General features: G+C 48.1%; 2 protein-coding genes across 6 annotated transcripts; one reads left to right on the top strand and one right to left on the bottom strand.

Moving 5' to 3' along the window:
• Positions 1-37,877: 37,877 nt before the first annotated feature.
• NASP (nuclear autoantigenic sperm protein) lies at positions 37,878-50,376 on the top strand. 2 transcript variants are annotated; one of them, XM_063939395.1, is made up of 15 exons: positions 37,878-38,028; positions 39,821-39,868; positions 39,945-40,055; positions 40,927-41,007; positions 41,146-41,255; positions 42,075-43,313; positions 43,647-43,690; positions 47,744-47,820; positions 48,233-48,306; positions 48,506-48,694; positions 48,890-49,053; positions 49,246-49,296; positions 49,370-49,450; positions 50,016-50,138; positions 50,231-50,376. In XM_063939395.1, exons 1-15 carry the CDS (start codon positions 37,988-37,990, stop codon positions 50,279-50,281), a joined length of 2,484 nt encoding a protein of 827 aa, XP_063795465.1. In that variant the 5' UTR covers positions 37,878-37,987; the 3' UTR covers positions 50,282-50,376. The 2 variants fall into 2 exon arrangements, with proteins under 2 accessions (XP_063795465.1, XP_063795464.1); XM_063939394.1 differs by having other exon boundaries at positions 37,879-38,028; positions 42,075-43,340.
• Positions 50,377-107,913: 57,537 nt separating this feature from the next.
• Positions 107,914-275,128, bottom strand: LOC134957448 (uncharacterized). 4 transcript variants are annotated; one of them, XM_063939384.1, is made up of 35 exons: positions 275,026-275,128; positions 264,484-264,622; positions 260,269-260,407; positions 253,222-253,460; positions 251,897-252,031; positions 242,634-242,696; positions 242,141-242,270; positions 236,296-236,449; positions 235,789-235,908; positions 233,573-233,709; positions 232,785-232,907; positions 205,616-205,839; positions 190,855-190,940; positions 190,283-190,498; positions 161,233-161,455; positions 161,041-161,151; positions 158,819-158,967; positions 154,468-154,600; positions 131,070-131,162; positions 128,883-129,078; positions 127,096-127,199; positions 124,975-125,115; positions 123,470-123,627; positions 121,432-121,552; positions 119,166-119,282; positions 118,175-118,272; positions 117,648-117,830; positions 117,272-117,452; positions 114,822-115,004; positions 114,494-114,742; positions 112,929-112,997; positions 112,533-112,616; positions 110,584-110,721; positions 110,446-110,501; positions 107,920-110,278 (listed from the first exon to the last, which is right to left on the bottom strand). In XM_063939384.1, the coding sequence occupies exons 4-35, from the start codon at positions 253,426-253,428 to the stop codon at positions 109,966-109,968; spliced, it is 4,695 nt and encodes a 1,564-aa protein (XP_063795454.1). In that variant the 5' UTR covers positions 253,429-253,460; positions 260,269-260,407; positions 264,484-264,622; positions 275,026-275,128; the 3' UTR covers positions 107,920-109,965. The 4 variants fall into 4 exon arrangements, with proteins under 4 accessions (XP_063795457.1, XP_063795454.1, XP_063795455.1 ...); XM_063939386.1 differs by lacking the exon at positions 110,446-110,501 and having other exon boundaries at positions 110,065-110,278; positions 275,026-275,127; XM_063939385.1 differs by lacking the exons at positions 260,269-260,407; positions 264,484-264,622.
• Between the last annotated feature and the right edge of the window lie 13,230 nt (positions 275,129-288,358).

Raw genomic sequence — 288,358 nt, 5'->3', positions numbered from 1 at the left:
TACTTTACACACTTCATTCATTCATCTGATGGGGGAACAAAACACTGGCTGCTTTTTCTCCCCAAAAATAAAACCCCTTTTATGTGGTACTTGGGTTCATGTCAGAAATGCGTAACACATTTTTTATTGCCGAGATCATGTAACGGAAGTTCCTAGTGGATTGTGTATATGTCTCAATCTCGTCGACACTGGAGTCAGACTCCGTGTCGACATCTGTGTCTGCCATCTGAGGTAACGGGCGCTTTCTTGAGCCCCTGATGGCCTTTGAGACGCCTGGCAGGCGCGGGCTGAGAAGCCGGCTGTCCCACAGCTGTTTTACATCATCCAGCCTTGTAAGGAGTTGACATTGTCGTTTAATACCTTCCACCTATCCATCCACTCTGGTGTCGGCCCCACAGGGGACGACATCCCATTTATCGGCCTCTGCTCCACCTCCACGTAACCTTCCTCATCCCACATGTCGACACAGCCGTACCGACACACAGCACACACACAGGGAATGCTCTGACTGAGGACAGGACCCCACAAAGTCCTTTGGGGAGACAGAGAGAGAGTATGCCAGCACACACCAGAGCACTATATAATGCAGGGATTAACACTATAACTGAGTGATTTTTCCCCCAATAGCTGCTTGTATAAACAATATTGCACCTAAATTTAGTGCCCCCCCTCTCTTTTTAACCCTTTGAGCCTGAAAACTACAGGGGAGAGCCTGGGGAGCTGTCTTCCAGTTGCACTGTGAAGAGAAAATGGCGCCATTGTGCTGAGGGAGATAGCTCCGCCCCTTTCTCGCGGACTTTTCTCACGTTTTTTTTATGGATTCTGGCAGGGGTATTTATCACATATATAGCCTCTGGGGCTATATATTGTGATATATTTGCCAGCCAAGGTGTATTTATTGCTTCTCAGGGCGCCCCCCCCCAGCGCCCTGCACCCTCAGTGACCGGAGTGTGAAGTGTGTATGAGGAGCAATGGCGCACAGCTGCAGTGCTGTGCGCTACCTTGGTGAAGACTGATGTCTTCTGCCGCCGATTTTCAGGATTTCTTCTTGCTTTTGGCTCTGTAAGGGGGCCGGCGGCGCGGCTCCGGGACCGAACACCAATGGCCGGTTCCATGCGGTCGATCCCTCTGGAGCTAATGGTGTCCAGTAGCCTAAGAAGCCCAAGCTACCACCAGTTAGGTAGGTTCGCTTCTTCTCCCCTTAGTCCCTCGCTGCAGTGAGTCTGTTGCCAGCAGATCTCACTGTAAAATAAAAAACCTAACATATACTTTCTTTCTAGGAGCTCAGGAGAGCCCCTAGTGTGCATCCAGCTCGGCCGGGCACAGGATTCTAACTGAAGTCTGGAGGAGGGTCATAGTGGGAGGAGCCAGTGCACACCAGGTAGTCCTAATTCTTTCTTAGCTGTGCCCAGTCTCCTGCGGAGCCGCTATTCCCCATGGTCCTTACGGAGTCCCCAGCATCCACTAGGACGTTAGAGAAATATATATATATATATTGACTGCGCCCAAATTATGTGCCCCCCCCCCCACTCCTTCAAAGCCCTCTGTCACCGTGTTCAGCAGGGGAGAGTCCGGGGAGCCAACTTCTCAGCAGCGTGCTGTGGAGAAAATGGCGCTGGTCAGTGCTGTGGGATCAAGCTCCGCCCCCTCAGCGGCAGGCTTCGCTCCCGCTCAAAGTACAAAAAAACCTGGCGGGGGATTGTATATTATAATGCCATAGCTGAATATACCTTTTATGCCAGCCAAGAGGATTATTGCTGCCCAGGGCGCCCCCCCTGCGCCCTGCACCCATATGTGCCTGTGTGTGTGTGCGGGAGCAATGGCTACCTCAGTGAAGATCTGAAGTCTTCTGCCGCCTGTGAAGTCTTCTTTCTTCGTATACTCACCCGGCTTCAATCTTCCGGCTCTGCAAGGAGGACGGCGGCGCGGCTCTGGGACGAACGGCAAGGGTGAGACCTGCGTTCCGATCCCTCTGGAGCTAATGGTGTCCAGTAGCCTAAGAAGCAGAGCCTATCACTGAAGTAGGTCTGCTTCTCTCTCCTCAGTCCAACGGTGCAGGGAGTCTGTTGCCAGCAGTGCTCCCTGAAAATAAAAAACCTAACAAAATTCTTTATTACAGAGAAACTCAGGAGAGCTCCCCTGAAAGCACCCAGTCTCCTCTGGGCACAGGATCTAACTGAGGTCTGGAGGAGGGGCATAGAGGGAGGAGCCAGTGCACACCCATTCTAAAGTTTCTTTATAGTGCCCATGTCTCCTGTGGAGCCCGTCTATTCCCCATGGTCCTTATGGAGTCCCCAGCATCCTCTAGGACGTAAGAGAAACCATGTTGCACTGCAGGTGGGGCAGATGTAACATGTGCAGGGAGAGTTAGATTTGGGTGGGGTGTGTTCAAATTGAAATCTAAATTGCAGTGTAGAAATACAACTGTCTAAAACATTTGTGGGCTACATGCAAAAACAGCCAGTATTTACCCTGCACAGAACAATATAACACACCCAAATCTAAAGCTGGATACACACTATAAGATTATCTTTCCAATCTTTCTGATTGGAGCGAAAATCTGGTAATGTGCGGGAGCAAATAATAATCAACCATTTGCTCCCAAAAGCCGGAAAACAGGCAAAAATGGTCGCTACGACAAATTGGTTAAATCAAATGAATTTAAACGATTTGTCTGAATGTGCATTTTTGCCTGTTTTCCAGTGTTTTTGAGCAAATGGTCATTTGTCATTTACTCCCATACAGTACCAGTTTTTCACTACAAACAGAAAGATTGGACAGATAATCTTATAGAGTGTATCCATGTTAAATCTCTCTGCACGTTACATCTGCCCCACCTGCAGTGCAACATGGTTTTACCCATTGGTGTGCTTTATTGCTTTGCAGGCCCAGAGATTTAACAGTTCATTATAAAACTGTATAGTCTCTTCAACATTCAGTTTCACATCTCTATATGAAAAATAAGTACTAAAACTCATTCAGGGCTGGTTCTAGATCAAAGTACAGTGTCCAGGGCAAAAAGAGCCTTCTGCACAGCACAACCACCCCAAAATGTGGAACTATACAGAAAAAACCCTGCTTTCAGTGTTACAGTTATTAGGTGGGATGCAATGAAGTCCGAGTTTGGCAGGCGTGCTGGATGACGGATCTTTTTTAAAGGGGCAATTATGGCCCTCATTCCGAGTTGTTCGCTCGGTAAAAATCTTCGCATCGCAGCGATTTTCCGCTTAATGCGCATGCGCAATGTCCGCACTGCGACTGCGCCAAGTAAATTTGCTATGCACTTAGTAATTTTACTCACGGCTTTTTCATCGTTCTGGCGATCGTAATGTGATTGACAGGAAATGGGTGTTACTGGGCGGAAACAGGCCGTTTTATGGGCGTGTGGGGAAAAACGCTACCGTTTCCGGAAAAAACGCAGGAGTGGCCGGAGAAACGGAGGAGTGTCTGGGCGAACGCTGGGAGTGTTTGTGACGTCAAACCAGGAACGACAAGCACTGAACTGATCGCAGATGCCGAGTAAGTCTGAAGCTACTCAGAAACTGCTACGAGGTGTGTAATCGCAATATTGCGAATACTTCGTTCGCAAGTTTAAGATGCTAAGATTCACTCCCAGTAGGCGGCGGCTTAGCGTGAGCAACTCTGCTAAAATCGCCTTGCGAGCGAACAACTCGGAATGACCTCCTATATACAAGACATAGTTTAGCCTGCTTTGTAAAAACATGCTAATGCCGCAGAAGGCGCCTTATGTAAATAAGCACCTCCTCCTGGCTTCTCTGATCCACTGCTGTATCCAAAGATACAGGGTTCACCATCGGTTTAAGCCTAAACTTACTCAGAATCACCACCCAAACTCTACAGCCCAGGTCAGTAAATCTGCATCAGAAGATGACACAGGGGCTAATAACCGGAATTTTTGCGGTGGGCCTGCGGGTCACAGAAAATGCGATCGCCTCTGTCTGTCAATCAGGCAGAGGCGGGGGGGGGGGGGGCAACGCTCCGTTTCCAGTGAGGAAACAGAGAATTGGGGGGGCGGGGTGACCCGAACGGTGGGTGGTGCGGCGCGAACGGGGGCGTGGTTGTGGCGGCTGCGTGACGTCACATGCAGCCGCCGTGACAGGTAAGATGGCGCCGGGAGGAGTCATCTTTAATTTCTGCTGACGAGCAGAAATTGCAAAGTGATTACAATTTCTGCTTGTTGAAGGGGGGAGGCGCCGGTCAGTATGCTGGGTGACTTTGCCCAGTGCTGGGCGGCCCCCAGCATGCGACCAAAGGGATAGCAAATTCTGCTGATTAGCAGAATTTGCTATCCTTACTGAATTAGCCCCACAGGGCCTAATTCAGAGTTGATCGCAGCAGCAAGTTTGTTAGCAGTTGGGCAAAACCATGTGCACTGCAGGTGGGGCAGATGTAACATGTGCAGAGAGAGTTAGATTTGGGTGGGGTGTGCTCAAACTGAAATCTAAATTGCAGTGTAAAAAAAAAGCTGCCAGCATTTACCCTGCACAGAAACAATATAACCCACCCAAATCTAACTCTCTCTGTCTCTGCACGTGTTATATCTGCTCCCCTGGAGTGCACGTGATTTTGCCTAACTGCTAACAAATTTGCTGCTGCGATCAACTCTGAATTACCCCCACTGTCTTCGGAAAGCCGTGAAAATAGAGCCAACGTGCCTCCGTTCTCAAGAACGCTCTCCATCGCCACCCCACCCCAAAACGGCCACAACCTGTCAATCAGGCTGTGGCTTAGGAAGCACTGCATGCATCGATGCAAGACCCAAACTGCACATGCTCACTACAGGTCCTGCGCATGCGCAGCTAAACAATCTTTGGAGATGTAAATAAACCATCGAACGCATAGCTGGAAGTAAGACAACAGAGCTATTGCAGCTGTGTATGGGATTGCAGTTGCAGACTCAAACACGCCCCCAAAACGGTCACAACACGACTGCGTTTTTTACTGCTACTCCCTGTCACCTGACCCAAACGGTCTCTGACTTTCAATCACTTTGCGAATGAAATCATCTCTGCAACCCACTGTCATAAAACCACGGCAGCACATGTGCAGTGAAACTCAGAACTGCATGTGCAGTGGCAAAGAAAATCACTCCGCTGCATGAAACATTGACATTGCGTACATCTCTGAATCAAGCGGAGGGTTTTATGAGCACTGCTAATTGCTGTGATATCGGTGCTTGCAGGATGAAACCTCAATCTGCTTGGGAATACGAGATAACCATAGGGCAGGTCCTCAAGGCACCCCAACGGACCAGGTTAGGGTGCTCAGCACAGACAGTAAAATCAAACTGAAGGTGGTACTAATTAAGGGGTCTATTTACTAAGCCTTGGATGGAGATAAAGTGGATGAAGTACTAGCCAATTACGGTAGCTCCTAACTGTCATGTGACAGACTCCGTTCACTTTATCGCCATCCAAGACTTAGTAAATAGACACCTAAGTCACCTGTGGCCAAGTATTGATAAACTTACAACCTGGACTTTTGGGGTGCCTTGAGGACCACGTTTGAGGGGTATGGGTCGTTGGGTCGACTCAACTGAGGTCGACATGCATTAGGTCGACATGGACAATAGGTCAACATGCTCATTAGGTTGACATGTACAGTACTAGGTCGACAGGTCAAAAGGTCTACATGTTTTGTTTTTTTTACTTTTTTGGTTGTCATTTTTTTCGTTAAGTGATGAAGAACCCCAATTAGTGCACCGTGTCCCCTCGCATGACTCGCCATGCTTCGGGCAAGGTGTCTCGCTTCACTCGGCACAGGTTACCGTTCCAATTGTAGTCCATGTGGATCGTTAAGTATGAAAACATCCAAAAAATTCAAAGAAAAAAAAAGTGAAAAAATCACGTCGTCCTTTTGAACTGTCAACCTAGTACATGTCGACCTGTTGACCATGTCGAACTAATGTGTCGACATTCAGTGGTCGACCTAATGACTGCCGTCTTAAGCTATGTCGACCAAACTACTGTATCCCCGTTTGAGAACCTTGCCATAGGGCAAGGTTTCCCAACTCCAGTCCCCAGGGAATCATAACCCTGTATGTTTCCCAAGCTTCGTCACAGAACCACAAGGATGCTCCAGCAAAGAGATACACAAAACTTGCACTGTTATGGTTCCCTGACATAGGGATGGTCATCGGAAGCCGATGGTTTGTACTGTTTCCAGTCCACTCGATTCTTTGATCACCGATGGTCACCCAAAGGTACATCATGTCCATTCAGCTGCAGACAAGACACCAGAAATGTGTGTGTACAAATTCTTCAGTTACAACCATCGACTAGTTAACTGGCACGGGTGGTCTTCTGTATGCCGGCGGTCGGGCTCCCGGCGCTCAGTATACCGGCGCCGGGAGCCTGACAGCCGGCATACCGACACTTATTTTCTAGTGATGAGCGGGTTCGGTTCCTCGGAATCCGAACCCCCCCGAACTTCAGCCTTTTTACACGGGTCCGAGGCAGACTCGGATCTTCCCGCCTTGCTCGGTTAACCCGAGCGCGCCCGAACGTCATCATCCTGCTGTCGGATTCTCGCGAGACTCGGATTCTATATAAGGAGCCGCGCGTCGCCGCCATTTTCACACGTGCATTGAGATTGATAGGGAGAGGACGTGGCTGGCGTCCTCTCCGTTTAGAATAGAAATAGATAGAGAGTGAGAGTGAGACACTTGATTTACTGGAGCTTAGGAGTACTCAGAGAGTGCAGAGTTTACTAGTGACTGACCAGTGACCACCAGTGCAGTTTTATTATTATTTAATATAATCCGTTCTCTGCCTGAAAAATAAGAATTTACTTACCGATAATTCTATTTCTCATAGTCCGTAGTGGATGCTGGGGACTCCGAAAGGACCATGGGGAACAGCGGCTCCGCAGGAGACTGGGCACAAAAGTAAAAAGCTTTAGGACTACCTGGTGTGCACTGGCTCCTCCCCCCATGACCCTCCTCCAAGCCTCAGCCAGGATACTGTGCCCGGACGAGCGTACACAATAAGGAAGGATTTTGAATCCCGGGTAAGACTCAAACCAGCCACACCAATCACACCGTACAACTTGTGATCTGAACCCAGTTAACAGCATGATAACAGAAGGAGCCTCCGAAAAGATGGCTCACAATAACAATAACCCGTTTTTTGTAACAATAACTATGTACAAGTAATGCAGACAATCCGCACTTGGGATGGGCGCCCAGCATCCACTACGGACTATGAGAAATAGAATTATCGGTAAGTAAATTCTTATTTTCTCTAACGTCCTAGTGGATGCTGGGGACTCCGAAAGGACCATGGGGATTATACCAAAGCTCCCAAACGGGCGGGAGAGTGCGGATGACTCTGCAGCACCGAATGAGAGAACTCCAGGTCCTCCTCAGCCAGGGTATCAAATTTGGAGAATTTAGCAAACGTGTTTGCCCCTGACCAAGTAGCTGCTCGGCAAAGTTGTAAAGCCGAGACCCCTCGGGCAGCCGCCCAAGATGAGCCCACTTTCCGTGTGGAATGGGCTTTTACAGATTTTGGCTGTGGCAGGCCTGCCACAGAATGTGCAAGCTGAATTGTACTACAAATCCAACGAGCAATCGTCTGCTTAGAAGCAGGAGCACCCAGCTTGTTGGGTGCATACAGGATAAACAGCGAATCAGATTTTCTGACTCCAGCCGTCCTGGAAACATATATTTTCAGGGCCCTGACTACGTCCAGCAACTTGGAATCCTCCAAGTCCCTAGTAGCCGCAGGCACCACAATAGGCTGGTTTAAGTGAAAAGCTGAAACCACCTTAGGGAGAAATTGAGGACGAGTCCTCAATTCTGCCCTGTCCGTATGAAAAATTAGGTAAGGGCTTTTATAGGATAAAGCCGCCAATTCTGAGACACGCCTGGCTGAAGCCAGGGCTAACAGCATTACCACTTTCCATGTGAGATATTTTAAGTCCACAGTGGTGAGTGGTTCAAACCAATGTGATTTTAGGAATCCCAAAACTACATTGAGATCCCAAGGTGCCACTGGAGGCACAAAAGGAGGCTGTATATGCAGTACTCCCTTGACAAACGTCTGAACTTCAGGAACAGAAGCCAGTTCTTTTTGGAAGAATATTGACAGGGCCGAAATTTGAACCTTAATGGACCCTAATTTGAGGCCCATAGACAGTCCTGTTTGCAGGAAATGCAGGAAACGACCCAGTTGAAATTCCTCTGTAGGGGCCTTCCTGGCCTCGCACCACGCAACATATTTACGCCAAATACGGTGATAATGTTGTACGGTTACATCCTTCCTGGCTTTGATCAGGGTAGGGATGACTTCATCCGGAATGCCTTTTTCCTTCAGGATCCGGCGTTCAACCGCCATGCCGTCAAACGCAGCCGCGGTAAGTCTTGGAACAGACATGGTCCCTGCTGGAGCAGGTCCTTTCTTAGAGGTAGAGGCCACGGGTCTTCCGTGAGCATCTCTTGAATTTCCGGGTACCAAGTCCTTCTTGGCCAATCCGGAGCCACGAGTATAGTCTTTACTCCTCTCCTTCTTATGATTCTCAGTACTTTTGGTATGAGAGGAAGAGGAGGGAACACATACACTGACTGGTACACCCACGGTGTTACCAGAGCGTCCACAGCTATTGCCTGAGGGTCCCTTGACCTGGCGCAATATCTGTCCAGTTTTTTGTTGAGGCGGGACGCCATCATGTCCACCTTTGGTTTTTCCCAACGGTTCACAATCATGTGGAAGACTTCTGGGTGAAGTCCCCACTCCCCCGGGTGAAGATCGTGTCTGCTGAGGAAGTCTGCTTCCCAGTTGTCCACTCCCGGAATGAACACTGCTGACAGTGCTATCACAAGATTCTCCGCCCAGCGAAGAATCCTTGCCACTTCCATCATTGCCCTCCTGCTTCTTGTGCCGCCCTGTCTGTTTACGTGGGCGACTGCCGTGATGTTGTCCGACTGGATCAACACCGGCTGACCCTGAAGCAGAGGTCTTGCCTGACTTAGGGCATTGTAAATGGCCCTTAGTTCCAGGATATTTATGTGAAGTGACGTTTCCATGCTTGACCACAAGCCCTGGAAATTTTTTCCCTGTGTGACTGCTCCCCAGCCTCTCAGGCTGGCATCCGTGGTCACCAGGACCCAATCCTGAATGCCGAATCTGCGGCCCTCTAGGAGATGAGCACTCTGTAACCACCACAGGAGAGACACCCTTGTCCTTGGAGACAGGGTTATCCGCTGATGCATTTGAAGATGCGATCCGGACCATTTGTCCAGCAGATCCCACTGAAAAGTTCTTGCGTGGAATCTGCCGAATGGAATCGCTTCGTAAGAAGCCACCATCTTTCCCAGGACCCTTGTGCATTGATGTACTGACACTTGGCCTGGTCTTAGGAGGTTCCTGACTAGGTCGGATAACTCCTTGGCCTTCTCCTCCGGGAGAAACACCTTTTTCTGTACTGTGTCCAGAATCATCCCTAGGAACAGCAGACGTGTCGTCGGAATCAGCTGCGATTTTGGAATATTTAGAATCCATCCGTGCTGTCGTAGTACTACTTGAGATAGTGCTACTCCGACCTCTAACTGTTCTCTGGACCTTGCCCTTATCAGGAGATCGTCCAAGTAAGGGATAATTAAGACGCCTTTTATTCGAAGAAGAATCATCATTTCGGCCATTACCTTGGTAAAGACCCGGGGTGCCGTGGACAATCCAAACGGCAGCATCTGAAACTGATAGTGACAGTTCTGTACCACAAACCTGAGGTACCCTTGGTGAGAAGGGCAAATTGGGACATGGAGGTAAGCATCCTTGATGTCCAGAGACACCATATAGTCCCCTTCTTCCAGGTTCGCTATCACTGCTCTGAGTGACTCCATCTTGAACTTGAACCTTTTTATGTAAGTGTTCAAGGATTTCAGATTTAAAATGGGTCTCACCGAGCCGTCCGGCTTCGGTACCACAAACAGCGTGGAATAATACCCCTTTCCCTGTTGTAGGAGGGGTACCTTGATTATCACCTGCTGGGAATACAGCTTGTGAATGGCTTCCAATACCGCCTCCCTGTCGGGGGGAGACGTTGGTAAAGCAGACTTCAGGAACCGGCGAGGGAGAGACGTCTCGAATTCCAATTTGTACCCCTGAGATACTACCTGTAGGATCCAGGGGTCCACTTGCGAGTGAGCCCACTGCGCGCTGAAATTCTTGAGACGGGCCCCCACCGTGCCTGAGTCCGCTTGTAAGGCCCCAGCGTCATGCTGAGGACTTGGCAGAAGCGGGGGAGGGCTTCTGTTCGTGGGAAGAGGCTGTCTGCTGCAGTCTTTTTCCCCTTTCTCTGCCCCGGGGCAGATATGAGTGGCCTTTTGCCCGCTTGCCCTTATGGGGACGAAAGGACTGAGCCTGAAAAGACGGTATCTTTTTCTGCTGCGAGGTGACTTGGGGTAAAAAGGTGGATTTTCCAGCCGTTGCCGTGGCCACCAGGTCCGATAGACCGACCCCAAATAACTCCTCCCCTTTATACGGCAATACTTCCATATGCCGTTTGGAATCCGCATCCCCTGACCACTGTCGCGTCCATAATCCTCTTCTGGCAGAAATGGACATCGCACTTACTCTTGATGCCAGAGTGCAAATATCCCTCTGTGCATCTCGCATATATAGAAATGCATCCTTTAAATGCTCTATAGTCAATAATATATTGTCCCTGTCCAGGGTATCAATATTTTCAGTCAGGGAATCCGACCAAGCCACCCCAGCACTGCACATCCAGGCTGAGGCGATTGCTGGTCGCAGTATAATACCAGTATGTTTGTATATACTTTTAAGGATATTTTCCAGCTTCCTATCAGCTGGTTCCTTGAGGGCGGCCGTATCAGGGGACGGTAACGCCACTTGTTTTGATAAGCGTGTGAGCGCCTTATCTACGCTAGGGGGTGTTTCCCAACGCGCCCTAACCTCTGGCGGGAAAGGGTATAATGCCAATAACTTTTTAGAAATTAGCAGTTTTTTATCGGGGGAAACCCACGCTTCATCACACACCTCATTTAATTCATCTGATTCGGGAAAAACTACGGGTAGTTTTTTCACACCCCACATAATACCCTTTTTTGTGGTACTTGTAGTATCAGAAATGTTCAAAACCTCCTTCATTGCCGTGATCATGTAACGTGTGGCCCTACTGGAAAATACGTTTGTTTCCTCACCGTCGACACTGGAGTCAGTGTCCGTGTCTGTGTCTGTATCGACCTGAGGTAACGGGCGCTTTAGAGCCCCTGACGGTGCTTGAGACGCCTGTACAGGTATTAACTGATTTGCCGGCTGTCTCATGTCGTCAACAGTCTTTTGTAAAGTGCTGACACTATCACGTAATTCTTTCCATAAGACCATCCAGTCAGGTGTCGACTCCCTAGGGGGTGACATCACTAACACAGGCAATTGTTCCGCCTCCACACCATTTTCCTCCTCATACATGTCGACACAACGTACCGACACACAGCACACACACAGGGAATGCTCTGATAGAGGACAGGACCCCACTAGCCCTTTGGGGAGACAGAGGGAGAGTTTGCCAGCACACACCAGAGCGCTATATATATATATATATATATATATATATATATATATAGGGATAACCTTATATAAGTGTTTTTCCCTAATATAGCTGCTGTATATATTTATATGCCAATTTAGTGCCCCCCCCCCCTCTCTTGTTTTACCCTGTTTCTGTAGTGCAGGACTGCAGGGGAGAGTCAGGGAGCCTTCCTCCAACGGAGCTGTGAGGAAAAAATGGCGCCAGTGTGCTGAGGAGATAGGCTCCGCCCCTTTTTCGGCGGCCTTTCTCCCGCTTTTTTATGTAAAATTAGGCAGGGGTTAAATACATCCATATAGCCCAGTAGCTATATGTGATGTATTTTTTGCCAAAAAATAAGAATTTACTTACCGATAATTCTATTTCTCGGAGTCCGTAGTGGATGCTGGGGTTCCTGAAAGGACCATGGGGAATAGCGGCTCCGCAGGAGACAGGGCACAAAAGTAAAGCTTTCCGATCAGGTGGTGTGCACTGGCTCCTCCCCCTATGACCCTCCTCCAAGCCAGTTAGGTACTGTGCCCGGACGAGCGTACACAATAAGGGAGGAATTTTGAATCCCGGGTAAGACTCATACCAGCCACACCAATCACACCGTACAACTTGTGATCAAACCCAGTTAACAGTATGATAACAGAGGAGCCTCTGAAAGATGGCTTCCTAAACAATAACCCGAATTAGTTAACAATAACTATGTACAATTATTGCAGATAATCCGCACTTGGGATGGGCGCCCAGCATCCACTACGGACTCCGAGAAATAGAATTATCGGTAAGTAAATTCTTATTTTCTCTATCGTCCTAGTGGATGCTGGGGTTCCTGAAAGGACCATGGGGATTATACCAAAGCTCCCAAACGGGCGGGAGAGTGCGGATGACTCTGCAGCACCGAATGAGAGAACTCCAGGTCCTCCTTAGCCAGAGTATCAAATTTGTAAAATTTTACAAACGTGTTCTCCCCTGACCACGTAGCTGCTCGGCAAAGTTGTAATGCCGAGACCCCTCGGGCAGCCGCCCAAGATGAGCCCACCTTCCTTGTGGAGTGGGCCTTTACAGATTTAGGCTGTGGCAGGCCTGCCACAGAATGTGCAAGTTGGATTGTGCTACAGATCCAACGAGCAATCGTCTGCTTAGACGCAGGAGCACCCATCTTGTTGAGTGCATACAATATAAACAACGAGTCAGATTTTCTGACTCCAGCTGTCCTTGCAATATATATTTTTAATGCTCTGACAACGTCCAGTAACTTGGAGTCCTCCAAGTCACTTGTAGCCGCAGGCACTACAATAGGCTGGTTCAGATGAAATGCTGACACCACCTTAGGGAGAAAATGCGGACGAGTCCGCAGTTCTGCCCTGTCCGAATGGAAAATCAGATATGGGCTTTTGTAAGATAAAGCTGCCAGTTCTGACACTCTCCTGGCCGAAGCCAGGGCTAGTAACATGGTCACTTTCCATGTGAGATATTTTAAATCCACCTTTTTTAGTGGTTCAAACCAATGAGATTTTAGAAATTCCAAAACCACATTGAGATCCCACGGTGCCACTGGAGGCACCACAGGAGGCTGTATATGCAGCACTCCCTTAACAAAAGTCTGGACTTCAGGAACTGAAGCCAATTCTTTTTGAAAGAAAATCGACAGGGCCGAAATTTGAACCTTAATAGATCCCAATTTGAGACCCATAGACAATCCTGATTGCAGGAAATGTAGGAATCGACCCAGTTGAAATTCCTCCGTCGGAGCACTCCGATCCTCGCATCACGCAACATATCTTCGCCAAATGCGGTGATAGTGTTGCACGGTTACTTCCTTCCTTGCTTTAATCAAAGTAGGAATGACTTCTTCCGGCATGCCTTTTTCCTTTAGGATCCGGCGTTCAACCGCCATGCCGTCAAACGCAGCCGCGGTAAGTCTTGAAACAGACAGGGACCCTGCTGCAGCAAGTCCCTCCTTAGAGGTAGAGGCCACGGATCTTCCGTGATCATCTCTTGAAGTTCCGGGTACCAAGTCCTTCTTGGCCAATCCGGAACCACTAGTATCGTTCTTACGCCTCTTTGCCGTATAATTCTCAATACTTTTGGTATGAGAGGCAGAGGAGGAAACACATACACCGACTGGTACACCCAAGGCGTTACCAGCGCGTCCACAGCTATTGCCTGCGGATCTCTTGACCTGGCGCAATACCTGTCCAGTTTTTTGTTGAGGCGAGACGCCATCATGTCCACCATTGGTCTTTCCCAACGGGTTACCAGCATGTGGAAGACTTCCGGATGAAGTCCCCACTCTCCCGGGTGAAGGTCGTGTCTGCTGAGGAAGTCTGCTTCCCAGTTGTCCACTCCCGGGATGAACACTGCTGACAGTGCTATCACATGATTCTCTGCCCAGCGAAGAATCCTTGCAGCTTCTGCCATTGCACTCCTGCTTCTTGTGCCGCCCTGTCTGTTTACATGGGCGACTGCCGTGATGTTGTCCGACTGGATCAACACCGGTTTTCCTTGAAGCAGAGGTTCTGCCTGGCTTAGAGCATTGTAGATTGCTCTTAGTTCCAGAATGTTTATGTGAAGAGACGTTTCCAGGCTCGTCCACACTCCCTGGAAGTTTCTTCCTTGTGTGACTGCTCCCCAGCCTCTCAGGCTGGCGTCCGTGGTCACCAGGATCCAATCCTGTATGCCGAATCTGCGGCCCTCCAATAGATGAGCACTCTGCAACCACCACAGAAGAGATACCCCTGTCCTTGGAGACAGGGTTATCCGCTGGTGCATCTGAAGATGCGACCCTGACCATTTGTCCAACAGATCCCTCTGGAAAATTCGTGCATGGAATCTGCCGAATGGAATTGCTTCGTAAGAAGCCACCATTTTTCCCAGGACTCTTGTGCATTGATGTACAGACACCTTTCCTGGTTTTAGGAGGTTCCTGACAAGCTCGGATAACTCCTTGGCTTTTTCCTCCGGGAGAAAAACCTTTTTCTGAACCGTGTCCAGAATCATCCCTAGGAACAGCAGACGAGTTGTCGGCATTAACTGGGATTTTGGAATATTCAGAATCCAGCCGTGCTGTTTTAGCACTTCTTGAGATAGTGCTAATCCCCTCTCTAGCTGTTCTCTGGACCTTGCCCTTATTAGGAGATCGTCCAAGTATGGGATAATTAATACGCCTTTACTTCGAAGAAGAATCATCATCTTGGCCATTACCTTTGTAAAGACCCGAGGTGCCGTGGACAATCCGAACGGCAGCGTCTGAAACTGATAGTGACAGTTTTGTACAACGAACCTGAGGTACCCCTGGTGTGAGGGGTAAATTGGAACATGGAGGTACGCATCCTTGATGTCCAAGGACACCATAAAATCCCCTTCTTCCAGGTTCGCTATCACTGCTCTGAGTGACTCCATTTTGAACTTGAACTTCTTTATGTACAGGTTCAAGGACTTCAGATTTAGAATAGGTCTTACCGAGCCGTCCGGCTTCGGTACCACAAATAGAGTGGAATAATACCCCTTTCCCTGTTGTAGAAGAGGTACCTTGACTATCACCTGCTGAGAGTACAGCTTGTGAATGGCTTCCAAAACCGTCTCCCTTTCGGAGGGGGACGTTGGTAAAGCAGACTTCAGGAAACGGCGAGGCGGATCTGTCTCTAGTTCCAACCTGTACCCCTGAGATATTATCTGCAGGATCCAGGGATCTACCTGCGAGTGAGCCCACTGCGCGCTGAAATTCTTGAGACGACCACCCACCGCCCCCGAGTCCGCTTGAGAAGCCCCAGCGTCATGCTGAGGCTTTTGTAGAAGCGGGGGAGGGCTTCTGTTCCTGGGAAGGAGCTGCCTGTTGGTGTCTCTTCCCCTTTCCTCTGCCTCGTGGCAGATATGAATATCCCTTTGCTCTCTTGTTTTTAAAGGAACGAAAGGGCTGCGGTTGAAAAGTCGGTGTCTTTTTCTGTTGGGGAGTAGCTTGAGGTAAAAAGGTGGATTTCCCGGCTGTAGCCGTGGCCACCAAATCTGATAGACCGACTCCAAATAACTCCTCCCCTTTATACGGCAAAACTTCCATATGCCGTTTTGAGTCCGCATCGCCTGACCACTGTCGCGTCCATAAACTTCTTCTGGCCGAAATGGACATAGCACTTACCCGTGATGCCAGTGTGCAGATATCCCTCTGTGCATCACGCATATAAAGAAATGCATCTTTTATTTGCTCTAAAGACAGTAAAACATTGTCCCTATCCAGGGTATCAATATTTTCAATCAGGGACTCTGACCAAGCTACTCCAGCACTGCACATCCAGGCTGTCGCTATAGCTGGTCGTAGTATAACACCTGTATGTGTGTATATACTTTTTGGGATATTTTCCATCCTCCTATCTGCTGGATCTTTAAGTGCGGCCGTCTCAGGAGAGGGTAACGCCACTTGTTTAGATAAGCGTGTGAGCGCCTTATCCACCCTAGGAGGTGTTTCCCAGCGCGCCCTAACCTCTGACGGGAAAGGGTATAAAGCTAATAACTTCTTTGAAATTAGCATCTTTTTATCGGGGGCAACCCACGCTTCATCACATACATCATTTAGTTCTTCTGATTCAGGAAAAACTATAGGTAGTTTTTTCACACCCCACATAATACCCTGTTTAGTGGTACCTGTAGTATCAGCTAAATGTAACGCCTCCTTCATTGCCAAAATCATATAACGTGTGGCCCTACTGGAAAATACGGTTGATTCGTCACCGTCGCCACTGGAATCAGTGCCTGTGTCTGGGTCTGTGTCGACCGACTGAGGCAAAGGGCGTTTTACAGCCCCTGACGGTGTTTGAGGCGCCTGGACAGGCACTAACTGATTGTCCGGCCGTCTCATGTCGTCAAACGACTGCTTTAGCGTGTTGACATTATCCCGTAATTCCATAAATAAAGGCATCCATTCTGGTGTCGACCCCCTAGGAGGTGACATCCCCATATTTGGCAATTGCTCCGCCTCCACACCAATATCGTCCTCATACATGTCGACACACACGTACCGACACACAGCAGACACACAGGGAATGCTCTTAACGAAGACAGGACCCCACTAGCCCTTTGGGGAGACAGAGGGAGAGTTTGCCAGCACACACCAAAAGCGCTATATATGACAGGGATAGCCTTATAATAAGTGCTCCCTGTATAGCTGCTTTTATAATATAATTTTTGCCACTATTTTGCCCCCCCTCTCTTGTTTTACCCTGTTTCTGTAGTGCAGTGCAGGGGAGAGACCTGGGAGCCGTCCTGACCAGCGGAGCTGTGTAAGGAAAATGGCGCTGTGTGCTGAGGAGATAGGCCCCGCCCCTTTTCCGGCGGGCTCGTCTCCCGCTCTTTAGTGTATTCTGGCAGGGGTTAAATATCTCCATATAGCCCCCGGAGGCTATATGTGAGGTATTTTTTAGCCAAATAGGTTTTCATTTGCCTCCCAGGGCGCTCCCCTCCCAGCGCCCTGCACCCTCAGTGACTGCCGTGTGAAGTGTGCTGAGAGGAAAATGGCGCACAGCTGCAGTGCTGTGCGCTACCTTTAGAAGACTGAGGAGTCTTCTGCCGCCGATTCTGGACCTCTTCATGTTTCAGCATCTGCAAGGGGGCCGGCGGCGAGGCTCCGGTGACCATCCAGGCTGTACCTGTGATCGTCCCTCTGGAGCTGATGTCCAGTAGCCAAGAAGCCAATCCATCCTGCACGCAGGTGAGTTCACTTCTTCTCCCCTAAGTCCCTCGTTGCAGTGATCCTGTTGCCAGCAGGACTCACTGTAAAATAAAAAACCTAAGCTAAACTTTCTCTAAGCAGCTCTTTAGGAGAGCCACCTAGATTGCACCCTTCTCGGCCGGGCACAAAAATCTAACTGGCTTGGAGGAGGGTCATAGGGGGAGGAGCCAGTGCACACCACCTGATCGGAAAGCTTTACTTTTGTGCCCTGTCTCCTGCAGAGCCGCTATTCCCCATGGTCCTTTCAGGAACCCCAGCATCCACTAGGACGATAGAGAAAAGGTGTTTTTATTGCGTCTCAGGGCGCCCCCCCCCAGCGCCCTGCACCCTCAGTGACCGGAGTGTGAAGTGTGCTGAGAGCAATGGCGCACAGCTGCGGTGCTGTGCGCTACCTTAGTGAAGACAGGACGTCTTCTGCCGCCGATTTTCCGGACCTCTTCAGTCTTCTGGCTCTGTAAGGGGGACGGCGGCGCGGCTCCGGGACCCATCCATGGCTGGGCCTGTGATCGTCCCTCTGGAGCTAATGTCCAGTAGCCTAAGAAGCCCAATCCACTCTGCACGCAGGTGAGTTCGCTTCTTCTCCCCTTAGTCCCTCGATGCAGTGAGCCTGTTGCCAGCAGGTCTCACTGAAAATAAAAAAACCTATTTAAACTTTTACTCTAAGCAGCTCAGGAGAGCCACCTAGATTGCACCCTTCTCGTTCGGGCACAAAATCTTGGCTGAGGCTTGGAGGAGGGTCATGGGGGGAGGAGCCAGTGCACACCAGGTAGTCCTAAAGCTTTTTACTTTTGTGCCCAGTCTCCTGCGGAGCCGCTGTTCCCCATGGTCCTTTCGGAGTCCCCAGCATCCACTAGGACGTTAGAGAAAAAAACGATACACAGTGACACAGTATACCATATCTGTGCTCAGCCTCAGTGTGCTGCATCATCTATGTATATCTGACTGTGCTGAGTGCTCACTGCTCACACAGCTTAATTGTGGGGGAGACTGGGGAGCAGTTATAGCAGGAGTACATTAACAGTGCACACTTTTGCTGCCAGAGTGCCACTGCCAGTGTGACTGACCAGTGACCACTGACCACCAGTATATTGTGATTGTCTGCCTGAAAAAGTTAAACACTCGTCGTGTGGTGTTTTTATTCTATAAACGCATTCTGCTGACAGTGTCCAGCAGGTCCGTCATTATATAATATATACCTGTCCTGCAGTAGTGATATATATATTTTTTTTATATCATTATCATCCAGTCTATATTAGCAGCAGATGCAGTACGGTAGTCCACGGCTGTAGCTACCTCTGTGTCGGCAGTCGCTCGTCCATCCATAATTGTATACCACCTACCTGTGGTGTTTTTTTTTTCTATCTTCTTGATACTAGTAGCTTACTTTAGGAGTCTGCAGTGCTGACAGTGTCCAGCAGGTCCGTCATTATATAATATATACCTGTCCGGCTGCAGTAGTGATATATATATATTTTTTATATCATTATCATCCAGTCTATATTAGCAGCAGACGCAGTACGGTAGTCCACGGCTGTAGCTACCTCTGTGTCGGCAGTCGCTCGTCCATCCATAATTGTATACCACCTACCTGTTGTGTTTTTTTTTTTTCTATCTTCTTGATACTAGTAGCTTACTTTAGGAGTCTGCAGTGCTGACAGTGTCCAGCAGGTCCGTCATTATATAATATATACCTGTCCGGCTGCAGTAGTGATATATATATATTTTTTATATCATTATCATCCAGTCTATATTAGCAGCAGACGCAGTACGGTAGTCCACGGCTGTAGCTACCTCTGTGTCGGCAGTCGCTCGTCCATCCATAATTGTATACCACCTACCTGTGGTGTTTTTTTTTTTTTCTATCTTCTTGATACTAGTAGCTTACTTTAGGAGTCTGCAGTGCTGACAGTGTCCAGCAGGTCCGTCATTATATAATATATACCTGTCCGGCTGCAGTAGTGATATATATATATTTTTTATATCATTATCATCCAGTCTATATTAGCAGCAGACGCAGTACGGTAGTCCACGGCTGTAGCTACCTCTGTGTCGGCAGTCGCTCGTCCATCCATAATTGTATACCACCTACCTGTTGTGTTTTTGTTTTTTTTCTATCTTCTTGATACTAGTAGCTTACTTTAGGAGTCTGCAGTGCTGACAGTGTCCAGCAGGTCCGTCATTATATAATATATACCTGTCCGGCTGCAGTAGTGATATATATATATTTTTTATATCATTATCATCCAGTCTATATTAGCAGCAGACGCAGTACGGTAGTCCACGGCTGTAGCTACCTCTGTGTCGGCAGTCGCTCGTCCATCCATAATTGTATACCACCTACCTGTTGTGTTTTTGTTTTTTTTCTATCTTCTTGATACTAGTAGCTTACTTTAGGAGTCTGCAGTGCTGACAGTGTCCAGCAGGTCCGTCATTATATAATATATACCTGTCCGGCTGCAGTAGTGATATATATATATTTTTTATATCATTATCATCCAGTCTATATTAGCAGCAGACGCAGTACGGTAGTCCACGGCTGTAGCTACCTCTGTGTCGGCAGTCGCTCGTCCATCCATAAGTATACTAGTATCCATCCATCTCCATTGTTTACCTGAGGTGCCTTTTAGTTGTGCCTATTAAAATATGGAGAACAAAAATGTTGAGGTTCCAAAAATAGGGAAAGATCAAGATCGACTTCAACCTCGTGCTGAAGCTGCTGCCACTAGTCATGGCCGAGACGATGAAATGCCATCAACGTCGTCTGCCAAGGCCGATGCCCAATGTCATAGTACAGAGCATGTAAAATCCAAAACACCAAATATCAGTAAAAAAAGGACTCAAAAATCTAAAATAAAATTGTCGGAGGAGAAGCGTAAACTTGCCAATATGCCATTTACCACACGGAGTGGCAAGGAACGGCTGAGGCCCTGGCCTATGTTCATGGCTAGTGGTTCAGCTTCACATGAGGATGGAAGCACTCAGCCTCTCGCTAGAAAAATGAAAAGACTCAAGCTGGCAAAAGCACAGCAAAGAACTGTGCGTTCTTCGAAATCACAAATCCACAAGGAGAGTCCAATTGTGTCGTTTGCGATGCCTGACCTTCCCAACACTGGACGTGAAGAGCATGCGCCTTCCACCATTTGCACGCCCCCTGCAAGTGCTGGAAGGAGCGCCCGCAGTCCAGTTCCTGATAGTCAGATTGAAGATGTCAGTGTTGAAGTACACCAGGATGAGGAGGATATGGGTGTTGCTGGCGCTGGGGAGGAAATTGACCAGGAGGATTCTGATGGTGAGGTGGTTTGTTTAAGTCAGGCACCCGGGGAGACACCTGTTGTCCGTGGGAGGAATAGGGCCATTGACATGCATGGTGAAAATACCAAAAAAATCAGCTCTTCGGTGTGGAAGTATTTCAACAGAAATGCGGACAACATTTGTCAAGCCGTGTGTTGCCTTTGTCAAGCTGTAATAAGTAGGGGTAAGGACGTTAACCACCTCGGAACATCCTCCCTTATACGTCACCTGCAGCGCATTCATCATAAGTCAGTGACAAGTTCAAAAACTTTGGGCGACAGCGGAAGCAGTCCACTGACCAGTAAATCCCTTCCTCTTGTAACCAAGCTCACGCAAACCACCCCACCAACTCCCTCAGTGTCAATTTCCTCCTTCCCCAGGAATGCCAATAGTCCTGCAGGCCATGTCACTGGCAATTCTGACGAGTCCTCTCCTGCCTGGGATTCCTCCGATGCATCCTTGCGTGTAACGCCTACTGCTGCTGGCGCTGCTGTTGTTGCTGCTGGGAGTCGATGGTCATCCCAGAGGGGAAGTCGTAAGACCACTTTTACTACTTCCACCAAGCAATTGACTGTCCAACAGTCCTTTGCGAGGAAGATGAAATATCACAGCAGTCATCCTGCTGCAAAGCGGATAACTGAGGCCTTGGCATCCTGGGCGGTGAGAAACGTGGTTCCGGTATCCATCATTACTGCAGAGCCAACTAGAGACTTGTTGGAGGTACTGTGTCCCCGGTACCAAATACCATCTAGGTTCCATTTCTCTAGGCAGGCGATACCGAAAATGTACACAGACCTCAGAAAAAGACTCACCAGTGTCCTAAAAAATGCAGTTGTACCCAATGTCCACTTAACCACGGACATGTGGACAAGTGGAGCAGGGCAGGCTCAGGACTATATGACTGTGACAGCCCACTGGGTAGATGTATGGACTCCCGCCGCAAGAACAGCAGTAGCAGCATCTCGCAAACGCCAACTCTTTCCTAGGCAGGCTACGCTTTGTATCACCGCTTTCCAGAATACGCACACAGCTGAAAACCTCTTACGGCAACTGAGGAAGATCATTGCGGAATGGCTTACCCCAATTGGACTCTCCTGTGGATTTGTGGCATCGGACAACGCCAGCAATATTGTGTGTGCATTAAATCTGGGCAAATTCCAGCACGTCCCATGTTTTGCACATACCTTGAATTTGGTGGTGCAGAATTATTTAAAAAACGAGAGGGGCGTGCAAGAGATGCTGTCAGTGGCCAGAAGAATTGCGGGACACTTTCGGCGTACAGGCACCACGTACAGAAGACTGGAGCACCACCAGAAACGCCTGAACCTGCCCTGCCATCATCTGAAGCAAGAAGTGGTAACGAGGTGGAATTCAACCCTCTATATGCTTCAGAGGTTGGAGGAGCAGCAAAAGGCCATTCAAGCCTATACAACTGAGCACGATATAGGAGGTGGAATGCACCTGTCTCAAGCGCAGTGGAGAATGATTTCAACGTTGTGCAAGGTTCTGCAACCTTATGAACTTGCCACACGTGAAGTCAGTTCAGACACTGCCAGCCTGAGTCAGGTCATTCCCCTCATCAGGCTTTTGCAGAAGAAGCTGGAGACATTGAAGGAGGAGCTAACACAGAGCGATTCCGCTAGGCATGTGGGACTTGTGGATGGAGCCCTTAATTCGCTTAACAAGGATTCACGGGTGGTCAATCTGTTGAAATCAGAGCACTACATTTTGGCCACCGTGCTCGATCCTAGATTTAAAACCTACCTTGGATCTCTCTTTCCGGCAGACACAAGTCTGCTGGGGTTCAAAGAACTGCTGGTGACAAAATTGTCAAGTCAAGCGGAACGCGACCTGTCAACATCTCCTCCTTCACATTCTCCCGCAACTGGGGGTGCGAGGAAAAGGCTCAGAATTCCGAGCCCACCCGCTGGCGGTGATGCAGGGCAGTCTGGAGCGACTGCTGATGCTGACATCTGGTCCGGACTGAAGGACCTGACAACGATTACTGACATGTCGTCTACTGTCACTGCATATGATTCTCTCCCCATTGAAAGAATGGTGGAGGATTATATGAGTGACCGCATCCAAGTAGGCACGTCAGACAGTCCGTACTTATACTGGCAGGAAAAAGAGGCAATTTGGAGGCCCTTGCACAAACTGGCTTTATTCTACCTAAGTTGCCCTCCCACAAGTGTGTACTCCGAAAGAGTGTTTAGTGCCGCCGCTCACCTTGTCAGCAATCGGCGTACGAGGTTACATCCAGAAAATGTGGAGAAGATGATGTTCATTAAAATGAATTATAATCAATTCCTCCGTGGAGACATTCACCAGCAGCAATTGCCTCCACAAAGTACACAGGGAGCTGAGATGGTGGATTCCAGTGGGGACGAATTGATAATCTGTGAGGAGGGGGATGTACACGGTGATATATCGGAGGATGATGATGAGGTGGACATCTTGCCTCTGTAGAGCCAGTTTGTGCAAGGAGAGATTAATTGCTTCTTTTTTGGTGGGGGTCCAAACCAACCCGTCATTTCAGTCACAGTCGTGTGGCAGACCCTGTCACTGAAATGATGGGTTGGTTAAAGTGTGCATGTCCTGTTTATACAACATAAGGGTGGGTGGGAGGGCCCAAGGACAATTCCATCTTGCACCTCTTTTTTCTTTCATTTTTCTTTGCGTCATGTGCTGTTTGGGGAGTAGTTTTTGGAAGGGCCATCCTGCGTGACACTGCAGTGACACTCCTAGATGGGCCAGGTGTTTGTGTCGGCCACTAGGGTCGCTTATCTTAGTCACACAGCTACCTCATTGCGCATCTTTTTTTTTCTTCTTTGCGTCATGTGCTGTTTGGGGAGTAGTTTTTTGAAGGGCCATCCTGCGTGACACTGCAGTGACACTCCTAGATGGGCCAGGTGTTTGTGTCGGCCACTAGGGTCGCTTAGCTTAGTCACACAGCTACCTCATTGCGCCTCTTTTTTTCTTTGCGTCATGTGCTGTTTGGGGGTTTTTTTTTGGAAGGGCCATCCTGCGTGACACTGCAGTGCCACTCCTAGATGGGCCAGGTGTTTGTGTTGGCCACTAGGGTCGCTTATCTTAGTCACACAGCTACCTCATTGCGCATCTTTTTTTTCTTCTTTGCGTCATGTGCTGTTTGGGGAGTAGTTTTTTGAAGGGCCATCCTGCGTGACACTGCAGTGCCACTCCTAGATGGGCCAGGTGTTTGTGTCGGCCACTAGAGTCGCTTAGCTTAGTCACACAGCTACCTCATTGCGCCTCTTTTTTTCTTTGCGTCATGTGCTGTTTGGGGGGTGTTTTTTGGAAGGGCCATCCTGCGTGACACTGCAGTGCCACTCCTAGATGGGCCAGGTGTATGCGTCGGCCACTTGGGTCGCTTATCTTAGTCACACAGCTACCTCATTGCGCCTCTTTTTTTCTTTGCGTCATGTGCTGTTTGGGGGGTGTTTTTTGGAAGGGCCATCCTGCGTGACACTGCAGTGCCACTCCTAGATGGGCCAGGTGTTTGTGTCGGCCACTAGGGTCGCTTATCTTAGTCACACAGCTACCTCATTGCGCATCTTTTTTTTCTTCTTTGCGTCATGTGCTGTTTGGGGAGTAGTTTTTTGAAGGGCCATCCTGCGTGACACTGCAGTGCCACTCCTAGATGGGCCAGGTGTTTGTGTCGGCCACTAGGTCGCTTAGCTTAGTCACACAGCTACCTCATTGCGCCTCTTTTTTTCTTTGCGTCATGTGCTGTTTGGGGGGTGTTTTTTGGAAGGGCCATCCTGCGTGACACTGCAGTGCCACTCCTGGATGGGCCAGGTGTTTGTGTCGGCCACTTGGGTCGCTTAGCTTAGCCACACAGCTACCTCATTGCACCTCTTTTTTTCTTTGCGTCATGTGCTGTTTGGGGAGTAGTTTTTTGAAGGGCCATCCTGCGTGACACTGCAGTGCCACTCCTAGATGGGCCAGGTGTTTGTGTCGGCCACTTGGGTCGCTGAGCTTAGTCATCCAGCGACCTCGGTGCAAATTTTAGGACTAAAAATAATATTGTGAGGTGTGAGGTGTTCAGAATAGACTGAAAATGAGTGGAAATTATGGTTATTGAGGTTAATAATACTTTGGGATCAAAATGACCCCCAAATTCTATGATTTAAGCTGTTTTTTAGGGTTTTTAAAAAAAAACACCCGAATCCAAAACACACCCGAATCCGACAAAAAAAATAAGAATTTACTCACCGGTAATTCTATTTCTCGTAGTCCGTAGTGGATGCTGGGAACTCCGTAAGGACCATGGGGAATAGCGGGCTCCGAAGGAGGCTGGGCACTCTAGAAAGATTTATGACTACCTGGTGTGCACTGGCTCCTCCCACTATGACCCTCCTCCAAGCCTCAGTTAGGACACTGTGCCCGGACGAGCAGACATAATAAGGAAGGATTTAGAATCCCGGGTAAGACTCTTACCAGCCACACCAATCACACCGTACAACTCGTGATACTATATCCAGTTTGACAGTATGAAAACAACTGAGCCTCTCAACAGATGGCTCAACAATAACCCTTTAGTTAACAATAACTATTTACAAGTATTGCAGACAATCCGCACTTGGGATGGGCGCCCAGCATCCACTACGGACTACGAGAAATAGAATTACCGGTGAGTAAATTCTTATTTTCTCTAACGTCCTAGTGGATGCTGGGAACTCCGTAAGGACCATGGGGATTATACCAAAGCTCCCAAACGGGCGGGAGAGTGCGGATGACTCTGTAGCACCGAATGAGAGAACTCCAGGTCCTCCTCAGCCAGGGTATCAAATTTGTAGAATTTTGCAAACGTGTTTGCCCCTGACCAAGTAGCTGCTCGGCAAAGTTGTAAAGCCGAGACCCCTCGGGCAGCCGCCCAAGATGAGCCCACCTTCCTTGTGGAATGGGCATTTACAGATTTTGGCTGTGGTATGCCTGCCACAGAATGTGCAAGCTGAATTGTACTACAAATCCAGCGAGCAATAGACTGCTTAGAAGCAGGAGCACCCAGCTTGTTGGGTGCATACAGGATAAACAGTGAGTCAGAGTTTCTGACTCCAGCCGTCCTGGAAACATATATTTTCAGGGCCCTGACAACGTCTAGCAACTTGGAGTCCTCCAATTCACTAGTAGCCGCCGGCACCACAATAGGCTGGTTCAGGTGAAACGCTGACACCACCTTAGGAAGAAATTGGGGACGAGTCCTCAATTCTGCCCTATCCATATGGAAAATCAGATAAGGGCTTTTACATGATAAAGCCGCCAATTCTGACAGCCAAGGCCAATAACATGACCACTTTCCACGTGAGATATTTTAGATCCACGGTTTTTAGTGGCTCAAACCAATGTGATTTTAAGAAAACTCAACACCACGTTGAGATCCCAAGGTGCCACAGGGGGCACAAACGGGGGCTGAATATGCAGCACTCCTTTCACAATGCCTGAACTTCAGGTACTGAAGCTAATTCTTTTTGAAAGAAAATCGACAGAGCCGAGATCTGTACTTTAATGGAGCCTAGACTTAGGCCCATATTCACTCCTGCTTGCAGGAAATGTAGAAATCAACCTAGTGGAAATTCCTCTGTTGGGGCCTTTTTGGCCTCGCACCATGCAACATATTTCCGCCACATGCGGTGATAATGCTTTGCCGTAACATCTTTCCTGGCTTTAATAAGCGCAGGAATGACTTCTTCCGGAATACCCTTTTCCTTTAGGATCCGGCGCTCAATCGCCATGCCATCAAACGCAGCCGCGGTAAGTCTTGGAACAGACAGGGCCCCTGCTGAAGCAGGTCCTGTCTGAGCGGCAGAGGCCATGGGTCCTCTGATATCATTTCCTGAAGTTCCGGGTACCAAGCCCTTCTTGGCCAATCCGGAACCACGAGTATCGTTCTTACTCCTCGCCATCTTATTATTCTCAGTACCTTTGGTATGAGAGGCAGAGTAGGGAACACATAAACCGACTGGTACACCCACGGTGTCACTAGAGCGTCCACAGCTATCGCCTGAGGGTCCCTTGACCTGGCGCAATATCTCTTTAGCTTTTTGTTGAGGCGGGACGCCATCATGTCCACCTGTGGCCTTTCCCAACGGTTTACCAACAGCAGGAAGACTTCTGGATGAAGTCCCCACTCTCCCGGGTGTAGGTCGTGTCTGCTGAGGAAGTCTGCTTCCCAGTTGTCCACTCCCGGAATGAACACTGCTGACAGTGCTAGTACGTGATTTTCCGCCCATCGGAGAATCCTTGTGGCTTCTGCCATTGCCATCCTGCTTCTTGTGCCGCCCTGTCGGGTCACATGGGCGACTGCCGTGATGTTGTCTGACTGTATCAGTACCGGCTGGTTTTGAAGCAGGGGTCTTGCCTGACTTAGGGCATTGTAAATGGCCCTCAGCTCCAGAATTTATATGTAGGGAAGTCTCCTGACTTGACCATAGGCCCTGGAAGTTTCTTCCCTGTGTGACTGCTCCCCAGCCTTGAAGGCTGGCATCCGTGGTCACCAGGACCCAGTCCTGTATGCCGAAACTGCGGCCCTCTAGAAGATGAGCACCCTGCATCCACCACAGTAGAGACACCCTGGTCCTTGGAGACAGGGTTATCATTTGATGCATTTGAAGATGCGATCCCGACCACTTATCTAAGAGGTCTCACTGGAAGGTCCTCGCATGGAACCTGCCGAATGGAATTGCTTCGTATGAAGCCACCATTTTTTTTTTTTTTAGGACTCGTGTGCAACGATGCACCGATACCCTTTTGGTTTTAGGAGGTCTCTGACTAGAGATGACAGCTCCTTGGCTTTCTCCTGCGGGAGAAACACTTTTTTCTGTTCTGTTTCCAAAATCATCCCCAGGAACAGTAAGCGAGTGGAAGGAACCAGCTGTGACTTTGGAATGTTCAGAATCCAGCCATGCTGTTGTAGCACCTCCTGAGATAGTGCTACTCCGACCAGTAACTGCTCCCTGGACCTTGCCTTTATAAGGAGATCGTCCAAGTATGGGATAAATAAAAACTCCCTTTTTTTTTTTTTTTTGAAGGAGTATCATCATTTCTGCCATTACCTTGGTAAACACCCTCGGTGCCGTGGACAGTCCAAACGGTAGTGTCTGGAATTGGTAATGGCAATCCTGTACCACAATCTGAGGTACTCCTGGTGAGGAAGGTAAATAGGGACATGCAGGTAAGCATCCTTGATGTCCAGGGATACCATGTAATCCCCCTCGTCCAGGCTTGCAATAACCGCCCTGAGCGATTCCATCTTGAACTTTGTTATGTAAGTGTTCAAGGATTTCCATTTTAAAATGGGTCTCACCGAACCGGCTGGTTTCGGTACCACAAACAGTGTGGAATAGTAACCCCGTCCTTGTTGAAGTAGGGGCACCTTGACTATCACCTGCTGGGAATACAGCTTGTGAATTGCCTCTAGCACAGCCTCCCTGCCTGAGGGAGTTGTCGGCAAGGCAGATTTGAGTAAACGGCGGGGAGAGACGCCTCGACTTCCAGCTTGTACCCCTGAGATACTACTTGAAGGATCCAGGGATCCACCTGTGAGCGAGCCCACTGATCGCTGAAATTTTTGAAACGGCCCCCCACCGTACCTGGCTACGCCTGTGGAGCCCCCGCGTCATGCGGTGGACTCAGAGGAAGCAGGGGAAGAATTTTGATTCTGGGGACTGGCTGCTGGTGCAGCTTTTTCCCTCTTCCCTCGTTTGACCCGCCTGCTTTTTTGAAGCCGAAAGGACTGTACCTGATAATACAGTGCGTTTCTTAGGCTGTGAGGAAACCTGAGGTAAAATAAGAATTTACTTACCGATAATTCTATTTCTCGGAGTCCGTAGTGGATGCTGGGGTTCCTGAAAGGACCATGGGGAATAGCGGCTCCGCAGGAGACAGGGCACAAAAAGTAAAGCTTTAGGATCAGGTGGTGTGCACTGGCTCCTCCCCCTATGACCCTCCTCCAAGCCTCAGTTAGGTACTGTGCCCGGACGAGCGTACACAATAAGGAAGGATTTATGAATCCCGGGTAAGACTCATACCAGCCACACCAATCACACTGTACAACCTGTGATCTGAACCCAGTTAACAGCATGATAACAGCGGAGCCTCTGAAAAGATGGCTCACAACAATAATAACCCGATTTTTGTAACTATGTACAAGTAATGCAGATAATCCGCACTTGGGATGGGCGCCCAGCATCCACTACGGACTCCGAGAAATAGAATTATCGGTAAGTAAATTCTTATTTTCTCTATCGTCCTAGTGGATGCTGGGGTTCCTGAAAGGACCATGGGGATTATACCAAAGCTCCCAAACGGGCGGGAGAGTGCGGATGACTCTGCAGCACCGAATGAGAGAACTCCAGGTCCTCCTTAGCCAGGGTATCAAATTTGTAGGATTTTACAAACGTGTTTGCCCCTGACTAAATAGCCGCTCGGCAAAGTTGTAAAGCCGAGACCCCTCGGGCAGCCGCCCAAGATGAGCCCACCTTCCTTGTGGAATGGGCATTTACATATTTTTGGCTGTGGCAGGCCTGCCACAGAATGTGCAAGCTGAATTGTATTACACATCCAACTAGCAAAAGTCTGCTTAAAAGCAAGAGCACCCAGTTTGTTGGGTGCATACAGGATAACAGCAAGTCAGTTTTCCTGACTCCAGCCGTCCTGGAACCTATATTTTCAGGGCCCTGACGACATCTAGCAACTTGGAGTCCTCCAAGTCCCTAGTAGGCGCAAGACACCACAATAAGCTGGTTCAGGTGAAACACTGACACCACCTTAGGGAGAGAACTGGGGACGAGTCCGCAGCTCTGCCCTGTCCGAATGGACAAACATATATGGGCTTTTTTGAGAAAAAAACCACCAATTTGACACTCGCCTGGTCCAGGCCAGGTCCAAGAGCATGTTCACTTTTCATGTGAGATGCTTCAAATCCACAGATTTGACTGGTTTTAAACCAATGTGTTTTGAGGAATCCCAGAACTACGTTGAGATCCCACAGTGCCACTGGAGGCACAAAAGGGGGTTGTATATGCAATACTCCCTTGACAAACTTCTGGACTTCAGGAACTGAAGCCAATTCTTTCTGGAAGAAAAATCGACAGGGCCGAAATTTGAACCTTAATGGACCCCAATTTGAGGCCCATAGACACTCCTGTTTGCAAGAAATGCAGGAATCGACCGAGTTGAAATTTCTTCGTGGGGCCTTCCTGGCCTCACACCATGCAACATATTTTCGCCACATGTGGTGATAATGTTGTGCGGTCACCTCCTTTCTGGCTTTGACCAGGGTAGGAATGACCTCTTCCTGAATGCCTTTTCCCTTAGGATCCGGCGTTCCACCGCCATGCCGTCAAACGCAGCTGCGGTAAGTCTTGGAACAGACATGGTACTTGCTGAAACAAGTCCCTTCTTAGCGGCAGAGGCCATAAGTCCTCTGTGAGCATCTCTTGAAGTTCCGGGTACCAAGTCCTTCTTGGCCAATCCGGAGCCATGAGTATAGTTCTTACTCCTCTACGTCTTATAATTCTCAGTACCTTAGGTATGAAAAGCAGAGGATGGAACACATACACCGACTGGTACATCCACGGTGTTACCAGAACGTCCACAGCTATTGCCTGAGGGTCTCTTAACCTGGCGCAATACCTGTCCCGTTTTTTGTTCAGACGGGACGCCATCATGTCCACCTTTGGTAATTCCCAACGGTTTACAATTATGTGGAAAACTTCCCCATGAAGTTCCCACTCTGCCGGGTGGAGGTCGTGCCTACTGAGGAAGTCTGCTTCCCAGTTTCCATTCCCGGAATGAAACACTGCTGACAGTGCTATCACATGATTTTCCGCCCAGCGAAAAGTCCTTGCAGTTTTTGCCACTGCCCTCCTGCTTCTTGTGCCGCCCTGTCTATTTACGTGGGCGACTGCCGTGATGTTTTATCCCACTGGATCAATACCGGCTGACCTTGAAGCAGAGGTCTTGCTAAGCTTAGAGCATTATAAATTTACCCTTAGCTATATTTATGTGGAGAAAAATCTCCAGACTTGATCACACTCCCTGGAAATTTTTTCCTTGTGTGACTGCTCCCCAGCCTCTCGGGCTGGCCTCCGTGGTCACCAACATCCAAAACTGAATGCCGAATCTGCGGCCCTCTAGAAGATGAGCACTCTGTAACCACCACAGGAGAGACACCCTTGTCCTTGGATATAGGGTTATCCGCTGATGCATCTGAAGATGCGATCCGGACCATTTGTCCAGCAGATCCCACTGAAAAGTTCTTGCATGAAATCTGCCGACTGGAATTGCTTCGAAGGAAGTCACCATTTTTTTTACCATGGCCCTTGTGCAATGATGCACTGATTTTAGGAGGTTCCTGACTAGCTCGGATAACTCCCTGGCTTTCTCTTCCGGGAGAAACACCTTTTTCTGGACTGTGTCCAGAATCATCCCTAAGCACAGGAGACTTGTTGTCGGGATCAGCTGCGATTTTGGAATATTTAGAATCCACCCCTGCTGTTGTAACAGTATCCGAGATAGTGCTACTCCGACCTCCAACTGTTCCCTGGACTTTGCCCTTATCAGGAGATCGTCCAAGTAAGGGATAATTAAGACGCCTTTTCTTCGAAGAAGAACCATCATTTCGGCCATTACCTTGGTAAAGACCCGGGGTGCCGTAGACAATCCAAACGGCAGCGTCTGAAACTGATAGTGACAGTTCTGTACCACGAACCTGAGGTACCCTTAGTGATAAGGGCAAATTTGGGACATGGAGGTAAGCATCCCTGATGTCTCGGGACACCAGATAGTCCCCTTCTTCCCGGTTCGTTATCACTGCTCTGAGTGACTCCATCTTGATTTGAACCTTTGTAAGTGTTCAAATTTTTTTAGATTTAGAATAGGTCTCACCTAGCCTTCTGGCTTCAGTACCACAATATAGTGTGGAATAATACCCCCTTTTCTTGTTGTAGGAGGGGTAATTTAATTATCACCTGCTGGGAATACAGCTCGTGAATTTTTTCCCATACTGCCTCCTTGTCGGAGGGAGACCTTGGTAAAGCAGACTTCAGGAGCCTGCGCAGGGGAAACGTCTCGACATTCCAAACTGTACCCCTGGGATACTACTTGTAGGATCCAGGGGTCCTGTACGGTCTCAGCGTCATGCTGAGAGCTTGTCAGAAGCGTTGGAACGCTTCTGTTCCTGGGAATGGGCTGCCTGCTGCAGTCTTCTTCCCTTTCCTCTATCCCTGGGCAGATATGACTCTTATAGGGACGAAAGGACTGAAGCTGAAAAGACGGTGTCTTTTTCTGCAGAGATGTGACTTAGGGTAAAAACGGTGGATTTTCCAGCAGTTGCCGTGGCCACCAGGTCCGATGGACCGACCCCAAATAACTCCTCTTCCTTTATACGGCAATACACCTTTGTGCCGTTTGGAATCTGCATCACCTGACCACTGTCGTGTCCATAAACATCTTCTGGCAGATATGGACATCGCACTTACTCTTGATGCCAGAGTGCAAATATCCCTCTGTGCATCTCGCATATATAGAAATACATCCTTTAAATGCTCTATAGTCAATAAAATACTGTCCCTGTCAAGGGTATCAATATTTTTAGTCAGGGAATCCGACCAAGCCACCCCAGCTCTGCACATCCAGGCTGAGGCGATCGCTGGTCGCAGTATAACACCAGTATGTGTGTATATACTGTTTATGATATTTTTCCAGCCTCCTGTCAGCTGGCTCCTTGAGGACGGCCCTATCTATAGACGGTACCGCCACTTGTTCTGATAAGCGTGTGAGCGCCTTATCCACCCTAAGGGGTGTTTCCCAACGCGCCCTAACTTCTGGCGGGAAAGGGTATACCGCCCATATTTTCTATCGGGGGGAACCCACGCATCATCACACACTTCATTTAATTTATCTGATTCAGGAAAAACTACGGTAGTTTTTTCACATCCCACATAATACCCTCTTTTGTGGTACTTGTAGTATCAGAAATATGTAACACCTCCTTCATTGCCCTTAACGTGTGGCCCTAATAAGGAATACGTTTGTTTATTCACCGTCGACACTGGATTCAGTGTCCCTGTCTGTGTCGACCGACTAAAGTAAACGGGCGTTTTAAAACCCCTGACGGTGTTTTTGAGACGTCTGGACCGGTACTAATTGTTTGTCGGCCGTCTCATGTCGTCAACCGACCTTGGCGCGTGTTGACATTATCACGTAATTCCTAAATAAGCCATCCATTCCGGTGTCGACTCCCTAGAGAGTGACATCACCATTACAGGCAATTGCTCCGCCTCCTCACCAACATCGTCCTCATACATGTCGACACACACGTACCGACACACAGCACACACACAGGGAATGCTCTGATAGAGGACAGGACCTACTAGCCCTTTGGAGAGACAGAGGGAGAGTTTGCCAGCACACACCAAAAACGCTATAATTATATAGGGACAACCTTATATAAGTGTTTTCCCTTATAGCATCTTTTTTATATATTTCTAACGCCAAATTAGTGCCCCCCCTCTCTGTTTTAACCCTGTTTCTGTAGTGCAGTGCAGGGGAGAGCCTGGGAGCCTTCCCTCCAGCCTTTCTGTGAGGGAAAATGGCGCTGTGTGCTGAGGAGATAGGCCCCGCCCCTTTTTCGGCGGCCTCGTCTCCCGCTCTTAACGGATTCTGGCAGGGGTTAAATATCTCCATATAGCCCCCGGAGGCTATATGTGAGGTATTTTTAGCCAAAAAAGGTTTTCATTTGCCTCCCAGGGCGCCCCCCTCCCAGCGCCCTGCACCCTCAGTGACTGCCGTGTGAAGTGTGCTGAGAGGAAAATGGCGCACAGCTGCAGTGCTGTGCGCTACCTTAAGAAGACTGAGGAGTCTTCTGCCGCCGATTCTGGACCTCTTCTCGTTTCAGCATCTGCAAGGGGGCCGGCGGCGAGGCTCCGGTGACCATCCAGGCTGTACCTGTGATCGTCCCTCTGGAGCTAATGTCCAGTAGCCAAGAAGCCAATCCATCCTGCACGCAGGTGAGTTCACTTCTTCTCCCCTAAGTCCCTCGTTGCAGTGATCCTGTTGCCAGCAGGACTCACTGTAAAATAAAAAACCTAAGCTAAACTTTTCTAAGCAGCTCTTTAGGAGAGCCACCTAGATTGCACCCTTCTCGGCCGGGCACAAAAATCTAACTGAGGCTTGGAGGAGGGTCATAGGGGGAGGAGCCAGTGCACACCACCTGATCCTAAAGCTTTACTTTTTGTGCCCTGTCTCCTGCAGAGCCGCTATTCCCCATGGTCCTTTCAGGAACCCCAGCATCCACTAGGACGATAGAGAAAATATTTTCATCCCAGCTGTTGCTGTGGATACGAGGTCCCAGAGACCATCCCCAACCAATTCCTCACCCTTATAAGGCTCTATGTGCCTTTTAAAGACAGCATCACCTGTCCAGTGTCGGGTCTCCAATACCCTCCTGACAGAATGGACATTGCAATAATTCAGGATGCCAGCCGGCAAAATATTCCTCTGTGCATCCCTCATATATAAGACGACGTCTTATGTTCGCAAAATAGTATCCCTGTTTGAAAGGGGTACAGACCACGCTGCAGCAGACTGCAGGTCTCAGTCTAGTACCTGAGTGTGTAATTACAGACTTCAGGATAGCCTCCTGCTATTTATCAGCAGGTACCTTCAAAGTGGCCGTATCCTAAGACGGCAGTGCCACCTTGACAAACGTGTGAGCGCCTTATCCACCCTAGGGGATATCTCCCAGCGTAACTTATCCTCTGGCGGGAAAGGGTACGTCATCAGTAACTTGTTAGAAATTACCAGTTTCTTATCGGGGAAACCCACGCTTTTTCACACTTCATTCACTCATTTGATGGGGGAACAAAACACTGCCTGCTTTTTCTCCCCACACATAAAACCCTTTGTTTTTAGTGGTACTTGGGTTAATGTCAGAAATGTGTAACACATTTTATATTGCCGGGATCATGTAACGGATGTTCCTAGTGGATTGTGTATATGTCTCAACCTCGTCGACACTGGAGTCAGACTCCGTGTCGACATCTGTGTCTGCCATCTGAGGGAGTGTTGATGGCCTTTGAGACGTCTGGGCAGGCGTGGGCTGAGAAGCCGGCTGTCCCATAGCTGTTACGTCATCCAGCCTTTTATGTAAGGAGTTGACACTGTCGGTTAATACCGTCCACCTATCCATCCACTCTGGTGTCGGCCCACAGGGGCGACATCTCATTTATCGGCATCTGCTCCGCCTCCACATAAGTCTCCTCATCAAACCTGTCGACACAGCCGTACCGACACACCGCACACACACAAGGAATGCTCCAATGAGGACAGGACCCACAAAAGCCCTTTGGGGGGACAGAGTGAGAGTATGCCAGCACACACCAGAGCGCTATATAATGCAGGGACTAACTGAGTTATGTCCCCTATAGCTGCTTTTATATAATTTATACTGCGCCTAAATTTAGTGCCCCCCCTCTCTGTTTTAACCCTGTTCTGTAGTGTAGACTGCAGGGGTGAGCCAGGGAGCTTCCCTCCAACGGAGCTGTGAGGGAAAAATGGCGCCAGTGTGCTGAGGAGATAGGCTCCGCCCCTTTTTCGCTGCCTTTTCTCCCGCATTTTTATGGAATCTGGCAGGGGTTAATATACATCCATATAGCCCTGGGGGTTATATGTGATGTATTTTTGCCAGCCAAGGTGTTTATATTTCTGCTCAGGGCGCCCCCCCCCCCAGCGCCCTGCACCCTCAGTGACCGGAGTGTGTGGTGTGCATGAGGAGCAATGGCGCACAGCTGCAGTGCTGTGCGCTACCTTGGTGAAGACGGATGTCTTCTGCCGCCGTTTTTCCGGACCTCTTCTTGCTTCTGGCTCTGTAAGGGGGACGGCGGCGCGGCTCCGGGACCGAACACCAAGGACTGGGCCTGCGGTCGATCCCTCTGGAGCTAATGGTGTCCAGTAGCCTAAGAAGCCCAATCCGGCTGCAAGCAGGCGAGTTCGCTTCTTCTCCCCTTAGTCCCTCGCTGCAGTGAGCCTGTTGCCAGCAGATCTCACTGAAAATAAAAAACCTAAATCTAAACTTTCTTTCTAAGGGCTCAGGAGAGCCCCTAGTGTGCATCCAACCTCGGCCGGGCACAAGAGCTAACTGAGGCTTGGAGGAGGGTCATAGTGGGAGGAGCCAGTGCACACCAGGTAGTCATAAATCTTTCTAGAGTGCCCAGCCTCCTTCGGAGCCCGCTATTCCCCATGGTCCTTACGGAGTTCCCAGCATCCACTAGGACGTTAGAGAAAATTCGGTGAGGTTTTGCCAAAACGCGTTCGAACCCAAAACACGGCCGCGGAACCGAACCCAAAACCAAAACCCGAAAAATTTCCGGTGCTCATCACTATTATTTTCCCTCGTGGGGGTCCACGACCTCCATAGAGGGAGAATAAAATAGTGTGTCGCGCGTAGCGCGCCACCGTGCCCGTAGCGTGGCGAGCGAGCCCGCAAGGGGCTCATTTGCGCTCGCCACGCTGTCGGTAAGCCGGCGGTCGGGCTCCCGGCGCCGGGATGCTGGTCGCCGGGAGCCGACCGCCGGCCAGCCGTAGTGAACCCAACTGGCACAGATGCACGCCAACATAATGCAAGCTGCGATGACACCTTCGCTGCCACTGTTTTCCACGACCAATTTTGCCATTGATACCAGATTTTGCCATCAATCAAAGAAAAGGCAATAATGTTTTTTATTCATCCACTCCCACTACTTCTATGATTGGATACCGTTTATCCTGTCCCCCTCCCGATTGGCCTGCTGCCCACAATTGGGGATGCAGCTAAAATACCATCTGTCGGGCTCCCGGCGATCAGGAGACCGACGCTGGAATCCAGATGGCCGGTGAAATGCTGCCGGAGAGAATCCCGAACACCACAGGTTATTCCCACTCGGTAGGTCCACGTCACCCACCGAGTGGGAATATAACCTGTGGCAAGCAAGATGAGCCACCGGGCCCAAAGCGTGGCGAGCGCAGCTGGCCCACGAGGGGACTCGCTGCCAGGATTCCGACAGACGGGATGACTCTGTCAGCATACTGACAGCCGGCCTCCCGTCTGCCGCTAAAACATATGCATGTCACATGCAGACAGAGACCCTATGCACATTATGCAATATGCGTTGTGTGACATAGCCTTCCCTCCAGCCTTTCTGTGAGGGAAAATGGCGCTGTGTGCTGAGGAGATAGGCCCCGCCCCTTTTTCGGTGGGCTCGTCTCCCGCTCTTCAACGGATTCTGGCAGGGGTTAAATATCTCCATATAGCCCCCGGAGGCTATATGTGAGGTATTTTTTGCCAAAAAATAGGTTTACATTGCCTCCCAGGGCGCCCCCCTCCCAGCGCCCTGCACCCTCAGTGACTGCCGTGTGAAGTGTGCTGAGAGCAATGGCGCACAGCTGCAGTGCTGTGCGCTACCTTAAGAAGACTGAGGAGTCTTCTGCCGCCGATTCTGGACCTTCTTCTCTTTTCAGCATCTGCAAGGGGGCCGGCGGCGAGGCTCCGGTGACCATCCAGGCTGTACCTGTGATCGTCCCTCTGGAGCTAATGTCCAGTAGCCAAAGAAGCCAATCCATCCTGCACGCAGGTGAGTTCACTTCTTCTCCCCTAAGTCCCTCGTTGCAGTGATCCTGTTGCCAGCAGGACTCACTGTAAAATAAAAAACCTAAGCTAAACTTTTCTAAGCAGCTCTTTAGGAGAGCCACCTAGATTGCACCCTTCTCGGCCGGGCACAAAAATCTAACTGAGGCTTGGAGGAGGGTCATAGGGGGAGGAGCCAGTGCACACCACCTGATCCTAAAGCTTTACTTTTTGTGCCCTGTCTCCTGCGGAGCCGCTATCCCCCATGGTCCTTTCAGGAACCCCAGCATCCACTAGGACGATAGAGAAATTGTCTTAACAATGGAAAACCACAGATGGCACCATGAATGGTGAGAGCGACCCCTTCAATGGCCATCCCTGGTGAGGACTGGATTGGTACACAGTGCCCATGGGGGTGTGGCCTGGTTTTTAAAGACTACTGTCCCTTTAAATTGTTCTCCTGCTGTTTCACGTTTCGTGGCTGCCGCACTCAGCACTCTGCCAGCCAGTAATTCTTGTTACCAGGAGAGAGGACTACACAGGCGTCACATGACCACCTCCCGGCACCACGTGACTCTGACTGGGGACAATAGCGGAGTCGAAGCGCGGGAAAGAGACGGGAGGTTGGAGGTCATCGGAAGCAGAGGGGCGTGTCGGGGGCTGAGTGGGCGTGCCCGGCGAGTAGGCGGGTATAAGAGCGGCTCCCGGCGCGGGGGATATGAGCTGCTGCTGCTGCCTGTTCTCTCTCTTTTCACTCAGGGCTCCTTGTTGTCAGCGGACGGATCACCATGGCCGAGGAGACTGTGCCGGTGCCAGCCGAGGCGGAGAGGTAGGAGGACAGCATGGGTGTGTGTCTGTGCGGGCTGGTGACCCGGCTGCTGCTGTCAGGCAGGTCCCGTCACCCGGGCCGCCGGCGCCTTGCAGTTTTTGTCCCAGTAACAGCACCGGTGCGCCGCCTCCTATTGGCTGCTACGGACGAGCCGCCGCCAGCACCGCCGCTGATTGGCTGCTGCGGCCCGGGCGCGTGGCGCTTTGTGCTCGGCTGCTGCTGCTGACTGTTGGCGCCAAATCACCTCAGCCCGGTACTGGGGGAACGCGTCGCTGTGTGCCCCCTCTTCCTGTGTATGGCGGTCTCTGTCATACCCCTAGGAGAGGTGCAGCCACCTCTCCACTGTCTATACCCCACCGCCCCTGTCTCTGAGAGCCCCAGGGTAACTGGTGTGCGGCCTAGTATTACCCCCCCCCCCTCCTCACGGTGTCGCCCATACTGAGGTAAATGCGGCTCCCACTGTATTCCCTGCGGGGTCAGCACGTGTCTCTGTGCCCAGGCTGCAGTCATGAGATGCCATAGTCCCATTGTATCATGCTGTTTCTGACACATGGCTGCCTCCAGGGCACCACAGTGACCACACCATTAAAGGCATGCCTCCCCTGCTGCACCAACCCCCCCCCCCCCCCCCTCATGCTGCATCTTACAGGGGTGTACTAACTTCACTCCAGGTGTACAGAGGCAGGATGCATATAGTGGGGGCAGTCGCCTATTGTTTCTGGTAGCTCTGCCATGTTGCAGGCTGCTTCACAAGTGACAACTGAGGTGGATTGGCTGGTACTGCATCTCCAAGCTTTGGGCAGTGAGAGGTGGCATACTCCCACTCTACTCCATTCTGTTGGCCATCACTTGTGGTACCCTGCCCAGTGACCCTCACCCACCACTTTCTACCACCCAGGTTTACTGCATGTATTAACATTGTGTTGCTTCCTGTAGTGATATACTTAAGTCCCTCTTTGGGCCCTCCATATGCTGCTGCCACCTTATTGCCCATAGTCTACAGTTTTATATTTCAACTCATATTTTGTGGCTAAGACATGAGAGGGCACAAATTGATGTGACTTAAGTGATGGGGGTCAATTCACTTAGCTGTGGGTATGGTTGGATACACATTGGGTGATATGTTGTCCAATCCTGTGGTTTGATGCAACAGACTGTACTCCATCTGGTGTGACCATGATTGCACACTGCTGCCTGACAACATTGGGGGTGCTGTTCTGCACTTCGGATGTGTTGACATGGTGTCTGACAGCATGAGACTAACAATATTGTATACAGGCAACTTGTATTGTTAGACAGGCCAGCTGCAGTCCCAGTCATTCTACTGTGTATCCAGCCAATTAAGTTGCTGGTATTTAAATGTCATCACACTGTTAACTTTCCCATTTGCAGCTTGTTGTATTGACCCCATTGTATGTGTTCACAGAATTTAAATACTGAGCATCTGGTCCTTCATATGTCATGGGTTATCTATAGATTTCCCAATGTAGTGACTGCTCCCTGGACTCTGCAACTTTCCTTGCACAGTCCTGCAGTCTAATTATTGGTACATGAGAAGTATTGGATGACTGCAACATTTATCTGGCTGTCTCCTGCCGTAGTCATAAACCTACCTTACAGGTTAGCCATCATCCTACAAAAAATGGACACTAGTCTGCTGTTGTGAAATTAGTGTACTACAGTCTGCTGTTAAGTTAGTGTACAGCATCTTGACTAGAAATACTGTACAGATATGTAATCATTACTAGTATGATACAAATTCAATAGCTGCCATAATGTCTAAATCTTCTAGGATGGAAGATGTCCCGGAGCCCTCAACATCTGTTGAACAAGTTGATGGGTAAGATATAACCAACATTTCATGTTGTGCATGGCAACCACAATGTCTACATGCTTTAACTATGTCCTTTTTGTAGAGTGGATGTGGACAGTGAAGCCAAGAGGCTTATGGGCTGTGGCAGTAAACACCTGGTCATGAAGGACATCCAGTCTGCTGTGGCTGCATTCCAGGAAGCTAGCAGCATTCTGTAAGTACAGAAGTTGTGAAGTGGCTGTAGCTTAACACAAGCCAGTCAGATAGTGTACATGGGCAATACAACTAGCCTATAATGGCTACCTAAATGGCAAGGGACGTCACTTGCGTGCTGCACTTTCAGTTGGACAGTGTTTCTTCTTAAATGCTCACCTGACCCAACCACTTGTGTGGATGCAATCTAATTCAGCTAAAACACAAGTAATGTAAAGAAAGTGAACTATTAGACTGACCTGTGAGCAGCAGGAAGCTCACTTGGTACAAGATGCTTCTTGAAGAATAAAGGCTTTTTGCAATTGTGTAATGCTCCCTTTAGCCAACTTCGATGCATCCCCTTACCTGCTAACTGGTTAAACTTGCCAGCCAGTATGTATTCTAGCCTGCTGATAGCCATTCGTGCAGAAAATCTATTTACTGCCTAGCAAACATGCCAGCTTTCCCCAGTCCAGCAGTTCCTTAAAACCTCTTGAGCTGCTGTAGATAAAGTTGTGTAGTATGGGTCGGGTCGACATACACATTAGGTCGACAGGGTCTTACTTTTTGGTGTAGTTTTCTTCGTACAGTGATGGGGATCCCCAAGTAGTTCACCGCGTCCCCTCGCATGGCTCGCTTCGCTTGATTACCATTCCCGTTAGTAGTCCACGTGGATTGTAAAGTATGAGGTAAAAAAATGTATTAAAAAAAATCGTGAAACTTGTCAACCTTTAGTGGTTGACACAATGCATGTCGACCTAACTACTGCAACCCTGTAGTTTTATCCCTGGTGCTGTTTAGTACTTATCATGCAATAAGGTAACACAAGACGGTCATAAGCAGATCTGCCATGCAATTATGCTTGATGGCTCTAATGAGTTCCTATCTTGCAGAGGTAAGAAGTATGGAGAGACTGCAGATGAGTGTGCAGATGCCTTTTTCTACTATGGGATTGCTCTCCTGGAGTTGGCACGGTAAGCCCTAACAGTCTGTCATACTCAAGATATGAGGTGACTGCACTTGGTTTATATTGACACCACATTTTAACTTTTAAAGTGGTGGCTGCAGTGTTTACTTCTGTAAACTGTATCTCATTACTGGTTTCTCCATAGCATGGAGAATGGTGTTCTGGGTAATGCCTTGGATGGGGTCCCAGAGGATGAAGAGGAAGGTAGTGAAAAAGAGGAAGACCCTAAAATCCCCAGTGCTTCTGGCCTACCTGGTATGTAATATATTCCATGGAATTGAAGCTTAACTGTTTTCTTAACTTTGTTACCCATGGTTGGGGTGGCTACTATAAAACTGTTCTGTTGCCTAGTTTCTACCATTGCATGTTATTACTAGTTGCACCTCAATTAGTATTGAGCTTGGACATGAGACTAAAGAATGACCTCTCGGTTGTAAACCATATCCTAATATAATCTATAAAATGCACATGACTACATTTTATTTATTTAACAGTTTCTTATATAGCGCAGCATATTCTGTTGCGCTTTACAATTAGAACAGTAATAGAACAAAACTGGGTAAAAACAGACAGACAGAGGTAGGAAGGCCTGCTTACAATTTATAGACTACATTCTATTTAACCACACAGACATTTAATTGGCTGACCAGACAACTAAGCGATCAACCAAACTAAACTCTGTGCTATATGTATGGACTTCTCAAAGTTAATGTAACTGTACTGTAAACTAGACAACTGTATAGCTCATGGTTCCCTTGGCAGTACACATGCATCATATGAAATACTGTACAACCACCAATTCAGTGTCCCAGTGTTGCTAATGGCAGCAGAGACCAACCAGCAAAGACAACTCCTGTATTCAAATACTGTAAAATGTCCCAAATAGCAAAGCAGTACTACAGTGTACTGGATGCAGTGTGATCATAATTGAATGTTAATGGCCTTAATATGGCTAACTCCTCTAAAATGTAGAACTGATCTTAAATCAGCTGAAGTCTATACTAGATGCATCAGATTAATGATTATAATGTAGTTGTCACTAAAATAGAAGAATTTCTTTCCATAAACATCTAGAGAAAGAAAGGGAGCTGTTAAGAGAGCAGGTATATGATGCAATGGCAGAAAAAGAAAAGGCTGGGCAAGAACCAGAGAAGGCTGGCAAAACTGAAGAGCCTGCAGCTGAAGTAAAAGATGAGAAAGGGGCATCAGAAAAAGATAAGTGTGCTGTAGCATTAGAGGTAACAGCCGAAAAATGCACTGAGGAGAAAGCTAATTGCCCTGAATTGAAAGAGGAGATGGGTACAGAAGGAAAAGCGGACACGGACCCTGAATTAAAAGAGGAGAAAAGTATGGATGGAAAAGAGGAGAAAAGTACAGAGGGAAAAGCTGATGCAGACCCTGAATTAAAAGAGGAGAAAAGTACGGAGGGAAAAGCTGATGCAGACCCTGAATTAATAGAGGAGAAAAGTACAGAGGGAAAAGCTGATGCAGACCCTGAATTAAAAGAGGAGAAAAGTATAGAGGGAAAAGCTGACGCAGACCCTGAATTAAAAGAGGAGAAAAGTATAGAGGGAAAAGCTGACGCAGACCCTGAATTAAAAGAGGAGAAAAGTACAGAGGGAAAAGCTGACGCAGACCCTGAATTAAAAGAGGAGAAAAGTATAGAGGGAAAAGCTGACGCAGACCCTGAATTAAAAGAGGAGAAAAGTACAGAGGGAAAAGCTGACGCAGACCCTGAATTAAAAGAGGAGAAAAGTACGGAGGGAAAAGCTGACGCAGACCCTGAATTAAAAGAGGAGAAAAGTACGGAGGGAAAAGCTGACGCAGACCCTGAATTAAAAGAGGAGAAAAGTACGGAGGGAAAAGCTGACGCAGACCCTGAATTAAAAGAGGAGAAAAGTACGGAGGGAAAAGCTGACAAAGACCCTGAATTAAAAGAGAAAAGTACAGATGGTAAAGAGGAAGGTGCTGAGGAAAAAAGGGATGTTGAGATGGAGTGTGATAAACCCTATGAGGCTCCAGAAAGCACTAGCACAGAGAAAGTTGAGGAAACTCCTGAGAAGGTTGTAAAGGATGACAAAACTGAGACCACCAGTGAGGCTGTGGGTGAGGTGAAGGAAGCCGTTGCAGCTGTAGAGGAATCTAAAGATGCCAAAGAACAGACAGAAGAGATGGAAGCAGACTCTACCCAGGAGACTGAAGAAAAAACAGCTGACAAACCGAAGGACACAAAGGATGGGTCTGAGCCTGCAGCCGGGAGTGAAGAAGCTGCTCCCAAAGAGGAATCTGCTGATGAAGAGCAAGAGGCTGAAGGTGATGAAGCAATGGAGGGTGAAGAAGGTAACAAGTCCAATGTTATGTATTTGGGTGTCATGAGGTGCTGATGGCTTTCTTCCTACTTCACATGAATACATCATGTTTGCCTGCAAAGCCCTAAGCTACAGTCAAACTGATCTGGCAGCAATGGTCTGGAGTGTTCCTGCACCTGAGTCCACCAGTCTGTCTGCTGCAGCTTCACCCAATCTGGTGTTGGTGGCACGACGGTTCTCTAAGAATAGAAGGGAATTGGCCTGACCACATACAAGAAACATTTGTTTGAGCAGCCTTTTCATATAGATCCTAAAGATGAGCTATTTTGTCTTGCAGAGGATGAAGCAGATTCTGAAGAAAATGAAGGAACGGACGAGAAGGTGAGCTTGTGAATCTGCCATAGTGTTTGCTCAAGCAGTAGGTCCTGTGACACGGCAGGCATTTTTTTTCATAGACTGACCAGGAATTATCTGTGCACATAGGTTATTACTTAATCTTTAACATTCCTCTACTTTCGCTTGGACTTGAGTGGCTGGGCTTTCAGTGTCGCTAAAGGTGGATACACTATGCAATGGGCAATATTGCCTAGGGTGTCTCCTCCCAGGCCACCTGATGGCAGGCATACACTATGCAATATTGCAGTCATGCTGCAGCCTGTTGTGGGGGTGTATGAGATACTCTGGCACTTCTCTGAACTTCAGCAAGCCAAATATGACGTGGTTGTCCTAGTAACCCTGGTAGATATAGAAAGAGTTTTGTATGGCGCTGTTCAGTGTTGGTCACTGAGTGGTGTGTCATATGACATGCAGTTGTAAGGAAAAAAGGCCATATACGCAAATCAAAATGAATTGTGAGGTAATGGCTGGTAAGGGAGAGAATCTCTTCACATTTATGCAATTTGAAAGTAAATTCAATACATTGATTAAAAAAAAAGCACACTTGGTGCCCACAGGATACTTTAGGCATATTTAGGAAATAAAAAGCGTAGTGAAACGTGGGGAAAGAATTTACAGGTAGCACTCTTAAATGTTCATAAACTGGATCGTACCCCAAGTGGATAGGAGTCACAGGTGTTGCAGAATGCAAAGTACCTGGCCTACCCTGCATAGGCTTATACCAGATGGGATGTTGTCCAGTGGTGTGTAGTCAAATGGTGCAGGTAAGCAGGGCCTATGCATTTTCAAAACAAAGTGTCTACTTTAAAGTAGAGATGAGTGGGTTTGGTTTTACCCAGATTTAGTTGGGTATTTCAGGTTTTGCTTAATGGCTATCCAAAATGCGTGACGGCTGTGATCCAATAAGATGCTGTTTTGAGCCCCAAGTAAAACTGAACCCACTCATTTAATTTAAAGCCATGGTGTGGCCTGGCTGTACATGCAGCTGTGGTGGGAAGATATTCAAGAAGGGACTGTAAATACTATTGAGACGTTATGGGTAGAATGCATGTGGGGGTAAAGGAATAGTTATTATTGGGGTTATGCTACAGGCCACCTGGTATTAATGTGTCTGATGAGAAATTGTTACTGAATCAAATAGAAAGAGCAGCAGGAGACGGTAGTGATGGGAGACTTTAACATTCCCAAGATAAACTGGAAAATCAATTCATGTTACTGCTAGGGCCAATATGTTATTAAACACTAAATGATTACTTAGTTCAATTAATAGAGGAACCAACTAGGTACAATGCAATCTTAGACCTGGTATTAACCAACAATGGGGAATTGGTATCAAATATTGAAGTAGGAGAGCCCATGGGTAACAGCAACCACAATATGGTCACATTCAATATCCGTTTTCAGAAGCAGTCCTATACTGGCTCAACTAGGACTCTAAACTTTAGCAAAGCCAACTTTGACATGATGAAGGAAGCGTTAAGGGACATTGAATGGGAAATTCTGTTTCAAGGAAAAAATACTACAAAGAAATGGGATGTATTAAAAATCTCTGCTAATTCATAATGCTTGTAAATTCCCATTGGCAGCAAAACAATCCCAAACCAATGTGGTTTAACAAATATATAAAGGAATTAATGGACAAAAAGCGAGCATTTAAAAAAAAATAAAAAAAAAATACAAATCTGAGGGGATGTAGTTATTCAAGCACTAAGGACTGTAACAAAATATGCAAAAAAGGAATAAGCGGTTAAACTAGAAACTAGTAGGAAAGCAATGCAAATCCCAAAAATTTAAGTACAGCAAGAGTAGAGTATAGGCCCTTTTAAAGGACAAGAGGAGTCTTAATTAAAAATGATGACATGGCAAACCAAAGTTTTTTTTTTTTGTTTTTTTTTACGGTATTTTGCAGAGGACCAAATGCCGGGTCTAACACAATCTCAACAAAGTGTCCCACTGCTAAATGCTTTGTGAGTAGGTAGTCTATGACCGATTAAAAAAAATAATAATTAAAGATGAATAAGTCACCTGGTCCAGAAGGAATTCACCTGAGTTCTTATGGAGTTGCACGCTAAACTAGCAAGACCTCTATTTGTTCATGGATTCAGTTAAATAGGGTATGGTTCCCAAAGACTGGCGTATAGCAGAGGTAGTGGCAATATTCAAAAGGAGTAAAGCTGTACCAGGTAATTATAGACCTGTTAGTCTTGCATCTATAGTGGGGAAAGTATAGGAAGGTATTCTAAAGAACGGTATTCAAAAGTTCCTTGAAGCAAAAGGTCACTAAGGAACCAACATGGATTTGTGAAGGGCCGATCATGTCAAATCAACTTACTTGGCTTTTATGAAACCGCAAGTGCAAACCTTGGTAAAGAGGTGGATGTTAAATTTTTTTTAAGACTTTGCCAAAGCTTTTGACACTACCACACATGCATCTTATCTAGAAGCTACAAGAAATAGGGCTAGGGAGCACAATATGCACTTGGGTCAGTAATTGGTTAGATAATAGGGAGCAGCACATTGTGGTCAATGGGTCATTTTCAAATTGGACTAAAGTACTAAGTGGTGTGCCACAAGGGTCTGTACTTGGACCACTTTTGTTCAACATTTTCATCAACGACCTAACAGTAGGTCTAGAGCATGGTATCCATTTTCGTAGACAATACCAATTTGTGTAAGGTTATAAATACGGAGGGGGATGCTGAGTCTCTTCAGAACTACTTAAACTGGAAGCATGGGCTGCAAAATGGAGAATGAGATTCAACAGACAAGTGTAAGGTAATGCACTGTGGGGGCAAGACCAGAAATTACACCTACATACTAAATGGGGTAATACTAGGGGATTCTGTTCTGGAAAAAGACTTGGGAGTTCATAGATAACAAATTAAGCAGCAGTACCCAAAGTAGGAGTGCAGCAAAGAAGGCTAAGATATTAGCATGTATAAAACAGGGAATTGATGCAAGGGATGTGAATATTATACTCCCATTATATAAATCACTAGTGAGGCTACATCTTGAATACTGTGCGCAATTTTGGGCACCATATTACAAAGGATATCCTGGAGCTAGAAAAGGTTCAGAGGCGGGCAACCAAACTAATCCAAGCGCATGGAGACGTTGGAATAAAAGGAAAGGCTTGCAAGGCATGTTTACATTGGGGAAAAGAGGAGACATGATCAACATCTACAAATGTATAAGGGGTCAATACAGAGCTCGGAAGGAACCTGTTTTCTAGAAGTTCAGCACAGAGGACATGTGGTCACTTAGGAGAGGAGTTTCCACACTGAGGCGAAAATGTTTTTTCACAGTAAAGGACAATACGTGTTTGGAATTCCCTGCCTGAGAGTAGTAACAGCAGACTCGGTCAACACCTTTTAATAATAATTTTATTTATATAGCGCTCTTTCTCCAATAGGACCCAAGGCGCTTAACAGATGCATAGCATAATATAGTACAGAAAATAATGAAGTACATTTTCCTAAAATACAGAAGCATTTTAAGAATGGGTTAGAGTAATTCCTATTGGATAAAGATATTCAGGGTTATGGTGCATAGGCATGCATTAGTTAATATAACTAGTTCTATAAAGACTGCATAGGAGACCACAAATAGGTTGAACTCAATGGACAAATGTCGTTGTTTTTTTTTTCCAACCTTAGTTACTTTGACTATGGGTCCAAATTTAGCTGCATGTACAGCCAACAGTGATGGTCATTAATGACTGGTGGGGCTGCACATCTGCTGTACACACAGGGCGATATAGTAAATTATATTGCTCAGGAGGGGAAAATAAGATATATCGTCTACTATCAGTAAGTGCATGCACATTAAGTGTCCAGCTAATGTACAGCCTCTTGATCAATAGAACACTGATCACTTATTGCAGAGATACTCAAGATGCCCTAATGGTCCAGGTTTTAAAGAGCTCTGTTGCCTTGAGGGTGCCTTGATGACTCATTCAGCAACCTGTCAATGAATGAACTTCATATTATCCTGAATATGTGGAATGCATTAGATCTTAACAATGCTAATCCCTTTCAGGAGAATGAAGAGGATGATGTTGGTAATCTGCAGCTGGCCTGGGAGATGTTGGAGCTCTCAAAGATAATATTTAAAAGGTATGTTTAGAATAAATGGGTTTTATGCGGCCAAGTGCAGTGGCTGAGGGGTCACAAGCTGGCTGCTAGTCTGGCAGCCTTCTGAAGCTGACCCTAATATAGATTCTTGCATTTATATGGTTTAGCAAACCTAAAGTTAAACAAGTCATAGGTGTTTATAGTTAACATTCTAGCTTTGATCACTGGGTGGCCCAAGCTCTAAAGGCTTGGCATTGGCTTTTAGTAGCCTACAAATGAGTGGATGTCCATGTAGTATGATAGATCTGGCAACATACTTGTAAGCATCTGTAGTCTTGCTGGCAGAAACGTATAACACAACCCTTTACATGTTTCATTTAATGCAAACCTGGTTTAGTAGAGACTTGATCTTGAAAAGAGCAGTCTAGTCACCAATGTAATAACCTATTTGCAGGCAACAGGACAAGGCATCACAGCTGAAGGCTGCTCAAGCACACCTAAAACTGGGAGAGGTCAGCGTTGAGTCAGGTGAGTGATCACATGGGTGTAGACTTGCTGATTCATCTAAAGGGGAGTATGTGTTGCCTATAGCAGAGCTTCAGTAAATCTACCTTTCCTGTCCCATATCTCTGTATAATGGGGTTGATGGAGGAATTGAACTACACATCTGTAGCCCTGTTCATGAAGTAGTCTATGGCATGTTAACATGTTATGCTGTATTCTACAGAGAACTACAGCCAGGCAGTGGAGGACTTTCTTGCATGTCTGACTATCCAGAAGGAGCACATGGAGGAACATGAGAGACTGCTTGCAGAGACTCACTATCAGCTCGCCCTGGCCTATCAGTATAATGGCAAACACGAGGAAGCAATGTCTCACTTTACACAGTCCATTGAAGTAATAGAGAAGAAAATGGGTAAGAGGATGCTGGATCAGCCTTAGTAATGCAAACTAGCAACTAGTTGGGATATGCTGCTCTGTACCTTTCTTAGAGGGTATTGCTCAACTGTTTAATTGCATAGAGGACTTATGTCTTCAAGTTTAAACCTGCTTGTAAAGAAGCATCTAGCCAAACCTTCATTTCATAACATGTCCCATCTTCATCCCACAGTTGTGCTCACAGAGAAGTTGAAGAAGGCTACAGGATCTGATGAACTTCAAAAGGAAATGGATGAATTAAAGGGGCTCCTTCCAGATATCAAGGAGAAGATTGAAGACTCAAAGGAAGCACAGAAAACTGCAGATGTGACTGACAAAGCACTTAAAGAGACCCTGGTTCGTGAAATGTTAACTTATGACCTCATTAGTTGTAATGTTCAGTCCCAGCTAGGTTAATGTATGAACAAGACTAATAAAGGAATGCTCTCCTGTTGGAACCATTAACGCGCTAGTACTTCTGTTTATGGCCCAGTTTAGTAGCAGTGTCTGCTTTTCCTCTTAATGCTTTACTTTTGTCCCTCTTGACAGGCTGGAGGATCTTCAGCTTTTCCAAAAGAGAATGGAGGCACTTCAACATCTGTAAGTAGCCATTTTTGGTATGTTATTGTGATCTTACAAAATGGCCCTATATAAACCTACATCTCCTCAACAGGCTCCGGTTGAGCAGAGTCCAGACTGTACTGTACCTGTCACAAATTGTGTATCGGACATCTCTCATCTTGTGAGGAAAAAGGTAATGCCATGGTCTGGCTGAGTCTGTTCTGTCACTAATCTGGTCTCCGGTATTTAGGTTAACGAGGTTTTTAACTGCTTTTTTTTTTTTTTTGTGTACTTTTTCATACTTGATTACACAGACTACAATTGAGAATAGTAACCTGTGCTGAGCACAGCAGTAGCAGAGTGAGGAACCCTGCCTGAAGCATAGTGAGGGACATGGTGTACTAATTGGGAATCCCAGTCACTTTGAAAAAAATTCATGTCAACCTATTTCAGGTGTCACTCTAGTGACTGACCAGTAGTATACCTAATGACTGTCAACCCTATGAACCACACCCCACTAATCTAGTGTTCAAGTATAAATGCAAACTCCCTCTAGTGGTAACACTGAATATCCCCATAGCAATCTTGCTTATTGACTTGAGAGAGCCTGGATTTCCAGTTCTGAAATGGCTAAACTCTTACCTTGTTTAGAATTGCTCTGGCCAGTTTTACTATATTCGAAGGCCAATTTTACAACAACCTGGGCAGTCCTAATCTGAACAGCTGTAAAATGTATTTTTTATTTTTATTTTAATAAGCGAAAACCAGAGGAGAGTCCAGTGAAAGAGGCCAAGAAACCAAAGTCTGAGCCTATAGAAAATGGAGCTGCAAGTGGGGATGCAGTAGTACCCACAAATGAAGAGGCAGAGAAAGCTGAACAGGTTGGTTACAATGATTACTTGGCCTCATTTTAATAAGGTGTTTCAATATTGAGTTGTATATTGTAACATGGCTTAATTTTTCCCACTTGCAGGCAGAGAAGCAGACGGCAATGGATACTACAGCAGTGGAGAGTACTGCATGATATACCTCAAAGGGACTTTTGTATATAAATGTATTTTTTTCCATTTTTGGTTCAAAGCATCTTTTTGTAAAAGAAATAAAGAATTAAAAAAAGCAGCTACTTGGTCATGTACTGGACTGTAGCTTGAGGGAAATGATTGTGCACAAGCAGGCTAACTACCCCTAAAGCCCATGATCCTGTGTTCAGCTGCTGTGAACTTGCCAAGCATCTGAGCCACTGCTCTAACATGCAAGAGATGTGATGGCTTTTCAGAACCCCCCTCCCCCCTTACTGTGCTCATGTAGCTTGTCTTCAGTCTTACCAGTTTGCTATAGGTGTCCCAACCTCATTTACAAATTCATAACTTTCAAATAGACTATAGATTTACATCTCGAACTTCTGAGAAGTAATGGCATCTTGCTATAATGCAGCCCTGATTAGTGATTGTGCAATCTGCATAAGACTTTAAAGACCTCAGTGCCCTTTAACTTATGATGCCACAAGGATTCCACAGCACCTAACAAAGTATGCAATGAGCAGGACAAGAAACCACTGACTTACACAACATGGCAATGCATGATCAGTACCTGGTATACAAACATTGCTGTGTAAGCAGTCATAACCCTGAAATAAGCAGGGTGTCCGATACAAGGGTTGGGTTACCTTGTGTGGCAGGGTTTCCCAACCTGTCCTTAAACTGTCCAGGTTTACTTAAGCACATGTAACTAACCACAGCAACGTTGATTTTAGTCGGTGTAATTTGTGGCTATATAGGTTTGAGCACAGTTCGTGTGCCTTAAGGACCCATGCTGGGACACACTGGTGTATGGAGTAGAAATCGCCTATGTGGAAAAATACAGTTTTTTTTTTTGTTTTGTTTTTTACCCTTCTCAGTCTGTCCTAAAAGGGAGGGATACACAAGCATGGAACAGGGTTAGTCTGAGATACAGCTGGGTTTGAAGTGGGTCTTGAGAGCCTGTTCAAAGTTTTCTGGAGAGAGCATTCCAGAGATGGGTAGCAGCATGGGGGCAGAAGTTGGAGGTCACATGCATTTGTGGCATGAAGATGGCAGGCAGGAGTGTGAAGGGAGAAGTTCAGATGTAAATGTGTGATGCTTACATTGGATTTGGAAGGGGAGCAGACATAGTACACTTTGACCTGGAGTAGGATATTGGTGTAGCATAGCCTGTGGCTTGTAGGCCTGTGTAATGTGGTAGACTAATACCCCCCCTTTCACACTGCCTCTGGGTGCATTAAAAGACCAGCCAATTGAGTGGTTAAAGAGCAGTAAAGGAGGCTTTTTCTTAACTGCTAAATCAAAAGCCCAGTATAAACTGACCACTTGTAAAACATCACATTCTTCAGGACACATTGGGTTCAGGATCCCAACTCTTGGCATACAGGGGGGCGAGTGCAACGAAGCCACTTGCTGCAGGTTCTATTCCCCCACTATGGGTGCTGTGGACACCCACATGTGGGAATAGCCCTTGGCAGCTCTCTAGCAACCAGTTCTTTTGATTTAAGTGTTCAAGCATGGATATTTATATAGTAGCGGCACATGGAGGGGGGGGGGGGGGGGGGGGGGGGGGGGGGACAGGTGATGGGGTCCCTAGTCCAGCATTCCCCACATATAGGGGGTATGACACTAGATTGTCAGTTATCCCCGCCTTTTAAGTCTGTGTTGGATGTTTCATGTGTAGACCTATTAATGTATTACATATAAAAAAAGCACATGGTGGGACATTTTAAATGTTTCCTGTTTCTACAGGAATTGCTCTGTCCTACAACACTCGGCCACTGGGGGGTGCAGGGGTGTTAGTAGAAATTCTGTGAAGCACATATTTAACGGATTTGTGTGTACCACGTGCACTGCACTTCTGGCTTACACACTAGTTAAATTTTTTTCACTTGATCGTAGGGACTTGTGGTTCACTGTATACCGGTCTGTAATTATGAGTAAAGCTAATGCAAAATAAAAAAAACAGCTAGTCTGTGTGAGCATTACCTGATGTAACGTCCCAATGCAGTGTCTTGCAAATACGGGTCCAAATACGAACCTCTGCCCCAATCCTCCTTGGGTGATGATGGCAGGTGTGATGCCTGAGTTAAAATCAGAGCTTGCTGCTGTGTGTAATGATTGTCAGGTGGCTAGGTCTGATTCTAGGGTAATAGTGTGAGCTGCCAGAGTGGGTTCAGGATACACCTAGGGTAGACTTTACATTTAGGAATTGAGCTAGACCTGGACTTTCATAAACTCTGCAGTTATCGTTTGGCTCATAATTTGCAGTTGTCAGCTGTGTTGCATTCTGGTGATTCAATGCCAGACCCTATATCTCAGGAGGAACAAGAGGAAGGTGAATTGGACCAGGAGTCAGATAGTGAGGTTACTGATAGCCTGGCCATTGATGATCTCATCAGGGCGGTATGCCAGGTTTTATATTTTACTGAGACTAAGTAACCTTTCAAATGATTTTTTTTATTTGCTAAAACTGCAACTTTGTGTTTTTCCTTATTCAGAATCTCTTAATAAGCAGTTAATGGAAGCTTGTAAAAATCCAGAAATGCTTTTCGATGCCTAGGTGGTTTCTGTCTAACTACCCATTCCCAGAGTCTGACGGCTAAATGGGGAAAATCCACTAACTGGATTCCTGTTTCAAAACTTGCAAAAAAGTTAACCATACCAGTCCCTGCTGCAATTATGCTTAAAGACCTGTCAGAGCGTAAGCTAGAAGCTATGCTAAAGTCAATGTATACAGCAGTAGGGGTGTTACTTAGACCTGCTTTAGTTGGCGTTTGGGTTAACACGGCTGTAGTTGCATGGGTGACGCAGCTCAAATTGGCCCTACAACAGGATCTTCCCTTAGACCAGATTATACTTCTTGCTGATCACATCTGTGAATCTGCTGAGTATTTGGAAATAGATTCTATGGACGTCATCCAGGTTTGCTTTCGGCTTTGCTAGTTGCGGCTCGACGGGCGCTTTGGCTGCGTTCTAGGCAGGCAGTCAAAAGGAGGTATAGAAGCGTTGCCTTACGCTGGTGAGATGTTTGGTCCTGAATTGAACAAATGGATTTCTCAGGCTACTGGGGGAAAAATCTGTTTTCCTGCCATTGCCTGCAACAGTTCCTAAATGAAAATTCGCTGGCCTAGCGTTCAAATCATTTAGACCTCAGTCCTTTTGAGGCTGTGCTAGAGGTACAACCATACAGAGTAGAGGACGTGGTTTTCAACCAAACCCTAACTGTCTGGACACGAAGGCTGCTGACATGCCAGTGGTATAATGGGCTTCCAGCCCATCTTGGATTTTTAGTTGTGGAAGCACACCTTCAAATGTTTTACTTGGTGTGGTTTCAGACATCCACAGATGGGTGTATCCACAATTTAGTGGTCAAAGGTTACAAAATAGTTTGTCTACCACCAATGTGGTTTTTCAAGACTGGCCTGCCCGTGTCAGAAGACAAAAAGGCAGACTGCGATTCGGTCTCTAAGATTCAGCAGTTTTGATTCAGGTTCCAGTTCACCAACAGGGTCAACAGATTGGAATAATCTTTTTGTAGTACCAAAGCCAGATGGCTCGGTCAGACCGATATTGAACCTGAAGGGGCTCAATCAGTACGTGATGTACTACAGATTCAAGATGGCATCACTGTGGTTAGTGATTGCAGGTTTAGAACCACTGGAATTTATGATTTCGCTGGATTTCAAGGTTGCGTACTTATACATTCCAATTTGGCCACCACATCAGGCATACTTAAGGTTTGCAGTACAACAAAACCATTATAAATTTCAGGCACTACCATTTGGCCTCTCATCAGCACCACGGGTATTCACAAAGGTGATGTCTGTGATGATGGCTTACCTCGGATCCCTGGGAGTCAGAATAGTTCTGTACTTAGACGACCTTCTCATCAAGGCTCCGTCTCAACCAATACTCCAGCATGCCTTACTAACGTACAATGTACTAGTTCAGCACGGTTGGATTGTTAACTTCAAGAAATCAAGCCTGGTTCCATGTCAAAGAATTTAATTCCTAGGAATGATTCTGGATACGATGGATCAACTAATTTACCTGCCAGAACAGAGAGCACACAGTATTCGTCATCTGGTACAGTTAGTGCTCAAACCACGGACAGTCTTGGTGCATTTGACTGTTAGGAAAGATGGTGGCGTCTTTCAAAGCTCTCCAGTTCGGAAGATTTCACTCACGGCCTTTTCAGCTAGATCTTCTAGCACAGTTGTCCGGCTCATCTCCAAATTCCTCAGATGGTGCGGTTGTCTCAAAGGGCCAGAGTATCATTACTCTGGCTCCAAGTACAGCATCTCGCTGCGGTAAAACGGTTCGGAGTCTGGAATTGGATCATTCTGATGATGGACGCAAGTCTCAGGTTGGGGATCAGTGGTCCTACATCTTCAATTTCAGGGACTCTGGTCTGACAGAGAAAGATTAGTCAATAAATGTACTGGAACTCGGGACAACCTACAGTCTCAGACTGTACAGGTTCAGCCAGACAACGCAACAGCAGTCTCATACATCAACAAAGGAGGAACTCGAAGTCGCATGGCCATGCGAGAAGTTGCCCAAATCCTGAATTGGGCCAAGTATCACCAAGTGATATTGTCGGCAGTGTTCATTCCAGGAGTGGACAACTGGGAAGCAGATTTTCTCATATGTCCTAGAGGATGCTGGGGTCCACTTCAGTACCATGGGGTATAGACTGTTCCGCAGGAGCTGTGGGCACTTTAAGACTTTTTCAGAGTGTGAACTGGCTCCTCCCTCTGCCCCTCCTCGACCTCCGTTTAGAAAACGTGCCCAAGCAGACTGAATGCACTCCTAGGGGAGCTCTACTGCGTTTCTCTGAAAGACTTATGTTTTAGGTTTTGTATTTTCAGGGAGGACTGCTGGTAAGTCTCCCTGCTTCGTGGGACTTGGGGGGGGGGCAGATGTAGGAACGAACTTCTTGAATAGTTTCATGGCTCTGCTTCTGGCTGACAGGACACCATTAGCTCCTGAAGGGTACTGAACGCTAGCTGTGGCTATGTGCTCACTCCCACAGCCCGCTGTCACCCCCCTTACAGAGCCAGAAGAGTGTAAGAAGGATCTTCAGTCATCGTGATGGCTAAAAGGTACTGCGCAGCGGGCGGGAACACCGTGCCATGCTACCCACACACAGGCACTGCGGGGGGGGGGGGGGTGCCCTGGGCAGCATGAAACATACTAATCTGGTGAAAATAAGGGGCATAAGATGCTGAGGCACAGTCCTACCCCCGCCAGTATAAATATCAGTATAAAAATCTGAGGGGAACCGTGCCATTACAGGGGTGGGGCTTCCTCCTCAGCCAGCACACTATGTGCCATTTTCTCTCCCTTCAGGCTGCAGAGAAGAATGCTGGTCCTCCACTGCTGAACCAAGTATCGGGGTGCAAAACGGGGGGCACAGTGAAATTTGGTGCGCTATATTGTGTGAAAATATCATTATAAAAGCGCTGCAGGTCTGTGGGCATTTTATGTTCACAGACATTTTATTACTGGCGCTGGGTTGTGAACTGGCAAATCCTGTCTGTGTCCTTCTGACAGATTTTACTGTGGGTCTGTCCCCTCTAAATCCCGGAGTCTGTGGTGTGGTTGTGTACGTGTGACATGTCTGAGGCAGTGTGCACTTCCTCTATGGGAGCCATGTTAGGGACGCAGGTGTAATATGACACCAAAAGCCTGACTGGGTGAAAGGTTACGTGATAGTGTGAATCATATCAGTAAGAGGTTGGACTGAATCTCATGCAGAAAACTGAAAATAATCTGAAGATGTGATTTTTTTAATAGTTCTGCATGAAAGCATCCACAGAGACCCCTCTGGGTCACATATAATTTGCACAAGTAGTACAAACTGATACAGACACGGACTTTGATTCCTGTGTAGACACTAGTGATTCCAGGGGAATAGGTCCTAAGTTAGTGAAAAGCATTAAAAACATGTTTTAGCTATAAAGGAGGTGTTAGAAGTTACGAAGCCCCCTCTCTTACCACAGGAGAGGGTTTACATTAGTAAAGAAGTAATGTAATTTCTTTTTCATCCACTAGGGGTCACTGGAGTACTCTTGGGATATGGACGGTGTTAGCAAGGACTGGGCACTGAATATTAAAATTTCAGTAACTCTCCTCCCCTCCATACTCCCAGAATACCCCAGTGTTTTTTCGGTGCGCAAGATGACTGAGAAGGGTGAACAGACCAGCAGTCACATAGTGTGGGTGCGTCAGTCTCTGAAGTTTACAGGGACTGAAGAGGCTGACAATTTATAAGGTGGTCTTTACTATACCACAGATCTCCAGCGTGTGTCTTATTTTTTTTTTCCGGAATCTCTAAATAAGATGTTAATAGGATCCTGATACACAGGTTTCTAAACCTCGCCGATTTTCAGTCTAGTTACCCGTTTCCAAAGTCAGTGACATCTCCATGGGAGCTATGCTAGAGTCGCTGAATACAGCAGCAGGGGTGTTGCTTCGACCGTGTTTGGTTGGCATTTGGGTAACTACGACGTTGCTTGTCTGGATAACGGGACTCTGGTCCGCCCTACAAAACGTCCACCTTATGTGTCTTGCTGATCAAATCTGCGAAGCTGCTGATTATCTATGTACAGCTTCTACGGGCGTCTGCCTAGTCCTCGCCTTTCAGCGTCACTCGTTGTGGCACGACAAGCGCTCTGGCTGCGTCCTTAGAAGGCGGAGGCAAAGGTCGAGAGAAGAATAGAAGCATTACCGTATGCGAAGGTTGTTTGGTCCGGATTCACAAGTGTGGACCTCCAGAGGGGGACATACATTTTTTACTTTTAAATTGCCATTCACTCTGCTGGATTCAGCAGTTTTGATTCCGGTCCTTGTACACCAAGGTCAGGGTTATTATTCCAGTCTGTTTGTGGCCAAAGCCGGATGGCTCGGTCAGGCCAATATTGCATACTTACTACAGATTCAAGATGGAATCTCTGCGGACAGTACTTGCAGGTTTAGAGCCACAGGAATTCATGATTGCGCTGGATCTCGAGGATGCGTACTTACACATTCCGATTTGGCCACCTCATCAGAGGTTCTTTCATTTTGCGATACGGCAGATCCATTATCCGTTTCAGGCTCTACCGTTTGCCCTCTCGTCGGCGCTTAGGGTATTCACCAAAGTGATGTCTGTTATGATGGCTCATCTCATATCCCTGGAAGTGATAATAGTTCTGTACTTAGACGATTTGCTCATCAAAGCTCCGTCTCGCCAAATGCGCCTTCAACATGCATTGCTAACGTACAATGTCCTGGTTCAGCACGGTTGGATTGTCATCTTCAAGAACTCACATCGGATTCCGTCTCAACAACTTCAATTCCTAGGGATGATTCTCGATACAGTAGATCGAAGAATTTGCCTACCGGAACAGAAAGTACAGACTATTCGTCATCTGGTATGATTAGTGCTCAAGCCTCGGTACGTTTGTGCATTCGCCTGTTAGGCACAATGGTGGCGGCTTTCAAAGCGCTTCTGTTCGGAAGATTTCACTCGCGTCCTTTTCAACTGCATGTGCTCGGCCTCGCATCTGCAGATTCACTAGAGGGTGAGGTTGTCTCCACGGGCCAGAGTTTCTGTACTCTGGTGGCTCGAAGTACACAATCTAAGCGCAGGAAATCGGTTCAGCGTCTGGAATTGGATAGTTCTACCCACAGACGCGAGTTTTAGAAGTTGGGGAGCTGTAGTTCAAAATTGTCAGCTCCAGGGTCTCTGGGTGGATCACGAAAGATTGCTGTCTATAAATGTCCTAGAACTCCGGACAATTTACAATGTGCTACGAAAAGTAGTGCACATGCTTCGGTCTCAGACTGTCCAAGTGCAGTCAGACAACGCAACGGCGGTCGCGTACATCAACAAACGAGGAGGAACGAGAAGCCAGCCGCATGGCATGCGGGAAGTAGCTCGAATCCTCAATTGGGCCGGCCATCATCAAGTGATATTGGCGGTAGTGTTCATTCCGAGAGTGGACAACTGGGAGGCGGATTATCTCAGCCATCAGGATTTTCATCCAGGAGAATGGGCATTAAATCATGTTGGTCCAGAGGTGGGGTTACCCTCAAGTGGACCTGATGGCATCTCGCCACAATCACCATAAGCCCCAGTATGTGTCCAGAACGTGAGATCCAAAGGCAGTGGCAGTGGATGCTCTCACGATTGCGTGGCCGTACAGCCTCGTGTATCTGTTTCCGCTGCTCCCTCTGTTGCTAAAACGGATCAAACGAGAGTCCGCCACAGTCCTACTGGTGGCGCCTCATTGGTCTCGGAGAGCCTGGTTCTCTGATCTTCACGGGCTACTCGCAGACGATCCTTGGCCGCTTCCATTACGTCCGGACCTGTTACAACAGGGTCCATTCCTTTACCCCGATTTAGCGCGGATGCGTTTGAAGGGGTGGCTGTTGAGACCACCCTCTTAAGAAGAGAGGGCATTCCACTATCGGTTATACCAACTATGTTACGTGCTAGAAATCCAGTTACGACAGCTCATTATTACAGGATTTGGCGTGCCTATATAGGTTGGTGTGAAGCTCGGAAGTTTCCGACATCATCTTTCAGGCCCGTCTTTTGTTATTTCTACAGACGGCCTTAGATGGAGGACTGCGTTTATCTACACTAAAGGTGCAGGTATCTGCTTTGTCAATTTGCTTTCAAAGACGATTGCCTCTATTGCCGCCTGTACACACCTTTCTGCAAGGTGTCCTCAGAGTACAGCCTCCATTCATTCCACCTACAGCGCCATGGGACTTGAATCTGGTTTTAGATTTTGTACAGTCTTCATACTTTGAACCATTACATTAAGTGGATATTAAGTTTCTCACTTGGAAAACGATTTTTCTCCTAGCCTTAGCTTCGGCAAGGCGTGTTTCAGATTTGGGTGCATTGGCATGCAAGCCACCGTTTTTAGTGTTTCATGATGCCAGAGCGGAGTTTCGGACGAATCCCACTTTCTGGCCAAAGGTAGTATCATATCTTCACATCAATCAACCAATAGTAGTTACTGTGTTAACAGGACAGTCTGGAACTTTGGATGTGGTACGCGCATTACGCGTTTATGTATCCAGAACGTCTACAGTTTGTAAGACGGATACGTTGTTTGTTCTCTATTGGCCAGCTTCTAAGCAGACCTTATCCAGATGGATTATACTGACCATACGTCGGGCTTCCCTTCATGCTAGGTTACAGCCGCCTACATCAGTAACAGCTCATTACACACGTTCTGTGGAAACTTCATGGCCAGCTGGTCGTGGGGCTTCTACGACGCAGCATTGCCGTACGGCTACACAGTCATCAGTGCACACGTTTGTGCGCTTTTACAAGTTTGATACGTTTGCGGCATCAGCATCTAGCTTTGGCCGCCTAATGTTACAGGTGCCAAACAGCTCTCCCGCCCACGAGGGAAGCTTTGGTACGTCCCAAGAGTACTCCAGTGACCCCTAGTGGATGAAAAAGAAAATAGGATTTTGGTACTTACCAGGTAAATCCTTTTCTTTGGATCCATAGGGGGCACTGGACGCCCACCCAGAGCAGTTTTACCTGGTTGTGGTAACTTCAGTGGATCTTATGGTAACACATTCTCACCTATTTATCGGTTATGGTGTCAACTGGTTAGTTGTCAGTTACGTTATGTGTCAACTTTATTGTTGTCCGTTATGTTATAGGTAATTCTCCATTGTTCATCCTCTCTATCCTGTTCGCCTCAGGAAAAAAACACAGGTATTCTGGGAGTATGGAGGGGAGCAGAGTTACTGAAATTTGAATATTCAGTGCCCAGTCCTTGCTAACACCGTCCATATCCCAAGAGGGGTGGTAGTCATGTGACCACCGGTCGGCTGACCGACAGTCACATGACCTCCTCCGTGAGCCCAACGGCTCACTATCCCGATGGTCGGCATGTCGACCAAAAGGGACTATTTCCACTCGTGGGTGTCCACGACACCCATAGAGTGGGAATAGAACCTGTGGCGACCGCAGGTCGCCACCGAGCCCGCAAGGGGCTTGCTGCACTCGCCCCTCCCCGCCGGGATCCCGGCGTCGGTAAGGTGACCGGCGGTCAGGAGACCGCCGGTCACCCGTACTACACCCCCCAAGAGTACTCCAGTGCCCCCTATGGATTCAAAGAAAAGTATTTGCCTGGTAAGTAACAAAATACTATTTTTCCCTCCACCTCATGAGTTGAACAGTCTCTTGGAGGGAGTCTGATTTAACCTGAAGAAAAATTTCAGATTCCCAAAAGGAATTCTGGCAGCTTACCTTTTTTCCAAAAGGTGGGAGTCACCCCACATTTTAGACAGGGCCCTGTCATAAAAGGAAAAAGGTGTTTCTCCCTGCGCCTGGAAAGGCTTCACTTGAGAAGCCGGCAGACCGCAAGTTCGTGAGATGATCTATTGATGTGGCAAATGTGACACTACTCGGCCCTACCATTGTCTGTGCGTGGGTGAGTAGTGCTATTGAAAAGTGGTCAGAAAACTTGTCATTAGACATTGACACAATAGGGGGAGACTAGATACTCCTAACGTTAGGTCATATCATAGACGCTGCTGTGTACGTGCTAGAAACCATGAAATATATTGGTCTCTTGGGATCAAGAAACGCTACCATGGCAATCTCAGCACGGAGGGCGTTATGGATTAGCCAATGGAATGCTGACGCAGACTCCAAAAGGAATATGGAGGCTATCCTGTATAAAGGTGAGGCCTTATTTGGAGATGGGCTGGATGCTTTAGTTCTGTGGCTAACACAGGTAAAGTCGGCATTCTTGCCTAATGCTCCTGCGCCGGCGTAAAAGACACATCACTCTCAGATGCAGTCTTTTTGACCCAATAATTAAAAAAAAAAAAAGGGAAAAGGAAATAAAGTCCACAGTGTCTAACAGGAGCAGAAATCAACCTCTGCTTATGCCAAAATGTTCAGCATGACGCTGGGGCTCCCTTGCGGGAGTCTGCTCAGGTGGGGGCACGTCTGAAACGCTTCAGTCAGTTCTGGGTTCAATCTGGCTTAGACATGTAGGCTGTACAAATAGAGTCCCACGGGTATAAACTGGAGTTTCATGACATTTCCCCCGGACGTATTTTCGAATCGAGCTTACCAGCTTCTGTCCCAGATAGGGAAGTGGTAGCAGCAGCAGCGATACAGTGATTGTGTCAGGATCAAGTCATTGTCCTGGTTCCCTTGTCTCAACAAGGAGATAGGGGTTTGTTTTTTTTATTCAAGCCTATTTGTAGTTACGAATCCGGACGGCTCGGTCAGACCATTTCTAAACCTGAAAAAGCTGAATCTCTACCTGCAGAGGTTCAAGTTCAAGATGGAATCTCTGAGGGCAGTGATTTCCAGTCTGGAGGAGGGGGAATTCATGGTGTCAGTGGACATAAAAGATGCCTACTTACATGTTCCCATTTATCCTCTGCATCAAGCTTATCTGAGATTCGCAGTACAGGATTGTCATTACCAGTTTCAGACGTTGCCGTTCAGACTCTCCATGGCACCGAGGGTATTCACCAAGGTAATGGCGGAGATGATGGTCTCCTTCGACTGCAAGGAGTCAATATAATTCCTTATCTGGATGATCTCCTGATAAAAGCGAGGTCCAGGGAAAAGTTGATGCAGAACATTGCACTCTCCAACGTCATGGTTGGATCATAAATTTTCCAAAGTCACAATTGGAACCGACGACAAGATCGTCTTTTCTCGGGATGATACTGGACACAGAAGTACAGAGGGTATTTCTTCCAGTAGAAAAGGCTCTGAAAATCCAGAAAATGGTCAAACAAATTTTGAAACCAACAAGAGTGTCGATTCATCAATGCATTCGGTTGTTGGGAAAGGTGGTAGCGGCCTACGAGGCCATACAGTTTGGCCGATTCCATGCCAGAGTATTCCAGTGGGACCTATTGGACAAGTGGTCTGGATCCCATCTACACATGCATCAGAGGATAATCCTGTCATCAAAAGCCAGAATTTAGCTCCTGTGGTGGATACACAGTTCTCACCTCCTAGAGGGACGCAGGTTCGGGATTCAAGACTGGATCCTGGTGACCACGGATACATGTCTCCGAGGATGGGGAGCAGTCACACTGGGGGAGAGCTTCCAAGGAAGATGGTCAAGTCAAGAAACTTGTCTTCACATAAATGTTCTGGAGTTGAGAGCCATTTACAATGGCCTTCTACAAGCGGTACATCTTCAAGATCAACCCGTACAGATCCAGTCGGACAATGTAACTGCAGTTGCGTACGTAAACCGTCAGGGCGGAACGAAAAGCAGAGCGGCAATGGCAGAGGTGACAAATATCCTCCGCTGGGCAGAAAGACATGCAAGAGCTCTATCTGCAATTTTCATTCCGGGAGTGGGCAACTGGGAAGCAGACTTCCTCAGCAGAAACAATCTCCATCCAGGAGAATGGGGGCTCCACCAAGAAGTCTTCGTAGAGGTGACAGGTCTTTGGGGGAGTTCCTCAAGTAGACATGATGGCATCTCGTCTCAACAAGAAGCTTCAGAGATATTGTTCCAGGTCGAGAGACCCTCAAGCAATAGCAGTGGATGCACTAGTGACCCAGTGGGTGTTCCGGTCGGTATATGTCTTCCCTCCACTTGCACTGATACCAAAAGTTCTCAATCATAAGGAGAACAGGAGATTGAGTGATCCTCATGGTCCCAGACTGGCCAAGGAGGGCTTGGTATCCAGATCTTCAAGAGTTAATCCTAGAAGATCCTAGGCCTCTTCCTTTTCGAGAGTACCTGCTATAGCAGGGGCCGTGCGTTTATCACGACTTACCGTGGCTACGTTTGATGGCATGGCTGTTGAGCGCCGGATCCTAGCCCGAAAGGGTATTCCCAAAGAAGTAATTCCCACTCTTATTCAGGCCAGGAAAGGCGTAACGTCTAAACATTACCACCGTATTTGGAGAAAATGTGTCTTGGTGTGAAACCAAGAAGGCTCCAACGGAAGAGTTTTAGTTAGGACATTTTCTCCAGGTGGGCGTATATGCAGACCTATGATTGGGTTCAATCAAGGTACAGTTTTCGGCTTTGTCCGTTTTCTTTCAGAAACAATTGCCCTCCCTTCCAGAAGTTGACTTTCGTGAAAGGGGTGCTACACATCCAACCTCCATTTGTGCCTCCTGTGGCACCATGGGATCTTAATGTGGTGTTACGATTCCTTCAATCGGATTGGTTTGAACCTCTCCAGGAGATAGAGTTGAAATTTCTCACTTGGAAAGTGGTCATGCTGTTGGCCTTGGCATCCGCAATAAGGGTGTCTGAGTTAGGGGCCTTGTCTCACAAGAGCCCTTACTTGGTTTTCCATGGAGACAGGGCTGTGTTACGAACTCGTCAACAATTTCTTCCGAAGGTGGTTTTCTTCTTTCCAAATAAACCAACCTATTGTGGTGCCAGTGGCTACTGACACCATCGCTGCAAAGCCACTCGATGTGGTCAGGGCTTTGAGAATCTATGTCGCAAGAACGACTTGGATAAGGAAAACAGAGGCTCTGTTTGTCCTGTATGCTCCCAACAAGATTGGGTGTCCTGCTTCTAAGCAGACTATTGCGTGCTGGATCAGAGGTATGATTCAGCACGCTCATTCTATGGCAGGATTGCCGGTACCGAATTCGGTGACTGCCCATACTACTAGAAAGGTGGGCTTGTCCTGGGCGGCTGCCCGGGGGGGGTGTCTCGGCATTACAACTTTGCCGAGCAGCTACTTGGTCAGGGGCAAACACGTTTTATAAGTTTGACACCTTGGCCGATGAGGACCTACAGTTTGGTCAATCGGTGCTGCAGGGCCATCCGCACTTTCCCGCCCGTACTGGAGCTTTGGTATAACCCCATGGTACTGAAGTGGACCCCAGCATCCTCTAGGACGTATGAGAAAACAGGATTTTAATACCTACCGGTAAATCCTTTTCTCCTAGTCCGTAGAGGATGCTGGGCACCCAACCCAGTGCGTACTTTGCCTGCAGTTGTTACTTTGTTAAAAATGTTTTCAGCAAGGTTACTGTAATGTTCATGACGTTGGCATGTATTTGGTTAAATACCATGTGTGCGGCATGGTTGAAATGTGAGCTGGTATGAATCTCGCCATTAACTAAAAAAAGTAAATCCTTTCCTCGAAAAATGTCCGTCTCCCTGGGCACAGTTCCTATACTGAGGTCTGGAGGAGGGGCATAGAGGGAGGAGCCAGTTCACACTCTGAAAAAGTCTTAAAGTGCCCATGGCTCCTGCGGAACCGTCTATACCCCATGGTACTGAAGTGGACCCCAGCATCCTCTACGGACTAGGAGAAAAGGATTTACCGGTAGGCCGTGATCGCAAAAATGCGCTATGGCGCGTATTTTATCCGAGAATTGATGGTGGGGACTCGAAAATAAAAAACCCAGGGTTCTTCAGGACGGTATCCGTTCACATGGTCGACCACTATTGGTCGACATTGACATGGACACATGGTCGACACATGAAAGGTCGACACATGAAAAGGTCGACATGCGTTTAACTTTTTTTTCTTTTTGGGAACTTTTCCATACTTTACGATCCACGTGGACTACGATTGGAACGGTAATCTGTGCCGAGCGAAGCGAAGACACCATGCCCGAAGCATGGCGAGCGAAGCGATGCACTAATTGGGGTTCCCAGTCACTTTTAGCAAAAAACGACACAAAAAAAGTAAAAAAGAAACCTCATGTCTACCTTTTCATGTGTCGACCATGTGTCAATGTCGACCATTCATACCGGAACCCTTCAGGACGTGCTCTCTGTCCTGCGCTGTCAGTCAGTTTCCGTCTCCACGGCAGCAGAGGGAGGATCTTGGAAGGGGAGGTGACCATGCACAGTGTGTTCTCCCGCCCCGCCTCCCCTCACCGTCTGTTCCGCGCGCATATGATAGGGATCATCCTGCTGTCACAGCAGAAAGTGACAGCAGCGGTTTGTGGTGCCTGCTGCGATCGGAAGTCTCAGCTCCGATCTCGCAGCAGAGACCGGGGCAGAACCAGCCTTAATGAAGTGCCCGCGGCTGGAGCCATTATGCAAGACAGTGAGTCAGCTTGACTCATAGTGCACTGGCAGGTGTCTGCATCGCTGAGTCAGGAGGTGAGGCTGTCCGGCCGGAGGAATGTACCTTTCCCCTCAGGGCCGGTTCGAGGGACCTCTGCGCCCTGGGCAGGAAATGGGGGCGTGCCTTAATACAGGGGGCGTGGTCAGTTACGCCCCCTGTATAGTAGTAACGCCGCTTAAATCCTGAGCGGTGCGCGATGACGTTATCGCGCATCGCTCAGCAAAGGTCCTCTCCACGAAGGGAAACTAGACGCGTAGCGTCTAGTTCCCTTCACAGGGGACGCAGCGGGCAGCGGAGGGCACAGCAGTGGCGGATCTTGCCATGGTGTGGCGCCCTCCGGAAGGTTTCGCCCCGGGCAAAAGTCCTGCTTGCCCGTGGCAAGATCCGCTACTGTTTCCCCTTCCCCATCCCCCAGCATGATTGGATGCTTTGTGCCTCCTGGATGGCTGGATCCACCCCTGGGACTAGCCACCCTATCGAGTATACAGAGCTATTCACTTCTGGCCGAGGAGGGAGAGAGAGGGGAGGAGGATCTGAGCACTATGCTGCCTGGAAACCTCCGCGGTGGCTGCAGCCTGTGTATCGTGGCACGGAGGATGTAGCAGGGAGTGGGGAGCACTAGGCCTGGCCCAGTCAGTCTGCTCTGCCGTGTCTGCCCCTAATACATGCAGTGCATGCTGCGATTTGCGGGTAATTAGGGGGTGGAGCTTAATGCAATGAACTGCCCGCCCCCATCAGAGACCTGTGCCTGAGCTGCTTGAGTTGGTAGTGTATTTCATGCTGCCCCCCTCCCCCTCTCTCTCACAGACACTCACTGGGGTATATTTACTAAGGTCCCGATTTTGACCGAGATGCCGTTTTTTCTTCAAAGTGTCATCTCGGTAATTTACTAAACTCAAATCACGGCAGTGATAAGGGCATTCGTAATTTTTTGGAAGTCCAAGAAAAAAATTACGAATGAATACACCATCGGTCAAAATGCGGCTGTTTAAGTATGAATCTCGGTAATTTACTAAGAAGTGCAAAGCAAAAAAAAAAAAAACCACTGCCGTGAAAAATTACAACTCGTAAAAAAGTGCTAAAAAAAAACAGACCTGCTTTTTTTTCCCGTGATTGGATAGGCATGCACGGATCCATGAGATCCGTGCATGTATATCAGTGGGAAGGGGTGGGAAAGTGGTTATTTTCGGGGGAAAAAAATGCGTGGGGTCCCCCCTCCTAAGCATAACCAGCCTCGGGCTCTTTGAGCCGACCCTGGTTGCAGAAATATGGGTGAAAAAATGACAGGGGTTCCCCCATATTTAAGCAACCAGCATCGGGCTCTGCGCCTGGTCCTGGTTCCAAAAATACGGGGGACAAAAAGAGTAGGGGTCCCCCGTATTTCTAAAACCAGCACCGGGCTCCACTAGCTGGACAGATAATGCCACAGCCGGGGGTCACTTATTTCTCTAACGTCCTAAGTGGATGCTGGGGACTCCGTAAGGACCATGGGGGAATAGCGGCTCCGCAGGAGACTGGGCACATCTAAAGAAAGCTTTAGGACTATGTGGTGTGCACTGGCTCCTCCCCCTATGACCCTCCTCCAAGCCTCAGTTAGATCTCTGTGCCCGAACGAGAAGGGTGCACACTAGGGGCTCTCCTGAGCTTCTTAGTGAAAGTTTTAGTTTAGGTTTTTTATTTTCAGTGAGACTTGCTGGCAACAGGCTCACTGCATCGAGGGACTAAGGGGAGAAGAAGCGAACTCACCTGCGTGCAGAGTGGATTGGGCTTCTTAGGCTACTGGACATTAGCTCCAGAGGGACGATCACAGGCCCAGCCTGGATGGGTCCCAGAGCCGCGCCGCTGGCCCCCTTACAGAGCCAGAAGGCAGAAGAGGTCCGGAAAATCGGCGGCAGAAGACGTCCTGTCTTCAACAAGGTAGCGCACAGCACTGCAGCTGTGCGCCATTGCTCTCAGCACACTTCACACTCCGGTCACTGAGGGTGCAGGGCGCTGGGGGGGAGCGCCCTGAGACGCAATAATAAACACCTTGGATGGCAAAAGAATGCATCACATATAGCTCCTGGGCTATATGGATGCATTTAACCCCTGCCAAAATACATAGAAAAACGGGAGATAAGGCCGCCGATAAGGGGGCGGAGCCTATCTCCTCAGCACACTGGCGCCATTTTCCCTCACAGCTCCGTTGGAGGGAAGCTCCCTGTCTCTCCCCTGCAGTCACTACACTACAGAAAGGGTTATAAAAGAGAGGGGGGGCACTAATTACGCGCAGTATTAAAGATACAGCAGCTATAAGGGGAAAAACACTTATATAAGGTTATCCCTATATATATATAGCGCTCTGGTGTGTGCTGGCAAACTCTCCCTCTGTCTCCCCAAAGGGCTAGTGGGGTCCTGTCCTCTATCAGAGCATTCCCTGTGTGTGTGCTGTATGTTGGTACATTTGTGTCGACATGTATGAGGAGAAAAATGATTGTGGAGACGGAGCAGATTGCCTGTAATAGTGATGTCACCCCCTAGGGCATGGGTCTTCAACCTGCGGCCCTCCAGCTGCTGTGGAACTACACATCCCAGCATGCCCTGCCTCAGTTTTAGCATACCTTAATAGCAAAACTGTGGCATGGCATGCTGGGATGTGTAGTTTCACAGCAGCTGGAGGGCCACAGGTTGAAGACCCATGCCCTAGGGGGTCGACACCTGAGTGGATGAACTGTTGGAAGGAATTACATGACAGTGTCAGCTCTGTATAAAAGACAGTGGTTGACATGAGACAGCCGGCTACTCAGCTTGTGCCTGTCCAGACGTCTCATAGGCCGTCAGCGGCTCTAAAGCGCCTGTTACCTCAGATGGCAGTTATAGACGCCGACACGGATACTGACTCCAGTGTCGACGGTGAAGAGACAAATGTGACTTCCAGTAGGGCCACACGTTACATGATTGAGGCAATGAAAAATGTTATTACACATTTCTGATAATACGAGTACCACCAAAAAGGGGTATTATGTTCGGTGAGGAAAAACTACCTGTAGTTTTCCTGAATCTGAGAAATTAAATGAGGTGTGTGATGATGCGTGGTTTTCCCCCGATAACAACTGATAATTTCTAAAATGTTATTGGCATTATATCCTTTCCCGCCAGAGGTTAGGTTGCGTTGGGAAACACCCCCTAGGGGGGATAAAGCGCTCACACGCTTGTAAGGGCTCTACCCTCTCCTGAGATGGCCGCCCTTAAGGATCCTGCTGATAGAAAGCAGGAGGGTATCCTAAAATGTATTTACACACATACTGGTGTTATACTGCGACCAGCAATCGCCTCAGCCTGGATGTGCAGTGCTGGGTTGGCGTGGTCGGATTCCCTGACTGAAAATATTGATACCCTAGATAGGGACAGTATATTATTGCCTACAGAGCATTTAAAAGATGCATTTCTATATATGCGTGATGCACAGCGGAATATTTGCCGACTGGCATCAAGTCTAAGTGCGTTGTCCATTTCTACCAGTAGAGGGTTATTTGACACGTCAGTGGTCAGGTGATGCGTATTCCAAACGGCATTTGGAAGTATTGCCTTATTAAAGGGAGGAGTTATTTGGGGTCGGTCTTTCAGACCTGGTGGCCACGGCAACAGCTGGGAAATCCACGTTTGTACCCCAGGTCGCCTCTCAACATGAGAAGACGCCGTATTATCAGGCGCAGCTTTTTCGTGGACAAGCGGGCAAAAGATTCCTCATTTCTGCCCCGTGACAGAGGGAGAGGAAAAAGGCTGCAGAAATCAGCCAGTTCCCAGGAACAGAAACCCTCTCCCGCCTCTGCCAAGCCCTCAGTATGACGCTGGGGCTTTACAAGCAGAATCAGGCACGGTGGGGGGCCCGTCTCAATGAATTTCAGTGCGCAGTGGGCTCACTCGCAAGTAGACCCCTGGATCCTTCAGGTGATATCTCAGGGGTACAAATTAGAATTCGAGACGTCTCCCCCTCGCCGTTTCCTAAAGTCGGCTTTACCAATGTCTCCTTCTGACAGGGAGACTGTTTTGGAAGCCATTCACAAGCTGTATTCCCAGCAGGTGATAACAAGGTACCCCTCCTGCAACAGGGAACGGGGTATTATTGCACACTGTTGTGGTACCGAAGCCGGACGGCTCGGTGAGACCGATTCTAAATCTAAAATCTTTGAACACTTACATACAGAGGTTCAAATTCAAGATTGAGTCACTCAGAGCAGTGATTGCGAACCTGGAAGAAGGGGACTACATGATGTCTCGGGACATCAAGGATGCTTACCTTCATGTCAAAATTTACCCTTCTCATCAAGGGTACCTCAGGTTTATGGTACAGAACTGTCACTATCAGTTCAGACGCTGCCGTATGGATGGTCCACGGCACCCCGGGTCTTTACCAAGGTAATGGCCGAAATGATGATATTCCTTCGAAGGAAGGGAATTTTAGTTATCCTTTACTTGGACGATTCCCTGATAAGGGTAAGATCCAGGGAACAGTTGGAGGTCGGTGTAGCACTATTTCAGGTAGTGTTGCGGCAGCACGATTGGATTCTCAATATTCCAAAATCGCAGCTGGTTCCGACGACTTGTCTTCTGTTCCTAGGGATGATCCTGGACACAGTCCAGAAAAAGGCTTTTCTCCCGGAGGAGAAAGCCAGGGAGTTATCCGAGCTAGTCAGGAACCTCCTAAAACCGAGCCAAGTCTCAGTGCATCAATGCACAAGGGTTCTGGGTAAAATGGTGGCTTCCTACGAAGCAATCCCATTCGGCAGATTCCACGCAAGAACTTTCCAGTGAGACCTGCTGGACAAATGGTCCTGGTCGCATCTTCAGATGCATCAGCGGATAACCCTGTCACCAAGGACAAGGGTGTCCCTCCTGTGGTGGTTGCAGAGTGCTCATCTTCTAGAGGGCCGCAGATTCTGCATTCAGGACTGGGTCCTGGTGACCACGGATGCCAGCCTGCGAGGCTGGGGAGCAGTCACACAGGGAAGGAATATCCAGGGCTTATGGTCAAATCTGGAGACATCACTTCACATAAATATCCTGAAGCTAAGGGCCATTTACAATGCTCTAAGCTTAGCAAGACCTCTGCTTCAAGGTCAGCCGGTGTTGATCCAGTCGGACAACATCACGGCAGTCACCCACGTAAACAGACAGGGTGGCACAAGAAGCAGGAGGGCAATGGCAGAAGCTGCAAGGATTCTTCGCGGGGCGGAAAATCATGTGATAGCACTGTCAGCAGTATTCATTCCGGGAGTGGACAACTGGGAAGCAGACTTCCTCAGCACGACCTCCACCCGGGAGAGTGGGGACTTCACCCAGAAGTCTTCCACATGATTATAAACCGTTGGGAAAAACTCGACAGGTATTGCGCCAGGTCAAGGGACCCTCAGGCAATAGCTGTAGACGTTCTGGTAACACCGTGGGTGTACCAGTCAGTGTATGTGTTCCTTCCTCTGCCTCTCATACCCAAGGTACTGAGATTGATAAGATGGAGAGGAGTAAGCACTATATTCGTGGCTCCGGATTGGCCAAGAAGGACTTGGTAACCGGAACTTCAAGAGATGCTCACGGAGGATCCGTGGCCTCTACCTCTAAGAAGGGACCTGCTCCAGCAAGGACCCTGTCTGTTCCAAGACTTACCGCGGCTGCGTTTGACGGCATGGCGGTTGAACGCCGGATCCTGAAAAGGCATTCCGGATGAAGTCATCCCTATCCTGATCAAAGCCAGGAAGGATGTAACCGCAAAACATTATCACCGCATTTGGCGAAAATATGTTGCGTGGTGCGAGGCCAGTAAGGCCCGACGGAGGAAATTCAACTGGGTCGTTTCCTACATTTCCTGCAAACAGGAGTGTCTATGGGCCTGAAATTGGGGTCCATTAAGGTTCAAATTTCGGCCCTGTCAATTTTCTTCCAGAAAGAACTAGCTTCAGTTCCTGAAGTTCAGACGTTTGTAAAAGGGGTACTGCATATACAGCCTCCTTTTGTGCCTTCAGTGGCACTTTGGGATCTCAATGTAGTTTTTGGGTTCCAAAAGTCACATGGGTTTGAACCACTTAAATCTGTGGAGTTAAAATATCTCACATGGAATGTGGTCATGCTGTTGGCCCTGGCCTGGGCCAGGCGCGTGTCAGAATTGGCGGCTTTATCCTGTAAAAGCCCTTATCTGATTTTCCATTCGGACAGGGCGGAATTGAGGACTCGTCCTCAGTTTCTCCCTAAGGTGGTTTCAGCGTTTCACCTGAACCAACCTATTGTGGTGCCTGCAGCTACTAGGGACTTGGAGGACTCCAAGTTGCTAGACGCTGTCAGGGCCCTGAAAATATATGTTTCCAGGACGGCTGGAGTCTGGAAAACTGACTCGCTGTTTATCCTGTATGCACCCAACAAGCTGGGTGCTCCTGCTTCTAAGCAGACTATTGCTCGTTGGATTTGTAGTACAATTCAGCTTGCACTTTCGGTGGCAGGCCCGCCACAGCCAAAAATCTGTAAATGCCCACTCCACAAGGAAGGTGGGCTCATCTTGGGCGGCTGCCCGAGGGGTCTCGGCTCTACAACTTTGCCGAGCAGCTACGTGGTCAGGAGCAAATACGTTTGTAAAATTCTACAAAATTGATACCCTGGCTGAGGAGGACCTGGAGTTCTCTCATTTGGTGCTGCAGAGTCATCCGCACTCTCCCGCCCGTTTGGGAGCTTTGGTATAATCCCCATGGTTCTTACGGAGTCGCCAGCATCCACTTAGGACGTTAGAGAAAATAAGAATTTACTTACCGATAATTCTATTTCTCGTAGTCCGTAGTGGATGCTGGGCGCCCATCCCAAGTGCGGATTGTCTGCAATACTGGTACATAGTTATTGTTACCAAAAAATCGGGTTATTGCTGTAGTGAGCCATCTTTTCTAGAGGCTCCTCTGTTATCATGCTGTTAACTGGGTTCAGATCACAAGTTGTACGGTGTGATTGGTGTGGCTGGTATGAGTCTTACCCGGGATTCAAAATCCTTCCTTATTGTGTACGCTCGTCCGGGCACAGTATCCTAACTGAGGCTTGGAGGAGGGTCATAGGGGGAGGAGCCAGTGCACACCACATAGTCCTAAAGCTTTCTTTAGATGTGCCCAGTCTCCTGCGGAGCCGCTATTCCCCCATGGTCCTTACGGAGTCCCCAACATCCACTACGGACTACGAGAAATAGAATTATCGGTAAGTAAATTCTTCTTATAGTACCCTGCGGCCGTGGCATCAAAAATCCAACTAGTCACCCCTGGCCGGGGTACCCTGGGGGAGTGGGGACCCCTTCAATCAAGGGGTCCCCCCCCCCCCAGCCACCCAAGGGCCAGGGGTGAAGCCCGAGGCTGTCCCCCCCATCCAATTGGCTGCGGATGGGGGGCTGATAGCCTTTTGTGAAAATGAAAAGATATTGTTTTTAGTAGCAGTACTACAAGGCCCAGCAAGCCTCCCCCGCATGCTGGTACTTGGAGAACCACAAGTACCAGCATGCGGCGGAAAAACGGGCCCGCTGGTACCTGTAGTAGTACTACTACTAAAAAAATACCCAAAAAAAGACAAGACACACACACCTTGAAAGTAAAGTTTTATTACATCCATCCACACAAACATACATACATACTTACCTTATGTTCACACGAGGGTCGGTCCTCTTCTCCAGTAGAATCCATGGGGTACCTGTTGAATAAATTATACTCACCAGCTCCAGGGTCCCAGGCTCCTCGTAGCATCCATTTGTAATCCACGTACTTGAATAAAATAAAAAAACGGACACCCGAGCCACGCACTGAAAGGGGACCCATGTTTGCACATGGATCCCCTTTCCCCGACTGCCAGAAACCCACTCTGACTGATGTCTAAGTGGGTTTCTTCAGCCAATCAGGGAGCGCCACGTTGTAGCACCCTCCTGATCGGCTGTGTGCTCCTGTACTGACTGACAGGCGGCACACGGCAGTGTTACAATGTAGCGCCTATGCGCTCCATTGTAACCAATGGTGGGAACTTTCTGCCCTGCGGTTGACCGAAAGTGACCTCACCGCTGAGCAGAAAGTTCCCACCATTGGTTACAATGGAGCGCATAGGCGCTACATTGTAACACTGCCGTGTGCCGCCTGTCAGTCAGTACAGGAGCACACAGCCGATCAGGAGGGTGCTACAACGTGGCGCTCCCTGATTGGCTGAAGAAACCCACTTAGACATCCAGTCAGAGTGGGTTTCTGGCAGTCGGGGAAAGGGGACCCATGTGCAAACATGGGTCCCCTTTCAGTGCGTGGCTCGGGTGTCCGTTTTTTTATTTTATTCAAGTACGTGGATTACAAATGGATGCTACGAGGAGCCTGGGACCCTGGAGCTGGTGAGTATAATTTATTCAACAGGTACCCCATGGATTCTACTGGAGAAGAGGACCGACCCTCGTGTGAACATAAGGTAAGTATGTATGTATGTATGTTTGTGTGGATGGATGTAATAAAACTTTACTTTAAAGGTGTGTGTGTCTTGTCTTTTTATGGGTATTTTTTTAGTAGTAGTACTACAGGTACCAGCGGGCCCGTTTTTCCGCCGCATGCTGGTACTTGTGGTTCTGCAAGTACCAGCATGCGGGGGAGGCTTGCTGGGCCTTGTAGTACTGCTACTAAAAACAATATCTTTTCATTTTCACAAAAGGCTATCAGCCCCCCATCCGCAGCCAATTGGATGGGGGGGGACAGCCTTGGGCTTCACCCCTGGCCCTTGGGTGGCTGGGGGGGGGGACCCCTTGATTGAAGGGGTCCCCACTCCCCCAGGGTACCCCGGCCAGGGGTGACTAGTTGGATTTTTGATGCCACGGCCGCAGGGCACTATATAAAAGTGACCCCCGGCTGTGGCATTATCTGTCCAGCTAGTGGAGCCCGGTGCTGGTTTTAGAAATACGGGGGACCCCTACTCTTTTTGTCCCCCGTATTTTTGGAACCAGGACCAGGCGCAGAGCCCGATGCTGGTTGCTTAAATATGGGGGAACCCCTGTCATTTTTTCCCCCATATTTCTGCAACCAGGGTCGGCACAAAGAGCCCGAGGCTGGTTATGCTTAGGAGGGGGGACCCCACGCATTTTTTTCTCTAACGTCCTAGTGGATGCTGGGGACTCCGTCAGGACCATGGGGATTAGCGGCTCCGCAGGAGACAGGGCACAAAAATAAAGCTTTAGGATCAGGTGGTGTGCACTGGCTCCTCCCCCTATGACCCTCCTCCAAGCCTCAGTTAGGTTTTTTGTGCCCGTCCGAGCAGGGTGCAATCTAGGTGGCTCTCCTAAAGAGCTGCTTAGAAAAAGTTTTTTAGGTTTTTTATTTTCAGTGAGTCCTGCTGGCAACAGGCTCACTGCATCGAGGGACTTAGGGGAGAGAAGTGAACTCACCTGCGTGCAGGATGGATTGGCTTCTTAGGCTACTGGACACCATTAGCTCCAGAGGGAGTCGGAACACAGGTCTCACCCTGGGGTTCGTCCCGGAGCCGCGCCGCCGACCCCCCTTGCAGATGCCGAAGATGAAGAGGTCCAGAAGCAGGCGGCAGAAGACTTTTCAGTCTTCCTGAGGTAGCGCACAGCACTGCAGCTGTGCGCCATTGTTGTCAGCACACTTCACACAGCGGTCACGGAGGGTGCAGGGCGTTGGGGGGGCGCCCTGGGCAGTAATGTATTATACCTTTTTATGGCTAAAAATACATCACATATAGCCCTTTGAGGCTATATGGATGTATTTAACCCCTGCCAGATCTCACAGATTCCGGAGAAGAGCCCGCCGAAATAGGGGGCGGGGCTTATTCTCCTCAGCACACAGCGCCATTTTCCTGCTCAGCTCCGCTGTGAGGAAGGCTCCCAGGACTCTCCCCTGCACTGCACTACAGAAACAGGGTAAAACAGAGAGGGGGGGCACTTTTTTTGGCGATATTAATATATTTCTCTATCGTCCTAGTGGATGCTGGGGTTCCTGAAAGGACCATGGGGAATAGCGGCTCCGCAGGAGACAGGGCACAAAAAGTAAAGCTTTAGGATCAGGTGGTGTGCACTGGCTCCTCCCCCTATGACCCTCCTCCAAGCCTCAGTTAGATTTTTGTGCCCGGCCGAGAAGGGTGCAATCTAGGTGGCTCTCCTAAAGAGCTGCTTAGAAAAGTTTAGCTTAGGTTTTTTATTTTACAGTGAGTCCTGCTGGCAACAGGATCACTGCAACGAGGGACTTAGGGGAGAAGAAGTGAACTCACCTGCGTGCAGGATGGATTGGCTTCTTTGGCTACTGGACATTAGCTCCAGAGGGACGATCACAGGTACAGCCTGGATGGTCACCGGAGCCTCGCCGCCGGCCCCCTTGCAGATGCTGAAAAGAGAAGAAGGTCCAGAATCGGCGGCAGAAGACTCCTCAGTCTTCTTAAGGTAGCGCACAGCACTGCAGCTGTGCGCCATTGCTCTCAGCACACTTCACACGGCAGTCACTGAGGGTGCAGGGCGCTGGTAGGGGGGCGTCCTGGGAGGCAATGTAAACCTATTTTTTGGCAAAAAATACCTCACATATAGCCTCCGGGGGCTATATGGAGATATTTAACCCCTGCCAGAATCCGTTGAAGAGCGGGAGACGAGCCCGCCGAAAAAGGGGCGGGGCCTATCTCCTCAGCACACAGCGCCATTTTCCCTCACAGAAAGGCTGGAGGGAAGGCTCCCAGGCTCTCCCCTGCACTGCACTACAGAAACAGGGTTAAAACAGAGAGGGGGGGCACTAATTTGGCGTTAGAAATATATAAAAAGATGCTATAAGGGAAAACACTTATATAAGGTTGTCCCTATATAATTATAGTGTTTTTTGGTGTGTGCTGGCAAACTCTCCCTCTGTCTCTCCAAAGGGCTAGTGGGTCCTGTCCTCTATCAGAGCATTCCCTGTGTGTGTGCTGTGTGTCGGTACGTGTGTGTCGACATGTATGAGGACGATGTTGGTGAGGAGGCGGAGCAATTGCCTGTAATGGTGATGTCACTCTCTAGGGAGTCGACACCGGAATGGATGGCTTATTTAGGGAATTACGTGATAATGTCAACACGCTGCAAGGTCGGTTGACGACATGAGACGGCCGACAAACAATTAGTACCGGTCCAGACGTCTCAAAAACACCGTCAGGGGTTTTAAAACGCCCGTTTACCTTAGTCGGTCGACACAGACACAGACACGGACACTGAATCCAGTGTCGACGGTGAATAAACAAACGTATTCCTTATTAGGGCCACACGTTAAGGGCAATGAAAGAGGTGTTACATATTTCTGATACTACAAGTACCACAAAAGAGGGTATTATGTGGGATGTGAAAAAACTACCTGTAGTTTTTCCTGAATCAGATAAATTAAATGAAGTGTGTGATGATGCGTGGGTTCCCCCCGATAGAAAATTATTGGCGGTATACCCTTTCCCGCCAGAAGTTAGGGCGCGTTGGGAAACACCCCTTAGGGTGGATAAGGCGCTCACACGCTTATCAAAACAAGTGGCGGTACCGTCTATAGATAGGGCCGTCCTCAAGGAGCCAGCTGACAGGAGGCTGGAAAATATCATATAAAAGTATATACACACATACTGGTGTTATACTGCGACCAGCGATCGCCTCAGCCTGGATGTGCAGAGCTGGGGTGGCTTGGTCGGATTCCCTGACTAAAAATATTGATACCCTTGACAGGGACAGTATTTTATTGACTATAGAGCATTTAAAGGATGCATTTCTATATATGCGAGATGCACAGAGGGATATTTGCACTCTGGCATCAAGAGTAAGTGCGATGTCCATATCTGCCAGAAGATGTTTATGGACACGACAGTGGTCAGGTGATGCAGATTCCAAACGGCACAAAGGTGTATTGCCGTATAAAGGAAGAGGAGTTATTTGGGGTCGGTCCATCGGACCTGGTGGCCACGGCAACTGCTGGAAAATCCACCGTTTTTACTCTAAGTCGCATCTCTGCAGAAAAAGACACCGTCTTTTCAGCCTCAGTCCTTTCGTCCCTATAAGAGTCATATTTGCCCAGGGATAGAGGAAAGGGAAGAAGACTGCAGCAGGCAGCCCATTCCCAGGAACAGAAGCCTTCCACCGCTTCTGCCAAGCTCTCAGCATGACGCTGGGACCGTACAGGACCCCTGGATCCTACAAGTAGTATCCCAGGGGTACAGATTGGAATGTCGAAACGTTTCCCCCTCGCAGGCTCCTGAAGTCTGCTTTACCAAGGTATCCCTCCGACAAGGAGGCAGTATGGGAAAAAATTCACAAGCTGTATTCCCAGCAGGTGATAATCAAATTACCCCTCCTACAACAAGGAAAGGGGTATTATTCCACACCATATTGTGGTACTGAAGCCAGAAGGCTAGGTGAGACCTATTCTAAATCTAAAAAAATTTGAACACTTACAAAGGTTCAAATCAAGATGGAGTCACTCAGAGCAGTGATAACGAACCAGGAAGAAGGGGACTATATAGTGTCCCGGGACATCAGGGATGCTTACCTCCATGTCCCAAATTTGCCCTTCTCACTAAGGGTACCTCAGGTTCGTGGTATAGAACTGTCACTGTCAGTTTCAGACGCTGCCGTTTGGATTGTCCACGGCACCCCGGGTCTTTACCAAGGTAATGGCCGAAATGATGATTCTTCTTAGAAGAAAAGGCGTCTTAATTACCCCTTACTTGGACGATCTCCTGATAAGGGCAAAGTCCAGGGAACAGTTGGAGGTCGGAATAGCACTATCTCGGATACTGCTACAACAGCACGGATGGATTCTAAATATTCCAAAATCGCAGCTGATCCTGACGACACGTCTGCTGTGCCTAGGGATGATTCTGGACACAGTCCAGAAAAAGGTGTTTCTCCCGGATGAGAAAGCCAGGGAGTTATCCGAGCTAGTCAAGAACCTCCTAAAACCAGGAAAAGTGTCAGTGCATCATTGCACAAGGGTCCTGGTAAAAATGGTGGCTTCCTACGAAGCAATTCCATTCGGCAGATTTCACGCAAGAACTTTTCAGTGGGATCTGCTGGACAAATGGTCCGGATCGCATCTTCAGATGCATCAGCGGATAACCCTATATCCAGGGACAAGGGTGTCTCTCCTGTGGTGGTTACAGAGTGCTCATCTTCTAGAGGGCCGCAGATTCGGCATTCAGAATTGGATGCTGGTGACCATGGAGGCCAGCACGAGAGGCTGGGGAGCAGTCACACAAGGAAAAAATTTCCAGGGAGTGTGATCAAGTCTGGAGACTTTTCTCCACATAAATATACTGGAGCTAAGGGTAAATTTATAATGCTCTAAGCTTAGCAAGACCTCTGCTTCAAGGTCAGCCGGTATTGATCCAGTGGGAAAAACATCACGGCAGTCGCCCACGTAAACAGACAGGGCGGCACAAGAAGCAGGAGGGCAATGGCAAAAACTGCAAGGACTTTTCGCTGGGCGGAAAATCATGTGATAGCACTGTCAGCAGTGTTTCATTCCGGGAGTGGAAACTGGGAAGCAGACTTCCTCAGCAGGCACGACCTCCACCCGGGAGAGTGGAAACTTCATCGGGAAGTTTTTCCACATGATGGTGAACCGTTGGGAAATACCAAAGGTGGACATGATGGCGTCCCGTCTGAACAAAAAACGGGACAGGTATTGCGCCAGGTCAAGAGACCCTCAGGCAATAGCTGTGGACGTTCTGGTAACACCGTGGGTGTACCAGTCGGTGTATGTGTTCCCTCCTCTGCTTCTCATACCTAAGGTACTGAGAATTATAAGACGTAGAGGAGTAAGAACTATACTCATGGCTCCGGATTGGCCAAGAAGGACTTGGTACCCGGAACTTCAAGAGATGCTCACAGAGGACTTATGGCCTCTGCCGCTAAGAAGGGACTTGCTTCAGCAAGTACCATGTCTGTCCAAGACTTACCGCAGCTGCGTTTGACGGCATGGCGGTGGAACGCCGGATCCTAAGGGAAAAAGGCATTCCGGAAGAGGTCATTCCTACCCTGGTCAAAGCCAGGAAGGAGGTGACCGCACAACATTATCACCACATGTGGCGAAAATATGTTGCGTGGTGTGAGGCCAGGAAGGCCCCACGAAGAAATTTCAACTCGTCGATTCCTGCATTTCCTGCAAGCAGGAGTGTCTATGGGCCTCAAATTGGGGCCCATTAAGGTTCAAATTTCGGCCCTGTCGATTTTCTTCCAGAAAGAATTGGCTTCAGTTCCTGAAGTCCAGAAGTTTGTCAAGGGAGTATTGCATATACAACCCCCTTTTGTGCCTCCAGTGGCACTGTGGGATCTCAACGTAGTTCTGGGATTCCTCAAATCACATTGGTTTAAAACCAGTCAAATCTGTGGATTTGAAGCATCTCACATGAAAAGTGACCATGCTCTTGGCCCTGGCCTGGGCCAGGCGAGTGTCAAATTGGTGGTTTTTTTTCTCAAAAAAGCCCATATCTGTTTGTCCATTCGGACAGGGCAGAGCTGCGGACTCGTCCCCAGTTCTCTCCCTAAGGTGGTGTCAGTGTTTCACCTGAACCAGCTTATTGTGGTGCCTTGCGCCTACTAGGGACTTGGAGGACTCCAAGTTGCTGGATGTTGTCAGGGCCCTGAAAGTATAGGTTCCAGGACGGCTGGAGTCAGGAAAACTGACTTGCTGTTATCCTGTATGCACCCAACAAACTGGGTGCTCTTGCTTCTAAGCAGACGATTGCTAGTTGGATGTGTAATACAATTCAGCTTGCACATTCTGTGGCAGGCCTGCCACAGCCAAAATATGTAAATGCCCATTCCACAAGGAAGGTGGGCTCATCTTGGGCGGCTGCCCGAGGGGTCTCGGCTTTACAACTTTGCCGAGCGGCTATTTAGTCAGGGGCAAACACGTTTGTAAAATCCTACAAATTTGATACCCTGGCTAAGGAGGACCTGGAGTTCTCTCATTCGGTGCTGCAGAGTCATCCGCACTCTCCCGCCCGTTTGGGAGCTTTGGTATAATCCCCATGGTCCTTTCAGGAACCCCAGCATCCACTAGGACGATAGAGAAAATAAGAATTTACTTACCGATAATTCTATTTCTCGGAGTCCGTAGTGGATGCTGGGCGCCCATCCCAAGTGCGGATTATCTGCATTACTTGTACATAGTTACAAAAATCGGGTTATTATTGTTGTGAGCCATCTTTTCAGAGGCTCCGCTGTTATCATACTGTTAACTGGGTTCAGATCACAGGTTGTACAGTGTGATTGGTGTGGCTGGTATGAGTCTTACCCGGGATTCAAAATCCTTCCTTATTGTGTACGCTCGTCCGGGCACAGTATCCTAACTGAGGCTTGGAGGAGGGTCATAGGGGGAGGAGCCAGTGCACACCACCTGATCCTAAAGCTTTACTTTTTGTGCCCTGTCTCCTGCGGAGCCGCTATTCCCCATGGTCCTTTCAGGAACCCCAGCATCCACTACGGACTCCGAGAAATAGAATTATCGGTAAGTAAATTCTTATTTTAAGCTGCTATAAGGATACAACACTTATATAGGGTTGTTCCCATATATATTATAGCGCTTGAGTGTGTGCTGGCAAACTCTCCCTCTGTCTCCCCAAAGGGCTAGTGGGGTCCTGTCTTCAATAGAGCATTCCCGGTGTGTCTGCTGTGTGTCGGTACGTGTGTGTCCACATGTATGAGGACGATGTTGGTGTGGAGGCGGAGCAATTGCCGGTAATGGTGATATCACCCCCTAGGGAGTCGACACCGGAATGGATGGCTTTGTTTATGGAATTACGTGATAATGTCAGCACATTACAAAAATCAGTTGACGACATGAGACGGCCGGAAAACCAGTTGGTACCTGCCCAGGCGTCTCAGACACCGTCAGGGGCTGTAAAACGCCCTTTACCTCAGTCGGTCGATACAGACCCAGACACGGACACTGAATCTAGTGTCGACGGTGAAGAAACAAACGTATTTTCCAGTAGGGCCACACGTTATATGATCACGGCAATGAAGGAGACTTTGCATATCTCTGATACTACAAGTACCACAAAAAGGGGTATTATGTGGGGGGTGAAAAAACTACCTGTAGTTTTTCCTGAATCAGAGGAATTGAATGATGTATGTGATGAAGCGTGGGTTAACCCAGATAGAAAAGGGCTAATTTCTAAAAAGTTATTGGCATTATACCCTTTCCCGCCAGAGGTTAGGGCGCGCTGGGAAACACCCCCTAAGGTGGATAAGGCGCTCACATGCTTATCAAAACAAGTGGCGTTACCGTCTCCTGATACGGCCGCCCTCAAGGATCCAGCTGATAGGAGGCTGGAAACTACTCTAAAAAGTATATACACACATACTGGTGTTATACTGCGACCAGCCATCGCTTCAGCCTGGATGTGCAGTGCTGGAGTGGTCTGGTCGGATTCCCTGACTGAAAATATTGATACCCTGGATAGGGACAGTATTTTACAGACTTTAGAGCAATTAAAGGATGCTTTTCTTTATATGCGAGATGCTCAGAGGGATATTTGCACTCTGGCATCGAGAGTAAGTGTGATGTCCATATCTGCCAGAAGAAGTTTATGGACACGACAGTGGTCAGGTGATGCAGATTCCAAACGGCATATGGAAGTATTGCCGTATAAAGGGGAGGAATTATTTGGCGTCGGTCTATCGGATTTGGTGGCCACGGCAACTGCCGGGAAATCCACCTTTTTACCTCAGACCCCCTCCCAACAGAAAAAGACACCGTCTTTTCAGCCACAGTCCTTTCGGTCCTATAAGAACAAGCGGGCAAAAGGACAGTCATATCTGCCCCGAGGCAGAGGAAAGGGTAAGAGAGGCCAGCAAGCAGCTCCTTCCCAGGAACAGAAGCCCTCCGCGGGTTCTGCAAAGCCCTCAGCATGACGCTGGGGCTTTACAAGCGGACTCAGGAGCGGTGGGGGGTCGACTCAAGAATTTCAGCGCGCAGTGGGCTTGCTCACAGGTGGACCCCTGGATCCTGCAGGTAGTATCTCAGGGTTACAGGTTGGAATTCGAGAAGTCACCCCCTCGCCGGTTCCTAAAGTCTGCTTTGCCAACGTCTCCCTCAGACAGGGCGACGGTATTGGAAGCCATTCACAAGCTGTTTTCTCAGCAGGTGATAGTCAAGGTACCCCTCCTACAACAGGGAAAGGGGTATTACTCCACGCTATTTGCGGTACCGAAGCCGGACGGCTCGGTAAGACCTATTCTAAATCTGAAATCTTTGAACCTGTACATAAAAAAATTCAAGTTCAAGATGGAATCACTCAGAGCAGTGATAGCGAATCTGGAAGAAGGGGACTTTATGGTGTCCCTGGACATAAAAGATGCTTACCTGCATGTCCCAATTTGCCCTTCACATCAAGGGTACCTCAGGTTCGTGGTCCAAAACTGTCATTATCAGTTTCAGACGCTGCCGTTTGGATTGTCCACGGCACCTCGGGTCTTTACCAAGGTAATGGCCGAAATGATGATTCTTCTGCGAAGAAGAGGCGTATTAATTATCCCTTACTTGGACGATCTCCTGATAAGGGCAAGGTCCAGAGAACAGCTGGAGGACGGAGTAGCACTAACCCAAGTAGTGCTGCAACAACACGGGTGGATTCTGAATTTCCCAAAATCTCAGTTGACCCCGACAACACGTCTGCTGTTCCTGGGAATGATTCTGGACACGGTTCAGAAAAAGGTGTTTCTTCCGGAGGAGAAAGCCAGGGAGTTATCCAAACTTGTCAGGAACCTCCTAAAACCAGGAAAAGTGTCTGTGCATCAATGCACAAGAGTCCTGGGAAAGATGGTGGCTTCTTACGAAGCAATCCCATTCGGCAGATTCCACGCACGAACTTTTCAGTGGGATCTGCTGGACAAATGGTCCGGATCGCATCTGCAGATGCATCAGCGGATAACCTTATCGCCACGGACAAGGGTGTCTCTTCTGTGGTGGTTACAGAGTGCTCATCTGTTAGAAGGCCGCAGATTCGGCATACAGGACTGGGTCCTGGTGACCACGGATGCCAGTCTGAGAGGCTGGGGAGCGGTCACACAGGGAAGAAACTTCCAGGGAGTATGGTCAAACCTGGAGATATCTCTTCACATAAATATACTGGAGCTAAGAGCGATTTACAATGCTCTAAGCCTGGCAAAACCCCTGCTTCAGGGTCAGCCGGTGTTGATCCAGTCGGACAACATCACGGCAGTCGCCCACGTAAACAGACAGGGCGGCACAAGAAGCAGGAGAGCAATGGCAGAAGCTGCAAGGATTCTTCGCTGGGCGGAAGATCATGTGATAGCACTGTCAGCAGTGTTCATTCCGGGAGTGGACAACTGGGAAGCAGACTTCCTCATCAGACACGATCTACACCCGGGAGAGTGGGGACTTCATCCAGAAGTCTTCCACATGATTGTGAACCGTTGGGAAAAACCAAAGGTGGATATGATGGCGTCTCGCCTCAACAAAAAACTGGACAGGTATTGCGCCAGGTCAAAAGACCCTCAGGCAATAGCTGTGGACGCTCTGGTAACACCGTGGGTGTTCCAGTCAGTGTATGTGTTTCCTCCTCTGCCTCTCATACCCAAAGTACTGAGAATTATACGGCAAAGGGGAGTAAGAACGATACTCGTGGCTCTGGATTGGCCAAGAAGAACTTGGTACCCGGAACTTCAGGAGATGCTCACGGAAAATCCGTGGCCTCTACCTCTAAGACGGGACCTGATTCAGCAGGGACCGTGTCTATTCCAAGACTTACCGCGGCTGCGTTTGACGGCGTGGCGGTTGAACGCCGAATTCTAAGGGAAAAAGGCATTCCGGAAGAGGTCATCCCTACACTGGTTAAAGCCAGGAAGGAGGTGACTGCACAACATTATCACCGCATTTGGAGAAAATATGTTGCGTGGTGCGAGGCCAGGAAGGCCCCCACGGAGGAATTTCAATTGGGTCGATTCCTACATTTCCTGCAAACAGGATTGTCTATGGGCCTCAAGTTGGGGTCCATTAAGGTTCAAATTTCGGCCCTGTCGATTTTCTTCCAGAAAGAATTGGCTTCAGTTCCTGAAGTCCAGACTTTTGTAAAAGGAGTACTACATATACAGCCCCCGGTTGTGCCCCCAGTGGCTCCGTGGGACCTTAATGTAGTTTTGGATTTTCTCAAATCCCATTGGTTTGAGCCACTCAAATCGGCGGATTTGAAATATCTTACATGGAAAGTAACCATGCTACTGGCCCTGGCTTCAGCCAGGAGAGTGTCAGAATTGGCGGCTTTATCGTATAAAAGCCGATATCTGATTTTCCATTCGGACAGGGCAGAACTGCGGACGCGTCCTCATTTTCTGCCTAAGGTGGTGTCAGCGTTTCACCTGAACCAGCCTATTGTGGTGCCTGCGGCTTCTAGCGATTTGGAGGATTCCAAGTTGCTGGACGTTGTCAGGGCATTGAAAATATATATTTCAAGGACGGCTGGAGTCAGAAAATCTGACTCGCTGTTTATACTGTATGCACCCAACAAGCTGGGTGCTCCTGCTTCTAAGCAGACGATTGCTCGTTGGATTTGTAGCACAATTCAACTTGCACATTCTGTGGCAGGCCTGCTACAGCCTAAATCTGTCAAGGCCCATTCCACAAGGAAGGTGGGCTCATCCTGGGCGGCTGCCCGAGGGGTCTCGGCATTACAACTCTGCCGAGCAGCTACGTGGTCGGGGGAGAACACGTTTGTAAAATTCTACAAATTTGATACCCTGGCTAAAGAGGACCTGGAGTTCTCTCATTCGGTGCTGCAGAGTCATCCGCACTCTCCCGCCCGTTTGGGAGCTTTGGTATAATCCCCATGGTCCTGACGGAGTCCCCAGCATCCACTAGGACGTTAGAGAAAATAAGATTTTACTTACCGATAAATCTATTTCTCGTAGTCCGTAGTGGATGCTGGGCGCCCATCCCAAGTGCGGATTGTCTGCAATACTTGTACATAGTTATTGTTACAAAAAAATCGGGTTGTTCTTGTTGTGAGCCGTCTGTTCAGAGGCTCCTACGTTGTCATACTGTTAACTGGGTTCAGATCACAAGTTGTACGGTGTGATTGGTGTGGCTGGTATGAGTCTTACCCGGGATTCAATATCCTTCCTTATTGTGTACGCTCGTCCGGGCACAGTATCCTAACTGAGGCTTGGAGGAGGGTCATAGGGGGAGGAGCCAGTGCACACCACCTGATCCTAAAGCTTTATTTTTGTGCCCTGTCTCCTGCGGAGCCGCTAATCCCCATGGTCCTGACGGAGTCCCCAGCATCCACTACGGACTACGAGAAATAGATTTATCGGTAAGTAAAATCTTATTTTTCTCCGTTTTACAGTGTTTATTTAAAAAAAAAAAAAAATGAACCCCAGCACGGATCACACAGATCCGGCCGAGATTCATTGTGATAAAGTCGGCAGTGTTTTGCTAATCACTGCCGTAAAAAAGGTAAAAAAAACACGAATGACATCGACATCGGAACAAATGAAAAATCCGAATACGACAGCTTAGTCGTATTAAATTCAAAAAGTTGCAGTTTTACACTTTCGATGTCATTCGTGATTGATTGATTGATTGATTGATTGAACTTTGACCTTTTTCCGAAAATTACGAATGTTAGTAAATATACCCCTCTGTCTTGTTCCTCTATATCTAACTTTCTCTGACACTCCTGTCTTGCTCCCCTCTCTCTCATGCACCTCTCCCTCCCTGACACTCTCTCTCATGTGCCTCTCCTTGACACACTGTCTTGCTCCTCTCTCCCTGACGCTCTCTCATGTGCCTCTTCCTTTCTTCCTGACACTCTCATGTGCTTCTCGCTCTCTCCCTGACACTCTCTCATGTGCCTCTCCCTCTCTTCCTGACAAACACTCTCATGCGCCTCTCCCGACACTCTGATGCTCCTCTCCATCTCTCTCCCTGACATACTCTCTCATGCACCTCTCCCTGACACGCTCTTAAATACCCCTCTGTCTCTCCCTGATACTCTCTCTTTCTTACTCCCCTCTTTCTCAGTCCCTCTCTGACACACTCGCTCCCTTCCCTCTCTCTTGCTTCCCCCCGCTCTCCCCGCTCTCTCTGTAACTCCCTCCAGTGATCACAAAATATGCGTTATAGCGAATTGACCCAGTTTTAAAAATGAGCAGGTCCTGCAGGACGTGTTGATGCCTGCGTGCTCTGTGTCAGCCAATAAGAATTCACTGACCCGCTCCACTTGTCTGCCCTGATACACCGACAGCGGCCAGCCGCATCAGAGCGGCCTGACCCCACTGCTTCACAGTAACAACCCACACAGCAGCAGCTAGTGTACCTCCTGGGCAGCAGAATGTCTTCAGCCTTCACCCTCTCCCTGTAACAGAGACCGGCCGAGCTGTCACGCATCCCGAAAGAAGCATCTGCTGAGCACCGGACATGGCCTCCTAGATACCGGCAGTCACCCCTCCTACAAACCCAGTGCTTCAGCACCCTCTCCTTGGCTGCAGCTCCGCTGACCAGGATGCCATCATTGGCGAGTGCCCACACACGGCTACTTCCTCAGCCTTACTTCCCGCACTCGACACCTGGTAAGATGTGTATAGTACTATAGGGGTGCTGTCATATACGCCCGCGGTCCCCGCTGCCAGACACACACGTGTGCAGAGGTCGTGTCTCAGGTGCCCCAGCAGCCATCTACCCTTACCCTACCCCCATGCCCCCTTTCTATCCACAGTATCTAACCATACCCCCTCCCTACCATTACTTCTGTCCCTAACCCCCCCCTTGCTCTCCAGTACTGCCCCAGCTGCTATCTACCCAAGCCGCATCCCTACCCCCAGTACTGCCTGTCCCTATTCCCCCTCCTTGCCACCCTGTACCGCCCCAGCTATCTACCCGTGCCTCCTCTACACCCCCTCCATGCCCCCACTACTGCCCCAGCTGCTATCTAGCCATGCCTCTTTCCTACCCCCCAGTGCTTCCTGCCCCTAACTCCCTCCTTCCCCCCCAGTACTGCCACAGCTGCTATCTACAATTAACCCCTAACCACTCCCAGCACTACCTGCCACTAGCCACCCCAACACTGTTTCAACAGCTGTCTGAACTTACCCTCTCCCCTCTACTCCCAGCTCTACCCAAACTTCTCCCTGCTTCTGCCCCAACTGCTACTTGCTTTTTACCTCTCTATCCTAAATGCCACCTGGCCCCGCACAGTCCGAACTGCAGCCTTCCCTCACCCCTCATAAAGTGTGATGGGACCCAGAAACGGTGGAGTAGGACCCCAATTTTTTATAGTGAGGGGTCCCACAATTTTTTTCGCTCAGCCCGATCACTGGGTAGGTAATAAAATCCTGTTTTGTCTTACGTCCTAGAGGATGCTGGGGACTCCGTAAGGACCACGGGGTATAGACTGGCTCCGCAGGCGATAGGGCACCTAAAAAGAACTTTGACTATGGGTGTGCACTGGCTCCTCCCTCTATGCCCCTCCTCCAGACCTCAGTTAGATTCTGTGCCCAGAGGAGAAATGGTACAATGCAGAGAGCTCTCCAGAGTTTTCTGTTTTGAAGATTTTGTTAGGTTTTTTTTTATTTTCAGGGAGTCCTGTTGGCAACAGGCTCCCTGCATCGTGGGACTGAGGAGAGAGAAGCAGAGCTGGCTTGTCAAGTTGGGCACTGTTTCTAAGGCTACTGGACACCATTAGTTCCAGAGGGAGTCGGAACACAGGTCTCACCTGGGGTTCGTCCCGGAGCCGCGCCGCCGTCCTCACAGATGCCGAAGATAGAAGCCAGGTGAGTATGAGAAGGCAAAGAAGACATCAGGCGGCAGAAGACATCAGATCTTCATGAGGTAAGCGCGCAGTGGTAAGCTGCGCGCCATTGCTCCCAGTACACACACACACACACAAGCAGGCACTGAGGGGTGCGGGGGGGGGGGGGGGGGGCAGCATGTTTCCTCATTTTTTGGCAATATAAAGCAGTATTAGGCTGTGGGACAGTAAATCCTAAAATCCCCCGCCATTTTTTATATAGAATTACTGGGACCGAAGCCCGCTGTCGGGTGGGCGGGGCTTGATCCTCAGCACTAACCAGCGCCATTTTCTCCACAGAAATTGCATGAGATACGCTGGCTCCCTGATCTCTCCCCTGCTGAACTTCACAGGCTGGAAAAAAGAGGAGGGGGGCACTTTGGCGACGCAGTGAGTGGGAATTAAGGTTATATATATAAAAAGCGCTATATGGTCATATATATTCCAGTGTTTTTAAGCGCTGGGTGTGTGCTGGCATACTCTCTCTGTCTTTCCTAAGGGCCTGGTTGGGGTTTTGTCCCCTTATAGGTTAATCCCTGTGTGTGTGGGGTGTCGGTACGTGTGTGTCGACATGTCTGAGGCGGAAGGCTTCTCCAAGGAGGAGGTGGAGCAAATGAGTGGTGTATCCCTGTCGGTTGGGCCGACTCAGGATTGGATGGACATGTGGCATATGTTGAATGCAAGTGTGGCATCTCTACATAAAAGGCTTGATAAGGCTGAATTAGGGCGGACATCAGGGGGCCAATCCTCGGATTGGACCGACTCACAGGGCCCGTCGGGGTCTCAAAAGCGTCCCTTAACACAAGACACTACTACCGACAGGGATTCCAGTGTCGACTATAACGAAGTAAAATTGCACCCTAGGGTGACTAAAACCATTCAGTGTATGATTGTGGCAATAAGGGATGTGTTGCATATTGAGGATGAACCCTCGGTCCCCGACACAAGGGTACACATGTTTAAGGGAAAGAAACAGATTATTAATTTTCCCACATCTCATCAATTAAATGATTTCTTTGGAAAAGCTTGGGAGACTCCGGAAAAGAGACCGCAGATCCCCAAAATAATTTATATGGCATACCCCTTCCCTAAACAGGACAGGGAGATTTGGGAATCACCCCCTACTGTGGACAAGGCCCTGACGCGCTTGTCCAAGAAAGTGGCGCTACTGTCTTCTGACACAGCGGCCCTTAAGGACCCTGCAGATCGCAGGCAAGAAACTACCTTAAAGTGTATTTATTCTCATACGGGTGCTGTGCTAAGACCGACAATTGCGTCGGCATGGGTGTGTAGCGCAATTGCAGCTTGGACAGATGAGCTGACAGATCACTTTGATAATATGGATAAGGATACTATATTCTTAACTCTAGCCCATATAAAAGACGCAGTCTTATTTATGAGGGATGCTCAAAGGGACATTGGATTGCTAGCTTCTAGGGCCAATGCCATGTCTATCTCGGCGAGAAGATCCTTATGGACTCGCCAATGGACGGGTGATGCGGAATCCAAAAAACATATGGAAGTACTACCCTATAAGGGAGATGTATTGTTTGGGGATGGACTGACCGACCTGGTTTCCACAGCTACAGCAGGTAAATCAAATTTTTTACCATATATTCCCCAACAACAAAAGAAAGTACCACCCTATCAGATGCAGTGCTTTCGGTCGCACAAGTCCAGAAGAGGTCGGGGATCCTCTTTCCTTGCCAAAGCTAAGGGCAGAGGCAAAAGAGCACCTGCTTCGGCAGGTGCCCAGGAACAAAAGTCCTTCCCGGCTGCTCCAAAACCCACAGCATGACGCTAGGGCTCCCCTGAGGGAGTCCGCACCGGTGGGGGCACGTCTTCGACTTTTCAGTCAGGCCTGGGTCAGATCAGACCTGAATCCCTGGGTGTTGGAAATAGTTTCCCAGGGTTACAAACTGGAATTCGAGGAGGTGCCCCCGCGCCGATTTTTCAAATCGGCCCTACCAACTTCCACATTGGAACGGGTTGTAGTCTTAGCTGCAATTCAAACGCTGTGTCTACAGCAAGTAATAATCAGGGTTCACCTGAACCAGCAGGGAAGAGGTTACTACTCAACCCTATTTCTCCTTCATCCACTAGGCGCCACTGGAGCGTAGTTACAATGGGGAAATAGTAGGCAGTAATTGGGAGCTGGCACTTTAAAATTCTCACACTGTGGCTAGCTCCTCCCCTACTATCTCCCCTCTAACCCAGTCTTAGTTAGTGCCCGACGTGAGCTGGTTCACTTGGGTTTAGCTGAAGAAATTTTTCTTTTTTCTTTATTATTTTATTTTTTCTTTCTTGCAGACTGGCAGCTCTGCCACTGCCAGTCTGCACCGCGGGAGGCTGCCGGCGGGGTCCCATCGCAGCTGCGTGCGGCTCGGGATGGGCCCCGGCTGAGGGAGACACTGAGCTCTCCTGAGTTGGCCGGACACCGCTGCGTGCGGCGCATGTCGGGGCCGCTCCACCAGCAGAAGATTCCGGCCGCACGGCAGCGGTGAGTACCAAAAGGGGCCGGACACCGCTGCGTGCGGCGCGTGTCGGGGCCGATCGGACTACATCAGGACAGTGGTGAGTACAATCTCCCCCCCCCCTCCAGACTGATGTGTGATTTTACAAGTGCAGAGTGAGACTCTTTAGATGTGGTCTTTACTGCGTTGTGTCCTGAGCCAGCCTAACCTCTAACCCCCTTATAAGGCTGCAGTGTATCAGGAGAGGAGAGGGCGCACTTACTAATTTCGAATTTGGCGCCATTATGTAGGACGGAGCTTCAGCCCGCTCTGTAAGCGGGCTCAGCGGTCTTCAATCCCCGGCTGCAGCAGACGGGCAGCCGGGTGATACATATACACTACCCGGCCGCAGCATACAAGCTTACAGGCAGCCGGGTAATACATAGCAGGTTTTTACATTTAAAAGTGGCGCCGGAACAGGGGGGCGGAGCTAACTTCCGCTCCGTCCGGCGGGCTCAGACTCTCCGCTCCCCGGCCGCAGCATACAGGCGGCCGGGGGGTTACAGGTTACACACCGCTCCCCGGCCGCAGCATACAGGCGGCCGGGGGTTACATTTACCTGCTCCCCGGCCGCAGCATACAGGCGGCCGGGGGTTACATTTACCCGCTCCCCGGCCGCAGCAAGGCGGCCGGGGGATACATTGTCAGCGGATTAAAATTGGGCGCCGAAGCGGGGGGGCGGAGCTAACTCCCGCTCTGTACGGCGGGCTCTCTCCGCTCCCCGCACCGCTGCAGCATGCCGCTCCACAGTCTCCCGCTGAAGGCTCATTTCCTCTCCTGGCTGTGCAGGGAGGATTTCTTTGCAGGTAGAAGGTAGGAGGGGGGAGTAAAGGCTTATAACCCGCTTTTCTCAGCGGGCTCCCAAGCTCAGTGTCTCTAGGCAACAGACCCTGTCTCTGGGGTTTTTAGCTTTTCCATGCTTTGTGCTGCTCAAATATAGCTACATTCCTCCCTGCAGTAGAGTCCTCTGCCAGGCATTTCCTACATGTAGATCAGGGAACCTGCTCTATTACAGGAGCTGGGGCTCAGCTCATTAATAATTAAAAATCTACTGTGCAGTATTTCTTTACCCTACATATACACAGTATTTATCTACCCTATTAGGCTCACATAGACAGTGTTTATCTACCCGGTTGGGTTCACTGTGGTGTGTGTGTGTGTGTGTGTGTGTGTGTGTGTGTGTGTGTGTGTGTGTATATATTTAAGTGTGTGTGGGTGTGTATATAGATATATCCATACAATACCATATATAGGGGATAAAACAAACATTTCCGCAATGTTTTTCTAATAACAGAATACCCCACCTTGCCACATAACATTTTCCCCCATCTTTTCTCACAGGCTGGTCACCATTTTGAAAAGCCAGCGGAACCTCCGAAAACATCTGGTGCACCTAAATTAGCGGTACACTACATACAGGGCGGGGTGTTGCCTTCCCTTTATTATTCCTTGGTGTCACTAGTTACTAATGCTATTTGTAATTGGGGAATGTGTGTAAGGCATCAGACAAATAGCGCTGTGGCTCAGTACGCTAGTAGCGGGTATCTGAAACTTTAAGGGGAGCTCCAATAGCCTAGGGCTAAGACTCCTGTCCCACAGCGCAGCGCTACTGGTTCAGGTCTCCACTGCTCCAGAAAGTTTATTTGAATCGTGTCGGTCACTACACATTATAGTGCAGACCTTACATAGGGCTGTGTTTATTTAACCCACCTTTTCTCCTTTCGTTTGTCTCACCTGGGATAGTCAAAGAATTCCCTCTTAGGTGTGAAGTATGGGGTGGAGCCATCTGCTTAGCCCTCCACGCACCTGCAGGACACTCCTGTTTGAACAGCTCAGATTATGCAGGTAATGTCACTGTTAACCAGAGACCTTATACGTCATTTCACCTCTCCAGGTTTCTAAAGGAACCTTGCTAACATTCCAGGTTACATTACTGATGATGTCTGTTTTCTGTGGATCTGAACCAGTGTCTCAGAATATCCAGATGCATTATACAGCAGTTCGTCTGATACTGCAGGTAAAGGAGGCGGATACGTCAAGTCCATCAGGGTTCCACGCCAATGACGAAATGACAGCGACTGGTCCAGTTTCGGATGAGCTGGGCAGGCTCCGGTAGGCGGCCGACAGACACCCGAATACACAATATCAGGTATCAAACAATGTTTGTTTTCCTATCCTTTCCCCGCAGATGGCAGGAGATGGTATCAGAACCTCTCTAGGGTATACCCCTCGATGTATCGCCGGTCCATCAAGCTGCCGTTTTCCTGAAGCAACCTTGCTCAGGGATCCATCGACATATACGGCAGCGCGGTTCTACCGTGTCCGGAGCAGGTAGGTTGTGGAACAATTGTCCTCTAGGTTACAGGATGTTTCGCATCAGGATCAATTGATACTTTGGTACAGGTCAGAATCACGATTCTGCTTTATGTTCTTTGGAGGTCTCCACGTCTGCAGACTCGGACCCTGCATCTTCGCTTGGGCTGTCTTAACCCGACGACCTCTGGGGCTGCGACAGTGACAGATGAACATGAAATCCTACGGGGCAGATGGTTCTGGGGAAGGAACTTTCTGCAGGATTTCTTGAACCATTGGAGGTAAGTCCACTTTGCTTTCTCCTACTACTGCCCCAGCTCCAAGACAGATCTTTACTGGTCTTTCCTTTAGATTTTTCCGTGCCCTTTCAAGCTTTCGACTCCACACGGGCGATATCTCCGTCGCCAGGGGTTCTCAGGGTAAAAAGCTGAAGCAGAGGTTCAACATCCTCGGTCCAGTCTGATTTTAGGTCATCCTATACACCCACTACAGGTCAGACTTTCCTACCACCTGGAGGGTCCCAGGGTAGGCGCAGGTCGGTGGGAGAAGGCTTGGGCAGTTACAAACTAGATTTTGGAGTACAACCGTCTCAGGAGTCCCTCGGCATGGGTCGGCCGATTTACGATGACAAGAGAGTCATACTGCAGGCTGCGCTCCATAGGCTTCTAACCGCAAAGGGTGTTGATCCCTGTTTTTCACATATCATTTGAAGCGGGACAGTTCTCAGGCCTTTGTTTTCTTTTCACGTTCCGAAGCCAGTTGGCTCGGACAGGCCTATTCTGGCCTTAGAATCCTTTTAGTCTGTGATTGCTAGTTTGAACAAGAAAGGGAGTTTTACGTGTCCCTTGTCTTCAGAGATGCCTGTTTACTGATTTCCGTTGGACGGGCTTTTCTCAGATTCGCATTACAGGATTCTCATTTTCACTGTCAGTCCTTTCCTTTTGGTCTCTCTTCCGCTCCCACAGGGTTCAGGAAGAGCACAGAATAACTCTTTTTCAAGGGCAGTGGGTGACGTTGGTTCCCTAATGGGACAATCTACTGCTACTATCCCACTCTGTACATTAGGTGGCTACTGAATATCCGGAGGATCCAGGAGCTTCTGGTTCGACACAGATCCAATTTAGGCTCCTCGTAGACGTTTCTCAACACGGTCCGTCAGAGGATTTTTCCTTCCTCGGCACCATGTACTCTATTCCTTCAGTCAAGTTGCGACGCAATGAGTGGTCGCCTCCATTCCTCTCTGAGCGGGGGACAACAATCTTCTTTCCAGGTCAAGCCACCAGGTCAGACTCCCGGGTGAGGGAACATTCCACGGAGTTTTGTCAGCTGGTCCGCTGTGGGCGGAGATTTCGGATCGACCTCAGGGCGTTCTGCCTGACTCTTTAACCCTTTATTACTCTCGGACGTGAGCTCTGGCGGCAGTAGCCGAGGATGCCCTCAGGGCTCCTGGGAGTTTCTGGTTATTCTATCCTGCCTCCTTTTCTATTTCTACCTCATGTTCAGTAACACAGGAGGGGATTATGCGTGCTAGTCCTCTCGGTGGCGCTGGTTGGGCCTCGCATGACTTGAAGATACAGATACACCTGTTGTCAGTAGAGGAGCCTTGGCTCCTACCTCGACTGGACTGTCTACTTCAACAGGCTCCTTTTTCTTTGTTCAATCTTACACTGGTTTCGTTTAACCGTGTGACTATTCACGAGACCTCAGAAGGGAGGAGTTCCCTAGTTCGGTTAGGCCTACTGGGCCCCGAGTTCAGAAGTCTGTTACCTCTTCTCGCTTTTGCCACTTTTGGAAAACTTTATGGGACATAAGGATAAAAGGGGTTTTTTCCCCTTCTTTCAGTTACCATTCAGCCGTCATCTTTGGTTTCTCTGGGAGGTTTTGCTCCGCTGCGCTTCAAACCACACTGACCGGAATTTTAGGTCTCTGCCTTTTTCGGTTTTCTTCCAAAAGAGATTAGCCTAGCGGCCGTAAGTTCGGCCTCTTTTGCAGGGAGTACTCTATTGGCAACTCCCCTGGCTGAGCTTCGGCCTAGCGGTCGTTTCTTCCAGAGGGGATGTCCATTTTTCATATAAATCTGACACTAGTGTTTTTCGGTCCTCTTTGAATGTTGTCAGGGCTCGCCGACTCTCTCTACAGAGGTCTTAGGCTATTCGATGAAGTGTTTTTCTTCTTTGTTCTGTACGATGCTCCCGTGCTAAATAGCCGGGGTCCCAACATACGCTGGGCCGTTGGATACATCTGACAGTCTTCTTGGCGGTTGCTAGGGAGCCTCCGTTTTCCATTTCAGCGCACTTTACGCGCGTTGTAAGACCTTCGTGGGCGGCTGCCCGTGGGGTATCCATGAATACTTTGTCGGGCGGCTACTTGGTCGAACCGACATTCGTTTTGTCAAATTCTACAAGTTTGACACTTTTGCGGCCTCTGCATCACAGTTTGGCCGAGCAGTTTTTACAGGACTCTCAGCTCTCTCCCACCCGTTTTTGGGAGCTCTGGGACGTCCCCATTGTAACTACGCTCCAGTGGCCCCTAGTGGATGAAGGAGAAATCAGGATTTTGGTACTTACCGATAAATCCCTTTCTCCGATTCCACAGGGGCCACTGGACACCCGCCCAGCGCTGTTCCTCCTTGTTTTTTGCTTAAAGGTTTGCAGATCACCATATGACTACTTGTTGAGTTCAGGCTAGCCTGGTTTTTGTCAGGTTCTGTTCCAGGTTTAGTTTGGGTTATCCTGGTTTACAGGGCGTCATTAACCTCCTCTACCTTAAGGTTTGTTTATTCCATCTCTCATCGGGCACAGTTTTACGTAGACTGGCTTGGAGGGGAGATAGTAGGGGAGGAGCTAGCCACAGTGTGAGAATTTTAAAGTGCCAGCTCCCAATTACTGCCTACTATTTCCCCATTGTAACTACGCTCCAGTGGCCCCTGTGGAATCGGAGAAAGGGATTTATCGGTAAGTACCAAAATCCTGATTTGTGGTCCCGAAACCGGACGGTTCGGTCAGACCTATTTTGAATATGAAATCCCTAAACCTGTACATAAAAAGATTCAAATTCAAAATGGAATCACTTAGAGCTATAATAGCCAACATGGAGGAGGGGGAGTTTATGGTGTCTCTGGACATAAAGGATGCGTACCTTCATGTCCCCATATATGCCCCCCATCAGGAATACCTGAGATTCGCTGTACAGGATTGTCATTACCAATTTCAGACGTTGCCGTTTGGACTTTCCACGGCCCCGAGGATTTTCACCAAGATAATGGCGGAATTGATGGTGGTCCTGCTCAAGCATGGAGTCACAATTATCCCTTACTTGGACGATCTCCTGATAAAAGCGAGATCAAGAGAGAAATTGCTGAGCAGTGTGGCGCTCTCTCTGAGAGTGCTCCAGCAACACGGTTGGATTCTAAATCTACCGAAGTCACAGTTGATTCCGACAACTCGACTACCGTTCCTAGGTATGATACTGGATACGGAACAAATTAAGGTCTTCCTCCCAATAGAGAAAGCCCAGGACATCCAGAACATGGTCAGAGACCTGCTAAAACCGAAAAGGGTGTCAGTTCACCAATGCACTCGAGTTCTGGGAAAAATGGTGGCGGCCTACGAGGCCATTCCCTTCGGAAGGTTCCATGCAAGGACTTTTCAATGGGACCTTCTGGACAAGTGGTCTGGGTCCCATCTGCACTTACATCGGAAAATAACTTTGTCCCTAGGAGCCAGAGTGTCTCTCCTGTGGTTGTTGCAAAGTGCTCACCTGCTGGAGGGTCGCAGGTTCGGAATTCAGGATTGGATCCTGGTTACCACGGACGCGAGCCTCCGAGGATGGGGAGCGGTCACACAAGGAAAAAAATTTCTGTGACTTTGGTCAGACCAGGAGTCCTGTCTACACATCAATGGGGTATATTTACAAAGGTCCCGATTTTGACCGAGATGCCGTTTTTTCTTCAAAGTGTCATCTCGGGAATTTACTAAGCAAAAATCACGGCAGTGATGAGGGCATTCGTAATATTTTGGAAGTCCTAGGAAAAAAATACGAATCAATACACCATCGGTCAAATACGCCTGCAATTTGGTAGAAATCGGTCATTTACTAAAAAGTGCAAATCACAAAATAACCAAACACTGCCGTGAAAAATGACAATTCGTAATAAAGTGCTAAAAAAAAACAGACCTGCTTTTTTTTACCGTGATTGGATAGGCATGCACGGATCCATGAGATCCGTGCATGTATATCAGTGGGAAGGGGTGGGAAAGTGTTATTTTTATTAAAAAAAATTGCGTGGGGTCCCCCCTCCTAAGCCTAACCAGTCTCGGGCTCTGCGCCTGGTCCTGGTTCCAAAAATACGGGGGACAAAAAGCGTAGGGGTCCCCCGTATTTTTGAAACCAGCACCGGGCTCCACTAGCTGGACAGATAATGTGCCCTGCGGCCGTGGCATTAAATACCCAACTAGTCACCCCTGGCCGGGGTACCCTGGGGGAGTGGGGACCCCTTCAATCAAGGGGTCCCCCCCCCCAGCCACCCAAGGGCCAGGGGTGAAGCCCGAGGCTGTCCCCCCCATCCAAGGGCTGCGGATGGGGGGGCTGATAGCCTTAGTGAAAAGTGTTTCATATTGTTTTTAGTAGCAGTACTACAAGTCCCAGCAAGCCTCCCCCGCAAGCTGATACTTGGAGAACCACAAGTACCAGCATGCGGCGGAAAACCGGGCCCGCTGGTACCTGTAGTACTACTACTAAAAAAATACCCCAATAAAGACATAACACACACACCTTGACAGTAAAACTTTAATACATACATCCACACCAACATACATACATACTTACCTATGTACCCACGCAGGTCGGTCCTCTTCTCCATGTAGAATCCATGGTGTACCTATTGAAAAAATTATACTCACCAAATCCAGTGTAGAGGGCTCCTCGTGTAATCCATTTGTAATCCACGTACTTGTAATAATAAAAAAACGGAGACCCGACCTTGAACTGAAAGGGGCCCCATGTTTTCACATGGGACCCCTTTCCCCGAATGCCAGGAACCCCCTCTGACTTATGTCTAAGAGGGTTCCATCAGCCAATCAGGGAGCGCCACGTTGTGGCACCCTCCTGATTGGCTGTGTGCTCCTGTACTGTATGACAGGCAGCACCCGGCAGTGTTACAATGTAGCGCCTATGCGCTCCATTGTAACCAATGGTGGGAACTTTGTGGTCAGCGGTGAGGTTACTCTCGGTCAACCGCTGACCGCAAAGTTCCCACCATTGGTTACAATGGAGCGCATAGGCGCTACATTGTAACACTGCCGGGTGCTGCCTGTCATACAGTACAGGAGCACACAGCCAATCAGGAGGGTGCCACAACGTGGCGCTCCCTGATTGGCTGATGGAACCCTCTTAGACATAAGTCAGAGGGGGTTCCTGGCATTCGGGGAAATGGGTCCCATGTGAAAACATGGGGCCCCTTTCAGTCTCCGTTTTTTTATTTTTACAAGTACGTGGATTACAAATGGATTACACGAGGAGCCCTCTACACTGGATTTGGTGAGTATAATTTTTTCAACAGGTACACCATGGATTCTACATGGAGAAGAGGACCGACCTGCGTGGGTACATAGGTAAGTATGTATGTATGTTGGTGTGGATGTATGTATTAAAGTTTTACTGTCAAGGTGTGTGTGTTATGTCTTTATTGGGGTATTTTTTTAGTAGTAGTACTACAGGTACCAGCGGGCCCAGTTTTCCGTTGCATGCTGGTACTTGTGGTTCTCCAAGTACCAGCTTGTGGGGGAGGCTTGCTGGGACTTGTAGTACTGCTACTAAAAACAATATCAAACACTTTTCACTAAGGCTATCAGCCCCCCATCCGCAGCCCTTGGATGGGGGGGGGACAGCCTCGGGCTTCACCCCTGGCCCTTGGGTGGCTGGGGGGGGACCCCTTGATTGAAGGGGTACCCCGGCCAGGGGTGACTAGTTGGGTATTTAATGCCACGGCCGCAGGGCACTGTATAAAAGTGACCCCCGGCTGTGGCATTATCTGTCCAGCTAGTGGAGCCCGGTGCTGGTTTAAAAAATACGGGGGAGCCCTACGCTTTTTGTCCCCCGTATTTTTGGAACAAGGACCAGGCGCAGAGCCCGGTGCTGGTTGTTTAAATATAAGGGAACCCATGTCAATTTTTTCCCCATATTTTTTCAACCAGGACCGGCTCAAAGAGCCCGAGGCTGGTTTGGCTTAGGAGGGGGGACCCCACGCAATTTAAAAAAAAATGTAACACATTTTAAAATATTTTTACAAGGTGCACAATGAAGCCCAGCACGGATCTCTCAGATCCGGCCGCGATTCATTGTATTAAAGTCGGCAGTGTTTTACAAGTCACTCACGTAAAACACTGCCAAAAAAAAACGAATGACATCGACATCGGAAAACCCGAAAATGCAAAATTCGGCAGCTTAGTAAATTAGTCGTAATAAATTCAAAAAGTTACAACTTTACACTTTCAATGTCATTCGTAATTGAACTTTGACCTCAAACGGGAAAATACGAATTTTAGTAAATATACCCCAATGTGTTGAAACTCAGGGCCATTTACAACGGCCTTCGACAAGCGGAGAGTCTTCTTCAAAACCTACCGGTTCTGATTCAATCAGACAATGTCACAGAAGTGGCTCATGTGAACCGCCAAGGCGGGACAAGAAGCAGAGTCGCGATGGCGGAAGCCACCAGGATTCTTCGCTGGGCGGAAAATCATGTAAGCGCTCTGTCGGCTGTCTTCATTCTGGGAGTGGACAACTGGGAAGCAGACTTCCTCAGCAGACACGATCTCCATCCAGGAGAGTGGGGACTTCATCAAGAAGTCTTTGCAGACATAACACGTCTTTGGGGAACTCCTCAAATAGACATGATGGCGTCACGCCTCAACAAAAAACTTCGGAGGTATTGTGCCAGGTCTCGGGACCCTTAGGCAGTGGCTGTAGACGCTCTAATAACACCGTTTCCTCCTCTTCCTCTCATCACAAAAGTGTTGAGGATCATAAGGCAAAGAAGAGTACAGACGATACTCGTTGTCCCAGACTGGCCTCGAAGGGCCTGGTACTCAGATCTACAAAAGATGCTCACAGGAGATCCCTGGCCTCTTCCTCTGTGGGGAGACCTGTTGCAACAGGGGCCCTGTGTATTTCAAGACTTACCGTGGTTACGTTTGACGGCATGGCGGTTGAACGCCGAATCCTAGCAAAAAAGGGGATTCCGGAAGAGGTCATCCCTACTTTAATAAAGGCTAGGAAGGAGGTGACGGTTAAGCATTATCACCGTATCTGGCGAAAGTATGTGTCTTGGTGTGAAACCAAGAATGCACCTACGGAAGATTTTCATCTGGGTCGTTTTCTCCACTTCCTACGGACAGGAGTGGATATGGGCCTGAAATTAGGCTCTGTTAAGGTACAGATTTCGGCCCTCTTGATTTTCTTTCAGAAGGAATTGGCTTCTCTTCCAGAAGTCCAGACCTTTGTAAAGGGAGTGCTGCACATCCAGTCTCCTTTTGTGCCTCCAGTGGCACCTCAACGTGGTGTTGCAGTTCCTAAAATCACACTGGTTTGAACCGCTTAACAAGGTTGAGTTGAAATTTCTTACTTGGAAGGTGGTCATGTCGTTGGCCTTGGCATCAGCAAGGCGAGTGTCAGAATTGGCGGCTTTGTCACACAAGAGCCCCTACTTGATTTTTCATGTGGATCGAGCTGAATTGAGGACACGTCCGCAATTTTTGCCTAAGGTGGTTTCTTCATTCCATGTGAATCAACCTATTGTGGTGCCTGTGGCTACAAGTGACCTGGAGGATTCCAGATCCCTGGACGTAGTCAGGGCCTTAAAGATTTATGTAGCCAGGACGGCTAGAATTAGGAAAACAGAGGCTCTGTTTGTCCTGTATGCTGCCAATAAGATTGGCGCACCTGCTTCGAAGCAGACTATTGCTCGCTGGATCTGTAATACGATTCAGTAGGCTCATTCTACGGCTGGATTGCCGGTACCAAATTCGGTTAAGGCCCATTCCACTAGGAAGGTGGGCTCTTCTGGTGCGGCTGCCCGAGGCGTCTCGGCATTACAACTTTGCCGAGCCGCGACTTGGTCGGGGTCAAACACTTTTGCTAAATTCTACAAGTTTGATACCCTGGCTGATGAGGACCTAGCGTTTGCTCAGTCGGTGCTGCAGAGTCATACGCACTCTCCCGCCCGAGTGGATGCTTTGGTATAAACCCCATGGTCCTTACGGAGTCCCCAGCATCCTCTAGGACGTAAGAGAAAATAAGATTTTAAACCTACCGGTAAATCTATTTCTCCTAGTCCGTAGAGGATGCTGGGCGCCCGTCCCAGTGCGGAAACTCTGCAAGACTTGTATATAGTTGTTGCTTAAATAAGGGTTATGTTACAGTTGAAATCGGTCTTGGACCGTTGCTGTTATTGTTCATACGGTTAACTGGTTATGTATGATTCAGGTTACGTGGTATGCTTGGTGTGGGCTGGTATGAATCTTGCCCTTGGATTTCTAAATCCTGCCTTGTAGTGTCCATCTCCTCTGGGCACAATTCTCTAACTGAGGTCTGGAGGAGGGGCATAGAGGGAGGAGCCAGTGCACACCCATAGTCAAAGTTCTTTTTAGGTGCCCTATCTCCTGTGGAGCCCGTCTATACCCTGTGGTCCTTACGGAGTCTCCAGCATCCTCTACGGACTAGGAGAAATAGATTTACCGGTAGGTTTAAAATCTTATTATCTCAGCCGTCAAGATTTTCATCCAGGAGAATGGGCTTTACATCCAGAGGTGTTCCAGATGTTGGTCCAGCGGTGGGGTTACACACAGGTGGATCTAATGGCATCTCGCCAAAATCATCAAACTCCCCAGTATGTGTCCAGAACAAGAGATCCAAAGGCAGTGGATGCTCTCACAATAGCGTGGACGTACAGTCTCGTGTATGTTTCCACTGCTTCCTCGGTTGCTAAAGCGGATCAAAAGAGAATCCACGACAGTCATACTAGTGGCGCCTCATTGGCCTCGGAGAGCGTGGTTCTCGGATCTCAGCGGCCTACTCGCAGACTATCCCTGGCCGCTTCTGCTACGTCCAGACCTACTACAACAGGGTCTGTTCCTTTACCCCGATTTAGCGCGGCTGCGTTTGACGGGGTGGCTGTTGAAACCCCTCTCTTAAGACGAGAGGGTATTCCAGAGTCGGTTTTACCAACTATGCTACGTGCTAGGAAGCCAGTTACAGCAGCTCATTATCACAGGATTTGACGAGCTTATATAGGTTGGTGTGAAGCGCGGAAGTTTCCGACATCATCTTTCAAGTTATCCCGTCTTTTGCTATTTTTTTACAGGTGGGGTTAGATGGAGGACTACGTTTAGCTACACTAAAGGTGCAGGTCTCTGCTTGTCAATTTTCTTTCAAAGGCGTTTGGCTCTTTTGCCAACAGTTCACACTTTCAGCAAGGTGTCCTTCGAATTCAGCCTCCATTCATTCCACCTACAGCTCCATGGGACTTGAATCTAGTTTTGGATTTTTTGCAGTCTTCAATTTTTGAACCCTTGCAACATGTGGATGTTAAGTTTCTAACTTGGAAAACAGTGTTTCTCTTATGTCCTAGAGGATGCTGGGGTCCACATTAGTACCATGGGGTATAGACTGGTCCACTAGGAGCCACTGGCAATTTGAGAGTTTGAGAGTGTGGGCTGGCTTCTCCCTCTATGCCCCTCCTACCAGACTCAGTTTAGAAAATGTGCCCCGAGGAGCCGGTCACAGCTAGGGGAGCTCCATAGGAGTTTTTCTAGTTTTATTTTTTTCATTCGAGTTGAGGCACAGGGAGGCTTCTGGCAACAGCCTCCCTGTTTCGTGGGACTTAGAAGGGGAGTAGTGTCCAGTAGTGTGACTGCTCCCCAGCCACGGAGACTCGCATCCGTGTTCACTAAGATCCAGTCTTGGATCCCGAACCTGCGTCCCTCTAGGAGGCGAGAGCTGTGCAGCCACCACAGGAGTGAGATTCTGGTCTTGGAAGAGAGGGTTAGGATTTTGGCACGTTTAAGAGCCAACCATGTTGCTGCAGAATTGACAGGGATAGCGTAATGTTCTGCAGTAATTGTTCCCTGGATCTCGCCTTTATCAGGAGATCGTCCAAGTATGGGATAATCGTGACTCCTTGCTTGCGTAGGAGAACCATCATTTCGGCCATTACCTTGGTGAAAACCCTCGGAGCCGTGGACAGACCAAACGGCAACGTCTGACATTGGTAATGACAATCCCGAACTGCAAACCTCAGGTAAGCCTGATGTGGGGGATAAATGGGAACATGCAAGTAGGCATCCTTTATGTCTACCAACACCATAAAATCCCCCTCCTCCAGACTGGAGATCACTGCCCGGAGTGATTCCATCTTGAATTTGAATTTCTTTAGGTAGAAATTGAGAGATTTGAGGTTCAGGATTGGTCTGATTGAGCCGTCTGGCTTCGGGACTACGAACAGGCTCGAATAAAAGCCTTCTCCCTGTTGAGATGGGGGAACCCCAACAATGACTTGATTGTGACACAATTTTTGTATTGCGGCGCATACCACCTCCCTGTCTGGAAGAAAAGCTGGTAAGGCCATTTTTCTCTATCCCCAGAGGGAAACGGAAACGCCGCTACAATCCTTTTGGGAACCTGAAACTTCTTGTCAGGATTTTCACAAACCTTTTCACAAAGCGTGTTCAGTTCATGAGAGGGAGGAAACGTTACCTCAGGCTTCTTTCCCTTATACATGCAGACCCTAGTATCAGGAACAGTAGGGTCCTCAGTGATATGCAATACATCTTTTATAGCCACAATCATGTACTGAATGCTCTTTGTCAGTTTTGGATCTAATCTGGCATCCAGAGGCGAATCTAGGGTAGGGCGAGTGGGGCACGTGCCCTGGGCGCCTTGGCAGGCCCAGGAGAGGGGGGCGCCGCCGGCATCCAGGGCATCATGCCCCACTCGCCCCCGTCAACCCTAAATGTGAGGGGAGGAGAGCGCAGCATCTCTCCCTCCCCTCACCGCCGCTGCCAGTGACGGGGGGGCGGGGGGGGGGGGGGGGGGGGGGGGGTCCAGCGGCACAGTGGGGCATGTATCTGGCACCAAGTGGGGCCTGGCACTGTGGGGCATGTAACTGGCACTGTGGGGCATGTAACTGGCACTGTGGGGCATGTATCTGGCACTGTGGGGCATGTATCTGGCACTGTGGGGCAATGTATCTGGCACTGTGGGGCATGTAACTGGCACTGTGGGGCATGTAACTGGCACTGTGGGGCATGTATCCGGCACTGTGGGGCAATGTAACTGGCACTGTGGGGCAATGTAACTGGCACTGAGTGGGGCATGTATCTGGCACTGTAAGGCAATGTGTCTGGCACTGTGGGGCAATGTAACTGGCACTGTGGGGCAATGTAACTGGCACTGAGTGGGGCATTGTATCCGGCACTGTGGGGCATTGTATCCGGCACTGTGGGGCATTGTATCCGGCACTGTGGGGCAATGTAACTGGCACTGTGAGGCAATGTAACTGGCACTGTGGGGCAATGTAACTGGCACAGAGTGGGGCATTGTATCCGGCACTGTGGGGCAATGTAACTGGCACTGTGGGGCATGTATCTGGCACTGTTGAGCAATGTATCTGGCACTGTGGGGCAATGTAACTGGCACTGTGGGGCAATGTAACTGGCACTGAGTGGGGCATGTATCCGGCACTGTGGGGCAATGTATCTGGCACTGTGGGGCATGTATCCGGCACTGTGGGGCAATGTAACTGGCACTGTGGGCCATTTTCAGTGGCCACACCCCTTCTGGAGCGTGACCACACCCATTCTGGAGTGTGGCCACGCCCATTTTTTTTTTGCCGCATGCGCACATGCTTCTTTTTGTATGTTTTTTTTTTTTTTTGGGGGGGGGGGGGCGCCATTGTCCATCTTCCCCATGGCTCCGAAAAACCCTAGTTACGCCTCTGCTGGCATCACTATAGTCGACACTTGAGTCAGTGTCCGTGTCGGTATCCGTGTCTGCCAGCTGGGCAAATTAACGTTTTTGTGACCCCGAGGGGGTCTGGTCTTGAAAACACACATTCTCTACGGATTTTTTCCAAGCGTGGTTCTGAGACTCAGATTTATCCAATCTTTTATTTATCAGAGCCACATTAGCATTCAAGGCACTCAAAACATTCACCCAATCCGGCGTCGACGGTGCCAACATGGTCACTCCCACAGCCGTTTGCGTCCCTAACAGTCTCCTCCTGGGAAGAGCACTCCGCCTCAGACATGCCGACACACGTGCACCCACTACACGCAGACACACTGGGCCTATAGGGGACAGACCCACAGTAAAGCCTGTCAGAGAAACACAGAGGGAGTATTGCCAGCTCACACCCCAGCGCCTAATCCCGGACTGAAAACACCACAGAAGATGTCCCAGACCTGCAGCGCTTTTATAAGTTACATATAATACATCAGAACAACTGTGCCCCCCCCCCGCCCCCCCCCCCCCCCCCCCCCCCGTTTTGCACCCTGTTACTTGTACAGCAGTGTGAGGAGGACCAGCGTCTCTGCAGCCTTGTGAAGAGAAAATGGCGTCGGGCTGTGTGCTGTGAGGGCTAAGCCCCGCCCCCTTAATGGCGCGCTTCAGACCTGCTTATTTTTTAACTTTTTTTATACTGGCGAGGGTCCGGACAGTGCCCTGGTCTTATTGAAACTCAAATGCTGACCAGGGTGCGAGTCTGGAGGAGGGGCATAGAGGGAGGAGCCAGTTCACACCCCTTTGAAAGTCTTAAAGTGCCCATGTCTCCTGCGGATCCTTACCCCATGGTTCTTGAAGTGACACCAGCATCCTCTAGGACGTATGAGAAATTGGGATATATTTTCATAGCCTTCCCCCATACCTGTTAACAGGGCCGTAACTACGTGTGTGCCAAGTGGGCTTGGCACACAGCGCAGTTGCCCTGAGGGCGCAACGGCCAGCGGCATGTAATGAGTCAAATTGACTCATTACATGCCGCCTCTGTGTGCGCCGCGCTGGAGGGAGAAGAGACCAGCGCCGGGCAGCGTACAAGGAGGAAGAGGGAGGGGGAGCAGGGAGCCGCAGCAGCGCTATTTGATTGGTAGTAAGCGCCGCTGCAGAATCCCCCTCTCCTTCTGTATTGGCTGCCCGGCGCTGCTATGGATGCAGGGATGCTGTTCCTTCATCCCAGCATCCACAGCAGCGCCAGGCAACCAATACGGAAGGAGAGGGGGATGCTGCAGCGGCGCTTACTACCAATCAAATAGCGCTGCTGCGGCTCCCTGCTCCCCCTCTTTCCTCCTCCTTCTCATCTCACTGCCTGCACGGAGAGGGAGATGCCAGCACGAGGAGCCTGTCAGCGGGGAGAAGGTAAGTATATCCCTCTCTCTCTTTCTCTCTCTCTCAGGGGGCCACCGTCTGCCGCAATGTGTAAAAAGGGGGACTGGCTGCCGCAATGTGTAAAAAGGGGGACTGGCTAGCGCAATGTATAAAAAGGGGGTCTGGCTGCCGCAATGTGTAAAAAGGGGGACTGGCTGCCGCAATGTATAAAGAGGGGGCCTGGCTGCCGCAATGTGTAAAGAGGGGGCCTGGCTGCCGCAATGTGTAAAAAGGGGTCCTGGCTGCCGCAATGTGTAAAGAGGGGGCCTGGCTGCCGCAATGTGTAAAAAGGGGGACTGGCTGCCGCAATGTGTAAAAAGGGGTCCTGGCTGCCGCAATGTGTAAAAAGGGGTCCTGGCTGCCGCAATGTGTAAAATGGGGTCCTGGCTGCCGCAATGTGTAAAATGGGGTCCTGGCTGCCGCAATGTGTAAAATGGGGTCCTGGCTGCCGCAATGTGTAAAAAGGGGCCTGGCTGCCGCAATGTGTAAAAAGGGGGACTGTCTGCTGTAATGTGTATAAAGGGGGACGCTGTCTGCTGTAATGTATAAAAAGGGCTCTACCTGGTGTAGTGGCGCTACTGTGCAGCGTAATTTGAATAATGTAGACTACTGTGCACCGTAGTATGAATTGCTATTATTTTGTGTCCACGCCCCTTCCCCGTGAAGCCACGCCCCTATAAATTGTTTGCGCGCCTACGACGCACACTGCCTCGATCTTACATGGGGGGGCGCCACTGTCGTTTCTTGCACACAGCGCTAAAATGCCTAGTTACGGCACTGCCTGTTAAGATAGTGTTAGAGTTGCAGATTTTTGTAGTAAGAGGTTTATAGTTCCAGATGTCATAGAATGACTCAGTAGAACATTTTGTGTTATTTGTGACTGAGAGGTAAATTTCGCAGAGCAGCGGCTTCTGCGTGGTGGTGCTGCTGCTTCTTGGCATTTTTCAGCTTGAAATTTAAAAAGGCAATTACAGTAAAAACAAAACACTGTGGGGTAAATTTACTAAGGTGGGAGATTTTTAGAACTGGTGATGTTGCCCATGGCAACCAATCAGATTCTACTTACCATTTATCTAGCTGCTTCTAGCAGATAATAGATATAATCTGATTGGTTGCTATGGGCAACATCACCAGTTCTAAAAATCTCCCACCTTAGTAAATGTACCCCTGTGTTCTAAATGCACTGAGAATCGGTGGTTTGTAAAAGCCTCTTCTTTGTAAATGTACCCGAGTGCTTTATAGCCTGTGTTTTCTAATGAAGCTAAACCACATTGTCCAGCATATGCCTTCTTCAGGACCCAAAGTGTAATAAAATTATTGTAAGATCAATGGTGAAAGACAATTAGTTCTGGTTGCCATCAGTTGCAGGTAAAATATTTTGCCAGGCAATGATGCTAGGAGTGACTAATCATAGGAAGATTATTAAACAAATGAGCAGAACAGATCTAACTTACAAGAATTATTCTGGCAACATTTCTTCATTTACTGTCATGCATTATCAGTCACCTGCATTTCATCTTACTACAGAGATGAGTCTTGGCTCTTTTCTAGTTTGGAAACACTTTTGGAGTTATTGGGGAGTCTTGGCTCCGAAAATTCCAAAGTTCCCTCAACAGGTGAAATAACAGCAGTTACTAACCGAACACAGAATTGGAAATGTTTGATATGTTCCAATCGCTGCTGGTTTCCAAGGTGAGCCAAGCGCTGATTTCAGACTTACAGAATAAATCTTTTAGTCTGGAATTCCAAGACTTTGTGGTTCCTCAATATTGCATCTTGAGGTTATGACACAGAGGCTTAGGTGTTATTACCTGTATGTCCCAGGCCCATCTGTGCGATTCCTCAATGCCGATCCCATGATCAGCAATCCAATCTGCAGAGACCGATAATTGCGATTTCTCTGGGATCAGCAAAATACTATATGTTGAAAATTTCCAACTTGCTGATTCCGATTATCAAGATTGTACTAAGATTTTGGATTTTGACGATCCCACCACCCAGTCACCTGCATAATGGGAAATTGCCCCAATTAATTGCAGATGTATGGGCCCCCTTCAGAGTACGGTTTGGATCTGCACCTTTTTTTTTTCTTCAAAATCTTATTTTTATTGAAATAGTATAAAAATACAATAACATGCACGACAGAAAATAGTTTTGAGCATAGCATATAATACAGATAAGACATTAATAAATGAAAACTAAAGGAGGCTGGGGGCAAGGAAAATTCAAAGGGACAAGGCACATCAGGACATGAATACAGAGAGAAAAATAACTCAGAACAAGATCAATGACATGCTGTAAGACATAGATCCACACTGAAAGTCGTGTAGCTTGACGTATATAGAACCAATATTAATATTTTCAATCAGAAACAGGCTGAAAGCTAAAATCACATCCCCTAGAGAGGTAAGAGATTCAGGGATACATTAGCCACAGTAACTGTTATCTTGGTGATAGCTCTATAATCACTCCACCCAAACCATTTCATTAGCGGCTTATTGGCTGACAAAGAATGTTTTCTGCACTTTTAAACTATCCTTACAATGCATGATCCAGCCTGGGTGTTATCTAGACTGTAATGTCCACGTATCAATAAAATAAATTTTTTCATAGGACCTGAGACTGTTCTTACGTTATATAGATGATATAAATGTTTTGTTGTCCTACTGGTGATGATGCAGGGTACCTTTACCTGCTAAGGGCAGGCGTATAACAAAATAGAGCTCCACTCCTTTACCCTAATTTATTAGGGCTGACCAGATTGGTTCCTACCTTTTGCACGCTACGTCACTTACATTTGGGATGTACTGAAAATGGAAACAAACGTGAAGCAACTATTAGGAGAACAGTCAAAGTTAGACACTTACGAGGTAGACGGAAACTTACTAAGAGTGACAACCGATATTGGGGGTCATTCTGACCCGTTCGCTCGCTGCTTTTTGTCGCAGCCGAGTGAACGGGTTCCTACTGCGCACCGGCGCATGGCAGACGGCCGAAGGCCGTAGCAGGGCTGCGATCGCCTCTGCCTGATTGACAAGCAGAGGCGATCGCTGCGCGGAAGGGGGTGGAACGACGGCGTTTGGCCGCCATTTCGTGGGAGCGGTCTGGCCATCGCAGGCGTGGCCGGACCGAACGGGGGGTGGGCCGCAGCCGCTGCGTGACGTCACACGCAGCCGCTGCGGGCTGGGGAGCGATGAGTAGCTCCTGGCCAGCACGCTAAAGCTGCGCTGGTCGGGAGCTACTCGAAGTGCAAAGGCATCGCCGCTGTGCTATGCCCTTGCACTTCTGCGGGGGGGCCGGCACTGACATGCGGGGCGGACTAGCCCTGTGCTGGGCGTCCCCCCGCATGTCAGTGTGAATGATCGTAGCAGTGCTAAATTTAGCATAGCACAGCTACGATCAACTCGGAATGATCCCCATTGTATGGCATGATATATCACAAATAACAATCTTATGCATGAACATAAAATCCCAGGTGGTTTAAAGGAGACTCTGTAACTACATGCATCCAATAGATGTGGCCAAACAGCGGAAACAGCAAATTACCCTGGTTAGAATTACGGATTATGGAGAAAATATTTGAAAACTGTACAACTGTCATTTAACTAACAACACCGTAAGAATATGCACAGCCTGAATGATGAGGCGGAAGGTGAGGCAAGGCGGGGCATAGTGTAGGCTGATACTGGTTTGATGGAACTTTGTTTCATGTTGTGATTCCCCAATCTGACTGCGATTTCTTTATCAGCGAGAGATCCAACCACTGTCTGTAATGTAACTGACTGTACATTATACGTTAGCTTCCTGCTGGGGTATTCTGCTCGTGGGCGGCTTCTCTGGCTGGTCTGCCAAGGCAGTGTCTGCTTTGTGGTCCGCTGTATCCTCTGTAGCCGGTGTGCGGTCGGAGGAGGCCAAATACTGAGATAGAAATATTCACATTAATGTTACCTTTAGTTTTGTCTCCTAGTAATAAAGGGCCTTATTCAGAGTCAGTCTTATACACAATGTGATCCAGTTTTCAATGTTCCTGCTCGCTCACATGTATACAACTATAAATCTCTGATGTGTTGGCATACAACACTCACATGTAAAGGAGTCTCATCATCTGTGGGTCACAGCAGTCATTGAAGCCGATAACATTCTGTTCTATGAAACACTATTGTATGTGAGAGACATCGCTATTAGTTTTGCTTTACAGTCTGCGCATAGTGCGCACTATGTACCTTTCTGTACCACTTCACTAGGAGCTTCTGGAACTCGTCTCCATGCTGGGCTGGTATAAGCTCGGATAGCTTTCTTCCTCCCGGCTGCGCAGCGTATGAGTCAAGGCTATCAGCTGTCAGGTAACTCTGAATTATATCCTATAAGAAGACATAATAAGGCTACGTTACCCAGGTGCAAATGCCCTTTTGTGATGGCACAAACCTAGTTTTGGCCAAATGCACCTATTTTACTGGTAGGCACATAGAGTGGGATACGGTCGTTAGGTCGACACAGCTCAGGGCGACCACTGAAGGTCGACATGTACTAGGTCAAAAAGTCGACATGAGTTTTTCAAAAATTTTTCATTTATTTTTTTAGGATTTTTTCATACTTAATGACCCACGTGGACTACAATTGGAACGGTAACCTGTGCCCAAGCATGAAGAGCCATGCGAGGGGACACAGTGCACTAATTGGGGTTCCCCGTCATTTTACGAAGAAAACAACGCCAAAAACAGTAAAAAATAAAAATGTCGACCTAATGACCATGTCGACCTAATGCAATGTCGACCTTCCATGGTCAACCTAATGACTGTTGACCTAAGTTGTGTCTACCCAACGACCCATACCCCATAGAGTTGTGGCCACAAAGACATTAAGGGGTAAATTTACTAAGATGGGAGTTCTATTTAAGATGGGATGTTGCCCCTAGCAACCAATCAGATCCCGGGTATTATCTTCTAGAAGGTGCTAGATAAATGAGAAGTAGAAACTGATTGGTTGCTATGGGCAACATCCCATCTTAAGTAGAACTCCCATCTTAGTAAATTTACCCCAGTTCTTCCTTATACTCATCACTGGACAGATTTTGCCCCCTTTAGTTGCACTTTTGATGTAACGTACCTTTCAACTACTTTGATAAAAACCTTGAAGCACACATTATTCATGTGATAAAGTTGTGTTGCCCTCTCTCATGATTAAGGAGAATTCAGACCTGATCGCTGTTATGCGAATTCGTAAGGCGGACGATTATCGATAGACTGCGCATGCGTACGGATCGTAGTGTGCACGTGCGAGGCCAAACTGCAAAAAAATCCAGCAACTTTTTTGATAGCTAGGTCTACGCAAGTTGATTGACAGGAAGCGGGCGTTTGTGGGTGGTAACTGGCCGATTTCTGGGAGTGTCAGGAAACATGCAGGCGTTCCCTAGCGTTTTCAGGGAGGGTGTGTGACGTCCGCTCCGGCCTGATCAGCCTGTTTGTATCGAACTGTAGGAGTAGGTCCTGGGCTACGCACAGACTGGAAAAATCATTCGATGGTGAGTGAGTTGCGAACAGATTTGCAGCCGGCTGGCGTTCGCACAGATTTTTGCAAGGTGTACACAGACTTGTACGGGGCGGGTATTCACTCTGTCTGGGCGGCGACTATCGGGTCTGAATTAGGACCTAAGACATACATAGGGGTAAACATGCAGAATTCTAGGTGAAAAACAGCTGAAGATGGGGGTGGTTATAAAGTAGTTAGAGTTTAACTGTAATGTGACATTTTATTGTAATTTCTGGCACATTTACCAATCTGTGCAAATATAGACACGTCCTGATTCTGAGATGCCTACAATGCTGATATTCGCACATATGGTCAACGTTTTTCAATGGCACATGCATCTAAGTTTCTATGAAGCTGCAGCGCGCAGGCGTCCCATGGAGTGTATGTGCACAGATGCGCAGTTGCAGTTGAGACGCACGATATCCAAAATGTCTTGGAAATGGATTGGGTGGTGACACACTTATGGTACAGGGTGGCATGTAAGTCAGTGATTTGCTCTGGATGGAGGTGTTGGTGCCCTGTGCATAATCGCTCTGTGCTTTTTGCGGTTCTTAACCTTTAGTGTGAGGCACATTGGAGTGACAGCTGCCATTAGACAACGGGATAACCTGATAAATTTCCAGGTACTTTTTAGACTACAAACCTGTGGCCCGTACTCTGCCAGCTCATCCTGGCGTCGCCCATCTGCTATTCGGACAGTCAGTGATGCTGCAGGCACCCTCTTGATCTGAAAAGTGAAAAAAGCCTATCAGGATTGAATATCTACATGTTAGAGTGCATCCAGAAAGTATTCACAGCGCTTCACTTTTTCCACATGTTGTTATGTTACAGCCTTATTCCAGAATGGAATAAATTAATTTTTCCCCTCAAAATTCTACACACAATACCCCATAATGACAATGAAAAATGTTGTTGTTTTTTAGATTTTTGCAAATTTATTAAAAATATTTAATAAAAATAAAAAACTGTATGTTTACACTGTACACAGCTACACCAGGACACCATCTCTGGACGCCAGGGAGATGGAAACTCTTCTTACCATTTCCATCTGCTCCAGTTCCCGTAACTTTGCAGCACAGTCTGCGGATCTCAATGTACGTAACACTGTCTGAGGGAGGAATATAGACAGAGTCACAGTAATGTATAACAAGGATACACTGTATATGTGTGGGGAGTAGAAGCTATTTACTAGTCTTACTACATTAATCTTACTTATCTATGGACTTTTAGGAAACACTGTGCATTAAAGGGCTGATTCTGAGGCAATGCAGATGGATCTTATAGATTTCAGTTTACTGGGTATGCGCAAAAGAGAGAAATCGGCGACTGCACATGCTCCAAATCAGACGGACGGAGCTCACTAGTGTGTACAGACTGATCTGTCCTTTGGGGGTCATTCCATCCCGTTCGCACGCAGCGGTTCTTCGCTGTGGTGCAAACGGGTCGGGGCTGTGTGGCGCCCACACTGTGCATGCACATTGTTGCCCAGTGACGGCAGTTGCCGGGCAATGACGCCAGGACCGAAGAAAGCGATCGCAGGCCCGTTCGCAAGAAGATTGACAGCGGGAAGGAGGATCGGGGCAGATACTCACCGTTTCCCGGGCGTGGTAAGGCGAACGCAGGCGTGTCCAGGCGTTTTGAGGGCGCATTTCTGACGTCACAGCCGGGACCTTCATCGCTGGATCCGTCGCACTGGCTAAGTAGGTATAAGGCTGGTCCTGTTGTGCACAAAACTTTTTTTAGCATAGCAGGGCTGCACAAGCGATCGCAGCCCTGCTATGCTAAAATACACTCCCCCATAGGTGGCGTCTAGTTGATCGCACGAGCAGCAAAAAGTTGCTACGTGCGATCAATTCAGAATGACCACCTTTGTCAGACCACACTATGTGTGAAATGGGCATTTTTGGAAGCAAACGCACTGATCAATCCCATTTAGTAGCAGTGCGGTGGGCGCACAGACAAGCTTTCATGCTCCATCATATGTGCAATTGTGGCTGGTGCAATACTCATTATAATGAGGACAGCTGCTGCTGTGGATGGGAAAACAGTGGGCAGGATGGGCTTCCTCATGCAGTTGTATGGAGTTTCGGCATACACACTGGCGCATTCTGGCATTAGCATAAGCTAATCAGCAGGCATCCACAACAGCCAGGAAAGTGGCTGCAGAAGCGTCCGACTCTGTTTTGGAGAGGGCCACCTCTCACCAGCTGTAGAGATCAGGTACCACCTGTAGGGGTCACCTGATCTCCTATACTATTAGTTGGTATTCAGTTCCTAGCTGTGAATATAAGAATTTGTCTTTCAGGGGCAGCGACTTACAAGTAATACTTCTGTTATTGTAAATGTAAAGTAAATACGTGAATGGATTTAGAATGCCCTTTAACATTTTCACAGTCAGCTAATGTATCAGACTAAATAGCTAGCAAATTAGGAATGCAGTTCCAGGTCTCATTTGATGACAGGTCAGTTTCTCTGGATAGCACTGATTAATGCCTATAACAATAATTAATCCACTAAATAATACATCAGGGATGAAGCAGAATTTCCAAAAACCTGGCCTGCATTGACTTCGGGAGCTATGCAGAATGGCTGTAGATAACTCACCAGGCTGGGCGTTCCTTGGTACAGGGGCAGCTGGTAAACCCCCAGGTTACAATAGCTTTTGTAAAAGACCCTCAGAGCTGTCCAAGCCTGTGACCCTGGACTAAACGCTAATGGATTTTCTTCCACTGCTGAGGACCCCGGCTTGGACTGTTTAGGGTCTGGGCTGCCACCTTCTATTTCTTTGGTCCAGACCTCATGCAGGTGGAATATCACTGTCATATGTTTATGAAAGATTCTGCGGGTAAAGGTCTGTGAGGAGTAAAAATAAGAATATGCAGCACCAGCTATTACAGCACATCTGTAGGACTCCAGTGACTCGAGTACCCACCTTGAACCCATCCTGCCAGACGGGGCATTTCTGATCACTATCTAAGTCAATGTCATCCACGGAGACAGGGCGGTCATACGTAGTCCACAGGTGCCCATAATAAAAGGCAGCTGGAGGGTTGACGCAAATATGGGCAAAGGTGAAACCCGACCACGGCAAATTGTGGGCAGCGTCAAGCGAAACCTGCAGCGAGAAAAAGTGAAACACTGACATTCGGGGCATCAGTGCCACATGCCATTATTCTCCTTAAGGCCCATATAGACGGGCCGATGCGGGAGAGATCTGTGCTGAGAGTGCGGGGAGAGACGGGGGGGCGCTCATTTCACCCAGCAGGTGACGCGAGCGACCCGGTAGATTGGCCTGCACGGCAGCCAATCTAGCACCATCGATAGCGATGCACGGGGCTGCGCAACGCTATCGCTGTAGGGGGTACTCACGGAGCAATAATGCTCAAAATCTAGTCAGATTGATTAGAATATCGCTCCGTGAGTACCCCCCTTTACTCTCTTTATCAGCCTTCACTTACATCACTGCACAGACAGTGCTCAACAATATATGATACAAATGAAGCACTGCTGGTGTATTGGGGACTATTTGTGTACACACGGACAGCTCATAGCCTTCACTCTCATTATATGTGGGAGATTTTCCTCTCATTTAAACCCCCTACCATAAATTACTATGTTCCAAGAATAGATTATTATATATAAGTCTACAGCTGCTCTGATAACTGCTACATGTGAAAAAATTGAGTCTGACCCTTTATAGGTACATTTCACTAATGCCTGAGCACCAATTCTTTATCTTGTGCGACAAGTGTACTAACTTTAAGGGCTGTGGTCTAAACAAACCTGTAGCCAATCAGGTTTGTTTAGACCACATTCTAATGCAGTGGTTCTCAAACTCTGTCCTCAGAACCCCAAACATGTCACGTTTTCCAGACCACAGGTGTATGACCAACTGCCACAATTTAAAGATCCACAGGTGACCTGGAAACCATGAACTGTTTGGAGTCCTGAGCTTGAGAACCACTGTATTAGAATGTTTGTAATACAAGTGCAGCTAGTCAGTGTATTAAACTATTCAGGATAATTCCAATATGAGTATACATCGAGTGTAGAGAAGGTAACACAAAATGGATGGGCCAGAGAGTCTGAAGGCTGTTACTGAGCAAACCAATAATATTATTTCATATAATTATGTTATCATAGTATCTACTAAACGATACTTACCTGCTCTTTCTACCTTGCTCCCCATTTCCTGGAAGAGGAGATAGGTGAGGCATGATAAAATGTTCATGCTATCATTGTATAATAGTGCCATCTGCTTGATGATGTAACCCGTGTCACACCTGTCCACCTTGCAGAAGGTGAGCACTCTTTGGGCAAACTGCTGGCTGTCCTGGGAGTCCGAGAGGAGTCTCCTGGGAATATTTGCAGAGTATGCACCTATGTAACAAGTTAAATTGCCTAGCTACCATCTTGCATTAGTAACTACGGATTATGGTGGTCATTCCGAGTTGTTCGCTCGCTAGCTGCTTTTAGCAGCATTGCACACGCTAGGCCGCTGCCCTCTGGGAGTGTATTTTAGCATAGCAGAATAGCGAACGAAAGATTAGCAAATCTGCTACTAAATAATTCTTTGCAGTTTCTGAGTAGCTCCAGACCTACTCCTAGATTGCGATCACCTCAGTCTGTTTAGTTCCTGGTTTAACGTCACAAACACGCCCTGCGTTCGGCCAGCCACTCCCCCGTTTCTCCAGCCACTCCCGCATTTTTCCCTGGCACGCCTGCATTTTTTAGCACACTCCCGGAAAACGCTCAGTTACCACCCAGAAACGCCCCTTTCCTGTCAATCATTCACCGATCAGCAGTGCGACAGAAAAGCGCCGCAGGAACACCAGCAAAACTGCTAATATTTTAGTTAAATAACTAAGCGCATGCGTACTGTGTACCATGCACATGCGCATTTAGCAGCAAATCGCAGCATAGCGAGAATCGGCAACGAGTGAACAACTCGGAATGACCACCTATATTTTGTGTGGATTACATTGTGTGGATAGGGCTTTTTCACAGCAGTGGGGAATATCAGTGATACAATCATCGAGTTCTGCTTTTGAATTAACATTCCACAGAATTCCATTCAATACTGTATTTGTAAACTAGCATTTTGTGGAATTGATAACCTATGAATCTAGTTAGAAAATTCTATAAATACATGTGTAATATATTTGTGAATTCCATGAACGTAACTGAATTTAACTGTAGGGATAAAACAGAATATTTTACCTCGCAGAGCTATAATTGGTGGCGGTCGGGACTCCGACCGCCAATATTTCAACTGGTGTCGGGAATCCGGCGTCGTTATCCTGACCACCGGGATCCAGACAGGCGGTCAATTGACTGCCCCCCATTGGTTATTATTCCAGACACATTATTCCCTCCTCTCACCTTTATTCCTGACATGACATTATATTGAGACACACAGGACAGACGGAAGGGACGGGGGACTTCTTTCATCATCTCCGCAAATGTCTCCTGCACCCAACCAGAGAGCTGCTCATCTGAGACCAGTCTCTGTCCAGCGCTGCCGGCCAGCAAGGGAACCACTTCTCTCACCTGGATCACTGACCTTTGCAAGAAACAGAGGAAGACTGACCTCAGGTGGCCATTTACTCTATAAGCCTCCCAACAAGCATGCAGCAGGGTGGGCAAAACAAAATAAACTGAGAAAATACACTGGTGCTACTGTATGTCAAGGAAAAACAGCTGTAAATTTCAGAACAGGTTGGTGGTTATTAGACAGTGGCAGCTCTGACATCTCTACCTCTTCATCATTGCTCTGTACAGGAGAATTTCCCCCTGGGTGGGCTGAGCTGTGTCTGAAAGATAAACTCCCATCAAGTAGTCAGGATGCTGTTTGATGATCGGCACAGCTCCATCCTGATCTTGGCTGTTATCATTAGTAGCTTTCATAATGCGGACTAGTAAAGTAGCACACGGCACCATCCTACATAGGAGAAGAGACATAAAATGTGGCAGAAGGGGAGAGATTGTCATTAATCAGTCTGATCAACTGTAGCTTCCTTTGTACTTTATCAGCAATTAGGGGTCAGGAGCCAATAACATCCAGCTTGTTAATGCCTGAAGACTTTATGCAGCTCCTTCATTGTACCGACCATGTAGATGAAGTTACAGGAACTCTGCTGATATTAACTGTCCGGATAAAAGAGCATGTGATGCCCATTCTATAAATTATATCATATATCGCAAAGGATCTTATAATGGGTGCAGTATATTGGTTGTTGTACTGTAGTATACCTAGGGCAGGGTTGGCTATGAGCTAATTCTCACCATCCTGATGAGGTCAGTGACTCCACGGAGAAGGGCTGATCAGTAGGAGGGGATCTGTGGTACACACGGATTTGGTGAGCCCCTTCATTTAGGGAAACCTGGAAGTATAACAACATTTAGTGGAGTACAGTACTGCCGAGTGACAAAGTTCCATGACATCAGTAGAGGGCGCTATTGAGCGGCATTCAAACATCATGCTTCCAAACTGTAGAAGTGTTACATACTTAGCTTGTGTAACAAGCTACTACCCATGTATTTGGTCTAGGGGGTGCGTGTAAGAAAAGGCCATGTTGTATCGACCATAGAGGCTGCGACGAATGCCAGGCAGTTGGATGGTTCAATCCATAGTATAAAGAGGTTTAGGGTTACTACAATGGTATGCTCACCTTTTACCCCACCACTGTGTCTCTTCAATCCACCTGTACCACCAGTGGCTGAACAGAAACAGAAGGTGCCACTGACTGCTTTATTTATGGCGGATGATAATGCTGCTGTCTTACAGAAAGCACCCACACTCTCCCCACCATCTGCTACAATGGTTATTCCAGTAGTGTACGTATCCAGTGGCACCCACACGTCTTAGTCTGTAGGCTCATTTAGGCAGGGTTATCTGTAGCTTCTGTTTCATGTCACTGTATGTCATTTGTTTGCTATCAGTCCTTCCCTTCTATGCAGTGCGCTTAATATGTCAGAGCTTATAAATAAGGGGTAATAATGGTAATAACATTAATAACTAAGGGATACATTTATTGCAGTATTGTAGTATTTTGTGGTGGTGGCTGGGTCATGAGGATACAAATTGCGTGCACAATGTGTGCAATGCAGGGATGTGCAGAGTGGTGCGGGGGACGGGGAGCAGCGATGGTAAACCGTGTTTGGGCGGTGGATGGGGCAATTAGGCATCATTTCTGGTAATCCTGTTTAATTAAACCGTAATATAGGTAAAGCTGACCTCACCCTGGTCTATAAAATCAGTCTGGATGGATCTCACCTGTGCTCCCGCTGAGTCCGATTTGGGGACCCTCTGGGTTCCAGACTCTACAAACAGATTAACAGCAGCCCAACCAACCAGCGACAAATCCCGCGTGAATCGGTCAACTGTGTAAACCTGGGAGAGATGAGATAGGATATTAATATAGTAAATGAAGCTTCCTCTTCATGAAAACACTGAGATGTTTGTGATTTCCGGCCAATACAGGACATACAGTATATCCTGCTGGATCTTTTACAGTGTTAGGGGAATGGGGTAAATCTTGCTGCAGCCACTCGTCCCTGTAATGTAAATGCCCAGTGATATAGCTCTGTGACCATGACCCCCAATACAGACACAAGTGTTAATGCTTAGATTAATTTAAACAATGATTTATAGCGCAACTGAATATGCTGCACTATATAAGAAACTGTCAATATTAATAATAATATTAATAATCAAATGCTAAAAGACCTTGGACACAAAGGACGGAACCTGCACCGTGAAATGTCATTGGTGACATCTGTGTCACAATCAAGGGATTTTAAAAATACAAAGTGAGGCCACTTAGCAATGTTAAAAGACCTCTGAACTCCAAAATGTACATATTTAGTATCACCCCCTTCCCCATAGCTTAAGAACAGTGTCCTGATGGGATGAGAAACCGGTAAAAGAGGTGAGAGTGTGGTCATCTTTTTTTACACTGACCTTACTGGCCCCACCCCTTGCGTATGGACCAACCAATCCCCACAGTGCATTTTTGCACATCAACTCTGCAAAGCTGTCAGTCACTCTGTATCTGCTTAATTAAGCCTCCCGTCTAACTACAGCCGCAGTGATAGGGAGTATGGTGGACTTCTAGGATAGGCATATGAATAGCCTTACAAAGAACTAAGGTTCAAATAGGGTTGAGGTTACCAAAAGGATGGAAAAAAAAAGGGGCAAACTTGATGCAATCAAATTCTATGTTTCTGTAGTGAAATATAAGCGCTCCTGTTATTTCAGATGATTTGATATATACAGTAGTAAATAGTGGCTTCATTAGCCTTTAACAGATAAAATCTTCCATTTAACAAAAATGTAAATCCTTTCAGACATTTAAAAAAAAAAGTTATTTAAATATTTAAAAAAACAAAAACATTTTGCAATCCTAGTAGAATTTGAACAGCCACCTCAATACAGAACTTAACAAAATGTACAGAACTCCCAGCCAATGAAATGTACAGAACCCACAGCCAATTAAATGTACAGATCTCACAGCCAATGACATGTACAGAACCCACAGCCAATGATATGTACAGAACCCACAGCCAATGACATGTACAGAACTCACAGCCAATGACATGTACAGAACCCACAGCTAATGAAATGTACAGAACCCACAGCCAATTAAATGTACAGAACCTAGAGCCAATTAAATGTACAGAACTAACAGCCAATGACATGTACAGAACCCACAGCCAATTAAATGTACAGAACCCACAGCCAATGACATGTACAGAACGCTCAGCCAATGAAATGTACAGAACCCACAGCCAATTAAATGTACAGAACCCACAGCCACTTAAATGTACAGAACCCACAGCCAATTAAATGTACAGAACCCACAGCCACTTAAATGTACAGAACCCACAGCCAATTAAATGTACAGAACCCACAGCCACTTAAATGTACAGAACCCACAGCCAATTAAATGTACAGAACCCACAGCCAATGACATGTACAGAACCCACAGCCAATTAAATGATTGATATCTTTTTTATTTGTATGGCAAAAGAGTGGAATGACCAGCAGAACCAATTATAAACAATTATATTTTAAAGAAAACAAAACATCAGAATGTATCAGAGACTGGGAGTTATAGGGCTGCTTCCTTACCCAATTATCAATGGGTTTCCAGGCACACATCTAATGCACACGTTACATGTATGTGACATGTCTGCCACTGAGTGCTGGGTATACAGTGCAGGCCCAAGAGTCATAGGGGGCCTCCACTCTCATATTTACATGAGGCCCTGCAAGGGGACAAAGTCGCTGGGTTGCCGTTTTTACCATTATATAAATATATTTTTGGTAAGATCTAGAAACCATGATTATAGGAGTTGCTATAATGGTAAATATTGCCCAAATGACTCCATAGTATATGCTGAATGCAGACAGGATGCCTGTGAACTTGCTGCAACGCAGACGTACAACGCATCCATTACTTATGTGCTGTAAATAGCTGAGGTGAGAAATAATAAACAATTTAAGTTGGCTGACCCTCTTGGTGCAGCGCTGTGCCTACCTTCAGTAACAGAGTGGAGGTAGGAGGCAGGCTGGGTGCGTTGATCTGTACGGAGTAGTTGTAGAAGGGGTTAAATATGTCGCTGTTTAAATCTATCCTGGTGCAGATGTCAGGTCCAATTCTAGCAAAGCAAAACCAAACAGCAACATGACATTTAGTAATAAAAGTGTATCTGTCACATAAATAGCCACAAACACTATTATACTATGGAGGTTATTCAGTGAGCGCTGCCATAACAAGGGGGTATCCCGGACAGGATGACCTTGTTCATTTCTGCTCACACCCCACTGAGCTATGAGCAAAGACGAGCGATATTTCCCTGCTGTAACTACCTGCTTTGTGCACAGCATGAGGCCTTACCAGTAATGCGGCTGTTGGTATGGACAGCGTCGTAGTAGGGCACAAATGCACCCTGGATTGTCCCTCCTGACATCACAATGGGGGTGCCAGCATCAGAAAGTGCTTAGGTGGCTCTCCAGTCTGCTCCAGGCACTCTGAGAGCCAGATACGGATACTACAAGGGCAGGACACCACTGGTTATGACCCTAGGCAGGGGCCATTAGTGGTTGTGAGGCTTATTTATGTAATGTATCAATAATCGAAGGCCAGAAGGTAAAACAAAGTTCGTTTTTTAATAAATGTGGAGACTACTGATGTAATGTGAGGTGAGGGGTATTAATATATTGTAGGGGCTAATAATACAGCATGGGGAATAGTAATTCAATGATGGGGCTAGCTGGAAGGAAGGGGGGTCTATTCATTAAATGTGATTGCTGCTGATATAACGTTGGGCTGGTTGAGTGAAGATTGGTATGGGTGCTGTTGCTCTACTTTCCTGGAAATGAATAGTATCTATCTCATCTCTTTTCCGAATGTGGCACCAACGTTGCAGGATCCAGACAAGCAGCAACGGAGCTTACGACACCCAGTAGTCCTGATCTTGGCAGAGAGGACTGATTTTGGAGAACTGTCCCACACAGTCAGGATCTTATTCTGCCTGCAGGGACAGCTGGGAGCAGGGGCCATTTGGGGCCCCATAGCAGAATTCCGTGCTCCCCCCTGCCCGAACTGCACAGCGGTGCCCCCTGGGGATTACTCAAAGATGCTCAAACCCCCCCTGACTACTTAAAGATCCCCAGTGGCCTATCAGCAGCACTCACCACATCTGCTCCCCCGGCTGGCCTGGCTCTGTCTCCTCATAGACGCTGGGAGGAGGCGTGGCCATGGTCCAGGGATGTCCCTGCATATCAGCCACGCTTCCTCCCAGCATTAATTAGTACTCAGGGGAGGCGGAGGCGACCAGGTGAGCAGGTGTGGCTGCAGTACAGCAGCACACTTGTAAAGTAAAAGCGCCGGGGCTCAGCAGCTATGTGCAGGGAATGCTCGGGCCCCAGAGATAACTCGGGCCCCATAGCAGCCGCATCCCCTGCCCCCATGGTAGCTATGCCCTTGGCTGCGAGTTAGGTCCCATTTCCTGCTGCTCCTCCAATGTGCCTCTTCCAGCAGCTCTCACCCTGCTGCGGACAGGGGAAGGGGGGGTCAGAATGCCGTGCTACACAGCTTATGCTGTATAAGAGAAATTGGGATGCAGTCACAATGCCGGCTGTCGGGATACCGACGCCAGAATCCCGACAGCGGACATTTTACCGGTGGTCGGAATACTGACACCCGGCCGCAATTCCCACTCGGGCGGTTGGTAATTCCCACTCAGTTCCCACTAACCGCATGGGAATAGAACCTGGGGTGAGCAAAGCTCGCCACCAGGCACGATGCATGGCGAACGCAGTGAGCCGGTAAGGGGACTCGCTGCCGGTATTCCAGCAGATGGGATCCCGCTGTCGGGATACCAATATGTGTGGGCTGCATGTAAATGCAGCCAGTGTTTACCCTGCAAGCAAATAAATAAATAAATGTATTTGCCCCCCTTGCATTGCAGCATGGTTTGCACAGGTGAACAGTTACTTGCTCTATTTTGCCAGAATCAGCCCAAAGTACATACAACGTACGATACACCCCAGATATTGGCTAGTCTCCTTACTGGTCGTAGTTTTTGTTGAATATTCTCCCAGTCACACGAGTGACTGTGACCGCATCAGGCAGAAACCGCGCGCCATCGATGAAGAGTGTAATAATGTCATTACTGGAGGAGTAAGGCTCTGTAATGGGTTTCCTCCGGGAACGTGGGATATACACACCCTACAAATGAGAGACAATGTTCTGTATTATTCCTGGTGCAAAGTGTCCACAACACTCAGATGCATTTAGATCAGCGCTGATGAAAGGGTAGGAAGTCATTATATCGACAATCAGATTGTTGACATGGACAAAATGTCGACAGAATGTTTACTTTCACAATTTCAGCATGGACATAATGTCAACATTGTTAATATCTACAGTCACAATGTTGACAGCGTTAGGGTAAGGCTGCAGTTACTATTAGGCTGTTGTTAGGGTTAGGCTGGCATTATGGTTAGGCTGCAGTTAGTATTAGGCTGGCAATAGGGTTAGGCTGCAGTTAGTATTAGGCTGGTGTTAGGGTTAGGCTGCAGTTAGTATTAGGCTGGTGTTAGGGTTAAGCTGCAGTTAGTATTAGGCTGGTGTTAGGGTTAGGCTGCAGTTCGTATTAGGCTGGTGTTAGGGTTGGGCTGCAGTTAGTATTAGGTTGGCATTATGGTTAGGGTTTGGCTGCAGTTAGAATTAGGCTGGTGTTAGGGTTAAGCTGCAGTTAGTATTCGGCTGGCATAAGGGTTAGGCTGCAGTTAGTATTAGGCTGGTGTTAGGGTTAAGCTGCAGTTAGTATTAGGCTGGTGTTAGGGTTAAGCTGAAGTTAGTATTAGGCTGGTGTTAGGGTTAGGCTGCAGTTAGTATTAGGTTGGTTTTAGACTGCAGTTAGTATTAGGCTGGCGTTAGGGTTAGGCTGCAGTTACTATTAGGCTGGCGTTAGGGTTAGGCTGCAGTTAGTATTAGGCTGGCATTAGGGTTAGGCTGCAGTTAGTATTAGGCTGGTGTTAGCGTTAGGTTGCAGTTAGTATTAGGCTGGGGTTAGGGTTAGGCTGGCATTAGGGTTAGGTTGCAGTTAGTATTAGGCTAGCGTTAAGGTTAGACTGCAGTTAGTATTAGGCTCGCTTTAGGGTTAGGCTGCAGTTAGTATTAGGCTAGCGTTAGGGTTAGACTGCAGTTAGTATTAGGCTCGCTTTAGGGTTAGGCAGCAGTTAGTATTAGGCTCGCGTTAGGGTTAGGGCTCTAACACTATAAAAACATTCTATCAATATGCCGACTGATGACATACACAATGTCCACATTGACCACGTCGGCATTCTGATGTCTACATTACATTACACACCCCATTGAAGGACATTTTCAGCCACCGTTTGCAGAGTACAGCTGATAACAGAGGACAATAGCCTGTGTTTAACATCACAGTAAATGTAAATTCAATGTGAAACATCTCAGTTCCTTTAAAGGCACTGGGCCTTATTCCCACACAATTTATTATTACCAATATGAAGTGACAACCATTATATCACACTGTGCAGAAGTTACCTCTGGAGCCACTTTGCTGTTACTGTCTATGTTTGGGGAATCCGGAGGGAACGGGAAATCAGGTCTTGTTGAACTAAATACACAAAAACGAACCCTGGCGCTTCCGTAGGGCTCAAATAGCTCCTCATATCTGTCCTGGCGCTAGACAGGAGGGAAAATGACACTATAAAACTGCACAGCATCTGGTATGGTAAAAGAGAAGCAATAGTACATTATATATCACTTTACCTACATGACATGAAATATATTACAGATATAGTAAGCATGGTGATGGGAATCAGTATTCAGTACTAGATGTACAGTACTACATGTTCCAGCAAAACAGTTCTGGAACAGAACAAGCATTGCAACTCTTGGAGGGTATCCGTTCAGATGGTCGACAATGTTAAGGTCGACACTCATCAGGTTGACCACTATTGGTCAACACTGACATGGTCGACATGGACAAAATGTCGACACATTAAAATGTCCGACACATGAAAAGGTCGACATGAGTTTGTCACAATTTTTTCCCCATTTTTTGGAACTTTTTCATACTTTACGATCCACGTGGACTACGATTGGGAACGGTAACCTGTGCTTCGAGGGGACGCGGTGCACTAATTGAGGTTCCCCGTCACTTTACACAGAAAACGACACCAAAAAAAGTGAAAAAGACCCCCATGTCGACATTTTCATGTGTTGACTATTTGCCCATGTCAATGTCAACCAATAGTGGTCGACCTAATGAGTGTCGACCATTCATACCGGAACCCTCTTGGAGGATCCAAAAGTGGCCTAGAGCCAGCCCAAGAGTCTTGCCGGCTTCCAGTTACTGAGAACAAAGATGTTCTTCACATTTCATATTTACAAACCATAAAAGCCTCAAAATAACTTTTTGCCACATTAATGCAATGCCGCCCTATAGTATTCCATGAGGTCTGTTACTGCACATAGGGGGGTTATTCGGAGTTGTTAGCAAACTAAAAAAGTTAGCAATGGGGCAAAACCATGGGGGTAATTCAGAGTTGATTGCAGCAGGAATTTTGTTAGCAGTTGGGCAAAACCATGTGCACTGCAGGGGAGGCAGATATAACATGTGCAGAGAGAGTTAGATTTGGGTGGGGTGTGTTCAAACTGAAATCTAAATTGCAGTGTAAAAATAAAGCAGCCAGTATTTACCCTGCACAGAAACAATATAACCCACCCAAATCTAACTCTCTCTGCAAATGTTATATCTGCCCCCCCTGCAGTGCACATGGTTTTACCCAACTGCTCATAAATTTGATGCTGCGATCAACTCGGAATTACCCCCCATGTGCACTGCAGGGGAGGCAAATATATAACGTGCAGAGAGAGTTAGATTTGGGTGGGTTATATTGTTTCTGTGCAGGGTAAATACTGGCTGCTTTATGTTTACACTGGAATTCAGATTTCAGTTTGAGCACACCCCACACAAATCTAATCTCTCTGCACATGTTACACCTGTCCCACCTGCAGTGCACATGGGCCCTCATTCCGAGTTGATCGGTCGCAAGGCGAATTTAGCAGAGTTACACACGCTAAGCCGCCGCCTACTGGGAGTGTATCTTAGCATCTTAAAATTGCGACCGATGTATTCGCAATATTGCGATCACAAACTACTTAGCAGTTTTAGAGTAGCTCCACACTTACTCTGCCTGTGCGATCAGTTCAGTGCTTGTCGTTCCTGGTTTGACGTCACAAACACTCCCAGCGTTCGCCCAGACACTCCCCCGTTTCTCCGGCCACTCCTGCGTTTTTTCCGGAAACGGTAGCGTTTTCAGCCACACGCCCATAAAACGCCGTGTTTCCGCCCAGTAACACCCATTTCCTGTCAATCACATTACGATCGCCGGAGCGAGGAAAAAGCCGTGAGTAAAAATACTATCTTCATAGCAAAGATACTTGGCGCAGTCGCAGTGCGAATATTGCGCATGCGCACTATGCGGAATTTCACTGCGATGCGATGAAAAATACAGAGCGAACGACTCGGAATGAGGGCCATGGTTTTGATCAATTGCTAACTTCTTTGGCTTGCTAACAACTCTGAATAACCCCCATAGTTTATTACATGTACAGCATTCCCAGCAATCCAGCTTATTTATTAGATATTATACTCACAATGGCAGACAGACTTAGCACAGGGGGTGCTGGGCTGTGGTATAGGGGGAGGTCATGTGTCCCAGTGTCCCACACTAGCTGGCGGTTCCTGGGATCAGCAATATCTGAGAATAAGACAAATAAGTAAATTGAACAAAAGTGATAAAGGATGTTTACATATTGCGTATAACACGGCAATGATTGCGCTAAATGTATGTGCTCACGCTGTGACTCTGTCCACTCATACTATTGAAAGAGGAGTATGCTACTGCGCAGACTCCGGTCTTCCTGTCCTCCAGTGAGGACTCATGCCCTTTCCCAAGATGGCCACCAAGATCGCAACTGACCATGTGCAGGAGCCACCTTGTCTTTACTGTGTGTAGAGTGACATGGTGGGAGATAGAAGTCTCCTGCTTAGCTCCTATGAGAGACCTGTTCAATATCTGCTATATAGCTGTTCCAGCATCTCTGCACCGCTACCCGTTTGCAGCATACACTCACTGCCTGGTGAGCTGTATGAAACGCAGAGTGAGCTTCATCAGCAGTGTGCATGTAACACTGAGTACGGCTTCGCCAAGTAACTGGACTGTTGATAGTTTAAGTCATCCGCTGGTGTGTGCCTATATAATATCAACACCTGCACACACATCATTTCCAACACTACATACAAGATAGCGGAATTACATGAATTCCCGAAGTGCGCTCAGTGAGTCTGGATTTACAGAGCCAGAGTTCACAGACATAGGGCTTTATGTAAGAGCTTCCAATTTCACAGAAGCAGCGGGATGTTAGTGAGATTGCAGCCAAATTTAAATCAGTTCTAAGGTTGAATCACCCTTATAACTGGTTGCCGCTTTAAATGTAGCGTCTCGCTGCTTCCATGAAATTGGAAGCTATTACATAAACCCACATAGTTCCACCGCCAGCAGCAGGAAATTATAATATAGATCGGACAACGGGCCTAATTCAGACCTGATCGTAGCTGTGCAAAATTTTGCACGGCTACGATTATCCACCCTGACATACGGGGGGGGGGGGGGCGCCCAGCGCAGGGCTAGTCCACCCCGCATATCTGGCCCTTTCCCCGCTGCACAGGTATAATAGCATTGCGCAGCGGCGATGCTTTTGTACCGGAGGAGTAGCTCCCTACCAACGCAGCTCCTGTGCGCTGGCAGGGAACTACCCATCACTCTCTGGGTCGCAGTGGCTGCGGCCCGCCCCCCGCGCGGTCTGGGCACACCTGCGCTGCCTGGACCGCGCCCCCAAAATGGTGGCCCAACGCCGCCGGCCCGCCCTCTCTGGCCCAGCGAACGCCTCTGCCTGATTGACACTGGTCTGAGATGCTGATAGCATCTCTGGCATGCCCCGGCAGGCGCAGTTCAGACCTGATCGCCCGCTGTGCGAAAACATACAGCAGCGATCAGGTCTGAATTAGCCCCCATGTCATAAGCTGTCATTCTGCATACCTTTTTTTTATGGTCTTTACAGATTTTTGGCTCTCCAACCTTCCATTGAAAGTATAGGAAAAGGGGTGTGGCCACGCCACTTTACCCGTGGCCACGCCCTTTTCGAATTTGTAGCAATTTTATGTGTAGATTGTTGGAGGGTATGTTGCTGCAGATGCAGTGGGCCTGTTTTGGAGTGTGGACCTGGAGCTGCAGCTCCATCAGCCCCATTGTTAATCCTGCTCTGGGAACACACAGCAGCCAAAGCGTTAGACACACAGGCACAGAGTCACAGATCTGGGCTATTATATAGGAGATATGCAATGAAGTGATTGGTTGCACTATGACTAGTCACTGACTTACCTGCTCCTGGGTCATGTGATGCTGGTCTGGTGAGTCTGACAACTGTCCAAGCCGCAGCCCACTCCTCACTGGCTAGTAATGGCTGGAGGCTCTTCCTCTGCTGCCATGGAGCCCAGGCTGCGCTGCCCCCCGGCCAATGGTAGAACCGCAGCAGTAGGAGCATATCTTCTTTAGGAGAGACGTTGCTGAATATTGCCTGAGAGTGCGAAAGTGTTCAAATGAATAATAAATGTACTATCCCAGATCTGTGTGCTTGCTGATAACTAAATCACTATTCAACTAAACACTAAGGAGCCTATTTATCACCATCCGCATCCAGGATGCGGATGACAGGTGATAAATCGCCCCAACTCGCACTGGGATAATTGATTACATCGCAGGGATGTATCAATTATCGCATGCAGGGACAGAGCTTGCGGTCAAGCTCTGTCCCTGCGATGACACTGCGCAGCATCATCGGGGTATTTTTCTGAAAAAATACCTCGATGTCCTGCTGCGCATGTGCCGCCCCCGCCGACATCGCCGCTGCCCGGTCGACTTCCCTCCCATTGCGACTACCCCCGTGCGCCAAGGACCCCCCATCCCCCAGAAGATCAATATACTAACCTGTCCAGGGAGCCGGTCCGCGCTGTTCCTGCCGGGCGCCTGATCCTGTGCGCTGCGGTGACCCCTGGTGCTGTAAAGTGCGCTGCCGCTTTGCAGCGTCGCTTTACTGCACCGGGGTCACTTTGCAGCACATGAGGGACCCGGCGCCCGGCAGCACTCACCAGAGCAGCGGACACCGGCTCCCTGGACAGGTGAGTATGGGGTTTTTTGTTTTTTGTTTTTCATTTTTACACGGTGATCAGCTTGTGTGTCCATCGGACACACATAGCTGATCACTCTGCTGGGTCCCCGCTCAGCTCTCTACATTCAGGTGATACTAAAATAATGTGAAAAAGGGTCTTTTCACACCCTTTTTACATTATTTTAGTAAAAATAATTTTAATAAATAGACCCCTAATTCTGAGAGATGTAGTGCCGAGATCAGTCAGTTGGGGGCACTGCTCTCTTGGAATCTCACTGTAAACATACTGAGGCAGAATTATTGCCACATATGGTAAGGAATACACAATCCTAGTTTCTAGATGTTAAAAGGGGTGTGGCATGTCATAAAAGGGGTGTGTCATTGCAGGGCAGGGGTGTGTCATAAACAAATCAGTTACTTATTTCTTGAGAGAACTGGGGATGGAGTTTAATGAACCCCAATTTGCCCAAGTGAGAACATTATGCTCCTCGTCTATACCTGGGACTTTAAGTTATGCAGAACTATAATAAGTTATACTTCCATCAACTACCTATACGCCCACATTTTGTAGTATGTGTATAAAGCAGTGGTTCCAAAACTCGGTCTACAAGGCATCCCAACAGACCAGGTTTTAGGGATATCCCTGATTAAGTACAGGTGAGTCAATTAGTACCTCAGTCAGTATGATTATACCATCTGTGCACAAGCATGGAAATCCTTAAACCCTGGACTGTTAGGGTGCTTTTGGGATGGAGTTTGGGAAACCATGGTATAAAGTATCTGAGTTAGTGTGTATTCCCCTCTAACCTATAGTTCATAACACAATTTACTTATTGTGACATGGTTCCCTCTAAACCTTTATCTGGGTGGTGGTGAATCCTATATGAGGAGCCCCGGTCCTCCTACCAGACCATGTTCTATCACTTTCTGTCTCTGCAGGAAGGACAGGGCCGGCTCAGGGTCTTTTTGCGCCCCGGGCGGCAATAGGGGGCGTGGCTTCATACAGGGGGCGTGGTCAGTTACGCCCCCTGTACAGTAGTAGCGCCGCTGAGATGATGTGCGGTGCGCGATGACGTCATCGCGCACGGCACAGCAAAGGTCCTCTCCACGAAGGAAAACTAGACGCTACACGTCTAGTTCTATTCGTGGAGAGGACCTTTGCTGTGCGGTGCGCGATGACGTCAACGCGCACCGCACATCATTACAGAAAAGGTCCTCTCCACGAAGGGAAACTAGACGTGTAGCGTCTAGTTTCCCTTCACAGCGGCAGCGGGGGGCACAGCAGCAGCGGATCTTGCTGTGGTGCGGCGCCCTCCGGATGGCGGCGCCCCGGGCAAAAGTCCTGCTTGCCCGTGGCAAGATCTGCTACTGAGGAAGGAATACATGAAGCTGCTATATACCTCTTGTTCTCCAAAGATGAAGTAGCCATGTTGGATGCTGGAGCTGACGGCAGATACAATACAACTCATCCCCTTCCTTTGGGTGTGTATCACCTGCAGAGCCGCAGAACACTCATTAGTACTTATCCGCTCACACAGCAATCATAGAAAATACACCTGTCGCTTACATAGGGTGCAGCCAGCCATTCTGTGGGCTGAAGCAATGTTCACAAGAATTCAATGTACTAGGGCCTAATGACGTCACTTGGGAAGCAGCCTATCAATTCACTGGAGTGATGTCTCTCAGTGATGTAACTAGTCCCTAGTGAACCAATAGGCTACAGTATAGTACCGTGCAGAAGTTTTAGGCAGTCGTGGAAAAAATAATGGAAAGTAAGAATGCTTTGAAAAAATAGAAGTGTTAATAGTTTATTTTTATCAATTAACAAAATGCAAAGTGAGTGAACAGAAGATAAATCTACATGAAGTCAATATTTGGTGTGACCACCCTCTGCTTTCAAAACAGCATTAATTCTTCTAGGTACACTTACACGCAGTTTTTAAATGAATTCGACAGGGAGTTGCGAATGCCTCTTCCTGATTGTGGATGTAGGCTTGCTCAAATACTTCTGTTGAGATCAGGGCTCTGTGGAGGCCATATCATTACTTCCAGGACTCCTTGTTTTTCTTTACGCTGATAATAGTTCTTAATGACATTGGCTGTATGTTTGGGGTTGTTGCCCTGCTGCAGAATACATTTGGAGCCAGTCAGACGCCTCCCTGATGGTTTTGCATGATAGATAAGTACCTGCCTGTATTTCTCAACATTGAGGACACCATTAAATCCTGACCAATTTCCCAACTCCATTTCCTAAATGCAGCCTCAAACCTGCAAGGAACCTCCACCATGCTTCACTGTTGCCTGCAGACATCCATTATTGTACTGCTCTCCAGCCCTTCGTCAAACAAACTGCCTTCTGTTACAGCCAAATATTTAAAACTGTGGAGGCCATATCATCACTTTCAGGACTCCTTATTCTTCTTTATGCTGAAGATAGTTCTTAATGACATTAAAGGCATTTTGTTCTCCAAAGGGTTGGAGAGCGGTACAATAATGAGTGTCTGCAGGCAACAGTGAAGCATGGTGGAGGTTCCTTGCAAGTCTGGGGCTGCATTTCAGCAAATGGAGTTGGGAAGTTGGTCAGGATTAATGGTGTCCTCAATGCTGAGAAATAGAGGCAGGTACTTATCCATCATGCAATACCTTCAGGGAGGCATCTGATTGGCTCCAAATTTATTCTGCAACAAGACAACGACCTCAAACATACAGCCAACGTCATTAAGAACTATCTTCAGCGCACTGGTGGAAGTGCCAGAGACAATGGAGTCGGTTGCCACCGGGCTCCTGTTGTGAAGGGGGCACCTTCTCCATTGCCTCTCAATACTTCATCCACTGTGCGGCAGTCACAACAGGCTGTGTGGTGAGGAGCAGCCCTCAGTGAAAGGGGTTTGCCGGCAGTGAGTCCGCTCGCTGACAGCCTTGCTAGAGCAACCATTGGCTGATCCAGGGTGCCCCCCTCCTCTCCCATGTTATTTCTGGCACTTTTTTTATTTTTATAACAGAGATCAGCAGCAGCACCGCTGCGCTGTCTCGATTTTAGAGACAAGGAGGGCAGTAGGAACCGGGAGAGGCAGGATGCAGTTGAGGGGAGAGGCACGATCCCGTTGATCATATTACATGCACTAACACCTTGGTGATTGGTGTCTGCATGTGGGGGAGTGATGTAGGCGGGGCAAGGGCTGCAAGTGCCGGAGAGTGGGGGTGGGCTCCAGCCATGATAGCTTACCCTGCCCGCCTCTCATCTTTCCCCCCAATGCAGCTGCCTATCAGTGGGGAGGGAAGGGAGGAGGAAGTGCCTGCTCTCAGGGACCCGCATCTAGCCGCGGCGGCATACATGCTGAACTCTGAGGACCCTGCTCTGTTTCCAAAGGGGGTGCAGCTCCTCCTCTGCACATGCTGCACTCCCTGTGATGAGCTCCCCCCCTACAGTGCTGCTCTGCCCCAGCTTCATAATACTAATTGCTGTACAGCTTTCTCCCTTCGCTCTCCCATGTCATCATTCCCCCACAGGCCGTAGTATGTGTCAATATGTGCCTCCTCCCCAAGCCCCAGTGTGTGTGGATCACCATGCCCCCCTACTCCAGGATCCAGTGTGTGTGGGTCACCATCAGGGCCGGTTTTAGACCTTGTGGCGCCCAGGGCGAAAGTTTCCTTTGGCACGCATCCCCCACTCCCCCCCCAAAAAAATAAGATTTTACTCACCGGTAAATCTATTTCTCGTAGTCCGTAGTGGATGCTGGGGACTCCGTAAGGACCATGGGGAATAGACGGGCTCCGCAGGAGACTGGGCACTCTAAGAAAGAATTAGGACTACTGGTGTGCACTGGCTCCTCCCTCTATGCCCCTCCTCCAGACCTTAGTTAAGGAAACTGTGCCCGGAAGAGCTGACATTACAAGGAAAGGATTTTGGAATCCAGGGTAAGACTCATACCAGCCACACCAATCACACCGTATAACTTGTGATAACATACCCAGTTAACAGTATGAAAAACAACAGAGCATCAGACAACCTGATGCAACATAACATAACCCTTATTTAAGCAATAACTATATACAAGTATTGCAGAAAAAGTCCGCACTTGGGACGGGCGCCCAGCATCCACTACGGACTACGAGAAATAGATTTACCGGTGAGTAAAATCTTATTTTCTCTAACGTCCTAGTGGATGCTGGGGACTCCGTAAGGACCATGGGGATTATACCAAAGCTCCCAAACGGGCGGGAGAGTGCGGATGACTTTGCAGCACCGAATGGGCAAACACAAGGTCCTCCTCAGCCAGGGTATCAAACTTGTAGAATTTTGCAAAAGTGTTTTAACCCGACCAAGTAGCTGCTCGGCAAAGCTGTAATGCCGAGACGCCCAAGAAGAGCCCACTTTCCTTGTGGAATGGGCTTTTACTGATTTTGGATGCGGCAATCCAGCCGCCGAATGAGCCTGCTGAATCGTGTTACAGATCCAGCGAGCAATAGTTTGCTTTGAAGCAGGAGCACCCAGCTTGTTGGATGCATACAGGATAAACAGCGAGTCAGTTTTCCTGACTCCAGCCGTTCTGGCTACATAAATCTTCAAAGCCCTGACTACATCAAGTAACTTGGAATCCTCCAAGTCACGAGTAGCCGCAGCCACCACAATAGGTTGGTTCAAATGAAAAGATGACACCACCTTCGGCAGAAATTGCGGACGAGTCCGTAATTCTGCCCTGTCCATATGGAAAACCAGATAGGGGCTTTTACATGACAAAGCCGCCAATTCTGACACACGCCTAGCCGAAGCTAAGGCCAATAGCATGACCACTTTCCACGTGAGATACTTTAGCTCCACGGTCTTAAGTGGCTCAAACCAGTGAGATTTCAGGAAACCCAACACCACGATAAGATCCCAAGGTGCCACTGGTGGCACAAAAGGGGGCTGAATATGCAGCACTCCCTTTACAAACGTCTGAACCTCAGGAAGTGAAGCCAGTTCCTTTTGAAAGAAAATGGATAGGGCCGAAATCTGGACCTTTATGGATCCTAATTTTAAGCCCATAGTCACTCCTGACTGTAGGAAGTGTAGGAACCGGCCCAGCTGGAATTCCTCTGTAGGGTACTTCCTGGCCTCACACCAAGCAACATATTTTCGCCATATACGGTGATAATGTTTTGCTGTCACGTCCTTCCTAGCCTTTATCAGCGTAGGAATAACTTCATCCGGAATGCCTTTTTCCGCTAAGATCCGGCGTTCAACCGCCATGCCGTCAAACGCAGCCGCGGTAAGTCTTGGAACAGACAGGGCCCCTGTTGCAACAGATCCTGTCTCAGAGGCAGAAGCCACGGGTCCTCTGTGAGCATTTCTTGCAGTTCCGGGTACCAAGTCCTTCTTGGCCAATCTGGAACAATGAGTATTGTTCTCACTCCTCTTTTTCTTACGATTCTCAGCACCTTGGGAATGAGAGGAAGAGGAGGAAACACATAGACCGACTGGAACACCCACGGTGTTACTAGAGCATCCACAGCTATCGCCTGGCGCAATACCTTTGTAGCTTTTTGTTGAGGCGGGATGCCATCATGTCCACCTGTGGCAGTTCCCATCGATTTGTAATCTGAGTGAAGACTTCCTGATGAAGTCCCCACTCTCCCGGGTGGAGGTCGTACCTGCTGAGGAAGTCTGCTTCCCAGTTGTCCACTCCCGGAATGAACACTGCTGACAGTGCTTGCACGTGATTCTCCGCCCAACGAAGAATTCTGGTGGCTTCCGCCATCGCCACCCTGCTTCTTGTGCCGCCCTGGCGGTTTACATGAGCCACTGCGGTGATGTTGTCTGACTGAATCAGCACCGGTTGGTTGTGAAGCAGAGGCTCCGCTTGACTCAGGGCGTTGTATATGGCCCTTAGTTCAAGGATATTTATATGCAGACAAGTCTCCTGACTTGACCACAGCCCTTGGAAGTTTCTTCCCTGAGTGACTGCCCCCCATCCTCGGAGGCTTTCATCCGTGGTCACCAGGACCCAGTCCTGTATGCCGAATCTGCGGCCCTCGAGAAGGTGAGCACTCTGCAGCCACCACAGAAGAGACACCCTGGCCCTGGGGGATAGGGTGAGCAGCCGATGCATTTGAAGATGCGATCCGGACCACTTGTCCAACAGATCCCATTGAAAGATCCTCGCATGGAACCTGCCGAAGGGAATGGCCTCATATGATGCCACCATCTTTTCCAGGACTCGCGTGCAGTGATGCACCGACACCTGTTTTGGTTTTAAGAGGTCTCTGACCAGAGTCACGAGCTCCTGAGCCTTCTCCGCCGGGAGAAACACCTTCTTCTGGTCCGTGTCCAGAATCATGCCCAGGAAGGGCAGACGCGTCGTAGGAATCAGCTGCGACTTTGGAATATTCAGAATCCAGCCGTGCTGTTGCAACACTTCCTGAGAGTGTGCTACGCTGACCAGCAACTGCTCCCTGGACCTCGCCTTTATGAGGAGATCGTCCAAGTATGGGATAATTGTGACTCCTTGCTTTCGTAGGAGCACCATCATTTCCGCCATTACCTTGGTAAATATTCTCGGAGCCGTGGACAGACCAAACGGCAACGTCTGGAATTGGTAATAACAGTCCTGTACCACAAATCTGAGGTACTCCTGATGAGGTGGATAAATGGGGACATGCAGGTAAGCATCCTTTATGTCCAGAGACACCATAAAATCCCCCTCTTCCAGGCTTGCAATGACCGCTCTGAGCGATTCCATCTTGAACTTGAACCTTTTCAGGTAAATGTTCAGGGATTTTAAATTCAATATGGGTCTGACCGAACCGTCCGGTTTCGGTACCACAAACATTGTGGAATAGTAACCCCTTCCCTGTTGAAGGAGGGGAACCTTTACCACCACCTGCTGGAGATATAATTTGTGAATTGCCGCTAACACTACTTCCCTTTCCATGTGGGAAGCTGGCAGGGCCGATTTGAGGTAACGGTGAGGGGGCATCACTTCGAATTCCAGCTTGTATCCCTGAGACACAATCTGTATAGCCCAGGGATCCACCTGTGAGCGAACCCACTGGTGGCTGAAATGACGGAGACGCGCCCCCACCGCTCCTGGCTCCACCCGTGGAGCCCCCGCGTCATGCGGTGGATTTAGTGGAAGCCGGGGAGGACTTCTGTTCCTGGGAACTAGCTGTATGGTGCAGCTTCTTTCCTCTACCCCTGCCTCTGGCAAGAAAGGACGCACCTCTAACTTTCTTGCTTCTTTGTGATCAAAAGGACTGCATTTGATAATGCGGTGCTTTCTTAGGTTGTGAGGGAATATATGGCAAAAAACTTGACTTCCCAGCTGTAGCTGTGGAAACTAGGTCCGAGAGACCGTCCCCAAACAATTCCTCACCCTTATAAGGTAAAACCTCCATGTGCTTTTTTGAGTCTGCATCAGCTGTCCATTGCCGAGTCCACAGGACCCTTCTGGCAGAAACTGACATTGCATTTATTCTAGAGCCCAGTAGGCAAATGTCTCTCTGGGCATCCCTCATATATAGGACAGCGTCTTTTATATGCCCCAGGGTCAGTAAAATAGTATCCTTGTCCAAGGTATCCAGTTCCTCAGACAGAGTATCTGTCCATGCTGCTACAGCACTACACATCCAGGCCGACGCAATTGCCGGCCTCAGTAGAGTACCTGAATGTGTATACACAGACTTCAGGATACCTTCCTGCTTCCTATCCGCAGGATCCTTTAGGGAGGCCGTATCCTGTGACGGCAGGGCCACCTTCTTAGATAAGCGTGTCAAAGCTTTGTCTACCTTAGGGTAGGATTCCCAGCGTAACCTGTCCGTTGGCGGGAAAGGATACGCCATAAGTAACCTTTTGGAAATCAGCACTTTCCTATCAGGAGAATCCCACGCTTTTTCACATAACTCATTTAACTCATGTGAAGGGGGAAAAGTCACCTCTTGCTTTTTCTCCCCAAACATATAAACCCTCTTGTCAGGGACAGGGTTTACCTCTGATATGTGCAATACATCCTTCATTGCTATAATCATGTAGCGGATGGCTTTAGCCATTTTAGGCTGCAATTTTGCATCATCGCCATCGACACTGGAATCAGAATCCGTGTCGATATCTGTGTCAACAATTTGGGATAGTGGGCGCTTTTGAGACCCTGACGGCCTCTGCGCTGTAGGAGCAGGCATGGGTTGAGACCCCGAATGTCCCAAGGCTTCAGCTTTATCCAACCTTTTATGCAAGGAGTTTACATTATCATTTAACACCTTCCACATATCCATCCAATCAGGTGTCGGCGCCGTCGGCGGAGACACCTCATTCATCTGCACCTGCTCTGCTTCCACATAGCCTTCCTCGTCAAACATGTCGACACATCGTACCGACACACCATACACACAGGGGATGCTCTATTTGAGGACAGAACCCCCACAAGGCCTTTTGGAGAGACAGAGAGAGAGTATGGCAGCACACACCCCAGCGCTATATAACCCAGGAATTACACAGTAATTTAGTGTTTACCCAGTAGCTGCTGTATTTGTGATTATTGCGCTAAATTTATGTGCCCCCCCTCTCTTTTTACCCTCTTTCTACCGTGAGTCTGCAGGGGAGAGCCTGGGGAGCTTCCTCTCAGCGGAGCTGTGGAGAGAAAATGGCGCTGGTGAGTGCTGAGGAAGAAGCCCCGCCCCCTCAGCGGCGGGCTTCTGTCCCGCGATTTTGTGTAAAAATAATGGCGGGGGCTCATGCATATATACAGTGCCCAGCTGTATATATGCCCTATTTTGCCAGGAGGTACTCAATTGCTGCCCAGGGCGCCCCCCCCTGCGCCCTGCACCCTACAGTGACCGGAGTGTGTGGGTGTAATGTGGGAGCAATGGCGCACAGCTGCAGTGCTGTGCGCTACCTCATATGAAGACAGGAGTCTTCTGCCGCCGATTTTGACGTCTTCTTGCTTCACCCGCCGGCTTCTGTCTTCTGGCTCTGCGAGGGGGACGGCGGCGCGGCGCGGCTCCGGGAAGACGACCAAGGTTAAGATCCTGTGTTCGAACCCTCTGGAGCTAATGGTGTCCAGTAGCCTAAAAAGCGCAACCTAGCCGCAGTTAGTAGGTTTGCTTTTCTCCCCTCAGTCCCACGTAGCAGAGAGTCTGTTGCCAGCAGAAGCTCTCTGAAAATAAAAAACCTAACAAAAATACTTTCTTATTAGCAAGCTCAGGAGAGCTCACTAAAATGCACCCAGCTCCGTCCGGGCACAGATTCTAACTGAGGTCTGGAGGAGGGGCATAGAGGGAGGAGCCAGTGCACTGCACACCAGTAGTCCTAATTCTTTCTTAGAGTGCCCAGTCTCCTGCGGAGCCCGTCTATTCCCCATGGTCCTTACGGAGTCCCCAGCATCCACTAGGACGTTAGAGAGAAAGAAAAAAAAAAAGGTAAAAAAGGGTTCGTGCACACCGTAAGTGCGCATAAAAAATAGGGGTGTGGCTTCATAAGGAAGGGGCGTGGTCACACTTGTGCTCCCTGTAGTTTTGCCCCATGTAGCTGTGCCCTCAGTAATTGTGCCCCTGTAGTTTTGCCCCCTGTTGCTGTGCCCCTGTAGTTTTGTCCCCCCCTATTGCTGTGCCCTCAGTAGTTGTGCCCCCCCTGTTGCTGTGCCCTCAGTAGTTGTGCCCCTGTAGTTTTGCCCCCTGTTGCTGTGCCCTCAGTAGTTGTGCCCCTGTAGTTTTGCCCCCTGTTGCTGTGCCCTCAGTAGTTGTGCCCCTGTAGTTTTGCCCCGTGTTGCTGTGCCCTCAGTAGTTGTGCCCCTGTAGTTTTGCCCCCTGTTGCTGTGCCCTCAGTTGTGCCCCTGTTGCTGTGCCCTCAGTAGTTGTGCCCCTGTAGTTCTGCCCCCTGTTGCTGTGCCCTCAGTAGTTGTGCCCCTGTAGTTCTGCCCCCTGTTGCTGTGCCCTTAGTAGTTGTGCCCCCTGTTGCTGTGCCCTCAGTAGTTGTGCCCCTGTAGTTTTGCCCCCTGTTGCTGTGCCCTCAGTAGTTGTGCTCCTGTTGCTGTGCCCTCAGTAGTTGTGCCCCTGTAGTTTTGCCCCCTGTTGCTGTGCCCTCAGTAGTTGTGCCCCTGTAGTTTTGCCCCCTGTTGCTGTGCCCTCAGTAGTTGTGCCCCTGTAGTTTTGCCCCCTGTTGCTGTGCCCTCAGTAGTTGTGCCCCTGTAGTTTTGCCCCGTTGCTGTGCCCTCAGTAGTTGTGCCACCTGTTGCTGTGCCCTCAGTAGATGTGCCCCCCTGTTGCTGTGCCCTCAGTAGTTGTGCCCCCTGTTGCTGTGCCCTCAGTAGATGTGCCCCCCTGTTGCTGTGCCCTCAGTAGATGTGCCCCCTGTTGCTGTGTCCTCAGTAGATGTGCCCCCTGTTGCTGTGCCCTCAGTAGATGTGCCCCCTGTTGCTGTGCCCTCAGTAGATGTGCCCCCTGTTGCTGTGCCCTCAGTAGATGTGCCCCCTGTTGCTGTGCCCTCAGTAGTTGTGCCCCTGTAGTTTTGCCCCCTGTTGCTGTGCCCTCAGTAGATGTGCCCCCTGTTGCTGTGCCTCTAGTAGCGGCGCTTAAAAAAAAAATAGTCACCCGCCCCGCTCCTGCTTCCTGACCGCTGCTGCTGCTGCTGTCCTCCGTCTCCAGCCGCCGCTCCTCGGATCTATGGGAGAGACATCATGACATCTCTCCCATAGCGCCGCACACTGCACAGACACTAGAGGTCAATTATGACCCCTAGCGTCTGCGGCCGTTCACACAATGACGTGCGGTGCGCGATGACATCAGGCGCACCACTCAGCACAGAAGCGGGCAGCTATTGCCACGGCAGCGGCATTGGCGCCCTCACGGCAGCGGCGCCCCAGGCAAAAAGCCTGCTTGCCCGTGGCAAGAGTCGCTACTGGTCACCATATCACCCTCCCACTCCAGGATCCAGTGTGTGTGTGTGTCACTATGCCCCTCAGGTCCTAATATGTGTGTGTCACCATGTCCCCAACCCCCATGACCTAGCGTGTGTATCACCATGCCCCCTCCCTCTCCAGTGTGTGTGTCACCATGTCATCCCCCACACCGTCCAAGACCCAGTGTGTGAGTGTGTCATCATGTCCCCAGCCCCCAAGACCCAGTGATGCAGGTTGTAACAGCACATACATTCATTAAATTTCAGTATTTGGGACAATGGGGGGGGGGGGGGGGGGGGGGGGGGGGGGGGCGGGGGGGGGGGTGTGTGTGTGTGTGTGTGTGTGTCTGTGTGTGTGTGTGTGTGTGTGTGTGTGTGTGTGTGTGGCTTCCAAGCGTCTGGTATGAACTTATGCCCCTGCCTCAGTGTAAAGAAGAACAAGGAGTCCTGGAAGTGATGATATGGCCCCCACAGAGCCCTGATCTCAGCATCATCGAGTCTGTCTGGGATTACATGAAGAGACAGAAGGATTTGAGCAAGCCTACATCCACAGACGATCTGTGGTTAGTTATCCAATATGTTTGGAACAACCTCCCTGCCGAGTTCCTTCAAAAACTGTGTGCAAGTGTACCTAGAAGAATTGAAGCAAAGGGTGGTAACATCAAATATTGGTTTGATGTATGCTTTTAATATTAATTGCAGTGTGTGAATCCCTTGCATTTACACTGTGAATCACACATTTATTAGGAATCGGTGTATGACTGACTATACTTTGCGTGATAACATAGAGAAGTTGGCAGAATATAGGGCTGGACTCAGAGATGGTTGGTAATGATGCCGCCATCGCAGCCGCTCTCTCAATGACAGTTGCGGATAAATGCAAATGGTAATCTCTGCCGTCCCTCTGTGCCCCACCACGCGATGGAATGTAAAAGCACTGAGACACCCATTACAGGCTCTGAGGTCTGTGCAATTGCGATGGAGATTGTAATCGCTTCAACACTGACGCAGTATCGGTTACACTATCACCATCTGCTGTAACCTAGGGTCTACTGTAGCTAGTTTCCTCAAAGACTCCTAAACATGGCCTCAGTGGATTTGCGAATGGAAATGCAGCAGCTTTCCCACACACGCTCGTGACACACCCAATATATATATGCCCAGGAAACAGCCCATATTTCCACTCACTTTAGGTTACCTCCAAGTCTCCACCCTGAAACACCCAGGGATCACAAACCCCTTCTCAAGTGTCAGCGCTGTCAATACGCAATTGTAAACACCATTGGACACTTGGGTTTGCATATGCACCATAAGTGTTTGCAGGACTTTTCATACAGACGCAGTAGCAAACAAATCGCACAACTGCATACACAATCATCAACACTTTGTCTATCTGTGTATCAGGCCCATAGTTCCTTATATATGTAATACAGTCACAACTTCTTTGGGGATTAGTTAATATGTTTGTATCAGACCGGCTGCTTCCTCACAAATATTTCTCTGACGTCCTAGTGGATGCTGGGAACTCCGTAAGGACCATGGGGAATAGCGGCTCCGCAGGAGACTGGGCACAACTAAAGAAAGCTTTAGGACTACCTGGTGTGCACTGGCTCCTCCCCCTATGACCCTCCTCCAGACCTCAGTTAGAATCTTGTGCCCGGCTGAGCTGGATGCACACTAGGGGCTCTCCTGAGCTCCTAGAAAAGAAAGTATATTTTAGGTTTTTTATTTTCAGTGAGATCTGCTGGCAACAGACTCACTGCTACGAGTGACTAAGGGGAGAAGAAGCGAACCTACCTGACTGGAGATAGTTTGGGCTTCTTAGGCTACTGGACACCATTAGCTCCAGAGGGATCGAACACAGGACCCGACCTCGATCGTTCGGTCCCGGAGCCGCGCCGCCGTCCCCCTTGCAGAGCAAGAAGCATGAAGATGGTCCTGAAAATCGGCGGCAGAAGACTTCGGTCTTCAACAAGGTAGCGCACAGCACTGCAGCTGTGCGCCATTGCTCCTCATGCACACCTCACACTCCGGTCACTGATGGGTGCAGGGCGCTGGGGGGGGGGGGCGCCCTGAGCAGCAATATTAACACCTTGGCTGGCAAATTAATCACAATATATAGTCCTAGAGGCTATATATGTGAAAAATACCCCTGCCAGAATCCATAAAAACCGGGAGAAAGTCTGCCGAAAAAGGGGCGGGGCTATCTCCCTCAGCACACTGGCGCCATTTTCTCTTCACAGTGCAGCTGGAAGACAGTTTCCCAGGCTCTCCCCTGTAGTTTTCAAGCTCAAAGGGTTAAAAAGAGAGGGGGGGCACTAAATTTAGGCGCAAATCTGTGTATTATAGCAGCTATAAGGGAAAAATCACTGTGGGTAGTGTAAATCCCTGCATTATATAGCGCTCTGGTGTGTGCTGGCATACTCTCTCTCTGTCTCCCCAAAGGACTTTGTGGGGTCCTGTCCTCAGTCAGAGCATTCCCTGTGTGTGTGCGGTGTGTCGGTACGGCTGTGTCGACATGGTTGATGAGGAGGCTTATGTGGAGGCGGAGCAGATGCCGATAAATGGGATGTCGCCCCCTGTGGGGCCGACACCAGAGTGGATGGATAGGTGGAAGGTGTTAACCGACAGTGTCAACTCCTTACATAAAAGGCTGGATGACGTAACAGCTGTGGGACAGCCGGCTTCTCAGCCCGCGCCTGCCCAGGCGTCTCAAAGGCCATCAGGGGCTCAAAAACGCCCGCTACCTCAGATGGCAGACACAGATGTCGACACAGAGTCTGACTCCAGTGTCGACGAGGTTGAGACATATACACAATCCACTAGGAACATCCGTTGCATGATCTCGGCAATGAAAAATGTGTTACACATTTCTGACATTAACCCAGGTACCACAAAAAAGGGGTTTTATGTCTGGGGAGAAAAAGCAGACAGTGGGGTAAATTTACTAAGATTCGTGTTTTCCCGTTTCAGGTCAAAGTTCAATCACGAATGACATCGAAAGTGTAAAACTGCAACTTTTTGAATTTGTTACGATGGATTTACTAAGCTGTCGTATTCGGGTTTTTCTTTTGTTCCGATGTCGATGTCATTCGTGTTTTATTTTTTATTTTTACGGCAGTGATTAGCAAAACACTGCCGACTTTTTTACAATGAATCTCGGCCGGATCTGTGTGATCCGTGCTGGGGTTCATTTTTTTTTTTTTTTTAAATTAAACACTGTAAAATAAAAAATAAAAAATTGCGTGGGGTCCCCTCTCCTAAGCATAACCAGCCTCGGGCTCTTTGAGCCGATCCTGGTTGCAGAAATATGGGGAAAAAAATGACAGGGGTTCCCCCATATTTAAGCAACCAGCATCGGGCTCTGCGCCTGGTCCTGGTTCCAAAAATACGGGGGACAAAAAGAGTAGGGGTCCCCCGTATTTTTAAAACCAGCACCGGGCTCCACTAGCTGGACAGATAATGCCACAGGCGGGGGTCACTTTTATATAGTGCCCTGCGGCCGTGGCATCAAATATCCAACTAGTCACCCCTGGCCGGGGTACCCTGGGGGAGTGGGGACCCCTTCAATCAAGGGGTCCCCCCCCCCCAGCCACCCAAGGGCCAGGGGTGAAGCCCGAGGCTGTCCCCCCCCATCCAATGGGCTGCGGATGGGGGGGCTGATAGCCTTTTGTGATAATGAAAAGATATTGTTTTTAGTAGCAGTACTACAAGGCCCAGCAAGCCTCCCCCGCATGCTGGTACTTGGAGAACCACAAGTACCAGCATGCGGCGGAAAAACGGGCCCGCTGGTACCTGTAGTACTATTACTAAAAAAATACCCAAAAAAACACAAGACACACACACCGTGAAAGTAAAGATTTATTACATACATGCACACAAACATACATACATACTTACCTTATGTTCACACGAGGGTCTGTCTTCTTCTCCAGTAGAATCCAAGGGGTACCTGTTGAATAAATTCTACTCACCAGATCCCGGGTCCCAGGGTCCTCGGGGCAACCATTTGTAATCCAGGTACTTGAATAAAATAAGAAAACGGAAAGCCGAGCCACGAACTGAAAGGGGCCCCATGTTTTCACATGGGACTCCTTTCCCCGAATGCCAGAAACCCACTCTGACTTCTGTCTAAGTGGGTTTCTTCAGCCAATCAGGGAGCGCTACGTTGTAGCACCCTCCTGATCGGCTGTGTGCTCCTGTACTGTCTGACAGGCGGCACACGGCAGTGTTACAATGTAGCGCCTATGCGCTCCATTGTAACCAATGGTGGGAACTTTCTGCCCTGCGGTTGACCTAAAGTGACGTCACCGCTGAGCAGAAAGTTCCCACCATTGGTTACAATGGAGCGCATAGGCGCTACATTGTAACACTGCCGTGTGCCGCCTGTCAGACAGTACAGGAGCACACAGCCGATCAGGAGGGTGCTACAACGTAGCGCTCCCTGATTGGCTGAAGAAACCCACTTAGACAGAAGTCAGAGTGGGTTTCTGGCATTCGGGGAAAGGAGTCCCATGTGAAAACATGGGGCCCCTTTCAGTTCGTGGCTCGGCTTTCCGTTTTCTTATTTTATTCAAGTACCTGGATTACAAATGGTTGCCCCGAGGACCCTGGGACCCGGGATCTGGTGAGTAGAATTTATTCAACAGGTACCCCTTGGATTCTACTGGAGAAGAGGACAGACCCTCGTGTGAACATAAGGTAAGTATGTATGTATGTTTGTGTGCATGTATGTAATAAATCTTTACTTTCACGGTGTGTGTGTCTTGTGTTTTTTGGGGTATTTTTTTAGTAATAGTACTACAGGTACCAGCGGGCCCGTTTTTCCGCCGCATGCTGGTACTTGTGGTTCTCCAAGTACCAGCATGCGGGGGAGGCTTGCTGGGCCTTGTAGTACTGCTACTAAAAACAATATCTTTTCATTATCACAAAAGGCTATCAGCCCCTCCATCCGCAGCCCATTGGATGGGGGGGGACAGCCTCGGGCTTCACCCCTGGCCCTTGGGTGGCTGGGGGGGGGGGACCCCTTGATTGAAGGGGTCCCCACTCCCCCAGGGTACCCCGGCCAGGGGTGACTAGTTGGATATTTGATGCCACGGCCGCAGGGCACTATATAAAAGTGACCCCCGGCTGTGGCATTATCTGTCCAGCTAGTGGAGCCCGGTGCTGGTTTTAAAAATACGGGGGACCCCTACTCTTTTTGTCCCCCGTATTTTTGGAACCAGGACCAGGCGCAGAGCCCGATGCTGGTTGCTTAAATATGGGGGAACCCCTGTCATTTTCCCCCCCATATTTCTGCAACCAGGATCGGCTCAAAGAGCCCGAGGCTGGTTATGCTTAGGAGGGGGGACCCCACGCAATTTTTATTGAGAAAATAATCACTTTCCCACCACTTCCCACTGATATACATGCACGGATCTCATGGATCCGTGCATGCCTATCCAATCACGGAAAAAAAAAGCAGGTCTGTTTTTTTTTAGCACTTTTTTACGAGTTGTAATTTTTCACGGCAGTGTTTGTTTTTTTTATACTTTGCACTTCTTAGTAAATTACCGAGATTCATACTTAAACAGCCGCGTTTTGACCGATGGTGTATTCATTTGTATTTTTTTTGTTGGACTTCCAAAAAATTACGAATGCCCTCATCACTGCCGTGATTATTGCTTAGTAAATTACCGAGATGACACTTTGATGAAAAAACGGCATCTCGGTCAAAATCGGGACCTTAGTAAATTTACCCCAGTGTTTTGTTCCCCCATCAGATGAGTGAATGAAGTGTGTGAAGAAGCGTGGGTTCCCCCGATAAGAAACTGGTAATTTCTAAAAAGTTACTGATGGCGTACCTTTTCCCGCCAGAGGATAGGTCACGTTGGGAGATATCCCCTAGGGTGGATAAGGCGCTCACACGTTTGTCAAAAAAGGTGGCACTGCCGTCTTAGAATACGGCCACTTTGAAGGAACCTGCTGATAAAAAGCAGGAGGCTATCCTGAAGTCTGTATATACACACTCAGGTACTATACTGAGACCTACAATTGCCTCAGCATGGATAGTGCTGCTGCAGCGTGGTCTATTACCCTGTCAGGACAGGGATACTATTTGCTAACCATAGAGCATATTAAAGATGTCGTCTTATATATGAGGGAGGCACAGAGGGATATTTGCCGGCTGGCATCCAGAATTATTGCAATGTCCATTCTGCCAGGAGGGTATCAGGGACCCGGCAGTGGACAGGCGATGCTGACTTTAGAAGGCACATGAAGATTCTGCCTTATAAGGGTGAGGTATTGTTTGGGGATGGTCTCTGGGACCTCGTATCCACAGCAACAGCTGGGAAGGAAAAAATTTACCTCAAGTTTTCCTCACAGCCTAAGAAAGCACCGTATTATAAGGTACAGTCCTTTCGGCTTCAGAACAGCAAGCGGGTTAAAGGCGCTTCCTTTCTGCACAGAGACAAGGGAAGAGGGAAAAAGCTGCACCAGACAGCCAGTTCCCAGGATCAAAAATCTTCCCCCGCTTCCTCTGAGTCCACCGCATGACGCTGGGGCTCCACAGGTGGAGCCAGGTGCGGTGGGGGTGCGTCTCGGGAACTTCAGCGACCAGTGGGCTCGCTCACAGGTGGATCCCTGGGTTCTGCAAGTAGTATCACAGGGATACAAGCTGGAGTTTCGGGGCGACTCCCCTTCGCCGTTACCTCAAATCAGCCTTGCTTGCTGCCCTCGTGGAGAGGTAGTACTGGCGGCAATTCACAAGCTGTACTTCCAGCAGGTGATAATCACGGTACCCCTCCTTCAACAAGGCCGGGGTTACTATTCCACAAGGTTGTGGTACCGAAACCAGACGGTTCGGTGAGACCCATTCTAAAATTGAAATCCTTGAACACTTATATACGAAGGTTCAAGTTCAAAATGGAATCGCTCAGGGTGGTTATTGCAAGCCTGGACGAAGGGGATTACATGGTATCACTGGACATCAAGGATGCTTACCTGCATGTCCCCATTTACCCTCCTCACCAGGAGTACCTCAAAATTGTGGTACAGGACTGTCATTACCAATTCCAGATGTTGCCGTTGGTCTGTCCCCGGCACCGAGGGTATTTACCAAGGTAATGGCCGAAATGATGTTACTCCTTCAAAAAAAAAGGGAGTTATACTTATCCCGTACTTGGACGATCTCCTTATAAAGGCGAGGTCCAGGGAGCAGTTGTTCGTCGGAGTAGCACTATCTCGGGAAGTGCTACAACAGCACGGCTGGATTCTGAATAGTCCAAAGTCGCAGCTGGTTCCTACGACGCGTCTACTGTTCCTGGGTATGGTTCTGGACACAGAACAGGAAAAAGGGTTTCTCCCGGAGGAGAAGGCCAAGGAGTTGTCATCTCTAGTCAGAGACCTCCTAATACAAATACAGGTGTCGGTGCATCAATGCACGCGAGTCCTGGGAAAGATGGTAACTTCTTACGAAGAAATTCCATTGGGTAGGTTCCGTGCAAGGATCTTCCAGTGGGATCTGTTGGACAAGTGGTCCGGGTCGCATCTTCAGATGCATCGGATGATAACCCTGTCTCCATGGGCCAGGGTGTCGCTGTTGTGGTGGCTGCAGAGTGCTCATCTTATAGAGGGCCGCAGATTCGGCATACAGGACTGGGTCCTGGTGACCACAGATGCCAGCCTTCGAGGCTGGGGGGGCAGTCACACAGGGAAGAAACTTCCAAGGACTATGGTCAAGTCAGGAGACTTCCCTACACATAAATATTCTGGGACTAAGGGCCATTCACAATGCCCTAAGTCAGGCTAGACCCCTGCTTCAACACCAGCCGGTGCTGATCCAGTCAGACAACATCACGGCGGTCGCCCATGTAAACCAGCAGGGCGGCACAAGAAGCAGGATGGTGATGGCAGAAGCCACAAGGATTTTCCGATGGGCGGAAAATCATGTATTAGCACTGTCAGCAGTGTTCATTCCCGGAGTGGACAACTGGGAAGCAGACTTTCTCAGCAGGCACGACCTCCACCCGGGAGAGTGGGGACTTCATCCAGAAGTCTTCAAAATGATTGTACACCATTGGGAAAGGCCACAGGTGGACATGCTGGCGTCCCGCCTCAACAAAAAGCTAAAAAGATATTGCGCCAGGTCAAGGGACCTTCAGGCGATAGCTGTAGACGCTCTGGTAACACTGTGGGTGTACCAGTCGGTGTATGTGTTCCTTCCTTTGCCTCTCATACCCAGGGTATTGAGAATACTAAGAAGGAGAGGAGTAAGAACTATACTCGTGGTTCCGGATTGGCCAAGAAGAGCTTGGTACCCGGAACTTCAAGAAATGATCTCAGAGGACCCATGGCCTCTGCCGCTCAGACAGGACCTGCTACAGCAGGGGCCCTGCCTGTTCCAAGACTTACCACGGCTGTGTTGGACGGCATGGCGGTTGAACACCGGATCCTAAAGGAAAAGGCATTCCGGCTGAAGTCATTCCTACGCTTATTAAGGCTAGGAAAGATGTGATCGCAAAATATTATCACCACATATGGCAAAAATATGTTGCTTGGTGTGAGGCCAGGAAGGCCCCAACGGAGGAAATTCAACTGGGTCGATTTCTGCACTTCCTACAGTCAGGAGTGACTACGGGCCTAAAATTGGGTTACGTTAAGGTCCAGATTTCGGCTCTGTACGTTTTCTTCCAAAAAGAACTGGCTTCACTGCCTGAAGTTCAGACTTTGGTTAAGGGAGTGCTGCATATTCAGCCCCCGTTTGTGCCTCTAGTGGCACCGTGGGATCTCAACGTGGTGTTGGATTTCCTGAAGCCGCATTGGGTTGAGCCACTTAAATCCGTAGAGCTAAAATACCTCACGTGGAAAGTGGTCATGCTGTTTGCCTTGGCTTCGGCCAAGCGTGTATCAGAATTGGCGGTTTTTGTCATGCAAAAGCCCTTATCTGATTTTCATATGGATAGGGCGGAATTGAGGACTCGTTCCCAATTCCTTCCTAAGGTGGTATCAGCTTTTCAGGTGAACCAACCTATTGTGGTGCCTGCGGCTACGTGGGACTTGGAGGACTCCAAGTTACTGGACGTAGTCAGGGCCTGGAAAATATATGTTTCAAGGACGGCTGGAGTCAGGAAAACTGACTCGCTATTTATCCTGTATGCACCCAACACGCTGGGTGCTCCTGCTTCTAAGCAGACTATTGCTCGCTGGATCTGTAGCATGATTCAACTTGCACATTCTGCGGCTGGACTGCCGCACCCTAAATCTGTAAAAGCCCATTCCACGAGGAAAGGGGCTCTTTTTGGGCGGCTGCCCGAGGGGTCTCGGCTTTACAACTTTGCCGAGCTGTTACTTGGTCGGGTTCAAACATTTTTGCAAAAGTATACAAGTTTGATACCCTGGCTGAGGAGGACCTTGAGTTGCTCATTCGGTGCTGCAGAGTCATCCGCACTCTCCCGCCCGTTTGGGAGCTTTGGTATAATCCCCATGGTCCTTACGGAGTTCCCAGCATCCACTAGGACGTCAGAGAAAATAAGATTTTACTCACCGGTAAATCTATTTCTCGTAGTCCGTAGTGGATGCTGGGCGCCCGTCCCAAGTGCGGATTGTCTGCAATACTTGTAGATAGTTATGGTTTAACTAAAGGGTTATTGTTGAGCCATCTGTTGAGAGGCTCAGTTATTATTCATACTGTTAACTGGGTATAGTATCACGAGTTATACGGTGTGATTGGTGTGGCTGGTATGAGTCTTACCCGGGATTCAAAATCCTTCCTTATTGTGTCAGCTCTTCCGGGCACAGTATCCTAACTGAGGTCTGGAGGAGGGTCATAGGGGGAGGAGCCAGTGCACACCAGGTAGTCCTAAAGCTTTCTTTAGTTGTGCCCAGTCTCCTGCGGAGCCGCTATTCCCCATGGTCCTTACGGAGTTCCCAGCATCCACTACGGACTACGAGAAATAGATTTACCGGTGAGTAAAATCTTATTTATAGACACTATAATAAATAAATGCACTTTAAATGGGAGCAGTATGAGATACTGGCGCATGGGATCCCGACGCTCGAAATACCGACGCCGGGATCCCGGCACTCGAAATAACGAAGCCGGGATCCCAATTTGTACGAAGCCGACAGGGGTGAGTAAGGGGTGTCTTCCTCTCTCCCCAACCCTCTAATCCTCCCTTCCCACAGCCTAACCCTAACATCCCCCCCATAGGGTCCCAAACCTAACCCCCTGTCCCTACTGCCTAAACCTAAACCACCCCCCACCCCCGCAGCCTAACACTAACCCTCCCCTCCCTGTAGCCTAACCCTAACTCCCCTGGGACGCAGCCTAAACCTAACCCTCCCCCACCGCAGCCTAACGCTACCCCCCCCCCCCCCATCTCAAGTGCGCGGCTCACCTGGCTTTCGGCGCAGTCTCTCCTCGTTCCGGATTTCAGCTGTCGGTATTCCGGCGTCGGGATGGTATACCCAGTCTGAATGCTGGTGTCGGCATTCAGGATAGGGTCGGTATTCTGACTGCCGGGATACCGACAGCCGGGATTTTGACTGCTTCCCCATTAAATGCCTGGGCTGTAATTTTGAAGAACACAGAAATTCCCATTGCTCCATTGATTTCATCATAAACTTCATAAACTCAGTTACCAAGACTGATAATGATGAAATAAAGCCTCTACATTAGGTGGAATTCACAAATGTTTTAAAGATTTCTGATTGACAAAACAAATGTATTCATGATATAGAATCATAGAATTTGACGGCAGATAAGACCCATCATTCTAAATCCTCTCATTTTTAAAACCTCAGACCCTGGTTGTTCCTTAATTTTTTTTCAGATTTACAAGAGATGCCAAGCGGGAAGAGATTTTGTGGGGGGCCGGATTTCATGGGGCACCTAGGTTGCCTTGCAGGAAATCTGGCCCTGGTGCCAAGAGGGAGTGGGTACAAATTACCTTGGCCCAGGTCTCAACAGGAGACAGGAACCACAGGGGAGGAGAAACTACCAATGCATAGCAAAATAGCTTAGCCACACCTTCTCCAGTAACCACACCCACCCACCACCCTGGCCCAGCCAAAGTCATGGCAGCACTGTCTCTATGTTTAAACTCCCCCTCTGTTGACCAGCTATTCCATCTACTGAATTTAACAGTTTTTCAATAAAATTATTATTTCTCAATTTCACCTAAACGTGAAAGCGAGTTTAGAAACATACTTGTTCAAAGTTGCCGTGGTCAGATTACTTTCATACTTATTTAATGTGTTTTTTTTGTGACGAGATTGGCAAAATGATCCTTATTTATAATGAAAATGAGCAAATTGTATTACTTTAGTGAAAAGAGTTTTATAATATGTAATCTACTATTAAGTTTTCATATAAATACATATAATAAAATATTTACAAATCACCTGATCACAATAATATATCCTATTAGGCGCAATAACCCATTTTTGCGCAAATAAACTTTTACTGCGAATTACAAAAAAACGCTATCCATTTAGCCGTGAAAAGTATTTACCCAATAATTTTACTGCGGATTTCACTTCACCTACTCTGAGCGGGTGAAAAGTTGGGGATAATCACTACTTTAAGGTAAAGATATCGGAATTTGGTTCCGGACCCCTGGGACACCCTCTCTAATGACTATATAGGCACTTCAAAGTTTTTAATTATTTTTAATTAGCCAAAAATGACATGGCAATTATGGGATGAAAAACTGCAAAGTGACGGAATTTGGGGTTCAAGGTATAGGATAGGTATATTGGGCTGCTTTATGATTGGGACTAGTGTTTTTAGGCTTGCAGGTGGGAGTAGTCGGTCTGTTTACACTTTTTTAAAAAGTCCCATAAAGTGGCCCAAATATATATTTATACCCATTTTTATGTACCCTGTATTCAATTTGAGCACTTATTTTGCTGAAAAAAACTTGCTTTTATATTATTTTTCCATAAAAAAATAAAAAATAAAATGCATTTAACAGCCATTTTGACCCAATTTAAGTAACCCAAATATATTTAATATGACCTATAATACACTTCTATAGTGTTATACTATGTTAGTTTAGAATTTTTTGAGGTACAGGCTGATTTCCCCATTTTCACCCTGATTTTTCACTTTTTTTTCCACCCAAGTCCTGTTTTTGCATATTTGGAATAGGATAGGGTAGAAAACAGGAGCATGCATACCCGCAAAAAGCCGTTTTCGCTTACATTTTTGCATTATAAAAAAAATTGCATGAACATTTTCATCGATTTCGCCGCTAATTGGATACCACCCTGTCACTTAGCTGCGAAAATTACTGTGCGAGGTAAAGTGCTAGTAGCCTCAGACTATTACGGAAAGAGCTATTCAATTATAAGCCCTTATCCTCGCGCGGTAAATCCAATGTTCATGAACCCATAGATTCCGTGATAAGTGCCCAGAACTATGGGTTAACATGTTCACTGCACTTACCACAGATTTCTGTTTGAGCCTTCCTCAAGCTCACAGAAATAACTTCGGGGCCGACCTTCCCTCAGTCTAGGACCTGTACCTGTCCAGAGCTAAAAAAGCGAGGAAACAAAGATAGTAAAGGACCAGCTACACCCCGGCCACAGCATGTTTAACTTGCTTCCTTCAGGCAGGCGTTACAGGTCCGTCCCCGCCGGGTCCACCAGAAACCTCAAAAGTTTCTTTCCCCAAGCGTTCCGTCTGCTGAACTCCTGAACATTGACTGACTAGATGCAAGGGCGTAGCTACCATAGGTGCAGAGAGTGCAGCTCCTATGGGGCCCAGAGATGAGTGGGGCCCACCTTTACTGTTAACGTTACATGTGTAGGAGGTATAAAAAATGAACAGAAAGGCATTAAAATGTTACATAATATGAACTAGGGGCACTGTAAAATGTAAACTGTGGACATTGTCATAATGTAAATTGGGGTACTCTGTTGCATAATGTGTACTGCCAGCCTTACAATGTGGCATAATGTGAACTAGGGCACTATTATGGTGTATAAAATAAACTAGGGCACTATTATGGGGCATACAATTAACAACTGCCGTGGAGAGGTGTCTCTCTAGAAACATTGGGACAGGGGCCCCTTCAAATGTTGCTATGGGGCCCACAAAGTTCTGGCTACGCCCCTGACTAGACGTACTGTACATGTAACTCACTTGTGTCCCTACGGTATACCTATCTGTATGACTTTACTTGCCCCCCACCTGCTTATTTGTTACCTACTTGGCTGTTGTATAGCAAACCGAAGACAAATTCCTAGTACAGGTTGAGTATCCCATATCCAAATATTCCGAAATACGGAATATTCCGAAATACGGACTTTTTTGAGTGAGATAGTGAAACCTTTGTTTTTTGATGGCTCAATGTACACAAACTTTGTTTAATACACAAAGTTATTAAAAAATATTGTATTAAAGGACCTTCAGCCTGTGTGTATAAGGTGTATATGAAACATAAATGAGTTGTGTGAATGTAGATACACTTTGTTCAGTGCACAAAGTTACAAAAAATATTGGCTAAAATTACCTTCCGGCTGTGTGTATAAGTTGTATATGAGACATAAATGTATACTGTGCTTAGATTTAGGTCCCATCACCATGATATCTCATTATGGTATGCAATTATTCCAAAATACGGAAAAATCCGTTATCCAAAATACCTCTGGTCCCAAGCATTTTGGATAAGGGATACTCAACCTGTATACGTAAGTATACCTGACCAATAAAGCGGATTCTGATTTTTAAAACGTTTTGGGAAAAAAAAAAGTGTTTTACATAACAGTATAAACATATTGGTTTATATCACGTTTCATTTTTTATAAAGAGACTCAATGACTTTTCTATGACTACAATATTTCATGTCAGATGAAGTAAATTACTGTGTAATCTATTAGTAAATGACTGGATATTCTGTATATGACATATGAAATATTTTTCGGGCGGCTGCTGCACTTACCCGACCGGTGCCCATGTGATATCCGGTCAGTCGCAGTGTCGCATCGCCGGGGGGAGCGTCCGTAACTCTGTCTATAATAAATCCCAATCTGTCCCCTCCTTCTACGTCGCCTTTCTCTGCCATACCGTTATCTCTGAAACAAACAGAGACAAAGCCATTTATCTAGCTGTAATCTGTTTTATTATTATTAGAATTGTTTTATAGCTGTATTAAAATACTGGGGGTGCATTATCCGAAACATGAGGAGTACCCCATTAAATCTAGTATTAGGGGGCTTTGTACAGTGGAAAGTGACTTTTGGGCACATTCTACCTTTAAATACACACATACAAAATCAGCAATAATTAAATTTCTCCTACAGCAGGAGGGGTGGGGGGGGACGACGACGGTGAGAGGACAGACGATGGGGTTACGGTTACAGTAGAGGGATGGAAAGATGCTTGGACATAAGACTATCCTAACGTAAAAAAAAAAAGATTTGATAAGGTCTGAGATTTGTATGAATACCAATTGGCCTAATTCAGGTTTGTTAGCAAACCAAACAAGCACACAATTGGGCAAAACCATGGGGGTCATTCCGACCCGATCGCTCGCTGCAGTTTATCGCAGCGATCAGGTCAGAACTGCGCATGCCAGCCGTTGTTGCCTAGCGATTGCCTCTGAGGCAGAGGCGGTCGCTGGGTGGGAGGGGGCTGGACGGCGGCGTTAAGCCACCGTTTAGGGGGCGCGATCCGGCCAACGCAGGCGTGGCCAGACCGTTGGGGGGGGGGGGCGGGCCGTGGTGGCTGCGTGATGTCACACACAGTCGCTGCGACCCGGGGCAATGAAGAGGTTCTCCCGGCTAGCCGCAGGAGCTGCGCTGGCCGGGAGTAATTCCTGATATGCAAAAGCATCGCCGCTGTGCGATGCTTTTGCATTTCTGCAGGGGTGGGGTGGGGGTGGTACTGACATGCGGGGCGGACTAGCACTGTGCTGGGCGTCCCCCCGCATGTCTGGGTGCCTGATCGTAGCTGTGACTACAGGAGGGGCAGATGTAACATGTGCAGAGAGAGTTAGATTTGGGTGGGTTGTATTGTTTCTGTGCATGGTAAATACTGGCTGCTTAATTTCTATACTGCAATTTAGATTTTATCTTACGAAGCTCTGGAGGCACCACCTCACCACTGCTGGGAGGCCCTTAGAATCGTTGAGCCCCTGGGCAGCTGCCCACTGTGACTCTACGTTGAGATGGCCCTGCTTATTGCCCATTATGAGACGTCTGGAGTAAATAGTACAATTACTCCAGTATCCAAAACAATGCTAGCTAGATGTTGGGATGGGTTATGAAAGTCATGATGAAAATCTACGTATCTAGAGGGGTATACACATTTTATACTTTAAATAAGCAATGCTATCCAGCAAAGCTCTTTGGTTACTTGAATTATACATTGTAAATAAGAGATGTCCACGTGTTCGTTATCTAGTCATTACTCCAGAACCACAGCGACATCTGAAGCCATCAGTGGACTCCCTAGTAGATACAATACAGTGATTTCAGGTGGACGAGAAATGTTACCCAGAAGAACATGAATGTATTTACATGGTTCTAGCCAATGTCACAGTCCCATGCTGTATATTTCCATAGTTTTAGAATAATTATGCTAATTGATGGCTTCACTGCATTTCTCACAACTCGCTAAGACAAAGAGACTTGTATCATAATCAGAGTAATCACTTCCATGGACTTAATATGGATTTTAGAGTTTGCTGTGGTTTGCTGGATGCTGGAATATGTGACATTACTACATGAAGGGCCCAATTCTGAGTCAGACGCAGTTGTGTCCGTCCTTGTGTCTTTTGTCGCAGTGGTGTCTGTGACTTTATGCTAATGCTGCTACGGAGTCCTTCCCTGGGGTACATCCGTGTGTCCCAATGTGCAAGGACCGAGACTCCCACTGTCAGCATCCATAGGTGCAGAAATACCACTTGGTGCCTCTTTAGACTCCACCATAGGTCACACCATTGAAAGTTGCTCAGGTGCAGCTTCTTCATCTGAGTATGGCATCCAATGTGAGTGGTGCAGTGTCTTTGTATGTAGCCACTTTCAGCATCACGTCTGCAACACTCCCATAAGACGTCCGTGTCTCTTTTTAGCCCCCCACTCCTTACCTCCCAGTCACCATTTAGCCACGCCCTCATTACCTCCCAGCCACCATTTAGCCACTCCCTTGTTACCTCCCAGTCACCGTTTAGCCACACTCCCTCATTACCGCCCAGTCACTGTACAGGAAAGTAGGGATGGCCATCGATGGGCTGTCCATCGATGGTGACCATCGATGACACCATCAGCGATAACCATCGATGGCACATACACCATCTATGGCGGACCATCGATGGCTTGCACCTCTCGATGGTCACTGCTGAAAGGTGCTGGCTGGGCCGTGGACCAATAAAAACACAGGGGTAGGGCTTGGTGTGTGTCAGGGGTGGAGCTAAGCTTCGTGTCCCACCACCGTGCCAAAAAAATTAAATATTAGTTTATGCTGTGCCATCGATGGAGGGAAACCATCTGGTTCGCTTCCATCGATGGCAAAAGCATTCGACATAGGCCATAGGCCATAAACCATCGATGATTAGGAATCATCGATGGTCGATGGCCATCCCTAAAGGAAAGCCCACTGCACATCACAGATCACAGGGGTAACAGGACCAACGTCCAACTGGCCTATACAAAACATAAGTAGCGGCAGAGGCCAGAGGGTTTGGGAACAATAAACAAGTTTTTGAATTTTTAAGGATTTGGGATATAAAAAAGAAATATACGGACATTGGATTATTTAACATAATGTGAGTTGTTTATGAAGACCTTCCATTCTTCTAAGCTTGTTCACAAATAGAAAGTGCGTTAACCCTTATTATTTTTGTGTTATCCCTGCACTTGATCTGTAGGCGTTCCTACTTCCAGCACTCTCCATAAACAATCTATACACTCCCATAGTCCGATGTGATGATAGCACTGAGCTCCACAGCACCCCGGATGGTAGTAGCCGGGCATTTTATAGCATCATCCACCGTAATCTGTTACTGAATTCACAGATTTCCAAATGGTCAGCGTTTCCCAATTCCTACGTTTAACACATTCATTAACAAAATAACAGCTGATCGTTCCCTCTAAGAGAAACAGAAGGAAACCCACTCTGACATTGGTTGATGTTTTTATTAATACAATTTTTATTTGGATTCTGAATATTTTCAGAACAGAAATTACAGAGTCTAGCAAAATGCAAAAATAAAATGTTTTGCTTGAGACATAAACAGGAATAAATTCTTATTGGTACAACTTTTATTGACTGCGTCTGACGATTCTTACAACCAAGGGCGTAGCTACCATAGGTGCAGGCAGTGCAACTGCTATGGGGCCCAGAGCTGAGAGGGGCCCACCTTCCCTGTCAAAGTTACATGTGTTATATACATTTTCGCCATTGGGTCGTACGTAGGGGTCCTTTCAAACTTTTTCCTTGGGGCCTGCAATATATGTAGGTGTGCCCTTGGACCTGCTCATTGTAGTGTGGTATAAAATGAACTGGAGGGCATTTTTATGTTATATAACATGAACAGGGGCACTGTAATGAGGCACAATATGAACGGGAAGCACTTTATATCATAATGTGAATTGGGGGTACTGTGCGGCATAATGTGTACTGGCAGCTCTGAAATGTGATATAGGGAGAACTTAAGCACTACTACGATTCATAAAATAAACATGGGCACTACTATGGGGCATAACATTAAATAAGGCTCTACTATGGTTCAAAAAAAGAACTAGGGAATTATTATAGGGCATAAAATTAACTACTGCTGCAGGGAAGTGTCTGTCTAGAAGCATATGGGACGGGGCCCCTTCAAAATGTTGCTATAGGGTCCCCAAAGTTCTGGCTACGCCCCTGCTTACAACACAGTAACAAGACGCAGTCTATCTGATCCAGCATTGGCAATGAAATACATTGTATTATAATACGCAAGTGATGGTGTTAGACTGTAAACTACTGTAAGAAATTTCTGTATAAACAGTGTGTTCACTTCTGATGTCATCACTTATAATATGAATTCTCCAGTGTTTGTTAGGATTCTTGTGTATCAATAAAGAACAATGCACCATATTACGGCAATATTAGAAGTCACTTCAGGTTCCTGTTACCAGCATGGAACACAACCGTCAGCCTCATGGTTTTATATGGTCACACAAGTCCTCTGTGACTTCTAATACCCATATAATTGCATTTATATTTCTGTGCTGATGTCCAGGAGTCTGTAATTACTATATTTGGTCACTGAGAATTGCATAGATCGGGCCTGGAAGTCGTGGTCTCACCTCTGACTGGTAATCTGCTGGTTTGGTAATTCTTGGACTGGAGGTGGATCGACATAATCGGTGTAAGAGGATAGGTAAAATGAGTTGGGGGGTTGTTGAGCCGGAAATGGCGCTGGGTTATCATTGATGGAGACGGCTGGACCCGGCATCTGTGTGGTGACAGGAAAAGAGCATTTACTGCAGAGGGTTCAATCACTGGGGCGTAAAGAGTTAAAACAATAATAACAACAACAACAACAACAACAACAACTATTTTTTGCTCTAATAAGATACAGTTTATTGTGTGGAAAGAAAGATTGGGCTCAGCAAGCTGGGTCTGTAGCCTTATCGGGGATGTGTATGATCTCCTGATTAATTGTAGGAGAAAGGTGATCAAATTCTGGGACATCTCAGATGTATTTATGCCCCAATCCCTATCCCATCATGCGCCCAGGATTTAGGGGCTGCAGGTTACTAAGTGCCCACCTATACTTCCACATTTCTCCTGGGAACAATCTTTACCGATGTGTGCGCAGACGCGTGATTATTTGATACAGCACATGCACAAAAAGCCTAGGAAACCTTTACTGACGACACGTGGACCAATGGGGTGTGGTATAAAAGATCTGAGTGTGGGTGTGATACGGGAGTGCCGTGGGCGTGTTGCGGGAGTGCTGTGGGCGTGTTGCGGGAGTGCCGTGGGCGTTGTGAGGAAATGAGAGGTCTGTGACAATTAATGTAGTTATGCCTCATTTCCCTTGTCAAATAATGTATGTACTTTTTACCCCCATAGCATGTTCCTGCTCCCCCATACTGTGTTTAAATCAGCCTTAATATTGTAATGTATGCCTTGGGTTATGTTATCTGTTACACTGTATGTGGATTATTCCTGTTAGCATTAGAGTTTCCTTTTGTTTACTTACACTTAAAGATTGAATCATTTAAGGTACCATTGTCCCTTTTGTTTTACTCCCTATTGTCCAGACAAGGTGTCTCTCTGACCGTTTTAATCACCTTCATTAGAATATGTATTGTATTCCAATGCTAAGATCCTAAAACAAAGAAGTCACACACACCCCTCCAATATGAAGCTTCTGGGGGTATAAATAGCGCTTCCCAGAGAGCTGAAGAGAGATTCTCTGCTCCAAGACTAAGAAGTAATGTTCTGTCAGGAGTTTGTGGTGGGAATTGTCGTGTGGAATTGGATTACAGAGGTGTGCTGAGCTGTTTATAACCCATTCTGTTCAATAAACCACTGTTGGATTGTCACCTACCACCGTGCCAGAGTGATTTGGAACCCGGTATCTTCACAGGCGTGTTACGGGAGTGCCATGGGCGTGTTGCGGGAGTGCCATGGGCGTGTTACGGGAGTGTCATGGGCGTGTTACGGGAGTGCCATGGGCGTGTTATGGGAATGCCATGGGTGTGTTATGGGAGTGCCGATGGGGTGTTTTGAGAATGCCATAGGCGTGTTATAGGAGTGCCATGGGCTTGTTGTGGGAACAGCATGAACGTGTAATAGGAGTGCCATGGGCGTGATATGGGAGTGTCATGGGTGTATTATGGGAGTGCCACGTGCAAGTAATGGGAGTGGCATGGGCGTGATATGGGAATGGCATGGGCGTATTATGGGAGTGGCATGGACATGTTATGGGAGTGGCATGGACATGTTATGGGAGTGGCATGGGCGTGTTATGGGAGTGGCATGGGCGTGTTATGGGAGTCGCATGGGCGTGTTATGGGAGTGGCGTGGATGTGTTTTGGCATGCAGCTGTGATCTCTGCTGCAGTACCGTAACCACAGTGGCCATATCTTAAGAAAGTTACAAGGGAGACCCTGCGCCAGGCATGGGCTGCACAAGGACTCGATGTTGTGACTGATGGTGGAGTGACAGCATCCACAAGCGCACTTGAGCAATACTCAGATAAGGAAGGTGGCATCGCAGGGCTTGCTTACACAGAGGAATACGAGGGGAATGCTTACACTGCTATTTACATATGTTCGCAATTGCGATTCTGTGAGTAATCGCAGCCGCACATGATCTGCATCACCTCCAAATCAGACCAATATTGCTTCTTATAGAAGGCAGTACTGAGCAGTCTGCCTGGCACCATTCTGAGACACCGTCAACCAAAATACATTTAGATGAGACAATTATGTCATACAATCCACTAGGTCAATCATTATATTACTTTTATCGATTACATATTGCGTATTTCTGATGTCACATAACTGTAACTCACCATTGGAGGATAGTGGTAGCGCGAGGAATTCCTGGGATCTATCTCTGCCATTGACTGGAGTTCAGCGTCCCTGGCATTGATAACACGAAGATAAAGTTCTGCCTTCCCAACCTGTGGACACACCAGCATAATAAGTATCATATACCGCTGTCATTCAGTCACATGTAACAGGCCTGGTGAGGAGCGTACTACCTGTGGAACTGTGTTGAGCTGTCCCATGCTCAGGCCTGGCCGGAGTGGTAACGCCCTCACAGGCAGCTTCCATCGGCCACTTAGAACCTGATTATTATGATCGAACAGGTCCAGCTTTGTCCATCCGGATGGAGACATGTGTTGAACTTCCTGACCGTACAGATTAAAACCTCCGGCAGCTTGAAGCTCCATAACTAGAGCGATGGAGGAGCTCGGCCGGACCCTAAAGCAAAGATTCATTTAGGAGACAGTCTAGGCAATATGGATATTCACAGGAATGCAATAAGACAGTATGAAATAACATAGTGCTACTAGCCTTTGGCTGGGGATGCAGTCAATGAACAAGGCTGCTTGTGTCACAATCCATTACAGAGCGTTTAATGTCTCAATAACTGTAAGCATTTAACCAGAGACTTGTGCAAGCGATAAAAGGTAAGTTGGAGAGATGTGTCATAAATATATATATATATATATATATACACATATACACACACACACACACACACACACTGAAATGTGTAGTTCTAGCATGTAAGTCTGGATTCAAAGACACCGTTCATGCTAATTATATTGAGAAAGACAGATAAAGCATATTTCCTAAGATGTTATAGAGAGGGGTGTAATCAGGAGTAGGGAAAGAAATCCTGACGGTTAGGATGCGGACAGCAGCATCTCGACGGTCAAAATCCTGACGGATCACAGTAAGAATTTAAACCTTATCCCTAACCCACCCTCCCACAGCCTAACCCTAACCATCCTCTCCCGCAGCCTAACCCTAACCGTCCCCACCCCCCACAGCCTAACCTTAACTTCATCTGTAGTCTAACCCTCATCCTAGTGCCTAACCCTACCCCTAACCCCAGTACTTACCATAGGGATCCGTCAGCATTCTGACTGTTGCTATCCTGACTGCCGGGATCCTGACGCATTCCGTAATCAGTACAGTACAATATAACAGATGGATAGCACAGGTGACCAGACCAGTACCCGGCCTCAGATGTTACAGTGAGGGGAGTAATCAGTACAGGACAGTACAGCAGATAGATAGCACAGGTGATCAGACCAGTACCCGGCCTCAGATGTTACAGTGAGGGGAGTAATCAGTACAGTACAGCAGATGGATAGCACAGGTGATCAGACCAGTACCCGGCCTCAGATGTTACAGTGAGGGGAGTAATCAGTACAGTACAGCAGATGGATAGCACAGGTGATCAGACCAGTACCCGGCCTCAGATGTTACAGTGAGGGGTGTAATCAGTACAGGACAGTACAATATAACAGATGGATAGCACAGGTGATCAGACCAGTACCCGGCCTCAGATGTTACAGTGAGGGGTGTAATCAGTACAGGACAGTACAGTACAGCAGACGGATAGCACAGGTGATCAGACCAGTGCCCGGCCTCAGATGTTACAGTGAGGGGAGTAATCAGTACAGGACAGTACAGCAGATGGATAGCACAGGTGATCAGACCAGTACCCAGCCTCAGATGTTACAGTGAGGGGTGTAATCAGTACAGTACAGTACAGCAGACGGATAGCACAGGTGATCAGACCAGTACCCGGCCTCAGATGTTACAGTGAGGGGAGTAATCAGTACAGGACAGTACAGCAGATGGATAGCACAGGTGATCAGACCAGTACCCGGCCTCAGATGTTACAGTGAGGGGTGTAATCAGTACAGTACAGTACAGCAGATGGATAGCACAGGTGATCAGACCAGTACCCAGCCTCAGATGTTACAGTGAGGGGTGTAATCAGTACAGTACAATATAACAGATGGATAGCACAGGTGATCAGACCAGTACCCGGCCTCAGATGTTACAGTGAGGGGAGTAATCAGTATACTACAATATAACAGATGGATAGCACAGGTGATCAGACCAGTACCCGGCCTCAGATGTTACAGTGAGGGGAGTAATCAGTACAGTACAATAATAAGATTTTAAACCTACCGGTAAATCTTTTTCTCGTAGTCCGTAGAGGATGCTGGTGACTCCGTAAGGACCATGGGGATAGACGGGCTCTGCAGGAGACATGAGCACTTCAAGAAAGACTTTGACTCTGGGTGTGCACTGGCTCCTCCCTCTATGCCCCTCCTCCAGACCTCAGGTAGAGAAACTGTACCCAGAGGAGATGGACAGTACGAGGAAAGGATTTTTGTTAATCCAAGGGCAAGATTCATACCAGCCACACCAATCACACCGTATAACTTGTGATAAACTACCCAGTTAACAGTATGAAAAACAACATAGCATCAGTACATGACCGATGCAACCATAACATAACCCTTATTGAAGCAATAACTATATACAAGTATTGCAGAAGTAGTCCGCACTTGGGACGGGCGCCCAGCATCCTCTACGGACTACGAGAAAAAGATTTACCGGTAGGTTTAAAATCTTATTTTCTCTAACGTCCTAGAGGATGCTGGGGACTCTGTAAGGACCATGGGGATTATACCAAAGCTCCCAAACGGGCGGGAGAGTGCGGATGACTCTGCAGCACCGATTGAGCAAACATGAGGTCCTCCTCAGCCAGGGTATCAAACTTAAAGAATTTTGCAAAGGTGTTTGAACCCGACCAAGTAGCAGCTCGGCACAGCTGTAGTGCCGAGAGCCCTCGGGCAACCGCCCAAGAAGAGCCCACCTTCCTCGTGGAATGGGCCTTGACCGATTTCGGTAACGGCAATCCAGCCGTAGAATGCGCTTGCTGAATCGTGTTACAAATCCAGCGAGCAATAGTCTGCTTAGAAGCAGGGGCACCAATCTTGTTGGCTGCATACAGGACAAACAGCGGCTCCGTTTTCCTGACTCTAGCCGTCCTGGCCACGTAAATTTTCAAAGCCCTGACCACATCAAGTAACTCGGAATCCTCCAAGTCACGCATAGCCACAGGCACCACAATAGGTTGGTTCATATGAAAAGATGAAACCACTTTTGGTAGGAATTGAGGACGGGTCCGCCATTCCGCCCTATCCACATGGAATACCAAATATGGGCTTTTATGTGACAAAGCCGCCAATTCCGACACTCGCCTAGCCGAAGCCAAGGCTAATAACATGACCACCTTCCACGTGAGATATTTCAACTCCACCGTTTTAAGTGGTTCAAACCAGTGTGATTTCAGAAAACTTAACACCACGTTAAGGTCCCAAGGTTCCACCGGAGGCATGAAAGGAGGCTGAATATGCAGCACTCCTTTTACAAAAGTCTGAACTTCTGGAAGAGAAGCCAATTCTTTTTGAAATAAAATGGATAAGGCCGAAATCTGGACCTTAATAGAGCCTAATTTTATGCCCAAATTCACTCCAGATTGTAGGAAGTGAAGGAAACGGCCCAGATGGAATTCTTCCGTAGGAGCATTCCTGGCCTCACACCAAGAAACATATTTTCGCCATATACGGTGATAATGTTTTGACGTTACATCCTTCCTAGCCTTTATCAGCGTAGGGATGACCTCAACCGGAATGCCTTTCTCTGCTAGGATCCGGCGTTCAACCGCCATGCCGTCAAACGCAGCCGCGGTAAGTCTTGGAACAGACAGGGCCCCTGCTGCAACAGGTCCTGTCTTAGAGGAAGAGGCCACGGATCTTCTGTGAGCATTTCCTGCAGATCCGGATACCAGGTCCTCCGCGGCCAATCTGGAACAATGAGGATTGTTCTCACTCCTCCTTGTCTTATTATCTTCAACACCTTGGGTATGAGAGGAAGAGGAGGAAATACATAGATCGACCGGAACACCCACGGTGTCACTAGGGCGTCTACTGCTACTGCCTGAGGGTCTCTTGACCTTGCGCAATACCTCTGTAGCTTTTTGTTGAGGAGGGACTCCATCATGTCTATCTGTGGCAGTCCCCACTGACTTGTAATCTGTGCGAAGACTTCCTGATGAAGTCCCCACTCTCCCGGATGTAGGTCGTGTCTGCTGAGGAAGTCTGCTTCCCAGTTGTCCACTCCCGGAATGAACACTGCTGACAGTGCGCTTACGTGATTCTCCGCCCAGCAAAGAATTCTGGTGGCTTCTGCCATTGCCACTCTGCTCCTTGTGCCGCCTTGGCGGTTTACATGAGCCACTGCTGTGACGTTGTCTGACTGGATTAGAACCGGTTGGTCGCGAAGTAGAGTCTCCGCTTGACGTAGGGCGTTGTATATGGCCCTTAGTTCAAGGATGTTGATGTGAAGACAGGTCTCCTGACTTGACCAAAGACCTTGGAAATTTCTTCCCTGTGTGACTGCTCCCCAACCTCGGAGGCTTGCGTCTGTGGTCACCAGGATCCAGCCCTGAATGCCGAACCTGCGGCCCTGGAGAAGGTGAGCACTCTGCAGCCACCACAGGAGTGATACCCTGGCCCTGGGGGATAGGGTGATCCACTGATGAATCTGTAAATGTGACCCGGACCACTTGTCCAGTAGGTCCCATTGGAAAGTTCTCGCATGGAACTTGCCGAAGGGAATGGCCTCGTATGATGCCACCATCTTTCCCAGGACTCGAGTGCAGTGATGCACTGACACCTGTTTTGGTTTCAAAAAGGTTCCTGACAAGAGTCATGAGTTCCTGGGCCTTTTCTATCGGGAGATAAACCCTCTTCTGGTCTGTGTCCAGAATCATGCCCAAGAAAAACAGACGAGTCGTAGGAACCAACTGCGACTTTGGGATATTGAGAATCCAGCCGTGTTGCTGTAACACCTTCAGTGAAAATGTCACGCTGTTCAGCATCCTTTATGTCCAGGGACACCATAAAATCCCCCCCTTCCAGGCTTGCAATGACCGCTCTTAGCGATTCCATCTTGAATTTGAACCTTTTCAAGTATAGGTTCAGGGATTTCAAATTTAATATGGGTCTGACCGAACCGTCCGGTTTCGGAACTACAAACATGGTCGAGTAATATCCCTTTCCTTGTTGGAGGAGGGGAACCTTGACCACCACCTGTTCAAGATACAATTTTTGTATTGCAGATAACACTATCTCCCTTTCCTGGGGAGAAGTTGGTAGAGCCGATTTGAAAAATCGGCGGGAAGGCACTTCTTCGAATTCCAGCTTGTAACCCTGAGAAACAATTTCTATTGCCCAGGGATCCACCTGGGAGTGAACCCAGATGTGGCTGAAATTCCGAAGACGTGCCCCCACTGGGCCGGACTCCGCCAGTGGAGCCCCAGCGTCATGCGGTAGATTTTGTAGAGGCCGGGGAGGACTTCTGTTCCTGGGAACTAGCTGTGTTGTGCAGCTTCTTACCTCTGCCCCTACCTCTGGCAAGAAAGGACGCACCTCGCACTTTCTTGTTTCTTTGTGACCGAAAGGACTGCATTTGATAATGCGGAGCTTTCTTATGCGGTGAGGGAACATAAGGTAAAAAATTCGATTTTCCAGCTGTAGCTGTGGAGACTAGTCCGAGAGACCTTCCCCAAACAATTCCTCACCCTTGTAAAGTAAAACCTCCATATGCCTTTTTGAGTCGGCATCACCTGTCCATTGCCGTGTCCATAGGACTCTTCTGGCAGAAATCGACATAGCGTTTATTCTAGAACCTAGTAGACTAATGTCTCTTTGAGCATCTCTCATATATAGGACGGCATCTCTTATATGCCCCAGGGTCAATAAAATAGTATCCCTATCGAGGGTATCCATCCCCTCAGATAAGGTATCTGTCCATGCCGCTACAGCACTACACACCCAGGCCGACGCAATTGCCGGCCTGAGTAAGGTACCTGAATGTGTATAAATGGACTTCAGGGTAATCTCCTGTTTGCGGTCAGCAGAATCTTTGAGGGTAGCCGTATCCTGGGACGGGAGGGCTACCTTCTTGGATAAGCGTGTTAATGCTTTGTCCACCCTAGGGGAGGATTCCCATCGTAACCTATCCGTTGATGGGAAAGGATATGCCATAAGAATCCTTTTGGAAATCTGCAGTCTTTTATCTGGAGATTCCCAATCTTTTTCACATAACTCGTTCAGCTCATGTGAGGGGGGGAAAGGTTACCTCAGGCTTCTTTCCCTTGTACATATGTACCCTCTTGTCAGGGACTGGGGGTTCCTCTGTGATGTGCAAAACATCTTTTATTGCCATAATAATATATCGAATGGATTTTGCCAATTTTGGCTGTAACTTTGCAACATCGTAGTCGACACTGGAGTCAGAATCCATGTCGGTATCTGTGTCAACAATCTTGGATAGTGGGCGCTTAAGAGACCCTGACGGTCCTTGCAACATAGGATCAGGCATGGGTTGAGGCCCTGACTGTCCCAAAGCTTCAGCCTTGTCTAATCTTTTGTGCAATGAGTTTACACTAGCATTTAAAACCTCCCACATATCCATCCAGTCAGGTGTCGGCGCTGTCGGCGGAGACACCACATTCATTTGCTCCTGTTCCTCTCCTACATAGCCTTCTTTCTCAGACATGTCGACACACGCGTACCGACACACCACACACACACACACACACACACACACACACACACACACACACACACACACACACACACACACACAGGGAATGCTCTTTCTGAAGACAGTTCCCCCACAAGGCCCTTTGGAGAGACAGAGAGAGAGTATGACAGCACACACCCCAGCGCTATATAACCCAGGAATAATACAGTAACTTAATGTCTGCCCAGTAGCGCTGCTGTATGTAATTTGCGCCGAATTATGTGCCCCCCCTCTCTTTTCAACCCTCTTGTCTACCGTGGTATAAGTAGGGGAGAGTCCGGGGAGCTTCCTCTCAGCGGTGCTGTGGAGAAAAAATGGCGCTGGTGAGTGCTGGGGGAGAAGCCCCGCCCCCTCGGCGGCGGGCTTCTGTCCCGCTTAAAATGTAAAATTGGCAGGGGCTCATACATATATACAGTGCCCAGCTGAATATATGCTATCTTTTTGCCAAAATGAGGTTTATATTACTGCCCAGGGCGCCCCCCCTGCGCCCTGCACCCTTACAGTGACCGGACTATGTGAGGTGTATGGGAGCAATGGCGCACAGCTGCAGTGCTGTGCGTTACCTCAGTGAAGATCATGAAGTCTTCTGCCGCCTCTGAAGTCTTCTTTTCTTCTCATACTCACCCGGCTTCTATATTCCGGCTTTGCGAGGGGGACGACGGCGCGGCTCTGGGACGGACGGCGAGGGTGAGATCCTGCGTACCAATCCCTCTGGAGCTAATGGTGTCCAGTAGCCTAAGAAGCAGGACCTTGCACTCAGAGAGTAGGGCTGCTTCTCTCCCCTCAGTCCCTCGATGCAGGGAGTCTGTTGCCAGCAGGCTCCCTGAAAATAAAAAACCTAACAAAATACTTTCTTTACAGGAAACTCAGGAGAGCTCCCTGCAGTGCACCCATCTCCTCTGGGCACAGTATCAAACTGAGGTATGGAGGAGGGGCATAGAGGGAGGAGCCAGTGCACACCCAGAGTCAAAGTCTTTCTTGAAGTGCCCATGTCTCCTGCGGAGCCCGTCTATCCCCATGGTCCTTACGGAGTCCCCAGCATCCTCTAGGACGTTAGAGAAATAACAGATGGATAGCACAGGTGATCAGACCAGTACCCAGCCTCAGATGTTACAGTGAGGGGTGTAATCAGTACAGTACAGTACAGCAGATGGATAGCACAGGTGATCAGACCAGTACCCGGCCTCAGATGTTACAGTGAGGGGTGTAATCAGTACAGTACAGTACAGCAGATGGATAGCACAGGTGATCAGACCAGTACCCGGCCTCAGATGTTACAGTGAGGGGTGTAATCAGTACAGTACAGTACAGCAGATGGATAGCACAGGTGATCAGACCAGTACCCGGCCTCAGATGTTACAGTGAGGGGTGTAATCAGTACAGTACAGTACAGCAGATGGATAGCACAGGTGATCAGACCAGTACCCGGCCTCAGATGTTACAGTGAGGGGTGTAATCAGTACAGTACAGTACAGCAGATGGATAGCACAGGTGATCAGACCAGTACCCGGCCTCAGATGTTACAGTGAGGGGTGTAATCAGTACAGGACAGTACAATATAACAGATGGATAGCACAGGTGACCAGACCAGTACCCGGCCTCAGATGTTACAGTGAGGGGTGTAATCAGTACAGTACAGGGCAGCAGATGGATAGCACAGGTGATCAGACCAGTACCCGGCCTCAGATGTTACAGTGAGGGGAGTAATCAGTACAGTACAGTACAGCAGATGGATAGCACAGGTGATCAGACCAGTACCCGGCCTCAGATGTTACAGTGAGGGGTGTAATCAGTACAGTACAGTACAGCAGATGGATAGCACAGGTGATCAGACCAGTACCCAGCCTCAGATGTTACAGTGAGGGGTGTAATCAGTACAGTACAGTACAGTACAGCAGATGGATAGCACAGGTGATCAGACCAGTACCCGGCCTCAGATGTTACAGTGAGGGGAGTTATCAGTACAGGACAGTACAGCAGATGGATAGCACAGGTGATCAGACCAGTACCCGGCCTCAGATGTTACAGTGAGGGGTGTAATCAGTACAGGACAGTACAATATAACAGATGGATAGCACAGGTGATCAGACCAGTACCCGGCCTCAGATGTTACAGTGAGGGGTGTAATCAGTACAGTACAGTACAATATAACAGATGGATAGCACAGGTGATCAGACCAGTACCCGGCCTCAGATGTTACAGTGAGGGGTGTAATCAGTACAGGACAGTACAATATAACAGATGGATAGCACAGGTGATCAGACCAGTACCCGGCCTCAGATGTTACAGTGAGGGGTGTAATCAGTACAGGACAGTACAGCAGATGGATAGCACAGGTGATCAGACCAGTACCCGGCCTCAGATGTTACAGTGAGGGGTGTAATCAGTACAGTACAGTACAATATAACAGATGGATAGCACAGGTGATCATACCAGTACCCGGCCTCAGATGTTACAGCGAGGGGTGTAGTCAGTACAGTACAGTACAGCAGATGGATAGCACAGGTGATCAGACCAGTACCCGGCCTCAGATGTTACAGTGAGGGGAGTAATCAGTACAGGACAGTACAGCAGACGGATAGCACAGGGGATCAGACCAGTACCCGGCCTCAGATGTTACAGTGAGGGGAGTAATCAGTACAGGACAGTACAGCAGATGGATAGCACAGGGGATCAGACCAGTACCCGGCCTCAGATGTTACAGTGAGGGGAGTAATCAGTACAGGACAGTACAGCAGATGGATAGCACAGGGGATCAGACCAGTACCCGGCCTCAGATGTTACAGTGAGGGGAGTAATCAGTACAGGAAAGTACAGCAGTTGGATAGCACAGGTGATCAGACCAGTACCCGGCCTCAGATGTTACAGTGAGGGGAGTAATCAGTACAGGACAGTACAGCAGATGGATAGCACAGGTGATCAGACCAGTACCCGGCCTCAGATGTTACAGTGAGGGGAGTAATCAGTACAGGAAAGTACAGCAGATGGATAGCACAGGTGATCAGACCAGTACCCGGCCTCAGATGTTACAGTGAGGGGAGTAATCAGTACAGGAAAGTACAGCAGACGGATAGCACAGGTGATCAGACCAGTACCCGGCCTCAGATGTTACAGTGAGGGGAGTAATCAGTACAGGACAGTACAGCAGACGGATAGCACAGGTGATCAGACCAGTACCCGGCCTCAGATGTTACCGCGAGGGGAGTAATCAGTACAGGACAGTACAGCAGACGGATAGCACAGGTGATCAGACCAGTACCCGGCCTCAGATGTTACAGTGAGGGGAGTAATCAGTACAGGACAGTACAGCAGATGGATAGCACAGGTGACCAGACCAGTACCCGGCCTCAGATGTTACAGTGAGGGGTGTAATCAGTACAGGACAGTACAATATAACAGATGGATAGCACAGGTGATCAGACCAGTACCCGGCCTCAGATGTTACAGTGAGGGGAGTAATCAGGACAGTACAATATAACAGATGGATAGCACAGGTGATCAGACCAGTACCCGGCCTCAGATGTTACAGTGAGGGGAGTAATCAGTACAGGACAGCAGACGGATAGCACAGGTGATCAGACCAGTACCCGGCCTCAGATGTTACAGTGAGGGGTGTAATCAGTACAGTACAGTACAATATAACAGATAAATAGCACAGGGGATCAGACCAGTACCCAGCCTCAGATGTTACAGTGAGGGGAGTAATCAGTACAGGACAGTACAGCAGACGGATAGCACAGGTGATCAGACCAGTACCCGGCCTCAGATGTTACCGTGAGGGGAGTAATCAGTACAGGATAGTACAGCAGACGGATAGCACAGGTGATCAGACCAGTACCCGGCCTCAGATGTTACAGTGAGGGGAGTAATCAGTACAGGACAGTACAGCAGATGGATAGCACAGGTGATCAGACCAGTACCCGGCCTCAGATGTTACAGTGAGGGGAGTAATCAGTACAGGAAAGTACAGCAGACGGATAGCACAGGTGATCAGACCAGTACCCGGCCTCAGATGTTACAGTGAGGGGTGTAATCAGTACAGTACAGTACAGCAGATGGATAGCACAGGTGACCAGACCAGTACCCGGCCTCAGATGTTACAGTGAGGGGAGTAATCAGTACAGTACAGTACAATATAACAGATGGATAGCACAGGGGATCAGACCAGTACCCGGCCTCAGATGTTACAGTGAGGGGAGTAATCAGTACAGGACAGTACAGCAGATGGATAGCACAGGTGATCATACCAGTACCCGGCCTCAGATGTTACAGTGAGGGGAGTAATCAGTATAGTACAGTACAGCAGATGGATAGCACAGGTGATCAGACCAGTACCCGGCCTCAGATGTTACAGTGAGGGGAGTAATCAGTATAGTACAGTACAGCAGATGGATAGCACAGGTGATCAGACCAGTACCCGGCCTCAGATGTTACAGTGAGGGGAGTAATCAGTACAGGACAGTACAGCAGACGGATAGCACAGGGGATCAGACCAGTACCCGGCCTCAGATGTTACAGTGAGGGGAGTAATCAGTACAGGACAGTACAGCAGATGGATAGCACAGGGGATCAGACCAGTACCCGGCCTCAGATGTTACAGTTAGGGGAGTAATCAGTACAGGACAGTACAGCAGATGGATAGCACAGGGGATCAGACCAGTACCCGGCCTCAGATGTTACAGTGAGGGGAGTAATCAGAACAGGAGAGTACAGCAGATGGATAGCACAGGTGATCAGACCAGTACCCGGCCTCAGATGTTACAGTGAGGGGTGTAATCAGTACAGGACAGTACAGCAGATGGATAGCACAGGGGATCAGACCAGTACCCGGCCTCAGATGTTACAGTGAGGGGTGTAATCAGTACAGTACAATATAACAGATGGATAGCACAGGTGATCAGACCAGTACCCGGCCTCAGATGTTACAGTGAGGGGTGTAATCAGTACAGGACAGTACAGCAGATGGATAGCACAGGTGATCAGACCAGTACCCGGCCTCAGATGTTACAGTGAGGGGAGTAATCAGTATAGTACAGTACAGCAGATGGATAGCACAGGTGATCAGACCAGTACCCGGCCTCAGATGATACAGTGAGGGGAGTAATCAGTACAGTACAGCAGACGGATAGCACAGGTGATCAGACCAGTACCCGGCCTCAGATGTTACAGTGAGGGGTGTAATCAGTACAGTACAGTACAGCAGATGGATAGCACAGGTGATCAGACCAGTACCCGGCCTCAGATGTTACAGTGAGGGGAGTAATCAGTACAGTACAGTACAATATAACAGATGGATAGCACAGGGGATCAGACCAGTACCCGGCCTCAGATGTTACAGTGAGGGGAGTAATCAGTACAGGACAGTACAGCAGACGGATAGCACAGGTGATCAGACCAGTACCCGGCCTCAGATGTTACAGTGAGGGGAGTAATCAGTACAGGACAGTACAGCAGATGGATAGCACAGGTGATCAGACCAGTACCCGGCCTCAGATGATACAGTGAGGGGAGTAATCAGTACAGCAGACGGATAGCACAGGTGATCAGACCAGTACCCGGCCTCAGATGTTACAGTGAGGGGAGTAATCAGTACAGTACAGTACAGCAGATGGATAGCACAGGTGACCAGACCAGTACCCGGCCTCAGATGTAACAGTGAGGGGAGTAATCAGTACAGTACAATATAACAGATGGATAGCACAGGTGATCAGACCAGTACCCGGCCTCAGATGTTACAGTGAGGGGAGAAATCAGTACAGTACAGTACAATATAACAGATGGATAGCACAGGGGATCAGACCAGTACCCGGCCTCAGATGTTACAGTGAGGGGAGTAATCAGTACAGGACAGTACAGCAGATGGATAGCACAGGTGATCAGACCAGTACCCGGCCTCAGATGTTACAGTGAGGGGAGTAATCAGTATAGTACAGTACAGCAGATGGATAGCACAGGTGATCAGACCAGTACCCGGCCTCAGATGTTATAGTGAGGGGAGTAATCAGTATAGTACAGTACAGCAGATGGATAGCACAGGTGATCAGACCAGTACCCGGCCTCAGATGATACAGTGAGGGGAGTAATCAGTACAGTACAGTACAATATAACAGATGGATAGCACAGGTGATCAGACCAGTACCCGGCCTCAGAACTTACAGTGAGGGGAGTAATCAGTACAGTACAGCAGATGGATAGCACAGGTGATCAGACCAGTACCCGGCCTCAGATGTTACAGTGAGGGGTGTAATCAGTACAGGACAGTACAATATAACAGATGGATAGCACAGGTGATCAGACCAGTACCCGGCCTCAGATGTTACAGTGAGGGGTGTAATCAGTACAGTACAATACAGCAGATGGATAGCACAGGTGATCAGACCAGTACCCGGCCTCAGATGTTACAGTGAGGGGAGTAATCAGAACAGGAAAGTACAGCAGATGGATAGCACAGGTGATCAGACCAGAACCCGGCCTCAGATGTTACAGTGAGGGGAGTAATCAGTACAGGAAAGTACAGCAGATGGATAGCACAGGTGATCAGACCAGTACCCGGCCTCAGATGTTACAGTGAGGGGAGTAATCAGTACAGGACAGTACAGCAGATGGATAGCACAGGTGATCAGACCAGTACCCGGCCTCAGATGTTACAGTGAGGGGAGTAATCAGTACAGGAAAGTACAGCAGATGGATAGCACAGGTGATCAGACCAGTACCCGGCCTCAGATGTTACAGTGAGGGGAGTAATCAGTACAGGAAAGTACAGCAGACGGATAGCACAGGTGATCAGACCAGTACCCGGCCTCAGATGTTACAGTGAGGGGAGTAATCAGTACAGGACAGTACAGCAGACGGATAGCACAGGTGATCAGACCAGTACCCGGCCTCAGATGTTACCGTGAGGGGAGTAATCAGTACAGGACAGTACAGCAGACGGATAGCACAGGTGATCAGACCAGTACCCGGCCTCAGATGTTACAGTGAGGGGAGTAATCAGTACAGGACAGTACAGCAGATGGATAGCACAGGTGACCAGACCAGTACCCGGCCTCAGATGTTACAGTGAGGGGTGTAATCAGTACAGGACAGTACAATATAACAGATGGATAGCACAGGTGATCAGACCAGTACCCGGCCTCAGATGTTACAGTGAGGGGAGTAATCAGTACAGTACAATATAACAGATGGATAGCACAGGTGATCAGACCAGTACCCGGCCTCAGATGATACAGTGAGGGGTGTAATCAGTACAGGAAAGTACAGCAGATGGATAGCACAGGTGATCAGACCAGTACCCGGCCTCAGATGTTACAGTGAGGGGAGTAATCAGTATAGTACAGTACAGCAGATGGATAGCACAGGTGATCAGACCAGTACCCGGCCTCAGATGTTACAGTGAGGGGAGTAATCAGTATAGTACAGTACAGCAGATGGATAGCACAGGTGATCAGACCAGTACCCGGCCTCAGATGATACAGTGAGAGGAGTAATCAGTACAGTACAGTACAATATAACAGATGGATAGCACAGGGGATCAGACCAGTACCCGGCCTCAGATGTTACAGTGAGGGGAGTAATCAGTACAGGACAGTACAGCAGACGGATAGCACAGGTGATCAGACCAGTACCCGGCCTCAGATGTTACCGTGAGGGGAGTAATCAGTACAGGACAGTACAGCATACGGATAGCACAGGGGATCAGACCAGTACCCGGCCTCAGATGTTACAGTGAGGGGAGTAATCAGTACAGGACAGTACAGCAGACGGATAGCACAGGTGATCAGACCAGTACCCGGCCTCAGATGTTACCGTGAGGGGAGTAATCAGTACAGGATAGTACAGCAGACGGATAGCACAGGTGATCAGACCAGTACCCGGCCTCAGATGTTACAGTGAGGGGAGTAATCAGTACAGGACAGTACAGCAGATGGATAGCACAGGTGACCAGACCAGTACCCGGCCTCAGATGTTACAGTGAGGGGTGTAATCAGTACAGGACAGTACAATATAACAGATGGATAGCACAGGTGATCAGACCAGTACCCGGCCTCAGATGTTACAGTGAGGGGAGTAATCAGGACAGTACAATATAACAGATGGATAGCACAGGTGATCAGACCAGTACCCGGCCTCAGATGTTACAGTGAGGGGAGTAATCAGTACAGGAAAGTACAGCAGATGGATAGCACAGGTGACCAGACCAGTACCCGGCCTCAGATGTTACAGTGAGGGGAGTAATCAGTACAGGACAGCAGACGGATAGCACAGGTGATCAGACCAGTACCCGGCCTCAGATGTTACAGTGAGGGGTGTAATCAGTACAGTACAGTACAATATAACAGATAAATAGCACAGGGGATCAGACCAGTACCCGGCCTCAGATGTTACAGTGAGGGGAGTAATCAGTACAGGACAGTACAGCAGACGGATAGCACAGGTGATCAGACCAGTACCCGGCCTCAGATGTTACCGTGAGGGGAGTAATCAGTACAGGATAGTACAGCAGACGGATAGCACAGGTGATCAGACCAGTACCCGGCCTCAGATGTTACAGTGAGGGGAGTAATCAGTACAGGACAGTACAGCAGATGGATAGCACAGGTGATCAGACCAGTACCCGGCCTCAGATGTTACAGTGAGGGGAGTAATCAGTACAGGAAAGTACAGCAGACGGATAGCACAGGTGATCAGACCAGTACCCGGCCTCAGATGTTACAGTGAGGGGTGTAATCAGTACAGTACAGTACAGCAGATGGATAGCACAGGTGACCAGACCAGTATCCGGCCTCAGATGTTACAGTGAGGGGAGTAATCAGTACAGTACAGTACAATATAACAGATGGATAGCACAGGGGATCAGACCAGTACCCGGCATCAGATGTTACAGTGAGGGGAGTAATCAGTACAGGACAGTACAGCAGATGGATAGCACAGGTGATCATACCAGTACCCGGCCTCAGATGTTACAGTGAGGGGAGTAATCAGTATAGTACAGTACAGCAGATGGATAGCACAGGTGATCAGACCAGTACCCGGCCTCAGATGATACAGTGAGAGGAGTAATCAGTACAGTACAGTACAATATAACAGATGGATAGCACAGGGGATCAGACCAGTACCCGGCCTCAGATGTTACAGTGAGGGGAGTAATCAGTACAGGACAGTACAGCAGACGGATAGCACAGGTGATCAGACCAGTACCCGGCCTCAGATGTTACCGTGAGGGGAGTAATCAGTACAGGACAGTACAGCATACGGATAGCACAGGGGATCAGACCAGTACCCGGCCTCAGATGTTACAGTGAGGGGAGTAATCAGTACAGGACAGTACAGCAGACGGATAGCACAGGTGATCAGACCAGTACCCGGCCTCAGATGTTACCGTGAGGGGAGTAATCAGTACAGGATAGTACAGCAGACGGATAGCACAGGTGATCAGACCAGTACCCGGCCTCAGATGTTACAGTGAGGGGAGTAATCAGTACAGGACAGTACAGCAGATGGATAGCACAGGTGATCAGACCAGTACCCGGCCTCAGATGTTACAGTGAGGGGAGTAATCAGTACAGTACAGTACAGCAGATGGATAGCACAGGTGATCAGACCAGTACCCGGCCTCAGATGTTACAGTGAGGGGAGTAATCAGTACAGGAAAGTACAGCAGACGGATAGCACAGGTGATCAGACCAGTACCCGGCCTCAGATGTTACAGTGAGGGGTGTAATCAGTACAGTACAGTACAGCAGATGGATAGCACAGGTGACCAGACCAGTACCCGGCCTCAGATGTTACAGTGAGGGGAGTAATCAGTACAGTACAATATAACAGATGGATAGCACAGGGGATCAGACCAGTACCCGGCCTCAGATGTTACAGTGAGGGGAGTAATCAGTATAGTACAGTACAGCAGATGGATAGCACAGGTGATCAGACCAGTACCCGGCCTCAGATGTTACAGTGAGGGGAGTAATCAGTATAGTACAGTACAGCAGATGGATAGCACAGGTGATCAGACCAGTACCCGGCCTCAGATGTTACAGTGAGGGGAGTAATCAGTATAGGACAGTACAGCAGACGGATAGCACAGGTGATCAGACCAGTACCCGGCCTCAGATGTTACCGTGAGGGGAGTAATCAGTACAGGACAGTACAGCATACGGATAGCACAGGTGATCAGACCAGTACCCGGCCTCAGATGTTACAGTGAGGGGAGTAATCAGTACAGTACAGCAGATGGATAGCACAGGTGATCAGACCAGTACCCGGCCTCAGATGTTACAGTGAGGGGTGTAATCAGTACAGGACAGTACAATATAACAGATGGATAGCACAGGTGATCAGACCAGTACCCGGCCTCAGATGTTACAGTGAGGGGTGTAATCAGTACAGTACAGTACAGCAGATGGATAGCACAGGTGATCAGACCAGTACCCGGCCTCAGATGATACAGTGAGAGGAGTAATCAGTACAGTACAGTACAATATAACAGATGGATAGCACAGGGGATCAGACCAGTACCCGGCCTCAGATGTTACAGTGAGGGGAGTAATCAGTACAGGACAGTACAGCAGACGGATAGCACAGGTGATCAGACCAGTACCCGGCCTCAGATGTTACCGTGAGGGGAGTAATCAGTACAGGACAGTACAGCATACGGATAGCACAGGTGATCAGACCAGTACCCGGCCTCAGATGTTACAGTGAGGGGAGTAATCAGTACAGTACAGCAGATGGATAGCACAGGTGATCAGACCAGTACCCGGCCTCAGATGTTACAGTGAGGGGTGTAATCAGTACAGGACAGTACAATATAACAGATGGATAGCACAGGTGATCAGACCAGTACCCGGCCTCAGATGTTACAGTGAGGGGTGTAATCAGTACAGTACAGTATAGCAGATGGATAGCACAGGTGATCAGACCAGTACCCGGCCTCAGATGTTACAGTGAGGGGAGTAATCAGTACAGGAAAGTACAGCAGATGGATAGCACAGGTGATCAGACCAGTACCCGGCCTCAGATGTTACAGTGAGGGGAGTAATCAGTACAGGAAAGTACAGCAGATGGATAGCACAGGTGATCAGACCAGTACCCGGCCTCAGATGTTACAGTGAGGGGAGTAATCAGTACAGGACAGTACAGCAGATGGATAGCACAGGTGATCAGACCAGTACCCGGCCTCAGATGTTACAGTGAGGGGAGTAATCAGTACAGGAAAGTACAGCAGATGGATAGCACAGGTGATCAGACCAGTACCCGGCCTCAGATGTTACAGTGAGGGGAGTAATCAGTACAGGAAAGTACAGCAGACGGATAGCACAGGTGATCAGACCAGTACCCGGCCTCAGATGTTACAGTGATGGGAGTAATCAGTACAGGACAGTACAGCAGACGGATAGCACAGGTGATCAGACCAGTACCCGGCCTCAGAAGTTACCGTGAGGGGAGTAATCAGTACAGGACAGTACAGCAGACGGATAGCACAGGTGATCAGACCAGTACCCGGCCTCAGATGTTACAGTGAGGGGAGTAATCAGTACAGGACAGTACAGCAGATGGATAGCACAGGTGACCAGACCAGTACCCGGCCTCAGATGTTACAGTGAGGGGTGTAATCAGTACAGGACAGTACAATATAACAGATGGATAGCACAGGTGATCAGACCAGTACCCGGCCTCAGATGTTACAGTGAGGGGAGTAATCAGTACAGTACAATATAACAGATGGATAGCACAGGTGATCAGACCAGTACCCGGCCTCAGATGATACAGTGAGGGGTGTAATCAGTACAGGAAAGTACAGCAGATGGATAGCACAGGTGATCAGACCAGTACCCGGCCTCAGATGTTACAGTGAGGGGAGTAATCAGTACAGGAAAGTACAGCAGACGGATAGCACAGGTGATCAGACCAGTACCTGGCCTCAGATGTTACAGTGAGGGGAGTAATCAGTACAGGACAGGACAGCAGACGGATAGCACAGGTGATCAGACCAGTACCCGGCCTCAGATGTTACAGTGAGGGGTGTAATCAGTACAGTACAGTACAATATAACAGATGGATAGTACAGGTGATCAGACCAGTACCCGGCCTCAGATGTTACAGTGAGGGGAGTAATCAGTACAGGACAGTACAGCAGACGGATAGCACAGGTGATCAGACCAGTACCCGGCCTCAGATGTTACAGTGAGGGGAGTAATCAGTACAGGAAAGTACAGCAGACGGATAGCACAGGTGATCAGACCAGTACCCGGCCTCAGATGTTACAGTGAGGGGTGTAATCAGTACAGTACAGTACAGCAGATGGATAGCACAGGTGACCAGACCAGTACCCGGCCTCAGATGTTACAGTGAGGGGAGTAATCAGTACAGTACAATATAACAGATGGATAGCACAGGTGATCAGACCAGTACCCGGCCTCAGATGTTACAGTGAGGGGAGTAATCAGTACAGTACAGTACAATATAACAGATGGATAGCACAGGGGATCAGACCAGTACCCGGCCTCAGATGTTACAGTGAGGGGAGTAATCAGTACAGGACAGTACAGCAGATGGATAGCACAGGTGATCATACCAGTACCCGGCCTCAGATGTTACAGTGAGGGGAGTAATCAGTATAGTACAGTACAGCAGATGGATAGCACAGGTGACCAGACCAGTACCCGGCCTCAGATGTTACAGTGAGGGGAGTAATCAGTACAGTACAATATAACAGATGGATAGCACAGGTGATCAGACCAGTACCCGGCCTCAGATGTTACAGTGAGGGGAGTAATCAGTACAGTACAGTACAATATAACAGATGGATAGCACAGGGGATCAGACCAGTACCCGGCCTCAGATGTTACAGTGAGGGGAGTAATCAGTACAGGACAGTACAGCAGATGGATAGCACAGGTGATCATACCAGTACCCGGCCTCAGATGTTACAGTGAGGGGAGTAATCAGTATAGTACAGTACAGCAGATGGATAGCACAGGTGATCAGACCAGTACCCGGCCTCAGATGTTACAGTGAGGGGAGTAATCAGTACAGGACAGTACAGCAGACGGATAGCACAGGGGATCAGACCAGTACCCGGCCTCAGATGTTACAGTGAGGGGAGTAATCAGTACAGGACAGTACAGCAGATGGATAGCACAGGGGATCAGACCAGTACCCGGCCTCAGATGTTACAGTGAGGGGAGTAATCAGTACAGGACAGTACAGCAGATGGATAGCACAGGTGATCAGACCAGTACCCGGCCTCAGATGTTACAGTGAGGGGAGTAATCAGTATAGTACAGTACAGCAGATGGATAGCACAGGTGATCAGACCAGTACCCGGCCTCAGATGTTACAGTGAGGGGAGTAATCAGTACAGGACAGTACAGCAGACGGATAGCACAGGGGATCAGACCAGTACCCGGCCTCAGATGTTACAGTGAGGGGAGTAATCAGTACAGGACAGTACAGCAGATGGATAGCACAGGGGATCAGACCAGTACCCGGCCTCAGATGTTACAGTGAGGGGAGTAATCAGTACAGGACAGTACAGCAGATGGATAGCACAGGGGATCAGACCAGTACCCGGCCTCAGATGTTACAGTGAGGGGAGTAATTAGTACAGGACAGTACAGCAGATGGATAGCACAGGTGATCAGACCAGTACCCGGCCTCAGATGTTACAATGAGGGGTGTAATCAGTACAGGACAGTACAGCAGATGGATAGCACAGGGGATCAGACCAGTACCCGGCCTCAGATGTTACAGTGAGGGGTGTAATCAGTACAGTACAATATAACAGATGGATAGCACAGGTGATCAGACCAGTACCCGGCCTCAGATGTTACAGTGAGGGGTGTAATCAGTACAGGACAGTACAGCAGATGGATAGCACAGGTGATCAGACCAGTACCCGGCCTCAGATGTTACAGTGAGAGGAGTAATCAGTATAGTACAGTACAGCAGATGGATAGCACAGGTGATCAGACCAGTACCCGGCCTCAGATGATACAGTGAGGGGAGTAATCAGTACAGTACAGCAGACGGATAGCACAGGTGATCAGACCAGTACCCGGCCTCAGATGTTACAGTGAGGGGTGTAATCAGTACAGTACAGCAGATGGATAGCACAGGTGATCAGACCAGTACCCGGCCTCAGATGTTACAGTGAGGGGAGTAATCAGTACAGTACAGTACAATATAACAGATGGATAGCACAGGGGATCAGACCAGTACCCGGCCTCAGATGTTACAGTGAGGGGAGTAATCAGTACAGGACAGTACAGCAGACAGATAGCACAGGTGATCAGACCAGTACCCGGCCTCAGATGTTACAGTGAGGGGAGTAATCAGTACAGGACAGTACAGCAGATGGATAGCACAGGTGATCAGACCAGTACCCGGCCTCAGATGATACAGTGAGGGGAGTAATCAGTACAGCAGACGGATAGCACAGGTGATCAGACCAGTACCCGGCCTCAGATGTTACAGTGAGGGGAGTAATCAGTACAGTACAGTACAGCAGATGGATAGCACAGGTGACCAGACCAGTACCCGGCCTCAGATGTAACAGTGAGGGGAGTAATCAGTACAGTACAATATAACAGATGGATAGCACAGGTGATCAGACCAGTACTCGGCCTCAGATGTTACAGTGAGGGGAGTAATCAGTACAGTACAGTACAATATAACAGATGGATAGCACAGGGGATCAGACCAGTACCCGGCCTCAGATGTTACAGTGAGGGAAGTAATCAGTACAGGACAGCACAGCAGATGGATAGCACAGGTGATCATACCAGTACCCGGCCTCAGATGTTACAGTGAGGGGAGTAATCAGTATAGTACAGTACAGCAGATGGATAGCACAGGTGATCAGACCAGTACCCGGCCTCAGATGTTACAGTGAGGGGAGTAATCAGTATAGTACAGTACAGCAGATGGATAGCACAGGTGATCAGACCAGTACCCGGCCTCAGATGTTACAGTGAGGGGAGTAATCAGTATAGTACAGTACAGCAGATGGATAGCACAGGTGATCAGACCAGTACCCGGCCTCAGATGATACAGTGAGGGGAGTAATCAGTACAGTACAGTACAATATAACAGATGGATAGCACAGGGGATCAGACCAGTACCCGGCCTCAGATGTTACAGTGAGGGGAGTAATCAGTACAGGACAGTACAGCAGACGGATAGCACAGGTGATCAGACCAGTACCCGGCCTCAGATGTTACAGTGAGGGGAGTAATCAGTACAGGACAGTACAGCAGACGGATAGCACAGGTGAACAGACCAGTACCCGGCCTCAGATGTTACAGTGAGGGGAGTAATCAGTACAGTACAGCAGATGGATAGCACAGGTGATCAGACCAGTACCCGGCCTCAGATGTTACAGTGAGGGGTGTAATCAGTACAGGACAGTACAATATAACAGATGGATAGCACAGGTGATCAGACCAGTACCCGGCCTCAGATGTTACAGTGAGGGGTGTAATCAGTACAGTACAATACAGCAGATGGATAGCACAGGTGATCAGACCAGTACCCGGCCTCAGATGTTACAGTGAGGGGAGTAATCAGTACAGGAAAGTACAGCAGATGGATAGCACAGGTGATCAGACCAGTACCCGGCCTCAGATGTTACAGTGAGGGGAGTAATCAGTACAGGAAAGTACAGCAGATGGATAGCACAGGTGATCAGACCAGTACCCGGCCTCAGATGTTACAGTGAGGGGAGTAATCAGTACAGGACAGTACAGCAGATGGATAGCACAGGTGATCAGACCAGTACCCGGCCTCAGATGTTACAGTGAGGGGAGTAATCAGTACAGGAAAGTACAGCAGACGGATAGCACAGGTGATCAGACCAGTACCCGGCCTCAGATGTTATAGTGAGGGGAGTAATCAGTACAGGAAAGTACAGCAGACGGATAGCACAGGTGATCAGACCAGTACCCGGCCTCAGATGTTACCGTGAGGGGAGTAATCAGTACAGGACAGTACAGCAGACGGATAGCACAGGTGATTAGACCAGTACCCGGCCTCAGATGTTACAGTGAGGGGAGTAATCAGTACAGGACAGTACAGCAGATGGATAGCACAGGTGACCAGACCAGTACCCGGCCTCAGATGTTACAGTGAGGGGTGTAATCAGTACAGGACAGTACAATATAACAGATGGATAGCACAGGTGATCAGACCAGTACCCGGCCTCAGATGTTACAGTGAGGGGAGTAATCAGTACAGTACAATATAACAGATGGATAGCACAGGTGATCAGACCAGTACCCGGCCTCAGATGATACAGTGAGGGGTGTAATCAGTACAGGAAAGTACAGCAGATGGATAGCACAGGTGATCAGACCAGTACCCGGCCTTAGATGTTACAGTGAGGGGAGTAATCAGTACAGGAAAGTACAGCAGATGGATAGCACAGGTGATCAGACCAGTACCCGGCCTCAGATGTTACAGTGAGGGGAGTAATCAGTACAGGAAAGTACAGCAGATGGATAGCACAGGTGATCAGACCAGTACCCGGCCTCAGATGTTACAGTGAGGGGAGTAATCAGTACAGGAAAGTACAGCAGATGGATAGCACAGGTGACCAGACCAGTACCCGGCCTCAGATGTTACAGTGAGGGGAGTAATCAGTACAGGACAGGACAGCAGACGGATAGCACAGGTGATCAGACCAGTACCCGGCCTCAGATGTTACAGTGAGGGGTGTAATCAGTACAGTACAGTACAATATAACAGATGGATAGCACAGGGGATCAGACCAGTACCCGGCCTCAGATGTTACAGTGAGGGGAGTAATCAGTACAGGACAGTACAGCAGACGGATACCACAGGTGATCAGACCAGTACCCGGCCTCAGATGTTACCGTGAGGGGAGTAATCAGTACAGGATAGTACAGCAGACGGATAGCACAGGTGATCAGACCAGTACCCGGCCTCAGATGTTACAGTGAGGGGAGTAATCAGTACAGGACAGTACAGCAGATGGATAGCACAGGTGATCAGACCAGTACCCGGCCTCAGATGTTACAGTGAGGGGAGTAATCAATACAGTACAGTACAGCAGATGGATAGCACAGGTGATCAGACCAGTACCCGGCCTCAGATGTTACAGTGAGGGGAGTAATCAGTACAGGAAAGTACAGCAGACGGATAGCACAGGTGATCAGACCAGTACCCGGCCTCAGATGTTACAGTGAGGGGTGTAATCAGTACAGTACAGTACAGCAGATGGATAGCACAGGTGACCAGACCAGTACCCGGCCTCAGATGTTACAGTGAGGGGAGTAATCAGTACAGGACAGTACAGCAGATGGATAGCACAGGTGACCAGACCAGTACCCGGCCTCAGATGTTACAGTGAGGGGTGTAATCAGTACAGGACAGTACAATATAACAGATGGATAGCACAGGTGATCAGACCAGTACCCGGCCTCAGATGTTACAGTGAGGGGAGTAATCAGTACAGTACAATATAACAGATGGATAGCACAGGTGATCAGACCAGTACCCGGCCTCAGATGATACAGTGAGGGGTGTAATCAGTACAGGAAAGTACAGCAGATGGATAGCACAGGTGATCAGACCAGTACCCGGCCTTAGATGTTACAGTGAGGGGAGTAATCAGTACAGGAAAGTACAGCAGATGGATAGCACAGGTGATCAGACCAGTACCCGGCCTCAGATGTTACAGTGAGGGGAGTAATCAGTACAGGAAAGTACAGCAGATGGATAGCACAGGTGATCAGACCAGTACCCGGCCTCAGATGTTACAGTGAGGGGAGTAATCAGTACAGGAAAGTACAGCAGATGGATAGCACAGGTGACCAGACCAGTACCCGGCCTCAGATGTTACAGTGAGGGGAGTAATCAGTACAGGACAGGACAGCAGACGGATAGCACAGGTGATCAGACCAGTACCCGGCCTCAGATGTTACAGTGAGGGGTGTAATCAGTACAGTACAGTACAATATAACAGATGGATAGCACAGGGGATCAGACCAGTACCCGGCCTCAGATGTTACAGTGAGGGGAGTAATCAGTACAGGACAGTACAGCAGACGGATACCACAGGTGATCAGACCAGTACCCGGCCTCAGATGTTACCGTGAGGGGAGTGATCAGTACAGGATAGTACAGCAGACGGATAGCACAGGTGATCAGACCAGTACCCGGCCTCAGATGTTACAGTGAGGGGAGTAATCAGTACAGGACAGTACAGCAGATGGATAGCACAGGTGATCAGACCAGTACCCGGCCTCAGATGTTACAGTGAGGGGAGTAATCAATACAGTACAGTACAGCAGATGGATAGCACAGGTGATCAGACCAGTACCCGGCCTCAGATGTTACAGTGAGGGGTGTAATCAGTACAGGACAGTACAATATAACAGATGGATAGCACAGGTGATCAGACCAGTACCCGGCCTCAGATGTTACAGTGAGGGGAGTAATCAGTACAGTACAATATAACAGATGGATAGCACAGGTGATCAGACCAGTACCCGGCCTCAGATGATACAGTGAGGGGTGTAATCAGTACAGGAAAGTACAGCAGATGGATAGCACAGGTGATCAGACCAGTACCCGGCCTTAGATGTTACAGTGAGGGGAGTAATCAGTACAGGAAAGTACAGCAGATGGATAGCACAGGTGATCAGACCAGTACCCGGCCTCAGATGTTACAGTGAGGGGAGTAATCAGTACAGGAAAGTACAGCAGATGGATAGCACAGGTGATCAGACCAGTACCCGGCCTCAGATGTTACAGTGAGGGGAGTAATCAGTACAGGAAAGTACAGCAGATGGATAGCACAGGTGACCAGACCAGTACCCGGCCTCAGATGTTACAGTGAGGGGAGTAATCAGGACAGGACAGCAGACGGATAGCACAGGTGATCAGACCAGTACCCGGCCTCAGATGTTACAGTGAGGGGTGTAATCAGTACAGTACAGTACAATATAACAGATGGATAGCACAGGGGATCAGACCAGTACCCGGCCTCAGATGTTACAGTGAGGGGAGTAATCAGTACAGGACAGTACAGCAGATGGATAGCACAGGTGATCAGACCAGTACCCGGCCTCAGATGTTACAGTGAGGGGAGTAATCAATACAGTACAGTACAGCAGATGGATAGCACAGGTGATCAGACCAGTACCCGGCCTCAGATGTTACCGTGAGGGGAGTAATCAGTACAGGATAGTACAGCAGACGGATAGCACAGGTGATCAGACCAGTACCCGGCCTCAGATGTTACAGTGAGGGGAGTAATCAGTACAGGACAGTACAGCAGATGGATAGCACAGGTGATCAGACCAGTACCCGGCCTCAGATGTTACAGTGAGGGGAGTAATCAATACAGTACAGTACAGCAGATGGATAGCACAGGTGATCAGACCAGTACCCGGCCTCAGATGTTACAGTGAGGGGAGTAATCAGTACAGGAAAGTACAGCAGACGGATAGCACAGGTGATCAGACCAGTACCCGGCCTCAGATGTTACAGTGAGGGGTGTAATCAGTACAGTACAGTACAGCAGATGGATAGCACAGGTGACCAGACCAGTACCCGGCCTCAGATGTTACAGTGAGGGGAGTAATCAGTACAGGACAGTACAGCAGATGGATAGCACAGGTGATCATACCAGTACCCGGCCTCAGATGTTACAGTGAGGGGAGTAATCAGTATAGTACAGTACAGCAGATGGATAGCACAGGTGATCAGACCAGTACCCGGCCTCAGATGTTACAGTGAGGGGAGTAATCAGTATAGTACAGTACAGCAGATGGATAGCACAGGTGATCAGACCAGTACCCGGCCTCAGATGTTACAGTGAGGGGAGTAATCAGTATAGTACAGTACAGCAGATGGATAGCACAGGTGATCAGACCAGTACCCGGCCTCAGATGATACAGTGAGAGGAGTAATCAGTACAGTACAGTACAATATAACAGATGGATAGCACAGGTGATCAGACCAGTACCCGGCCTCAGATGTTACAGTGAGGGGTGTAATCAGTACAGTACAGTACAGCAGATGGATAGCACAGGTGATCAGACCAGTACCTGGCCTCAGATGTTACAGTGAGGGGAGTAATCAGTACAGGAAAGTACAGCAGATGGATAGCACAGGTGATCAGACCAGTACCCGGCCTCAGATGTTACAGTGAGGGGAGTAATCAGTACAGGAAAGTACAGCAGACGGATAGCACAGGTGATCAGACCAGTACCCGGCCTCAGATGTTACAGTGATGGGAGTAATCAGTACAGGACAGTACAGCAGACGGATAGCACAGGTGATCAGACCAGTACCCGGCCTCAGATGTTACCGTGAGGGGAGTAATCAGTACAGGACAGTACAGCAGACGGATAGCACAGGTGATCAGACCAGTACCCGGCCTCAGATGTTACAGTGAGGGGAGTAATCAGTACAGGACAGTACAGCAGATGGATAGCACAGGTGACCAGACCAGTACCCGGCCTCAGATGTTACAGTGAGGGGTGTAATCAGTACAGGACAGTACAATATAACAGATGGATAGCACAGGTGATCAGACCAGTACCCGGCCTCAGATGTTACAGTGAGGGGAGTAATCAGTACAGTACAATATAACAGATGGATAGCACAGGTGATCAGACCAGTACCCGGCCTCAGATGATACAGTGAGGGGTGTAATCAGTACAGGAAAGTACAGCAGATGGATAGCACAGGTGATCAGACCAGTACCCGGCCTTAGATGTTACAGTGAGGGGAGTAATCAGTACAGGAAAGTACAGCAGATGGATAGCACAGGTGATCAGACCAGTACCCGGCCTCAGATGTTACAGTGAGGGGAGTAATCAGTACAGGAAAGTACAGCAGATGGATAGCACAGGTGATCAGACCAGTACCCGGCCTCAGATGTTACAGTGAGGGGAGTAATCAGTACAGGAAAGTACAGCAGACGGATAGCACAGGTGATCAGACCAGTACCCGGCCTCAGATGTTACAGTGAGGGGTGTAATCAGTACAGGACAGTACAGCAGATGGATAGCACAGGTGACCAGACCAGTACCCGGCCTCAGATGTTACAGTGAGGGGAGTAATCAGTACAGGACAGGACAGCAGACGGATAGCACAGGTGATCAGACCAGTACCCGGCCTCAGATGTTACAGTGAGGGGTGTAATCAGTACAGTACAATATAACAGATGGATAGCACAGGGGACCAGACCAGTACCCGGCCTCAGATGTTACAGTGAGGGGAGTAATCAGTACAGGACAGTACAGCAGACGGATAGCACAGGTGATCAGACCAGTACCCGGCCTCAGATGTTACCGTGAGGGGAGTAATCAGTACAGGATAGTACAGCAGACGGATAGCACAGGTGATCAGACCAGTACCCGGCCTCAGATGTTACAGTGAGGGGAGTAATCAGTACAGGACAGTACAGCATACGGATAGCACAGGTGACCAGACCAGTACCCGGCCTCAGATGTTACAGTGAGGGGAGTAATCAGTACAGGAAAGTACAGCAGATGGATAGCACAGGTGATCAGACCAGTACCCGGCCTCAGATGTTACAGTGAGGGGAGTAATCAGTACAGGAAAGTACAGCAGATGGATAGCACAGGTGATCAGACCAGTACCCGGCCTCAGATGTTACAGTGAGGGGAGTAATCAGTACAGGAAAGTACAGCAGACGGATAGCACAGGTGATCAGACCAGTACCCGGCCTCAGATGTTACAGTGAGGGGTGTAATCAGTACAGGACAGTACAGCAGATGGATAGCACAGGTGATCAGACCAGTACCCGGCCTCAGATGTTACAGTGAGGGGTGTAATCAGTACAGGACAGTACAGCAGATGGATTGCACAGGTGATCAGACCAGTACCTGGCCTCAGATGTTACAGTGAGGGGTGTAATCAGTACAGGACAGTACAGCAGATGGATAGCACAGGTGATCAGACCAGTACCCGGCCTCAGATGTTACAGTGAGGGGAGTAATCAGTACAGTACAGTACAGCAGATGGATAGCACAGGTGACCAGACCAGTACCCGGCCTCAGATGTTACAGTGAGGGGTGTAATCAGTACAGGACAGTACAGCAGATGGATAGCACAGGTGATCAGACCAGTACCCGGCCTCAGATGTTACAGTGAGGGGAGTAATCAGTACAGGAAAGTACAGCAGATGGATAGCACAGGTGATCAGACCAGTACCCGGCCTCAGATGTTACAGTGAGGGGTGTAATCAGTACAGTACAGCAGATAGATAGCACAGGTGATCAGACCAGTACCCAGCCTCAGATGTTACAGTGAGGGGTGTAATCAGTACAGTACAATATAACAGATGGATAGCACAGGTGATCAGACCAGTACCCGGCCTCAGATGTTACAGTGAGGGGAGTAATCAGTACAGGAAAGTACAGCAGATGGATAGCACAGGTGATCAGACCAGTACCCGGCCTCAGATGTTACAGTGAGGGGTGTAATCAGTACAGGACAGTATAATATAACAGATGGATAGCACAGGTGATCAGACCAGTACCCGGCCTCAGATGTTACAGTGAGGGGTGTAGTCAGTATAGGACAGGGCAGCAGATGGACAGTACGGCTGATCTGACCAGTACCCACCTGGGTATCGGCTGCTTGGCACTCAACATTGATACGTTTCCCCGGGAAGCATTTGCCATATGCTGTGAAGGATTCCACATCTCACACAGGGAGTCAGGGAGGGCAGATGATTGGCCCATTCTGTGCCCGTTGCTGTACAGGCCGCTCAGCAGCCGCACCTTCTGGTACGTTGGCTCCAACCCCAGTATGAAGTCGTAGAATATGACAAACCCGGCTCTGCCAGCATAAAGGAAACAAACACAAAATTAAACCAAAGCAATAGTAATTGTCCAATGCTAGGGGTTCACCTGTCAGCAAGGGGTACTTTAAACGGGCGCTGTAACCCACAGCAACCGGTCACGTTTCCTTCCAACTTAAATGACTTAGAAGCTAATTAGTTGCTATGGATTACAGACACTATTTCCTATATATAAAAGTCTACCAATATGGCGCAGTTATAGGTGAGTTCACAGGTTTGTAACCTGCTGGGTGATTGGGCAGATATTTCATATTAGTAAAGGAATGTAGACTTAAGGAAGCAGACAGCCACTGTGGTTACGATGCTGGTACGGTGGGTAGGGGGTAAATCTTACACTGGATCATATGGTGCAGGTCCCAAAGCATCGAGAGGCTCCATTAAATGTCTGTTTCCTGTGGGACTCAGAGGACGCATAGAATCCTGAAACAACAGAAACTGTACTTATACCATAGCGCCCTCTACAGGAGAGGCTAATGTTACATGTACACAACAGGTGCAGTTGCATGATGTTTATAAAATGTAAAAAAATATTAATTTTCAAAATAAATTTACCAAAATGTGACCTATAAGGAAGCACAATGGGCATCACTCAGTCTGAATTGTTTTCTTGGATCATTTATCCTAACAGAATGGCTGCTGAATCTGTCTCCTATCTCCTTATATTTGTGTATAAATAGGATTTTGGTTACCTACCGGTAAATCCTTTTCTCGTAGTCCGTAGAGGACATCAGCTCTATCTTCGTGGAAGATCAAGTAAGGGCTTTTACAGGCTAAAGCCCCCAGCTCGGACACGTCTAGCAGAAGCTAAGGCCAACAACGTGACCGCCTTCCATGTAAGAAACTTGTCCTCTACCTCCTGTAGGGGATCAAACCAATCCGACTGGAGGAACTGCAACACCACGTTAAGGTCCCAGGGCGCCGTAGGCGGTACAAAGGGAAGTTGGATATGCAGAACTCCCTTCAAAAAAGTCTGAACCTCAGGGAGGGCAGCCAATTGTTTCTGAAAGAAAATGGATAGGGCCGAAATCTGGACCTTTACAGAACCCAATCTCAGGCCCATATCCACTCATGCTTGCAGGAATAGGAGGAAACGTCCCAGTTTAAACTCCACAGTAGGAAACTTCTTGGATTCACACCAAGAGACATATTTCTTCCAAATACGATGGTAATGTTTAGACGTTACCCCTTTCCTAGCCTGTATGAGGGTAGGAATAACCTTCTTCGGAATACCCTTCCGAGCAAGTATCAGGTGCTCAACTTCCATGCCATCAAATGTAGCCCCGGTATGTCTTGATAGGCAAACGGCCCCTGCTGCATCAGGTCCTCCCGAAGAGGAAGAGGTCTCGGCTCTTCTTGTAGTAGATTCAGAAGGTCCGCATACCAAGCCCTTCTTGGACAGTCTGGGGCAATGAGGTTCGCTTGATCCCTTGTTCTCCTTATGAGCTTTAGGATTCTTGGGATGAGGAGTGGGAGTGGTGGAAACACGTACACTGACTGGAACACCCAAGGTGACTCTAGGGCGTCCACTGCCACTGCCTGTGGGTCCCTCGACCTGGAAAAATAACGCTGAAGCCTTTTGTTGAGACGAGAGGCCATTATGTCTATTTGGGGTTGTCACGTTTAAATACAGAAAGGAGGATCACAAATTACATGTGATCTAAGGTGTGGTGATTACCAGCAGGAATAATCACCAATAATGTTTTCAAGTGACTGTATATATATAATTTTGTATTCTTTTCAGCCTAGATGTGACAACATGGCTGACAGGCAATATCCTGCATTTGACCTCAATAGTTCCAGGCTGGGGGAGGTCTGCAGACCATAAGGTTTGAGATGACATGTGCCTGACTGGACCATTGTAAAGGGGGATGACATTTCTACATCAAAAGCAGAGATTTGCAAGCTCTGGACATTGAGGGCTGATAAGGCCAATTTGTTTGTTGTGTCAACAGAGAGGCTGTAAACAGACCAGGGGACCTGTTTCCTGGCTAATGTCATAAACCTCACTTTCTTTAAAAGAGATTCATACAGTACACCCCTTACCTTCCCCCTTGGCTGTTGCCAAGCACCAAGTATGTAAAACCTGGTGCAGATGTAGTCCAGCACAGAAGTGGTTAAAAATCCCAAGGGGGGGGCTGATGAAGCTGGAGACTATATCTGTCCCTCTCATGAAAATAGAAGTTGTGATCTCTTGGGGAGACAGCTGGTATATGCTGGAGGTGACCTCAGTTATTCTGTGAAGTCCCCCACGGCAGAAATATCTAAAATTCGCTTGCATAAGTGAATTAGGGTTTCTGTAAGTTTTTATTTCCTTTTCATTTATTGAGATTGCTGTATTCTGTGTGTGTTTTTAAAATATAATTAATAATATTTGTAACCTTTTTGTAACTAAAGCTCTGAAGTATTCTTGAAATTAAAATCCTAATTTTAGTTCTGATTTCTGTTGTTCTTATGAACTCAACGCCTGTGTGGCTCACATCTGCCTATTTTTTTTAAGTATTGCAGTGTGTGTGTGACAGGTAAAGCTAAAGACGCCTGCAACGTCCGTAATACGTTGAGAAGTCTTTGCTGGTGGCAGCTGAAAGTATTTAAGTAATCCTGTGTGTCAAAGTGACCCTCGTACGGCGCATGTTGCAGTTCTCAAATTGGCATATTTGTGGAATTGGCCGGCAGCGTCGTCACAGGGTTAGTCCCCAAAGATCTGTTATTTCCTTGAACACCTCCGTATGAAGGCCCCACTCTCCTAGATGGAGATCGTGTCTGCTGAGGAGGTCTATTCCCGGAATGAAGATGGCTGACAGCACTAACGCGTGTTTTTCCGTCCAGAGGAGTATTCTTGTCACCTCTGACATTGCCGCCCTGCTCTTTGTTCCGCCTTGTCGGTTTATGTAAGCCACCATTGTTATGTTGTCCGACTGTACTTGAATGCCCCGATTTCTCAGAAGAGGGGCCGCCTGAAGACCGTTGTAGACGGCTTAGTACCAGGATGTTGATGGGCAGGCCGGCTTCCAGGCTTGACCACCGTCTTTGGAAGGTTACTCCTTGAGTGACTGCTCCCCAGCCCCGGAGGCTCGCATCCGTGGTTAGAAGGACCCAGTTCTGAATCCCGAACCTGCGTCCTTCCAGAAGGTGAGGCAATTGGAGCCACCAGAGGAGTGAAATCCTTGCCCTTGGCGATAGATGAATTCTCTGGTGCATGTGGACGTGAGATCCTGACCACTTGTCCAGGAGATCCAGTTGGAAGGTCCGAGCATGGAACCTCCCGTACTGGAGAGCCTCGTAAGAGGCCACCATCTTTCCCAATAGGCGAATGCACTGATGAACCGACACCCAGGGTGGCTTCAGGACATCCCGGACCATAGTTTGTATCACCAACACCTTTTTCTGCAGAAGAAACACCCTCTACACTTCCGTATCCAGGATCATTCCCAGAAAGGACAACCTCTGAGTTGATTCCAAATGTGACTTTGGAAGGTTCAGAATCCAAAAGTGACTCTGGAGCAGTCGTGTTGTGAGAACAATGGACTGCAGTAGCTTCTCCTTGGACGATGCCTTTATCAGCAGATCGTCCAGATATGGAATGATGTTCACACCTTGCTTGCATTGGAGAATCATAATTTCCGCACCTTGGTAAACACCCTCAGTGCTGTGGAGAGGCCGAATGGCAGGGCCTGGAACTGGAAATGACAGTCCAGCAATGCGAAGCGGAGATAAGCCTGATGCGGCAGCCAGATCGGAATGTGGAGGTACGCATCCTTGATATCCAGTGATACCAGGAATTCCCCTTCTTCCAGACCTGATATCACCGCCCTGAGAGACTCCATCTTGAACTTGAACTCCTTTAGAAAGGGGTTCAGTGATTTTAGGTTCAGAATGGGCCTGACCGAACCATCCGGTTTCGGTACCACAAAAAGGTTTGAATAGTAACCCTTGGTCAGCATGCGAGGAGGCACTGGCACAATGACATGTGCCTCCACCAGCTTCTGGACAGTGTCCTGTAGTACAGTGCTGTCCTCCAACAGAGTTGGTAAGCCTGACTTGAAAAAGCGATGAGGAGGGAGACTTTGAAATTCCAGCCTGTATCGCTGAGACACAATATCTATCACCCAGGGATCGAGGCCGGACGATACCCAGACATGACTGAAGTGTTTGAGTCTCGCTCCCACTGGCCCCACCACCGGGGCGTGCAGTCCACCGTCATGCGGAGGACTTAGGCGTACCTGAAGTAGGCTTTTGTTCCTGGGAACCTGCAGCGGCAGGTTTCTTGGACTTAACCCGACCTCCCCTAAAGAAGGTATTGGGTGTTCTGGCCCTTCTAGGCTTGTTAGGCCGAAAGGACTGCGTTGCAGCTGGAGAGAAAGATTTCTTTGGGGAAGGGGCTGCTGAGGGAAGAAACGGAGACTTACCCGCTGTAGCGGTGGATATCCACGTGTCTAGAGCTTCCCCAAAGAGAGCCTGACCTGTATAGGGTAGGGCCTCCATACTTCTTCTGGATTCTGCGTCGGCTGACCACTGGCGCAGCCACAGTCCCCGACTAGCTGAAACAGACATGGAAGATATTCCCGCAGCCATGGAACCAGGTCTTTCATGGATTCAACCATAAAACCAGCAGAATCATGTATGTTGCGTAAATACAATGCAACGTCATCCCTATCCATCGTATCCAAATCCTCAAGTAAGGTAGCCGACCACTTTACTATTGCCTTTGCAATCCATGCAGTAGCAATAGTGGGATGTAATATGGCCCCTGAAGCAGTGTACATTGATTTCAGTGTGTTATCAATTTTTCTATCAGCCGGCTCATTTAAGGCGGTAGATCCTGGAACAGGCAAAACCACCTTCTTTGAGAGTCTGGACACAGACGCGTCAACAATCGGCGGGTTTTACCATTTTTTCCTATCCTCCTCAGGGAAAGGAAACGCCACCAGTACCCTTTTAGGGACCTGGAATTTTTTTCTCAGGGTTTACCCATGCTTTTTCAAATATAGCATTCATTTCCTTTGACGCAGGGAAGGTTAGCGAGGCTTTTTTATTTTCAGTGAAAAAAGCATCCTCAACCTGCTCAGATGTGGTATCTGTCGAAGTCAAAAAAATATTACATAAAGAGAACATACAAACTACACACATTTAAGTCACTATACTTGCAAATACGCGCAGCGAGCACAGCAAAATATGGTAACACATGCATTTACATGGACATGCCACAGAGATGGATTCGACACTTATTTCATACAGTACATAATTATAATAATATCAAGCGCCAGACATCATGATGATTTAGAATTGTATATGTAATGAAGTGGTGTCATGTATGTGTATTATTTGAATGGAACCAGATAGACCTGTCATGTTTACTATTGAAGCAACCAGCTTAATGTGTAGATTAATTTGATACTTGTTATTAAGTTGTAGTACATTGCAACACGGAATTATGATTACATGTATAAAAGCTAAAATCACTTTTATTAGAACAATGGAAGTTCCAAACAGGAAACTCAGGCCAGCCCCTTTGGACGTCCCCAAGGGCTGAGCATGTTCAGCACATACAAAAAAACTAGTGACTCAATCATGAATGAAAGAGAGTCCCCTCCCCCAGAAACTAGATAATACTCTGCTGACCACACAGGAAGTGTTGCTTTTTGGTCTCAGAGGAAGATGAAGTCTCAGCATGATTTTACAGAGGAAAGAGAGAGAGAGTCATATGGAGGGACAAACTTATATGAGAAAGATATGGTAGTGTATCGCTGGCATGTAACTGAAACTGCATATAACTGTATGTAATTGTATGTTCTAACTGTTTACTGTGTGAGTTGTATTCATGTAACTATAGGTATACTGTACTTTGTAATATATGTTGAATCCATATCCTTTTAACAACAAATATATACATCAAGAGCTTTGGAACTCAGATAATGTGTGGGTGTATTGTTTTCTCTCTTATGGGATGCAGTGTTGTGCGATGTACAGCGCACATTCAAGGGATATGGTAATAAGAGTTGCAGGCATTTACAATATATATTAGAGCGGGCATTTAAAATATTTGTGAGAAATCAATTTGGCATTCTTAGATGGGGGCTCGTCCGGGATATCAGGGTCTTAATGATGCACTGTACATTACAAATGTGGCTGTAATTGACCGGCTCCAATGGACGCATTGAGAAGCTGATGAAAATAACATTCACGTTAATGTATTTTTGTGTTATCAGTAAGCCAATGATATGAAATTCAAGGGACAATGCGTTTCTCATAATATTTAAGATGCTAAAATTTATTTTTATTGTTGCAAAACAAGGTTCAAATAAGTCATATTGTGTTTGATTCAGATTGGATTGTTTATCTGTGTAAGTAGGTTTAAAAGTATATTTAAAAGTTGCTGCATAGCCTTGATATAGTTTTTTTTTTTTTTAACTCAGGCCTAAAATAACTTCTGGTGCTTGTATGATGTGTGATTTCTTTGTGACAAAGGAAGCCACATGGTCTGTCCTCCATTTTGGACTAACCACATGGCCTGTCCACCATTTTGTGTAACCCTCATGGATGTGGAAGGGGGAGGAGCAGCGGCCATTTTTTTCTAAATGGCTGATTTTCACTGCTCCGAATAATCAGCTTTCCTTGGTCACATAAAACACCATTTATGAGTTACCAATGCATTTATTTAACCCATGCCATAGTCAATTACAAATAGTTTCAGCTGGGCCTAGTGAAAGTTAATAGTGAGATGAATACTTAGTGTAAGAATTACACACAGATATAAAAAAAAAGTTTTTTTTTTCTTTTACCTCTAGGATTCAGTTAAATCTGCTTGCTAGTTTAGGATAGCCATTGAAATGTTAATTAACCTGTCCCACTACCCTCTTGAACAGGCATATGAACCTCTGTTGATATGCAAATTAGAGACTTTAAAGGAAATGCATTCATTCAGTAGGTGTGTACTGTGTGGGGGTTCTATGAGAGTCAAGTGATATATATTATATAAATATATATTATATATAATATTATTATAATTATGTGTATATTTATATCAGTGTATTTTCTGCAAGATAGCTATCCAATCTGAATCATATCATTTAAATTATTGATTATTGCTAGAGTCATTATAGATCTGTGTGAAATAGGATACATTTGTTGCTATATAGGTAAATTTATAGGTAAATCTGAAATAACAGTATTTTAAGGAAGTAAGCGTAAAGACACAAACGCAGTTCTGCATAAAAGTTTATACAGAACAAGTTGTGTCTAGTGGGCAATAGTAGTTAGTATTGCTCACATTTATAGAGCTGTGTGATTTATTGCGGACGCAGGGTTTTGTACACGTGTCTCGGACAAAGTAAAGGACTGCGCACGCAGCGTACGGGACACGCACGGTCGCGTGTTTGCGCAAAGTGCGTAAGAATGCGGGCGCTGAGTACAAATTATACAATAGTGTTGTTTAGTTCAAAGGTGGGATAGTAGACATTTAATACAATAGCACATAACTATCAGATTTCAAAAGCAGGTTACTCTAAATTTAGTTTAAAAAACTGTATTGCCTCTGGGGTAAAGCTGCCTATCTGAATGAATTTATATTTTCTGTACAGAAAAACAAAGTGTATTTGAGTGAGCGAACGCAGGAGTGAGTGGATACTGAACCCCAGAAACTGAAGTGGTCTGAAGTGGTCTGAAGTGGTAACATTGGGTTAGTAGAGGCCCGGTGGCATAGGGTTCGCTACCCTGCGTTATTAGGAACTGAAGTGGTCTGAAGTGATCCCATACAACTGAAGTGGTCTAAAGTGGTCTGGAGTGGTTTAGGCTAAAGTGGTCTACAGCAATTGTAGGGCATATAGATAACTAGTATCTATAGGCTGTGCTATTGCATCGCATGTCCGTTTGTTCTGCACAGCACAACGTGATACCATTGTGTCATATGCGCTGTGGAAGAGCATACCCGACGTGATTGTATAGACAAAGGGGTTTTTCTTTGATAACGTCGGGAAATCTCCCTGGTGGTCTTCACTGGAAAGGGTGAAGGATAGTTATCTAATTTCTCTGTTTTTCAACCTACAAACAATTCCAGTTGAAAGATACCGAAAAGGAATTTTTCGCTGGCTCTCTCAGGAAAATATTCCAAACAGAACTTCCACCGTAAGAAATTACGGTGTTGTAAGGTCTGATAGGAGCCCTAAGTTGGGTACATTGCGATCCGCTACCAACAGTGTATCGTTGTACTGGCCAGCGTGGGCAAGTGGAAGGCGCTCAGGGATACTTCCACCGTCGCCTTATATTGAGTATTTTGGTGTTTGTGGGAAAAGGCCCACAATTATGGGAGCCAGTTGCTCAAGTAAGGGACGTTTAACCAGGGTTCAGGTTGAAGAGCCGCGGCCCAGGGGGTCAGCGAAGTTTAAAGGAAAAAGTATTATGTGTGGGAAATATGGTCCACACGCTGAAGACTTTTTGTCTGAATGGGAATGTATGACTGACAAAGATAGGGTACCATTCCCTAAGGTGAGCAGCTTTGAACCAGAGGTATTGCAGAACTTAAGGATAAGAATATGTCTGATAAAATCCCGAAAACAAAGGGTCAGACATACAAATTGTTTAAATCTGTGACAGCAAGAGGGGTTGGTGAGTTTGATCCTAAGGTATTGCAGGTGGTATGTCTAACCAAAGTCATATAAGACAAGAATGGAAATATAAGAACAGTTTGAACTTGTAGCAACAATAAATAAGTAGGAAGAAAAAAAAAAGAGAGAATGCAAGTACACCGCCTTATGTAGATGTGGAAGCAGTTACGGCCAGCATACAAACTATAGAAAATAATAAAAATATGAAAAATATGACTGTAACCTACATATGAATTAATGAATGTTGAAGTTTTATTTAGGAGGAGAAGGTGACCTGATTGTTTTCAGCCATTTCTCATGCACCCAGAGGAGTATCCAACCGGTAAAAGAAGAGCAGTAGCCTGTGGGGAAGTGGCCGAGACCAGTGGAACAGGTAAGTATGGTATCATTCGTGTACATATATAGTAAAATAAATAAATAAATAAATAAATAAAACTAAAAAAAAAAACAAGAAAGTAACGTCAGAAATGGAGAAAAAAAAACCCCCTGTCCGCACATTAGTATTTGCCAGTGGGAAAGCGGACAGAGACAAGGTAACCCCAGGGTATTTCTTTCAGTTACCATATAAGAAGTATGCATTCCTAGTAATGCCCTTAGTAAAGATGAGCTCGGAAATGTTTGTTGGACCATGTACAGACCCTTAATACGGGATGAGAAGGATTGAATGAATACTTCGCATGACCTAGAAGCTTGTTAAAAAATTTTTGTTTTTGTCTCTTGCAGTAATAGAAAACCCTCCATCTGAATAAGACCACTGGTAAACACTAATTCGGCAAATGGGAGGTGGCTGTCTCTGTGCAAATGGACGGGCTCAATAAGGCATTGAGTGTCAGGGTGCAGACTTCTTTGCAAAATTGGAAAGGTCACAGTAGCTAATTTTAGATAGTGTGCTATTAAACATCACAAGAATAGTGTTAGGCGCAGAGAACAACAGGTGGAGAGGTTGAGGACGGTAAGTATACTGGCACATACAGGAAAGACCCATCAGTCCAAACCACAGATTCCTAATGGTCAATAATATGTTATGTAGGAAGGAAGGGCATTTTGCCAGAGATTGTAGGAGTAGTAGGACACATAGTCAATATAGATCCCCTAGACAGAAAACACAAGCCTCATTATTAAACACATAGACGGGACCAAGGGACATATAGTAAGGAATCATAAGCCATATAGAAAACACAGATTCGGTTAATGGGAAGAACAGAATAAATGCAACTTACTAATGTTACATTTCACTGTTCTAGATGCATGTCCATCACAGGTAGAGGAAATTATCTCACAGATACCGGGTTCCCTATGAACTTAGGATGGACAGGACACTGGATTGATGGCTGGGATAGTCCCAGTAGAGATAAGACACACAGAATTTTTTTTTTTTAAGGGGAGTAGACCAAGTAGAGAATCACTTCCACGTAGTGCCCAATCCAGTTGTCAAATTTTTATAAAATCTTCTCCACCTCTACAAACTCATCTGTCACCAACCTCTATTCTGTTTCTCTACAGTTTCCTCTTCATCTTTTGCGTTCACACAGGGTGGTACAATACATGGACCCAAGTACAGTTCAAACTCCACATGCCTAGGTCCTTCAGAGTTCTGCCCAAACCCAGTATATCTCAACAGCACGATGACACCAGTATTACTGCAGTGTGCCTTGTCATGCACAAAGGGTGGAGAATGGGAATACTGGTGAAGGGAAATTTTGTATAGACACTGATATGCCTGTTGGTGAATGGCAAACCTGACATTTTCTTTTTCATTTTCTTCTTCTTTCTCTCCTCTAGAGATATTTCTTTTTTTTTTTTTTTTTAGTTATGCTCATGGTACTCTACATTGCAAACACACGATAGTTAAATTAAGATACAAAAATTTGTGTTCCCTGCAGGAAGAGGCAGTCTGGAGGACAAAGGGGTATGGCCAGGAGTCTACAGGACTGTGGGCAGGTGGACACGGTAAGTCAGTAGCCCCCAGAGCATACTTTCCAAGTCTAGCTGAGGTGGCACACGGTCTGACTCATCTAGGCAAAGAGGGTAGGTGCAGGCTGATGAGAGCCTACTGGTGTGTGCCAGGATTCTATTCTCATGCAGGTAAGAGAGCAATGACCTGTCTTATTTGCTTGAGGAAGAATATTGGTAAAGCAATACCAACAGAGCCATCCCATATCCCTCCTGCAGACGGATCTTTTCAGGAAATACAAATCGACTTCGTACAGTTAACACCCTTTAGGAATTATTGTTATGTATTGGTGTGCACTGATGTTTTCTCAAACTGGGTAGAGGCATTTCCTGCCGCCACGGATGCTGCTGTGTTTACCGCAAAGAAACATTGCGCAGAAATTTGTGTGTAGATAATGGTACCCCTAGAAGTAGGAGCAAAGCTTGAAATTGTACTATTGTGATCATAGATACTGCCACCAGTATTATGTAGCATCGGAACCACTCCCAGATCTTCACTCGACGAATCACCCTCTTCGAAATTTGTTTTTGTTTTGGTATTTGTGTCTTTTGGTTGTTTTTGGAAGACAACCTCATGTCATGATTGATCCGCACAATGATCAGAAATACACCAATGAGGTGACAGTACAGTACCTTGTTGAGATGAGCCAGCATTTGAGAACTTGACAAAGAACTTGAAACTGTTGATTGATGGTATGCCAAACACTAACTGTCTTGATTATGAACCAAGAGACTGTGTGATTGTCCTTACGCTCAGGTTGCCTAATAGACAGGTGGGAAGGACCATACCAAGATTTGTTGACAGCACTAAAGGTCGCCGATAGAGAGACTTGGGTCCACTCGTCCCACTGCAAGAAGGTCACTGACCCGGAGAGAACTCATGACAAAGTAGTTTATTGCTCACATTCATCGAGTTTGTTTGTTCGAAGTGAACTGTGTGTTCAAAGAGCAAGGTGGAGAGCAAAGTGAACTGTGTGTTCCAAGTGAACTGTGTTTTCAAAGAGCAAGGCAAAGAGATCACAAAAGTATCACCAGAGACTGTTCCGTGAAGACTGAGAGGCGGCACTGTTGAACACTACCTGAGCGTACTAAAGGACTGCAGAAAGACCAGTCATTGTAATTGATTTGTTATGAACAAGAGTTGTTTTGTTTTATTTCTCTTTTCTCTCTTTCCCGCTGACAAAAAATTTCTTTCAGGATATTCTATTTTTGCAAGGTTTTTTTTTTATGAGGAGTCGAGTGTGGGACTGGAACTGGTTCTGTAGGAAGGAGTTATTTCCTTATAGGATCCCAGGATTAGCCAATCAGTTTGTTAAAGTCAGAGAAAAATCAATGTTCTAGTAGTTATGGAGTTCAGAGGTAATCAGGAACAGTCAGACAATGGCTATTCACACATTGCAGATAAAGAGCTTATTAATATATGTGGAAGAAAGGTTTATGAGTGGCTCTCCCCGAACTCCGAAGGTTTACGTTATTTAGGAAGGACACTACTTATAACCCTTGTTCAATGATTAAACAGACCTAGCATACGTTCCAGAAATGGAAACAATGTTCAGAAAATGGTAGGAATATGTAGATCATGAAAATTTTACATGTCACTGTCACGATTTGTTTGTGTCTTCTTCATCTACCCAGCAGAACCTCAATTGAATCCAAACATCAGTGTACAAAGACGTAGGTACATGTATGTGTGAAATGTTTGTCGCAAATCAGACATTATAGGCCAAAGCACTGTCCCAGCATACTCTATAGGTTGAATGTTGTCCCACACCCAACCCGTGACCGCCGAGTGCATATAGAGGATGTCTCGTCCTCCTCCATGTCTTCCCCAAATATAGTCAAGTGTCTGATTTGCTAAATGCATACATACTTGTGTCTAGGTCACCGATTATGGTATGAAATATTTTTTTCTTATGTTAATAATTGATGGCAGTTGTTTACTGCCAAAGGGTGGACTGTCGAAGTAAAAAAATTATTACATAAAGAGAACATACAAACTACACACATTTAAGCCACTATACTTGCAAATACGCGCAGCGAGCACAGCAAAATATGGTAACACATGCATTTACATGGACATGCCACAGAGATGGATTCGACACTTATTTCATACAGTACATAATTATAATAATATCAAGCGCCAGACATCATGATGATTTAGAATTGTATATGTAATGAAGTGGTGTCATGTATGTCTATTATTTGAACGGAACCAGATAGACCTGTCATGTTTACTATTGAAGCAGCCAGCTTAATGTGTAGATTAATTTGATACTTGTTATTAAGTTGTAGTACATGCAACACGGAATTATGATTACATGTAGAAAAGCTAAAATCACTTTTATTAGAATAGAAGTTCCAAACAGGAAACTCAGGCCAGCCCCTTTGGACGTCCCCAAGGGCTGAGCATGTTCAGCACATACAAAGAAACTAGTGACTCAATCATGAATGAGAGTCCCCTCCCCCAGAAACTAGATAATACTCTGCTGACCACACAGGAAGTTAGTTGCTTTTTGGTCTCAGAGGAAGATGAAGTCTCAGCATGATTTTACAGAGGAAAGAGAGAGAGAGAGTCATATGGAGGGACAAACTTACATGAGAAAGATATGGTATTGTATCGCTGGCATGTAACTGAAACTGCATATAACTGTATGTAATTGTATGTTCTAACTGTTTACTGTGTGAGTTGTATTCATGTAACTATAGGTATACTGTACTTTGTAATATATGTTGAATCCATATCCAAATATATACATCAATGAGCTTTGGAACTCAGATAATGTGTGGGTGTATTGTTTTCTCTTATGGGATGCAGTGTTGTGCGATGTACAGCACACATTCATGGGATATGGTAATTAGAGTTGCAGGCATTTACAATATATATTAGAGCGGGCATTTTAAATATTTGTGAGAAATCAATTTGGCATTCTTATATCATTAACATTTAACACATCCCTGATAGCCTCTATCAACAATTGCACCCCCTTTGCAAGAGATACAGACCCCCGTAACACATCCCCATCACCGTCTGTAGTGTCAGAATCGGTATTTGTGTCGTCTTGTGTGACCTGCACAAGAGCACGTTTACTGGGGGTATATAGCGGGCTGTCCTGAGGTACCAGACATGGGCCATACAGCCACAGGGATCTGTAATACCTGGGTTGCAGATTCATTACTAGCAACCCTGTCAGAAATCTGAGAAATCCAAGTTTTGATAGAGGAAAACCACTCTGGTTCCCTTGCTGGTATCTGTGCTAAATCAGTGCTAACCTGATTACATGGAATGGGATCATCCTGGGAGGATAAATCCTCTGCAGCATATGACAGTGTCCCTGGACATAGCTAAAGGAGACCACCAGACACTCACGTTGGGGCAGACAGAGTTTCCCCCCCAAGAAAGGCAAGAGAGTCACAGAGATCGGAGGCAACCCACAACACAGCGCTTATAGTAAAAGGCAACCCCTTACCAGCGCAGACTGTGTCCCTTAATAGGAGACACAGTCGTTATGCAGCCTTCCCTCCAACCCCCTGGAACCGTGTATAGTCAGTAGAGCTGCTGTGGAGGGACCTGATCTTCCATCCAGCGCTGTGCAGGCAGGAAAATGGCGCTGGAACGCTGCTGGGTCCGCTCTGAGGAGAAGCTCCGCCCCCTTAATGGTGCTGTCTTCCCGCTCTTCAGATGATTATACTGGCCTGAGGAAAGTTGCTGACTGAGATCCTCGGACCCAGGCAAGCTTGCTGACCAGCGTGGGGGGTAAGCGCTGGCCCAGGGTGCCCCAATATGTGCCTCTGGTATCATCCCAGGAGCGCAGTTAATACCTCGCTCCCGTCCCCATTGCCGCCATCTTCACACCGGTCCCCCGCTTGCTAGGGGGTCGGTGACTAACTCACCACTTTTTTCAGCTCTGTAAGGGGTCGGCGGCATACTGCTGGGGCAAGCGGATTCACTGTGGCGGAGACCGATCAGACCCCTCTGGAGCTCAGTGTCCAGTCAGCGGAGTCAGTGGCTCAGACCCCGCAGGGCGGACACTGCACCCCCGCTTAGTCCCACGGTGCAGGCAGGCTGTTGCCAACAGACTCCTGTAAAAAAACAAACTCTAAAAATTTTTTTACTAGAAAAGCTCAGGAGAGCTCCCCTAGCTGTGACCGGCTCCTCCGGGCACATTTTCTAAACTGAGTCTGGTAGGAGGTGCATAGAGGGAGAAGCCAGCCCACACTCTCAAACTCTTAAAGTGCCAATGGCTCCTGGTGGACCCGTCTATACCCCATGGTACTAATGTGGACCACAGCATCCTCTAGGACGTAAAAGAAATGGCAATAGCTACAAAGATGGAAGAGACCAAATGCTGGAACCGCGCACACCTGGAGGCTCAGCCCCCAGATGTGTTGCAATTAGTGTAAATAATGTGTACTTTTAATCTTGTGCAAGATGGACGTAACGCTGAATGTGTCTGATACTGTATACAATAACTTGTATATAACAATAATAATTACTGAAAGCCTCCATTACTACATCACCCTCCCTATTAATTATAGACTTACCAGACCACCCATGGCAATGGTCGGCTCAGGTCTTCGAGGTGGCTGCCTAGAGGGGTCTATGGGTGGGGGCAGCGGTGGGGCCATGGGAGGAGGCTGGAAGGGTGGGGGTCCATGGCCACCCCGAGGAGGCATCCTTACGTCCCGCCTGAGGAGCTCAATGTCGGCCTGGAGCTGGGCCATCTGCTGGAGGTGCTCCCGCTGCATCTCATAGATCTCCGAGTCCCCTGTGTGGAGAAGAGCAGGCCTGTATTATAATAATATAATTGTTGCCTGTGGGAGCGCATGCTCTGTTACTATCTCTCTCCATATATATATATATATATATATATATATATAAAGTTCACTTTGTTTTTTATAAATTTGATGTATATTTAGACTTTCAAATAAAAAATCCACTTCAGTGAAAATGAAATCCCAATTCTGGCCCAGTGGCTTACTTACTACTGCTGCACTGGTGAAGTGGTGAGTTTACCGTTACTGCTCCCGGCTACCCTATCACCGAATTGCCTCAACAATATTTTTTGGTTCAATAATGGTGAGAAGTGATTTTCTGAGAAACAGTGCTAAATATGTTTTCCATATCGCCACGGATAGGAAGGCCATGGATAGGAAGGCCATGATAGAGAGGCCATGGATAGGAAGGCCATGATAGAGAGGCCATGGATAGGAAGGCCATGGATAGGAAGGCCATGATAGAGAGGCCATGGATAGGAAGGCCATGGATAGGAAGGCCATGATAGAGAGGCCATGGATAGGAAGGCCATGGATAGGAAGGCCATGATAGAGAGGCCATGGATAGGAAGGCCATGGATAGGAAGGCCATGATGGAGAGGCCCCATATCTGTGAATCACCTCTCTCTTGCTTTTGAAACCAGAAAGATTCATAAAGCCCCTGGGAAAGTTTCAGACTCAAAGTTGCAATAAACAGAAGGGTATAGGTCAGTGGGTCGACTCAACTTAGGTCGACAGTCATTAGGTTGACCATGGAAGGTCAACATGCATTAGGTCGACAGGGACAATAGACATAGTCATTAGGTCGACATGTTCTAGGTCGACAGCTCAAAAGGTCCACATGGGTTTTTGGACTGTTTTTGGTGTCGTTTTCTGTGTAAAGTGACGGGAAACCCAATTAGTGCACCGTGTCCCCTCGCATGGCGGGCAAGGCGCCTCGCTCCACTACCGCCCAGCTCGGCACAGGTTACCGTTCTCAATTGTAGTCCACGTGGATCGTCAAGTATGAAAAAGTCCAAAAAATGAAAATAAATGTGAAAACTCATGTCGACCTTTTGACCCGTCGACCTAATGACCATGTCGACATTCAGTAGTCGACCTAATGACTGTCGACCTAAGCTGTGTCGACCTAACGACCGTATCCCAAAGAGAGATATGAAGTAATGCTGTATACAGATTGTTATAAACAGTTAAAATCAATCACATTCTAATTGGATGGAAACATTAATATATTTAATATGTAAAAAATATTTTCTCTAATACCATTACGCCCAAGAGATCACTCCTCTAGCGGTAACTATAAAACATCCATTATAAGCACACAGCGTTTATGTTCGGAATCAGACATATCCTTTGCATTTATCATTGTGCCGGTTTATAGCATAAAAATAGAAAAATAGATCAAAGCGCTCCAATAACACCCAAGTTTTATATGTGAACACCAATGGGTGAAAAAATATAAATAAATAGCAGTACCGTGTTAGATAATAATGGTATACAATTTTCAAGCTTTGCAATGGATTGTAACTCCTTCACCTATAAAAAGAGCTTTTTAAGGCTCATAAAAGGAGTAGAGAAAAAAAGTGCAATAGTGCAAATTATCTTCTTTACAACAAAAAATGTATTTGATCCATCACATTTATACCTAACAGAAGTAGTCAACAGGCGTATAGTTATCCTCATAGGCAACAACAGCAGCAGCAGTAAAGATGACCACAGATAGATGCTCCACAGGTGTATATTTCGATAATAAGGTGTAACCTCTTCACACCTATATGAGCATAAATCGCTCGTAGGAGGTATAAATGATAGAGAAGGTGCAATAGTGCAATTAACCTTTTAAAAGCATATACATTTATTTTAAAATATCACACTTACACCAAGACAGACGGTTAATAACATATAGAAATGTATCTCCAATGGCTTCAGCAGCAGCTGGTAATAGGGTCCTGTATGCTCCAGATGGAAAATGGAACCAAGGATAAGGGCTCCGGAAACCGTGATCCAGGTCAGCAACCCAATGCCAGCTACAGATGCAAGTCCACAAGGAATGATACAGCAGGGAGATACGTACGCTTAACGCGTTTCAGACAACCTTTGTCCTTCCTCAGAAGCGTAATAGCACTCTCCCCAAGGCTCCTACTTATACCCTAACTAATACAATATCAGCTGCACTACATTTCCGCTAATCGGTACATTATCCTGGGCGCACATGCGCCGGAATGCTTGGACGGCCGGATCCAGTATGGCCGTGCATTTCATTTCACCGGAAGTCTCCGCACTGAAACACTATGTCCGGTATCAGCTGTAATTATGCGTTCCAAAGCGCCGGATCCAGTATGGCCGAGCGTTCCATTTCACCGGAAGCCTCCACATCGAGAACTTATGTCCGGAATCAGTTATACTTATGTGTTCCAAAACGCCGAGGATCGTTCTCTCCTCGGTATCTTTACATTCCAGACTTTTAGCAGCTTTCATATATTATGGAATGGCATTTAAATTACAGATGTCAATACCTCAAAAAATAAAAACATTATCAAAAAACAGTATAAAATAGCAATCTTAACGGCAGACATAAAAATAGCAGCACACATAAAAGATAAAAGACAGATCTAGCAGCATATAGGAAAGACATAAAAAAGTGCACCCCTCAAATGGACATATGGGACTCAACCTAAAAAGCACTTCAACTCAAAGTCACCATTGAGACCATTAGGTCCAAGGGTCCCCAAGTGATGTATCCATCTCATCTCTGATTGGGATAATCTTTTCTCAAAGATACATAAGGACCCCCTCCACCCCCCCGGACGTCCAATTATTTCAGGGTGCAATAGCATTACTAGTAACCTTTCCGCCTTTGTAGATTTTTACCTACAACCCTTGGTGCAAAATACAAGGGCTTACTTGAAAGATACAGGGGATGTGCTACGTAAAATTTCTAATTATGAATGGCATGAAGGTGATTACCTTTGTAGTGCAGACGTTGGGACTCTATATACCATTATCGAGAAAGAGAAAGGTTTAGCGGCAGTCTCATATTTTTTAAATTTAAGCACTTTGGATGAAGGTATTAAGAATTTTATTTCTGCCGTTAAGATTGCTATTTTATACTGTTTTTTGATAATGTTTTTATTTTTTGAGGTATTGACATCTGTAATTTAAATGCCATTCCATAATATATGAAAGCTGCTAAAAGTCTGGAATGTAAAGATACCGAGGAGAGAACGATCCTCGGCGTTTTGGAACACATAAGTATAACTGATTCCGGACATAAGTTCTCGATGTGGAGGCTTCCGGTGAAATGGAACGCTCGGCCATACTGGATCCGGCGCTTTGGAACGCATAATTACAGCTGATACCGGACATAGTGTTTCAGTGCGGAGACTTCCGGTGAAATGAAACGCACGGCCATACTGGATCCGGCCGTCCAAGCATTCCGGCGCATGTGCGCCCAGGATAATGTACCGATTAGCGGAAATGTAGTGCAGCTGATATTGTATTAGTTAGGGTATAAGTAGGAGCCTTGGGGAGAGTGCTATTACGCTTCTGAGGAAGGACAAAGGTTGTCTGAAACGCGTTAAGCGTACGTATCTCCCTGCTGTATCATTCCTTGTGGACTTGCATCTGTAGCTGGCATTGGGTTGCTGACCTGGATCACGGTTTCCGGAGCCCTTATCCTTGGTTCCATTTTCCATCTGGAGCATACAGGACCCTATTACCAGCTGCTGCTGAAGCCATTGGAGATACATTTCTATATGTTATTAACCGTCTGTCTTGGTGTAAGTGTGATATTTTAAAATAAATGTATATGCTTTTAAAAGGTTAATTGCACTATTGCACCTTCTCTATCATTTATACCTCCTACGAGCGATTTATGCTCATATAGGTGTGAAGAGGTTACACCTTATTATCGAAATATACACCTGTGGAGCATCTATCTGTGGTCATCTTTACTGCTGCTGCTGTTGTTGCCTATGAGGATAACTATACGCCTGTTGACTACTTCTGTTAGGTATAAATGTGATGGATCAAATACATTTTTTGTTGTAAAGAAGATAATTTGCACTATTGCACTTTTTTTCTCTACTCCTTTTATGAGCCTTAAAAAGCTCTTTTTATAGGTGAAGGAGTTACAATCCATTGCAAAGCTTGAAAATTGTATACCATTATTATCTAACACGGTACTGCTATTTATTTATATTTTTTCACCCATTGGTGTTCACATATAAAACTTGGGTGTTATTGGAGCGCTTTGATCTATTTTTCTATTTTTATGCTATATCTGTTATATTTTGTGGTGCAAGGGGATATGCACTGTGATCTTTAGATTTTAGCTGCACCGATAACGTTTGCGCCGATCCTCAATACTTTACTATTTCTGTGATTTATCATTGTGCCGACTGGCCCGGAGTTATATATAGGAACAGGACTATGGGCCTTGGGGGGGTCATTCCGAGTTGATCGCTCGCTAGCAACTTTTTGCAGCTCTGCGATCAGATAGTCGCCGCCTTTGGGGTAGTGTTTTTTCGCTTTGCAAGTGTGTGAATGCTTTTGCAGCCGATGGCACAAAAAAGATTTTTGCAGTTTCTGAGTAGCTCTGGAATTACTCAGCCGCTGTGATCACTTCAGTTTTTTCGGTCCCGGAATTGACGTCAGATACCCGCCCTGCAAAGGCTTGGACACGCCTGCGTTTTTCCAAACACTCCCAGAAAACGGTCAGTTGACACCCACAAACGCCCTCTTTCGGTCAATCACCTTGCGATCGGCTGTGCGAATGGATCCTTCGTTAAATCTGGCGCCCAGCACCGATCCTCTTTGTATCCGTACGATGCGCCTGCGGATTGAGGTGCAGTTTTGCCGGGTTTTAACCTGATCGCAGCGCTGCAAAAAGATGCTAGCGAGCGATCAACTCGGAATGACCCCCTAGGTCAGGTTTGTTAGCAAACCAAACAAAAACACACTAATGGGCAAAACCATGCTGCACTGCAGGTGGGGCAGATATAACATGTGCAGAGAGGCTCAGGAGGCACCAGCCCAGGGGGGCCAGCCTGCGTCTGTTCGAAGGCCCCTGCTAGAATCACTGGTATCTGGGCAGCTACACAAGGTGTCTATATGTTAAGATGGCCCTGCTACACAGTAGGATATGCTAATATAGCGATCTGTCCGTCTATATGAGTATTAGTGTCATGTCCTCCGTCCACTGTTCTTTTGCATCCGTGCGTCAGCCACCAGCAATCAGAATCAGGACTTGCACCATCCTCATACTGGGCGCAAGAGATCCATTCGAAACAGGCGTGCCAACTGCGTCCGAACACCGGACTGAAGCACAGCAGTTGCGATGCACGCTCATGGCACACACACCAGAAACAGCCGCTCCATGGGTCATGATACTCGCCATCCACAAACACCTACTGTACTTCAGTAAGTGTCCATTCACACAAGGGGCCTAATTCACACCTGATAACTGTTGTGCAAAATCGCACAGCGGCCGATTATCTTACAACTGCGCATGCGTACTGCTCCGTTTTCTGGGAATGTCAGGAAAAACGCAGGCGTTCCCAAGCGTTTTCAGGGAGAGTATGTGAGAGTCAGCTTCGGCCCCGATCAGCCCGTTCTCATCGCACTGTAGGAGTAGGTCCTGGGCTATGCACAGATTGCAGACTGGAAAAAACATTACATGGTGAGTGAGTTGCGAACGGATTTGCAGCTGACCGGTGTTTGCTAAGCTTTTCGCACGGCGTACGCAGACTTGCACGGGGCGGTTATTCACTTTGTATGGGCGGCGACTATCCAATCACAGACCTCTGCAAATTCACAGAGGAGTGATCAGGTCTGATTTAGGCCCAAGATGTGACAAGGACACGCCTATTTGCAACTTCAGCCATATTCGCACACCATGTTTTCTGATTCAGATGCATGCGTTTCATTTTCAAATCGTGAGATGCGTTCGTTTTAACAGATGTGTCCGAATCACCCACTGTGCCTCTACAGGAACCTTGTGCATCAGTCTGGTCTCAACTTCATGCTTCTAACTGTACTTATACCACCTGGAGATGGAAAGATATTTCTACAAGAAATTGCAGACACTGTTGCTGGCCTGGTTCTGGAACATCAAAGATGGCTCATCCTCGGGGATTTCAATGCATGGGTGGATGATGAGCTCTCACGCCTTGGCCAAGACCTCCTGTGCACAATGAATGGTCTGGGCTTCACACAGGTCGTTCCCTCTGCCACACATAAAAGTGGTCACACTCTCGACCTTGTCTTTCAGATTGGATTAGAAGTCACTGACCTAAAAATAAACCCAGTCATCTGGTCAGACCACTACTCCCTCTGGTTCTCAGTTGCAACCCCTCAAATAAGATCTCTGCCCGTGGAGTTGACCAGGTATCGTCCAAGGAGGGGTATGACTCCCCAGGCTCTTGCAGCAAATCTGGATCTCTCTGCTATACTGGGTGCCTGTGAAGATCCCTGTTCCCTAGTCCGTTATTATAATAGGGATGTTATGGCTGCAATTGATGTTATCGCCCCTGTGCGTTTAAGACCTCGTAAACCACAACGTCAAACTCCATGGTTCGACAACAGTGTTAGTGAGCTCAAGAAAAGGGGGCGTAGACTGGAAAGACGATGGAGGAAGACTAACCTAGTGGATGACAAAATAAAACTAATAAAGCATAACGAAGAATATCAATCGACAATTACTCGTAAGAAGGCACAGTTCCTGTCAAATGAGATCACAGCAGCAAACAATAGGCCAGCTCAGCTTTTCCGCACAGTGGAGATGCTTTGCAAGCCAGCATGCCTGCAGACTGATGAGACCCTCTCCCAGGCAAGATGCAACGAGTTTGCAAACTTCTTTGCAGATAAAATATCCACCATCCGGGCTGGAATCTCCACAGTGCCATCAAAGGAGTACCAAACTACAAAGCCTGCCAATATAAGCTACCTGCCTTCATGGACCAGCTTTGACCCAGTGGATGTAAAGGACACTGCTGAAATTGCTCGAATTTTGCGTCCCACCACCTGTGATCTGGACCCAGCCTCAACCAAGCTTCTAATAGGTTGTATTAGAGATGAGCGGGTTCGGTTTCTTTGAATCCGAACCCGCACGAACTTCACTTTTTTTTTCACGGGTCCGAGCGACTCGGATCTTCCCGCCTTGCTCGGTTAACCCGAGCGCGCCCGAACGTCATCATGACGCTGTCGGATTCTCGCGAGACTCGAATTCTATATAAGGAGCCGCGCGTCGCCGCCATTTTCACACGTGCATTGAGATTGATAGGGAGAGGACGTGGCTGGCGTCCTCTCCATTAGAATAGATTAGAAGAGAGAGAGAGAGAGAGAGAGATTGTGCAGACAGAGTTTACCACAGTGACCAGTGCAGTTGTTGTTAAGTTAACTTTTATTTAATATATCCGTTCTCTGCTATATCCGTTCTCTGCCTGAAAAAAACGATACACAGCAGTCACACAGTGTGACTCAGTCTGTGTGCACTCAGCTCAGCCCAGTGTGCTGCACATCAATGTATAAAAGCTTATAATAATTGTGGGGGAGACTGGGGAGCACTGCAGGTTGTTATAGCAGGAGCCAGGAGTACATAATATTATATTAATTTAAAATTAAACAGTGCACACTTTTGCTGCAGGAGTGCCACTGCCAGTGTGACTAGTGGTGACCAGTGCCTGACCACCAGTATAGTAGTATATTGTTGTATACTATCTCTTTATCAACCAGTCTATATTAGCAGCAGACACAGTACAGTGCGGTAGTTCACGGCTGTGGCTACCTCTGTGTCGGCAGTCGGCAGGCAGTCCGTCCATCCATAATTGTATTATAATATATACCACCTAACCGTGGTTTTTTTTTCATTCTTTATACCGTCATAGTGTCATACTAGTTGTTACGAGTATACTACTATCTCTTTATCAACCAGTGTACAGTGCGGTAGTTCACGGCTGTGGCTACCTCTGTGTCGGCAGTCGGCAGGCAGTCCGTCCATCCATAATTGTATTATAATATATACCACCTAACCGTGGTTTTTTTTTCATTCTTTATACCGTCATAGTGTCATACTAGTTGTTACGAGTATACTACTATCTCTTTATCAACCAGTGTACAGTGCGGTAGTTCACGGCTGTGGCTACCTCTGTGTCGGCAGTCGGCAGGCAGTCCGTCCATCCATAATTGTATTATAATATATACCACCTAACCGTGGTTTTTTTTTCATTCTTTATACCGTCATAGTCAGTCATACTAGTTGTTACGAGTATACTACTATCTCTTTATCAACCAGTGTACAGTGCGGTAGTTCACGGCTGTGGCTACCTCTGTGTCGGCACTCGGCAGGCAGTCCGTCCATCCATAATTGTATTATAATATATACCACCTAACCGTGGTTTTTTTTTCATTCTTTATACCGTCATAGTGTCATACTAGTTGTTACGAGTATACTACTATCTCTTTATCAACCAGTGTACAGTGCGGTAGTTCACGGCTGTGGCTACCTCTGTGTCGGCAGTCGGCAGGCAGTCCGTCCATCCATAATTGTATTATAATATATACCACCTAACCGTGGTTTTTTTTTCATTCTTTATACCGTCATAGTGTCATACTAGTTGTTACGAGTATACTACTATCTCTTTATCAACCAGTGTACAGTGCGGTAGTTCACGGCTGTGGCTACCTCTGTGTCGGAACTCGGCAGGCAGTCCGTCCATCCATAATTGTATTACAATATATACCACCTAACCGTGGTTTTTTTTTCATTCTTTATACCGTCATAGTCAGTCATACTAGTTGTTACGAGTATACTACTATCTCTTTATCAACCAGTGTACAGTGCGGTAGTTCACGGCTGTGGCTACCTCTGTGTCGGAACTCGGCAGGCAGTCCGTCCATCCATAATTGTATTATTATAATATATACCACCTAACCGTGGTTTTTTTTTCATTCTTTATACCGTCATAGTCAGTCATACTAGTTGTTACGAGTATACTACTATCTCTTTATCAACCAGTGTACAGTGCGGTAGTTCACGGCTGTGGCTACCTCTGTGTCGGAACTCGGCAGGCAGTCCGTCCATCCATAATTGTATTATTATAATATATACCACCTAACCGTGGTTTTTTTTTCATTCTTTATACCGTCATAGTGTCATACTAGTTGTTACGAGTATACTACTATCTCTTTATCAACCAGTGTACAGTGCGGTAGTTCACGGCTGTGGCTACCTCTGTGTCGGCAGTCGGCAGGCAGTCCGTCCATCCATAATTGTATTATAATATATACCACCTAACCGTGGTTTTTTTTTCATTCTTTATACCGTCATAGTCAGTCATACTAGTTGTTACGAGTATACTACTATCTCTTTATCAACCAGTGTACAGTGCGGTAGTTCACGGCTGTGGCTACCTCTGTGTCGGAACTCGGCAGGCAGTCCGTCCATCCATAATTGTATTACAATATATACCACCTAACCGTGGTTTTTTTTTCATTCTTTATACCGTCATAGTCAGTCATACTAGTTGTTACGAGTATACTACTATCTCTTTATCAACCAGTGTACAGTGCGGTAGTTCACGGCTGTGGCTACCTCTGTGTCGGCACTCGGCAGGCAGTCCGTCCATCCATAATTGTATTACAATATATACCACCTAACCGTGGTTTTTTTATACCACCTAACCGTGGCAGTCCGTCCATAATTGTATACTAGTATCCAATCCATCCATCTCCATTGTTTACCTGAGGTGCCTTTTAGTTCTGCCTATAAAATATGGAGAACAAAAAAGTTGAGGTTCCAAAATTAGGGAAAGATCAAGATCCACTTCCACCTCGTGCTGAAGCTGCTGCCACTAGTCATGGCCGAGACGATGAAATGCCAGCAACGTCGTCTGCCAAGGCCGATGCCCAATGTCATAGTACAGAGCATGTCAAATCCAAAACACCAAATATCAGAAAAAAAAGGACTCCAAAACCTAAAATAAAATTGTCGGAGGAGAAGCGTAAACTTGCCAATATGCCATTTACCACACGGAGTGGCAAGGAACGGCTGAGGCCCTGGCCTATGTTCATGGCTAGTGGTTCAGCTTCACATGAGGATGGAAGCACTCAGCCTCTCGCTAGAAAACTGAAAAGACTCAAGCTGGCAAAAGCACCGCAAAGAACTGTGCGTTCTTTGAAATCCCAAATCCACAAGGAGAGTCCAATTGTGTCGGTTGCGATGCCTGACCTTCCCAACACTGGACGTGAAGAGCATGCGCCTTCCACTATTTGCATGCCCCCTGCAAGTGCTGGAAGGAGCACCCGCAGTCCAGTTCCTGATAGTCAGATTGAAGATGTCAGTGTTGAAGTACACCAGGATGAGGAGGATATGGGTGTTGCTGGCGCTGGGGAGGAAATTGACCAGAAGGATTCTGATGGTGAGGTGGTTTGTTTAAGTCAGGCACCCGGGGAGACACCTGTTGTCCGTGGGAGGAATATGGCCGTTGACATGCCAGGTGAAAATACCAAAAAAATCAGCTCTTCGGTGTGGAGGTATTTCACCAGAAATGCGGACAACAGGTGTCAAGCCGTGTGTTCCCTTTGTCAAGCTGTAATAAGTAGGGGTAAGGACGTTAACCACCTCGGAACATCCTCCCTTATACGTCACCTGCAGCGCATTCATAATAAGTCAGTGACAAGTTCAAAAACTTTGGGTGACAGCGGAAGCAGTCCACTGACCAGTAAATCCCTTCCTCTTGTAACCAAGCTCACGCAAACCACCCCACCAACTCCCTCAGTGTCAATTTCCTCCTTCCCCAGGAATGCCAATAGTCCTGCAGGCCATGTCACTGGCAAGTCTGACGAGTCCTCTCCTGCCTGGGATTCCTCCGATGCATCCTTGCGTGTAACGCCTACTGCTGCTGGCGCTGCTGTTGTTGCCGCTGGGAGTCGATGGTCATCCCAGAGGGGAAGTCGTAAGCCCACTTGTACTACTTCCAGTAAGCAATTGACTGTTCAACAGTCCTTTGCGAGGAAGATGAAATATCACAGCAGTCATCCTACTGCAAAGCGGATAACTGAGTCCTTGACAACTATGTTGGTGTTAGACGTGCGTCCGGTATCCGCCGTTAGTTCACAGGGAACTAGACAATTTATTGAGGCAGTGTGCCCCCGTTACCAAATACCATCTAGGTTCCACTTCTCTAGGCAGGCGATACCGAGAATGTACACGGACGTCAGAAAAAGACTCACCAGTGTCCTAAAAAATGCAGTTGTACCCAATGTCCACTTAACCACGGACATGTGGACAAGTGGAGCAGGGCAGGGTCAGGACTATATGACTGTGACAGCCCACTGGGTAGATGTATGGACTCCCGCCGCAAGAACAGCAGCGGCGGCACCAGTAGCAGCATCTCGCAAACGCCAACTCTTTCCTAGGCAGGCTACGCTTTGTATCACCGCTTTCCAGAATACGCACACAGCTGAAAACCTCTTACGGCAACTGAGGAAGATCATCGCGGAATGGCTTACCCCAATTGGACTCTCCTGTGGATTTGTGGCATCGGACAACGCCAGCAATATTGTGTGTGCATTAAATATGGGCAAATTCCAGCACGTCCCATGTTTTGCACATACCTTGAATTTGGTGGTGCAGAATTTTTTAAAAAACGACAGGGGCGTGCAAGAGATGCTGTCGGTGGCCAGAAAAATTGCGGGACACTTTCGGCGTACAGGCACCACGTACAGAAGACTGGAGCACCACCAAAAACTACTGAACCTGCCCTGCCATCATCTGAAGCAAGAAGTGGTAATGAGGTGGAATTCAACCCTCTATATGCTTCAGAGGTTGGAGGAGCAGCAAAAGGCCATTCAAGCCTATACAATTGAGCACGATATAGGAGATGGAATGCACCTGTCTCAAGTGCAGTGGAGAATGATTTCAACGTTGTGCAAGGTTCTGATGCCCTTTGAACTTGCCACACGTGAAGTCAGTTCAGACACTGCCAGCCTGAGTCAGGTCATTCCCCTCATCAGGCTTTTGCAGAAGAAGCTGGAGGCATTGAAGAAGGAGCTAACACGGAGCGATTCCGCTAGGCATGTGGGACTTGTGGATGCAGCCCTTAATTCGCTTAACAAGGATTCACGGGTGGTCAATCTGTTGAAATCAGAGCACTACATTTTGGCCACCGTGCTCGATCCTAGATTTAAAGCCTACCTTGGATCTCTCTTTCCGGCAGACACAGGTCTGCTGGGGTTGAAAGACCTGCTGGTGACAAAATTGTCAAGTCAAGCGGAACGCGACCTGTCAACATCTCCTCCTTCACATTCTCCCGCAACTGGGGGTGCGAGGAAAAGGCTCAGAATTCCGAGCCCACCCGCTGGCGGTGATGCAGGGCAGTCTGGAGCGACTGCTGATGCTGACATCTGGTCCGGACTGAAGGACCTGACAACGATTACGGACATGTCGTCTACTGTCACTGCATATGATTCTCTCAACATTGATAGAATGGTGGAGGATTATATGAGTGACCGCATCCAAGTAGGCACGTCACACAGTCCGTACTTATACTGGCAGGAAAAAGAGGCAATTTGGAGGCCCTTGCACAAACTGGCTTTATTCTACCTAAGTTGCCCTCCCACAAGTGTGTACTCCGAAAGAGTGTTTAGTGCCGCCGCTCACCTTGTCAGCAATCGGCGTACGAGGTTACATCCAGAAAATGTGGAGAAGATGATGTTCATTAAAATGAATTATAATCAATTCCTCCGCGGAGACATTGACCAGCAGCAATTGCCTCCACAAAGTACACAGGGAGCTGAGATGGTGGATTCCAGTGGGGACGAATTGATAATCTGTGAGGAGGGGGATGTACACGGTGATATATCGGAGGGTGAAGATGAGGTGGACATCTTGCCTCTGTAGAGCCAGTTTGTGCAAGGAGAGATTAATTGCTTCTTTTTTGGGGGGGGTCCAAACCAACCCGTCATATCAGTCACAGTCGTGTGGCAGACCCTGTCACTGAAATGATGGGTTGGTTAAAGTGTGCATGTCCTGTTTTGTTTATACAACATAAGGGTGGGTGGGAGGGCCCAAGGATAATTCCATCTTGCACCTCTTTTTTCTTTTCTTTTTCTTTGCATCATGTGCTGATTGGGGAGGGTTTTTTGGAAGGGACATCCTGCGTGACACTGCAGTGCCACTCCTAGATGGGCCCGGTGTTTGTGTCGGCCACTAGGGTCGCTAATCTTACTCACACAGCTACCTCATTGCGCCTCTTTTTTTCTTTGCGTCATGTGCTGTTTGGGGAGGGTTTTTTGGAAGGGACATCCTGCGTGACACTGCAGTGCCACTCCTAGATGGGCCCGGTGTTTGTGTCGGCCACTAGGGTCGCTAATCTTACTCACACAGTCAGCTACCTCATTGCGCCTCTTTTTTTCTTTGCGTCATGTGCTGTTTGGGGAGGGTTTTTTGGAAGGGCCATCCTGCGTGACACTGCAGTGCCACTCCTAGATGGGCCCGGTGTTTGTGTCGGCCACTAGGGTCGCTAATCTTACTCACACAGCTACCTCATTGCGCCTCTTTTTTTCTTTGCGTCATGTGCTGTTTGGGGAGGGTTTTTTGGAAGGGCCATCCTGCGTGACACTGCAGTGCCACTCCTAGATGGGCCCGGTGTTTGTGTCGGCCACTAGGGTCGCTAATCTTACTCACACAGCTACCTCATTGCGCCTCTTTTTTTCTTTGCGTCATGTGCTGTTTGGGGAGGGTTTTTTGGAAGGGACATCCTGCGTGACACTGCAGTGCCACTCCTAGATGGGCCCGGTGTTTGTGTCGGCCACTAGGGTCGCTTATCTTACTCACACAGCGACCTCGGTGCAAATTTTAGGACTAAAAATAATATTGTGAGGTGTGAGGTATTCAGAATAGACTGAAAATGAGTGTAAATTATGGTTTTTGAGGTTAATAATACTTTGGGATCAAAATGACCCCCAAATTCTATGATTTAAGCTGTTTTTTAGTGTTTTTGGAAAAAAACACCCGAATCCAAAACACACCCGAATCCGACAAAAATAATTCGGTGAGGTTTTGCCAAAACGCGTTCGAACCCAAAACACGGCCGCGGAACCGAACCCAAAACCAAAACACAAAACCCGAAAAATTTCAGGCGCTCATCTCTAGGTTGTATGGATATAATTGGTCCTGTCTTTACAAAAATTGTTCAATGCTCTTTGCAGACAGGCATTTTTCCTGGACCCCTAAAGGAAGCAATTGTTAGACCGCTTCTTAAAAAACCTAATTTAGATCCCGACTGCATGACCAACTACAGACCGGTATCAAACCTTCCTTTCCTAGGAAAGGTTATTGAGAAAGTCGTTGCAAATCAACTGGAAATCCGCCTGACAACCCATGATATTTATGATCCATTTCAATCAGGATTCAGGAGAAGACATAGCACTGAAACAGCCCTGGTGTGTGTGTTAAATGATCTTCTGATGGCAAAAGACAGAGGTGACTGTTCAATATTAATCCTTCTGGATCTCTCGGCAGCATTTGATACCGTGGACCATGGGCTTCTGATTGAGCGACTGATACATTTCTGTGGTCTGGATGGCACAGTCCTAAGCTGGTTCAAATAATTTCTCACAGGCAGGTCACAGAGAGTATCATCTGGATTATACTCATCACCACCAGTGCCATTGCCATGTGGTGTCCCACAAGGTTCTATACTATCCCCCATGCTTTTTGCAGTATACATGCTCCCATTGGGCGAAATAATCGGTGTCACGATCCGGGTATCTGGACGCCATTTCTTACCCATCAGATGCCTCCTAAGGCTGGCTCAGCGCTCCAGGACCGGATCCCATCTGTTATCCTAATGTTCACATTCCTGCATCCTCTCCTGTCTCTCTGAGACGCTGTCACAGTAACGCCCTATTACATCTGGCATGGCGTCTCCCGCGGCCTCCGCCGCCGTCCCTGAGCTTCTGCATGCAGAGTGTCAGAGTGGCGATTACGTCAGCCGCGGCCTCCGCTGTGTCCGCGTGGTTGGATGTGCACTTGTCAGCCTGGCGTCTCCTGTCTCCAGTGGTCGGCGCCGCCATTACTGTTTTCATTACCACATGGATTACAAACCAAACTTCCCTCCAAGTGTCTGCATGGGCGCAGCCATCTTGGATTCTGTCAGCTGATCATTTCCTCCAATCTGTTGTCAGTATTGTTAATCTGCATAATTGCCTAGCCAATCCCTTCCTTGCTGCAGGTATAAATACACTGTGCCTGAGCAAGGAAGGCGTCAGTGCTTTGGTTGTCAAACCTAGTTCCTGTTTGTCTCTCTCCTGTGATTGTCTTCCAGGTTCCAGCTCCTGTCTCAAGACTTCCACCATAGAGACCCGCACCAGCATTCCACCTGCGGTGTAGCCTGACTCTCCAATCCATTGTGGATTCATCTGTTTCCAGCTACAACATTACCTGCTTCCAGCTCAGCTTCCAGCAGAGTACAGCTTCCCTTAAAGGGCCGGTGTCCTTTCTACACTTTACCACTCTCCACCGGTATTATTATTTCTCCGCTCTCAAGTTCTACATTTCAGTTCATATTTCATCGCTCCCAAGTTCATTTATTATTTAACTGGTTCCAGCCAGTATCCACTCCGTGCTAACAACAGTCTGGTTCCAGCCAGTATCCACAGCAGCTGTTTTATCTTCAGCAACCCAGCTTTTCCTGGAACACCAGCTGGCACAATCCTGGGTTATCTCCATTGCTACAGTCGGGCCTGGTAAGGACTTTCCATCTAGAAGATCATAAGAACTATCTCACACTACCAGTGCCCTGTGGCTCCTGCCATCCTGTAGTACCCAGGAACTGTATTTATTCTTTGCTGACTTTTACGTTTTCTTTTACTGCTGCTGTGTTGCGGAGTTGTCATAATAAACATCATTGACTTTTATCCAAGTTGTCGTGGTCACGCCTTCGGGCAGTTATTATTCATGTTACTTACATGTCCAGGGGTCTGATACAACCTCCCAGGTTCCGGTACATCTCAGCCCCTACAACTGAGGCTGCCTCCCGTCAGCTCAGGCCCTCAGTTGTGACAGTAAGCACTGACCTAATGAATCCAGCCGGAGACCAGGATCAAGCGGCCAGGCCGATGCAAGAACTGGCAGCCCGACTAGAACATCAGGAGGCTGCACAGGGCCACATCATCCGCTGTCTCCAGGATCTCTCTACTCGGCTGGATGGGATTCAGACAACTCTCCGTGGATCAGGCGCGTCTGGTGCGTCAACCACAGTGACTCCAGCTATAACCCCACCCACCTTACCCATTTCTGCTCCACGTCTTCATCTTCCAACGCCAGCAAAATTTGACGGATCTCCAAGATTCTGCAGGGGATTTCTCAACCAGTGTGAGATTCAGTTTGAGCTGCAACCTGGCAATTTTCCCAGTGACCGTACAAAAATTGCCTACATTATTTCTCTTCTCAGTGGCTCAGCCCTTGATTGGGCATCACCGTTATGGGAGAGGTCCGACACCCTGCTATCTTCCTACACTGCCTTCGTGTCAACATTCAGGCGCATCTTCGACGAGCCAGGCCGGGTAACCTCAGCTTCATCCGAGATTCTCCGTTTACGCCAGGGGTCACGTACTGTAGGACAATATCTGATACAGTTCCAGATCCTGGCATCCGAACTGGCATGGAACGACGAGGCCCTGTATGCTGCATTCTGGCATGGCTTATCTGAGCGTATTAAAGATGAGTTAGCTACCAGAGACTTACCTTCTAAGTTAGATGAGCTAATCTCACTCTGCACGAAAGTTGATTTACGTTTCAGAGAGAGAGCAACTGAGCGTGGAAGATCATCTGCTCCAAAATCTTCTGCTCCTCCTCCTCGTCAACTGTCACCATCTAAAGATGAGCCCATGCAACTTGGCCATTCCCGTTTAACTCCTGCTGAGCGCCGAAGACGTCTCTCCGAGTTTCTCTGTCTCTATTGTGCAGCTCCGTCTCACACCATTAATGCCTGTCCCAAACGTCCGGGAAACTCCAAATCCTAGCTCGCCAAGGAGAGGGCCGGCTAGGAGTAATGATCTCCTCTCCATCTCCTCAAGATTGTAATCTCCCAGTCTCGCTTCAAGTTGCTCAACGTTATCGGAACGTCATTGCCCTCCTTGATTCCGGAGCAGCTGGGAACTTTATTACCGAAGCCTATGTTAAACGGTGGTCCCTACCCACCGAGAGACTTCCTTCGTCCATTTCTTTAACTGCCGTGGATGGCAGCAAAATTTTTGATGCAGTCATTTCTTTAAGGACTCTACCAGTTCGTCTGAGAGTGGGAGTTCTTCATTCCGAACTTATTTCTTTTTTAGTGATTCCAAGAGCCACACATCCTGTGGTCCTGGGCCTTCCATGGCTCCGTCTTCACAATCCTACAATTGATTGGACGACTACGCAAATCCTGGCATGGGGTTCCTCCTGTGCTGAGACATGTTTGTTTAAAGTATTGCCTGTCTGTTCTTCCTCCCCCAGGTCGTCTGATGTTCCACCTCCTCCATATCAAGATTTCACGGATGTGTTCAGTAAAGCTTCTGCTGATATCCTTCCTCCTCATAGAGAATGGGACTGTCCGATTGATCTCGTTCCAGGGAAGGTTCCACCTCGAGGCCGAACTTATCCGTTGTCTCTGCCTGAGACGCATTCTATGGAGGAATATATTAAAGACCTTCTTCTTCTCCAGCCGGCGCAGGCTTCTTTTTTGTAAAAAAGAAAGATGGTGGTCTGCGGCCGTGCATCGACTACAGAGGTTTGAACGACATTACCATCAAGAACCGTTATCCTTTACCCCTGATTACTGAGCTCTTTGACAGAGTTAGCGGAGCTACCATCTTTACAAAGCTGGACTTACGAGGTGCATACAATCTCATCCGGATCCGTGAGGGTGACGAGTGGAAGACCGCCTTTAACACCCGTGACGGACATTATGAGTACCTCGTCATGCCCTTCGGATTGAGCAATGCTCCAGCTGTCTTCCAGCATTTTGTCAATGAGATCTTCAGAGACATTCTATACCGTCATGTCGTGGTCTATCTAGACGATATCCTCATTTTTGCCAACGATTTAGAGGAACATCGTTTTTGGGTTAAAGAGGTTCTGTCCCGTCTCCGTGTCAATCATCTCTATTGCAAATTAGAAAAATGCGTCTTTGAAGTCAAGTCCATTCCGTTTCTAGGGTACATTGTGTCCGGTTCCGGACTAGAGATGGATCCTGAGAAACTACAAGCAATCCAAAATTGGCCGGTACCCTTAACCCTCAAAGGGGTCCAGAGGTTCTTAGGGTTCGCCAACTATTACCGAAAGTTTATACGAGACTTTTCCACCATTGTGGCGCCTATTACTGCTTTCACTAAGAAGGGTGCTAACCCGTCCAAGTGGTCTGAAGAAGCCATGCAAGCATTTCATCTTTTAAAACAAAGGTTCATCTCTGCGCCTGTTCTGAAACAGCCTGACATCGACTCTCCTTTCATCTTAGAGGTGGATGCCTCCTCCGTTGGAGTAGGAGCGGTGTTATCTCAGAGGGCTAAAGATGGCCATTTACACCCTTGCAGTTTCTTCTCCCGGAAGTTCTCCCCAGCTGAGCGCAACTATGCCATTGGCGACCAGGAGTTGCTAGCCATCAAGCTCGCTCTAGAAGAGTGGAGGTATCTGTTGGAGGGAGCTTCTCATTTAATCACCATACTTACAGACCACAAGAACCTTTTATACCTGAAGGGTGCACAATGTCTCAACCCTCGTCAGGCCAGATGGGCACTTTTCTTTTCCAGGTTCGACTTTAAACTCCAGTTCTGTCCGGGCTCTCAGAATCGCAAGGCCGATGCCCTTTCCCGCTCATGGGAGCAAGAAAATGAGTCAGAGTCTTCAGACAAGCATCCTATTATAAATCCGTTGGCATTCTCCACGGTAGGGATGGACTCTACGCCCCCATCAGGGAAAAGTTTTGTGAAGCCGATGCTAAGGAAGAAGCTCATGCATTGGGCCCATGCTTCCCGTTTTGCCGGACATACAGGTATCCAAAAAACCCTGGAGTTTATCTCTAGGTCCTATTGGTGGCCAACTCTGAAAAAGGACGTCTTGGAGTTTATTGCATCTTGCCCAAAGTGTGCCCAACATAAAGTATCCCGCCAGTCGCCTGCGGGGCAACTGGTTCCACTATCCGTTCCCCGTCGACCATGGACCCACTTGTCGATGGATTTCATTACAGACTTACCCATGTGCAACAAGTTCAATACCATCTGGGTGGTAGTTGACCGGTTCACCAAGATGGCACACTTCATTCCTCTCACCGGTCTTCCGTCAGCTTCCAAGTTGGCTCAAGTATTCATACAAGAGATCTTCCGACTCCACGGTCTTCCTGAAGAAATTATCTCAGATCGAGGAGTTCAATTCACAGCCAAATTCTGGCGAAGTTTATGTCAAGTCCTCCAAGTCAAGCTAAAGTTTTCCACGGCTTACCATCCTCAGACCAATGGTCAAACCGAGAGGGTGAATCAGGACTTGGAGGCCTTCCTCCGCATCTATGTGTCCTCCTCTCAAGATGACTGGGTTCAATTACTTCCCTGGGCCGAGTTCTGTCATAACAACCAGTATCATTCTTCATCTGCTTCAACACCATTCTTCACTAACTTTGGATTCCACCCTAAAGTTCCTGAGTTCCAACCGCTTCCAGCAACTTCTGTTCCCGCAGTGGATATCACCTTGCATCAGTTTGCCAATATCTGGAAGAGCGTACGATCAGCTCTGCTCAAGGCATCGTTCAGGTACAAGAAGTTTGCGGATAAGAAGCGTCGAGCAGTTCCTGCTCTCAAGGTGGGTGATCGGGTATGGTTATCCACGAAGAATTTGAGGTTAAGAGTTCCCAGTATGAAGTTTGCACCTCGCTATATCGGTCCTTTCAAGATTGAACAAGTCATCAATCCTGTTGCTTACAGACTCCAGTTGCCTCCCTTCTTAAAAATACCCAGGACATTCCATGTTTCCCTGTTGAAACCGCTGATCTTGAATCGGTTTCATTCCTCACTTCCTCCAACTCCGAAAGTCCAAACTCAACGAGGCGTTGAGTATGAAGTGGCCAAGATCCTGGACTCACGTCACCGTTACGGTCAACTACAGTATCTTATTGACTGGAAGGGTTACGGCCCTGAGGAACGTTCATGGACCAATGCTTCTGATGTCCATGCTCCTGCCTTGGTCCGGAGATTCCATTCCAAGTTTCCTCAAAAGCCAAAGAAGTGTCCTGGGGCCACTCCTAAAGGGGGGGGTGCTGTCACGATCCGGGTATCTGGACGCCATTTCTTACCCATCAGATGCCTCCTAAGGCTGGCTCAGCGCTCCAGGACCGGATCCCATCTGTTATCCTAATGTTCACATTCCTGCATCCTCTCCTGTCTCTCTGAGACGCTGTCACAGTAACGCCCTATTACATCTGGCATGGCGTCTCCCGCGGCCTCCGCCGCCGTCCCTGAGCTTCTGCATGCAGAGTGTCAGAGTGGCGATTACGTCAGCCGCGGCCTCCGCTGTGTCCGCGTGGTTGGATGTGCACTTGTCAGCCTGGCGTCTCCTGTCTCCAGTGGTCGGCGCCGCCATTACTGTTTTCATTACCACATGGATTACAAACCAAACTTCCCTCCAAGTGTCTGCATGGGCGCAGCCATCTTGGATTCTGTCAGCTGATCATTTCCTCCAATCTGTTGTCAGTATTGTTAATCTGCATAATTGCCTAGCCAATCCCTTCCTTGCTGCAGGTATAAATACACTGTGCCTGAGCAAGGAAGGCGTCAGTGCTTTGGTTGTCAAACCTAGTTCCTGTTTGTCTCTCTCCTGTGATTGTCTTCCAGGTTCCAGCTCCTGTCTCAAGACTTCCACCATAGAGACCCGCACCAGCATTCCACCTGCGGTGTAGCCTGACTCTCCAATCCATTGTGGATTCATCTGTTTCCAGCTACAACATTACCTGCTTCCAGCTCAGCTTCCAGCAGAGTACAGCTTCCCTTAAAGGGCCGGTGTCCTTTCTACACTTTACCACTCTCCACCGGTATTATTATTTCTCCGCTCTCAAGTTCTACATTTCAGTTCATATTTCATCGCTCCCAAGTTCATTTATTATTTAACTGGTTCCAGCCAGTATCCACTCCGTGCTAACAACAGTCTGGTTCCAGCCAGTATCCACAGCAGCTGTTTTATCTTCAGCAACCCAGCTTTTCCTGGAACACCAGCTGGCACAATCCTGGGTTATCTCCATTGCTACAGTCGGGCCTGGTAAGGACTTTCCATCTAGAAGATCATAAGAACTATCTCACACTACCAGTGCCCTGTGGCTCCTGCCATCCTGTAGTACCCAGGAACTGTATTTATTCTTTGCTGACTTTTACGTTTTCTTTTACTGCTGCTGTGTTGCGGAGTTGTCATAATAAACATCATTGACTTTTATCCAAGTTGTCGTGGTCACGCCTTCGGGCAGTTATTATTCATGTTACTTACATGTCCAGGGGTCTGATACAACCTCCCAGGTTCCGGTACATCTCAGCCCCTACAACTGAGGCTGCCTCCCGTCAGCTCAGGCCCTCAGTTGTGACAATCGGGTGCCATGGCCTGGTCTACCACTGCTATGCAGATGATACACAACTGTACTTGTCCTTTGCTCCGGGCACTGATAACCCAATAGCAACCCTAAATGGCTGTCTAGCTGAACTACAGGAGTGGATGAGCGCCAGTTGGCTGCGACTGAACCCGGATAAAACAGAGGTCCTTTTGATACGACCGCAACATCAAAGGACAAGACTGCAGCATAGCCAACCAACTGGACTTACACTGGGGGATTCAGAATTACAGACCAGTGATCGTGTGCGGAATCTTGGCGTTGTCCTGGATGGTGGCTTGACACTTAAACATCAGATATCAGCCACAATCAAATCCTCATTCTTTCACCTGAGGAACATAGCCAGAATCAAGCACTTAATTCCCTCAGATGACATGCCAAAAGTCATACATGCATTTGTATCATCTCGTTTAGACTACTGTAATGCCCTCTACCTTGGTCTACCAGCAAAAGAATTGCAACGCTTACAGCTGGTGCAAAACACAGCTGCCAGGCTATTAACCAACCAGCCCCGTTCTAGCCACATAACACCCATCCTCTACTCCCTTCACTGGCTGCCTGTAAGATGGCGAATCATCTTCAAGATTGGCTTACTGAGTTTCAAAGCATTACATGACCAAGGCCCAAGGTACCTGAAACAGCTTCTGACCCCATACTGCCCCACTCGATTACTGCGATCTGTAGATGAAGGACTTTTAGCAGTACCTAGAATCTACCGTAATTCATCTGGGGGTCGAGCTTTTAGTCATGCGGCTCCGACTCTATGGAACTCACTTCCCCGCACAGTGCGAGAGGCCCCAACTATAGAATCCTTCAAAAGTAGACTCAAGACTTTTCTGTTTACTAAAGCATTTCCATAGTGTCCCTTTTAGTATCTTCATGCTTCTGTATTTTATGAAAATGTACTTCATTATTTTCTGTACTATATTATGCTATGTATCTGTTAAGCGCCTTGAGTCCTATTGGAGAAAGAGCGCTATATAAATAAAATTATTATTATTATTATTATTATACAATTTTGATTATAGCTTCCTTTTAATTGTCCTCTACACCTCCATATGCAGCTGTTACATAAATAATACATGCTGTGTATAAGAGTCAGTCTTCTGTGCTATAACGAACGATTGGAGGAACTGGTTGCTCATGGCAAGTATATAATTATGGTGTAACTTTAGTTGCTCTGTAATTAATACAGACTGCCTGAGTACAGACACCTAGAATCGGCAATGACTGGTTTGTCAGGCTGTTCCCTGAGCAAGTTCTGGATTTACCCACAATGCATCCTCATGTCACGTGACTGTGTGCACACCTCAGATGATTGGTTCTCACCCATATTTATTAATATTGCCCAATGTTGTACAGGCTGCAGAACATATCAGTGCTTTATAAATCACAATATACATTGGTAAATATACAGAGAATATATGACATAATGAAGCAGATTATCCATTGCAATACATGGGGCTATCATACAATCTGATACAGGTCACAAATCAGTGTTAATTACAAATAGATTTACTGAGAGGTTAACATACATAACTCACAATATGGAGAGTTTACATCCTCATGGTTTAATGCTCATTGTATCATTATCAAAAATAATCAGTGTATAATTGGATTGGCTGGTTCTAATGTGAATTAGTGAAATAATCCACCCCAAAAATATGTGGTGTAGCACTGCGCTTATATAGATAGATAACTATGGTAGGACAGTGAGAGATCAAGACACATATAATATAATGTATATATAATATCAATTTAATAGCAATATACGAAAACCAGCTTCTATAAAATAGTAATTCCTAAAAACTTAACCACATGGCTATTAGACTTTAACAATGCATGTAATACGTTCCAATTTACTGGTATCACTCAATCATAAGTCCCTTTATAAGGATCCCAGTATTAGATAGTAAGATCACTGGTTGTGGAATTACAAGTCTCAGTCTAGTCAAGTTTGACAGGTCCGATATATAGCTTGGTATAAGCTGAGACGATTACCAGTCACTCCGGCATTTGTGTCTCTCAGGTCCTGCAGACCTGCGGGGTGGTTATCCGGCGGAAGACTGTCTTTAGCCGCTCGAGGACCGCAGCGCTCCTCTCCTAAACCAGCTGTAGCACTCGGCTCCGGATGAGCACCAGGGCAGTCCATGAAGCGATCCAAGAGGGGTGTGTGCAGTATTGTTACCAGCATGGGGTACCCCTGGCATGTGTCGCCCACTACATCAGAGGCTTTATCAAAGAGCATATAGAACGTATTATATGCATTTGTAAAATCTAATAGCCATATAGATCCATTTTTATGATTGACTATGTTATAGAAGATGTTTTCCTTACATTGCTTTTAAATTGATATTATATGTACATCAGATTATATATGTCTTGATCTGTCACTACCCTACCAGTGTTATTTATCTATATAAGTTAAGTGCAGTTTTACACTATATCTTTTTTATATCCCACTAGGCTCAACAATATGTGAGGACACATCACTATCCTGTACAATGTGTGATGACATGCCAATATCTGTGACAAAGGGCCTAATTCAAGGTTGGTTGCAAAACAACATTTTTCTCTAATGGGCAAAACCATGTGCAGTGCAGGGGGGGGGGGGCAGAGAGAGTTAGATTTGGGTGGGTTATATTGTTTCTGTGCAGGGTAAATACTGGCTGCTTTATTTTTACACTGCAATTTCGATTTCAGTTTGAACTCACCCCACCCAAATATAACTCTCTCTGCACATGTTATATCTGCCTCACTTGCAGTGCACATGGTTTTGCCCATTAGAGGAAAATGTTGTTTTGCAATCAACCTTGAATTAGGCCCAAAGTGTGATGGCACTGCAATTTCCCGTACAATGTGTGATGACACCCTATTATCTGCGATACTGTCATGACACAACAATTTGCTCCACAAAGTGTCATGATAATCCAATATCCTCTACACCAGGCATTCCCAACCACGGTCCTCAAGGCACACCAACAGTACAGGTTTTATTGATATCCAGGCTGCAGCACAGATTGTTAAATCAAAATAGCTCAGCTACTAATTAAGTCACCTGTGCTACAGCCTGGATATCACTAAAACCTGCACTGTTGGTGTGCCTTGAGGACCGTAGTTGGGAATGCTTGCTCTACACAGATATCCTTCCAGCCACTATTCTTCCCCAACAAAACTGTCATTGTAATTTTTTGGGGAAGTAATTTTCCTATGCACACTAGATTTCTGTCTGTAATCCCTCTACAGGAAGAGACATTTAATGGAAAGTTACAGGAAAACATAACTTGCCATTAGCTATAAAACGTCTTTACCTTCTGTCATAGTACAGGAAGTTGTGCCTAAATTCTTACAAAGGGTGACAAGATGACTCTCACCCGAACCACATAGTATTTTAGTATTTCCATTCCTCGCAACTGTACACAAATCGTCAACTCCCGCTTCCTTACGTATGGTAATATATAGATCTGTATGAATAACTCCACTGGCTTCCATAGTGACTGTTTGGTTTTAAATCACATAATAGCACCCATCCTGTAAATAATAAGGTGTTTGGCACTTTGGGGTGTTTGTCACAGAGTTGTGTGCGTGTTTATGGCAACACGAAGAAAGCAACATCTTCGTATAAATGTTCTTGTATCTATTACTGGCTGGGAATTTTGTAAATCTGATCTTGATAGCCGAGACAGACAGGAGAAATAATCACGAGAACAGAACAATACTGGATTACAGCAAGAGACAAGACGCTGATATTAATCGTTTTCTATTCTCCAAATGTTTTGAGATGTTAAAATAACGACTTGTGCCAAAATAAGAGTCCTATGGATAGCAGGGAACTGTTCTTCAAATTACTGGGGGCGTCTTTGTTTGGGGTCCTGTCCGTGACATTATTCGCGCTGTCCATTAATAATCAGGCAGAGGACGCAGGCCTGCAATAAGATAGGGACAGATTTACTTTGCATCCTCGCCACATTCTAAGGGCCATTAATGCTACCTGGTCCCCTTTATATTGTATTTCCCTATCAGATGCAGCAGGGGGAGAGATAACCCCATTAGATGTCTCTGTAGATGCTGCTGATATACTGTCTGAGGTCATTAGCAGGAACCCACTATACTATAACCCTCTATATACTATTCTCTACCCAGCATGTACTCATGGCTGTACACATATACGCAGCAGGGGGAGAGATAACCCCATCAGCCGTCTCTGTACTCTGTACTGTGTGAGGTCACTAGCAGTGACCCTGTATCCTCAGGTCAGCAGAACAGGGATTCTGCAAACAACATGTGGTCATGGCTGTACACATACATAACATAAGCTCTCCGTGCGGCACACGCCAGCAGCTGCCCCACATAGGGCAGAAGTGTATGTGTAGGAAGCATTCTATCTGGCGGTGTGCATTCAGGTTTACTTTATACCCACTCTTTCCAGAAGAAGTAATCTGCTTTTATTCCGTCATCAGTTATTCTGTTAACACAGGGTAACATTACCCTAAAGAGACTGCAGAAACTAGTAAGAACTCCCACGTTTACAGATTTTGCAATATTACCCTTTATTCTTGCCATTATATTGTTCTTGGAAATAACACAAATACATGTAGCATATTTTTTGTTTTTTTACCAGTATAATTTGTTAACAATATCAGCGCCTCTCACTGTACAGCTATCCAACGTTCCCCTGTTTCTGACAGTAAGAATCACTGCAGTAGAACACAGTACCTCGTTTTTGGTTTATTTAGGTGCAAGTGGTTTCCCTGAGATTCCTGCAGGCTGTACAACAGAGTCAATGGAAATACGCAGTGAGAAACGGGCCTGAATCAGAAATGTAGGCAAACCTGATTCTTTCACAGATGAGCGATTATCGTCAGTCTGCACATACGTCGCAGAGAGGATTTTTCCCCAAAGTGATTGACAGTCAGGGACTGTTCTTGGGGAGTGGCTGCCAAACGCAAGCATGCTGCTGTCACTTTGGGGATGTGTTTGAGGCTGTCACTGCGATCCCGTACGCAGCTGCAATGGATCCGACATCTTACTTCCTGCGGTCATACTGCATGACCTTAGGGCTACTCGGAACTTCGATAATCGACTGATCTGTGATGAACGCTGGGTCTTTATACACAGATACTGGGATTTGCAATGCCACTGGTGGGCGTCTCAATACAAATCCAGGCGGATGCGACATTTGCATATTTCCGCACAGCTGCTGCATACAAATCCGCACAGCTGTGAAGTGTGAATGCATTTGCCTACATTGCTAAATCAGGCCCATTGTGTGATTTCAGCAAGGAACCGGAGGAACATTAATGCACTGGATTTACCGTGATCTGTCTTTTTTCTAGTCCGCTGCAGCTTCAAGTTAAAGATTTCCTCCTCTAGACGCTGGTTCTCCATCTCCACCGCCATCAGCTCCACATCCAGCACCCGCGGTGCACCGTCATGTCCTGTAAACATGACAAAGTTCACTGGCGTCCAAACCCCAACCTTGAGCGTTATTAAGAACAGACACATTCAAAGTTCTCATAAGTAACCAGTGTATACAAGGTAGGTGCAAATGTTTCCAGCTGATCTCCACTAGGTGGCGCTGCTGCAGCTGTTTTTTCCAAATTCAATAACTGAATGTAAAATGTATTGTCGCCTTTATTGCAAGGATTGGTATCTGTAGATACTTTTACAGAGAAAATGACAGGGGTAGTAAATCCAGGGACAAAGCATAAAAAAGCATGTCAAAATCTATTATACATGAAAAATTCAGTACTTAAAAAAAATAAAACAATCTAAACGTATAATTAATAAATAGATTTGAAAATCTGTGCACAATCCCTAAATGGAAAACTAAAGTGCGCTACACGAATAACATTACGATAAAAGAGAATAGTGCAGTGGGAGCCAGGAGTGGAGGTCTCAGCTAAGGGAGGATGGGTCTACATATAGTAGTGGTATTTCTGTAATTACATACATGTCTCATATAGATACCGGAAATAACACTGTACACACCACCTGTATACCGGTTACACGGATCGGTAGCAGTATTGCATCAATATGACAATGAGGCTTAGATTATATTATGATTAGGTATTGTGTAGAGATATGACACATTTATACATACGCTTCTTTTTCTTCTCCCTCCGATCCTGTTTGTGGGACATCTCTTCAAACGCTAAAACCTCGGCCTGCAGGTCCCTCATCTGTGCCAGGACAGCCGGGTCACTCCCTCCGCTTTGGACGTATGCCAGCTGCAGAGCACTGGGCACAGAAAGGGCAACCACAGGGGATGTTACTGACACATGAAGATGGCGCCTAGCTGATAAGTATGTGACGTCAGTGCGCAGGGCCGGTTCTAAGCTTTGTGGCGCCCAGGGCGAAAATTTCCTTTTGCCCCCCTCGGCTGTGAAAGGGGGCGTGGCTTCATAGGAAAGGGGCGTGATCAGTTTTTCTCCCTTTTGCCCCCTGTAGAGTTGTTCACCCTGTAGAATTGTGCCCACAGTAGCTGTTGTGCCCCCTGCAGCTGTGCCCCCAGTAGTTGTTATGCCCCCTGCAGCTGTGCCCCCAGTAGTTGTGCCCCCCTTAATGTGCCCACCAGTAGCTGTGCCCCTAGTAAAAAAATTAAAAATACTTACCAGCCCCGTACCTGCTTCCTGACCACTGCACTCTGTCTCCGCTGCCGGCACCGCTCCTCTGATCTATGGGAGAGACGCCGCACAGAAAGGTCCTCTCCGCGAAGGGAAACTAGATGCTACCTCACTGCGCGGAGAGGACCTTTTCATAGCCACTGCCATCCTAGTTATTAGCGGCTCTTGCCACGGCGGCGGCGGCCACGGGACAGCGGCGCTCCGGTCAAAAGTCCTGCTTGCCCGTGGCAGGAGCCGCTACTGTCAGTGCGATAAGGATACAAAGGAAGGTGCAGCCCTGGGATTGGTGAGAACGTTTCCTTACATAGTAGACGGATATCACCCTGTCAGCGTATTTCTCTACTCTAGATGCTTCTTATTAACTTGTTCTTGAAATGGAGACATGACATATAACTTTCAGTTTAAAACCTATAGTAGTATAGAGCTCCTTGTGCTGAATGGGGGAATTTATGGGGTGCCGTCATAATGCCAACGATTACAATGCCGGCAATCATAATGTTGATGCAACAATGTCGACAGTTATGATGCTGGCACTGTTGAAATGTTGACATTGAACATGTCCACACCTGCAGAATGTAGACATGATTACAAAGTCAACATGTGAAATATTGACATTCTGCACAGACCGGAGGGTTAGTATTAGGTAGCGGCACTGGGTTAGGCTGCAGCACCAGATGAATGGGGTTAGGGTGCGGCACCAGAGTGTTAGACTGAGGCATCAGAGGGTTATGGACAGACTTAGGATACAGCACCGGAGGGAGGGTTAGGCTGAGGCATCAGAGGGTTACGGTTAGGCTGCAACACCAGAGGGTTACGGTTAGGCAGCGGCTCCAGAGGTTTAGGGTTAGACTGCAGCACCGGAGGGTTAGGCTGAGGCACCAGAGGGTTACGGTTAGGCTGCAGCACCAGAGGGTTACGGTTAGGCAGCGGCTCCAGAGGTTTATGGTTAGACTGCAGCACCGGAGGGTTAGGGTTAGGCTGCAGCACCAGAGGGTTAGGGTTAGGCTGCAGCACCAGAGGTTTAGGGTTAGGCTACGGCACCGGAGGGTTAGGCTGAGGCATCAGAGGGTTACGGTAAGACAGTGGCTCCAGAGGGATACGGTTAGGCAGTAGCTACACAGAGGGTTAGGGTTAGGCAGCGGCTCCAGAGGGTTAGACTGCAGCACCAGAGGGTTAGGGTTAGGCCGCGGCACCGGAGTATTAGGGTAAGGATACAAGAGGGAACGGTTTGAGTTAATCACCTGGGGTAGGGTTAGGATTAGACACTAGGGGGAGAGTTAGAGGTAAGCGACACAACGCCAGAAGGGATCAGATTCACCGGACCCGCCGAACCAGGTAAGTCACCACTAGCGTTATGGTTAGGCTGCGGGGAGGGGGGGAGTTAGGTTTGGGTGACCCCAGGGAGGGTTAGGGTTAGGCTGCGGGAGGGTTAGGCTTAGGCTGCAAAAAGAGGGGGGTTAGGTTCAGGCGCTACCACGGAAGGTTAGGGTTAAGCTGCGGGGGGGAGGTATTAGGTTTAGGTTGCGGGAAGGGAGGGTAAGGGGGCCATGGGGAGAAGGTAAGTATACTTATCATCCCCCTGTCGGGATACCGCCATCGGTATTCTGACTGCCGGCATCCCCACCGTCGCCAGTTCCAACCCAACCCTTATGAAGATGAGGAATATGTACTAGATATACTGAAGCTCCGCTACCTGATCTCAGACGAGAGTCGGCTTCCATGGAGTGGGAAGGGGATGAAGGTCAGAGGAGCCTTCTCTTTCGTTGCTATGGTGCTGGATGGATGCTCGTTATCTATTTTCTCTGTTTTGTTCCTAAGGAAGATAACAGAGTTGTCACTTCACCATTATACAAGAGAAATCTCCATCCACTCTGTATTATACCAGTTAGTGACATCCCCACAGCACATTAATATTACACACATTTTATGGGTTGGAGCAATAGTAATGAGAATCCCGCCTTAGTGATGTCACTAATTCCTAGTGCACTGATTGGCTGCATTCTCATAATGTTGGTGCAAAATGGCTTCTCCCACAACATGTGGTTGAAGGGTCCATGTTAAGAACTCCCACATCACTCAGGTAGGAAACACAAAACTGACACTTATATCATGTAAACAAGTATACACTATATTCCATGTATCATACAGTGCAGGCACTGCCTGTCACACCATAATGGCGGTATCATGCCCACAATGGTACCTGTTCTCAGACTGGATGAGGCCGACTTGGTCTCTCAGAGCATCCAGAGCCAGCTGGTTCTTCTCTTCCTGGGCCTTTAACTCCAGGAGCATCTGCTCAATGTGACTGGTGGAGCTGCCAATGCTGGTGACGTCTGACAGGCGCTGGCGGATTTCTGCAGCACAGATATACAGTAAAAATAAGAATTTACTCACCGGTAATTCTATTTCTCGTAGTCCGTAGTGGATGCTGGGAACTCCGTAAGGACCATGGGGAATAGACAGGCTCCGCAGGAGACTGGGCACTCTAAAAGAAATATTAGGTACTATCTGGTGTGCACTGGCTCCTCCCTCTATGCCCCTCCTCCAGACCTCAGTTAGGGAAACTGTGCCCGGAAGAGCTGACACAACAAGGAAAGGATTTGGAATCCCGGGTAAGACTCATACCAGCCACACCAATCACACTGTACAACTTGTGATACTATACCCAGTTGACAGTATGAACAACAACTGAGCTTCATTTTACGGATGGCTCATAACAATAACCCTTTAGTTAAGCAATAACTATATACATGTATTGCAGACAATCCGCACTTGGGATGGGCGCCCAGCATCCACTATGGACTACGAGAAATAGAATTACCCGGTGAGTAAATTCTTATTTTCTCTGACGTCCTAGTGGATGCTGGGAACTCCGTAAGGACCATGGGGATTATACCAAAGCTCCCAAATGGGCGGGAGAGTGCGGATGACTGCAGCACCGCATGAGCAAACTCAAGGTCCTCCTCAGCCAGGGTATCAAACTTGTAGAACTTCGCAAACTTGTGACCAAGCAGCAGCTCGGCAAAGCTGTAATGCCGAAACCCCTCGGGCAGCCGCCCAAGAAGAGCCCACCTTCCTTGTGGAATGGGCTTTCACCGATTCTGGATGCGGCAATCCAGCCGCAGAGTGAACCCGCTGAATCGTGCTATAGATCCAGCGAGCAATAGTCTGCTTCGAAGCAGGAGCGCCAAGCTTGTTGGCTGCATACAGAATAAACAGCGAGTCAGACTTTCTGACTCCCGCCGTTCTGGAAACATAAATTTTCAAAGCCCGGACTACGTCCAGCAACTTGGAATCCTCCAAGTCCCTAGTAGCCGCAGGCACCACAATAGGCTGGTTCAAATGAAACGATGATACCACCCTAGGGAGAAATTGGGACGAGTCCTCAATTCTGCCCTGTCCATATGGAAGATCAGATAAGGGCTTTTACATGACAAAACCGCCAATTCTGACACACGCCTAGCCGAAGCTAAGGCCAATAGCATGACCACTTTCCACGTGAGATATTTTAGCTCCACGGTCTTAAGTGGCTCAAACCAGTGGGATTTCAGGAAATCCAACACAACGTTAAGATCCCAAGGTGCCACCGGTGGCACAAAAGGAGGCTGAATATGCAGCACCCCCGGAACAACGTCTGAACTTCAGGCAGTGAAGCCAGTTCTTTTTGAGAGAAAATGGATAGGGCCGAAATCTTGACCTTTATGGATCCTAATTTTAGGCCCATAGTCACTCCTGACTGTAGGAAGTGCAGGAATCGACCCCGCTGGAATTCCTCTGTAGGGCCTTCCCGGCCTCACACCAAGCAACCTATTTTCGCTATATACAGTGAAAAAGTCTTGCTGTCACGTCTTTCCTAGCCTTTATCAGCGTAGGAATAACTGCATCTGGAATGCCCTTTTCCGCTATCCGGCGTTCAACCGCCATGCCGTCAAATGCAGCCGCGGTAAGTCTTGGAACAGACAGGGCCCCTGTTGCAACATGTCCTGTCTGAGAGGCAGAAGCCCTGAGTCCTCTGAGAGCATTTCTTGCAGCTCCGGGTACCGAGTCCTTCTTGGCCCATTCGGAGCAAAGAATATTGTTCTCACTCCTCCTTTTATTACAATTCTCAGCCCTTGGGTATGAGAGGAAGAGGAGGGAATACATAGACCGACTGGAACACCCACGGTGTTACTAGTGCGACCACAGCTATCACCTGAGGGTCCCTTGACCCGGCTTAAAACCTTTTTTAGCTTTTTATTGAGGTGGGACGCCATCTAATCCACCTGAGGCAGTTCCCATCAATTTGCAAACTGCGTGAAGACTTCCTGATGAAGTCCCCACTTTCCCGGGTGGAGGTCGTGCCTGCTGAGGAAGTCTGCTTCCCAGATGTCCACTCCCGGAACGAACACTGCTGACAGTGCGCTTACTTGATTCTCCGCCCAGCGAAGAATTCTGGTGGCTTCTACCCTCGCCACCCTGCTCCTTGTGCCGCCTTGGCGGTTTACATGAACCCCTGCGGTCTGACTGGATCAGAACCGGTTGGTCGCGAAGCAGGATCTTCGCTTGATTTAGGGCGTTGTATATGGCCCTTAGTTCCAGGATATTGATGTGAAGGCAAGTCTGTTGACTTGACCACAGACCTTGGAAATTTCTTCCCTGTGTAACTGCCCCCCACCCTCGGAGGCTTGCATCCGTGGTCACCAGGATCCAGTCCTGAATGCCGAATCTGCGGCCCTCGAGAAGGTGAGCACTCTGCAGCCACCACAGGAGAGACACCCTGGCCCTGGGGGATAGGGTGATTAACCGATGCATCTGAAGAGGTGATCCGGACCACTTGTCCAGTAAGTCCCATTGGAAGGTCCTCGCATGGAACCTGCCTAAGGGGATGGCCTCGTATGATGCCACCATCCTTCCCAGGACTCGAGTGCAGTGATGCACTGACACCTGTTTTGGTTTTAATAGATTCCTGACCAGTGTCATGAGCTCCTGAGCTCTCTCTATCGGGAGATAAACCCTTTTCTGGTCTGTGTCTAGGATCGTGCCTAGGAGAGGCAGATGAGCTGTAGGAACCAACTGCGACTTTGGAATATATAGAATCCAGCCGTGTTGCCGTTACACTTCCAGAGAAAGTGATACGCTGTTCAGCAACTGCTCTCTTGATCTCGCTTGTATGAGGAGATCGTCCAAGTACGTGATAATAGTGACACCTTGCTTCCGCAGGAGCACAATCATATCCGCCATTACCTTGGTTATGACAATCCCGTACCGCAATTCTGAGGTACGCCTAATGAGGTGGATAAATGGGGACATGAAGGTATGCATCCCTTATGACCCGATTCACGATAAAGTCTCCCTCTTTTTAGGCTTGCCCTGACCGCTCTTAGCGTTTCCATCTTGAACTTGAACCTTCTCAGGTATATGTTCAGGGATTTTTAATTCAATATGGGTCTGACCGAACCGTCTGGTTTCGGGATTACAACATGGTCGAATAATAACACCCTCTTGTTGAAGGAGGGGACCCTTGACCACCACCTGTTAAAGATACAATTTGTGAATTGCAGTTAACACTGGCTCCCCCTCTTGGGGGGAAGCCCGCAGGGCCGTCGGTGAGGGGGCATCTTCTCACAGTCCAGCTTGTATCCCTGAGACACAATATCTATTGCCCAGGGACCTAACAGGGAGTGAACCCACTTGTGGCTGAACTTACGAAGGCGTGTCCCCACCGGGCCTAGCTCCGCCTGTGGAGCCCCAGCGGCATAGGTGGATTTTTGTAGGGGCCGGGGAGCACTTCTGTTCCTGGGAACTAGCTGTGTTGATCCCGGCTCTGACAAGAAAGGACGCACCTCAGACTTTCTTGTTTCTTTATTCGAAAGGCTGCATTTAATAATGTCGTGCTTTCTTAGGCTGTGCAGGAATATAAGGCAAACTAGCAGAATTACCAGCTAAAGCTGTGGAGACCAGGCCCGAGAACCCTTCTCCACACAATCCTCAGCCTTCCATTTGCCTCTTAAGTCGGCATCATCTGTCCAATGCATATTCTACAGGACACGTCAAGCAGAGATCAACATAGCTTTGACTCTAGGACCCAGTATACTCATGTCTCTTTGGGCATGCTTTATAACTATATATCTATCACTTAAGACAGCATCTTTAATATATTTACTAGGGTCTCAATCTCTGCTGATAAGGTACCTGTCCACGCTGCCACAGCGCTATAAACCCATGCCGACACAAACGCCGGTCTGGGTAGTATACTAGAATGTGCACGCTATCTGCAGGATCCCTGAGAATAGCAAGTGCTAGCGTCTGTGCAAACAGGACACCCTAGGGGAAGATTCTCAACACATCCTGGCCCTAGTGGGGAAAGGATACAGCCTGAGAATTCTCTTGTGGGAAGCTGCCGTCTCTTGTCTGGAGATTCCCGCTCTTTTTCCTCATGAGAGGAGGGAAATTTACCTCAGCATTCTTCCCCTTAAACATGTGTACTCTCGTGTCAGGGACAGATGAGTCATCAGTGATATGCAAATCATCTTTTATTTCAATATCATATATTGAATACCTTCTAGCCATCTTGGCTGTAACTTTGCATTATCGTAGTCGACAGTGGAGTTAAACTCCGTGTCGATACCAGTGTTTGTTATTTTGGATAGTGAGAATTGTGAGACTCTGAAGGTCTCTGTGACATAGGGACAGACATGGGTAGATTTCCTGTCTGTTCCCTAACCATTTGTGCAATAAATTCACCTTAGCACTTACACATATCCAAACAGGTGTCGGTGTCGGCGTTGTCGACGGAGACCCTCTCACATACATATCCGCTCTATCACCTCCTTAGAGGAGCCTTTTACCTCAGACATGTCGACACACGCGTACCGACACACCACACACACAGGGGATGCTCTATTTGAAGACAGCTCCCCCACAAGGCCCTTTGGAGAGACAGAGAGAGAGTATGCCAGCACACACCCCAGCGCTATATAACCCAGGGATTACACTGCAACTCAGTGTTTACCCAGTAGCTGCTGTATACACAATTTTTGCGCCTAAATTTATGTGTCCCCCCCTCTCTTTTCACCCTTTGTGTACCAGGATACTGCAGGGGAGAGCCTGGGGAGCTTCCTTCCAGCGGAGCTGTGAAGAGAAAATGGCGCTGGTGTGCTGAGGAAGAAGGCCCCGCCCCCTCAGCGGCGGGCTTCTGTCCTGTTTCTGACTAAAAATGGCGGGGTTTTACACATATACAGTCACAGACTGTATTATGTGTATTTTTATGCCAAAGGTATTTTTATTGCTGCCCAGGGCGCCCCCCCCACAGCGTCCTGCACCCTACAGTGACCGGAGTGTGTGGTGTGCTGTGGGAGCAATGGCGCACAGCTGCGGTGCTGTGCGCTACCTTAATGAAGACAGGAGTCTTCTGCCGCCGATTTCATCGCTTCTCTTCTGTCTTCTGGCTCTGCAAGGGGGACGGCGGCGCGGCTCCAGGAACGGACGATCGAGGTCAGGCCCTGTGTTCGAACCCTCTGGAGCTAATGGTGTCCAGTAGCCTAAGAAGCACAAGCTAGCTGCAAGCAGGTAGGTTTGCTTCTCTCCCCTCAGTCCCACGTAGCAGTGAGTCTGTTGCCAGCAGATCTCACTGAAAATAAAAAACCTAACAAATACTTTCTTTTCTAGCAAGCTCAGGAGAGCCCCTAGTGTGCATCCAGCTCTGGCCGGGCACAGATTCTAACTGAGGTCTGGAGGAGGGGCATAGAGGGAGGAGCCAGTGCACACCAGATAGTACCTAATCTTTCTTTTAGAGTGCCCAGTCTCCTGCGGAGCCCGTCTATTCCCCATGGTCCTTACGGAGTTCCCAGCATCACTAGGACGTCAGAGAAACACACGTTTCCTATAAATATTCTTCACACCGTGATGCAGTTTGATGGATTCTTGGACATACAGTAGGACAGTTATTTATATAATTTGCAAGAATTTCCAGTTGTATAACCCTGAGATCGTGGCGCTAGTCAAGAGACCGTTATTACAGTAATTGGGCTGTTTGGGTGCAATGTAACTATAAGGGCAGAACTCACCCTCTCTCTGCATTTCCAAGGCCTGGTTCCGTGCCTGGATATCTGCCAGGTGCCGCTCATGGGCTTCTGCGACATCTTGCATGCGTTCCCGATACTCTCTATCCCACTGCAAAGAAAGGCCGGGTTCACCCTACACAACACAACGGAGGAACAAAGGTCATACACTGTAATATCCAGTACTGCGTAACAGCAATGTATATCCTATGTAATATCAATGTACAGTAGGTTCTATCTTGTATCAACGTAGCTTCCAATGTTGCATATTAGTATGTGTCGAAACCTTCTGTATATGGGAGTCCCATTCTATATATCACATCACATGTACATGTGAATGACACCATAGTGGTGTATGTATTATTCTATAGCTCTGGCCTGTAGCAGAGGGTGTAACCATCTACACAGAATTACTTGAGCCGGGACTATTACAATTACTGAATTGGACTGGTCATTCCAACATTAAACATCTGCCACCTGTGTCCTGTCGGTATATTACCTGTAGCTGGAAGGATCGTAGGGTCGGCACAGAGACCTCCAGAGACTTCCTCAGCTTATGGAACTATGAAATGATTAAAACATATTCAGGTGACTGGATCTCCATGGTGTCAGCAAACAGTTATATACATCTACATTATTATAACAGTGTCACGATCCGGGTATCTGGACGCCATTTCTTACCCATCAGATGCCTCCTAAGGCTGGCTCAGCGCTCCAGGACCGGATCCCATCTGTTATCCTAATGTTCACATTCCTGCATCCTCTCCTGTCTCTCTGAGACGCTGTCACAGTAACGCCTTATTACATCTGGCATGGCGTCTCCCGCGGCCTCCGCCGCCGTCCCTGAGCTTCTGCATGCAGAGTGTCAGAGTGGCGATTACGTCAGCCGCGGCCTCCGCTGTGTCCGCGTGGTTGGATGTGCACTTGTCAGCCTGGCGTCTCCTGTCTCCAGTGGCCGGCGCCGCCATTACTGTTTTCATTACCACATGGATTACAAACCAAACTTCCCTCCAAGTGTCTGCATGGGCGCAGCCATCTTGGATTCTGTCAGCTGATCATTTCCTCCAATCTGTTGTCAGTATTGTTAATCTGCATAATTGCCTAGCCAATCCCTTCCTTGCTGCAGGTATAAATACACTGTGCCTGAGCAAGGAAGGCGTCAGTGCTTTGGTTGTCAAACCTAGTTCCTGTTTGTCTCTCTCCTGTGATTGTCTTCCAGGTTCCAGCTCCTGTCTCAAGACTTCCACCATAGAGACCCGCACCAGCATTCCACCTGCGGTGTAGCCTGACTCTCCAATCCATTGTGGATTCATCTGTTTCCAGCTACAACATTACCTGCTTCCAGCTCAGCTTCCAGCAGAGTACAGCTTCCCTTAAAGGGCCGGTGTCCTTTCTACACTTTACCACTCTCCACCGGTATTATTATTTCTCCGCTCTCAAGTTCTACATTTCAGTTCATATTTCATCGCTCCCAAGTTCATTTATTATTTAACTGGTTCCAGCCAGTATCCACTCTGTGCTAACAACAGTCTGGTTCCAGCCAGTATCCACAGCAGCTGTTTTACCTTCAGCAACCCAGCTTTTCCTGGAACACCAGCTGGCACAATCCTGGGTTATCTCCATTGCTACAGTCGGGCCTGGTAAGGACTTTCCATCTAGAAGATCATAAGAACTATCTCACACTACCAGTGCCCTGTGGCTTCTGCCATCCTGTAGTACCCAGGAACTGTATTTATTATTTGCTGACTTTTACGTTTTCTTTTACTGCTGCTGTGTTGCGGAGTTGTCATAATAAACATCATTGACTTTTATCCAAGTTGTCGTGGTCACGCCTTCGGGCAGTTATTATTCATGTTACTTACATGTCCAGGGGTCTGATACAACCTCCCAGGTTCCGGTACATCTCAGCCCCTACAACTGAGGCTGCCTCCCGTCAGCTCAGGCCCTCAGTTGTGACAGTAAGCACTGACCTAATGAATCCAGCCGGAGACCAGGATCAAGCGGCCAGGCCGATGCAAGAACTGGCAGCCCGACTAGAACATCAGGAGGCTGCACAGGGCCACATCATCCGCTGTCTCCAGGATCTCTCTACTCGGCTGGATGGGATTCAGACAACTCTCCGTGGATCAGGCGCATCTGGTGCGTCAACCACAGTGACTCCAGCTATAACCCCACCCACCTTACCCATTTCTGCTCCACGTCTTCATCTTCCAACGCCAGCAAAATTTGACGGATCTCCAAGATTCTGCAGGGGATTTCTCAACCAGTGTGAGATTCAGTTTGAGCTACAACCTGGCAATTTTCCCAGTGACCGTACAAAAATTGCCTACATCATCTCCCTTCTCAGTGGCTCCGCCCTTGACTGGGCATCACCGTTATGGGAGAGGTCCGACACCCTGCTATCTTCTTACACTGCATTCGTGTCAACATTCAGGCGCATCTTCGACGAGCCAGGCCGGGTAACCTCAGCTTCATCCGAGATTCTCCGTTTACGCCAGGGGTCACGTACTGTAGGACAATATCTGATACAGTTCCAGATCCTGGCATCCGAACTGGCATGGAACAACGAGGCCCTGTATGCTGCATTCTGGCATGGCTTATCTGAGCTTATTAAAGATGAGTTAGCTACCAGAGACTTACCTTCTAAGTTAGATGAGCTAATCTCACTCTGCACGAAAGTTGATTTACGTTTCAGAGAGAGAGCAACTGAGCGTGGAAGATCATCTGCTCCAAAATCTTCTGCTCCTCCTCCTCGTCAACTGTCACCATCTAAAGATGAGCCCATGCAAATTGGCCGTTCCCGTTTAACTCCTGCTGAGCGCCGAAGACGTCTCTCTGAGTCTCTTTGTCTTTACTGTGCAGCTCCGTCTCACACCATCAATGCCTGTCCCGAACGTCCGGGAAAACTCCAAACCCTAGCTCGCCCAGGAGAGGGCCGGCTAGGAGTAATGATCTCCTCTCCATCTCCTCATGATTGTAATCTCCCAGTCTCGCTTCAAGTTGCTCAACGTTATCGGAACGTCATTGCTCTCCTTGATTCCGGAGCAGCTGGGAACTTTATTACTGAAGCCTATGTTAAATGGTGGTCCCTACCCACCGAGAGACTTCCTTCCTCCTTTTCCTTAACTGCCGTGGATGGCAGTAAAATTTTTGATACTGTTATTGCTCTAAGGACTCTACCAGTTCGTCTGAGAGTGGGAGTTCTTCATTCCGAACTTATTTCACTTTTAGTGATTCCAAGAGCCACACATCCTGTGGTCCTGGGCCTTCCATGGCTCCGTCTTCACAATCCTACAATTGATTGGACGACTACGCAAATCCTGGCATGGGGTTCCTCCTGTGCAGAGACATGTTTGTTTAAAGTATTGCCTGTCTGTTCTTCCTCCCCCAGGTCGTCTGATGTTCCACCTCCTCCATATCAAGATTTCACGGATGTGTTCAGTAAAGCTTCTGCTGATATCCTTCCTCCTCATAGAGAATGGGACTGCCCGATTGATCTCGTTCCAGGGAAGGTTCCACCTCGAGGCCGAACTTATCCGTTGTCTCTGCCTGAGACGCATTCTATGGAGGAATACATTAAAGAGAACCTAGCAAAGGGGTTCATTCGACCTTCTTCTTCCCCAGCCGGCGCAGGCTTCTTTTTTGTAAAAAAGAAAGATGGTGGTCTGCGGCCGTGCATCGACTACAGAGGTTTGAACGACATTACCATCAAGAACCGTTATCCTTTACCCCTGATTACTGAGCTCTTTGACAGAGTTAGCGGAGCTACCATCTTTACAAAGCTGGACTTGCGAGGTGCATACAATCTCATCCGGATCCGTGAGGGTGACGAGTGGAAGACCGCCTTTAACACCCGTGACGGACATTATGAGTACCTCGTCATGCCCTTCGGATTGAGCAATGCTCCAGCTGTCTTCCAGCATTTTGTCAATGAGATTTTCAGAGACATTCTATACCGTCATGTCGTGGTCTATCTAGACGATATCCTCATTTTTGCCAACGATTTAGAGGAACATCGTTTTTGGGTTAAAGAGGTTCTGTCCCGTCTCCGTGTCAATCATCTCTATTGCAAATTAGAAAAATGCATCTTTGAAGTCAAGTCCATTCCGTTTCTAGGGTACATTGTGTCCGGTTCCGGACTAGAGATGGATCCTGAGAAACTACAAGCAATTCAGAATTGGCCGGTACCCTTAACCCTCAAAGGGGTCCAGAGGTTCTTAGGGTTCGCCAATTATTACCGAAAGTTTATACGAGACTTTTCCACCATTGTGGCGCCTGTTACTGCTTTCACCAAGAAGGGTGCTAACCCGTCCAAGTGGTCTGAAGAAGCCATGCAAGCTTTTCATCTTTTAAAACAGAGGTTCATCTCTGCGCCTGTCCTGAAACAGCCTGACATCGATTCTCCTTTCATCCTAGAGGTGGATGCTTCCTCCGTTGGAGTAGGAGCGGTGTTATCTCAGAGGGCTAAAGATGGCCATTTACATCCTTGCAGTTTCTTCTCCCGGAAGTTCTCCCCAGCTGAGCGCAACTATGCCATTGGCGACCAGGAGTTGCTAGCCATCAAGCTCGCTCTAGAAGAGTGGAGGTATCTGTTGGAGGGAGCTTCTCATTTAATCACCATACTTACAGACCACAAGAACCTTTTATACCTGAAGGGTGCACAATGTCTCAACCCTCGTCAGGCCAGATGGGCACTTTTCTTTTCCAGGTTCGACTTTAAACTCCAGTTCTGTCCGGGCTCTCAGAATCGCAAGGCCGATGCCCTTTCCCGCTCATGGGAGCAAGAAAATGAGTCAGAGTCTTCAGACAAGCATCCTATTATAAATCCGTTGGCATTCTCCACGGTAGGGATGGACTCTACGCCCCCATCAGGGAAAAGTTTTGTGAAGCCGATGCTAAGGAAGAAGCTCATGCATTGGGCCCATGCTTCCCGTTTTGCCGGACATACAGGTATCCAAAAAACCCTGGAGTTTATCTCTAGGTCCTATTGGTGGCCAACTCTGAAAAAGGACGTCTTGGAGTTTATTGCATCTTGCCCAAAGTGTGCCCAACATAAAGTATCCCGCCAGTCGCCTGCGGGGCAACTGGTTCCACTATCCGTTCCCCGTCGACCATGGACCCACTTGTCGATGGATTTCATTACAGACTTACCCATGTGCAACAAGTTCAATACCATCTGGGTGGTAGTTGACCGGTTCACCAAGATGGCACACTTCATTCCTCTCACCGGTCTTCCGTCAGCTTCCAAGTTGGCTCAAGTATTCATACAAGAGATCTTCCGACTCCACGGTCTTCCTGAAGAAATTATCTCAGATCGAGGAGTTCAATTCACAGCCAAATTCTGGCGAAGTTTATGTCAAGTCCTCCAAGTCAAGCTAAAGTTTTCCACGGCTTACCATCCTCAGACCAATGGTCAAACCGAGAGGGTGAATCAGGACTTGGAGGCCTTCCTCCGCATCTATGTGTCCTCCTCTCAAGATGACTGGGTTCAATTACTTCCCTGGGCCGAGTTCTGTCATAACAACCAGTATCATTCTTCATCTGCTTCAACACCATTCTTCACTAACTTTGGATTCCACCCTAAAGTTCCTGAGTTCCAACCGCTTCCAGCAACTTCTGTTCCCGCAGTGGATATCACCTTGCATCAGTTTGCCAATATCTGGAAGAGCGTACGATCAGCTCTGCTCAAGGCATCGTTCAGGTACAAGAAGTTTGCGGATAAGAAGCGTCGAGCAGTTCCTGCTCTCAAGGTGGGTGATCGGGTATGGTTATCCACGAAGAATTTGAGGTTAAGAGTTCCCAGTATGAAGTTTGCACCTCGCTATATCGGTCCTTTCAAGATTGAACAAGTCATCAATCCTGTTGCTTACAGACTCCAGTTGCCTCCCTTCTTAAAAATACCCAGGACATTCCATGTTTCCCTGTTGAAACCGCTGATCTTGAATCGGTTTCATTCCTCACTTCCTCCAACTCCGAAAGTCCAAACTCAACGAGGCGTTGAGTATGAAGTGGCCAAGATCCTGGACTCACGTCACCGTTACGGTCAACTACAATATCTTATTGACTGGAAGGGTTATGGTCCTGAGGAACGTTCATGGACCAATGCTTCTGATGTCAATGCTCCTGCCTTGGTCCGGAGATTCCATTCCAAGTTTCCTCAAAAGCCAAAGAAGTGTCCTGGGGCCACTCCTAAAGGGGGGGGGTGCTGTCACGATCCGGGTATCTGGACGCCATTTCTTACCCATCAGATGCCTCCTAAGGCTGGCTCAGCGCTCCAGGACCGGATCCCATCTGTTATCCTAATGTTCACATTCCTGCATCCTCTCCTGTCTCTCTGAGACGCTGTCACAGTAACGCCTTATTACATCTGGCATGGCGTCTCCCGCGGCCTCTGCCGCCGTCCCTGAGCTTCTGCATGCAGAGTGTCAGAGTGGCGATTACGTCAGCCGCGGCCTCCGCTGTGTCCGCGTGGTTGGATGTGCACTTGTCAGCCTGGCGTCTCCTGTCTCCAGTGGCCGGCGCCGCCATTACTGTTTTCATTACCACATGGATTACAAACCAAACTTCCCTCCAAGTGTCTGCATGGGCGCAGCCATCTTGGATTCTGTCAGCTGATCATTTCCTCCAATCTGTTGTCAGTATTGTTAATCTGCATAATTGCCTAGCCAATCCCTTCCTTGCTGCAGGTATAAATACACTGTGCCTGAGCAAGGAAGGCGTCAGTGCTTTGGTTGTCAAACCTAGTTCCTGTTTGTCTCTCTCCTGTGATTGTCTTCCAGGTTCCAGCTCCTGTCTCAAGACTTCCACCATAGAGACCCGCACCAGCATTCCACCTGCGGTGTAGCCTGACTCTCCAATCCATTGTGGATTCATCTGTTTCCAGCTACAACATTACCTGCTTCCAGCTCAGCTTCCAGCAGAGTACAGCTTCCCTTAAAGGGTCGGTGTCCTTTCTACACTTTACCACTCTCCACCGGTATTATTATTTCTCCGCTCTCAAGTTCTACATTTCAGTTCATATTTCATCGCTCCCAAGTTCATTTATTATTTAACTGGTTCCAGCCAGTATCCACTCTGTGCTAACAACAGTCTGGTTCCAGCCAGTATCCACAGCAGCTGTTTTACCTTCAGCAACCCAGCTTTTCCTGGAACACCAGCTGGCACAATCCTGGGTTATCTCCATTGCTACAGTCGGGCCTGGTAAGGACTTTCCATCTAGAAGATCATAAGAACTATCTCACACTACCAGTGCCCTGTGGCTTCTGCCATCCTGTAGTACCCAGGAACTGTATTTATTATTTGCTGACTTTTACGTTTTCTTTTACTGCTGCTGTGTTGCGGAGTTGTCATAATAAACATCATTGACTTTTATCCAAGTTGTCGTGGTCACGCCTTCGGGCAGTTATTATTCATGTTACTTACATGTCCAGGGGTCTGATACAACCTCCCAGGTTCCGGTACATCTCAGCCCCTACAACTGAGGCTGCCTCCCGTCAGCTCAGGCCCTCAGTTGTGACAGTCAGATATATTAACTCTGCTTTTCTCCCCACCCTTGCATTAGGTAAAGTCGGCAGCTGCCCAGTGACACATGCCCCACCCACAGCCACTGGCCCTGCCCACTTATTAACCCTGTCCTGTCAACATGCACCTAGTTGTTCTCTTATTTCAGGGTTTTTTGGGGGTTTTATTTTTTTTTCTTTATTATTGAGGCAGGGGTAACACCAGATGTATATATTCCTATCAGCTTCCTCTCTAGTCACACAGGAAAACCACAGCCAATGGCAGGCTATCGCTGTTATACCGCGCTCCTGCTACACATTGTGGCCTTATCTTACAGTACATGCGAATGAGCCCTCATTACGTGACACAGACATCGCATGTCCCTGCTGATGACACTCCCAGCTGCCACAATCCTCTGATTAATGACCGTTTATGTATTGCCATGTTATCAGGCACTATAGACTGAGTTTGCAATATAATACCCCTTTTCCACTAGCTCAAAAAACACGGGTAAATGCACGGGGGGGGCGCATTTACCCGTGTTTTTGGCAAGTGGAAAAGGGTCAACCCGGATCAAGTGACCCGTGAATCCTACCCGGCTATTTACCTGGGTAGGACACGGGAATGATCCGGGTAGGGTGTAGTGTAAACGGGAGCCGTGTCGATGCGACACGGCTCCCGTTTACACTGTATGGATGGGCGGCGCTGGGAGATCATGTGATCTCCCTGCGCCGCCCCTGCCATGTAGCTAGAAGCGTCACCAACCCGGCATATGCCGGGTTGTGACTGCTGATGGGAAAGGGACCGAGCACGGGTCGCAGCAGGGGGCAGCTCCCGTGTCAGGCTCCCGGCTGCGACCCGTGCTCGTAGGTGTAAAAGGGGTATAAGTTGATGGCAGAACACCCAGACACACCTATAGTTAGAGAGAAATCAATGGCAATGTAATGGGTAGGCAGAAATCTTAGCCACAAGCTCCCCTTCTGCTCTGCAATACAGGTAATTGTTATTCATTACCAGTTATTAATATAGCACCATCACATACTGCAGTGCAGAGAATATGTATCATACACATAAGATCTGGATTCGCCACCGAGCTCACACGCACTAGAGTTAATTTTTGTCCAGTTATACGAACTGTGTATTTTTGGAGTGTGGAATATGACCCAAAAACAATCAAGAAGACATGCAAACTCCACACCGATAGCTCCTAGTCTGAATCACATTCCAGTGCTGTAAGGCAGCAATACTAACCACTGTGCCACCCATCATAGCTTATACAATTCTACCCACTGAGCCACCCTATATAGATAAGGCTAAAAGTTATGTACAATCTGCGGCACCTCCTACAGCTATGGTACGAACAGAGTTTTCCATGTGCAGTGATAAATGCAGACAATCTATAAACCAGCAACTCTGTTTCTTGCTCATCTGCATCAGGAACAAGGCAGCTAGTTCACTCTTTGTGCAATAAACTCTGATTCTATAGGTGACTCCACTAATGTAAATAGTTGCCATATTAAATTGGTTTTCCCTGGTATGCTACTATCATCACTGCTGCATTGCACGTTAGTTCGGCACCCTGAAGGAGGAAGTCACCTAGAGCCGGGCTTGGACTGGCCCACAGGGGTACAGGGGAAACTACCGGTGGGTCCTACTGCCTGGAGGTCCACCTCCTGCTCTAAGGATTAGGTTCCAGACTGTGCACTTGAATTATACATTATATATACATATGTTACCTTATACTGGACTATGGTGTATTTTCTACAGTGCATTGCTGTTATTAATCTAATACATTATCATGCATGCAGCAGCTGAATTTATTGTATATATTTATGAAGAGGCCCAGACGTTGCACTCTCTAATGATTAGTCAGACCAATGAGATGGCAGGACACCCCCTCTCTGCAGACTGGCCACACCCCTAACATGGGCCCCTACCACTGCATTCCCCCTGTGGGCCCTACATGCCCCAGTCTGACACTGCCTAGAGCAGGCATGTCCAAACTGCGGCCCTACAGCTGTTGAGAAACTACACATCCCAGCATGCCCTGACACAGCTTTAGCATTCTCTGACAGCAAAACTATGTCAGGGCATGCTGGGATATGTAGTTTCACAACAGCTGGAGGGCCGCAGTTTGGACATGCCTGGCCTAGAGCATAATTTGCATTCATCAAGTTACCCCTGGTAGTACGGCCTGTTGAGGCTAACCGATGCCCCCTAGTGGCCGGTACATGATTAATTGCACACATTTACAGTAACTACCTCATCAGTCAGGTTCCTCAGTGCTTTACTGTCGGAGACGCTCCCCATATGTCCATTATATCCGCCCATCAGCCGCTGCTCCCGCTCATTCAGCAGGTTCTCTCTCGCCATCAGACGTGCAATGCTGTCCCGTGTCTGCAGAGCGCAAACAGCAACTTCAGACTACACAGTATATATAATATAATAGGAATATAATAGAATATATAATCTATTTAACTTTATTTTCACTTTATCTTTAATACAGTCTTCAGCATAAGAAACAGGGCAGATGTATTAAGCCTGGAGAAGGGATAAAGAAGCGATAAACCAATGATAAGCGCAAGGTGATTACGCACCAGCCAGTCACTACGGATTTGAAAAATGACAGTTAGGAGCTGATTGGCTGGTGCGTTATCACCTTGCACTTATCACTGGTCTATCACTTCTTTATCCCTTCTCCAGGCTTAATACATCTGCTCCAGTAGTTGAAGTAACAATATGGATAAAACAGGGGCAGACTAGATGGGCCAAGTGTTTTTTTTATCTGCCGTCAAAGGGCCTTATTCAGACCCGATCACTAGAACGGCAGCGATCGCAGTCTGAAGCCCTTGGCAGGCAGAGGCAGTCGCGGGGTGAGAGGGAGCATGCCAAGGGCATTAGAATGCTGTTGGTGGGGCGCGGTCCGGACAACGCAGGCGTGTCCAGACCATTGCGTGGGCATCCGTGGCGGCTGTGTGGCATCACGCGCAGTCGCCGTGACCCAAAATGAGCGGGCACCGCCTTCCAGCGCAGCTAAGCTGTGCAGGCAGGAAGCTACTCGGCGGGTGCAAAAGCATCGCCGCCAAGCGATGCTTTCGCACCCGTGCGGGGGGGGGGGGGGGGGGGGGGGGCAGGGCCTGACAATCGGGACGCACTGGCCTTGTACTGGGCGTCCCCCCGCATGTCTGAGAAACTGATCGTAGATGTGCTAAATTTAGCACATCTACAATCAGCTCTGAATCACCCCCAAAGTCTATTGGGGAAATGTAATAGGGTGTGAGAATCAGAAAGTGAGACATTTTGTGAGCGTCCCCCCCCCCCCCCATCCTATGTTTCTAAGGCTGCACCAATTTCACAGGAAAAGAAGTGGGATCTGGAAAGCGGAGAAACACTCTTCTGAGTCTAGGGGGCAGTCCCCAAACTTCAGATTGACTGGAGAATAGGGCGAGTTGGGGATAGGTAAGCTAGCAGGCCAGGTGAGGATCTTTGTCTCCACCTTGACGGAGCCACAACAGATGAGTTCCTTACCACATACGATTAACAGCTACAAGATACCCATTTATTGTAAAATGTTTCTGCCCAATTACCTTGAATTCTGGGGTCTCCGTCATTCGTGGAATGTCTATGCCAGGCAAGTGTACACGGGCCCCTGGGGCCACATAGCGGGAGCTAAGCACAGTGGGATCCCCTATTTGGCTCCCGATGCAGAACTTTTCCTTGTGTTTCTCCAGGAGCGGGAAGGAGCGAAATATCATATTACAGTTGTGACACCGGAGGCTGCCCAGATCTGCCATCACACCGGGTAAAGGGCAATATGGGCCAACACCTGTAGGTCAACAAACAAAATCCTAGATGTTCAGCAAACCAGAGATAACAATACATGGTAGACCAGTGCTTAGGTATACGTGGAATACACAACCTTGGATGAATGTCAAGGCAGAAGTTATTTTATTTTTTGCAAATGAATGATATGTATTTATTTACCTATAAGACTCGTGGATTTGTGTATGGTATGTAGTGGCACTTCAATGGAAAATGGACAAGAAAAGCAGGAGGACAGCAAACACAGGACAGGGAGCACAGTGGGACAGGGGTGCCGGGAGTGCAGTCGACAGCCAGCGCAGTGGTGCAGGAGGCACAGGACAGCGAGCACAGAGGACAGGAAGCACAAGACAAGCAGCACAGAGGCGCAGAAAACTCAGTGAGAGAGGCAGCACAGGGGCGCAGTGGGACAGCAAGCACAGAGGACAGCGAGCACAGAGGACAGAAAGCACAGGACAGTGAGCACAGAGGACAGGAAGCACAGGACAGTGAGCACAGAGGACAGAAATCACAGGACAGTGAGCACAGAGGACAGGAAGCACAGGACAGTGAGCACAGAGGACAGGAAGCACAGAGGACAGTGAGCACAGAGGACAGGAAGCACAGAGGACAAGAAATACAGGACAGTGAGCACAGAGGACAGGAAGCACAGGACAATCCAGAAGCACAGAGGACAGGAAACACTGGACAATCAGCACAGAGGTACAGGAAACTCAGTGACACAGGGAGTATAGGGGCACAGTGGTACAGGCAGCACAGGGACATAGGGAGTACAATATGGAAGCCAGCACAGTGGAGCAGGAAGCACAGGAGGACAGGAAGCACAGGACCGTGAGGACAGAGGACAGAAAACACAGGATAATCAGCAGAGAAGTGCAGGAAACTCAGTGAGACAGGTAGTACAAGGGCACAGTGGGACAGGCAGCACAGGGACACGGAGTATAATGTGACAGGCAGCGCAGTGGACAGGAAGCACAGGACAGTGGGCACAGAGGACAGGAAGCACAGGACAAGCAGCACAGAGGTGCAGGAAACGCAGTGAGACAGGCAGCACAGGGGCGCATTGGTACAGGCAGCACAGGGACACAGGGAGCACAATGGGACAGACAGCACAGTGAAGCAGGAAGCACAGGACAGCGAGCACAGGGGGAGAGGACACAAAGGACAGTGAGCACAGAGGACAGGGATGCAGGACAAGTAGCACAGAGGCGCAGGAAACTCAGTGAGACAGACAGCAGGGAGCGCAATGGGGGCAGGCAATGCAGTGGAGCAGGAAGCACAAGACAGCGAGCACAGGACAGGCAACACAGAGGCACAGGAAAAGTGAGACAGCACAAGGGGGTGATGTGGGACAGGCAGCACATGGGGACAGGCACAGCAGTGGAACAGAGAACTTCAGATCAGAAAACTGGGATTAGTAAGTAAATTAAATGTTCTGTAAAGTAATTTATTTTCAGTGTAAACTAGAAATAAGGAGATTTATGGTAAGATTTACCATTGTTAAATCTCTTTCTGCGAGGTGCACTGGATTCCACAGGGAATAACATCGGAGTGTAGAGTTGGATATTGATCCGAGGCACCAATAGGCTAAAGCTTTGACTGTTCCCAGGATGCACTGCACCGCCTCCTCTATATCCCCGCCTCCAGGCACTGGAGCTCAGTTTTGTTAACCACTCCAATGCAGTAGCAGGTAAAAGAGACGACAGTAGTTAGTAGCCACAGATAACTAGGAGAAGGTACCAGCAGCTAATGCCATACAAAACCAAAGAAGCTAAGTGCGTCAGGGTGGGCGCCCTGTGGAATCCAGTGTACCTCGCAAAAAGAGATTTAACAAAGGTAAGTCTTACCATAAATCTCCTTTTCTGCAGTGGTGTATACTGGTATTCCACAACATTGGGGATGTCCTAAAGCAGTTCCTCATGGGTGGGGACGCACTGTAGCGGGCACAAAAACCCGGCGTCCAAAGGAAGCATCCTGGGAGGCGGAAGTATTAAAGGAATAGAACCTGATGAACGTGTTCACTGAGGACCACGAAGCCGCCTTGCACAATTGTTCTAGGGACACGCCACGGCGGGCCGCCCAAGAAGGTCCAATAGACCGAGTAGAATGGGCCTTGATAGTAGTAGGAGCCGGAAGTCCAGCCTGTACATAAGCTTGTGCAATCACCATTCTAATCCATCTGGCCAAGGTCTGCTTATTCGCAGGCCAGCCAAGTTTGTGAAATCCAAAAAGGACAAAGAGGGAAATCAGATCTCCTAAGAGATGCGGTTCTCTTTACATATATACAGAGAGCCTGTACCACAGCCAAAGACCGTTCTTTGCACCCAAGTCTGAAACCCTTCTAGCAGAGTCAATAGCCAGCAAAAATAAAACCTTAAGTGTAAGCCATTTAAGGTCCACAGACTCAAGAGGTTTAAACGGAGACTCTTGTAGGGCATCCAGAACAACCGACAAATCCCAAGGAGCCACAGGAGGAACATAGGGAGGTTGAATCCGTAAAACACCCTGAGTGAAAGTATGAACGTCAGGCAGAGTCGCAATTTTTCTCTGAAACCATACCGACAGGGCTGAAATATGAACCTTTAGGGAGGCCAGACAAAGGCCTAAGTCCAGGCCCTGTTGCTAAAGTTTGGCAGTACAGAACTTGTACGCATCATAATTCTTAGCCGCACACCAGGTGAAGTAAGAATTCCAGACCCTATAATAAATCAGAGCCAAAGCCGGTTTACGGGTTTTCAACATAGTTTGAATGACCGCCTCAGAAAATCCCTTGGCCCTCAGTACTGAAGCTTCAAGAGCCACGCCGTCAAAGCCAGTCGGGCCAGATCCTGGTAGACACAAGGGCCCTGAATGAGGAGGTCTGGGCGTTGCGGAAATAGAAGAGGATGCTCTGTCGAGAGACCCTGCTGGTCTGAGAACCAATGCCATCTGGGCCACGCTGGAGCGATTAGAAGTAGTAATCAGAAGTAGTAATCCTCCTTCTTGCTTGAACTTCCTTATTACCCTGGGCAGGAGTGACACTGGAGGGAACATGTATGGCAGCCGAAAGTTCCATGGAATAGCCAGGGCATCCACGAACGCTGCTTGAGGATCCCTTGTCCTTGCTCCGAAGACTGGAACTTTGTGATTGTGTCGAGACGCCATCAGGTCTACATCTGGTAGGCCCCACTTATCCACTAGGAGTTGAAAGACTTCTGGATGAAGGCTCCACTTTCCGGCGTGTACTTCCTGACGACTGAGGAAGGCCGCTTCCCAGCTGAGGACCCCCGAAATGAACACTGCCGATATGGCTGGCAGATGGCGTTCCGCCCAACAAAGAATCTTTGACACTTCCATCATTGCCATGCGGCTTAGAGTGCCGCCTTGATGATTTATGTATACCACCGTGGTGGCGTTGTCCGACTGTACTTGAACAGGCCTGTTCTGTACCAGAGGCAGGGCCAGTTTCAGAGCATTGAACACTGCCCGCAACTCCAGAATGTTTATCGGAAGGAGAGATTCCTCCGTGGTCCACCGACCCTGAAGAGAGTGTTGCTCCAACACCGCGTCCCAACCCCGCAGACTGGCATCTGTCGTTAGAAGCATCCAGTTGGAGATCCAGAAGGGACAACCCCTGCTCAATTGTTGGTCCTGGAGCCACCAGCTCAGAGACAGATGAACTTCCAGAGTCAAGGAGATCATGTGAGACCTGATCCAGTGAGGCAGGCCGTTCCACTTGGAAAGGATTAACCGCTGCAGAGGGCGAGAACGAAATTGAGCGTACTCTACCATGTCGAAAGGCGACACCATGAGGTCTAGTACTTGCATCGCCGAGTGTATCGACACACGAGGGCGAGAGAGGAAGCATCGTATCCTGTCCTGAAGTTTCAGGACCTTCTCCAGGAGACAAGAACAACCGTTGGTTGTGTGTGTTCAGTAACGCCCCCAGGTGTACCATGTTCTGAGCAGGAACCAGCGAGGATTTCTTCCAGTTGATGAGCCACCCGTGGGCTTGCAGGAATTGGACCATCAGTTCCAGATGACGGGGGAGAACCTCTGGGGAGTCCGCTAGGATCAACAAGTCGTCCAGATACGGCAGGATCCTGATACCCTGACAGCGGAGAAGGGCCGTCATGACCGCCATGACCTTGTTGAAGAGCAGTGTTCAGTCTAAAAGGCAAGGCCTGGAATTGATAATGTAGGTTGCCAATAGCAAACCGCAGATATTGCTGATGCAACATGGCAATAGGTATATGTAGATAAGCATCCTTATGTCCAGGGATACCATATAGTCCTTGGGCTCCAGGGCTAGAACAATAGAGCAAAGAGTTTCCATACGGAATTTGGATACCTTCACAAATTTGTTAAAAGACTTGAGGTTGAGAATGGGCCTTGAGGATCCATTCGGTTTCGGAACTAGGAACAGCGTTGAATAGTACCCCCTGCCTCTTTGAGCCAGAGGGACCGGCACTAGCACTCCTGTGTCCAGGAGGGATTGTACCACCAAATGTAGAGTTTTTGCTTTCAATGGATCCAAAGGTATATTTGTCCAGCAAAACTGGTGAGGGCAGTGGTTAAAGTGAGCCGGAACGGGGCGGAACTGCGTTCCGTCACCTCTAATTGCAGGCGGAACCAGTTCCGCCTCCGTCCGGCCACAGTATCAGGTGCCTGCTCCACTGTAAAGGTCACGGCTCGCGGACCTGCTGCAGCACCAATCAAACGAAGGGGAGGCTCTTTTAAAATCTGGCGTGAGCCAATCACGGCTCCCGGACCGCCAGCCAATGAGAAGCTGCCAAGTGCAGCTTCTCATTAGCTGGCGGCCCGGGAGCCGTGAGTGGCGCACAATCGGCGCTATTCAAAGTGCCCTCTCCCCCCCCCCCCCGCCAGGGAGGTTACAGTGCCTGATGTCCCCCGCTGCCGCAGCCGCCGGAGTGTGAGCCGCGGGCTGTAACGCCCGATCCCCCAGCAGCCGCCGGAGTTTACTGTGAGGCCAGTAATGCTTGTGCCCACTCTCCATCTCCCTGCCAGCGCAGCAGCTTAAAGTCCACCCCACTCCTAAGCCAGGCTTGCTAACCCTCCCGCGTTCAGCTCAGGTAAAAAAATGTGAGCCTCCCGCTGCTCCACCACAAATGCTCTGGGTCCTCCCGATTTAAAAAAAAAAAAAATGCGGACTGTGCATGCGTCAGTCTGTAGAGACAGGGGAAGGGCTGCTCGGGGATGTAATGGCGGGTGACATTGTAAGCAGAGCCGCAGAGCGGAAGTGTCAGCACCGGCGGAAACGGCAGCCTCTTTACCCACCTGGCGTGCATGGCAACAGCACAGCAGTTGTGGCCGGTCTAACCCCCGGTGGCTAGTTAAAAGTGTCTGCGACGGCTGGTGTGGCAGCAGCATAGCAGTGGTGGTTTCTTTAGTTCCGCTGCCCCCCCTCCCGGAGGCATGTTTAAAATGTAAGTAACTCAAATAAAGCAGCGCGCATGGATGGTGTGCATGGTGGCATTGCTGGAAATTGGCACCAAGTAGATGCTGAGTAGGTTAGCAATATGAGACCACTATGTGTTTCTGTGATTACAGGTCACTGCTCCTGCATATGACTTGCAAGCACATGTGTCTATGTAACCCTCATCCTTTATCCGAACACTAATTCTATGCCCTACCCTCACCCTTAGTCCGAACACCCTAATACTCTTACCTTGACCCTCACCCTTAAGTGCTTTGAGTCCTATTGGAGAAAGTGCCTGATAGATAAAATTATTATTACTGTAACATTACACCAACATCCTGTCACAATGCAGGAGCCGACACTGCAAACAGGCAGTCTCTGGGGGCAGCCCACATCTCCAGGACCCCGGAGTGACAAAAACAGGTTCGTGCAATGAGGCCATGAACCTTCCCTGAATTCACGCCCTCTGTACACAGCGCAGCGCCGCGCATTCTGCTTACACCCACAATCTCCCTGAAACTAGTTTTCAAAAGTAGGCAAGTATGCCCTCAGCTTAGTGACCCGCAAACTGTAATGCCCTCCCCACCTCCACTGGATCGCTGTCTGCAAGTGAGTGATGGTCCGCAGCCCTATCCTAACCGTGGCACACCCCTGGGCGGCGTCTGGCAGGAGAGACAACTCGCCCTCCACATGAAGACCTCCAGGTAACTGCTGCTACATTTCACAGCTCTGGGTGCCCAGTCTTTCTGCTGTTGCTGCTGATATTCTCTATCTCCATGTTGCGCTCTCTCTCTCTCTCCATGTCGCTCTCTTTGCCATGTCTCTCCCTCATCTCTCTCTCTTTTGCAGTGTCTCTCTCTCTCTCTCGCAACGTCTCTATCTCCATGTCTCTCTCACCCTCTCTTGCCATGTCACTCTTTTTGTCTTCCTTCCCATGTATCTCTCTCCCTCCCTTCCCATGTCTCTCTCTGGCCATGTTTCTCCCTCCCGAAGTCTCTCTCTCTTTGTCTTGTTCCCTCCTCATGTCTCTCTCTCTTTATAGAAATATCCAGCAACTGCCGTGCTCATAAGCAGTATATGCTTGTAATATGACGGCACCCGGAGACTTGATAAAGTGCAAAAAGCTGCTGTTTATTTCAATAAACAGAACCTTTTTGCACTTTATCAAAACTGAGTGCCTATATATATATATATATATATATATATATATATATATATATATAGCGGAGAAAAACAGGTGGCACTCACAGACTTGAAGAAATGTGAAACGAACTTCACTCCGTGAAGTGTTTATTGGAAACAACAGGTGACGTTTCGGGGACACATCCCCTTCCTCAGACAACAAACAAGTGCAAACCAAATGTATATATAGCATAAAAGTAGCCCCACTTACCCCACAATCACGACTCCCAGCTGCGTGGACCACGGAGTGCCCAGGCGTCTCACATCCCGCACTTCCGGTCGCGGCTCACGGCCCGGCCGGAAGTGACGCAATCAAGTTCACTGGTTCCTATGGCAACGCGCTGGGAGCCCTGAAACAAACACAGAAAATCTTAGTGACTCCATAAAACATATCACACAGGCACACAAATCTAAACTGCGCTCAAAAAAAGCTGGAGTGTGCCTCATAAAACTAATAATAACACATGTGCAATATTACCATCAAACATGCTAAAAATGTGTTGAATTTTAAAAAATTAAAATCAACCTGTGTGTGATCCCTTACCCTGGAAATGGCATAGTTATAATATCTATAGCATTTAAACCCTCTTTTATGCAGAAAGGATGCGTTTTATATTTTTATGTATTAACCCCCTAAGAGGTTATTTTACTCTGGAAGGCAATTCAGCCAAAGGGATACTTGATGAGGAAGCAATCGCCTGTCTGCCATTACCTCTCACTGTATCCTAATCTGCAGTGTAGATCAGTTGTGATAATGGACTCAAACTACACAATATTTGTAGTGCAAATCACTGAGTACCTGATAAATCAACAAATCACTATGCTGACCCTTATAGACCCCGGTTGCGGGGGCAGTTCATTCAACAGTGTGTTATTTATGCTTTTATATGTTTTTATAAAAAGCTGATGAGACCTAAGGACTCATTTAAACCCCTAGGGGTCAGACAGTCAAGGCGAAAAATCCACCTGGATTCCAGTTGGAGTAATTTCCTCCCCCTGTCGCCCCCCCGTATAGATGCTGGTACCTGGTCAATGGCCCTATATCTCAAACTGGCCAAGCTGTGTTTATGTGTGGCAAAGTGCCGTGCCACTGGCTGCTCACTGGTCCCTGAGATCAGGGCCGCCCGGATGGCCGACCTATGTTGAGTTAGCCTTACTTTCAATTGACATTCGGTTTTGCCCACGTAGTAGAGCCCACATGGGCAAACAATCACGTAGACTACAAACCGAGATGTACAGGTCAGTGGCCACCTGATTTTTAGCCGTTGGCCCGTATGGGGGTGTGGAAAAGTCTCGCCCACTAAGAAAAAGGAACAAGTGGTGCATCCAAGGCATTTGAAGCAACCATTTCTTTTGCTTAAAAAATGCCTGGATGCATTCTTGGCGTCAAAATCTGTGATGTCAGTTTTTACTACCAAGTCTTTCAGATTCCTGCCCCTGGAGTAACTCGGCATTAATTTGCTGTTTTGGAAACACTTCAAGTCAGGATCTGAAGTGACCATCTGCCACATCCCTTTGACTTGCTTCACTAAGGCCGGACTATCCGAATTATATTCGGTCACCCAGGGTATGGTGTCTTTAGGTAAAACTTTGGACTGACGTTTGGGTTGCTTCTGGAAATTGCACAAAGCTCTCTCTCGTGCTTTCTTCAGTTCCGATAGGGAATATCCTCTCTCAGAGAATTTCAATATCATCTCGTCTAAGTGCAACATCCGTATATCTGGATTGGTGTTATTCCTACAAACCCTGAGTAACTGGGAGTAAGGCAGACTACGAATCATGGCTTTAGGGTGTGAGCTCTCAGCCCGGAGCAGGGTGTTCCTGTCCGTGGGTTTTTTATAAAGGGTCGTCCCCAACTGTCCCTCTTTCAGCTGTATACATACATCCAAATAGCAAATCTCTGTCTTGCTATAGTTCGAGGTGAGTTTAATGGGACTATCTGAGTTGTTTTGTCTATTGATGATCTCCATCAAAATCTGCATGTCACCATTCCAGAAGATGAGGAGATCATCAATGTAACGAAAATACAGCAAAATGGAACCTGAAATGCTCGAATCCTCAAAAAACAACCCCCTCTCGACTTCCCACATGAAACAGTTGGCAAACGACGGGGCTACTGGGGACCCCATCGAGCAACCCGTTAATTGCTTGTAAAACCTCCCATTGAAAAAGAAAAAATTATGTGTCAGTGTGAAGGCTAAAAGCTCTAAAAACAAATCCACATCCGGACCCGTGTATAACCGATTGGCCGTAATTAACCGTCTGACGGCCTCCAACCCCGCCTGATGGGGAATACACGTATATAGACTGGTGACATCTAGTGTCACCATAGTCATATCGTTGGGGACTGCTCCCAGTCTGGCCAATCTATCCAAGAGCATCTTGGTATCTTTTAGATAGGAGAAAGTATCCTGGATACATGGCTGCAGATAAGTGTCCAGGAACACTGCAATTGGTTTGCACAGAGACCCCCGGGCAGAGATAATAGGTCTCCCCGGAGGTCTCTGTGCGTCCTTGTGAATCTTGGGGAGGGTGTAAAATAGTGGAACTACAGGCCATTTTGTAGATAATTTATCACTAATTACCTGTGAAATCAACCCCCCACTGACTGCATGTTTCAACAATAAATCAAGCTCCTGTTTAAACCCCGGAGTAGGGTCTTTATCCAGTCGGCAGTATGTCTTGTCATCACTAAGTAGCCTATCACATTCCGCAACATATGAGGACGTGTCCTGGATAACGATAGAGCCGCCCTTATCTGCGGCTCTCAAGACAATATCAGTCCTCTGTTGTAAGTTCCTTAATGCTTGTCTTTCATCACTGGGAAGGTTATGCTTTACGGCTGGAACTCTGTCCCCAATGGCATTGTCCATTAATCTGTGGAAAGTTTTGAGAGTAGCATTGTTTGATTGTGGGTCAAACCTGGAGCGGTTCCCCAACTTGGAAATCCGACCAGGCAATGTTGACTCTATGTTCACCGTAGGATGCTTAGAGAAATGCTCTTTGATTTTTAATGAGCGTGCTAATTTAAACGACTCTACCTTCCATTTAAATGGATCAGCAAAATTAGTGGGTATAAAGGAAAGTCCCTTGCTGAGAAGTCGTTGTTCGGAATCCTGGAGAGTATACGAAGATAAGTTGAAAATTAAGTGGCTCTGTGTTTGGGCGGCCTTCCAACTGTTCTGCCTCCTCGCTTGGCCTCCCCTTCTCGTTTTCCTCTTCCCCGGGTGGAGGCCCCTGCCCGGGTGTTTACCACAAAAGGGGTCACCGTATGTCTGGCCCCAGCCACAGCTCCTCCGACTTCGTCATTGTCACTTGCTGACGTGCTTGAGAAGCGGACCCGTTGTGGTTTTCTCACGTTTCCCACGCCACGGCCTCAAAACTGATTTGCTTGACTCAGCCAGGTGTAAACCCTGTGTTGGGTGTAGTCTGTGACCACCTTCCTGTGTTTCTCTTTTTTATATTTCAATAAATTATTTTTATACTCATCCAGTTGATTTTGTAATTTGGCTAGCCAATCTGTGGATTTGTCTGATGTCATCTTCGCCAGATGTTCCTTTTCAAACTCGCTGATCTTCTCTGATGTTAACTTCAGCTCCCTCGTGGACTCCTCGATGACCAATAAAATGAGGTCCATGGAGCATTTATTGAGTATTGAGATCCAGCGCTTGCAAAAGGCAGTGTTATATCTACCTATCGTAGGTATATTATGTACCCTGAACCCCCGGGGTATCTGTTTTGCCCGGTGGTAATCAGACAAGGTACGACTGTGGTAGAGAAAGTCCAGCTCCCGCTTTTTTAATTTAAACAATTCACGGTATACATTATCGCTGGAATCGACATATTCATCAGACAAGGCTGCGTCCTTGTGCAGAATTTTCTCAGCATCCACATCCGAGAAACTAAGAGTCTCGTAATTATCACATTCCAGTAAAAATGACGTGAAATCGCCTTCACCCTCAGAGGTTGCCATCCTTTATCTTTAAGCTGCCTTCAGGGTGCGGAGACACACAGGTTGCTTAGAATATAGTGTCACAAAAGTGCCAAGTGCGTGCAAACAAAGTGCAACGAAGTGCTTTAAAAACAGTTAAAACAGAGGGAGGTGGTCCTGTGGGAGGGTGCCCTGGGCTGGTACCACGACCTTATCCACCGCAGCAGAGCGTGTGACCATGTATATCCAGAATTTGCCCCGGCACTCCTCCTGATGACTGGCTGAGGTGCCCTTCCTTGTGGACATGTTAGTCCACCCACATGCAGCGGAGAAAAACAGGTGGCACTCACAGACTTGAAGAAATGTGAAACGAACTTCACTCCGTGAAGTGTTTATTGGAAACAACAGGTGACGTTTCGGGGACACACCCCCTTCCTCAGACAACAAACAAGTGCAAACCAAATGTATATATAGCATAAAAGTAGCCCCACTTACCCCACAATCACGACTCCCAGCTGCGTGGACCACGGAGTGCCCAGGCGTCTCACATCCCGCACTTCCGGTCACGGCTCACGGCCCGGCCGGAAGTGACGCAATCAAGTTCACTGGTTCCTATGGCAACGCGCTGGGAGCCCTGAAACAAACACAGAAAATCTTAGTGACTCCATAAAGCATATCACACAGGCACACATAACTTTTTAAAATTCAACACATTTTTAACATGTTTGATGGTAATATTGCACATGTGTTATTATTAGTTTTATGAGGCACACTCCAGCTTTTTTTGAGCGCAGTTTAGATTTGTGTGCCTGTGTGATATGTTTTATGGAGTCACTAAGATTTTCTGTGTTTGTTTCAGGGCTCCCAGCGCGTTGCCATAGGAACCAGTGAACTTGATTGCGTCACTTCCGGCCGGGCCGTGAGCCGCGACCGGAAGTGCGGGATGTGAGACGCCTGGGCACTCCGTGGTCCACGCAGCTGGGAGTCGTGATTGTGGGGTAAGTGGGGCTACTTTTATGCTATATATACATTTGGTTTGCACTTGTTTGTTGTCTGAGGAAGGGGATGTGTCCCCGAAACGTCACCTGTTGTTTCCAATAAACACTTCACGGAGTGAAGTTCGTTTCACATTTCTTCAAGTCTGTGAGTGCCACCTGTTTTTCTCCGCTGCATGTGGGTGGACTAACATGTCCACAAGGAAGGGCACCTCAGCCAGTCATCAGGAGGAGTGCCGGGGCAAATTCTGGATATACATGGTCACACGCTCTGCTGCGGTGGATAAGGTCGTGGTACCAGCCCAGGGCACCCTCCCACAGGACCACCTCCCTCTGTTTTAACTGTTTTTAAAGCACTTCGTTGCACTTTGTTTGCACGCACTTGGCACTTTTGTGACACTATATTCTAAGCAACCTGTGTGTCTCCGCACCCTGAAGGCAGCTTAAAGATAAAGGATGGCAACCTCTGAGGGTGAAGGCGATTTCACGTCATTTTTACTGGAATGTGATAATTACGAGACTCCTAGTTTCTCGGATGTGGATGCTGAGAAAATTCTGCACAAGGACGCAGCCTTGTCTGATGAATATGTCGATTCCAGCGATGATGTATACCGTGAATTGTTTAAATTAAAAAAGCGGGAGCTGGACTTTCTCTACCACAGTCGTACCTTGTCTGATTACCACCGGGCAAAACAGATACCCCGGGGGTTCAGGGTACATAATATACCTACGATAGGTAGATATAACACTGCCTTTTGCAAGCGCTGGATCTCAATACTCAATAAATGCTCCATGGACCTCATTTTATTGGTCATCGAGGAGTCCACGAGGGAGCTGAAGTTAACATCAGAGAAGATCAGCGAGTTTGAAAAGGAACATCTGGCGAAGATGACATCAGACAAATCCACAGATTGGCTAGCCAAATTACAAAATCAACTGGATGAGTATTAAAATAATTTATTGAAATATAAAAAAGAGAAACACAGGAAGGTGGTCACAGTCTACACCCAACACAGCGTTTACACCTGGCTGAGTCAAGCAAATCAGTTTCGAGGCCGTGGCGTGGGAAACGTGAGAAAACCACAACGGGTCCGCTTCTCAAGCACGTCAGCAAGTGACAATGACGAAGTCGGAGGAGCTGTGGCTGGGGCCAGACATACGGTGACCCCTTTTGTGGTAAACACCCGGGCAGGGGCCTCCACCCGGGGAAGAGGAAAACGAGAAGGGGAGGCCAAGCGAGGAGGCAGAACAGTTGGAAGGCCGCCCAAACACAGAGCCACTTAATTTTCAACTTATCTTCGTATACTCTCCAGGATTCCGAACAACGACTTCTCAGCAAGGGACTTTCCTTTATACCCACTAATTTTGCTGATCCATTTAAATGGAAGGTAGAGTCGTTTAAATTAGCACGCTCATTAAAAATCAAAGAGCATTTCTCTAAGCATCCTACGGTGAACATAGAGTCAACATTGCCTGGTCGGATTTCCAAGTTGGGGAACCGCTCCAGGTTTGACCCACAATCAAACAATGCTACTCTCAAAACTTTCCACAGATTAATGGACAATGCCATTGGGGACAGAGTTCCAGCCGTAAAGCATAACCTTCCCAGTGATGAAAGACAAGCATTAAGGAACTTACAACAGAGGACTGATATTGTCTTGAGAGCCGCAGATAAGGGCGGCTCTATCGTTATCCAGGACACGTCCTCATATGTTGCGGAATGTGATAGGCTACTTAGTGATGACAAGACATACTGCCGACTGGATAAAGACCCTACTCCGGGGTTTAAACAGGAGCTTGATTTATTGTTGAAACATGCAGTCAGTGGGGGGTTGATTTCACAGGTAATTAGTGATAAATTATCTACAAAATGGCCTGTAGTTCCACTATTTTACACCCTCCCCAAGATTCACAAGGACGCACAGAGACCTCCGGGGAGACCTATTATCTCTGCCCGGGGGTCTCTGTGCAAAACAATTGCAGTGTTCCTGGACACTTATCTGCAGCCATGTATCCAGGATACTTTCTCCTATCTAAAAGATACCAAGATGCTCTTGGATAGATTGGCCAGACTGGGAGCAGTCCCCAACGATATGACTATGGTGACACTAGATGTCACCAGTCTATATACGTGTATTCCCCATCAGGCGGGGTTGGAGGCCGTCAGACGGTTAATTACGGCCAATCGGTTATACACGGGTCCGGATGTGGATTTGTTTTTAGAGCTTTTAGCCTTCACACTGACACATAATTTTTTCTTTTTCAATGGGAGGTTTTACAAGCAATTAACGGGTTGCTCGATGGGGTCCCCAGTAGCCCCGTCGTTTGCCAACTGTTTCATGTGGGAAGTCGAGAGGGGGTTGTTTTTTGAGAATTCGAGCATTTCAGGTTCCATTTTGCTGTATTTTCGTTACATTGATGATCTCCTCATCTTCTGGAATGGTGACATGCAGATTTTGATGGAGATCATCAATAGACAAAACAACTCAGATAGTCCCATTAAACTCACCTCGAACTATAGCAAGACAGAGATTTGCTATTTGGATGTATGTATACAGCTGAAAGAGGGACAGTTGGGGACGACCCTTTATAAAAAAAACCACGGACAGGAACACCCTGCTCCGGGCTGAGAGCTCACACCCTAAAGCCATGATTCGTAGTCTGCCTTACTCCCAGTTACTCAGGGTTTGTAGGAATAACACCAATCCAGATATACGGATGTTGCAATTAGACGAGATGATATTGAAATTCTCTGAGAGAGGATATTCCCTATCGGAACTGAAGAAAGCACGAGAGAGAGCTTTGTGCAATTTCCAGAAGCAACCCAAACGTCAGTCCAAAGTTTTACCTAAAGACACCATACCCTGGGTGACCGAATATAATTCGGATAGTCCGGCCTTAGTGAAGCAAGTCAAAGGGATGTGGCAGATGGTCACTTCAGATCCTGACTTGAAGTGTTTCCAAAACAGCAAATTAATGCAGAGTTACTCCAGGGGCAGGAATCTGAAAGACTTGGTAGTAAAAACTGACATCACAGATTTTGACGCCAAGAATGCATCCAGGCATTTTTTAAGCAAAAGAAATGGTTGCTTCAAATGCCTTGGATGCACCACTTGTTCCTTTTTCTTAGTGGGCGAGACTTTTCCACACCCGCATACGGGCCAACGGCTAAAAATCAGGTGGCCACTGACCTGTACATCTCGGTTTGTAGTCTACGTGATTGTTTGCCCATGTGGGCTCTACTACGTGGGCAAAACCGAATGTCAATTGAAAGTAAGGCTAACTCAACATAGGTCGGCCATCCGGGCGGCCCTGATCTCAGGGACCAGTGAGCAGCCAGTGGCACGGCACTTTGCCACACATAAACACAGCTTGGCCAGTTTGAGATATAGGGCCATTGACCAGGTACCAGCATCTATACGGGGGGGCGACAGGGGGAGGAAATTACTCCAACTGGAATCCAGGTGGATTTTTCGCCTTGACTGTCTGACCCCTAGGGGTTTAAATGAGTCCTTAGGTCTCATCAGCTTTTTATAAAAACATATAAAAGCATAAATAACACACTGTTGAATGAACTGCCCCCGCAACCGGGGTCTATAAGGGTCAGCATAGTGATTTGTTGATTTATCAGGTACTCAGTGATTTGCACTACAAATATTGGCCCTCATTCCGAGTTGATCGCTCGCAAGGCGATTTTAGCAGAGTTACACACGCTAAGCCGCCGCCTACTGGGAGTGAATCTTAGCTTCTTAAAATTGCGAACGATGTATTCGCAATATTGCGATTACTAACTACTTAGCAGTTTCAGAGTAGCTTCAGACTTACTCTGCCTGTGCGATCAGTTCAGTGCTTGTCGTTCCTGTTTTGACGTCACAAACACACCCAGCGTTCGCCCAGACACTCCCCCGTTTCCCCGGCCACTCCTGCGTTTTTTCCGGAAACGGTAGCGTTTTTTCCCGCACGCCCATAAAACGGCCTGTTTCCGCCCAGTAACACCCATTTCCTGTCAATCACATTACGATCGCCGGAGCGATGAAAAAGCCGTGAGTAAAAATACTATCTCCATTGTAAAATTACTTGGCGCAGTCGCAGTGCGAATATTGCGCATGCGTACTAAGCGGAATTTCACTGCGATGCGATGAAAAATACCGAGCGATCAACTCGGAATGAGGGCCATTGTGTAGTTTGAGTCCATTATCACAACTGATCTACACTGCAGATTAGGATACAGTGAGAGGTAATGGCAGACAGGCGATTGCTTCCTCATCAAGTATCCCTTTGGCTGAATTGCCTTCCAGAGTAAAATAACCTCTTAGGGGGTTAATACATAAAAATATAAAACGCATCCTTTCTGCATAAAAGAGGGTTTAAATGCTATAGATATTATAACTATGCCATTTCCAGGGTAAGGGATCACACACAGGTTGATTTTAATTTTTTAAAATTCAACACATTTTCAACATGTTTGATTACCATCAAACATGTTGAAAATGTGTTGAATTTTACACGTGTTATTATTAGTTTTATGAGGCACACTCCAGCTTTTTTTGAGCGCAGTTTAGATTTGTGTGCCTGTGTGATATGTTTTATGGAGTCACTAAGATTTTATGTGTTTGTTTCAGGGCTCCCAGCGCGTTGCCATAGGAACCAGTGAACTTGATTGCGTCACTTCCGGCCGGGCCGTGAGCCGCGACCGGAAGTGCGGGATGTGAGACGCCTGGGCACTCCGTGGTCCACGCAGCTGGGAGTCGTGACTGTGGGGTAAGTGGGGCTACTTTTATGCTATATATACATTTGGTTTGCACTTGTTTGTTGTCTGAGGAAGGGGATGTGTCCCCGAAACGTCACCTGTTGTTTCCAATAAACACTTCACGGAGTGAAGTTCGTTTCACATTTCTTCAAGTCTGTGAGTGCCACCTGTTTTTCTCCGCTGCATGTGGGTGGACTAACATGTCCACAAGGAAGGGCACCTCAGCCAGTCATCAGGAGGAGTGCCGGGGCAAATTCTGGATATATATATATATATATATATATAGTGAGTGCTGAATTTTAATATTTGTTTGTGTCTATCTATCTATCTAGAAAACCCCCTCATAAAATCCTGCATTTGCCCGTGGAGGGGGCTCTACCTGCCGTACTGTGTAAAATGGGACATTAGCTGCCGTACTGTGTAAAAGGGTACTCTACCTGGCGTAATGCGTGATAGGGGCTCTACCTGGCGTAATGCGTGATAGGGGCTCTACCTGGCGTAATGTATGTAAGTGGTGCTACTGTGCAACGTGATTTGAATAATATAGATTACTGTGCAGCATAATATGAATTGGTATTATTTTGTGGTATTGGTATTTCCCCCCTATATTTTTGTCACTGGTCCTATTTTAAATATGGGGGGGGCGATGCTGTTTCTTGCACACAACGCTAAAAAGTATGGACTCATGAGGAGAGTGACAGACAAAGGAAACAAGAAAGCAGAAGGGACAGATAGAAGACATAAGAGGTGAGCAAAGGTTGTTCAACATATACTGCTATATTGTGAATCAAATCTAAAATTAGGAGGGGGAGGGCACTGCTGTGGGCATTGTGTGTGTGTATGAGGCTCTGCTATTGTGGGCATTGTGCGTCAAAAGGGCACTAGCATGTGGGGCGGGCAATGTGAATAAGATTGTGCTACTGTGAAGCATTATTTTTAATTGGTGGTACTTTGGTGTGGCCACGCCCCTTCCTTGTGAGGCCACACCCCTTTCTGCGGTCAGCGCGCGCTGAGCAGGAGGGGTTGCTGGCGAGGTGAGTTCCCCCACCTCTCCAGGACCACTTTAAGCCCTGGGCGAGGGGGACGTTTCTTGAAAGAGATGGCGTATCCGTGAGTGACGACTTTCCCCACCCAGGCGTCTGAAGTGGTCTGTAACCATACCTGGGTGAACCGCAGAAGTCGGCCTCCCACCCTGGGGTCCCCCAGGGGGAGGCCCGCCCCGTCATGCAGCGGGCTTGTCTGGTTTGGAAGCAGGCTGACGGGCAGTCCAGGAACGTTTAGTTTTGGGCTTAGAGGTTTTGGAAGTGCGAGCCTGTTTTGGATACGCCTGACCCTTTGCTTTACTTGGAGGTCGAAAGGAACGAAAGGTGGTACTCTTAAGGTGTGTACACACGGTAAGATCTTTTCTTCCGATTCTGACTATATAGTCAGAATCGGATGAAAAGATAGTGCAGATCGCAAGGTGACAGTCACCTTGCGATCCCGATGCGATGCGCGGCCCCGCGCGGGTCGGCATCGGCCGAAAAAATAGGCTGTGCAGGCAAGTCAATCCTGACTATCTCTATAGAAGAGATAGTCAGGATTGACACTTAGCCAAAATCGCACAGAACCAGGATCGCAAGCACACTCATTATGTGCTTGCGATACTGGCTAAGTGCCGACCCGGCCCCCCGTCGCACAGTGAGAATCGGTTAAGTCCGAATCTCACCGTGTGTACACACCTTTAGCCTTCGGAGCCGAAGGACTAGTACTCGGCAGACATGCAGTTTTAGCAGACGCTAAGTCAGCAACAACCTTGTTCAGATCTTCCCCAAAAAGGATGTTTCCCTTAAAAGGGATCACCTCCAAGGTCTTTCTAGAGTCCAGATCCACAGACCAGGACCGCAACCACAGAATCCGGCGAGCCAGAATGGACATAGTAGACGCTTTGGCTGCCAGCAACCGGCATCAGAGGCCGCCTCCTGAATGTAATGAGAGGCTGTGGTAATATATGAAAGACACTGTCTGGCATTATCAAATTGCGTCATTTTAGCCCCGCCCCCTTCCCGCGGACCGACGAATCGCGGCGTTTCCCGATGTGAGGCCTAATGATGTCATAGCCCGGCCCCGCAAAGTCTCCTGCAGTGTCTCCTCTCTGGGTTTCTCCCGGAGAGGAGATCTTTAAAGTCGGCAAGTATGACACACAGTCACATGTACAATGCAGAAATTATTACAAACAACAATAAAAGTGCACTGGACTAGCAATACTAAGTAAAGCTATGTATGTATACAGATATAACACTGCACAGTAAATACTGGATGTATATCACAGGATAATTGTACTAAATATCCCTATAGTCATACACTTGTTCTTAACTAACACTGTCTAAACGACATGTAGAATACTCAAGTGTCCTGTAAATGCACAGCGCTGATGAGGCAGGCGGCTTTACAGAGGAGACAGTGCCCAGCAGTCCCAGAATCAGCGCAGCTCTGTGTAATGGCGCCAAAACGCTGACAGGAAGTGAGTGAGGGAGAGAGAGAGAGAGATGCAGCTCCAGGGCGGGAACACTTGCTGTATATGGTGCCTGGGGCTGGGGGAGGGGCTACAGGTCAGCGCCTTATCCCCTCTGCTGGACTTCACCACCGGGTACTATGGAGCCTGTACTAAACGGATTTTAGTAAATCCGACCTGTGTTCCTTGCCCTGGTGGATATGGTGGGGTCCCTGCATGGCCACAGTGTCCACGGCAGCTGCGCTGTCCGTCCCTGGAGACCGCGACCATATCGTGATTTCGACGGGTCCCGGCTGGGGGACCCTCTTACCTCCTCCCTATCGTGCGGCCACGCGATCCAAGAGAGCAGTGGCGGTATGTGTTCCTGATGAGACCGGAGCGCCTCCGCTGTAAGTACCCAGCAACCAGGGCGCGGGAGTATACAGCGCCGCTGGGGGAGGTGAGGGAGCCGCAGCACGATATGTCAGTATGACATATAGCACCAAGTGCCTATGCTGCGGCCCTTGAAGTCTTCTTTCTTGTCAGAAAAGGTCTTTTCTGGGCAGCCCTACCTGTTAGCTGCCTGCACTGAAGGAACCAACTTACAAACTGAGCTCCAGTGCCTGGAGGCGGGGATATAGAGGAGGCGGTGCAGTGCATCCTGGGAACAGTCAAAGCTTTAGCCTGTTGCATACTTGCCTACCCTCCCCGAATGGCCAGGAGGCTCCCGAAAATCGGGTGGCCCTCCCGGAAAGGTGGGCAAGCCTCCCGCTTTTCCTGCAGCAACACCACACCCCTCCTCGGCCGCCCGCTGCAGAGAACAAGTGGGCGGTCCGAGGGGGTCCGATGACGCGATTCGCGCTAAATCGCATCATCGTAGCTCCGCCCCCGCTATACAGTGCCTATTTTCTCGGCACTGCATAGTGGGGGGCGGAGCCACGATGACACGATCCTTATGCCACACCCTGCACTGCCCACTTCCCTGTCAGTCACACTCCTGGACCGCCCATCTTGCTGCCAGCCACGCCCCCATGCACCTACAACGCTGCCTCCTCCCGGAGGAGGGGGCAGCAAAGTAGATAAGTGTGGCCTGTTGGTGCCTCGGATCAAGAGCCAACTCTACACCCGATGTTATCTCCTGTGGAATACCAGTGGACCCCGTTGCAGAAATTACATTTATAACCAATTATCTGCATTCACTACTGCTACTCACACCCATTACCTGCCCCTCACATAGCTCAAATCTGCACTCACAACTGCCTTCCAAAGGGTTCAGTACCTGCACTTACTACTGCCCCTCACACAGCTAACTACCTGCAGACACTACTGCCCCTCACACAGCTCACCTACCTGCACTTACTACTGCCCCTCACACAGCTCAGTACCAGCACTCACTACTGCCCCTCACACAGCTCAGTACCTGCACTCACTACTGCTCCTCACGCAGCCAATTACCTGCACTCACTACTGCCCCTCACACAGTTCAGTACCTGCACTCACTACTGCTCCTCACGCAGCCAATTACCTGCACTCACTACTGCTCCTCACACAGCTCAGTACTAGCACTCACTACTGCCCCTCACACAGCCAATTACCTGCACTCACTACTGTTCTTCACACAGCTCAGTACTAGCACTCACTACTGCTCCTCACATAGCTCAGTACTAGCACTCACTACTGCCCCTCACACAGCCAATTACCTGTACTCACTGCTGCTCCTCACACAGCTCAGTACCAGCACTAACTACTGCTCCTCACACAGCCAATTACCTGCACTCAGTCACTACTGCCCCTCACACAGCTTAGTACCAGCACTCACTACTGCTCAAGTAAATTACCTGCACTCACTACTTCCCCTTACACAGCTCATTGCCTGCATTTATTACTGACCCACACACCGCACAATAGCAGCACTCACTACTGCCCCTCACACAGCTCAGTACCAGCACTCACTACTGCTCCTCACACAGTCAATGACCTGCACTCACTACTGCTCTTCAACTGATTATCTGCACTCACTACTGTCCCTCACACAGCTCATTGCCTGCACTTACTACGGACCCACACACCACACAATAGCAGCACACGCTACTGCCCCTCACACAGCTTAGTACCAGCACTCACTACTGCCCCTCACACAGCCAATTATCTGCACTCACTAATGCCCCACACACAGCTCAGTACCAGCACTCACTACTGCTCCTCACAGAGCCAATTACCTGCACTCACTACTGCCCTTCACACAGCTCATTACCTGCACTCACTACTGCTCCTCACACAGCCAATCGCTCACTAATGCCCCTCACACTGCTCAGTAACAGCACTCACTACTGCTCCTCACACAGCCAATGGCCTGCACTCACTACTGCCCCTCACACAGCCAATTACCTGCTTTCACTACTGCTCCTCAGTCAATTACCTGCACTCACTACTGCTCCTCAGTCAATTACCTGCACTCACTACTGCTCCTCAGTCAATTACCTGCACTCACTACTGCTCCTCAGACAGCCAATTACCTGCACTCACTACTGCCCCTCACACAGCCAATTACCTGCACTCACTAATGCCCCTCACACTGCTCAGTAACAGCACTCACTACTACTCCTCACACAGCCAATTACCTGCACTCACTACTGCCACTCACACAGCTCAGTACCAGCACTTACTACTGCTCCTCAGTCAATTACCTGCACTCACTAATGCCCCTCACACAGCTCATTAGCTGCACTCACTACTGCCACTCACACAGTTAAGTACCTGCACTTACTATTGCCCTCACACAGCTCATTACCCTCGGAGTACAGGGCAGTGCCACTTACCCACACACAGGTCGCCGATGCAGCGTCCGGGGAAGTATCAGGGACGCGGCCCCGGCTGCCATGGATACAGCTGTTGGGGAGGGGCTGTCCCGCACACGGTCTGTACCAGCGCTCCAGCAATGCTTAAGGAGCAGCCAGTGTGTCATATCTTTATGCGCCGGGGAGGGCGCTGTTGCTCACCAATAAGTAAGTCGTGTTACAGTGGAAGTATGCAGTGTACACACAGTGACTCCTATACTGCATGCAAATCCCACACAGGAGGTAAGTAGCCCCAGCCGCAAGATGGAACATATCATTATATACTGTTGTTCTATAAAACATACCATGCATTATGTAACAATATCCCCACCCCATGAAATGCGCTTATATAAACGTAACATACATTATTACCTCTAAGTACTGCTCTCTGTATACAGTACATTAGCCCAACACCCCTGCACTATCGTACATACCATTATCCTCACCTCGCATTACTCTTAAATAATAACCCAGGTTCATGCACTGTGAACATAACATACACCAATAGCCACAACCTTCCCACATACAGGAGCATTTATTAAAAATCGCATTTCCAGTGCAAGCCGGGCGCCATGTTAGCGCCCAAGATCGCGTTGCAGGGTGTATCAATGAACACCTGCAGGGAGGTCCCACTAAGTGCTACTGCACATGTGCTGCAACCATTGCCTGGGATCGGTCCAGGGAACCCTCTGCCAGCTACATCTGCAATGTGGAGCCCATAGGATACCGCCATCTTCAGATGGCGGCAGCTGCGGGGACAAATCTCCAGAATGCAATACTTTCCAGAAGTAAGTAATATTGCAGCATTGCATCCCACATCGAAAAACCTATGGTATGGGGCTGAGGCAGGAATGGAGGTATCTCTGATACCTGCTGCAGTCCCCTAAGTGATACAGGGGTTTATTTACTAAGCCTAGGATGGAGATGAAGTACCAGCCAACCAGCTACTGTCATTTTTCTAACGCATCCTGTGACATGTCAGTTGGAAGCCGATTGGCTGGTACTTTATCTCTGTCCACTTTATCGCTATCTAATGGGCCCTACACACTGGGCGATATTACTGAAAGATATGAACAATCTCATTCATTATTGAACGAGATACCGTTCATATCTTTCAGTGTGGAGGCAGCAACGATGAACAAATGCGCAATTCAGCGCTCGTTGGTGCCCCGTCGCTTGTGCATACAGGCCAATATGGACGATCTCGTCCATATTTGCATGCACTGCTATGGAGCCAGGTGACGGGGGAGTGAAGAAACTTCACTCCCCCAGTCACCGGGTCGGCGGTTGGGCAGCTTGTCGGCGGGTCGCGCAGTGTGTAGGGCCCTTAAGGCTTAGTAAATAGACCCCACATTCTCTACTGTGCTTGCCAGTCATACCTAAGTTCAGTTATGTGGTGGTGTTGGTGGGTTGCACTTGTTTGTCCACATACTTTATTTTAGGCAAACAATTGCTGGTGGCTGACAATCACATTGACCATAAATAATGTGATTTGGTCCTGGACCACCATCCATGCATGCATTGCTCCAGTACAATGGGACTAAATCAGTATGGTGCTCGTATACTGAAGCCTTTGTGCAGTGTACGCAGGAGCCGTACTGCATGTGCACACTGTGAGATGCGACGGCATCTCACTTATGAGAATGCCTGAGGTCACACGCAGCTGCTGCTACACGAAACATGGTGGCCCACCGTCTGCCTTCACAGCTAGGGGAGAGCAGAGGGCTACACTTAATATGTGAGGGGGGTATGGGGGGGACCAGAGATGCGGGATAGCCTTGCTCTGTGCTGGGCGGTCCTCTGCATGTTAGTCGAATGAGTTGTAGTTGTGCAAATTTTCACACAACTACAATTCATGCTGAATTAGGGGTCCGGTATGTAATACCGGCGGTCAGGAGACAGACGCCGGAATCCCGGCGGCGAGCGCAACAAGTCCCTTTGTGGGCTTGCTACGGGCCTGGTGGAGAGCTTAACTCACCACACTATTATATTCCCTCTTGGGTGGTGTCGTGGACCACAAAACGAGTGGGAACTGGGGGCTTTGGTCAGGAGTCCGACAGGCTGCATTTTGACAGCTGTCGGGATTCCGGCGTCTGTCTCCTGACCGCTGGGATCCTGACAGCCGGTAAATTACAGGCAACCACTGCATTAGGCCTAATAACCTTACTCTCCCTATTCTAATAACAGTCCTACAGCTGTGGTGTACCGTTTGTGGAGTACAGGTGAGGACCTAATAAGGAAAACCTACAGAAGTATTCAAGAAGGAAGGGATAGGGATGGCTAACGGTGAGTTAACCATCAATGGTACCCTTTGTGGTGAACCTCAATGGTATAATACCATCCACAGGGGAACCATCAATGGTTTTACTCATGGATGGTTAGTTGGGGGATCTACCATTGATGGTTGATGGAGTGGACTGAGGGACAGGAGAAAACATACCAACATGAAAAGCTACGCAACAGCCTGAACTATTGTGGTGAAATAACTCATGGCTTACTGCATAAATCACAGAATATCGTAGATAATGAGTTTACTGTTCAGTGGACACTTCGGGTCAGATTCTGCGTTTGGAGAAAACCAAAAATAATAGGATTTTAATTACCTACTGGTAAATCCTTTTTATCCTAGTCCATAGAGGATGCGGAGTCCACATTAGTACCATGGAGTATAGACAGGTCCACTAGGAGCCACTGGCACCTTAAGAGTTTGAGTGTGTGGACTGGCTCCTCTCTCTAAGCCCCTCCTACCAGACTCAGTCTAGAACAGTGGTCTCCAAACTTAATTGGGGTGTGAGCTACTTGCGGAAAATTAAACCTCTGAAAAAGCTTCCCCCAATGCGCGTGACCGATTGGCCTCTGAGGACCTAAAGTTTGGTCAAAGTATCAAACTTGTAGAACTTAGCAAACGTGTTCAACCCTGACCAAGTAGCTGCTTGGCAAAGCCGAAACACCCCGGGCAGCCGCCCAGGAAGAACCCACCTTACAAGTTGAGTGGGCCTTAACAGATTTTGAACACGGCAGTCCTGCCATAGAATACGCTTGCTGGATAGTGAACCTGATCCAGCAAGAGATCGGTTGCTTAGAAGCAGGACACCCAAGTTTCTTGGGATCATACAGGACAAACAGAGTCCGATTTTCTGTGACGAGCAGTCCTCTTCACATAGATTTTTAGAGCCCTTACAACATCCAAGGACTTTGACGGAATTGTGGAGTCAGTAGCACCTGGCACCACGATAGATTGGTTGATATGTAAAGCCGACAACCTTTGGAAGGAACTGCTGACGTGTCCGGAGTTCAGCCCTATCTTCATGGAAGATCAAGTAGGGACTTTTGCAAGACAAAGCCCCCAACTCCGACACACGTCTAGCAGAAGCTAAGGCCAACAAAGTGACAGCCTTACACGTGAGAAACTTGACCTCAACCTCCTGTAGAGGCTCGAACCAATCCGATTGGAGGAACTATAACACCACTTTAAGATCCCAGGGTGCCGTAGGCGGCACAAAGGGAGGCTGGACGTGCAGAACCCCTTTCAAAAAGTCTGAACCTCAGGGAGGGAAGCCAGCTGTTTCTGGAAGAAAACGGATAAGGCCGAAATCTGGACCTTTACGGATCCCAACCTCAGGCTCATATCCACACCTGCTTGCAGGAAGAGGAGAAACCGTCCTAGTTGAAACTCCACAGTAGGAAACTTCTTGGATTCACACCAAGATACATACTTTTTCAAAATGCAATGGTAATGTTTAGATGTTACTCCTTTCCTAGCCTGTATCAGGGTAGGAATCACTTTGTTCGGAATGCCCTTCCGAGCTAATATCTGGCGTTCAACCTCCATGCTGTCTAACGTAGCTGCGGTAAGTCTTGATAAGCGAATAGCCCCTGTTGTAACAGGTCCTCCCGAAGAGGAAGAGGCCTCGGATCTTCCAGCATTAGATCCGCGTACCAAGCCCTTCTTGGCCAGTCCGGAGTAATGAGGATTGCCTGAACTCTTGTTCTCCTTATGAGCTTTAGAATCCTTGGGATGAGTGGAAGTGGAGGAAACACGTACACCGACTGGAACACCCACGGAGACACCAAAGCGTCCACCGCCACTGCTTGCGGGTCTCTCAACCTGGAACAATACCTCCGAAGCTTCTTGTTGAGGCGGGAGGCCATCATGTCTATTTGAGGAACCCCCCCCAAAGATTTGTCACCTCCGTGAACACCTCTGGATGGAGGCCCCACTCTCCTGGATGGAGATCGTGTCTGCTGAGGAAGTCCACTTCCCAGTTGTCCACTCCCGGAATGAAGATTGCTGACAGCACCAACGCATGTTTTTCTGCCAAACTGCACTTGAATGGCTCGATCTCGCAGAAGATGTGCTGCTTGGAGAAGACCGTTGTACATGGCTCTTAGTTCCAGAATGTTTATTGGAAGGCTGGATTCCAGACTTGACCACCTTCCTTGGAAGGTTTCCACTTGAGTGACTGCACCCCAGCCCCGGAGACTTGCATCCGTAGTTAGGAGATCCAGTTGGAAGGATCGAGCATGAAATCTTCCGTACTGTAGAGCCTCGTAGGAGGCAACCATCTTCCCCAGAAGGCAAATGCACTGATGAACAAATACCCAGGCTGGCTTCAGGACATCCCGGACCATTGTTTGAATCACGAACGCTTTCTCCTCCGGTAGAAACATCCTCTGCACTACCGTGTCGAGGATCATCCCCAGGAAAGTCAATCTCCTTGTCGGCTCCAAATGTGACTTTGGAAGGTTCAGGATCCAACCATGTTCCCTACGCAGACGAGTCATGAGAGCAATAGACTGCAACAACTTTTCCCTGGTCGATGCCTTTATCAGCAGATCGTCCAGATATGGAATTTTGTTAACCCCCTGTCTGCAGAGGAGAACCATCATCTCTACCATCACCTTGGTGAACACCCTTGGTGCTGTGGAGAGGCCGAATGGCAGTGCCTGAAATTTATAGTGACTGTCCAACAGTGCAAATCTGAGATAAGCCTGGTGCGGCGGCCAAATCGGAACGTGGAGGTACGCATCCTTGATATCCAGGGATACCAGAAACTCTCCCTCCTCCAGACCTGAGATCACCGCTCTCAGACACTGCATTTTGAATTTGAACTCCCTCAGATAAGCGTTTAACGATTTCAAGTTCAAAATCGGTCTGACTGAACCATCCGGTTTCGGTACCACGAAAAAGGTTTGAATAATAACCCTTGTTTTGCATATGATGTGGAACTGGGACAGTGACCTGTGACTTTTCCAATTTTTGGATGGCTTCCTGTAGGATAGCCCTGTCTGCCAGCAAAGCTGGCAAGCACGATTTGAAAAATCGGTGAGGCGGAAGTTCTTGAAACTCCAGTCTGTACCCCTGGGACACAATATCCTGTACCCAGGGATCCAGGCCGGACGACACCCAGACGTGGCTGAAACGTCTGAGTCTCGCACCCACCAGCCCGTCCTCCAGGCTTCGCGGTCCACCGTCATGCTGAGGATTTTGAGGTGCCAGAAGCAGGCTTCTGGTCCTGGGAGCCTGCAGGTGCAGGTTTTTTGGATTTTGCACGTCCACCTCTGAAGAAAGTGGAAGTAGGTTTGGACTTTGTCTTAGTGGTCCGAAAGGACTGCGATGCAGATGAAGAAAAGGGTTTCTTTGTAGAAGGTGTAGCCGAGGGAAGAAATGGTGGACTTACCCACGGTTGCCGTGGAAATCCAAGCATCCAACGCTTCCCCAAATAGAGCCTGACCTGTGTAGGGTAGGTTCTCCACACTTCTCCTGGATTCCATGTCTGCAGACCATTGGAGTAGCCAGAGTCCCCTGCGAGCGGAGACAGTCATGGAAGATATCCTTGCATTCAGCGTACCCAGGTCCTTCATGTACTCCACCATGAACCCCGCAGAATCCTGTATATTACATAAAAACAGTTCAATGTCACTCCTATCCATTGTATCTAAATCCTCTAGTAACGTGCCTGACCACCGTACTAAAGCTTTAGAAATCCATGCACAGGAAATAGTAGGCCTTAACGCCACCCCTGAAGCAGTGTATATGGATTTGAGCGTAGGGTCAATCTTACGATCAGCCGCAGGGCAAGGAAAAGCAACCAAAACCCTTTTGGGAATCTGGAATTTTTTCTCCGGGGTTTCCCAGGATTTTTCAAATAAAGCGTTTAATTCTTTAGACGCAGGGAAGGTTAGCGAGGCTCTCTTATTATCTGTGATGAAAGCCTCCTCAACCTGCCCGGGTGGTGTGTCCGCAATGTTTAACACATCTCTCATCGCCTCAATCATGAGCTGCACCCCCCCCTTTGCCAGGGATGCCGCCCCCCTCAGCACAACCCCATCACCGTCTACTGTGTCAGTCAGTATCCGTGTCATCTTGCATAGTCTGGGCAAGAGCAAGTTTCTTTGGGTATATGTTAGAGGATTTGGAAGAAATAGGAACAGAACCTGACCAAAGTGCCATAGAATTCTTTAAAACCTGAGTTTGTCTCAGTATGAGCTACCCTCGTTGATATCTGAGAGATCATTCCCTTAATAGAAGTTAGCCATTCCGGCTCAGTAATGGGACTCTGAGACAAGACATTACACTCCTGGGTACAAGGAATTGATTCCTCTGGAGAAGAAATGTCCTCTGCAGCATAAGACACCGAATCCCTTGACATGGCTATGTGAGAAAACATACACCCACACACACAGGAAAAAGTCAACACAGTTTCCGTCCCAAGTATGCCACAGATAAACACAGAGCTTGGAGCCAGCACACACAGCGCTTCCCTAGGTAGATATAATACAATACAACTACCTGGCACTGACTGTGTACCTTAATAGACTACACAGTAATTACACAGCCTCCCCCCATCTCTACAACCCCCTGGTACCGCACAAGATAGCCTGAGTTGCGTGGAGGGACAGCTCTCCCTGTCAGCGTCTCTGTACTTGGATATGCAGGCAGGAAAATGGCGCTGAACGCTGCTAGCTCCGCCCCCTGAACGTAGCGCTGCTTCCTGCACTTCACATCTTTATACTGGCCTGAGGAATAGTGCTGGCAGCGTTACAGAGGACCCTGACAGCCTTGGTGACCAGTGTAGGGTATAGGCGCTGGCTAAGGGCGCCCCTCATAGCGCTGCACTGTGTACCGCTGAGCCTCCGAAGCGCAGTCAGTACTGCGCTCCCACCCTGTTGCCGCCATCTTCACACCGGCTCCCCGCCGGTGACTCACTCACCACCGGAATCTTCTGGTTCTGTTAGGGGGTGGCGGCATGTTGTGGGAGTGAGCAGTCGCCTGGGGCGGCGAACAATCATCCCCCTCAGGAGCTCAATGTCCTGTCAGCGGAGATAGTGGCCATTAACCTCTCAGGGTTGGACACTACTCCACCCCCCAAGTCCCACGTAGCAGGGAGGCTGTTGCCAGCAGCCTCCCTGTGCCTAACTTTAAGAAAAACAATAAAACTAGAAAAACTCCTATAGAGCTCCCCTAGCTGTGACCGGCTCCTCCGGGCACATTTTCTAAACGGAGTCTGGTAGGAGGAGCATAGAGGGAGGAGCCAGCCCACAATATTAAACTCTTAAAGTGCCATTGGCTCCTAGTGGACCTGCCTATACCCCATGGTACTAATGTGGACCCCAGCATCCTCTAGGACGTAAGAGAAATTAACTAGTAACTGCACCTTAGTAAAACATGTTGCACAGCAGGTGGGGCAGAGATAATAAGATTTTACTCACCGGTAAATCTATTTCTCGTAGTCCGTAGGGGATGCTGGGTACTCCGTAAGGACCATGGGGAATAGACGGGCTCCGCAGGAGACTGGGCACTCTTTAAAGAAAAGATTAGGTACTACATCTGGTGTGCACTGGCTCCTCCCTCTATGCCCCTCCTCCAGACCTCAGTTAGGGAAACTGTGCCCGGACGAGCTGACATTACAAGGAAAGGATTTGGAATCCAGGGTAAGACTCATACCAGCCACACCAATCACACCGTACAACTCGTGATAACTATACCCAGTTAACAGTATGAACAACAACTGAGCCTCATTAAACAGATGGCTCAGAACAAAAAACCCTATAGTTAAGCAATGACTATATACAAGTATTGCAGAATTCCGCACTTGAAACGGGCTCCCAGCATCCACTACGGACTACGAGAAATAGATTTACCGGTGAGTAAAATCTTATTTCTCTGACGTCCTAGTGGATGCTGGGTACTCCGTAAGGACCATGGGGATTATACCAAAGCTCCCAAACGGGCGGGAGAGTGCGGATGACTCTGCAGCACCGAATGAGCAAACTCAAGGTCCTCCTCAGCCAGGGTATCAAACTTGTAGAATTTTGCAAACGTGTTTGATCCCGACCAGGTAGCAGCTCGGCAAAGTTGTAAAGCCGAGACCCCTCGGGCAGCCGCCCAAGAAGAGCCCACCTTCCTCGTGGAATGGGCTTTGACTGATTTAGGATGCGGCAGTCCAGCCACAGAATGTGCAAGTTGAATCGTGCAACAGATCCAGCGAGCAATAGTCTGCTTAGAAGCAGGAGCACCCAGCTTGTTGGGTGCATGCAGGTATAAACAGCGAGTCAGTTTTTCTGACTCTAGCCGTCCTGGAAACATAGATTTTCAGGGCCCGGACTACATCCAGCAACTTGGAAGCCTCCAAGTCCAGAGTAGCCGCAGGCACCACAATAGGTTGGTTCAAATGAAACGCTGATACCACCTTTGGGAGAAATTGGGGACGAGTCCTCAATTCTGCCCTGTCCATATGGAAGATCAGATAGGGGCTTTTACATGACAAAGCTGCCAATTCTGACACACGCCTAGCCGAGGCCAAAAGCATGACCACTTTCCACGTGAGATATGTCAACTCCACGGTCTGAAGTGGCTCAAACCATTGTGATTTTAGGAAATCCAACACAACGTTGAGATCCCAAGGTGCCACTGGAGGCACAAAAGGGGGCTGAATATGCAGCACTCCCTTAACAAACGTCTGAACTTCAGGCAGTAAAGCCAGTTCTTTTTGAAAGAAAATAGACAGGGCCGAAATCTGGACTTTAATGGATCCCAATTTTAGGCCCATAGTCACTCCTGACTGTAGGAAGTGCAGAAATCGACCCAGCTGAAATTCTTCTGTTAAGCAACATATTTTCGCCATATGCGGTGATAATGTTTTGCTGTCACATCCTTCCTAGCTTTTATCAGCGTAGGAATGACTTCAACCGGAATGCCCTTTTCCATCAGGAGCCGGCGTTCAACCGCCATGCCGTCAAACGCAGCCGCGGTAAGTCTTGGAACAGACAGGGCCCCTGCTGTAGCAGGTCCTGTCTGAGAGGCAGAGGCCAAGGGTCCTCTGAGATAATTTCTTGTAGTTCCGGGTACCAAGTCCTTCTTGGCCAATCCGGAACGATGAGTATAGTTCTTACTCCTCTCTTTCTTATTATCCTCAGTACCTTTGGTAAGAGAGGAAGAGGAGGGAACACATAAACCGACTGGTACACCCACGGTGTCACTAGAGCGTCCACAGCTATCGCCTGAGGGTCCCTTGACCTGGCGCAATATCTTTTTAGCTTTTTGTTGAGGCGGGACGCCATCATGTCCACCTGTGGCCTTTCCCAACAATTTACAATCAGCTGGAAGACTTCTGAGTCCCCACTCTCCCGGGTGGAGGTCGTGCCTGCTGAGGAAGTCTGCTTCCCAGTTGTCCACTCCCGGAATAAACACTGCTGACAGTGCTATCACGTGATTTTCAGCCCATCGGAGAATCCTTGTGGCTTCTGCCATCGCCATCCTGCTTCTTGTGCCGCCCTGTCGGTTTACATGGGCGACCGCCGTGATGTTGTCTGACTGAATCAGCACCGGCTGGTTTTGAAGCAGGGGTTTTGCCTGAGTTAGGGCATTGTAAATGGCCCTTAGTTCCAGAATATTTATGTGTAGGGAAGTCTCCTGACTCGACCATTGTCCTTGGAAGTTTCTTCCCTGAGTGACTGCTCCCCAACCTCGGAGGCTTGCATCCGTGGTCACCAGGACCCAGTCCTGTATGCCGAATCTGCGGCCCTCCAGAAGATGAGCACTCTGCAGCCACCACAGCAGAGACACCCTGGCACTCGGGGACAGGGTGATCAGCAGATGCATCTGAAGATGCGATCCGGACCACTTGTCTAACAGATCCCACTGAAAGATCCTTGCATGGAACCTGCCGAAGGGAATTGCTTCGTAAGAAGCTACCATCTTTCCCAGGACTCGCGTGCAGTGATGCACCGACACCTGTTTTGGTTTCAGGAGGTCTCTGACCAGAGATGACAACTCCTTGGCCTTCTCCTCCGGGAGAAACACCTTCTTCTGTTCTGTGTCCAGAATCATACCCAGGAACAGCAGATGCGTCGTAGGAACCAGCTGCGACTTTGGGATATTCAGAATCCAGCCGTGCTGTTGTAGCACTTCCTGAGATAGTGCTACTCCGACCAACAACTGCTCCATGGACCTCGCCTTTATAAGGAGATCGTCCAAGTACGGGATAATTATAACTCCCTTCTTTCGAAGGAGTATCATCATTTCGGCCATTACTTTGGTAAATACCCTCGGTGCCGTGGACAGACCAAACGGCAACGTCTGGAATTGGTAATGGCAGTCCTGTACCACAAAACGGAGGTACACCTGGTGAGGTGGGTAAATGGGGACATGTAGGTAAGCATCCTTGATGTCCAGTGATACAATGTAATCCCCCTCTTCCAGGCTTGCAATAACCGCCCTGAGCGATTCCATTTTGAACTTCTTTATATAAGTGTTCAAGGATTTCAAATTTAGAATGGGTCTCACCGAACCATCTGGTTTCGGTACCACAAACATTGTGGAATAGTAACCCCGTCCCTGTTGGAGGGGAACTTTGATTATCACCTGCTGGAGGTACAGCTTGTGAATTGCCGCCAGTACTACCTCCCTGTCCTGGGGAGTAGCTGGCAAGGCTGATTTGAGGTAACGGCGAGGGGGAGACGTCTCAAACTCCAGCTTGTATCCCTGAGATACCACTTGTAGAACCCAGAGATCCACCTGTGAGCGAACCCACTGGTCGCTGAAGTTCCGGAGATGGGCCCCCACCGCACCTGGCTCCACATGTGGAGCCCCAGCGTCATGCGGTGAACTTAGTGGAAGCAGGGGAGGATTTTTGTTCTTGGGAACTGGCTGTATGGTGCAGCTTTTTCCCTCTACCCCTGCCTCTGGGCAGAAAGGACGCGCCTCTAACCCGCTTGCCTTTCTGAGGCCGAAAGGACTGTACTTGATAATACGGTGCTTTCTTAGGCTGTGAGGGAACCGGAGGTAAAAAAAGTCGACTTCCCAGCTGTTGCTGTGGATACGAGGTCCGAAAGACCGTCCCCAAACAATTCCTCACCCTTATAAGGCAAAATTTCCATGTGCCTTTTAGAATCAGCATCACCTGTCCACTACCGAGTCCATAATACTCTCTGGGCAGAAATGGACATTGCATTAATTCTAGATGCCAGCCGGCAAATGTCCCTCTGTGCATCTCTCATATATAAGACTACGTCTTTAATATGCTCTATGGTTAGCAATATAGTGTCCCTGTCAAGGGAATCAATGTTATCAGACAGGGAATCAGACCACGCTGCTGCAGCACTACACATCCATGCTGAAGCAATAGCAGGTCTCAGTATAGTACCTGAGTGTGTATACACAGACTTCAGGATAGCCTCCTGCTTTCTATCTGCAGGCTCCTTTAAGGCGGCCGTATCCTGAGAAGGCAGTGCCACCTTTTTTGATAAGCGTGTGAGCGCCTTGTCCACCTTAGGGGATGTCTCCCAGCGTAACCTATCCGTTGGCGGGAAAGGGTACGCCATTAGTAACCGCTTAGAAATTACTAGTTTCTTATCTGGGGAACCCCACGCTTCTTCACACAATTCATTTAACTCATCAGATGGGGGAAAAGTCACTGGCTGCTTTTTCTCCCCAAACATAATACCCTTTTTTGTGGTAACCGGGTTAATGTCAGAAATGTGCAACACATTTTTCATTGCCGTAATCATGCATCGGATGGCCCTAGTGGATTGTACATTTGTCTCATCCTCGTCGACACTGGAGTCAGACTCCGTGTCGTCATCTGTGTCTGCCATCTGAGGTAGCGGGCGTTTTTGAGCCCCTGACGGCCTCTGAGATGCCTGGGCAGGCGCGGGCTGAGATGCCGGCTGTCCCAAAGCTGCGTCATCGAACCTTTTATGCAAGGAGTTGACACTGTCGGTTAATACCTTCCACATATCCATCCACTCAGGTGTCGGCCCCGCAGGGGGCGACATCACACTTATCGGCACCTGCTCCGCCTCCACGCAAGCGTCCTCATCAAACATGTCGACACAGCCGTACCGACACACCGCACACACACACAGGGAATGCTCTGAGGACAGGACCCCACAAAGTCCTTTGGGGAGACAAAGAGAGAGTATGCCAGCACACACCAGAGCGCTATATAACTGAGAGATATACACTATACACAAAGTGAATTTTCCCCCTATAGCTGCTTATATCACAATTTGCGCCTACATTTATGTGCCCCCCCCCCCCCTCTTTTTTACTCTTTCTGTAGTGTATACTGCAGGGGAGAGCCTGGGGAGCGTCCTTCCAGCGGAGCTGTGAAGAGAAACTGGCGCTGGCTGTGCTGAGGGAGATAGCCTCGCCCCTTCAGCGGCGGGATTCTCCCGCTTTTTATAACGTTAATGGCGGGGGTTTCTGCACATATACAGTGTTAAACACTGTATTATGTGCTTTTTTGTGCCAAAAGGTATACTAATTGCAGCCCAGGGCGCCCCCCCCCAGCGCCCTGCACCCACCAGTGACCGAAGCGTGTGGTGTGCTGTGGGAGCAATGGCGCACAGCTGCAGTGCTGTGCGCTACCTTTTTGAAGACCGGAGTCTTCAGCCGCCGATTTTCTCCGGCTACTTCCGTCTTCTGGCTCTGCAAGGGGGACGGCGGCGTGGCTCTGGGAACGGACGATCGAGGTCGGGCCCTGTGTTCGATCCCTCTGGAGCTAATGGTGTCCAGTAGCCTAGAAGCACAAGCTAGCTGCAAGCAGGTAGGTTTGTTACTCTCCCCTAAGTCCCACGTAGCAGTGAGTCTGTTGCCAGCAGATCTCACTGAAAATAAAAAACCTAACAAATACTTTTCTTTCTAGTGAGCTCAGGAGAGCCCACTAAGTGCATCCAGCTCAGGCCGGGCACAGATTCTAACTGAGGTCTGGAGGAGGGGCATAGAGGGAGGAGCCAGTGCACACCAGATGTAGTACCTAATCTTTTCTTTAAAGAGTGCCCAGTCTCCTGCGGAGCCCGTCTATTCCCC

This window comes from Pseudophryne corroboree, chromosome 9 (genome assembly GCF_028390025.1).
Source record: "Pseudophryne corroboree isolate aPseCor3 chromosome 9, aPseCor3.hap2, whole genome shotgun sequence".
NCBI classification, from domain to species: Eukaryota; Metazoa; Chordata; class Amphibia; order Anura; family Myobatrachidae; genus Pseudophryne; species Pseudophryne corroboree.
Note: the sequence above shows the minus strand (reverse complement) of the source record. Positions and strands in the feature narration are given on the sequence as shown.

Excerpts from the sequence above, each read along its gene's own strand:
- NASP (XM_063939394.1), top strand. The coding sequence starts at position 37,988 with ATGGCCGAGGAGACTGTGCCGGTGCCAGCCGAGGCGGAGAG. Across the intron at positions 43,341-43,646 it reads AGCAATGGAGGGTGAAGAAG|AGGATGAAGCAGATTCTGAA; the intron begins GTAACAAGTCCA and ends TTTGTCTTGCAG. Across the intron at positions 48,695-48,889 it reads AGTAATAGAGAAGAAAATGG|TTGTGCTCACAGAGAAGTTG; the intron begins GTAAGAGGATGC and ends TTCATCCCACAG.
- LOC134957448 (XM_063939384.1), bottom strand. The coding sequence starts at position 253,428 with ATGGCAGATCTGGGCAGCCTCCGGTGTCACAACTGTAATATGATATTT. Across the intron at positions 161,152-161,232 it reads AGCTCAACACAGTTCCACAG|GTTGGGAAGGCAGAACTTTA; the intron begins GTAGTACGCTCC and ends GTGTGTCCACAG. Across the intron at positions 125,116-127,095 it reads TGCTAAGTCTGTCTGCCATT|CGCCAGGACAGATATGAGGA; the intron begins GTGAGTATAATA and ends CCTCCTGTCTAG.